This window comes from Equus przewalskii, chromosome 8 (assembly GCF_037783145.1).
Source record: "Equus przewalskii isolate Varuska chromosome 8, EquPr2, whole genome shotgun sequence".
NCBI lineage: Eukaryota > Metazoa > Chordata > Mammalia > Perissodactyla > Equidae > Equus > Equus przewalskii.
The window spans coordinates 82,933,834-83,186,590 of NC_091838.1; the positions used below are offsets into that span (position 1 = coordinate 82,933,834).

The 252,757-nt window shown below is 57.2% G+C and overlaps 11 protein-coding genes and 5 long non-coding RNA genes across 23 annotated transcripts; 6 read left to right on the forward strand and 10 right to left on the reverse strand.

Annotated features, from left to right (window-relative positions):
- Positions 1-5,716: 5,716 nt before the first annotated feature.
- LOC103543404 (maestro heat-like repeat family member 5) lies at positions 5,717-49,837 on the reverse strand. Of its 5 annotated transcripts, none has more exons than XM_070631186.1 (27): positions 48,997-49,837; positions 48,292-48,393; positions 43,179-43,318; positions 41,904-41,987; positions 40,718-40,834; positions 40,204-40,323; positions 39,485-39,634; positions 38,445-38,567; positions 38,271-38,347; positions 37,273-37,408; positions 29,913-30,008; positions 29,146-29,250; positions 22,640-22,775; positions 22,392-22,486; positions 20,979-21,128; positions 20,006-20,160; positions 18,770-18,914; positions 18,272-18,456; positions 17,779-17,916; positions 17,482-17,593; positions 17,084-17,227; positions 16,366-16,542; positions 15,108-15,263; positions 12,960-13,082; positions 6,764-6,824; positions 6,431-6,505; positions 5,717-5,918 (listed from the first exon to the last, which is right to left on the reverse strand). In XM_070631186.1, exons 3-27 carry the CDS (start codon positions 43,242-43,244, stop codon positions 5,818-5,820), a joined length of 3,027 nt encoding a protein of 1,008 aa, XP_070487287.1. In that variant the 5' UTR covers positions 43,245-43,318; positions 48,292-48,393; positions 48,997-49,837; the 3' UTR covers positions 5,717-5,817. The 5 variants fall into 5 exon arrangements, with proteins under 5 accessions (XP_070487287.1, XP_070487286.1, XP_070487285.1 ...); XM_070631185.1 differs by having other exon boundaries at positions 6,764-6,866; XM_070631184.1 differs by having other exon boundaries at positions 6,764-6,866; positions 37,273-37,456; positions 48,997-49,146.
- Positions 49,838-71,387: 21,550 nt separating this feature from the next.
- ARC (activity regulated cytoskeleton associated protein) lies at positions 71,388-74,888 on the reverse strand. Its single transcript, XM_070631188.1, has 3 exons — positions 72,813-74,888; positions 72,416-72,560; positions 71,388-72,194 (listed from the first exon to the last, which is right to left on the reverse strand). Exon 1 carries the CDS (start codon positions 74,663-74,665, stop codon positions 73,469-73,471), a length of 1,197 nt encoding a protein of 398 aa, XP_070487289.1. The 5' UTR covers positions 74,666-74,888; the 3' UTR covers positions 71,388-72,194; positions 72,416-72,560; positions 72,813-73,468.
- Positions 74,889-110,833: 35,945 nt separating this feature from the next.
- Positions 110,834-117,131, reverse strand: JRK (Jrk helix-turn-helix protein). Its single transcript, XM_008544213.2, has 2 exons — positions 116,994-117,131; positions 110,834-114,749 (listed from the first exon to the last, which is right to left on the reverse strand). Exon 2 carries the CDS (start codon positions 114,261-114,263, stop codon positions 112,653-112,655), a length of 1,611 nt encoding a protein of 536 aa, XP_008542435.2. The 5' UTR covers positions 114,264-114,749; positions 116,994-117,131; the 3' UTR covers positions 110,834-112,652.
- Positions 117,132-117,374: 243 nt separating this feature from the next.
- Positions 117,375-118,061, forward strand: LOC139085183 (uncharacterized). Its single transcript, XR_011543287.1, has 2 exons — positions 117,375-117,492; positions 117,752-118,061. It is a non-coding gene; the product is annotated as an uncharacterized lncRNA (long non-coding RNA).
- Positions 118,062-123,875: 5,814 nt separating this feature from the next.
- Positions 123,876-126,840, forward strand: PSCA (prostate stem cell antigen). The gene is made up of 3 exons (XM_008544214.2): positions 123,876-124,045; positions 125,292-125,399; positions 126,062-126,840. The coding sequence occupies exons 1-3, from the start codon at positions 123,994-123,996 to the stop codon at positions 126,274-126,276; spliced, it is 375 nt and encodes a 124-aa protein (XP_008542436.2). The 5' UTR covers positions 123,876-123,993; the 3' UTR covers positions 126,277-126,840.
- A 6,086-nt stretch (positions 126,841-132,926) lies between these two features.
- On the forward strand, positions 132,927-137,774 carry THEM6 (thioesterase superfamily member 6). The gene is made up of 2 exons (XM_070631189.1): positions 132,927-133,862; positions 136,140-137,774. The coding sequence occupies exons 1-2, from the start codon at positions 133,350-133,352 to the stop codon at positions 136,251-136,253; spliced, it is 627 nt and encodes a 208-aa protein (XP_070487290.1). The 5' UTR covers positions 132,927-133,349; the 3' UTR covers positions 136,254-137,774.
- Positions 137,775-144,962: 7,188 nt separating this feature from the next.
- On the reverse strand, positions 144,963-147,235 carry LOC103567528 (ly6/PLAUR domain-containing protein 2-like). The gene is made up of 3 exons (XM_008544216.2): positions 147,052-147,235; positions 145,531-145,650; positions 144,963-145,228 (listed from the first exon to the last, which is right to left on the reverse strand). The coding sequence occupies exons 1-3, from the start codon at positions 147,107-147,109 to the stop codon at positions 145,026-145,028; spliced, it is 381 nt and encodes a 126-aa protein (XP_008542438.1). The 5' UTR covers positions 147,110-147,235; the 3' UTR covers positions 144,963-145,025.
- Positions 147,236-152,578: 5,343 nt separating this feature from the next.
- Positions 152,579-161,654, forward strand: LOC139085185 (uncharacterized). The gene is made up of 2 exons (XR_011543289.1): positions 152,579-152,690; positions 161,429-161,654. It is a non-coding gene; the product is annotated as an uncharacterized lncRNA (long non-coding RNA).
- LYNX1 (Ly6/neurotoxin 1) lies at positions 154,634-160,840 on the reverse strand. Of its 2 annotated transcripts, none has more exons than XM_070631191.1 (5): positions 160,701-160,840; positions 159,471-159,675; positions 159,164-159,265; positions 157,736-158,950; positions 154,634-157,674 (listed from the first exon to the last, which is right to left on the reverse strand). In XM_070631191.1, the coding sequence occupies exons 2-4, from the start codon at positions 159,520-159,522 to the stop codon at positions 158,754-158,756; spliced, it is 351 nt and encodes a 116-aa protein (XP_070487292.1). In that variant the 5' UTR covers positions 159,523-159,675; positions 160,701-160,840; the 3' UTR covers positions 154,634-157,674; positions 157,736-158,753. The 2 variants fall into 2 exon arrangements, with proteins under 2 accessions (XP_070487292.1, XP_070487291.1); XM_070631190.1 differs by having other exon boundaries at positions 157,731-158,950.
- Positions 161,655-164,632: 2,978 nt separating the features above from the next.
- On the reverse strand, positions 164,633-169,052 carry LOC139085184 (uncharacterized). The gene is made up of 3 exons (XR_011543288.1): positions 168,851-169,052; positions 168,212-168,367; positions 164,633-165,395 (listed from the first exon to the last, which is right to left on the reverse strand). It is a non-coding gene; the product is annotated as an uncharacterized lncRNA (long non-coding RNA).
- Positions 169,053-171,096: 2,044 nt separating this feature from the next.
- Positions 171,097-174,404, reverse strand: LY6D (lymphocyte antigen 6 family member D). Its single transcript, XM_008544217.2, has 3 exons — positions 172,671-174,404; positions 171,931-172,029; positions 171,097-171,683 (listed from the first exon to the last, which is right to left on the reverse strand). Exons 1-3 carry the CDS (start codon positions 173,074-173,076, stop codon positions 171,448-171,450), a joined length of 741 nt encoding a protein of 246 aa, XP_008542439.2. The 5' UTR covers positions 173,077-174,404; the 3' UTR covers positions 171,097-171,447.
- A 6,492-nt stretch (positions 174,405-180,896) lies between these two features.
- On the reverse strand, positions 180,897-187,528 carry LOC103567531 (lymphocyte antigen 6E-like). Its single transcript, XM_008544219.2, has 2 exons — positions 187,386-187,528; positions 180,897-182,111 (listed from the first exon to the last, which is right to left on the reverse strand). Exons 1-2 carry the CDS (start codon positions 187,435-187,437, stop codon positions 181,900-181,902), a joined length of 264 nt encoding a protein of 87 aa, XP_008542441.1. The 5' UTR covers positions 187,438-187,528; the 3' UTR covers positions 180,897-181,899.
- LOC103567530 (uncharacterized) lies at positions 183,470-197,880 on the forward strand. Of its 2 annotated transcripts, XR_011543292.1 has the most exons (4): positions 183,545-183,681; positions 188,567-188,680; positions 194,980-195,045; positions 196,941-197,880. It is a non-coding gene; the product is annotated as an uncharacterized lncRNA (long non-coding RNA). The 2 variants fall into 2 exon arrangements; XR_011543291.1 differs by lacking the exon at positions 196,941-197,880 and having other exon boundaries at positions 183,470-183,681; positions 192,531-195,221.
- Positions 197,881-207,439: 9,559 nt separating this feature from the next.
- LY6K (lymphocyte antigen 6 family member K) lies at positions 207,440-212,623 on the reverse strand (the record flags this gene model as incomplete). Its single annotated transcript, XM_070631193.1, has 4 exons — positions 207,440-208,276; positions 209,452-209,553; positions 210,436-210,532; positions 211,940-212,623. Coding segments are annotated over 4 exons (1,167 nt in total), but the record flags the coding sequence as incomplete, so codon positions are not given.
- Positions 212,624-212,800: 177 nt separating this feature from the next.
- LOC139085186 (uncharacterized) lies at positions 212,801-217,796 on the forward strand. Its single transcript, XR_011543290.1, has 3 exons — positions 212,801-213,762; positions 213,870-214,522; positions 216,154-217,796. It is a non-coding gene; the product is annotated as an uncharacterized lncRNA (long non-coding RNA).
- A 6,418-nt stretch (positions 217,797-224,214) lies between these two features.
- On the reverse strand, positions 224,215-233,136 carry LOC103544682 (cytochrome P450 11B1, mitochondrial-like). 2 transcript variants are annotated; one of them, XM_070631195.1, is made up of 9 exons: positions 232,872-233,136; positions 232,325-232,480; positions 230,568-230,767; positions 230,234-230,437; positions 229,814-229,968; positions 228,053-228,219; positions 227,545-227,623; positions 227,252-227,449; positions 224,215-227,027 (listed from the first exon to the last, which is right to left on the reverse strand). In XM_070631195.1, the coding sequence occupies exons 1-9, from the start codon at positions 233,108-233,110 to the stop codon at positions 226,914-226,916; spliced, it is 1,512 nt and encodes a 503-aa protein (XP_070487296.1). In that variant the 5' UTR covers positions 233,111-233,136; the 3' UTR covers positions 224,215-226,913. The 2 variants fall into 2 exon arrangements, with proteins under 2 accessions (XP_070487296.1, XP_070487297.1); XM_070631196.1 differs by lacking the exon at positions 232,325-232,480.
- Positions 233,137-252,757: the final 19,621 nt, after the last annotated feature.

The window sequence follows — 252,757 nt, forward strand, 5'->3', positions numbered from 1 at the left end:
GACTCTGGGTCCTGTTTAAATTTTTTGAAGGATGTTGATTTGGGGGTTTGTTTTTGCAGGCAATCAGCTAAGTTAGGTTCACGCCGCCACTTCCACCTTCTGTGAATGTGGTTCTAACGGCAGGTCAGTTTTAAAAGCTTTTCCAGTGTTACTCAGATCTGTCTTGTGTGTGCACCCCCAGCAGCAGGTCTGGGTCATGGGGGGCGGCGGTCTACCCCTTCACTCCACTCTGAAAGCTTATGTGTGCTGGTCAGGGTCAGCTGCAAGCATGCCGAGGGCAGGGTGAGCCCGGGGGGCACACACAGCTTCGTGTGGTTGTTTTCCAAACGTGCTCCTCTGGTGATTTCCCGATGCTTTGTGGTTCTCAGGGGATGCCAGATCTGGCCTTCTGGGTAGAAAGTTGGGACTTGAGTGTCCCTCTCTGCTGGTTCTGTCTCCCAGGCCAAGTGCCAAGACAATTGAGAGAGAAAAACAAAGAAGCAGCGGGGGTTCCCTCCCCACACTCCTGTGCTGGTTTGAGGCGCCTGTCCCGCCGGCACCGCCACTGCCACCTTCTCCCGTGCAGATCTGCTGGGGACCGTGGCAGAGAATAGGAGACAAAAAACGAGGGAATGCCCCCTCCCCGCGTCATGCAGGAGCCCGTTTCCAGCTCTTGGACCAGAAATGGAGGGTTTCTCCTGATGCTCCTTCTGCCTGCTCCTGAGGAACATTCAGGCTGTGGGTTGGCTTTGAATCCAGGCCAGGAAATACCACGAAAAAACTCAGAAACTTCACCACCAATTCAGTAGTACTTTGAGTTCCACAACCCCCTACTGGTCCGTGCTGTTCCAAGTCCTCGGGAGCTGGTCTGTGCACATCGTCCAGGAACTGTGGTTGCATTCCCCAGGGAGGCCGTGTGGCATTGCCCAGAGCCGGAACTGCGTCCAGGGCATTGTTTCTTCTGTTTCCCAGTTCTCCCGGCGTGCATTCCTGTATTCTCTCTGTCCACCTCCAAACTCCCTGCCACACAAGCTGCTAGAGCGCGCAGCCTCCCACGGGGCCCTTCAGGACCAGCATGGGAATTCTCCGTTTCCTAAACTTAGGAGTGGAACTGCTGGCTTACCAGATGTGTGTGTCCTAATTTGGCCCGGTGGGGTAAGACTGCCCTCCGCAGCGCCCCAGCAGCATCTCTCTCCCGGAATGCACCAGGGCTCTCACAGACACACATTCTCACCAACACACTTTCTAATTTTTTTCAGTCAAAAAGGCACAAAGGGATGTATCATTTTGTGGAATGTGCCTTTCTTGGATTACTAATGAGTTTCTGCATCTTTCCACATACCAGTTAGCTTGGGAGGCCCCTCTCCTGTGAACTGCCTGCTCGTTGTCTGGACCTGTTTTTCTGTGAGATTGCGGCCTCGTCCTGATTTTGCAAATGGTTTGCAGGAACCATTTGTCTATTCTAGGTAATGCTTTTGGCCACTGAAAGTCTATTCTAAACAATGGCTTTAGCTGCTGCAAACTTCTTCATGCTTTTACATGTCTTTTCTCTTTATCCACAATGTCCTTCATTAAATGGAAATCCTGTTATGGTGATACCGTCCAGAATTTTGGTTCTGCGTTGTTGTGGGTTGCCTTCTCTTTTTCTTCAGCCGTAGAATTGTGTTTTTTATTTTCTTTTCTTCTTTTTTTTTTTGGTGAGGAAGATTCGCCCTGAGCTAACATCCATTGCCATTGCCAACACTCCTCCTTTTTGTTTTTCTTTGTGTGGAGAAAATTAGCCCTGAGTGGACATCTGCACCAATCTTCCTCCACCTTGTGTGTGGGATGCCTCCACAGCATGGCTGATGAGTGGAGCAGGTCCGCGCCCAGGATCTGAACCCGTGAACCCGGCCCACCAAAGTGGAGCACGCAGAACTTCAACCACTCGGCCATGGGGCTGGCCCCCATTTTCATTTGGATGTAATCAAATACACCAATTTCTGCTTTGTGGTTTGTGCTTCTGAGTCTGTTTGTAAGGCCCCTCACTATCCATAGGTCATATGGATATTCTGCATTTTATTCGACTAACATTAACACTTTTCCTTGCACATTTAGTTCTGGAGCCAACTTCTGTGTGGCATTGGGCAGGGAGCCAGCTTAGGGTTTCTCCATAGAGCTGATACCCAACACGGGCCCTGAAATAGTTCATCCCTGCTCTGTGGATTTGCTCTCCCATCTTTTCCACCATCGAGTTCCCGTAAGTGTGAACAAGGATTTGTCCCTGAGCTGTCTTTTTGCTTTTGTTTTTGTTTTCCTCCCCAAAGCCCCAGTACCTGGCAGTATATTCGAGCTGTAAGTCCTTCTGGTTCTTCTGTGTGAGCCGCTGCCACAGCATGGCCAATGACAGACAGGTGGTGTGGTTCCGCGCCCAGGAACTGAATCGGGGCTGCAGAAGCAGAGTGCGCTGAGTTTAACCACTCGGCCACCAGACCTGGCTCTGCTGGTCTGTTCTTAAGCCAAAACACACTCTTGTTTTATCGTATTTCTTTATTTTGCTGTTACTGCTTTCCAAATTCACTACCCTGACTTTACAGCATGTCTTAAAATTGGGTGTGATTCTATCAGTTGTTGCTTGGTGGATTTGAGGCTGCTGGGGTACTCAGTGTTCGTGATCAATGCTTTGCCTGTCACTCCTTTCGCTAGTACCACGTCCATGTGTCCACTGGAGCGGTTCCAGTGTGTTGGGTTCCGCTTTGCCAGATAAGATGCTGACACAGCTCTTGGTTCATCTGTGCTGTTCCCGGCTCCTGGTCCTCTTCTCTGGTTCCTCCAGGCTGCCTGGGGCAGGGAGACAGCAGCCTGCACCGGGAGCCGCCTCCGATGTTCCACCTCCTGCCAGCAGGCTGGTCGTGCTGGCTTTACGGTTCCAGGTGGACGGTTCCAAACCCCGTTCCCCTCTCTGCTGCTTTCCCTTGTTGCTGTTGGTGTAATGCCAGCCAATGCCAGCCCTCGGTGGAGTCTCTTCTCCTATTTTCTTTCTTTTTTTTTTTAAAGATTTTATTTTTCCTTTTTCTCCCAAAGTCCCCTGGTACATAGTTGCATATTTTTAGTTGTGGGTCCTTCTAGTTGTGGCATGTGGGATGTCGCCTCAGCATGGCTTAATGAGCGGTGCCATGTCTGTGCCCAGGATCCGAACCAGCGAAACCCTGGGCCACGGAAGCAGAGCGTGCGGACTTACCCACTGGGCCCCGCGGCCGGCCCCCTCTTCTCCTGTTTTCAAGATTTCTTTCTTTTGTGTTCTGCACACACGTCTCCTTGTGGGTTTCTGTGTCTTCATCTTGTTTGATATGTGTTGTGCTTCCTATAACTGTGGATTCATTTCTTCCATCAATTCTGGAGAATTTCTGGTAATTTCCTATCTAGCTTTTAGCTCATTAAGTCTTTCTTCAGCTATGTTTAATACGCTACCTCTTTTAGCAGCTCGGATTTAAATATAAGGATGTAGTTTTCCTATCGAAAAGTTCTGATGCTTTTTCACGTCTCCTGGGTCATCTTTGATCATTGCTCACCCTTGCTCATTTTCCGGGTCTGTCTTTCGCCTCTTTAGATGTTTCACATGTGATCATTTGTGTGCTGTGTTTGTTAGTTCCCGGGAGCCTAAGGCTGTTGAGCCGGCTGCTGACTCTCACCTGGGGCCTCTCTCCTTGTGTCTGCAAACCTTCGTCCTGAGCGCAGCCACGGTTCCACTCATCCTGTCCACGTGCTGAGAGCCTGTGTGGGGACGCCTTCCTCCAGGAATCGGTGGGAGCCACTGGCCCGCAGCTGCTTCTGGAGTCCAGCTGAGGGCCACCTCCGGTTCAGCTCTCCCCACCCACCCCTCCCTCTCTCCCAGCCCGCACTCCAGCAATAGCCCCGGGGGTACCCTGCATCCTTCAGTAGCTCTCCGCTCACCATCTGATTGTCAGCTCAGTTTTGGGCTCTTCAATTTCTTTTTTGTTTTTTGTTTTTAAGCCTTTAGAGATTTCCCCTACTGTTTTTCAGAGCCAGCAATACATTACAAAGTACACTTATTGTAACTTCTCCAAGATCTAGCTGTCTCTTAGTGGGAGGCGTCTGTGGAGCATCTTGTCCCCACGCTGCAGAGGTTGGAAATTTCCGTTCCGGCTTCTGTTCCCACCTGCCGACCCCCGAAGTCTCTCGAGAAAGACACTGATCTCTTTTCACCTTCCTCATCCCCAACCTGGGGTGCGCCCCCAGCGCCGACCACCGCTTCCTCCTGACAGCTCGCTCTGTCCTTGGCTCCGGTAACTCCAATCACGCCCGCGCCCACCCATTTCCTCCTCCCTCCTAAGCGTCCTTCGCTGAGACGCCCTCCTCCATCAACCGTGAAGAGTACGAATTCCTCAAAATGCTGTGCCCGCCTGCTCCTCCTCCCTGGGCCCTAGCTGCACTGTTGCCGCGGACCCCTTGCCACAGCTCAGACTGCCCCCCGCCAGGCCCACACAGGCTGCCCTTGGCTTCTCCAGCGGGGCAGATGCACTGGGTTTCCACCCCCAGCTGCTCAGCCTCCCCGCCCTCCTGCCCTTGCCCCTCAGCGCCACCTTCTCGCAGGCAGGCTTGGAGGGCAGGGGCCCGGGCACAGTTAGGAGAAGAGCTCCGGCCCTCTGCCTGCTGGGAAGGACCGTGGAGGATGGCGCGGGCTCCTCTCCTGACCGGCTCCCCTGCTGGCCCCAGGGCTTCAGCAGATGGAGGTCCAGACCCCCAGGCGGGTGGTCTCAGTCTCCCGGCCTGCCCTTCCAGCTGTCTCTCCCTCCGCTGGCCCTCTCGGGCCCCCATGCGTCAGCTGCTGGCTGCAGCGCAGGCCTCCCGCCTTTGCTCGTCGGCACCTTCCGCCCGGACAGGCCCGCGGCCCCTCCTGACCCACTGGCTGTGCACGTCCGCCAGGCTGGGCTCCAGCACGCCCTTCTCCATGAAGCCCCCCATCCCGTGCCCTGGCTGGAGGTGGACGCTGCAGGGCGACTTCGGGGCTCTGACGTGGCCCAGCACACACTCCCTGGGCAGCTGTCGGGGTGCGTGTGCGCCTCGCTCTCGAGGGCCTGAGGTGCCTCCTGGGGATGAGAATCGCATCCAAGCATCGTCTTGAGCGTTCGCTTGATTCACACGCACCGAGTGATCCCCACATGCCCACAACTTCCTGAGCAGCTGCAGATGCCACCTACCAGAACAGCCACAGGGAACAAGGGGCTGTGGGGCACAGCTGAGGGCCCCTCACCAAGGCCTGGGGTAGGAGGGCAGACTTCACAGAGGAGGTGGTGATGTCCGTGCCAGAAAGGCCTGGGCCTCGCCCAGCTGGGCATCAGCGAGAGTGAGCTGGGCGGGTGGGAAGGCAGAGGACGGTGGGGACAAGACCCCAGAGGGTCTCAGGGCCACGGTCCAGATTTAAACATGCCCCTGAGGGCAGGACAGGTGTGGGGTGGGCTGTGCGTTGAGAAAGTGGGAAGATTCTAGACCCTGGGAGGAAGGATGACAGGATCTGGTACGGCCTGTGAAGGCAGGGAGGGGTGTCAAGGATGATCCCAGAAGCCCTGGGCCCAGGGCCAGAGGGCGAGCTTTTGGCTCATGTCCACCACAGGAAACACCCAGCAGGGCCCTCAGGCCCCACAGCCAGTTACCTTCTGGGTCTGGAGGGGAGGCTGTCGGGGAGGCTGCCGTGGCTCGCTGAGGAGGTGGCAGCGGGGTGCGGATAGCCCAGGGAGGCCAGAGGGAACTCCGTCACATTTATTAGAGAAAGAACTACACAACATAATGTAACAACAACAACGACAACACAAACAGCACGGCTGTGGGAGCCTGGGCTCAGTAGGTCACATACTGGGACAATTCAATGACATCGTCCAAGAAACTGCGGTAGAATCTGCGGCTCGTGGAGTCCCGGTCCTGCTTGAGCAACTCGAAGTCTGCAGCAGAGACCCAGAGGGAGTGATTGCAGGCCACTCCAGGCCAGGCCAGGCCAGGCCAGGGCCAGACAGGGGCGGGGCGGGGCGGGGCGGGTCAGGGGTGGGGTGAAGCAGGGGCGGGGCGAGGCGAGTGGGGCGGGGCAGGGGCAGGGCAGGCAGCGGGGCGGGGCTGGGTGGGGCTCAGGGCCAGGCCCAGCTGCCTGTTCTGGGTGCTGAGCAATGTCCAGATGGAGGAGACCAGACCCTGCCTCAGGGAGCCCTGGTCTGGGGAGACACGGCCCTTCCCGGGACTTCCATGTGAGGAGTGCGTTTAGGGGCAGGGGTCACGGCCCTGTCCCAGGAGCCCATGTTGGGGGGGGGGTGTGGGGGGGGGGGTCACAAGCCTGTTGTGGAACCGAGTCTCAAGGAGAAGAGGGGAGTCCCCCAGGCCAGAGGGACGCTGTCAGGTGTCAGGGGAGAGAGACCCCGTCCCTGGTGGCCTGGCGGGGGCTGAGGGCAGAGGCCCCGCTCACGTGTCAGGAGGGTCTGCACGTCGTTCTTTGTCAAGCAGACGCAGAGGTCGGCAAAGTAGTCCTGTAGTAGTCCTCCTGGGGCAGTGAGGGAAGTGGAGGGCGCGTGTGTCCCTGCGGCCACTGAGGGTGGCCGGCGAGTCGGCGTGGACAGGAGACCAGAGCCTGGCTGATGGGGCCCGTCCTGTCCGCCCTGTGGGGCCAGCGCCACTGCCCCTTCTGGAGTGGCCCCCGGGTCGTGGAGCTGAGCTGTCTAAGGTGGCAGCTCGGGGCGAGGGTTAGTTAGGCTGGTGGGCGCCGGGGATGGGAGCGCAAGGCCACGGGGCCGACGCTTACCGATGAACCTCATGGCCGCCAGCTTCATGCTGTGGTGGGGGCTGCTCAGGTGCATGAGGGCCTGCATGAGGAAGTGGTGGTAGCTGCCAAAGTTGCTCTCTACCTGGTGGGGGGAAGAGACAGCAGCCCATGGCCGGGCTGCAGCCCAGGTGGCTCCCTGGCCTCTGTGACCCGGCTCTGCCAGCCCAGCAGTTCCGAGGCCTGAAGGGAGGAGGCCCAGGACCCCCGTCTGGGTCCAGGGCCAGGAGGCTGGGCCCCAGCAGGGGTGAGGCAGGGAGGGGCTGGCAGAGCCGAGGCTCCACAAGGTCAACCCCTTTTTTCGACCCCATCTCAGGTGGGAGCCTGTGTCACGGGATCCAGGACCTTCCGTGTGTGCCACCCTCCCTCACTGTCCTGAATGTCCTCCAGGACGTCGCCTCTGCCCCTCCCACCCGTGCCTGGTTCCCATCCCATCCCCAGCTTCAGCAATGCACGCAGGGCCCGTCAGAGCCAACGGTGTGCGGGGAAGGGCCAGTGGGCCCCTCTGCACCAGGATCGGGGCCTCCTCGGCTGCGTGTTCTCCAGGGTGTGTGCTGCGAGCAGGAGGGGCCTGCAGCTGCCACTTCTCAGAGGGGAAGACAGGGAAAGCCTCAGGACCCAAGGATAAAGCCAAACTAAGGAGGCGGGACAGGGGACACATCAGGTGGCTTCATTCCAACTGCTGGGTCAAGCTTTCCTGGGGCTGCGTCCTCTGAGCCTCTTCAGGCTTATAAACCAGCTCATTTGACTCCCAAAGCCCGCTTGAATTGGTTCTTCTGTCACCTGCACTAGAATGCTGACGAGTGCCATGCCACTCCCCACACTTCACAGAGAGACCCTTGGGCTCGCTGCGTGTTTACACCCAGGCCACGGTCTACCGGGATGGGGTTGCTTCCACAGTGGGGGCACTGTTGCCAGGCCACCCCTGCCCAGCGTGGGGTCCTCCCATGGGCCGTCCTCCCTCTGGCTCCCCACTCGCCGGGCTGACCCTCAGAGCCGCCTTTCCACCCACCTGCCTTCTTCCCTCTTTCCTCCCGCAGTTCCAGCCACGGCAGCTTGGCAGCCACGGAAGTCCTCCCTCCAGACCCTCGATCGGAGTCACCTTCTTGTCACAAACACACAGGCTAGGAATTTGGTCATCAACTTGTGACCTTAAACAGACAACCCCTCTCTGCTCTGTGCCCGCGCTGGGTGGCTGACCAGAGACACTGGCCACCGCCAGTCCTCTGAGCCCTCCCAGAGCCGACCCCAGGGCTTGCAGCCGGTTTCCACTCAGACACCAGGCCTCCCAGGAGGCTGGCCGATCCCACGTCTTGGAGAAGGAAACAACTAGGAAGGGTCTGGAACATTCTAACATGGCCAGAAGGAAGGACGTTTAAAGAAGAAAAGCAGAGGGACAGCGCTCACAGGAAAGACACTGCAAGCGGAGGGCAGCCATGGGGCGGGCTGGAGCACCCTGCCCTGCGCATAACGGCGAGGGTGGCCGTGGAAGTAACAGCTCTGTGCAGCAAGCGGACTCCATCGCAGGCCAGTGACGGACTGAGATGTGTCCCCCGAAAATGATCCATTGGAGTCCTGACCCCCAGGACCTCAGAACGGGGCCTTATCTGGAGACAGAGCCTTTCCAGAGGTGACCCAGGTGAGTGATGTCATGTGGGTGGGCCCTGATCCACTCTGACTGGTGTCCTCGTCCAGAGGGGAAGTGTGGGCCCAGAGACAGACACGCACGGGGAGAGCGCGGCGTGCAGGTCCGGGTGACGCTGCCACAGCCGGGGGACCCCCCGGCAGCTGGAATGGATGAACGCGACAGGTCCTCCCTAGCGCCTTGGGAGGCAGCATGGCCCTGCCGACACCTTGATCCTGGACTTCTAGGTCCCAGAACTGAGACAAGGAGCGCCTGCGGTTCAGGTCCCTGGGCTTGCGGCGCTCCGTTAGGGCTGCCCCGGAAACCAACACAGGCCGGGAGTTAATTCCTAACGCTGCTCAAAAGAGAGGCGTGGACAGAAACAAAACAGAAAGGAGGTTGTGACACAAAAGAAGGGACACTGTAACCCAGAGTATTTGATATCTTACTGGCGTTTAAAAGTGGGAATGTGTTTAAATATGGACATTTTGTTTCTTGTATTCATGATTTTTGAAAATAAGGTATTGACGTGAACCTGCTCCCATCTGCGGGGCTGGGAAGAGGGGACCGTGCAATGCAGGCAGCAGGGAGAAGCCAGCCGTTCGCAGGTCAGCCCTGCGGCCCCCTGCGGCCCCCAGGCCGGGACAGGGTCCGACAGTGCCCCACAGGGGGCCGGCGGCCTGCGAGTGGAGAGCTGTGAATGACCTATTTTCAAATACTAGTGAAAAATACATAGTCCACGTCTCGATTATGATAAAACACCAGATGAAAGGCGCTTTTAATAAGGCTTGCAGGTTGGGTCCACGTGTCAGACGGGAGTGCGGCAGGAGCGCTGGCTCCTGAAGAGGGAGGGGTCTGGGAAAGACGCTGGCCTGGTGGCGGGAGCTGCTTCATGGTGGCAGCTGTGCAAGTGACATATCCCCGCGGACAGGGCCCCACTGTCAGCAACACCTGGCCGAGTCCTGGCCACAGGCGTCAGTGGAGAACCAGGCCCTGAAACCGGGGCCAGCCCGAGACAGCAACTATTTTCTTTTGAGTAAAACTACAGAAATCCTGGGAAGGTGCAAAATGGGAAAATCTCTGCAAACCCAGGGAAGTCTAGACGGGGAGGAGGGGAGCCTAAGAACAAGAGGGTGAAGCGAGGACGGGGCAGGGAAGACATGCGGCCCGGCCTCCAGCTCCAGCCCTCGCCGTCTGCATCTTGTCTGCCGCACTCAAAACAGTCAGGAGAAGCTGATGGCTAAACTCAGGCCTTGAGTTAAGCGATCAGCGGCATTTCAGTAAGTTTGTAAGCAATATGTAAACAGATGTTCAGGGAAATGCACTCTGTGAAATGCACGAGTTGCCTTAGTAATGGGCAAATGTAACGTCGTAATGTTGACTGTTCGGTGTTTTCATAGGTGCACTGTTTAGATATAAATTAATAAGATTGATAAGTTGGGTACTAAATAAAATACAAATGACAGTGCATACACCTTCCCATGCCCAGAAATAGTTCCGAGATGAATCTATTAACAATCTGTTAACATTCTAACATAAATTTCTTTCAGAGTCCTTAGCTGGACTAGCTAAGGGAAACCCCAAGGGCAGAAGTGGCGGGACGAACCCAGAACCATGGGCGAGTGAGCTGGGGCCCTGCCGGCTCCCCGGTTGAGGTGGCATCGACTCGGGCTGCCTGAGGCACCCCTGTGGGCAGACCCATCAGGGCACACGTGGACTCTGGCATAAACGAGCCACCTCCAGAATCCAGAATGGACAGACTCCAAGGGGAGGCGGAGAGCCCAAAAGGAAGTCGTCTCCATCTTGGCCTGGTTTAGGAGCAAGAGATAAGAAACGCTTCTTGAGGACGGTAACCGCGGCCAGGAGCCACGTGAGGATCTGGAGCTGGGTTTACACCGCCTGCATCCTCTGGGACCTCGGCAACGAGAAGTCAGTTAGATGCCGGCAGTGGGACGCCCGGCGGGAGCAGACACGAGACTCTGCAATGGGTCCTCTCGTCCCAGTGCTGTGGGACACACACAGAGCAAGGCCCGTGATTCAAAATGCCAAGATAGATGAGGAGAAAACCCAGCACGAGCGAGAGCCAGAAAATACCACCAGTGGCAAGACTGGACCCTCAGGTGTGTCAGATAAGGATTTCTAATGACTACATTTGGGGAAAACGGGAGCTCATGAGAAGAGAACGCGAGGCTGTGCAGGAAGAACCGGCAGGCTTGTCAGAGACACAGAAGAGAAACCGAATAAAAACTACAGCCATCGATAGGAAAAAGTCAGTAACCGTTTTAAGAGAAAATCACACATGGATGAAGACAGAATTAGTGAGCTGGGAGATAAATCTGAAAAACTAACCCAAAATGCAGCATCCAGAGGTAAAAGATGGAAAGTAGGAAGGTGAGGTTAAGACACATGGATGATAGAATGAGAAGTTCAGACACACATGGAATGTGGAAGATTTCCGTGCCCATCACTGATTTTTTTTGGCCTCTCAGCTCCAAATTCCCCCATGTTGCCTGCTCTGGGAGAGTGGATCTGGGCCCTGTGAACAACTTCCTCTGCCCATGGCCCACGGTGCCGCCGGTGGACAGCCACAGAGGGCTACCGCAGGAGGCAGGGGCTCTCCTCCCGCGCCGACGCTCGCTTTGCAGGCTTGTGCCGCATCAGGCCCCTGCGGCACGGGGCGGCTTCCTTAGCGCCGGGGCCCTGCACGCATCCGGCTGCTCCAGCACTCAGCCCCGCAGGGCACAGCGACCAGCACCATGAAGTGGGAGCGGCTCTTCCCCGGCCTCCCCTGGGGCAGTTTTGCAGCAGGGTCTCCTGTGCCATCTCCCTATGGGTGTCACTTGTCCTGGCATCTCAGAGAGCTTATTTCCAGCAATTTCTCCTCCACACAGACTTCTCTGCTCCTGAGCGAGTCGCGGCTCAGCTCTAAGGAGGCCTGGCCCTCACCTGGGCAAGAGAGGCCCTCACCCGGACACTTAGCTCAGCTGAGTAGGCGTGGCTATTCCATGTCACGTCACAGTACACTGTGTCACTTGTGCTACCGCCCTGTGCCCACCTGTTGTTCCTGCTCTTGCTACATCCTCTAGAGTTCTTTCTACTATCGGCCAACCCCTTCTAGCTCCAATCTTCTGCTGAGGTTAATAATCCTTTATACTGACCCTTCCCTGCTCACATGACCCTGGGCTGTCTGTCCCCTGCATGGATCCTGATGGATACAGGACAGTGACAGTCACCACCACGGCCATGAGGGGTTGAGTGCAGCAGCCCCTTGGGCCCCCAGGGTCTGTGCTTCGGCTGGCACATCACCGTAATCCACCACGGGGGACAGCTTGAGTACATGTGGTGCCACTATGTGCGCTGGGTCACCAGCATCCCATTTCCCATGGGCAAGGAGCTCGGCTCTGCACCAGAGTCGAAAGGCACAGCCAAACTCACCCCCAATCAGTCTTTGCAGGCCGGTCTCGGGGACCACTCCCGGCAAGAGTGCGATTGCACGGAGCGGGGGCGAATTTCCTATCAGACCCAAAAGCACGAACCGTGGAGAAGCCGTTCATTCGGCTACTTTAAAGTCTGAACGTTCTGCACACCAGAGCGACCATCAGCAAAGTAAAAGGACAAGTCACAAACTGGACAAAAACAGCTGCAGGACAAATAACTGGCCAAGGACCCAGACCCGGGTCGCAGGGAGATTTCACGGCTCATACACGTTTCTAAGCAAAAGACAAAGAACCCAACACAGAGCGGCTGAAGGACCGAAACAGGCGACTCAGAGCCGAGGCACCCCGGCTGTCTCCCAACCCCACCCAGGAAGGCGGCGCCCATGTGGGACGCTGTGCTCACAACTGCCCTGAGAGGGCTGCCCTCTCCCCTGGGACCTTCACTCCAACAGAAGGCAGCCCTCCCCCACCTTTGGGCAGCACCCCCAGGAAACGTTCGCCATCTCCCAGCCTGGGCAAGGAGCCCCCCGCCCTCGAACCTCGACAAGACCCGGTGGGGCCCAGGGGTGCTGGGCCCGCCCACGCCCTCGGTCAAGCTGAGGGAGAATCTGGGACTTGGGTCGCAGTCGCTGGAGGCATCCTAGCTCGGGGACCGCAGGCCTGCTCCACTCTTTGGCAGAGTGAGCGACGGGAGTCAGAAATAAATTGGCTGCTAGAAAACAGAGCTGTGGGGTTTCTTGCTCACACCACCCCGTTCCACACCCACCTCCGTCCACATCTCCTTGGTGGGGGACGTGGGCCCAGGGGTGTCTGCGGGTTGAAGTTTGGCCCATTCCTGGTTCTGGTAACTAAAGGACCGTCCCCCTGTCTGCACCGGGACATGCATGGGTGCAGGCACACGGTAGGGGTGGTCTCCCGCATGGCCCACCTTGGAGGCCCTGCGCTCCATTGCTGAGGGAGGATGCCTCCCTCCCAGAGGCTGAAGTCGCCAGCCCCGCGCAGAGCGGGCACTTAAACACCCGCAGGACCAAGTCAGATACCACTTAGGGGGTTCCAGCGTCTCCCCCTCCCCATCCAAGGGCGCCTGAGAGGGTGCTGGGGGGAGCCAGCATCTCACCATGTAGATAAAGATGTCGTTCTCAGCGCCCAGGCCGCTGCCCCAGGCCAACTTGCCAAACAGCTCCTTCCGAAACTCCCACTTCAGCAAGATGGCGCAGCGCAGGAAGGTGAACTTGGTCTTCTGCGAGGCCAAGAGGCATGGGTCACCACCCTCCCTGTCATCAGGCCCTCCTGGGCAGACCCCCGGGAACAGTGGCTCCTGCAGCCTGCTGTCCCAGGGCCATCGAGCGGCCCAGCCCAGCAAGGACCCCACTCCCAGCTGTGTCCGGGCCGTGCAGCCAGCATGTGCCCTGGAGGGGAGCTGTACCCCCAAACAGCGACTTCACCCTCAAGCCTGTGGCTGTCCTGCTCCAACTCACACAAAGGCTCCAGAGAGGCCAGTGTCACCAGGGCCTCCCTCCCAACCCCAAGGCACTAGTCCCTCGCTCACAGCACCCCCATGCCCCTGGTCTGGGACACCTTTAGAGAGGCTCTGTGTCCCCGTGACGGGCAGCACTGCGTCTCTCCAGGATGCGTGTGCTGAGTCCTAACCCCCAGCACCTCAGGACGTGACTCTGTGGAGGCAGGGTCTTCACAGAGGTGATGAAAGTAAGTGAGGTCACAGGGCGGCCCTGACCCAGGCTGACTGGTGTCCTTATAAGAGGAGGAGATCAGGACCCAGACACACACAGAGGGACGATCATGTGAGGAGACGCCGTCTACACACCAGGGAGAGAGGCCCCACCGGGACCCAGCCTTGCCCGCCACCTTGGCCTCTGTGACCGTGTCTGCGGCATGTTGCTGCAGCGGCCGAGCTGATAAAGACAGCCCCATCCCAAGCCTGGCCTCTCCCTCCCTTGCTGAATCAGAACTGGCCCGCTCGGTTTTCACTCTCCCAAACGTCAGCCTCCTGAGTCCGCCCTTCCAGGGTGCTCTGGGCTCAAGCCTCTGTCCCCTGGGAGACTGTGCTCCTTCTCTCCAGCACCTATGACAAGGCTTGATCAGGAGGACCTTCTGTCCCCCCGCCCCCCGCCGCCTCAAGCCATGCCCACCCTCACCTTCCTGCCCATCCCTCAGCTCAGAGGACACCCCACCCTCCCTCGCTAGGAGGCCCTTGGCCTCTGGGCAGCTTACCCCAAGACTGCAGCTTCTGAGGCCTGGTTAGAGGCCCGCCGCCCCCAGACAGCCTCCCCTTATTACCTCAGCCCTCTTTTTCTTCTGAATTTATTGGCCGTATCTGTCAGTCTCCCTCCTGGAGGCACCCCTGCCTCATCCTGGTCTCCCATCCATCCTTCCATCTATCCGTTCATTCAGCCACACATTCACTCAGCAGCTGCCTCATGGCAGGCTCGGGGCTAAGGGCTGGCCTTGCAGACCTGGCCCTGAGGCAGACCCCCTCCCTGGCATGGGGGTTCCCAGCCAAGTGGGGCCACCAGAGATGGGTCAGCAGGCTCTTGGGTCTGATGAATCTGGGGCACAAGCAGAAAGGAGGCAGGGGACCAGAGGACAGTGGGGAGGGGACAGGCCCTTGAGGCCATGGAGGAGGAGCAGTCTGAACAGAGAGTGGGTGCCCAGGACCAACGGGACATCACGCTGGCCTGTGGGTGGGGGTGGAAGCCTGGAAGGCTTCCCTGAGGAGGAGGCACCTGCAGGGGATCTCAAGTGAGAAGCAGGTGCTCCCTGTGCAGAGATGAGAAGGGGCACTCCAGGAGATGGGAGGTGTGACCTAGGAAACCCAGGCCTGGGAAACGGCTGGTAGTACAGGGCTGCCCCTGGGAATCCCTGGTGGGAATTAACCTGTGCCTCTCCCGGGTGGTGGGGGCCCTTCAGCAGGGCGTGGTCTGCACCACCGCTGGGAAAGGGGGAGCAGGAAGGGCCTGAGCGCCAGGCTCCAGAGGCTGACTCTGTGTGTGTGTGTGTGTGTGTGTGTGTGTGTGTGCACGTGCTGGGGGAGGCCTCTGAACCCAGGGTCCTGGACAGCGGGAGAGCCTGGGGCGGTGTGGCCTCTCCTGGGCTCTGTCTGCAGCCTACCTGCAAGGCCAGGTCTGGCCCTCCCCACGTGGCCACCTGGCGCTGGTCTCCTCACCGGGCTGGGTGCTCCAGAGCCGCCTCCGCCCGGCCACCTGCCCCCCGGCTGTGCCCACCGTCCAGACTGCTGCACACTCACCGTGACCACCTGGGGGCAGGAGTCGCCCAGGTGCAGCAGCAGGGGCACCAGGGCGTGCCAGGCGTGGGTCCGGAGCGCCGGCCGGAGCTTCCTGCCACCGCTGTAGATGACACTTCCATACAGGAAGATGGCCCCCGCACGCACGTCCCCCTGGGCCTGTGGACGGACGTGCCGGCCACCCCTCAGCTGGGCGACACTTGCCCATTGGAGCTGCCTCCCGCGCTGCCCACCACCACCGCATCTGGCCCCTTCCTCCTGCCCACTTGGCCTCACATCCGCCCCTTTCAGCTCAGAGCCGGCCACCTCACCCACCACTCCACTGACCCTGCTGCCCGGGTCGCCCCCAGCACCTGCCGCATCAGCCTCTCACACGGGCCACTGCCTTCTCTCCTGGTTGTCCCTGCCCCTCTGCCACCCCCTCCGCATGTGCAGGCTTCTCCTGGGCCGACCGCTTCTCCCCGGTCTCCTCCCCTCTGCCACTCCCAGCAGACTCTGTGCCAGATCTGTCACTTCCCAGCTCTGCAGCCCTGGGCAGTCTCCTTTAGTGCGTGACTCAGTTTCACCTTTTGTGAAAAGGGTCAACAAGTGTGCCTATGTCCCTGGGCTGTCCTTCTACTCCTCCGGCCCCACCTCGTAGCCTTTCCCTGACAGCTCTGGCAGGCCGCACCGCAGGTCTGGGACACCCGGGCAAACGGAAGCTGTCTGCTTCCCCGAGGGCCTCACCCTCTGCTCTCCCTCACCTCCAGGGGTGCAGCCTCCCTCTCCCACCTCCAACACCCCAACTACAGCTCAGCCCGCCCCCCGCCAGTGGCCCAGCCACCCCCGAGGTCCACCCCAGCCTGTCTGCCCCACCACCCTCACCTCGCCTGGTTTACCCACAGCCCCTCAAGCCGTTTACCCGGCCCCAGGCTTGCCTTCCATTTTCCACATGGCTGCTGACATGGCAGGACCACCTGCATCTTTCTAAACATAAACTGTCCCCCTGCCCTCTCCCCAACCCTAGCCGCCACCCCCGACCCCAGGCCCTCTGAGTGTCCCCATGTGGCTTGGGGATGCTTATTTCTGAGGCAGCCCATGGGCCTCACGCAACCTTCCTTCCTAGGGCACGGTTCCCCCTGGGCGCCACCTGTGGACTTGTCCCACAAACCCCCAGGTGGTGGTGATGGGGGGGGGGCAGGTTGCAGCTTTAGCTGCTCTGATTGCCAGGCTTGGGCGGGGAGCTGTGCAGGCGTGGGGCCTGGGGCGCCCTGTGGCTCACGTGCTCGAACAGTGACAGCAGGCGCTGGGCGATCTTGAGGCTGAGTGTGCCAACACCCTGCCCGCCCAGGCAGTGCACGATGTCGCCCAGGATCTCCATTAGGCCAATGAGGTCCCTGGGCTCAGGCTTCAGGAAGCTGTCCAGCAGCCCGACCAGCCAGTTCTGAAGCAGGACCACCTGTGGGGAGACGCCGCGGCCCCCTGCTTGCCCTGCGCCCTCGGAAATGCTCTCCCCGGTTCTCCACCAGCACCACCTCCTCCGCTGAGCCCGACTGAGGCTGCCTCTCCTTCCCTTTCCTGCCTCCCTCTGATGCTCAGCAGGGGTCTCAGACCCAGCCCTTGGGGCGCCATGGAGCACAGATGTGTTCTAGGAGACCCAAAGGGCAGGAGGAGGAAGGACGGCCCTGTCCAGCCCAGTGTGAGTCCTCCGATGCCAGGTGGAGCACGAACAGGACCACCTGGCAGGCACGCTGTTGGGTAAGGGAGTCCTACCTGGAAAGGAGGCCAAAGTGGCTGACCTCAGAGCTTCCTCCAGCTCAGAAATTGTAGGACCCTCAGTCATATGCAAGGAGCAGGGTCTCCCAAACACTCCTTCCCTCACCTGCCCCGGGCCTGACTTGCCTTCTCTGTCCAATTCAACCCGCTGTGGAGGCTCTTTTCAAATGCCGCCTCCTCCCTGAAGTCTTCCTGGGATAGGAGTGGGCATCTCCTCCTCTCACCTTCTTAGGGTGCATCAGGATACTGCTCAGGCCCTTCAGGCTCATGGCCCGCACCAGCTGGTTGGGGTTGTTCAGGCCCAGGTTCAGGAAATTGTCCATGGTTTTCCGAGACGTGTACTGGGTGAGCTCTTGGCTATTGAGAAACTGAACAGGGTCAGCACAGTCAGCCCACCAGTTAATGACGGCTGCCAGGGAGAATTGGCCTACAGCACAGCGTGAGATGGTGAGGTTAGACGTAAGAAAGCACTTTCAGACGGTGAGTGGGTCCGGTGTGGAAGGCAGAAGCTAGGATGCTTTTATATGGGAGGGGGGGCAATGGAGGTCCAGTTCTCTGACCTCCTTCCTAAGTGCCAGAGGGCACTGGTGAGGGGCAGGGGTGGGGTCGAGGAGGGGCTGACCTCTGTGATGATGAGGATGGCCACGATATTGTCCCGTTCCTCAGAGCTCTTCAGGGAGATGACCGCCTGCCCCAAGACAGCCTTGACCTCACAGTCGTAGTGGGCCATGGCCCTGTCAGATGGAAGAGGCAGGCGTGGGGGCCCTGAGGGCTCTGTCTTGGCCAGGGTAACCCCCTCCCCCTACAGGCCTTGCTTACTCAGGGCCATGGTCCAGGCAACTGAATCTGGAGTGCAGGGTCCCAGTGTGGGGTGCAGGAAAGGTCCCATCAGGGCTGCAGTTTGGCGCTTGGTGCTTACCTGGCCAAGAGGGTCACCCCCTCTGTGTAGGTTTCCAGGTGCTCAAAGAGCTCCCAGCCCCTCAGCAGCTTGAGCTCGGCGAACACCTCCCAGTAGTTGGTGGTCCAGAAGAGACCCTTCAGGGCCTCCAGGCAAGTCCTGGGACAAGTGGGGGTGTTTAGAGGAGGTGAGTTGGGGTAAGGGGCCCAGTTCCCCATCTGCAGCACGAGGTCGGTGTCTGCACGCCAACCTGCTCTCTACCACGTGGGCCGGGTGAGCGGAGCCTTCTGGCTTCCTTCTCTCTCAGGGTCCACTCCCTGAAACTCTTGGCTGCTCCTCCCCCTGTGCTGCACTCTGGACTGCAAGCCCCCCGGATGGGCCAGAGTTCAGTCCTTTCTGGGTCCCCAGCTCTCAGCCCACCAGGGGTTCCATGGATATGTGGGAAGAACCAGAAAGAGGGGGAGTTGGGGTCCCCTGAGGGGGCTGGGCCCCCAGGCCTGGTCACGCGTCTCACCTGCAGGGGCTGAGGGTCCTCGCCTCCAGGATGTCCTCCTGGTAGTCGGAGAGGCCCTCCACCGCGTCCAGCTCAAACAGATAGTGGAGCTGTGTGAGCAGGCCCAGGAGGATGCCGGCAAAGGCCCAGCGTACTGTGGCCTTGTACTCCCGGACGTAGAGGAGTTCGTAAATGGTGCCCAGGGCCTGCAGCAGGTGCCAGAGCAGGGCCAGACGGGGCACCATGTTGGTCCCTGCACAGGGCCTGGCTCTACTGAGCAGAGGAGCTGAGAGCAGCAGCTGCAGGGCTGCCCTGCCCCCAGGCTCCACTGCCTGTCACCTGGCTGGGGCCAGGAGAATCCCAGTGGCTCTGGCCCCACCCTGGGGCTCAGCACCCGGAGCCCTTGGCTTTTGCTGAGAACCTCCACCATGTCACCCTGGCACCCCATGGGACCCTTGAATGACGACGCCATTGCCGAGGGGGACCTGGGTGGGGACACAGGGGTGTGGGGCTGCTCACCAGCTGGGAAATGAGCTGTGCCTGCTCGGGGAGCCTGACAAGCTCTTTAGGGGGTCGCAGCTTCAGCTTCATGTAGAGCAGGGTGATGACCTTGCGGGCCAGCCGGTTGTTGGTGGCCAGGGCTGTCCACAGGGGTATGACCTTCCTGGGAGGCAGGGAGTCCGGTCCCACCAGCTGGCTGACCACAAGGGGTGGAGGGGCCAGCAGGACATGACCCCCAGGACAGCAGGATGGCCTGCCACACACGTTAAAGTAGAAGTGGCCAGGCCCCCTAGGAATGTGAACCCCTCCATCTGGGGGGGTCCAGGAGGCTGTATCCTGATGACCAGCAGGGCTGAGGACTCTGCTCCAAGCTCTGCGAGTGGGCTGGCTTTCCCTGACCTTGGCACTCGCTCCCTCTTCACACCTCCTCGCCATGTGACCCCGAGCAAACCCTGTCCTTCCCTAGCCTGTCTCTTCACTCATAAAGTGGGGCTCCAACCCCAGCAGAGCTCACTCCTCCGCGACCCAAGGACCGAATGAGCCCCGCAGAGCCAGAAGTGTGGAGGGTGTGTCTCCCTGGGGTAGGAGGGGTGCTTGTGGATCTGCGTCCCTGAGAAGTCCCTGCTCCCTGTCAAAGGCCTGGGGCCCCGTGCTGGGCCGATGCTCCCTGAGATGCTCCGGGAGACGCTGTGGTCCTCCAGCCCCACTGACTTCAGAGCCCACGCTCACCGCTTGGGCCTGGTGAGAACGCGGCTTCGGACTCAGCCACCGGGAGCTGAGACTGCATTATAAGGAGCTCCCGGGAGACACTGCTGGTCCTCAGTTTGCAGTCCACAAAACACAGCTGGGAAACCCCACCCAGAGGGGCAGCTGGGACTGTGCGTGCCTGGGACCCTGGGGTGCTGGTCGGAGCTGTTTTGGGGCAGTGTAGTATTGTCAGGTCACCCAGTTGCCCTCTGGCCCCCTGCAGGTTGGCCTCCAGGGGCTCTCTGAGTCTGAGGGCCCTTCCATGCTGAAAGCTCCTCCTTCCTGCTGGAACTGCTGGACCCTCCACTAACCCCCTCAGCCTGGGACGTCCTTGGGGACGCCACTGGCCCTGGCTTTGGAGTCTAGCAAGGAGGAGGGAGTTAGGCCGAAGCTCGAGCACACTTCTGCCCTTCCAGGAACGGAGTCCATCCAGGAAGTGTCTGTGGCCTGGGAGGACTGACCACGGATGATGGACAGGTGTTCACGTTTGGGTCATGGATGACCTACCTCTCTGAAGGGTGGCACAGGGACAGCAGCACCTCGACTGTCTCCTGGGTGTGCTGGGTGCCCAGCATGGTCACGGCCTTCATCATGGTCTGCAGGATGTTCTTGAAGATGATACACGGCAGCTTCAGGAACAGGCCCTGCAGGATCTCGGCCACCTGTGCAGGGATGGGTGGGCGGGAGAGGGCCTCAGGGCAGCCCCTCCAGCTCCTGCTCGCATCCCCTGCTGGGGTGGCCATCCACCTCCTCCGTGAGGGCATCTGGTCTCCTCTGCCCACAGCCTGACCCCTGTGTGATCCCTGCGGCAAGACGAGGTATCTGGACACATGTAGGACACATTGGGGACAGCGCGGGGGAGAGGCCTCTCGGCTCAGGCTGGTGCTGCCCCTGCCATTGCCACGGCCTCGCTCCACCTCTCTTTGTCCATGTGAACATGGGAATCAACCCCGTGGGGCCAGGGCAGTTGACCAGGCCTGGCAGCCCCTGTGGAACGTGAGTGTCCATGTGGGTCGTGGACTGGGTTGTTCGAGCCAGACTGAGGGCAGTCAGATCCTGGACGAGGGGAGCGATTTCTCTCTCTCCCGCTGAACCCAGCTGTGAATGAGGCAGAGTGTCACCCCGATTGCCCACGGCAGGGCCCTGGGACCTCGAGGGGAGCCAGTCGGACAGGAGGGGTGAACCAGGGACCCTGGGGCACCGCCGAGGCTCATCCTTGCTGACAGGGCGGTGCTGTTTCGGGCAGCTGGAGGCAGGGCTGTCCAGGGCTGAAGGCCAGGAGCATCCTCAGGACCCACTGCCTCCGGGCGGGCTCCGTAAAGAGGTGTGGCGCACACGCACACGGGCAGCTTTTGACGCGTGGCCATCCTGCTTCCCCTCAACCCCCTCCCTGCCCAGCAGGTCCTCCCAGTGCCTGCAGGGAGGCACTCGGCACACCGAGGAGAGGGCTGCACCCGCAGGCCTCAGGCGCAGGGCCCACCTGCTCCGGCTTGATGCTGTGGTCCTCGAAGATGAGGAGGAGCAGCTGTGCGGCCAGGTCGCAGCGCAGGCGGTTGCGGCTGCAGAGCTCGTGCAGGAGCGTGAGGATGAGCTGCGTGTGCTGGGCCACCGTCAGGTTCTCGTCCAAGGCCTGTGCCAACGGGGCTGGACTGAGGGGCCGAGGGGACCTCCCTGGTCAGCAGCCTTCCAGGCTTTCCCCAGTGCGGGCTTGGGGGGCTGAGAGGCACTGCTCTGACCCAGAGACAGAACAAATACCAGGTGCACAGACGTACAGGAACCCCAGAAGGGCCAGCTTGATCCCCCTGCCCCCAACAGGCTGTTGGTGCCCTGCAGAGCTTGCCTCCACAGGCCATGGGTCATGGCCCAGTGGCTGAAAGTGTAGCCGCCGTAGGCTCACAGCTGCCCCTTCTCTGGAGAATTGCTCTGGGGACAATGGGAGCAAGCAGCCTTGCCCAGGAGGTCAGGCGCCCCCCACCCGTAGCCTGCAGCCAGTGCCTGCCTCGAGGGACAGGAGCCCTGCCCCGCCCCAAGGGGGGAGCAGCTCCGCGCTGCAGGCCTCGTGGTGGGTCAGGCTGAGCGCACACTCCCCGCCTCTTGCTTCCCTACGCCCTCCTCCTGGAACAGGTCCCCGGCCTCAGCAAACTGCACAGGAGTTCCCGTCCCAGGCTCTGTTTCTGGGGGACCTGGGGCCCCCTGGAGGGATTCCCAGGGGAAGACCATCTGTGCAGAGGTGTCTCTGCTTTTATCACAGCCTGTCCCCAGAGCAGGCTGGACATCAGGCTCAGCGACTTTCACTTGGCAGGGGGGGAAACTGAGGCACAGAAAAGTTGAATGGCCTACCCAAGCCACCCAGCCAGTTAGGGGCAGAGCTTGGAGTCAAACCCAAACCCTTGACTCCCAGTCCTGCACGAGGGGAGGGCTGAACCTGAGAAGACCACGTGCGAGGGAGGGTGGGCGGAGGACAAGGGAGACAGCCGGCCTGCTTGCCTGGGACTGAGGCGAAGTCCCAGCAAACCTAGGTTGTCACCCTAGTGAGGAGTCACAAAGGAGAGGCCAGAAGGAGTGAGGGGGCTGAGAAAGGAGGTTCTGAAGATGTCAGCATGAACCCTAGACTCGCCGTTCCAGGGGGGCCCAGGCACCCTCCGAATCAGAGGTGGCAGGGTGCGGGGTGGGACTTGAAGGGGAAGAGAGACAGGGCGCTTTCCCAGGGAAGAACTTCGGGGTCCTGGCTCTACCTGGTCTGCCCCCGCCCTGCAGGTCCCATGGGGTCTCGGTCAGCCCCATCCGTAGAGTGGGCAGAGGAGCGGGTGGACCAGCTGGGTCCCATGATCTTGGGCACTTTGGGGCTCTGTGCGCCTGTCGACCCCCCCGGCCCAGCTCGCATGGGCCCCACCTTCACCAGATTGAAGAACCTCGTCTCCGACTCTCTGTGGGCCCTGACTTCAAAGCTCCTCATTTTGTTCAGATACGTGAACTCCGCTGTGCTCCCTGTTGCGGGACACTCGGTCGGGGGCCTGCCGCAGCCTCGGGCGCGACCCCTCCTCTCCAGACCTCCAGGGAGGCCCAGAGAAGCCGCGGGGCCGGGCCAGTCCCCAGGGAAGAGTGGGCCCACCCTGCGCCTCCGCCCTGCCCACAGCTCACCCTTCTGCTGGATCAGGAGCTGGAGGAGGAGGCAGACACACTGGCGGGAGCGGCTCTGGGTGGCCTTGTCCTTGTCCCGCCACAGCAATGTCAGCAGGCCTATCTGGTGGCCCAGCATGGAGGGCATGGCCTCTTCCTGGGGAGAGCGGGCAGTGAGCAGGCCCGGCCTGGCTCCCTCCCACCACGTCCAGGCCTCCTCCCAACTCGATAACTCTCTGTCTGTTCCCCGGGGGGGGGCGAGGCGGCTTGTGGGCGAGGCGCCAGGTCGGCGTCTGCACAGGGCCCTGGCCCTGGCTCTAGGAAAGCCCTCCGCCTCGGACCCCGGCTGTGTCGTCTGTGGAAGGTGGCGTGGTATCGCCTCTGAGGAGGAGGCGGTGGTGTTCCTGCGGGTGTTTCCCTGGGTCACGTGTACACGCGTGTGTACGTACGTGTTTATTTCTTCTGGCTGCTTTAAGCTTTTCCTGTCTCTCCTTGTTCTTCAGCAGTTTTTGCTGTGAGATGCCTTGATGTGGTTCTCTTTGCGTCTGTCCTGCTTGGGGTTCACTGATATTCTTGGAGCGATGGGTTTATATTTTTCATCAAACTGGAAAATTTCCAGCTGTTGTGTCTTCAGCTCTCTCTCCCTGGCCCTCTCCTCTCACCACTTTCTCTGGGACTCCAGGTGTATTTGATTGTGCCCCAGAAGTCACTGAGGTTTTGATTATTCCGCCCCTAGTCTTACTTTTTCCTCTCTATGCTTCACTTTCTATCATCCTGTTTCCAGGTTCACTGATATTTTCTTCTGCAATGTTTGGTCTTCTGTTAAACCAACGCATTGAATTTTTCATTTCAGATATTGTATTTTACAATTTTTAGAATTTCCGTTGGTCTCTTTTTTCCAGTTACCATTAATCTATTGGTATTTCATATCTATTTTTTATTGTGTTCATATTTTCCTTTAAATTCTGGACATGTTTATAATAGCTGTCTTAAAGTTTTGTCTCCTCATTGCATCACCTCTGGCATTTCTGTGTCTACTTCTGTTGGCTGGTTTTTCTCCTAATCAAAGGTGAATGTTGCTCCTTCTTCACTACGTCGAATAATCTTTTATTGGACACTGAACACTGTCAGTGTTCTATGGCATTTGTTCTGGTGGGCAGCTAACTGATGCTTTGGAGGTTTGGGTGTAGGGTTTTCGTTAGGGCACATTGAAAGCAGCCTTGACACTGGGCCTGGAGGAACCCTGCTCCTGAGGGATGGCTCTTATGGGATGTTTGTGGGGTGGGGACATTTGATTCTGGAATAGTCGGAAATCTAGCATCTCCTGGCTTTCTGTGAACTCCAGTTGTCCTTTGACAGCTTCACAAAGTCTCGCCCTGCATATGTGCTACTCAGTCTTCAGTTGAAGACCCAGGAGTACCCTGTGCAGGTTCTGGAGCTCCTCCTCTCTACTGCCGCCCCCTCTCCAGGACTCGCCCCCCAGACCCCAGCTGCCGCTGTGTTCCTGGATTCCCGTCTCTGCCTCCTCAGCTCAGCAGCCTTGGAGCCTCCTCCCAGGGCTTTAGCCCAGAAAACGCCTTCAGGCAGAGAGCTGGCACAATCGTGGGCCCCCGTCCGTTCTCCATATTCCAGGGCTCGCAGTCCTGCGCTGCGTCTTGGCACCATCCGAAGTCAGGTGTTTTGTGTGTTCTGCCCCCGTTAGAGCTGTTTATAGTGGGAGAGTAAGACTGATGCCAGTTATTGGCTGCACGGGAGGCGGTGGGTAGTGACATGAGAGAGGCACAAACAAGGGAATTTTCTGAGATGCTGGAAATGTAAATCTCGATACATTTATTTTTAAAAAGTCACTGGTCTGTCCACGGAAGATTTTTGCACTTTATCATATGCCAATTTTACTTCAATAAAGCAGTGTATAAAACTTGTACGTCCCCTTGCAATCTTCACAACCCAAGGGTTGGGGGGAGTTGGGGGGGCTTCTGCAGTGTTTCCTCTGAGCGTCTGGCCTCAGAGGCCCAGGGAGTGTGTGAGACGGGCTGGACTTAGGCAGGAACTGCTGCATGTGGAGGTCAGATTGGGACCTCTGCAGCAAGCGGCCCTGAGGCTGGGCCCACGCAGGCTGAAATGAGTGTCGTGGGACTGGGCTTAGTCTCGTGAGGGCCACAGGGGAGTGGGGACAGAGGAGGGCCCTGCTCCGGGGAGGGAGGGCGCACCCTTCCCTCCTGGCCTGTGTGCACCTGGGATCGGTCTCCCCACGAGGGAGGGAGTGCGGCAGGCCTGTCCTTGCCACTGTGTGGGTCCTGCTCCCTCCAGCTTCCGGGAACAAAGCTAAAGCCCCAGGACACCTCATCCAGTTAGGGGTGCCTTCAAGTCTTTCACTTCACTCGTGAATTCTTTCATTCAATAAATACATTATTGGGTGCCTTTTTGAAAAGTTAAACTAGGCTCACAGGCAAAGTCATATCTCCAACCTGAACCTCTCCGCTCACCTCCAGACTGGCGTATCCACCCGCCTGCTCAGCACCCCCACTTGCGTGCCTGTCAGACATCTCATCCCAGCAAGCCCAACAGTGAACTGGTCTGCACCCCGGCCCCCATTAAGGACGTGTCCCAGTGGCAGATATCACCCTAACAGCTGGTGGCAGCTCCATGTTTCCAGTTACTTAGGGTGAAATCCTTGGGGTTATCCTTTTCCAACATTTCATATCCACCCATCGGAATTTCCTGTTGGCTCTACCGTCAAACTATACGGAGAATCTGACCACCAACGCCACGAGCACTGATGGCGTCCCGTCGGCGTCTCCTCGCCTGACTCCCTCAGCAGCCTCCTGCCCGGGGTCTCCTGGCTTCTGCTCTCACCCCCCTCAGTCCGTTCTTGACTCAGCAGCCAGAGGGAGCCTCTGGAAGTGTTGCAGTGGCTCCCCATTTCTCTCTGTCCAAAAAGCTGAGGTCTTTAGGAGAGCCTGCAAGGTGCGACGGGAGGGCTGGCAGTGCCGACCTCTGGGCCGGCCTCTCCCGTCCAGCCCCACGGGCGCCGCCTTGCAGCCTTGGCTGCCGACCTCATCTCTGCTCAGACACCACCTTCTCAACGCGGACTGTCCCAGTCCGCTATCTCTACTTTTAGATTTTTTATTTTATTATAATTTCAAACTTCCAGAAAGTTGCAAGAACAGCTCAGAGAATTCCCTGTGCCCCTTCTGTGGGTTTTCCCATTGCTTACACTTTGCCTCACTTGCGTTTTCCTTCTGCGCCCTCCCTCCCTCCCTCCCTGTCTCTCCCGGACAGGAGACATCGGGGAGTTTTACCCCAAATACTTCAGCGTGCATTTACTTACATAATCACAGTGCAGTTATCCAAATCAGAAAAGTTAACGCCGATCATTGACACGGTACCAGTGTCAACGCTTAGTCCACATGTAAATGTCATCAGCTGCCCCAGTACGATCCTACACACACCCGCACGTGTCTTTTTTTTCTTGGTTCTGGATCCTGCATCGCTCTTAGTTGTCTTAGCTCTTTAATCTCCTTTAATCTGAAATAGTTCAGCTTTTCTTTGTCTTTCTCGACACTGACATTTTGGAAAAGTACAGACAGGTCATTTGGGTTTGTCCGCCGTTTCCTCCCGACAAGATTCGGGCCGTCTCTGGCGGGAGCGCCACGGACGTGGCGCTGTGTCTGTGCTCCCCAGAGCACCGGGTCAGGGGGCACGAGGCGTCCCAGCACTGATGGCGGCGGCCTCGATTGCTTGGTCACAACAGTGTCTTCCGAGGGTCTCCGCTGTGAAGTTACTGTTTCCCCCTTTGTAATTAAATCGAGGTTTGTGGGGAGATTCTCCGAGTCAACTAGTATCTTGTTTCTCCTCAAACTGTCACCTGCTGGTTTTAGCACCACTGCCGACCTTGTATGTCCACACTCCCGTACTGTAAGCGAGCGTCCGGCTGTGCGGCAGAGGTGTCCCCGCCCTGCGTGTGTAGTTGTTTGTTCGCGCCTTTCTCGGTGGCGGCAGGAGGGACCGGTGGATTTGTGTTTTGTCCAGTTGGTTGTGTCTATTAACAGCACGGTTTCTCTGATGCCCTACCTGTCTTAGGTTTGACCAGCCGGGGCCCCTTCAGCCCGGCTCTTGTGTCCTCTCTCTGTGTCCTCGTCATTCTTGGGGAGCCTCCTTGCTTTCTGGAATAATAAGGTGCCCTGGGCTCGTCTTGTGCTTTCCCTGACCCACCTCTAGAATGAGCTTTTTCCCCAAATAGCCCTCATTACTTTTAGTGGGGAACGGTGTTTAGAACCAGAATCTAAGCACTAGGTTCTCATTGTTCCTGTCATGTATGATTCTAAGTCTTCTCCAGGGATGCACACGCCCGCTGACACACACACACACACACACACACAGAGCCATAGCTGTCCTTACATCTGTAGGTATATATCTGCATCTACCTATATTTTAAGAGTTATGAGTTCAAACTTATGCCTCAGACTCCCCTCCAAAACCACAGCTACTTCCAAATCCTAACTCATTTCTGCATTTGCAACGGGAAGACACCTGGCTCCCATTATCCTTGGCGTAGTTCCTCATTTTTGCAGTTTAGAATACAAATTTCAGAATTTCAAACCAATATCACTGTGAAACCTAAACTACTGAATTTGTTTAAAATGTGCTTACAGTTTTTGTTATTTAAGGTAAAATTTACCTGCAATGGAGCAATCAGATGTCAGGCGTGCAGTGGGTTTGCACACGACCACGCCGTCCCCACCTCCACGGGTCTGCAGTTGTTCCATCGCCCCAGGAGGCTCGAGTGAGTTCTCTTGTGACTGGACCTCATGTGGCTGGACGCACGCCGTGGGGCCTCCCGCCTCTGCTTCCGTGCTCTGCGCCTCTGCACCGTCAGGTGGTTCCTTCCTTTGGTGCTGACTGGTAGTTCACTGTGTGGCTATCCGTTCTCCTGTTGGGACCTTCGGGTTGCTTCCAGTGGCGCTATTATGAATGAAACCACCATCAATATCCCTGTGTAAGTTTTGTATGGATTTATGTGTTCATTTCTTTTGAGTAAGTACTAGGAGCGGAACTGCACGGGCACAGGGTGGGCCGGGCTAACTTGATAAGAACGGCTGGAAGTTTGCACCATGCGACATTTCTGGTGGCTCCACATCCCTGTCAACACTTGGTATAGTCAGTACTTTTCCTCTTAGCCTTCCAGTGGGTGAGCAGTGATGTCCCGCCGTGTTTTGTTTTGTTGTGTTTTTTTGAGGAAGATTAGCCCTGAGCTAACATCTACCTCCAATCCTCCTCTTTTTGCTCAGGAAGACTGGCCCTGAGGTAACATCCATGCCCATCTTCCTCCACTTTATATGTGGGATGCCTGCCACAGCATGGCTTGCCAAGTGGTGCCATGTCCGCACCCGGGATCTGAACCGGTGAACCCTGGGCCGCCCAAGCAGAATGTGCACACTTGTGAACTTAACCACTGTGCCACCGGGCCGGCCCCCCACCGTGGTTTTAATTTGCATTTCCTTAGGACACATTATGTTGAGCACATTTGCTGTCATGTGTTTTGTAAGAGGCCTGTTTAACTTTTGCCTGTCTTGAAAGCTGAGTTATTTTGCATTGCATGGTGGAAATTCATTCGTCTTCTGGACACACATCTTTTGTTAGATGCGTGCACTGCACATACTCTCTCCAGCCTGTGTCTTGACTCGATTCCCTCGATAGTGTCTGTTGATGGACGGAGATTCTAATGTTGCTGAAGTCCAATTACCAGTATTTTATTGACAGTTCCTGCCTTCCACATTCTGTCTAGGAAATTTTTGCCTATCCCAAATTTGTAGAGGGATTCTATGTTTCCTTCTGGAAGCTTTGTGGTTTTGGCTTTTGCATTTGGTCCTGTGGTCCATCTTGGACGGTTCTTGTTTGCAGTGTGAGGCAGGGCGAGGGTCATTCTCTCCCCGCTCAGGCCTACTTGATCTGGCACGTCTGTGGGAAGCACTTCCCTTTCCCCAGCCAAGAGCTGCGGTGCCTTTGTGGAAAGTCGATTGACTGTGCAAGTGGGGTCCTGTTTCTTGACACCCCCCCCCACGATTCTTTCCTGTTGATCTGTTTGTCTGTCTTTACTCCACTCTCACATGCCCAGCAGTGGCAGTCCCCAAGCTGGCTCCTTTTCCGGGCCGGCCTGGCTGATCTGGGGCCTCTGCACGCAGCCCTCACCTCGAGCTGCTCCCTCAGCCTGAGTACTTTTCTTCCCTCTAGCCGCCTGGCTTCCTGCCCTTTCTTCCTTCAGTCTTTGCTTTCTGGCCTCCTTGCCCTTGAGATCTCACAGACCACCCTGTTTGATTGTGACCCCTGCCCCAGGACTTAGCGTGCTCCCAGGGCGGGGCCTTTGCTCAGTGAATACTGACTGCAAGAATCAAGGGGGAGGCTGGGAGGAGAGTCCAGCGCAGAGGCGGGAGCGTCCTGGGGATGGGGGGCCTGCTTCTCCCTTCCCTAGAGGCCCCGCCCGCCTGGCTGCCCTTCCAAGGGTGGCGGGGTGGCAGACAACTCACGGTGAGCTTCACGTGGTCCACCACATACTTCAGGAGCAGGAAGACGGACTGCACCACCCGCTTGCGCTCATGGATCTTGTCTGACTTCAGCCAGGGCTCTGTGTGCTGGGACAGAGAGAGGAGATCCCAAGGCACCGCTCAGCCAGGGGGACCCACCCTCGCCTCCTGGCTCAGACCAGGCCCTGGGCACAGCCGCTTGGTCATGGGTGATGAGAAGTGTGGCTGTAGCCGCTCTTGCCCCACCAGAAGCTGCACCTCTCTCTGTCCGTCCATGAGCCAGCAACCTCGAGTGAGGCTGGGTCTGGGGCCACGTGACAGCCTCAAGTGATCGAGAAAGCCCTGGGCTCACGGGAGCTCTGGAGGCAGAACAGTGCCCCACAGAGCCCTGAGTTTGCCTCAGTGGCCTCGGGCTGTGATGGCTGGGGGGCAGGTGGGGCATTTGAAGGAGGGCATGTGGAGAGCCCGCAGGCCACTCCTGAGACTGCTCCTCCTTGACAAGACGGTGCCGGAAGGTAAGGTCAGTGGGTCACCCTGCTCCTGGCAGGGTCCTTAGCTCTTCTGAAACACCCAGCACAGCCCTCACAAGAGGAGAAGGCCCCTGGGGCACTTGGGGCAGTGGTATAGGGCGAACCTCCCAGGCGGGCCCTCTTGGCAGCTCCTTTATGTGAGGGTCCTACCCTGAGTGGACCCTGGAGAGTCCAAGGCCAGGATTGGAGTGGGCACTGGGAGCCCCTGACTCCGCGCCCCACGCCATCCGCCAGCCTCACCTGCAGAAGGAAGCAGATCTCGTCCATGCTCTTGTTCTCAGAGACGAAGTTCTGGAGGAGTAGGTCGAGTGCCTGCACGGACTTCTGGTACAGCATCTAACGGGACAGATGGCCGCCTGCTGTCACACGGCCTGGGGGTCCTGCCAGCCCCGTGGCCCTCCCTGGCCAACGCCCTTGTTCATCCCTTACAAGGCACCTCGGGGAACTGCCATGGGTGAGAGTTCAGCTCCTGTCCCTGTGGGGAACCTGTGGGGATGGTGATCACGTCCGCCCACCTGGTGGTGAGGACACACAGCGCCCGTGTGGCTGCCGGACTCTTCAGACCACGACTGCTGGGGCTGTTGTATCCGTCTCTAAGACCCCAGAAGGGAGCGGAGCACAGGGAGCTCCAGCGTCACTGGTGCACGCACCCTCCCTGGGGGCTCCTGGGCCGGCACCCCTTGGTGTTCCTCCCGCCGCTCCAGCATCCCACAGGTCTCTGCTGCTGCTCATCTGCTTTGTTTGCTTTAAACACCGCTGTCTCTCAAGGGCTAGTCCTGCTCTCTTTCCTTCACCCCTGCCCTCTTGGTTCTCCCTGGGAACATTTTTCAGTGGATGTCCCCAGATGTTCAGATTGCAGGCAGCCCATACTGTGCACAGACCAGCTCTCCCCACAACGGAAGGCAGACCACCCAGCACTTGGCTCTAGGAGTCGCTCAATTGTTAGATGAATAAGTAAATACATGAATATTATATGGCGCTGCATAAATGTTTGCCGAGTGTGGAAGTGACTATAGCGTACACTCCGTAAGAACCGGTTAAGTGAATGAGTCTGGGTTGTTCCTCTGCATAATAGTGTTAGAACCTGCCCCTTGGGCCAGCCCAAGGATCAGAGATTTCTCGAGCTCGGGGGAGGCAGTATATGCTGTAAATGCAAATAAGAACCATAAATACAATGGGCATCCTTTATAAGGACGATTCTCTAGCCACAGATTCCTTCCACGGGTATTTGTAGAGCACACGCTGTACGCACCCCACCGGGGGGAGGGGCGAAATAGTTGGAACCAGGCCTGGCTCCTGACCATGAGAATCTCCCAGTCCAGTTGGAGAGAGGCAAGAAGAACAAGTTGTAAAAATCTAAGAAGAACAACAATAAACATCTAAACCAGTTGGAGGTTGTGCGTTGCCATTTAAGTGCTATGGAGAATGAGAGTCATCAAAGAGACGGTGGAGAGCCACTTCTCTCAGAGGCAAAGGTGACCTGGGCTCATCACTGGCACGTGGACCTCGCCCCCTCCCCTCGCTCCTTCCCGTTTGTGGAATGGTGTTGAAGGCCACGGCAGCTCGAGTCTGCAGGACAGAGGAGGGGAGAGGAGAGAGACACAGAGGGAGAGCTCTGAGACCCACACAAGGGCCCCTGAGTGTTCAGCCGAGTGCTGGTCGGTACACGTGCGTGGAAGCCACTCAAGGCTGGAGGAAGAGCCACCCAGAGGACTAGAGGGAAGAAGCCCCAGGAGTCAGCGCGGGACTAGTTCCTATTCACACCAGTCCTTGCAGAAGACCTCCGAATTCAGGGGGCATGGAGTACTCAGGAGGCTCTTGCCCCAGTAGGGGGCAAATTTAGCTCCAGAATCCATCCCACTTACAAATTCTAAAAGCAAAGTCTGAAAAGGATCAAAGTGTTTACAAGCAACTTAACCGTGTACCAGAACAAAGCCCAAGAGTAATATAATATAATTATACAGAAATAGCCAGCACCTGAAAAATTCTCATGTACAGTGCTTGGCATTCATTCACAAGATATGCAAAGAAACAGGAAAATGTGACCCCTATTGAAAGAGAGATATCGATCAATCTAAAGCCAGAAATGACACAGATAATACAGTTAGTAGACAAAGACGTTGAAACAGGTATTATAACCGTATTCTATGTGTTAATAAGCTGAGAGGAAGATTGCATATGTAAGACAGACAAGGAAGGTACAGAAAAATGATCTAAATAGAACTTTCAGAGATGAAACCACAATGTGTGAGATAAAAAAATACATGAAGGCACAAATGGCCGATTAGACGTCTACGAAGAAAGATTTGTAAGGTTGAAGACACGCAAAAAGAAAAAATACATATATATACATCTCTCCGAAATGAAACCCAGAAAGAAAAAGGAATGAAAAAAATGAACAGAACGTTAGTGATCTGTGGAACAACTTTAAGCGGCCTAATAATGCATACTTGGAGCGACAAAAATACGTAAAGAAATTATGGCCAAATTATTTTGAAGTTTGATGAGAAGTACAGACCCACAGTTCCAAGAAGGTCAACAAACCCGAAACACAAGGCATATGAAGAAAATCACGCCCAGGCGTATCATAATTGAATTGCTTAAAACCGGTCTCAAAGAGAAAATGTGAAAAATCGGCCAAAAAGGGCTGTTCCTAGAGGAACGAGGATGAGGACGACAGCAGCGCTTGGATGGAACTCTGCAGACGAGGAGGTGGGGAGCACGTGTTCAAAGTATGAAAACAAAGAAGAGAATGTTGATTTAGAATTCTATACCCAGTGAAAATACCTTTTATAAACAACAGCTAAACAAAGCCTTTTTCAGACCCGTGAGCTCCAGAGTGCCAGAACCAGAGTCAGAGCCATTCCAGGACGCCCTCTCTGCAAAGGACAGCCATGAGGGCTGGAAACACACATCCACACAGAGGAAGGAAGAGCCCCGGGGATGGTAACTGGGCTGGAGAACATCGTATACTTTTTTCCATATTATTTAAATGTTATCAAAAGCTAACTGGCTGTTTAAAGCAAAACTAATAACACTGTGTTGGTACCATCTGTAGAAATCGAGTGATGACAGCAGCCCAGCGTCAGGGAGAAATGTGGGTGTGCCATCAGAAAGTTCTAGTAGCACTTGACAGTGGACTGTGATGGTTAAGGTGTCCACTATCAGCCCTCAAGCAGCCAGTAAAATAATGTAACAAAGAGTTATAGCTAATAAGCAAAAAAAGCAGATAAAATGGAACCATAAAATCATTCAGTGAATTCAAAAGAAGGCAGAAAGAGAGGAAAAGAGGAACAAAGAACAGATGGCACACGTGGGAAACAGTCAGCCGGTGGTCTGGACCCAACTACCTGTGTGAGGCCTGAATTCCCTTCCCTGGGGTAAGGTGGAGATTGTTAGATAGGATACGAAAGCAAGACCCAGTTACATGCTCCCTACAGAAAACCCGCTTCCAGCGTAAGGACGCAAATAGGCCAAAAGTCAAAGGATGGAAAAGGTCCCATGCTGACACTCACCCGAAGACGGTTGAACTAGACACACTAATGTCAGACAAAGCAGCTTCAGAGCAAAGGACGGGACCAGCAATACAGACAGTCATTTCATAGGGATGATGGAGTGAGCGCTAAGAGCCCTAAGTGTTTAGGGACCTAATAACAGAGCTTCTAAGTAAAGGGAGCAGTGCCTGACAGAGCCGCAGGAGAAACAGACAGACCCACAGCTGTAGTCAGGGGTCCCCACGCCAGACAGATAGTCAGGAAGTATACGGGAGATGGGAACAGCACTGCCCACCAGCTCTACTGGACTCCGTCTGGGAAGAGCAGAATGCGCATTCTTGGTGAGCGCACACAGTATGTTCACCGACACAGGCCATATTCTGGTCCAATGAGTTTAAAAAGATTCATGCTGTGTAAAGTGCTTTCTCTGGAAAAAATGGAATTAAATTAGAAACGAATTAGCATACTTCTGAACAATCTGTAGATCAAAGAAAAAATCAAAACTGAAATTAGAAAGTATTTTGAACCGAGTGAAAATGAAAACACAACATATCAGAATTGATCATCTCTGTAGATACAGCAAAAGCATTTGACAAAATCCAGCATCCATCCCGATAAACACTCTCAGCAAAGCAGGAACAGAAGGAAACTTTCTCAGCCTAACAAAGAGCGTCTAACCAGCCACAGCGAGCAGCATCCTTGATGGTGAAGACAGGGGCGCCTCCATCAGATCAGGAACAAGATGAGGACGTCTGCCCCCACCACTGCCAGTCGACGTCGCGCTGAGGCTCCAGCAAGTACAGCGAGGTGAGGTCGGGGGAGAAGAGGCGTCCCAATTGGAAAGGAAGAAGGAAGCTGTTTTTATTCACAGAAATCATGTGGAAAGTCGTCTGGAATCTACAAAAAGCCAATGAGTGAGTTTTGCAAGGTTGCAGGAAGGTGCAAGATCAGTATGTAAAAAAGAATTGTGTTCGTAAATGCCAGCAGTGAACAAGTGGAAATTAAAAATTTTAAATATCATAAAAAATATGAAATACGTCAGAAAGAATCTGAGAAAAGATGTGCAAGACATGGAGACAGAAGACCAAGAAGCATTGTTGACAGGAATCAAGGCCCGATGGAGGGGACGGGCAGGCTGAGCTCATAGATCACAAGACCAAACAGGGTTAAGATGTTGATTACCCCCAAACGGTCTGTGGATTCAGCGGAATCCCAGTGGAATCCCAGTGTGCTGTGTCGTTGTCATTGACCAGCTGATTCTATGATTCATATGGAAATGCAATGAATAGCAGAGACAACTCTGAAAAAGGTGAACAAAGTTGGAAGATTTATACCACTTGACTTCAAGACTTATTGTAAAGCGACCATAAGCGAGACAATGTGGCGGTGGCATAAAGACAGAGAAATAGCTCATGGAACAGAATAAAGACACCAGATATGCAGCCAGATATATGGTCAACTGATTTTTGGCAAAGGGGCCAGGCAATTCAATGGAGAAAGGATAGTCTTTTCAACAAGTGGTTCTGGAAAAGCTAGATATCCATGTGCAAAAACTTAAACCTTGGTCCATATACCATATAAAAATTAATTCAAAACGGATCATAGAAAGTTAAAAATAGAAAGAAAAAAAAAACAGATCATAGACCCAAGTGTAAAACCTAAAACTACAAAAATTCTAGAAGAAAACGTAGGAGAAAATCTTTGTGACCTTGGGTTAAGCAAAGAGTTCCTTCATACAATACCAAAAATATGATCCATAAAAGAGAAAATAGATAAATTGAATTTCCTCAAAATTAAGAGCTTCTGTTCTTCAGAAGACACTACTAAGAGAATAAAAAGGCAAACTGTTAACTGGGAAAAAATATTTTCAAATCACATATCTAATAAAGGGCTCACATTGAGACTATAAAAGGAAGTCTAAACACTACTCAATAACCAAACAAATAATACAATTTAAAAATTAGGCATAAGATTTGAACAGACACCTCACCAAAGAAGACATAAGGACGGCAAAAAGCACATGAAAAGATGCTCAACACCTTAGTAAGGAAATGAAAATTTAAACCACAACAAGATACTGCTACACAACCATTACAGCGGCTAAAACTTAAAAGACCAACTAAGCCACGTGTGGACGAGCGTGTGGAGCAGCTGGAACTGTCGTACACTGTCGGTGGGAGTGCAAAATGGTACAGCTGGTTTGGAAGATCGTTTGGCAATTTGTTAAAAAATTAAAATATGCACCTACCTGATGGCCCAGCCCTTCCACTGCTGGGTATTTACCCAACAAAAACTGCTGCAGGTCCGTACAAAGAGCTGTCTGTGCACGAATGCTCAGGGCAGCCGTATTTGTAATAGCCCCGAACTGCAAACGGCCCAAATGCCCATGGCCCAGTGGGGAGAACAACAGATGGCGGTAAGCCCATAAGACCCAGCACTGCTCAGCAACAAAAAGGAAAGAACTGTTGATACCAGCTACCATGTAAGTGAACCTCAAAATCGTTAGGCTGAGTAAAAAGAATCCAGACAAGGGTAAGTATAGACCGTGTGACTCCATCTATATGAAATTCTTGAAGTCGCAAACTATACCGGCAGCCATCAGAGGGCGGTTTCAGTGGAGAGAGTGTATAGTGGCACAAGGAAGCTTTGGGGAGGAATGGATCTGCTCATTATCTTGATTTTGATGACAGTTTCACAGTTACAGGTCAAAAAGTATAAAATTGTGCGCTTCTAATACACACAGTTTTTTGAATGCCAATTATACCTCAATTATTAAATCTGTTATAAAATCAAAAACTGCCTCCTGCCCAGCGTCGTGTCCCATGGCCCCACCTCTGCTGCCCGAGGGCCTGGGCTCCTGGGACAGGGCTCCAGTGAGCTGGACGTGTTGGTGGACAAGGGTGCCGGCCCAAGCCATCTCTTCAGGGTCCAGGCACCCACTCCCAGATGCTGACAACTCAGGACCTGCCCTCCAAGGTTACACCCCTTACAGAGGGTGGTCTTCGGCTGGTGATTGGCCTGTGCAGTGGCTAGATGATGTCCCAACTGAGCGTCCCCAGCGTCAGAGCTCCCTGTAGGATGGGCTGAGCCCTCCTTTGCGACTGCACAGCGGGCCACTTCTCTGTGACCTCAGCCTGCCTTTTAACCTTCACACAAGGCCTCTCCCGAGAGTGCACCCCGATCAACCGTCTGCACGTGATTCCTAGCTCGCAGTCGGCTGCCCAGGAGCCCAGCCTAAGACGCACAGCACAGGTCCCTGCCATGGTTTGTCTCTGAGCCACTTCCTACTGACCGGGGCTCCTGGGAGCGGGAGGCAGGTCAGAGCAGGGTCCATAGCCTGCTCTGCTTTGCGTGGAACTGGACCTAAGACCTCAAAGGAGGATGATGCCAGTGCTCTTGGAAGGCTCCTTGCAGCCTGCCTGTCAGGGTGGGCAGGAGGCAGGTGCCAAGACTCTCGCCTGCTTCCCCGCAGACAGAGGGTGCGCTGGCCCACCACTCTGGGCAGGGCTTTGGGACTCGCTTGGCTGATGGAAGGCGGGTGGGTTTGTGTAGCTGAGCCCGAGTGGGTGCATTTGGAGGCACAGGTCTCGGCCAGCTCCTGGGAGGAGAGCACATGCTCAGGTAAGGGAGGTTTCCAGGTTGGGAGGAGACACCATGTGGCGCAGACCCACAGCCTGGGGTCAGGGAACACCTGGGCCCAAGCCTGGCGAGGATTGGAGTTGCCTTGCCTGTGCCCCAAGGACAAGAACGCGCGCTTGCCGCTGCAGGCCCGCGGGTTACCGCCGCGGGAGCTGACGGTGGGCAGTGGTGAGCACCGCACACCTTGGGAAGCGCCTCCACTCCATTATCCTGTCCGAACCTCACCAAATACTAGCAAGCAGCACAGAGGCCAGAGCCCCACTTGAGGGGACAGAACCCAAACACCCAGGATTTTTCCAAGGTCAAAGCAAATCTGTGGTGAAGACTCGGTGCCACCCAAGCTGGCCCAGAGCTCTCTCCTCTTCTCCCCTCACTCGCACACGTGGCAAGGGCCTGACGCACTGGCCCAGCACCCAGAAGCCATCCCCCAGAAAGACACGAGATGGCCCGAGGAACAGGGCAGTCACCATGACGTCCGGGGCCGCCTCCAGCGGAGGTAGCTTTCTCTTCAACGTCTCCGTTGGGGGGAGTGAGTACAGGCTCTGCAGGCAGGTCTGCAGGATCTTGGACTTGACCGTGGGTTTGAGACTGGGCCGCAGGTTGCTAGAAGAAACAGAGAAGATTCTGGACTTCTTTGCACAGCCAATGGTCCTAGGAATGAAAGACCTGGCTGAAACGGGTTCCCAGCAAAGAGAAGCATACACAACTTAAAATGTGGAAATGGGTGGGGATGACAAATGGGCCTTAGACTCTGGTTTGTGGTGGGGTTGGGGGTGCCGCTGGGGCAAGACAGAGCTCACTCGGACTAGGAGGGGCCATCCCAACTCCCTCCCTCACTTCTCTTGGGTTCATTGACATTTATTTGTGAGAAAGCTTAGAGATTGTTCTGGGGTCAGTGTCAATGCTGTGAAGGAGATCAGGGGTCAACCTGTGAAAAAGGTCAGGGCTTAGCCTGTGACCAGGGTCAGAGCTTAGCATGTGACCAGGATTAACACTCAGAATTTGACCAGGATCAGGGCTCAGTGTGTGACCAAGATCAGGGCTCAGAGTGTGACAGAGTCAGGGCTTAACCTAGGACTGAGGCCAGGATTCAGTGTGTGACCAAGATCAGGGCTCAATGTATGACCAGAGTTAGGACTTAACCTAGGACTGAGGCCAGGATTCAGTGTCTGACCAGGATCAGGGCTCAGTGTGCGACCAAGATCAGGGCTCACCTATGACCAGGATCGTGGCTTAGTCTGTGCCAGTGTTAACAACTTATCTTGGATGAGAAACAAAGCAAATCTTACTGTCCCTGATAGAATGTGGCCCCTGGCCTCAGCTCGCCCAGCACTGTCTCAGTCCTGGTGCCAGCCCCATCCCCTCTGCCCTTATTCACACTCTCTTATCTCCTCACACACTGACCCTCACCCTACCCTCAAAGGACCTGGCCTGTATTGGTTCCTAGACCTCAAGGGGGAGTTACCTCAGTGCCGCGATGACCAATATGATCTTCTGCCGGAAGAGGGTGGCCAGGAAGTTGGGCTCCTTCTGGAGGACGCACTGGGAGGGCAGAGAAGGAGCCGGCATGGCGGTGGAACCTCCTCGCCCCCCGCGGTCCCTGCGAGCACCTGCTGGGCAGGGCCCTGGGGTCACTCACCAGGAGACATGAGATGAGCTCTGATATCTGAGTGAATTTGTAGTTCTGGGTGCCATCTTCCCGCTGGAGAGCTTTCATGAGCATGATGGCCGCCGAAAGGAAGCTGGTTTTTAGGACATTGTCCTGTCCAAGCACCAATGGCCATGGGGGCAAAGTCAGGGGAGAGTAATGGATCGTCCAGATATCCCGCCACACAGCCTGAGTGCCCACCTGATCAGGGTACAGGCAGCACATACACACACACACACAGCACAGCACATCCACATCTACACAACACATACACACAACGTCCACACATGCAACACATACATGACATACTCTCATAGAAAACATCCAAATGCACAACATTCTTGAACAAAACATACCCACATACAAACATAATACACACAACACATGCAACATGGACTACTTGCATGGCATACAGCACACAGCAAGCATTTACATACATACAAACATCATACATATAGCACACACAACATATAGAAAACATACACAGCATACACATACAACATACATACAATACACACCCTTGCACACACACTGGCTGGCTTAAAAGGCCAGAGGTCCTCAGTGGGGCAGTCTGCACTGACCCATCCTTTCACACTCACTCAGCCCTGTTGGGTCCAGTGACATTTGTGTGAGAAAGAAGTTATGGTCTTAGAGATTATTCTGAGGTCAGGATCAGGGCTCAGAGTGTGAGCAGGGTCAGGGCTCAGTGTGTGACCAGGTTCAGGGCTCAGAGTGTGACCAGTGTCAAGGTTCAGTGTGTGACCAGGGTCAGGGCTCAGAACGTGACAAGGGTCAGGGCTCAGTATGTGACTGGAGTCAGAGATCAGTCTCTCATCAGGATTAGGACACAAAAGCATGCAAATGGAAGCCTCTCTCCCCACCATGTCCCGCCCTCGGCCCCACTACCCCTCATTTTCATAACTGATCCCCCCATCAGGCCCTGCTTTCCAGGTGCCGTCTGTAAAATCCATCTGACAGGTGTGAGGAGGCGGGACTCGCTGATGCTCCCCAGCACCCGGGGCGGGGCTCACATAGGGGCTACACGAGAAGTAGTACACCATCCTGGAGGCAATGTTGTCCACCCAGGGCAGGATCTGCTCCCTGGCGTGCATGGCGATCTGCCCGAGGCAGAGCAGAGAAGTGCTGCCGACCCATTTCCAGTGAGTGTTGCGGTCCAGTTGCTGCGGGCAGGGACGGCAGTCAGGAGCCGGGCCTGTGGGGGAGTGGACTCCCCAGGAGAGTGTCAGCCCTGTGCACGGGCTCAGCACTCTGTTCCCGGGCCAGTGCCAGCCCCTCCTCCCCATCCATGCCTCTCTAGCTGGACCCACTGCTTCTCTTTAAGCGTCCCTGTTGTTCATCTGCTCTTCCCAGCCAGGTACCCGGGACAGAGGACAGCTGGCAAAATGGAGCCGCTCAACATATCCCCCCACGTCAGGTGCACGGGTCAGGAAGCTGGGGCCCGGGCCACACATTCCACTTGAGCTCAGGGCAGACCCCACATCCCCTGACCACCAGCCCTGAAGGAGCTGGAGCCTCTGGACCCCACATGCGAGGCCCTGGGGACAAGGCTCAGGTTTGCCAGGCCGTGACAAGAGCAGAGAAGGTCTGAGTCCCACACTCTGGCCCCTCAGGGAGGTGGGCTGGGCAGGGTTCTCCTCCATGTTTCCAAAGGACAAACTAAGGCTCCGAGCACGAAAGTGACGCTCTCCAGGCCAGCGCTCCCCCCACACCCTGCCGCTGCCCTCTCTACCTGGCTCTCTGGGGACATGAAGGTAGACTGCAGGAACCTGGTGCGGCCCAGGTGCTCCAGCATGGCCCACACCTCCTCCATGTGCGAGGCGGACGTTATGCCGATGGCCAGCGCAATGCCCTGTAGGCCAGAGTGCCCCATGAGCCTGTCCCTGAGCCACAGCGCCGGACGTGACCTGCTCTCTCCCACCCACCCCTCTGGAGGGCCCTACAAAGGCAGGCAGGTGAGCCCTGCCCCTGCCTGAGGGGCACATACATCAGTGGGGCCACCAGGCCAAGAGGGAGGCAGGACACAGCCCCAGGCAGGTCCCCAAGGTCCCTGCCAGTCAGTGCCTGCACCTGTGGCCCTATGTTCATTGTCAAAGTGCTGGGCTGCTGTGAGAGTCTCATGTGACGTGGAGGGTGGGAGAGTCATCAGCCAGGGAGAAGCAAGGTCTGCTGGAGGTGGGCTGGGGGCTCCCTGAGGGGCCGTGCAAGCCCCAGGCGCTGGAGTGGCCCGAGGCCCGCTGACCCACCTCTCGCTGGCTGGATGACTGGTGGCACAGCTCGAGGAGGCTGGCCAGGTGCCTCTTCACCAGGTCGACGCTGGCACACTCTCTGAGGATCAGCCCGTAGAAGTGGAAAGGGAAGGTCTGTGAGGAAGATGGGGACAGAGCAGCTGCGGGGGGCAGGGCCAAGGGATGGGGGCAGCCGCCACCACTGGGCCTGGAGGTGAGTGGAGCCGGGGAGCCTGTCCTGAGGCCTGCTCCCCAACTGCGCAGCACCCCGCCCCCCAGGCCGTCTGCTGGCAGCTGCACCTGCTGTCTGTGCGGCAGGAGGAGGCCTGCGGGGGACAGGGTAGCCCTGGGCCGCCCTGTGTGGCTTCCTGGCTGGTCCTGGGGCTGCAGCCAGAGAGAGGGCTCCAAGCTCCGGCTCCTGCAGGGAGGCGCGCAGACCCTGCGTCTAGTCTGGTGCCTGAGTCCAGGGCCTCGGTCCCCTGCGCTGGGCCCCACCTTGCTCCTGTGGGCCCCCAGGAACACCCGCATGACCTGAGGGCTGCCCTGCCCAGCTGCCTGTGCAGAACCCTCTGGCAACACTGGGCTTCCGCCTGCTCACCTCAGGCGCTCCGGGCAGAGCCACGCCCCCTGCACCCCAACCACACTTCACGTGGGTACAGGAGACCACATCGGCATCTTCTAGAACGCCCCTTTATTTTTCTCTTGATGAAAATGAGTAGCTCCTACATCGGGCAACACGACGTGCACGGGGCGCGTTTCCCGATTTTTCCTGCTGACGTCACCGTCACGTTAGGGGTAAGGCCCAGGCAGGCAGGCGCTGCTGTCCCGGCCACTGGCCACCGCCACGTCCCTGGGGCCCAGAGCAGGGCCTGGCCGGCCAGCAGCCACAACTCAGTGAACATGTGCTGAGTGAGTGAGCAGGGAGCTGGTGCCCCGAGGCCACCATTCCGGCAGCCTGGTCCCTCCTTGCCTGGCACACCCCGCCGGGCTGAGTGTCCTGGAACAGCCAGGGCATGAGCAGAGCCTCCTTGTGGCCACAGCACTCCTCATGCCCTTCCGGCACTTTCATTGAACACTGAGCTTCGGCTCATGTCAGTCACCGAGGAGGGGGCTGAGCGGTCACATGCTCTGCCTGGTCACAGCCTCCTCGGGGTCTCCAAGCCGGCACGTGTTGCACACCCCGGCAGCCCTGCCCAGCACTGACCTTCTCCAAAGGCTGCTTGAGGTCCAGCTTCAAGGAGGCCAGGAGCTCCTGGATGCTGGTGTAGGACACCTCCTTCCTGACGAGCTGTGGGCAGAGCACTGCGCTCGGGCCGCACGCCCCACCAGGCTGGCAGGACAAGGCCCAGTGGGCATAGGACAGGCACGGCCTTCTTGGGACCGGGATGGGGAGCTGGAGGCCCAAGTCCATTGGGAATCCCCAGGGACAGTGGTCACCCCAGGGCGCGTAGAGACCACAGCAACCCACTCACCAGAAGGGCAAGGAGAGGGTCGGGGAGGGCCCATTTCCGGCAGGAACCAGGTGCTTCCCTCCAAGTGTGACTGTGGCCATGCCCACCTCTGCTTGGCCCCAGGCAGCCCCTTACCCAAAGGACAAAGACTGAATTCCTTAAACTGGCTAGCAAGCCTGTGACGACGGCCTGGCCCTGCCACCATCTCCTGAGAGTACCTCTCACCCCTCCTTGATGCCATCTTGCTGGCCTCAGGGCCTCTGCACAGGCTGTTCCCACTGGCTGCACGGCTCTCTCTCCCCACCCCTGAGTCAGGATCTCCTGTGCATGGATCAGCCGTTGGCCAGGCTCCTGGGTCCCTGAAGCCGGGCCGTGTGTGTGCCAGCTTGGAGCCTGTCTCCCTCTGTAAGCTCACGTGCCCTGCTGTGATTCCTCCCCTTCGGTCCTGTCAGCCCCAGACCTCCAAAGAATCTGGAGCAGGTATGTGGGGGAGAGGGGCCAGGATAGCTCCCTCCCCACTGGGGACCCTCACCACCTCCAGTGGCAACTCAGGGATTCACACTGGACAGAGGGCCGGAGCACATAGGGCACCAGGGAAGAGCTCGGGCCGGGCCACAGGCTGCTGTGAGAACGTCACAGGAGGCCTGAGCTGGGGCGCCTCCTGCAGCCCGCGGGTTTGGGTGCCCCGGGCACAGAGATGGCCCTGGGGCGGGGGCAGGCTGTATTTGGCTCCGTGTGGTGCCCGGGCCCACACCTGGCTGATGGGCACTGGCAGGGGCATCTGAGCATCACCCTGTGTGCCCCACTGCCCCTCCGCTTGTGCCCCGACTCCCTCCTACCTTCTGGCACCTTCCAGCCATGCGTGCTGGAAGGTCAGGGGCTTCAGGGACTGCAGAGGCTGATAGGAGCCAAGGAGCGGCATAGGCCCCAGGGCCCAGGGAGGCCCCTCACCCCCTAGCGAGCCCTGGAGCGGCAGAGGGTGGTGGGGGGAGCCTCTCCTCCGTGGACATGAGAGTCTGTCGGCCCACCTGGCTGTGCCTCTGGATGCAGTGGCTGATGGCCTCCAAGGCCAGCGTCTTCTCCAAGGCCGACATGGCCCTGATTTTGCTGACGAGCTCTTCCTCCCAGGGCGGGCTGTCGCTTGGGTGCTCGCCCGTGATCTCCCTGCCTGGGTGGGGTACAGAGAACAGAGACCAGCGCTGGGCCCCTTCAGCCCCAGGCTGGGCACCAAGGAGAAGCCCCAGGCCTCCCAGTTCCCACTCTGGCCGGGCCCCTGGACCACAGGGGCCCAAGGGGCTTTCTTCACAAAGCCTCTGCAGGAAAAGAGGCGTGAACGGAGCCAGGAGACCCTGGAAATGCAGGCAGTCAAGGGCGGACACCTCCCCAGCTGTCAATTCCGGGCGGAGAAGGGCTTTCCAAACAGGGCGCCGGCAGACAGCGGGGGGGGGGGGGGGGGAAGACACCTTCAGAGCGAGCGACGTGAACGCGGGCCGGAGCAATAGCTGCCACGCACTCGGCACTGAGCACTGGGAAGCTGTGCATGGCGTCTCTGACGAAGGGTTAACATGAATACACCCAAGGCTCCGGGAAAGACCTGCACCAGCATTTCAGACAGGCAGGGCAGCTGGAGGGGCAGCTCCAGAACAAATCCTACTGGCCAGTAATGACTCAAAAGGCGGTCCACTGCACCGTGATAGAAGAAACGCAGATTCAGACAACCAGATTTGACTTTTCACATCAGGGAGGAAGGAGGAGCTAGAACACGGAGAGGATGGCCTCGCGCCACGTGGTGGGGGAGGGCAGTAACCCGTCCTCTGAAAGGTAACTTCACAGCAGGTCTCATGTGGGAATAAAATGCATGTTCCAAAGCCCTCAGACACGGGGCCCGTCTCTCACAAACAGAGCCAAGCCCAGGAGCTTGACGATGACCGGGGTACCGGTTTCCAAACCAGAAAAGGAAAACAAGGCTTCGACAGCAGCATCCCGTGGGGAATGCAAACAGCCAGGTCTCGAAGCAGAGGGCGCAGGCTGCCCCCACCCCTCACCGCCCACACCCCCATGCAGCCCCGTAGTGGCATAGCCCGGCCTGTGCTGCCCCCAGGAGGGGCTCCATGTGTCCCAAGGGGGTCCCATGCCGGAGCAATGCCCCCAGGTGAGGTCCACTCTGTGAACTCCCCAGCTGACATCCATGTCAGACCGCGAGCACCAGGCCCAGACTTGTTAGGCAGCCTCACTGCCGGCACTGACCCACTGGGGGCTGGAGTCATTCATTCATTCATTCATTCATTCATTCAACAAATGCTCATCGAGAATCTACCACGTGCCAGGCACTGGAACGACAGAGAAACACAAAATGCTTGTGTTTATAACGCTCCCAAGGGGTCTGTGCCCTCAGAGCAGGGTGGTTGGTGGGTGGCTCCACCCTATCCCGCCCTCTTGGGGATGGAGGCTGCAGGGGAGGCACAGAGGGAGGGCAGCTGTGGAGCCCCCCTCCCTTCTTGGGTCTGGGGAGGGCTGCAGTCCCTCACACTGAAAGCGGGTGGGAAGAGAGTGGGACCTCCAAAGCAAACCTCCTCTGCTTCGTAACGATCACTGAAGCCCTTCCAGAAGTTTCTGTCTACCCCCTCCCGTGTGCAGTGTCAGGAGAGAATCCCAGAGTGGGAGGATGTGACTGGAGCTGGGCAGACAGACCACACGCCCTCCCTGCCACACCCTGCCCAGGACACTTAGAAACCCTGTGGGAGACAGAGGGGACAGCTCAGAGCCCGAGGCCAGGGCAGTGCCACCCAGGGACAGCTCGATGGGCCTGGCCCTGCTCACCAGTGTCCATCTCTTGCTGCACGGGGCGTGACAGGCGCTTGGACCCCCAGCGCAGACGGCGGAAGCCATCGCTGGGCGAGGCCGCCATGGACAGCTGTGCCTCCTGGGAGAGCGGGTCCTGGGCCTGGATGGAGGGCAATGTCAATCATAGCTGCCAGAGCAGGGGCCACACTGCACCTGGCCCCACTTCAGGCAGTCATCTCAACCTCGCCAGCTGCCCCCACCTCAGGCAGTCACCCCAGCTTCAGCAGGCCCCCACGGTCTGCTAGAGAGCTCCCTATGGGGCCTGGGGAAGGAGGAACAGAAGAACTCCCTAACTTCTGCTGACATTCGAGGGCTCCCAGGCGTTTCCCATCCCCCAAAGCCCCTCTGCCGCAGCCTGTTCCCAGGGACCCCGCCCCAGAGGCTCTGCAATTCCATGTCCTGAGTTCATGTGGCAGTGACCACGCTGGCTTTCCCCTGTCCTTACATCCTCCACTCAGGCACAGGCTACCTTGGGATCAGCCAGGCACATGGGGCAGTGCAGACAGGACAAAGGAGCTTTGCCAAAGCCTTTAAGGGACACGCTGGGCCAGGCCCCGGCTCTCTGAGCCCAGGCAGATGGGTCAGGCTTCCGCCAGGCTTCCCAGTGTGAGGGGATGGCAGGGGCCTGCGTCCAGCGCACCTTCTGGTCGGCAGGTCTGGGACAGACCAGTATCTGTACTTCTAACAGGCCTCCAGGTGACCGCAGTGCTGCCAGTCTGGGCTCGGGGGCCACCTGGAGGCCCCCCAGGCCGCTCTCTAGGCTGGACCCACGTAGTGGCTGCAGACTCACACGGATGTACCTCCCTCAGGGCCCTGACCACCACTTCCCCCCAGTGATCACACCCCCTTGACCATCAGCCTCACCAGGGCCCTGACATTACTTGGATCCTTGCCACTCCCTGCCCTAATTCCTAATGCCTCCCCAAAGCTGTCCCCTCATCTGTCCGCCTCACACCCTGCTCTCTCCCCGGCCTGCAGAGGACCCTGCTGCAGCTCCTGAGTTCCTGGCCCTGACCTTGTGCCCCAGTGCCCTGGCCTCTCTCCTCGCGGCCTCTCTCTGCTGCTGTCTGAAGCTCCCCACTGCCCCAGCTCCAGCTCCCTCCCCTCCAGAGCCCTGTGCTCACCCTCCCCTTTGCCTGGCCAGTTCCTCAGAGGCCCAGTGCCCGCAGAATGGCCGCGGCGAGCGCCCAGTGGCCTCTGCGGGGACACAAGCGAACCCGTGCGCGTGTGCATGAACCAACGCGACGGGGAACGGGCGAAGGAAGAGAGGGAACAAAGGGCCCAGTGAGGGGAAGCATCAGCTCCCCTCTGGGCGCTGAGGGCGGAGCCCTGTCCCAAGGCCTCTTTGTGCCCTGCCCGCCCAGTGCCTGAAAGTGGTGGGTGCCACCGTGGTCCTCGGGGCCCCCAGTTTGATGAGCCAAACCTGTTTCTCGGGGCCTCGTGGGTCCTGCTCCCACGTCTCTTCCCAGCCTGCTACCTCGGGGGGCAGTGACTACAGCAGCCCCGCTGTGCCCTCCATCCTGCCTTCATGCACAGCCTGTCTCTTCCAAAGGCCCACATCTGACCCACCTCCTCCTCTCTCCTGCTACACCCTCCCCATCCCCGCCTGAGCTGGCCACTCCCTCACTTTGGCCGCTCTTGTGTGCCTCTTGGTGGCACACCCTGAGAGCGCCTCAGCTCCACATAGAGGCACTCACCCCCACAAACGCCTCGCGCCCTGCACTCTGGCCATTGGCTTCAACTGGGGGGGCTGTAGATGCGTTTGGAGGAGACGGTTTTCTCTGGAAGTTGAACTCACTTCTGTAAACCGGTCCCCAAAACCCTTTTCATAGAGGAGGCAAAGGCCAATGTCATCTGTTCCAAGCCTGGTGTGGGGCCAGGCTGTTGGAAGTGACAGTGGGAACAAGCCTGGGGGGCTTCTTGGAGGAGGTGAGGTGAAACCCCAGGGAATCCAACATCAGAGAAGGGGACAGTGAACCCAAGGAGGTAATGTTAGGGTGGCCTCGGGTAACCGAATCCCAAAAAGGTTAATTTGGCTGAAAACAGCCAAGGCCAGCTGGGAAAGCAGCTGGGGGAGTGGGGAGCACGGGCCCCTCATGTTCCCCCACGGCTCAATGCCCTCCCCACCCTCACCAGTGCCCCCTCTCCGGCCACCACTGCCAGGTGCAGTGACCACCCTCCCAGCTTCCCTCGGCTCTCAAGGGAAGGAACTGCCCCAGCCAGGAGGACCTGCAGCCTCATCCACTGCCGTCCACTGCCGGTCCCCGCCCCTGGGGGGCCACAGGCTTTCTTTTCATTTGTTTCACCCCACCTCTGCCACCACCGCCCCTGCCAGGGAGGCTTTGCACAAGCTGCCCTATTGTCTGGGGCATTCCTTCCCCGAGGCCCTGCCCACCCCTCCTCTCCCTCACCCCTCCCCTGCCTCACCCCTCCCCTGCCTCACCCCTCCTCTCCCTCACCCCTCCCCTGCCTCACCACTCCCCTGCCTCACCCCTCCTCTGCCTCACCCCTCCTCTGCCTCACCCCTCCTCTCCCTCACCCCTGCTCTGCCTCACCCCTAACCTGCTGGTCCTCCACTCTGCCCTCCCCATCCACCCCAGGCCTGGGGTTCCCTTTGTCCCCCACTTAGGGTGTGTGCCTTCGGTCCTGTCCCCGTGCTAAGCTTCCAGCAGGGAAAAGGCCCTCCCCACACAGGGGGTCCAGGGCCTGGAGAATGACTCTGAGAAGCTAAAAGACCACTCAGAAATGAGCTCCAGTCTAATCAAAGAAGTCTTGTAAAAGGATGTTATTCATATGTAAAGGTTGTTTTTAAACAAAGAAGCTTTTCAGGTTATAAAAGATAGCAGCTCCCAAGAAGGGAAAGTTGGCGAAGGCATAACTGGTTGGCAAGAGTCCCACTTCCGGGAATTTAATGTATGGAAAAAATGAGAAATGCATGAAAAATTCACTACTTGAAGGTTCTTCGCAGGTTTAAAATAGCTATACATGCGCAAAAATAGAGGAAGAACGGGCAGCATTAAAAACCACGTTTCTGAAGACTGTTTAGTGACGTCGGAAATTGCTCAGGATCCCACATGGGATGAAAAGCTGTATGATTCTAATTTAAAATTAAGAGTTATCTCGGGGCATTGGGATTCCAGGGGATTTTTTTTTTCCTGTATCCTTTTCAAAAATCTCCAACTGTCTGCAATGAGCATGGATTACCCTTTTCAGAAAAAGAAAATGCTTATTTAAAACCAAAAATGATTTGAGGTTTAAGACAGAAAGTTAAGGAAAAGACAAGTGAGCGAAAGCTACCTTAGGCCCCCCGGAGCAGTTGGGCCGACTGGCCGGAGGGGGAGCTGGCGTGAGGGGTCTCTGCCCAGTTCAAGTCCAGAGGGCCTGGTGGCCTTGGGGAGCCTGAGGAGAAGACGGGGCAGGTCAGGCCTGCAGGCAGGTCTGGGCAGGCCGAGGAGGGGCCGGTGTGGGAGGACCCCAGCCCCTCTCTGCTTGTGGGCACATCTGGGGCCAGAGGAGGCAGTGTGGGCCAGAGGTCACCCCCAGCGACTGCCCAGGGCGGCCTGGGTCCCACCAGGACGGCAAGGAGGTCCCTCAGAGAAAGCCCCGTCCACGAACGGCCAGAACTGGGAGATTCTGAGGACATTTGTCAGTTCCCAGGGCTGGAGCAGAGCCAGGCCAAGATGCCCCAAAATGGGCGCCCTCCCCCGGCCCTGACTGAGCAGCCGGCGGGAGCTGTCGTATGCCCGGCTGTTAATGTCGTTCAGGGGTCAGGCGAGGCTTGTGAGCTACGGGGAGGCTGAGGAGGAGGTAAAGGGGACAGTGGCCACTGTTGAAATCACTGCGATGCCAGCGGGGCTGGCCAGGGGCGTCATTCTCTGGGCAGAGCCGTCCAGAAGGAGCCGCGGGCAGATCGCAAGCGGTGGTGATGCTGGGGGCGTCTTGAAGGGCCTGTGGGAGTGGAAACCACTGGGCCTCCCCCGGGGAGCCCAGCTGTCTGGATACCTCCTGGGAGGCCACTCTGCCAGTCGCAAGTCCCTGTCCCGAATGCTCACTGGGACAATGTCTCCTGAGAAGCTGAGTCCAGAAGCCACAGTTTCCTGGCTGGCCCTGTCCCCAACAGCCACCCCAACCTAAGAATTCCATCCCCCAACCGACAACCGGGGCAGTTGAAGGAGGGCAGGCACGGGCCCCGGAGTCGGTTCTTGGGGGCTGCAAAGGCCACCATCTGGATGCTGCGAGAAAGCCCCGCAGCCGCCTCGCTGCCTGCCTGGACCTGGATGGCAGCACCACCCTGGCACCCTCAGGGGCCCTGAAGCAGGACCTGTCGCCCCGGGCAGCTCCCTCGGGACATGGCCAGGCCCTGGTTGGGGGGCTCCTCTCTCGAGAGGCCTGTACCCACTCCTGATCACTGCCAGGAAGCCCCTTGGGTACATGTCCCCAACACCAGTGCCGCAGTGTGGCCTGCTTGAGTTCATTCCATGGGTTTGGGCTCGCTGGGTCGTTCTGGACCACGTGTTCCCCCCATGTCCCTGCCTGGGGCCAGCTGCTCTCAGCCCCCACCGCTGCCTGCCGAGGTCGTGCCCCCAGAGCCGGGAGAACAAAGCGGGGTGCTGACTGTGGGGATGCGGTGCCCCACACACTGGCCACTGCCCCCAGGTGCGTCCACTGGATTCTCCGTCACAGGGAGAAATGCGACCTGAGGGCAGTTGGGGGTGTGGTCAAACCAACTGCCACCCTCAGCTGGGCTCTGGGGACACGGAGCCCTGCCCTGGGGCTGCTCCCTGAGGAGCTGAGGGGCCTGAAAAGTCAGCAGCCAATCCTCCTCCTGCCCCACCGCCCCCACGGGGCTCTGTGACCGAAAGCCGCCTCCACAACTGGCCCCGGGCTCAGTGCTCCAGCCCCGTGGCCTCCGGGGTTCTCCTTAGAACAGGCCGAGGGGTCACCCCTGAGGAGCCTCTGCCCTCTCACAGTCATTATTTTTGGGTTTCTTCAGCATTTTCTCCCCTGGGAGGAGCTCGGCGCAGCACCCGCCCCCCCCAACCACGGGGCAGCAGGAGGAGCCCGGCAGAGAGCGGGCTCCTGGCTCCTGATGGGTGGAGCCGCTCCTGGTGGGATCTGAGGGTGGCTCTCCAAAACCTCAGAGCTGCGAACTGTTGCGACAACACAGGGTCCCTTCCTGTGGACATGGTGGGTGGGGGGTGTCCGGCAGAGCAGAGCGAGGAGAGGAGCCACGCAGGTGGTGGGGGCTGACAAGCAGAGGGGAGAGAAGGGAGGAGAGAAGATGGTGAAAGACCCTCGGGCCACCGCGGCCACGAGCCAGTAGGCTGAGGAGGGATCTGCTCCGAGGAGCCTGGGGGTGGCCCCACAGGAGGGCCTTTCTGGAGCCTTCTGCCATAAGTGCCCCCCATGCCGACAGTGCCCAAGGACAGGTGGCCCCGGGCTCCCAGAGAATAGGGAGGTGGGGCCTGCGGGCGGCGGGCCAGTCTGGAGGACGACGGAAAGCAGGGTGCAGACAGAAAGCTCCCCAATGAGGCTTCCCCTGGGCGCTGGCAGGCTGCAGCCCCATGGGGCCTTCCGCTTTGGGGGTGCGTGTTTCTCTATCCATGCTCTCCACGTGCCCTGAGGACGGGCTTGCTGTCCCTCTGCTCTCTGACCTCCGGAGGATACGCGGGGACAAGACAGGTGACCGGGATGCAGCGATGCAGCCCGGCCCAGGCTCTGGGGCTTTGTAGGTCACACTGGGTTTCCTCAACCCCTACAAGCCCCATGGATGCGGCGGCACGGCCATCTGCCCCTGGGAGAGGGGCCAGAGTTGGCCCTGGGGATGTGTCATGGGGGAGCTTGCTAAAGACCCTCAACACCCACCAGATCCCAGTCAGGTGCAGCTGGACGCCCCAGCCACACTGAGGTGACGTGCCTCCAGAGGACACGTGGCCCTCAAAGGTCCCGAATCTGAATCAGTGCTTCAATCCCTGGGGATCCTGGAGGCAGGCAGTTTCCGTGGTGACAGAGGGCGGCCTGGGGGAGGAGGGGTGAGCCGTGAGCTCTGGCGATACGTGGGGACCAGGGACACGTCGGTGACCTCTGCTTTGGAGTTCTGAGCACAGTGGCAGGCTGCGGGTGGGAGCCAGGGATGGGCCGGACCTGGGCAGGTGGCCGCCTCCAGGGCACGGCAGGCTGCCCGGTGGCTGGTTCCGAGCAGAAGTGGGGGTCTGCATCAAGGGGTGCAGCCCGAATGCTGAGCGGAGGGGGTGCTGGGGCACTGGGGCAGACACTCTGGCCCCTGCCTGGAGGAGCGGTGAGGAAGTCCCAAGGCCGGTCCCCAGCCCCTGCTCGGCGGCCTTCCCCTCCCAAGGCTGGGAGGCTGGGAGGAGGGCCGGCCTGGAAGAAGGGGTCCCTGGAGGAGGAAGGGGGGCCTAGGGGAAACTGAGACCTGGGGGTGTTGGGGACCACACGGGCTGCAGGGCGGGCAGGACCCCGCTTCCCCAGGAGCCAGAAGAGGGCCCCATGGGAGACAAAGGCTCAGGGACCCTGGGGATGGAGCTGACTGGGTCTGTTACGGTTGGGGTCAGACATTAGGCGGTGACCAGGGCTTAAAGAGCGTTTCTTAGGAGGCTTCAGGCACCTGTGGTGTGGCCGTCGCACTCTGGTGTGGGGACCAGGGACAAGTGATCCAGAGGCCTGAGGAAGCTGGGGGACGACCCTCGCCGTGGGGTGGGCACAGAGCCAGGCACAGCCGGGAAGTCTTCCCGGAGGAAGCAGCAGAGGGACAGAGGACCCTGGGTTCTCTCGGGGGAATGATGTGAGACAAGGGGGCGAGGTGACCGGGGGTGGGCAGGGGGTGGGAATTGGGGGTGTGTGGCATTAACACTGAGGGGCAGGGAAGAGAGGAGAGGGGCGGAGTGCCAACGTCGTGCCCAGCTGTAAGGCTCTGGAGACGGGGGCCTGGCTGGGAGGTGGGCACTCGGGGGGGCAGGAGGCTGCACTCGTGGAGCCCAGAGGCCCGAGTGCGGGGAGGGGCAGGTGAACACGGCAGCCTGAGTGGGCCGAGGTGTGGGGACCAGCCACTGAGATCCCAGGCTTGTGAGTGCCTGGGGGAGGGCAGCCGGCCCGGGCAGAGGGACGCCAAGTGGGAGGCACTGGCATCCCCGAGGGGGAAGCTGGGGGAGACCGAGTGCCCCGGGAAGAGGCTCCGGGCAGCTGGGGCAAGAGCTGGAGGCAAAGACAAACCAGGGAGTAGAGAGGGGCCTGAGAGGGCCCCCTCCCCCGGGGCATCCACCCAAGGCCCCCCAGAGGCCCCTGCTAGCTGCACGTTCCAGGGTCCCCAGCACTTCCCAGTTCTTCACTCCCCAGAGTGCCCCGTCCCACTAGGGTCAGAAAACCCAGGATTGGGCATGTAGAAATCCGGACTGCCTACCAGAGAGAACAGCGAGGGGGCGCGGCCACCCCCACCCTGGAGGCCCCTTGGCCAAGGAAGGCCTTGAGAGGTGCAAGCCTGGGCTGACGCTGGAGGCCTGGGCATCCAACTTGCTCACGTCACCAGTGCTGGCTGTGCCCAGGGCCGCACACTGTGATTGTGGCTGGTTAATTTGAAAGTTTTACCGTGACTATTGCGCTCCTTGTCGCCCCAGGTCCACATGGGGTAGAGCTGGGAGGGCAGGACAGCGGAGGCCGCACAGAACTCAAGTTTCAGATGGATCCCGTCAAGAAGTGGAGAGACAGAGGGGAGAGACACAGGGTCTCTGAGTCCTGCGGCAGCCCACAGCTCCCCGTGCAGCTGTCACCATCTGACTCCTTCATTTATTCGACATGGGATACTTGAGCACCCAGAATGTACTGTCCTCCAGCAGCTTGGGAAAAGGAGACAAAGACGTGACCAAGGCAATCTGTGTTCCTAGGGGCTCCAGGTCTGGGAGGGAGACACATTCATAGACGGACAGCCATTCAAAAAGGCATGTGCCCAGTAGAAACAGTCAATTTCTGCCTGGAAGAATCAGGGCAGGCCTCCTGGAGGAAGGGGCATTTGAGCTAGGGCTTGAAGCACAGATAGGAGTTTACCAGATGGTAAGGAAAGAAAGGGTCTCGCAGCAGGGGGAATGGCATACAAGATCACGGAGCTGGGAAAGATTCCGCAAGTCCCAGGGTGGGAAGGTGGTGCCCAAGGGCTTGGCCCGGGCAGTGGGTCTGTGTTTGCAAGGGGGGCCGTAGGGGGTCCGCGTGGGCCCAGTGGCAGGGGGCTGTGGGCGGTATCCTTGTAAAATGCAGGGCTCCGGATGTAGGTTTTGTCTTTCGGAGCGTTCTGCGGTGTCAAAGCGGCAGAAGCAAAGGGGCTTTGAGCTCAGGAAGGCCATGTGGGGGCCGAGGGGGCGCCCAGCGAGCAGGCCTGTGCCGGGGAGACTGTGTGGAGGCTGCGCCAGGCTGAAGCTTTGGGGCCACCTCGCTTCCTTCCGCTCTCCTTGGCTGTCACTCCGAGGTCACCTGTGGCATCCATGTGGCCCAGCCTCTGAGCGGGTGTCGGTCACAGGAAGACGGCACATGGTGTGGTGTCGAGGGCCCGTCAGACCCCAGGATGGCCGCTTGCTCTGCCAGGCCCTGGGCAAATCTTCTACGGGGCTGCCTCTGTCCGGCTCCAGCCCCCGCAGGCCCCACCTGTGCCCCGTTTGTCTCCCCAGAGCCCCCAGGAGCCTCCCCTGCCTCTCGCCCCACACACTTCCTGCTGTCTCCCTCCCACCACCTTTATTCCTGATTCTCCATCCAAGGGCCGGCCAGGCAGGGCAGGAGTGGGGCCAGATGGGGCCGGCGAGGGAGAGCTGAGGAGGGAGACTCCAGTGGGCATGGGGGCCGCCGGGGGGAGGCCAGCAAGGGATGTGGGGAGATGGGGTCAGGGACACCCAGGCGCCTGCAGCGAGGCAACCCGGGCCAGGGCTCGCTCCTCCTGCAGTCAGCCTGACAGCAGCCAAATCCCACAGGGCCCCTCAGAGCTGCTCCTCCACCATGGGCTGTGTGGCCTTCAATAGATTACCGAGCTTCTCTGTGCCTCAGTTTCCCCACCTGTAAAATAGCCCCTGCTGCATTTGGTTGTGGTGAAGATTAACCGAGCATTTTTCTGTAAAGCACTTGGACACGTAATAGAAATACAATAGAAATACAACATCGCAAGAAGAGCCGAATTCACACTCAGCGGACGCATGGTAGTGGTTAGGGCGTGAGGGAGGGCCTGTGGGATGGCTCAGGCCACTGTCCTCAGATTGGGTAACTGGGGAGATGGTGTCTGAGTTGGTGATGTTTCAGCAGAAACGGGAAGAAGCAGGGCGTGCACAGGTTGGTGGGGCCCCGGCAGGGAGGAGTTCCAGGAGGAAAGAAGAGCCCAAGGCAGAGCTCGGGGGTGCACAGGGCCGTGGCCTTGCAGGGCCAGGTGGCCCACAGGCCGGGAGGCGGGGAGGGGCTCAGGACCAGGGAGGAACAGCGTGGGGTCTACGCAGGGGAGCCACACGGCCGGTGTCTTCTCATGTCTCCATCCTTTCCTCCTGGCTTCACTTGACAAATATGACACAAGCACTGCATAGGCCAGGTGCTGGTTGGTCACCCAGAGTGCAGATGGCAAAGGGACAGCTGCCCCTGGTAACCCTGGTTTGGCTACAGGATGGCCAGGATGCTCACGGAGCCTGCAGTCACCGCCTGGCTCCTGGTGGCATGGCTGGAAGCTTAGTCGCTATGGGCTTGGAGCCCGCCTACCTGCAGTCACCTCTGGCCAGTCTAGGACGTCCGCTCTGAGCGTGGACCACGCGCCGCCCTGTTCTCGCCAGCCCCTTCCACCGTGGGCTCCTAGTTCGTGGTCCCAGCGCATCCCCACCACGGGCCAGCCAACAGGACCTGACTGGAGCCTGGCAGGGAAGGAGGGGACCCGGGCCGCAGGCAGGGAGGGAGAAGCGAAGGAGCGAGTGGGCGGCAGTGGGGAGAGCCCGGGCTGCTGGCCAGGAGCGCGGGGCCCCAGGCGGCTGGCAGCCAAGCAGAGGCAGGGAACAGGACAGGTGCAGGTGACCAGCTCCTCTGCCTAATCTGACAGGGCTGTGAAGATGCCTGAGGGGCACTTGGACAGGGCCTGGCACCCTGCAGGTGCTCAGTGAGGGCAGCAGCCCCACTCAGGCGGCCTGGGAAGGGCCCCCCAGATACCTCCCAGCCCAGGATGGGTGCCTAGGGGGTGAGGGGAGGAAGGAGGCCAGAGACTGGACGGGTGGGAGCAGAGCTCCAGGGGCTGACCCTGGGAGGGAGGGAGAGTCTGGGAGAGGGGTGGCTCTGTCTCTTGGGGCCATGGGGCCCTGGCCAGCCCTCCCCTCCGAAGTTATGACTTCATCTGCCACCCGGTCGTCCTGGGAATTAAATGGGGTCCAATGAGGTGCAGCCCCGGCCCAGCCACCCTCCAGACAGGTCTTCCCGGCTCCTCCCGGCTGCACAGCTGACAGATGGTGGGTTCTGTGTCCTTCAGCCACGCCGCGGCTGAGCCCATGTTCACCGCCAGTGGGTGCTCAGCATCTGTCGAATGACTGACGTGCGGACAGCACGTGGACCAGCGGACAAAAGAGTGGATGATGAACGAAGGAGGACTCAACAGAAAACTCAACGAACGGCCCACCTCCCTGAAGCGGCCCGTGAACAGGAGCCTCACTGTCCTCTCTCTGCCCATGCAGCCATGGCGTCTGCTCCCTGCACACTCTCCCCTCCTTTGTCAGTCTCTCTCGCACGGGAGATTTGAAGAAGCCTGGAGTAAATGTCTTTGTCTCACCTTTCTGGCACACAGTAATGCTCAATAAGCGTTTGTTGAATGAATGAGCAAGTGAGTGGATGGGTGGCTGAGCAGAAGGAACGGTCAGAGCTGGTTTGTGCAAGGCCGGCTGTGGGACGGGCCTGACACCTAGGAGGCTCCTCAGGGACTGGAGCAAGTTTGGCTCAGGGGGAGAGGACACAGGTGGGCAGGCCCCACTCTGGCCAGGCCAGGAGCCCTTGGCAGAGAGCCAGAAAGCCCCAGGGCACACACCCAGGGCCAGGCCTCCCCACGGCCTCTCAGAGCCCGCGGACCTGGGTGGGCAGGGGAGACCTCCGCCAACACCCCCGACTCTGGTGCAGGAGCAGCCATGGCCTGCATGTCGGGGGGGTCACCGGGTCAGCCCCCCTGCAGAGATGGAGGGATGCAGCTCATCGAGGGGGCAGAGACCCCACTCCCAGGAGGAGTCATGGAGGGGCTGGGCCCCACCCAGCTCCCCGACTCCGGTCCCACACCACCCGCTCTGCCGCAGGGCCCACAGCCGAGGGGCCAGTAGCTGTGTCTGTTGGCAAACTTGGTCCCCTTTCTCCAGGGTGGGCGGGCGGGGGCCTGGAAGCGATTAAACTAGCAGATCCAGACCCTTTTTCTGAAAGGACAGAGTGGGACAGAATGGTCTGTAAGGACCCCTTCTGCTCTGGCAGTGTGGGGAGGGTGTGTGAGTTCATGTGTGTGTGTGCGAGTGCTCATGTATGTGCGTGCATGTGAGAGTGTGTGTGTGTGTCTGTGATTGAGTGTGTGTGTGTGAGATTGCGTGTGTGTGTGTGCACGAGCGCTCATGTGCTCCAGGGCACGTCCAGCCTGGAGTGACGGCTCTCTGGGAATTACCCTCTTGCCTCTTTCAGGGGAAGTCCTAGCCCAGATCCGTCTCCCCAGGAGGCCGAGCAGGGCACAGGCCCCCTAAGCCCCCTCAGGTGAGTGGGCTGAGCCTTCTTGTTCCCAGACCTGGCCTCTGCCTCAGAAGATGCGTGCATCGCAGCCTGGACCAGTCAAAAGGGCCAGCTTGCACGTCGGCTCACCCAGGCCCCATTGCCCTTGCTAGAGCAGCCTCGCCGAGACCTACCCCGCATCCCCCTCGGAGTCTCCCACCCCGTGGAAGCCCAAGTGTGTCAAGTGGCCCTGGCAGCCCCATCCTGCCCCTTGGCCCCTACCCTGAGCCTCCAGGTGCCCATGGCCCACACATTGGAGCAGGCGATGGGGCTGCCTGCCTTCCAGCCACAGGCCAGCCCCAGCCACCTGCTAGGGCAGGAGCCTGAGCCTCCTTAAGCTGGCTCCTCCACAGCTAAGGAGAAAGAGCCCCGCGAGGGACTGGAGCTGGTCCCCCTGGGCAGCGGGGCACCCTGAAGGACGTGGCCCATCTGTCCACCCGCTGCGCCCTGAGCTGTGGGCTGCCCTGGGGCCGAGACTCCTCCGCAGGTCCAGCCACACCAGCAGGTCCAGCCCGCTCTTTGGAGGGAGCCTCGAGCCGGCCAGAGGGGGAGGCTGGACTGGAAAGCTGGGGTGTGCAGGGAGCTGCTGGTCCTGCAGTGGAGGGACCCAGAGGACGGCCGCTGCCCAGTGGGGTCTGCTCCACCTGGGGTTCCCGTCACGGGGAGCAGCTCCGACTGGAGACACGGGCTCCAAGAGATGGATATTCTTACATAATCCCAGGTGGGGAGCAGGCAGCCCAGGGCGGTTAGGAAACTCCGGCCCCACCGAGGAGCCTGTTGGACTCTGATGCAGAAACCTCCACATCACCGCTCCAGGCTGTGGAAGGGGGGCAGGGTCTGTGTCCGCGGAAAAGGAGCTTTCCTGTAAACCCTGCCCAGAGGACATCGTCCTCCTCATGGCTGGAGAGGGGCAGGGCAGGAGGGGGACACGGCAGGAGGGGGACATGCAGGAGAGGGACACTGCAGGAGGGGGACACCGCAGGAGGGAGACACCACAGGAGGGGGACACCAGAGGAGGGGACACCGCAGGAAGGGGACACTGTAGCAAAAGGGGACACTGCAGGAGGGGACACTGCAGCAAGAGGGGACACCACAGGAGGGGGACACCACAGGAGGGGACACTGCAGGAGGGGGACACCGCATGAGGGGACACTGCAGGATGGGGGACACCGCAGGAGGGGGATACCACAGGATGGGGGACACCGCAGGAGGGGGACACCGCAGGAAGGGGACACCACAGGATGGGGGACACCACAGGAGGGGGACACCACAGGAGGGGGGACACCGCAGGAGGGGGACACCGCAGGAGGGGGACACCGCAGGAGGGGGACACTGCAGGAGGGGGACACCGCAGGAGGACAGCACCACAGGATGGGGGACACCACAGGAGGGGGGACACCGCAGGAGTGGGACACCACAGAATGGGGGACACCACAGGATGGGGGACACCGCAGGAGGGGGACATGCAGGAGGGGGACACCGCAGGAGGGGGACATGCAGGAGGGGGACACCGCATGAGGGGACACTGCAGGATGGGGGACACGGCAGGAGGGCGACACCGCAGGAGGGGGACATGCAGGAGGGGGGCATGCAGGAGGGGACACCGCAGGAGGGGAACACCGCAGGAGGGGGACATGCAGGAGGGGGACATGCAGGAGGGGGACACGGCAGGAGGGGGACATGCAGGAGGGCGACACCACAGGAGGGGGACATGCAGGAGGGGGACATGCAGGAGGGGGACATGCAGGAGGGGGACATGCAGGAGGGCGACACCGCAGGAGGGGGACACGGCAGGAGGGGGACACGGCAGGAGGGGGACACGGCAGGAGGGGGACATGCAGGAGGGGGACACCGCAGGAGGGGGACATGCAGGAGGGGGACATGCAGGAGGAGGACATGCAGGAGGGGGACACGGCAGGAGGGGGACACGGCAGGAGGGGGACATGCAGGAGGGGGACACCGCAGGAGGGGGACATGCAGGAGGGGGACATGCAGGAGGAGGACATGCAGGAGGGGGACACCGCAGGAGGGGGACACCGCAGGAGGGGGACAAGCAGGAGGGGGACATGCAGGAGGGGGACACGGCAGGAGGGGGACACCGCAGGAGGGGGACACGGCAGGAGGGGGACACGGCAGGAGGGTAACATACAGGAGGGGGACACCGCAGGAGGGGGACATGCAGGAGGGGGACGTGCAGGAGGGGGACATGCAGGAGGAGGACATGCAGGAGGGGGACACCACAGGAGGGGGACATGCAGGAGGGGGACATGCAGGAGGGGGACATGCAGGAGGGGCTGCGGGAACAGGCTGGGAAGAGCTCCTGCAGGACCAGAGCAGGAGCCCTGGGCTGCTGGTGTCCCCTGCCTGGCCCCGAGGGTGAGGACCAGGAGCTGAGGTGGGATTGGGGTCGTCTGGCACAGCCACACCCCCACCTGCCGGGGACCCCGTCACAGAGCTGTGAGGGCCACGGCAAACAGGGCCGAGGCAGGGGCTGCCGGCACCCGGGGCTGAGCCACTCCTGGTCCTTTGGGCCTAACTCTGGAGCAAGAGGGGGGTCTCAGGGGAGCCAAAGGCCACGCCCCCCCAGGGGAAAGGATCCTGGGCCATTTCCCAGAGACCACCCCACACTGTCCACCAGGGGGCCCAGGCCAAAGGCCTCCTACGTGGGGGGGGACAGGACAGGTCCCCCCAAGGTCTTGGCTCCCATCGGCTCCACCTCAACGACCTCTGGGGGGCCTGTTAGAAATTCGGATTCCACTCTCCTGCCCTGAAAAGAATCAGGTTGGGCAGGCCTCAGGTGTAGCCTGGGAATCTGCATTTTTAACCCAAGCTCCCGGGGCTGAGGTGGCCGTGTCGGGCGTCCCCGGACGTTTAGGGCAGGAGATACCCCCCACGGTGGCTGGGAGCCCCTGAGCAGGGGTCTCTGCTAGGAAGACTGACCCAGGGGGGAGCTGAGGCCTGGGCAGGGAGGGGACGCCCCAAGAGGCCTTTCAGAGGCCGGGAGGCACACAGGCCGGGGAGGGCGAGCAGGGAGGACAGGATGGGCCCGCGGGGCTGGGGCTCCTCTGCAGTGGGAGAGGCGGCAGCGGCCACCGCACCAGGCTGCCAGCCTCCCCCAGCCCCACGCCTCAGTCACGATTTTGGAAGGACACCTCTGCGGATGAGCGTGGAACTGGCCTCCAGCGCTGGAACCACCGTTGCCAGGAGAGGGGGTGGCCTGTGCTGCAGGCTGGCTCCCCCGCGGTGGCCTCAATCGCTCATTTGCAATCGCTCACTCTCAGTAACTGCTTGGGGCCTCGGAGCTCTGGCGCAACACCTCCGCAGTGCGCTGGCCATCTCAGAGACCGGGCAGCGCCTTTTCCAGAGCACCAAGCCCTCTGGGGTCCCCGGGCCTCCCTGGTTGACAGGTGGGGATGCCAGAGTTCCGGGGCCTCCCAGGACTGGCCCCACCCCCAGGGCGGTCAGGATCCACAAACTGGCCCCTGCCAGCTGCAGGTGTCCCCTGGACTGGCCCCACTCCCACCCCATCCCCATCTTTGGAAGGAAGCTCAGCTCTGGGAGGTCCCGAGTCCTCCCTCCCCCCGCATGGCCACAGCACGTGAAAAAGAGTGAGCTGCAATGTGACTTAAAATTTTCTAGTAGCCACAATAAAAAGGAAGAGATGAAATTAATTTTCATCATTTATTCTATTTGACCGAATATATCCAAAGTACTAGCCAGTGCAGGAAGTATTCCAGCCTTGGGGCAGGTGCCATCAGGATGGCCCCTTGTCAGGTGTGCAGAGCTGGGGAAGAGAACAGGACTCCTGGCCCACGACAGGGAGGCACCCCCGCTGGTCTGAGCGGGGAGGCACGGCCGCCTCATCTGGAGGGAGGCAGGGCCCCGCCCTGGGAGCCTGGTCTGGGGGCGCCCAGCGCTCTGCCTGTGATGAGACGCCCCTCTCCTTTCTGCCTCTTCAGAGCCCCCAGCCCCCACAGCCTGCATGCCATCCCCAAGCACCTCACTGCCGGCTGGGCTGAGGGGGGGTGCGGTGGGGAGGCTGGAGAAGGGAAGAGGGCGGCGTTGGCGGTGGAGGCTTCAGGAAGCCCAGCCCCCCACGGCTCTCCTCTCCCGCCCCCGCAGCTCATCGGGACTCCAGGCACGGAGCTCCCAGGTGGGCGGGAGGCTGGATGACAGGCAGGGGCTGCTGTCAACGCTGTGGGCACCCAGCCCGGTGCCACTGAGCCTCCACAGCCCCCTCTGCCCTGGGGGCCCCTCGTCCCCGGCTCTCTCTGTCCCTGGTCTGCGTCCAGGGAGCGCTCTGGCAATTTGACAAAAGCCCAAGTGCTGCCGAGGTGAGGCAGGAGGAGGGGCAGCCAAGGGGTCGGCAAGGATTTGTCCCTAGTGAGTCGGTGGGGAGCCGGGCCGGTGTCACAGCCCTGAGTCTGATCACCACCGTGGCCTGCAGCTACAGTCACTGCATTTCCACTGGGGAAACTGAGGCCCGCACAGCCACACCAGGGAGATTCAGCTAGGAGGACCCAACGCCTCCAGAGGTCAAAGGGGAGGTGGGAGGGGAGGGGCCACAGTGAGGCAGCAGGGACAGCAATGACCAAGCTGATGTCAAGCCGGGCCAGGATGGGGACAGCTGGGAGGGGGCAACTGTGAGGAAGGGGAGGTGGCAGTGACAGCATTGTGCCCCTGGAGGGGCCGCTGGAATATCACAAGATGTGGGCTCCACCACCTCCCTCCCGCACCTCCTGGTGAACCCAGGGGCCCTCCTCAAGTTCCCGGCCACCCTACTGCACACACCCCATACCACACACACACACACCAACACACACACATACACACTCTACAACACACACACACCCTACCACACACACACACATCCTACCACACACACATGCCCTACCATGCACACACGCCCCCACTACACACACACACCTTACCACGTATAAGACACAAACACCCTACAACACACACACCCCCTACCACACACACACACCCCCTACCACACACACACCCCCTACCACACACACATACACCCTACCACACACACACCCCCTACCACACACACATACACCCTACCACACACACACACCCCCTACCACACACACATACACCCTACCACACACACACATGCCCTACCATGCACACACATACACTACCATGCACACACACAGCCTACCACATACACACAGACACACACAGCACACATACACACAGACACACATACACCCACCACACACACAGAGGTGTGCACACGTACCCACACAGACACACACACATATAAGTACCCCTGAAACGTGTCCATCAAGGATGCTGTGGGTACCACAGCCTGGTTCCCATAGCAACGCCTGGATGGAGGGGGAGGGGAGGAGAGTGGAAATGCAGAGAGACACCAAATAAAGAACAACAAGTTCAAAAATTGAGCATCTAGGGAGAAATAAGCACGGAGGGATGGACAGAGGGAGCCCTGTCCGTTGTCACATGAACACGCATTGGCCAGCACCGACTGCAGAGTGGCCCTGCAGGCAGAGGACAGGCCCGTAGAGTGACTGAGGTGGCCAGGCCGGGTGGGTAGAAGGAGTGTCCTGAGGGGCGGGAGGTACTAGCTGGTCCTGGGGCCTCGAGAGCCCGCCTGGGAGGCCCCCTCCTATCCTGCGCTGGGGAGACCTGCGGGGTCAGAGCCGGGCTGTGATGAGGGTCATTGGTTCCGGGCTGACCTGTTTGCTAGGACTCACCTGGATGAGAGCAAGTATCAGGGGGGCCTCTTGGAGGAGGCAGCCTGTGCATCGCCTGCAGAAGATGGGAGGACGGGGGCCGCCGTGGAAGAGGTTGGCAGGGGAAGGTGTGCCCAAGAAAAGCCACTGGGGAGTGTGGCAGAGTCCCAGATGTGGGCTGCTGCAGTGGAAGGGGTCTTGAACGCTGGGCCGAGGGAGCAGAAGGAGGCTTGGGAGCAAGGGTACCAGACAACCTCACAAGTCAGACTGGAGGCGAGGCATTGTGGTCCAGGGGCCAGAAACTTGAGTCCTGGGTGGGTCGGCCCCAGGCCATCGGATGTGTCACCTCCCACCAGCTAAGCCTCATTGCCTGTCCCCTCTTCCCACGGGTGCCCACCTCCCGCCCAAGGAAGAACTGAGAATCCCAGCCCCGGCCTGGGGGAAGGCCCCACACCCTGCCTGTTCTCCACGGGGAGCTGGGCACAGCCACAGTTTACCCACACGAGCCGAAAGGAGCCACCCCCGTCGGGGTCTCCTCACGGGCTTCAGGGAGCAGCAGGAATACACAGAGTTCCTCCTAACCAGACAGGGCTCCAGGAGATGCAGGGGTCTGAGTGGACCACAAGCTCTTGCCGCATCTAGGCATCAGCAGAGAGCCGCGTTCCTGCTCCCCAGGCCAGGTTCTCCTCATTGATGAGAATTCATTGCACAAACAGCTCCACGCTCCTCCTCCAGACCAGGCCCCCTTCCGAGGGCTGTGGGAGCACAAGGGAGGCCCACAGTCTGGACCCCCGGCCTCCCTCCCACCCCAGGGCCCCTCTGGCTGAGGTGTCAGAATGCTTAAGTGAGGCCAACACCTCCTGCAGTGGACAGAACAGAGACCCCAGGGAGCTGTGCTCCGAGGAGGTTGTCCGACCGCTGTGGCTGATGCCTTCCCCTCCAGAGCACCAGTCCCCTCGTCCCCATTTCCCCTGAGTGTGGACAGACAGACTGTTTCCCACGGAACTGTGCCAAGTACCAGGGCAAAACAGAGACATTTACGAGGATAACAGACTAAAAATAGCCTCCTTCACGGCCCAGACTCCAGCACGGAGATGCCAGACAAGCCAGCAGGAGAGCGGAGCACATGGTCCCTGAGGAGGGGTGGCCCCTAGCACACACCAAGGTGAGGGGTGAGCCACAGGGTGGCCTGGGGATCTCTGCCAGCAGGGAGCACCAGGCAGGACAGGACGGGGAGGGGTGGGGAGGGCCATAGGGGGGCCCTCAGGGTGGCTGCAGGGAGGTCTCCATGGAGGAGGGGACAAGAGGGGCTTTGGAGGGTGAATAAGAGTTTGGCAGGTAGTGGCCATTCCCTGTGGAAGGGGTGGAGGTGGCAGCTTGGTGGCTCCCAATGGAACACTCGGAGAGGCAGGCAGGGTGGTGTCAGAGAGGGCCTCGGAGGTCCCCGGTCTGACCCTTGCTCCAGAGCCTTTGGTTACCCTGAGAGTGAGGGGCTCACTGTCTCCTCAAGGAGCTGCTGTCTTTGGGAAGCAGCCTCTAAGCAAGACTCCCTCCCTCGGGAGCCCCGAGCCACAGCTGGGCACGCTCTGAACCGGGCTACAGCTCCGAGACGGGACGGGGCCTATGCCCAACCTGCCCTTCCAGCTGAGCCCCCAGCAACCTCCACAGCTCCTCCCTTGGGTCAGAGCCAAGCTTGGGGCCCAGTCATGGACGTGGGAAGGGACTCAAAGAGTGAGACCTGGCAGCCCCGGCCCTTTCCTGGGCCGAGCTGAGGCGGCTGTGCTCAGAGGTCAGCGAGGTGGGGCCTGTGCCCGAGGTCCGGGGCTCCTGCAAGGAGGGCAGGTGGGAGAGAGGAGGCATCTGGAGCAGGGCGGGGTGGACAGGAAACAGCTGGGGCTGGCAGGGCCCTTGGGAGAGGGTGATGGAGGAGGTGTGCTCCTAGGGGACTCTAGAAGGACAGCCTGGCAGGAGGGGGCGGGGCCCTGCAAAGCTGGCGTGGAATCTGGGCTTTACCCAGAGTGGGGGTTGGGGAGATCCTCGGAGAGCTGGGCCCTGGAGCGCCCCTCTCAGAGATTTTATGTTTTAAAGATCTTTTTATTCCGGAAGGGGGTCTCCAGGAAACAAAGGAACACAAAGCAAACACAAAAGCAGACCCAGTGCGGTGTCCCCCATGACGGCCGCATCGGGGGAACGCGTGTGCAGGATGGTGACCAGCACAAGAGAAGGAGCAATTTGAAATTCCAGGAAAAAACAACGGTGGCCTAGGGAAGGAAAGACAACCACAGGCCTGCGCCCTGGAGGGTACTCAGGCCGTGACAACTGAACGCTGCAGATGAAACAAAGGGAGATGGCGACCTGACCCCCTGGGGAGGGAGGGAGGGAGGACTGCCCATTCAGGGAGCACATCAGTGATGCCTGAGGCCGGCGAGAGGAGAAACAGCAGCATCTAAGCAGCCTTCTGCTAGTTACAGAAGAAACGGGGAGCCTTTCGCCAGCTGGCCCTGGGGGAGCGGGGCTGAGTGGGGGCTAGCAGGGCCTGGGGGGCGGTGTGAGGAGAGGTCAGGCCTTTCCTGGGCTCCCAACTGGGACTGGGGGCCATGGTGCGACAGGAGGCCCGGGCTGGGGGCCGAGAATGCAGCTCAGCTGGACGTGTCGGGACAGAGAGAAGAGCAGGACTGGGCAGCCAGGGGTGGGGGCCTGGTGAGAACAAACCTCACCCTGTGACCAACCACCGTCCTGCTTCTGGAAAGGCCGCCCCCACCCCGCCACTCCGCAGCCCTGCAGTCTGGCTTCAGCTCCTGCCCTCAGGCCACTCTGCTCTCGGGTGGCCTGGAGGCAGCACTGGGGTTACCTGGTGGTCTGAGTAGGGGTCAGTTGGGAGTTGCTAAGAGAAGGGAGCTCATTTGGAAGCGCAAAGTGACTCCCGTTTGGGGCTACAGAGAGCAGGAGAGACCAGAGAGGCATGGGGGACCTCAGAGGATGCGCCAAGGAAGGCAGGCTTGCTGCCTCGTCCCGCCGTCCCCCTCAGCCCACAGGCTCAGCCTGAGGCCGACAGAGAGGTGATGGAGGGGTTTGGTTGTCCTGGTGACTCCCTGCCCCTCTTGGGCCTCAGTTTCCCCATCTGTAGGAGCGGCCCTTCAGCTCTGAGGCTCCGTCACAGACAGGAGTGGTGGCTGAGGACCAGAGGAGTCCCCTGCAGCTGAAGCCCCCACAGCTGGGCCCTCCAGAGCCGAGGGCTGGGGGCCTGGGGCTGCCAGGCCTCCCTCCTGGAGGAAACAGGCTAATGTATGCCGCCCCGGCTGCCACAGAAGTAGGGCACAAGCTGGGGCTCCGGCAGCGTGGGAGAGCCCCTTGGGGGGCTGGGCGAGTTTGCGGGAGCTCCTGGGGGGCAGGGGACCGGGAGAGAGGAAAAAGCACAGGGGGAACCTCAAGATTCAGGCCTCGTCTGGAATCTGGGGTCAGTGGGCAGCCAGGGTCAGGGGTCAGCAGGTGACAAGGGCCAGGGCTCATGAGTGGCCTAGGGTCAAGGGTCGGTGGAGATAGGGTCAGTGGGGGGAAGCAGACGCCCTTGCTGGCCAGTCCTCTGACCTCAGTAGAAGCAGTGCAAACTCAGGGCCCCCTTTTCCCCTGCCCCACAAAGGGAAGAAAAGCAGGTTTTAAAGCCAGCAGCCCCAAACGGAAGAATAAGCCTGTGTCTCAGAGTCGGGCAGGTGTGAGGTCAACAGCATCTGTTCATTAAAGTTGTTATTTCTAGCACCTTCCAGGCGGCAGGCATGGAGAACAGTAGGCTGGCTGGTTCGCTGCCATCCTGGGCAGGTCCCTGCACCTCCCTGAGCCTCCGTTTCCACACTGGGAAGATGGGGCTGTGGAAGGGAGCCCATTGTGAGGGAGCCTGGGGGACCGGCTAGGGGGCCATCATATGGGGCTGTCATATGGGGCCGTTATACGGGGCCATCATAGGGGTCCGTCGTAGGGGTCTGTCATAAGGGGCCATCATGGGGTGCTGTCATAGGGGGCCATCATGGGGGGCTGTCACGGGGAGCCGTCATAGGGCACCGTCATGGGGGACCATCATAGGGGGCCGTCATATGGGGCCGTCATGGCGGGTGGTGGTGGGAAGCTCATCCTGGCTCCCTCTGTTGGGGGAGGTGGCGGTGTAGTCCTGCTTTTGCAGTGGCTGTAAATGCCTGGCCTGGAGGAGGGTGACTTCCTGGAGGGAGGGGAAGCCACCTTTTTATCACCAGAGAAGGCAGAAAGGAAGCCCACCCAGGAGAGAAAGCGAGCACTGATGTCCTGGCCAGACCTGCCCCCGCGTCCTGGCTGGCACACTTGGGGCCCCTGGGGACTCACGGTGGGGAGTGGCCCTCGGCTTGTGCGTTTGGTGTCCCTGCCTCCTGTCTTAGGAATCAGAGCCCCAGACAGGCCGGGCGTGGGGCCCACCGAGGCAGAAGGCGGGCGGGGGCGGGATCGGGGTCAGCTGGGAGCACACCTCACACCTAGGACCTGGATTCGTCCCCCCAGGCAAGTGGGCCTTTTGAACTGTGAGGCCACAGTCTGCCCGTGCCTCCTCCAGGTCCTTCCCTAGCCCGTCTCACTGTAAGGACCTCTACCAGGTGACTTTGGACACCTGCTCCACTCACCCCTCCCCCAAAAGCCAGCGCTCCTGAGAGCCGTGCGCCCCAGGACTCAGGGTGCCCTCGGGGGAGGGACGCTGGGAGCGGGCGCTGGGCCATTGGAGCAGATTCTGGGAGCACGGTCTGTACTCTGCGGCAGGGGGGCAGGGCCTGTCCCCTGACCCCACCGACTGCTTGTGCCGTGAGGAAGGCCAGGGGAGCAGGGCTGGGGTGGGGAGCAGCCACACTGAGCAGAGCCCGGCCCTCCGACGCCTCCTGACGGCCCTCTGGGCCCAGGGCGGGAAGGGAGGCGCCCTCCCAGCTCGGTGCCCACCACTGCTCTCCTCTGTCCTTCCTTCTCCCCTTACTGCTGCATATCCGCCCTCCCCACTCCCTCGGCCGACACCTGCAGGAGTCTCACCTACTCTGACCCGAGGCCCTTCCCCGGCTCTGCAGGGAGAGGGGTAGGAGGAAAGAGACAGAGGGATGGAGGCCGAGAGACACACACGGAGAAACAGACAGACAGAGAGAGGCAGAGAGACGGGGTCCAAGTGGGGGATGAGATGGAGAGAGAGAGAGGGACAGGGTCAGAGAGACGCAGGGACAGAAGAGAGAGAGCGGAGGGGTGGACCTGTAGCCACACAGACCGAAAGCTGGCCCCAAACAGGCAAAATGGAAAGACAGAGCAAAGGCGAACCGGATAAAGAGCCGCTGTGGTGAGCAGAAGAGGGGAGAACGAGCCACAGAGCCGGGGCCTCGGGGCAGGGGCAGGGGAAGGGGTCATAGGGCAGGGGTCCTGGGGCAGGGAGCAGAGGGCAGGGGGCAGGGGCAGGAGGCAGGGGGCAGGCGAAGCCGGCAGGACAGAGAGGGCAGGCAGCGGCTCAGGGACTCGCCCACGGGGTAGCTCAGCCACAGAGGCAGACCGTCCGGGAGCCCGAGCATAGGGACAGCGAGCCTAGGCACGCCCGGCCACCTCTGCCTCCTTGGCAGGAGACTGCCCGCGTCCTCAGGGTGGTGAGGACCGTCTGCTTAGAAGCCACTTCAGGTGTTTAAATTAGTGCCGTCAAAATGACAAACCCCCAAACTATGCTTTTCCTCAAGATTCTAAGTAACGCTCACGATCTTGTACTTTCACCATCATTTCGAAGGATGAGGAACGTGTTGTCCCATACAGGTCTTCAAACCTTTTTAAGCTATGTCTATAAAATTAATAGTCTAAATTAAATCCACACTTTGACTTTTCTAAATACTTAAAAAATGATTATAAACTTATTAAATTAAGCTACAAAACACAGTGATCCTTAAGCTCTTTCTAACGTTCCGGTACTGTTATAAACTTGCATATGGTTTCTGCCTAAAACCCGAAGTCCACGCCTCGGCCCAGGCGCCCAGTTGACAGCGGTGTTGGAAAGTTGCAGCCAAATTCTCTTCAATGTTAAAATACTCAAAATCTGAAGCATATACAAATTGTTGACAAAATAACATTTGGGGTTTAGTTCTCTTTTAAATCTCTGTGCTAATCTCAAGTCCTCTTGGAGTTAAAAGTCGCTTACAGACCAGAAAGAATCGTGTCACCTGTGGAGTTACGTCACCTGGGAACAATCCACACGACCACCCTCACTTCTGACACCAGCTGCAGAGTCCGGGGGTCCAACCTCAGGAGAGGCGCACAGGGCGGGGCCTGGCGGGGTGCAGACACGGAGCTCCCGATGGTCCTCTCCCCGTGGACTCCTAGGTGGCCTTAGTTCCCCTGGCAGCGATGTGACAGCATGAACGGAGTGTGGCCAACCAGGGAAGCCCCCAGCCTGTGTCCAGTGTCTTTATCGGGCCTCCGTGGCGTAGACCTGGTTGGTCGCCCCCGTGGCTGACCTCAGTCTCTGGTCCCCTTGATCAGCAGAATCTCCTTGGGCAAAGTGAAGTTCATGTCACCCCCAAAAATTTTCAGTGTGGCTTCTGTCCTCTGGCTGTCCACCGAAGTCCCCTCTCCCTCCGGCGCTGCAGGCCCTCTGCAGTTGGGTGTGGACGTGTGACTGCGCTCCCTGCTGTGGGGGTCAGTGGCAGTGACGGCCACTCTCCTGGGCTGGCCCTTCCTGTCTCTTCACCCTGCCTGCGGGCAGCCGCCCAGCAGCAGCCAAGCCCTGGCTTCAGCCAGGAGACAGACGGTGGCCGGGGGGTGACAGAGCACTTGGAGGGTCCTGAACAAACAGGTGGAGCCCAGCCACTGGCCACATGCTCATGTGACAGAAAATAAGTGATTTTGTTGCCTGGGCCTCTTTGTTACAGTAGCCTGGCCTCGCACAGACGGACGCACTCTCCTGGGCCTGTTTCTGTGCAGCCTATTTGGCATGCTGCCGTTCTTAACCACAGGCGGTACTGGCTGGCACTTGGCAGCCACACGAATGGGACACACGAGACATGTCTCGGCTGAGCCTGGGGGCAACAGCGAGGAACATACTGAGGGACTTACAGAAAAGGCGGCCCTGGGACTTGTGCCCACGCCCACCTGGCGCAGACGCCCCCACCAACCTGGGTCTACAAGGTAAGCCGTCAGGGCTACCTGGCAGCCCCCGCTGCCAGTCCCAGCCCTGTTCCCCAGCATGAGGCAAGCCTAGCCCCTCTCTGTGCCTCAGTTTCCCTGCCAGCGAGTGAGAAGATAAGACCGGGTGGCCTGTGACGTCTGGTTGGGCAGGACGGGGAGAGGAGGAGAGAGGCCCGTATCAGGAGCACCCTGAGGCTTGGGCTGCGGGATTCATGATGTCTGCGGGAGGGTCCGGCCCCTCCACCCCAGGCCACACCACCACGCTCTGCCCTGCAGCCTCCTTTCTTGCGGCACAAAGGCAGCGCTGCATCTCAAATTGCCAAGGTGTTCCGACAGCCTGTTCCACAATCATCCAACTACAGGGAGTAACTTTTTATTAAGAGGAAAAAACATCCACCGCTTCCGGCTTTGATGTCAGCAGTAGGATGTCTCCGGGAGAAATTACTGCCTCTCAGGCATTACCATGGTGCCCAGCCTCCTGTGCCTGTCAACTTCCTCTCCCCGTTCTTGTCAGCACTTTCGTTATTTAAAAGAAATAAAAAGGAAGACTGGGGGGAGACAGCCCCTTCCTCAGGGAGCCCTCCCCGGGCCCCGCCCTCGTGTGGACGGTGACAGCATTTCCTGGTGGCAGGAGGTCTTTTGCCTGCTGGGCTCCCTTCCTGCCTCCCCAGGTCTTTCCTGTCCCAGTGGCAGCTCTCACCAGGCAGCCCTACCAAGCCTGGCTGGGCTGGCTCCATCCACGGCCGCCCTTGCCCCCAGCCCAGCGCCAGAACCTTCTGAGGGGCAGGACCTGCGCTGGGTAGGTGACAATCACCTGCCAATGACCGTGGCGGTTGTGAAGTTCAGTGTAACGTGTCAGCCTGGCTTGGGCGCTGTTCCCAGGCATTCCATCCAAACCCCACTCAGCGTTGCTCAGAAAGCCTCTGTACATGTGACTGAATCTCATAATCAGTTGACTCTAAGTGAGGAAGACCCTCTGAGAGAATCTGGGGGCCTGGTTCAATCCGTTGAAAGGCCTTAAGAGCAGAGCCGAGCCTTCACCTGGGAGGAAACCCCGCTGCAGACAGCAGCTCAGCCTGGGCCGAGCCTTCCCGCCCGCCCTGGAGGCCTGCACCATCCCCGCCCGCGCGCCGCACAGCCAGTGACCTGACTTCCTGGGACGACCCTCACTGTCCATCTCCCACCTGTGCTGCTTCTCAGTAAACACTGGCTGGTACAGGAGTCCGAGCCCCCTTTAGGCCTTCTCTCCCTCCCCCCCGGGGACCTGGGATCCCCCCCGAGAACAGGAGAGACTACCCACAGGACATGAGACATTGGATGGCCCCCATTTCTAAGTTCTTGAGCCCCGCTGTGCATGGTTTGCCTGCTTGCAGATGAGGAAACTGAGGGTCAGAGATACCTTGCCGGGGGCCCCTGGCCACACAGGCCTCTCTGTGGCTGAGCCCTGGTAGCGGAAGAGCTCCCAGGACCCCCACCCCGCATTTACAGGGGCAGTCCTCAGCTCAATGTGAACAAGGGCCCCTCAGTCAGTCCCCCACAGGCTGCCTCAGGCTTGGGGGCTGCTGGGGGCTGGCTTCCATGAGGGGAGCCCCTAAGGCCCTTCCACCCTGAGCCTCCAGGACCCTGACCTGCTGCCCTGTGGGGTGACAGGGCTGTGCTCTCCCAGATTCCCGGGAACCCCTCAGGCTGTATTCCCGGGGGTCCCAAGCCCTCCGCCCTGGGCTGCCTCCCCCTGCATCTCCACTCCAGCCAGCCCAAGCCAGCAGAGAAACAGCACACACGCTCCAGGAAGTTTCAGTGTTTTATTAACAAAATATTACAAAAAAGTCTGTCTTCAGGTATGGTGGCAGGGGTGTACACAGCCTGGCCTGACCTTCATGGCTTGGGGGTGGGGCGACTGGCCAAATCCAATTGAGGACCCTAGGACCTCCCTGCAGCCTGTGCCAGCCTGTGAGTGTGGCTTATGGCTTATGTGCAATAATAAAATCTGGGGGGCCTGGCAGAGATGGGGGGCCAGCAGTCACCTGCAGACATCGTTAGTGACCCGAATCTCTAGTGGACTGGCAGAAGAGGAACCCCCAACCAGGGCCTGCTTGGGCTGCAGACATGAGCGGCTGGCCAGCACCGGGGTGTTGGTGCTGGGGGAGGCGGGGGTCCGGGCCTGGGCAACGGCAGGGCTGGCAGAGAGCCCACGTGAGCCCCAGGAGCAAAAGCTTCTGGATCTCCTGGGGCTGGGCCTGGGGCCTCGGGGCAGAGGCAGGGGCTGTGGCCTCAGCCCCAGGCTCGCAGAAAGCTCTGGCAGTAGAGGATGGCCACGTGGTAGGCGGGGGTTCTCAGGCTGGAGCAAGACAAGGTGGCTCCAGCCACAGTGGCCCTAGGGGTGGACAGGCTGGTGGCCAGCGGGGCAGGCAAAGTGGCAGGCCCTGGCCCTCACACTGGCCCATCTTCACCGGCAGCTCTGTCAGGGTCCCCTTCTCTCTGCAGCCCCCCTCCCTCACGGGCCTGTACTTCTCCTCCTGTGCAGGCAGCTTGCGGAGGAGACGGGAGGGGGTGGTGCCAGGCACAGCAGCAAAGGCTTGGCGGGAGCCTTGAGACCTGAAAGAAAGGACGACACGGACCGTCAGGGACAGGGCAGGAGGCTGGGGGGTCTCCACAGGAAGGACTTGGTGGGGGGGATAATGGGGCTGCTCTCCCAGAGGGGAAGCCCCGGGGATCCTGGTGGGCTGCCTCTCAGCTTGCCCAGAGGCCTGGGGGCGGGGCCTGGGGAGAACAGCTGAGGGACGGGGTCTCGTCTGGGAGGGATGGGGCTCTGTTACCTGTTGTCATTCTCCTGGCTCCGAGGACACCGGCTGCCGCCTCAGCCGGGTTTGAAGACTCAGGCCCTGTGGGACCTTCCGCCTGCCAAGGGTGAGTCATCGAGCCGAGCTCAAGCCTTCTCCAGGCTGGCGTGAATCACTGATGCTGGGGCGAGAGAGAGAACCAGGGTCCATGTGAGAGCTAGCTCAGGAAACTCCCCCTGCCCCGCTCCCAGCCCGGCGCACCCCCCCATCCCGGGGTCTCTGCTCCTCCCGCCTCTCCATGCCCACCCCATCCCTGCGCTAACTTGCGGGATGCCTCTGAGCCTTGCTGGGCTCACCGGGAAAACAGACTTGACCCGGGCCCTCTGGGCTCTACGGTGCCCCCTGATGGCAGTGCCCTCTGGCGGGGGCTCACCTGAGGGGCCAGGAGGCACCAGGAGTTTGCTCAGGTCTGTTGCTGCTGCGGCTGCCGCTGCCGTGTTTTCGGCTTCAGCTCTCTTCTGGGGGAGGGAGCCACACTGCCCGAGGCTGGCCCGCCGCCCTGGGCGGCGGCAAGGGTGCCAGCCGGCTATGTGGTGACAGCCAGGAGAGGGCGGCGCCCCTGAAGCCGAGGTTCTCATAGCACTGGTTCTGCTTTAGCTTTTGCTCTGGGGTGTTTTTTGAGGTCGGTGCCTGCCGGTCCGTGCCATCTGGACATTTGGTTTCTGAGTACCCAGAGAGCCCGGGTTTTGAGCAGAATAAGGAAGCTGAGATGGCCTGCCATGGCTGGGGGGAGGGGGGTGCGGTGGAGGAGGGTCACCGGCCCAGGCAGGTACAGGGGTGGGGAAGACAGACGGAGGGAGGGTGATGGGGCAGGGGCCCTACAGGGGAGAAGGGCTCCTTTGCTGTTTGGGGGGTGCTGTCCACATCTGGATGACGTGTGCCTGTGTGAGTCAGGCTGGGAGGCTGAGGTGGGGGCCCGGCTGGATGAGGATGAGGGCCCCCCCTGCAGGAGTCAGCCCAGCTCGAAAGTCCTGGTTTGCAAAGGCCACAGGCGCGGTGTGGTGGGCAGGTGGGGGCCCTGACTGCCCTCTATTCGGGCTGGGTCCGGTCACTGGCTACGGACTCGTTGGTGAGGGCCGGCGTGACGGACTCTGCCTCACCCTCGTCCTCGGTGGGGAGGCGGGGCCCGGCTGGCTCAGCCGCCTGCTCCAGGCCATCCTGCACCTCCATGCCCCTCTGGATGAGCTGCTCGAGGGTCTTGGGCAGCGGGTGGCGCAGGAAGCGCTTGAGCTTGGGCTGCAGGGTGCCCACCACGTACTGGATGATCTCCTCCTCATCGGCATCCACGTACAGCGTCTGGTACAGGTCGCGCTTGCGCCACAGGAACTGGTCCAGCGGCTCCCCCTGCTTCTGCGGCAGGTCCAGCTCGCGCTGGATGGCCTCACGGGACAGCGTGCCCTCGCTGTACTGAAGGAACTCCTTCTTGAACTCCACCCAGTTCTTCACCGAGCCCTGCTTGAACTCCCACCACTTCTTGGCCGGCCCGTTCATGTGGTTCTGAATTTGTGACAGCCAGTACTCCTCGGAGCCGCCCACCTGTCGCAGGTACTCCTCCAGGTGGCTGAGGAACTCCCTGGGGTCCTCGAAGATCTGCGTGTCCACGCCGGGGCTCAGCTGCCCGTCCTCGCCTGGCCCCCAGGGCGGGTACTGCTGGGCCTCCACCGGCTCCTGCCCAGGCAGCTCGCCAGCGGCGGGCGGCGAGGTGATGGCGTAGGGGCTGACTGTGTAGTCGTAGGCATCGGCGTCCTGGCAGTAGTTCTCAGGACCCCCCACGCCCACCGAGACGGTCTGGCGGGCTGGCTCGCTGCCCACCTGGTACTTGCTGCCCATGGCCTCCAGGCGGTCCGCCCACCTCTCCAGCCGGTAGAAGATCTCCCGCCACACGTGCATCTCGCGCTTGACCCAGCGCTCCAGGTTGGCGATGGTCTCCTGGCAGCGGCAGAGGCACGCCTTGATAGACTTTTTCCAGCGCTGCGAGTCGCCGGTGGGCACGTAGCCATCCAGGTTGCTCTCCAGCTTGCCCACCGACCTGTGCAGCCCCTTCAACTCACGTTCCACCTGCTTGGACACCTCAGCCAGCAGGTGCCGGTGGGTCCTCCGCACGTGCTCCAGCATCTCGGTCCGGCACTTACCGATCTGCAAGATCACGTTGGGCTTGGCCACCGGCCCGCCCCGCGGCCCGGGGTAGGCGTGGAGGCCGCCGCTCGTCATGTGGTCCAGCTCCATCTGCGCGCAGGTGGCCGCGACGCTCGGACAGGCGGGAGGCAGAGGGCTGCAAAGTCGTCTTGGGGCTGAGGAGGGGTTGCTGGCGGCCGGCTGTGCGGAGATGCCTGTGGCGCTGAGTCCTGCGGAGCGCGCTCGGTCCGGCTGGGTCCCGGCTGCGTCCCGGTGCGACAGCCTCGGCGGTGCGAGAGGAGAGGCGCCGGAGCTCTGCGCCCAGCCGCGGCCGCCGGCTCTTTATGCTGCCAGCGCGGCCCGTGGGCGGCCCCCTCGCCGAGCCCCGGCTCCCATTGGCCCGGCGCAGGCTCCCCGCCCGCCCCCACCCTGCGGCCCCGCCTCCTGCGCCCACTCGCGCTCCTCGCGCAGAGGGAGGACCCACCCCTGCACACACGGCTGGCCCGGGCTGACTCATGCGCTCTCTCGCACCGCCCCCCTCCCCAGCCTCGTTCAGCCTGCGGGACGGAGGGACAGTGCTGGGGTCAAGCGACCACCCCCACGCCGGCGCTGGGCAGGGGCGCAGACGTGTGCCTGGAGGGGCCTGAGGCAGGTTGTTACAGCCCCCACTCAAGGGTAAAGAGGAAGCCTCTTCCCTGGGGTCTCAGGCTGCCTCCTTCTCTCACTCTCTCTCTTTACTGGGGACTCTGCTTTCCTGGGTCCCACTGCCCCCATCCTGACCCTGCCCAGTCTGACTTTGCAGGATGTTCAGCCACAGATGAGCCCTGACAAGGACGCTGACATTCAGACTGTCCTTCCCTGAGGTGAAGGCTTCAAGGAGTCTTCGTGTGCACCGACACAGGCACACACACGCACCTCGCACACACACACACTCCCTGTCAGGTGTGAGTTCCCAGTGTGTCTTCAACCTCCTGCCTACCCTTGCCCCACGGCCCCTGCGTCCAGCCCTGGGCTGGTCCTCTGAGCCGAGCAGAGCCGTGTATGCGGGAAGTGTGCCCAGGCCTTGCTCTGCCAGGCCCCTGGTGTTGGTGTGAATGTGTATGTCACATCCCTGTGCCCATGGCCAGGCAGGACGGCCCCGTGCCCCCACTCCAGGTATTTGATGAGGCCCAAGACTTCTCCATTTAGCGCCCCCAGGGAAATCTGGAAGCTGCTTCCTGGGGTGGGAGGTGTGGAGGAGATGCAGCGGCCTGCAGCCGCTGGGCCCTGAGCCCCCAGGCCCAAGGGAGCCTGGTCAGAAGCTCCAAGACTTCTAAGAGGATGGAAGAGGGAGAGAGGAGGAGGGAGGGGGAGGCGGGAGGCGGGAGGAGGAAGGGTGCTGGCAGCCCTCTGCAGTCAGGAGAAGCAGAGAAAAGCAAACCGCCATATAAGGAGCGGGGCTCCGGAAGCTGAAATTCCCTCGGGAGGGAGGCCCCTTCTGCCTCCCTGGCAACAGTGGTGGGGGAGGGATGTCCTTCCTGCGTTAGCTCCTGATGGATGGGTATGGGTCCCAGGTCCTCTGATGTTACCTGGGCACAGGTGACACATGCCACTGCCCACAGCCAGAGGTGCAGACACACAACCAGTGTCAGTCCAGACACCTCAGCCCCTGTGCTGCCCATTCCCTTCTCCCTCTCTCAACTGCATGCACACTCACAGTCCCCCACTCCGGCCTCCCCCACATCCATCCCCCCACACACACACTCATCCCCCCCACACACACACTCATCCCCCCCCACACACACACTCATCCCCCCCACACATACACTCATCCCCCCATCCATGCCCATCCCCCCACATACATACTCATCCTCTCCATCCATCCCCCACCTGCATCCATCCCCCATATACACACTCATCCCCCCGTACACACTCATCCTCCCACACACACACTCATCCCCCCATCCATGCCCATCCCCACACACACAGCCCCACAGTTCCACTTGTCTTATTCGCACACTGAGGGCACACGAGTGCCCACACTCTCTGGAATCCCCACTCCTTACACCCCAGGCCCCTTCCCGCTGGTCTCCTGGGAGCTCCCCCCACCCAGAGCCAATCTGCCTCCTCCTCCCCCTTGGAGCTTCCACCCATAGTGGGGGGGAATGTCTTTCTGGCAAAAACTCCCCAAAAATGGCTCTCCTGGCATTTCTAATTAAAGGCGAGTGGGTGGGCAGAGAAAGGAGGGTGGAGGGCAGCACAGAGCGGGGAGGGGGAGCCAGGCAGACAAGCTGCAAGAACAGGAATCCCAGAGCTACCAGCCAGGGCGTTTCCCGGAGCAGGAGGAGGCTGCAGGCCTGCGTGCCTGGGTGTGAGATGTCTGTGCAGCGGGCGGTGAGTGTGGCCGGTCACCGCAGGGCCTGCCTCTAGCCACGGCCTCTGTCCGTGTCTGGGGTGAGCTCAGGCCTGTGTCTGAGGGCCGTTGTCAGAGAAGGTGTGCGATGAGCCAGCTGGGCAGGGGCCACACTCACACAACACGTATGTGTGTATGTATGTGTGTGTGTGTGTGTGTGCAGGCCCATGTGCAGTGGGAGTGCCAAAGCCAGTACTTGAGTGACCAGGGGCCACCCCCTCAACCGTTTACAAAGTCCACGTGTCCCCCAAGGGCAGCACTCAGGCCCTGGTCCCTGACCAGCTGGGTGGCCCAGGCCAGGACATGGCTCTCTGGGCCTCAGGCCCACAGTGGTCTTCAGCTCTCACTCCACCCCACCCAAGGCAGCAGCCGTCTGGCAGGGCTTCCTGGAGCGAGGGGAGCCCAGCCAGGGCCCAGAGAGCGGGGGAGGGTGGACCAGGCTGAGAGAAGCAGTGCGAGCAAGAGGGGCTGGGGGAGGGTGAGCAGAGGCAGGAGGTCGGAGGTGGGGGTAACACACCACCCACGGGGGGAGCCGGGCGAGAGGGGATCTGTATGGGGCTCAGCGGGCAGGGCTGGGCTGGACCCGGACCCTTGGTGCCCCCTCCCACGGCCAGCGAGCCCCGTGTGGGCGTGAGAGAGCAGAGTCCACTGGAAGGGCGGGTGTGCAGAGCCAGGCAGGACCTGCACAGAGGCTGTGCTCACAGAGCCGCAGTGACAGGTGACAGGCGACAGCGCTGCTCAGAACACTTAATCGCCGCCCAATTATCGCCCCAGAAGCCCTCAGCAAACCCCCGCACTGGAGCCTTGGGCTCTATTCTTCCGCCTCCGGAAAAGAGGCCGGCCAGCTGCCCTCCTGCTCCTCTGAACCCCTCTTCCCCCACAGGCAGGGGTGAAGGCTCAGAGCAGGCCACCAGCACCCCCTGCCTCACCCAGAGTGGCTCAAGGCTGCAGGTTGGGGAGGGGCAGGTGGAGCAGAGAGCTGGGCCTGTGCAGGGAGGGAAGGAGGGAGGGCGGGCCAGCCTGGGGACCTCCGCATCCCCCAGAGCCAAGCCAGTCTGCTGCTCCTCGGGCCTGACAACTTCTGAGGCCTCGCCTGCCTTAGAAGGAGAGGGATCTGTGGCAGAGGGAGGGCGGGCCAGGGTGACCACAGGGAGAGCCGCCCAGCACTAGGATCCAGGCAGCCCCCCCAACCCTGTTCAAGGCCCTCTGGGATTCTGACCTTCTGCCCCTAGGGCTCCAGGCTCCCAGACTCCAGGTTCTTTCTGATCATATGAAGCTAACATGCCTATTTCAGGGTGGGGTCTCCTCCCAAATCCACAGCCTCAGGGAAGCCCGCCCCCATTCCACCTCCACCCCAAATGGAGCCTTGGGCCTCTCCGACCTCACTGTCCAGCCCCTAGACAGCTCCCTCCCTCCAGCAGGGCTGCTGTGTGACTGAGTCCTTCCCCACAGGCTCACACCCGCCTCTGGGGGCCCCTTAGTGCAGTCTGGCTGCCCAGATGTGCTGGGGGCTCCTCGTCAGCAAGGCAGGACAGGACACCTGTGCCCTGACTGTGATCTGGGGGCCGGGGTGGGGGATCACCTGCCTCCTCAGCACAGCCACGGTGACGGCCCTGCAGCCTAGCCGGACTCCGGCTTCCTAAACTCCATGTGTTTGCACGGGGCTCGCTCGCGCCAATCTCCTGGGTGAAAGCAGTTAGTACCACTTAACACCCAGGGTGTGAAGGCAGCTCCTTCAGAGGGCAGAGTACTCGCACACTCACACTCACACACACACACACACGGGCACACGCGCTCGGGCTGATCATGGCCACCCGCTCCAGGGCCCATGTTGCACCCGCTGTGTGGCCCTGATCTCCTGGAGGAAAAGCCGGGCAACCGAGTGGGCCTGGTCGTCTGCCTCTTGCTCTCATCTGGGCCTTCCTGCCCGGCCTCGGTCTGTGGTCCAGGTGCCCACCCTCCACATGTACCCACTGCCCATCCAGCCAACCTGTGGGGCCATCCTGGGTCATGCGGCCTCGTTCCATTGCCACCATACCCAGTGTAGCTGGGAGAGAAGGACCAGGCCCACCCTGTGCCCACCAGGAGCCCACTGCAGGCCCAGCTCCCTGACCAGCATTTCCTGTCCACCCCAGCCCCGGCGCCCAGTGCCGCAGGGTCTGCTGCCCTTAGCTGCAGCTGCTCTGTCCCTTGGCCCTGGCCCTGGCCCCGGGAAGGGGCTCCCTGTGCCAGGCCGCTCCTCCTTTCTGCCCAGAAGCCAGGCCTCCCTCCGGTGGCTTCTTCCTTCTCACAGGGCAGGGCGTCTGAAGCTGGGTGCAACTCCAGGGCCAGGGCCCCTGTCCACATGCTCACAGCAGAGTCACAGGGGCCTGGAGCGGGGCCTGGCGCAGAGCAGGCATTTGAGACAGGTCGTGGAATGGGCCCTGCTCCAGGTGGGCAGTTGCTCACCTGGGCCTCAACTTTCCATCTGTAAAACGGGGCGACAATGCCAGGGCCGCGTGTGCAGCGAGACTGAGGGCTAGTTCTCTTGCCCCTCCTGGTCCCAGCCAAAGGACGCCCTCGACCTGTCCTGCTGTGAGCCTCCTGAAAGAGTGTCATTTCTGGGATCTGGGAGGTGGCTGTGGTCGGGACCCCGCCTGTGGCTCCGCAGGGGGGCCTCTGTTTTGTTGCTTTCTTGCTGCATCCGCCTCCCAAGGCAGTGTTGGGACCGGGACGGCTGCCCCCGGGCGGCTGCACAGGCCCTGGGACGGTGAGCAGAGGCACTGGGGGAGCAGCTGGCAGAAGGGCCTGGAATCTGAGTCAGGCAGCTGCAAGGACACGTGGGCCCTCCCACGGGCCCTGCCCCACCGCTGCTGTGGCCGTCCCTCCTCTGAGGGCCCCTCGCTCATGGGGACGTGGGGACACAGCAGTTTAGAGCTGAGACCCAGCCAAGGAGGAAAAAAGGGTTGAAGAGGGGAAAATGGAGCAGGAGAGAGGTAGACACCAGGAAAGGGAGGCGTCATTGCGTTTCCGAAGGAGACAAAATCATCCTGTTTTCACAGATATTCTGTAATGGCGGGGGGGGCTCCGGCTAAGGCCGCTAAGCTGGCAGGTGATACCTGCCTGATGCACCTGCTGCAGCCAGAGCAGCCTCTGAGACACCAGGAGGCCAGGGCAGAACAGATCAGGGGTCTTGGGAGACCCGTCAGTGCAGGGCACACTCTGATGGTCGAGGGACCTGAGACAGGGGTGACCCAGAGCAGGGGACTGCACCCCGGCCTTGGGCACCCCTGGGAGGCAGGGTGCTGGGCCGGTGGAGGGGGCTCCAAGCACGGGAGCTGTGGGAACATTTTCTTTCCGATCCCCCCCTCCCTCCTTCCGAGCTTCCTCTTCTCTCCGGGTTTGGCAGGGTGCGTGCTGCGTCCTGTCCCCGGAACAGGCAGCCTGTTCGTTCTGGGCCCCCACACACCAGACCCTCCTCCCTCCTCCCTCCTTCCTGCCTCCTCCCGTGGCGCCTCCTGGTCCAGTCTCCAAGGAAAGTTTTGTATTTTTCCTATGATCCTGGCGTGGCGGTGCCTAAGCCATCTGCTCCTTGTACCCTGCAGGTGTCCCCTCTGGGCCAGGAGGCCGAGCCCTAGGGGCCACGGGCCCCAGTGGTGGAGAGCCCATCCTCAAGGGACATTCATTCCTTACCACCACCCCCAGCCGCCATGGAAGGGGAAACCGAGGCCCAGAGGCTTGTCCCAGCTCCCCAGCAAGGAGGCCAGAGCCAGGCAGGATGGCAAGAGGGGCTGGGGAGAGGCGTGTCAGCTCCCAGAGGGGTCCCTGAACACGGCTCATGCCCTGCGTGACCGTGTGTAAGTCCCTCAGCCCCTGCCTCTCCACAGCCTCAGTTTCCCCACGTGTAAAGTGGGTGCAACTGCCTCTGCCCTGCTCAGCAGTGAGGTAGTCAGTCGTTCAACAGGAAAACAGCTGCCGAGCCCTCACGGCTGGCAGCAAGCAAGGTGGGGTGCAGGGAGACGCAGATGGCAGGGGCATCCCCGTGGCCCCCATGCAGGCCCTGGAGGACGCAGGGGTGCATGTGGCCCCAGGCGTGCCGCCAGCTGGGCTGCCACCCTCCCGCTGCTGGCACTGGCAGGCTGAGCCTCGGCTCTTCAGGGAGCAGCCCATAGCTTCCAGGGAATCAGGCTGGTCCCCTCTGACGTAAGCCAGGGCTGGGGGAGGAAGGAGGCCATTACGGCATCACGGATGGGGGGTCGAGGGGTCCCTACGTCAGGAGGCAGGTGTGCGGGGTGAGAACAATGGACAGGGAGCCAGGGCCAAGGACACACTCCGCAGATGCCACTTGATGGGTGACCACCCACTCGGCCTCTGGATCTAAAGGGTCCCGTCAGCTCGGCAGGTGCCTCTGGCAGGGTCTGAGTGTCCGCAGAGCACTGGACAGGAGTCGGGCACCTGCCTTCTCACTCCGCTTCTCCTCAAGGCACTGTGTGACCTCCTGCAAATCACTGAACCACTCTGGCCCCGCCATCCCCATCACACGACAGGCAGACTGGTTCTTCTCGGCTTGGGCAGCTTGGGGCCCCACAACAATGGTGGGTGGTGAGGAGGAACAGGCTGGACCTGTGACCATGTTTTTCCCTCCACTGGGAATGTCCTGTCCGCCCACCGCCCAGCACCCACTGCCCACCAGCCCTGTTTAACTGAAAAGGCCCACCCAGTTTTAAAACCTAAGCATAAAAATTTAGCATGGCTTCACATGCTGTCTAAATCTGACTGAGTCCAGTGTCACTGCCTCCAGGAAGCCTTCCCAGCTCCCAGCACAGTGACAGCTGACTGTGAGCCTCGTGCCCTTCACGTGCCCCCCCAGAGCCCCTGAGCATGGCGTCTTCCTGTGAGTGTGCCAGTTTATGAGTGTGAGTGAGTGTGTGCGAGTGTGCATGGGTGTGAGTGTGTATGTGCATCGGCACCTTCCTGCTCTGTCCAGCCGAGGCACGCTCTTGCTCACCAACTGTGCCAGGCCCCGGGCTTGCTCTGGGGATGCGGAGTGGACAGGACCCACCTGGTTCGTGCCCTGGGGAGACTCCGTCCGATCAAAGATGCCCCGACACCCCAAGTGTGCTGGGACCGGCAGCCAGGGTGTCTGATGGGCGGGGGCAGTGGGAGCATGAGCAGGGGTGAGCTGGTGCAGGAGGCGGACGGGGCAGGGGGCAGGGAGGGCTGACTGGGTTGTGTCTGTGGTGGGGGGCAGAGCCTGGAGGGCAGGGGCCTGGAGAGGGGGTGGGTTCCCAGAGCTCTCCAAGCTTCAGGAGGGCCACAGGTCTCCAACCCGGTCCTGTGGCCTGGAGAGCGGACTGGGGGCCAGCAGGGCAGGCAGATGACGAGCTGCTTCAGGCCCATGCCCCCTGGGGAGCCTCTGCGGTGGGAGAAGGGCCAGTCTGACGGCCATTTGGAGGGTCCGGGATGAGGCGAAAGCTAGGGTCCAAGCCCCCGTGGCCCTGGCAGTCAGGAGGGTGAGGAGCACGAGAAGGACTAGCCAGGAGCAGCTGGGAGCCCACCTGGGGGCTGGGGCTGGGCGGCTGCCCCCTCCTCTCCGCCCCACTGGGCCCCCAGCCAGGCCGTGTGCAGCCCCGCTGCCTCCCTGGACGCCCAGGGGGCCCCGGATCGTAGAGCAGGAGCCCTAAGCATAGCCAGCCCCTCAGCCAGGAGGGGGGTTTCGCTGTGAGCTGGCCCTGGCTGGCCGCCCCAGATTGGGGGGTTCAGGACGCCCGTGCCAGGGAGGGGGTGGTGGCCGCACTTTCCTGCTGTTCTCTGCATCTCCATTTAGATCTGTCTCCAGCGCAGCAGCCTGCCAGCTTCCACCGCTCACTTCCGGAGCCATAAAAGGAGAGCAGCTGAGAATAGCTCAGTGTGACGGGTGAGGAGCTTCCCCACGCAGGCAGGCTCTGCGCCATGCCCGCCCTGCGAGGGCCGCCCTGGAGGGGCCCCTGCCAGCACCGTACCTCCCCAGAAACAGTAGTGGCCAGCTCTGCGGCCCGCCCGGGGTCCCTCCTCCACTCTCTCTGCTGGCCACTCCCTCCCCTCCCTTGGGGCTGGGGCCTGGGCCCCCTGCCCGTCCCAGCTGCCTCCCTTTCCTGGGCCATCTTGTCCGCTCCCTCAGGCCACCTGGTCCACTGAGGCCTCTCTCCCGGGCTCCTGACCCAGATATCCCTCGGCCACCAGCCCGGATGCCCTGTCCAGCTGCAGACACCACCACTGCCCCAGGCACCCCTACGCTCCCTGCTTCATGGATGTGTGCACCTCCCTGTCTGCTGCCAGCCTCTCAGGGGCCAGGCACGAGCCATGATGACTCTTGGCCCTCAGGGGCCCAGTGTCTGCCTGGCCAAGGCCTCCTGGTCCCCCGATCTCAGCTCAACGTCTCCCCACCACGACAGGCTGCCTCCACAGCATCTGTCCCCGGCCTGCTGAGCTGCGGCACCACCGTGGTACGCTTCTCCTACCTCTGAATGAAGGGGCTCTGTTCCCATTTTGCCATGGACTCCTCCAATTATGCAGCCGATCCCACCTTCCAGGGCCCCCGGCCTGGTCCCAGGGGTAGGGGTCTACGGTTCTGTGGTCTCTCTGGAAAGAGGGTTGACACACAGGTCACGTGGGAGAAAGGGGCCCCACTGTGGGCCGAGCGTCCCCCTGGACCTGGGAGCAGCTAAATGTCACCCACTTTACAGATAAAGAACCCGAAGTGCAGAGAGGGAGGGGGCTGTGCCCGAGGAACCCAGCCAAAGAGCGATGGCCAAGACTCCTGGCCCCGAGACCGGTCCTGGTCCTTCTGTCCGCTGCCATCTGCCACTGTCAAGGTCTGGGGCCGGCCTCTTCTGGACACCCTGTGAGCCTCGGCTTCTTCAGCTGATAGAGCGTCGCTGAGGCTCCGAGTGGGTGACAGGCCTCAGGCGGGGTCTGCGCTGGCAGGACACCTGACTGGCAGGTCTCGTTCCCAACCCACATCCCCTGTTCGGCATTCTTGGTCCTAAGATCCGTGTCCAGGGCAGGTGCCTGAGCAGGGGGGCTGGAGGGTGACAGCAACCTCTGGAAGGACCCCTAGGGTGGGGGTCCATGGCACACAGGGACTGGGGGAACTCCGAGATGGGGAGATAACTTCTCTGACATCTGACTGCCATACTGCACACTGGCACCGAGCCTCCTCTTGGTTTGGGGACACCTGTCCATTCCCCACAAGCCAGTGTAGACTGCAGAGCCCGGATGGTGGGGGGTCGGGAAGGCCAAGGCAGGGATGGCACCTGCTCAGACCACTGGGCTTCTGCCCACCACCCCGGACCCGACTCAGCCTTCTCCTTCCCTTCCTCCCTGTCCCCGGAGGAGCTCCCAGTGGGCCTTCAGCTGCTGGGCTACAGGGAGACTCCGACGCCCTGAGGGTCAGGCTTTGCCCAAGGTTGCAGAGCAGTTGGGTGTGCATCCCAGGTGGTAATGGATGTGCCCCCACCCCAGGTCTGCACTTGTCCCACCTCTTGGATTCTTCTAAACATAGACTCACTCCTCCCAGGCCCCATGGGGGGGAGGCATCTCATCGGAGGACCTGCCTCCAAGAGAAGGGGGAGTGCCAGCGGCCAGCAGCCCCAGGCTGGGTCAGCCCCAGAGTAAGAGGGGTGGAGCCTGTCGGCCTGGAGCTCAGGGCTGCCCACTGGCTCGGGAGCGAGCCTGTCCCTCATCCTGGCCCCAGCCCATGACAGCCCTGTGGGCAGGTGTCCTCCCGGAGATGCCAGGGGATGAGGGGGTTCTGGGACCCTCAGGTCTTAGGTGGAGGCAGGGCTGGGCTCCAGGGCTCTCCCCGCTGCAGCCCACTCTCCCAGAGGCACGCCACCCTGCCCTTGGTCCAGACTGACCCTGTGCCTCTAGGGCCCGGGCGCCACCTGCTGGCCACGTGCCCACCTCGCGCACTCTCCTTCCCTTTCTGCGTCTCTGCGGCTCCAACTTCTTTCTCCAGGACTGATGCCCATTGGCCCGGCCCTCAGCCCTCCCCACAGACAGGGGTCATTGTCGCCACTGTCTTTGCCCCACCCTAGAAGGAGGCCAGGCCCTCCCGGGGTGCGTCTCGTGCTAGGCCTGGGGGACAAACCAGGTGGCTGAGAGGAGAAGGAGCAGGTGAGGGGGAGGGTCCCGGATTCGGCCTCTGGGGGCAAACTCAACAGTCAGAGTGAGGGTCCAGGGCCCCTGGGGACTGCTTCCCCACCCACTCCAGCTTCAGACCCACCACAGCCACACCCACAAGCATGCCCCCCCTGAGCAGACAAACAGGGGCCTTTGCACAGACCCTCTCCCCCCTCGCCCAGTGGGCTTCTGCAGTCCCCCAGATTCACTCCTGAAAGGGCCCGGAACACGCCTCACCCCACTTCATTTCCAAAATCTCCTGGATTAAAGCTGTGGTTTTCACATCTGCTCCTTCAGCCTCCTCCCGTCCAGGGGGGTGGCGGAGGATGCTGAGGCCCGCGATGGTATGAACCAGGCCCCCCTCCCCCTCCACCGAGGGTGCTCCACACCCTCTGCCCTGCCAGCCCCCTCCCACCCACCCCAGACACCTCAGGCTGTCCCCAGGGCCCCGTGTGCCCCTCACAGGAGGGACTCAGGGTCTTGGCTCCCTCAGACCTGAGTCTGCGCAGGGTCTGGGCAGGGCCTGGGGACCTGGGGAGCCTCAGGGAGGAGGTCAGACCCCCCCAGACACTAGCATTGGCCCTGGGGAGCCAGGTTTCCCATGCCTGAGGCAGAGAGACTGAGACTGACACTGGGAGCAGGGCAGACGAGGGGCACTGCCCTCCCTCCCGGGCCCTCCTCCCCCACCCAGCCCAGCCTCAGGACCCTGCCAGGCCAGAGTCGGATGGCCTGGGGGGGGCCATCACCAGAGAGATTCATCGGCTGAGTGATTTATAGCCCACCACCTCATTTCCACAAGCAGGAGCAGCTTGGTGGCTGTCAATCTCCTGCATGCCCTAGTCCCCGACCAGGGGAGCAAAGTGGAGTGGGCCCTGGGTTTATAGCCTGACCGCCACACAAAGAAACCACATTCCCTCAACAGAGCAGCTGCTGCATTTTTCTAAATAAAAATAAAATGCCATGTCAGGAGCCCACAAGGATCTGGATGTCTCCACTGGCAAGAGGAGAGGGAGCATGAGGAGGTAGGAGGCGGTGTCCTGGAGAGCCGTCCCAGGCCGGCCCGCAGGCTCATGGCCACCTGTGGCAGGAGTGGGGTCCATCACCCGACGCCATCCTCAGCAAGAGGTGCTCACCTAAGACCTGCTGCCACCGGGTCAGGCTCTGACCGAGTTCCAAGTGTTCCATTTGCAAGTTGTCATGATCATTGTCACAACCACTGCCTCCAACCCCACTGCCACAGTCACCACCTCCATCAGCACCAAAACCAACACCTCCTCCACCACAACTACCACCATTGGTCCCATGGCATCTCACTGCCACCACCATCACCTCCACCACCACCACCCCCTCCCCGTCCCCACTGTCCGGGGCAGCTCGGGCCACTGTAACAAAGGACGACAGTCTGAGGGCTTAAACAACAGACGTATATTTCCCACAGTTCTGGAGGCTGGCAGTCCGAGATCAGGGCGCTGGCCGATTAGATTTCTGGTGAGAGATTTCTCCTGGGTTTGTAGATGCTCTTCTTGAAGCATGCTCACAAGGCGTTTTCTTGGTTTACGCACCCTGAGAGAGAGAGAGATCTTCTTATAGGACATCAGTCCTATCAGATTAGAACCCCACCCTTATGACCTCATTTAACCTTAATCATCTCCTAAGGGCCCTCTCTCCACACATAGTCCCGTTGGGGTTAGAGCTTCATCATATGAATATTGTGGAGGAGATACAATTCAGTCCACAGCACCCACCATCCCCAATATCCCCACGGCCATTAAGACCACTGCCTCTCTGCCACGACAACCATCACAACTGTGAGCTCCTCAATGCCCCACTGTCAAGACGACCACTACCAGTGCCACTATCACCATCCTACCTTCACCCCTGCCTGAGGCCACTGGGGCTGCTCCAACAATGTTCTGTAGCCTGAGTGACTTGCAAACAACAGAAATTTGTTTCTCATTGTTCTGGAGGCTGGAAGTCTGAGATCAAGGTGCCAGCGTGGCTGAGTGCTGGTGGGATCCTCTTCCTGGTTGCAGGCTGCAGACTTCTCGCTGTGTTGTCACATGGCAGAAGGGGCAAGGGAGCTCTGTGGGGTCTCTTTTTTAAGGGCATTAATCCCATTCATGAGGGCTCCATTCTCATAACCTAATCACCTCCCAAAACCCCCACCTCCAAATACCAGGGGTTAGACTTCAACATATGAATTTGAGGGGGATACAGACATTCGTACCATAGCAAACCCATCACCAGCATCTCCATCCATTACCACCACTACTGTCATCTCCACCACCACCACCACCGCCACCACCACCATCACCACTGCCACCACCGCCACCACCACCATCACCACCACCACCACCGCCACCACCACCATCACCACCATCACCACCGCCACCATTGCCACCACCATCACCACCATCACCACCACCATCACCACCACCACCATCATCACCGCCACCATCACCACCACCACTATCTTAACCATGACCTCCTTCATCCTTACCATCACCCCTACTCTCACCATCCCCTCCATGGGGACAGGAGTTGTCCCCATCATCAAAGCCACTGCATCCACTACCCACAATACAACATCACAACCAGGCCAGTGCAGCCCACACCCATGGTCATCGCCGAGACAGCAGCCACGGCAGTTCCCATTAACGAGCACTCTGTGTGCCGAGGCCTGTCCAGTTAGCCCTCGCCACCCCCTCTCAGATGGGCACATTGTCACCGTGGCACTCCCTGGAGGCACTGGCAGCTTCTCAGTGCTGCCTAGCGGCTTCCCGTTGTGAGGAGTGGAGGACCACCGCACCCGCTTGCTCTCTGTCTGCAGCGCACTTCACTGATGGAGAGTGAGGACTCCGAGGGAGACCAGCCTGGTGCAAATTTCAGTCACGCTCATTATTGCCCCCAGGCAAGGATTGAATCCACTTTCCTAACCGGAGAGAAGGAGATAGCAGTCTGACCCCACACCTTTGTTTCCTGTAATTATGACAACTTGGAACGTGACCTACCAGCTGCCTGGTCCCCCGGAGACAGTGGGTTCGGCTGTGTGTCCAGGTGGCCCTGTCTCCTCTTCCAGCCCCATCGAGGTCTCTGAGGAGTGTGTGAATCCTGGGATGACAATTTGCTGATCCAGTGGTCAGGAGAATGCCCTGTCGTCAACTCTCTGGAAGATTCTGCGTCATAGGAACGATCAGACGTGACTGCTGGGGAGCAGACCCCTGCCCCGGGCTGGGCATGGGGAACCCCGCTGCTCGCTTCTGGCCCTCAGAGGGGCGTGGTTTCCAGCTTCCTTCCTCCAAATGAGCTGGGAAGATGCTCCCCCCACTGAAGCAGTAAGTTCTTCCTCCTGTGAGAGCCAGGGCCGGGGGCTCCGACGAACTTCACAGCGTTTGCTGGAATACCCATTTGTGTTCTGACGTCCGACCTCACTCCTCACGATGGGAAACAGCTAAGCAGCACTGAGAAGCTGCCGGTGCCGCCAGGGAGTGCCACGGTGACGATGTGCCCACCTGAGAGGAGGTGGCGAGGGCTAACTGGGCAGGACCCGGCACACACAGTGCTCGCTAATGGGAACTGCCATGGCTGCTGTCTCAGCGATGACCATGGGTGTGGGCTGCACTGGCCTGGGGTGGCGCTCCTATTGAGAAAATCCCATGGCCCAAGGCCAGCAGGCTCCCTCACAGGCTAGCTGGAGGACGGGGGACCCTGGGGGGCATTTAGAGGGTGCAGTGCACCACGCCTGTCCCTGAGGCCCCGCCTCCTGTCCGCCAAGGGCTGGCTCCAGGTCCCAGTGTTCAGGACACCCTCCAACTCAAAGAGGCGTCCCCCCAGATGCCCCCGAATATCTGTCTGTCCTCATGTCCCCCTCAAGCCTGGCCACCCCTGAGGACAGAGACAAGGCCCTGCTGTGCCTGACACAGCCACCTTGGGGGACTCTCCAAGAACACAGTGGGCAGCCGCCACGGTTTCCCTCAGGGCCAGCACAGGGTCATCACGACCACCCGCCTGCCTCGGGAGCCTAGCAGCCACTGTCCCCTCCCCTGCTGCTCTGCCAGCCTCGTGCCCAGCAGGGCCTCCCTGGGGCGGGCAGAGGGGGGCTGGGCCATGACCACCTGGCCTGGGCCTTGTGCCAAGGTCACCTCACCTGCTGGCTGGACCCACCTTCCAGGATGGCGGGGGCGCCCAGACACACATGGAAATTGGACGACGGTGACTCAAGGCCTCGTGCAGTCGCCTGCAGAGGCTGCCAAGGACACGGTGCCCTTCTCCTCATTCTCCTCGCTGCTCCTAACTGGGAGGAATCTGTCAGCCGAGAGGCCCTCCTGGAGAGCGCCGATGGCTGGCTGCTCTGCCTTCCTAATAGACCAGGGGGACAGCTTCCCGCTCTGCTGGAGGCCGCACCCGAGCCTCTGCTCAGAGGAGGGTGCTTGGGGGCCCAAGCACCTGTCCGCCAAGGGCTGGCTCCAGGTCCCATTGTTCAGGACACCCTCCAACTCAAAGAGGCGCCCCCCCAGATGCCCCGGAAGTAATGAATTCCCCTTCCATCTTTTCTTTGTCTCCCACCTCCGTCCCCTCTCTTGCCCCCCTTTTTCCATTTTGGCCCTGGGCAGACAAAAAGAAATGGTGGAGGCTGTGAGCCCTGTGGAGGCCCCTCGCACTCCCCTGCTCCATGCAAGTGGACACTGAGGCCGGTGGGGAGGGGCCCCACCAGAGGAGGGCAGAACCAGGCCCAGGACCCAGGAGTGTGACTTCTCAGGTGAGGGATGGGTCTGCCACACAAGGAGGGCTCACCTCGGGTCCTGGGGCAGGGACTCAGGCTTGGGTTCAACCTGGTCATTTTCCCTTCTCTGCCCCAGTTTTCTCTTCTGGACAATGGGAGCGCCAAGCCATGGTGTCTTCACTACCGCCCACCACCCGACCAGGGTGAAATCTGAAGAGAAGGCCTGCAGGAGACCAAAGAGACAGGAAAGGTGTGTCTCCAGCAGTAGCAGGTCGTGCTGGCCCCTCTTTATTTTGGGCAGATGGGAAGGGACCTGGGGCCATGACACAGGCTCCACAGAGGACAGACTTAAGAGACTGGACGTAACTTCCCGCGCCAGCCCACAGCCGGGAGGAGAGAAGGCAGGCCTGAACCTGTGGACAGTCAGTGGAGCCAGTCCTGGAAGGAGCTCCCAGTCCACTCAGGACCTCAGAGCATGACAGTCACCATTATCACCCTTGTCTCCACCCTTGGCACTTACCTGACCAACACCCTCATCACCTCCACCAAAACCAAATGCTAGTCATCAATGCCACCCTCACCTACTCTAGCACTGACACCAAAACCCTCAATACCACCCCACCCCGTCACCTTTGACACCGCCATGATTATCACCATCATCATCATCACCATCGCCACCATCATCCTCTTCGCCTCAGCACCCCTCTCATGATTATCACCGTCATCATTACAGCAGCACTGTCCCCTCTGTTCCTGACAACCCCCCTCCACACCAAACCATCACAGTTATCATGATATCATCATCACCACTGTCACAGTCATGTTTCCAATCATCATCATCGTCAGTAACACCATCCTTGTCGCCATCACTTGTATCCTTATTATTACCATCAACATCGTCACCACTGTCATCACCAACACTCTCGACCCCCTACAGCCCACCCCCACCTTGGCCGTCCTTCTCATCTGTGTGACTACGAGCACCATGATCAGTGTGATCGTCCTCCCATCTACCGCCTGAGCTTCCGGTCTTCCACCCAGCAAGCCCTCCCCACGCAGCCTCTGCCCACCCGTCCACGCCAGCGTTGAGGCCCTTTGATGCTGGGTAAGAGCATCCGTAAGATGACGGGCAACTGCAGCCCTCACAGAGACCCACGTGTGCAGATCTCCGGGGCCCAGCCCTGCAGAGGCTCTGAAAGTGCGTGCTGGGCTCAGGGGGAGGAGCCAAGGGTAGAGCCTGAGCAGCTACTGAGGAGCGGGTGGAAGGTGAGTGTGGCCAAGCGTGGCAGCTGCATGAGCCTGGGAGCATCTGTCCCACGGAGCCTTTCCCCTCTGTCCAGACAAGGGTCAAGAGGCCCTCCTGGGAGGCCCCAGAAAGAACAGAGCCCTGGTGCCAGGGATGGGACCACTCTGAAGCCTGGGGTCCACTGCGAGCAGAAGCTCGTCTGCCATGCCCTGAGTACAGCTTAGATTCTGTACTGTACGCCTCCCTGGTTTGTCAAAGGACCCTCACAGTTAGTCCTCTTTTTGTATCTTGACGGGTGACTTGCTTTGGCCGTGGAGGGTGACGAGGAAGGGCAGAAGTCAGCATCAGCTCTGCCCGAGGCCACTCTCATCTGGACTGCGGAAGTCTGACAGACGGCTCAGCCTGGGGAGGACAGACATCCGAGAACAGGCATCCCAGGGAGGCCAAGCAGGGCAGGGACCACCCCCGCCCCTCCCATGGAGGAGGACCAAGGTCTGGCAGGGCCCCTCAGCCCAAGCGTCCTCTGCCTGGCCCCACGCTGCTCCTGCGGCAGTGCCCTGCTCCACCAGACCAGCTCCAGCACCCAGAACTCCGGGCCCTCTGCTGGCATCGGTGCTCCCTGGGTGGGGAGGCCGCCAGCGCAGAGAAGAATGCCCTGGGGGGTTACTGCTGCATCACCACCCGGATGTCCCTGGGCCCTGGTCCTCAGGCTGCAGTCCAGGCTGGGAGGCAGAGCTCCCGGTCCACCTCTCCCTACACTCTCTGGAAAAGGATGCTGAGCTGGGTCTTCACAAACCTGGGCCAAGTGCGTCCTGCTCGGGGCCTGCCTGCATGCCGCCCGCCCCCTCCCCTCTGCCTGAGAGGACATTCAGCCAAGCCCTGGGCACAAGAAGCGTGATCACGTGCAAAACTGCGAGCGACCCGTGAAGGGCTGGCTTCCACCACCACTTCAGAGGCAGACCCTAGAGGGGCCCCTCCCACAACCCACAGGCCCCAAGCCCCGAGAGCCGACCCCCTGGGAAGGGCTGAGGATGGCCATGGTCTCCAGGCGGCTTCCCAGAAGCAGAGCCTAAGAGGAGGACTTCGGTTCCAACGGTCCACTGAGGGCCTCTCAGCAGAGGCAGCACGTGGGGCGGCGCTGAGCAAGGGTTTGTGCTTGGCCACATCTGGCTCCAGTGAGCCTGCTGCAGCTCCGGTTGCCATTCACCCCCATGTCAGTCGGTGGCTTCCATCTATCTGGAGAAGGGAGCACAACTCCCCCATTGCCAAGGGCAATTCTCCCAAGAAACGGGGGATGTGAATTGTTCTCCACCAGAACTCACAGCGGCTGGGGGGACCACCAGGTGAAGGGGTCCAGGTGGGCCCAGCCTATGACTTGTCTCTGCTGTGTAACAAGCTAGCCAGGACTTCACAGCTTCCAATAGCAACTGTCACGTGCCTTCTCTCTCGGCGTCTGTGTGTCAGGGCCTCGGGGGCTCAGCAGAGGGCTCCGCTCGGGTCCCTGTGAGGCTGCAATCCAGAGGCAGCCAGCTGCATCCTCTGAAGGATGAACTGAGGAAGTGTCTGCTCCTGAGCTCACGCACATAGCTATTGGCGGGAGGCCTCAGCTTCTCACCGGGGTCAAGACCCTGAGGCCCAGGGTCACCTCGCCATTACTCCATGGGCTCCTCATCTGGAAACGGGAAGAATGGATTCTCCCTCCAAGACTCGTTGGGGCTCCAGACAGGAGTCAAGTCTCCTGACTGCAGCCAGGATAAAGCCTGAGTACCATCCTCCCCTCTGGGATGCTGCCCCACAACCTCCAGGACACTGGCCCCGCCACCCCCTGGATGCTGGCCTTTTGCTCTCACACATCTCCTGCCCTCCAATGTCCCCTCTGGGATGCTTTCTCAGCCTCTTCTCTGCATCCCCCCAGCCCCCGGCTCAGTCAGCATCTATCGACAGGCCCCTTGAGGTGGGGGCCGTGTCCGAGTGAGCACAGGGCAGGCAGAACAGGTGCTGAGACAAGAGAGCTCCCTGTCACTGCAGGAAGCCCCCAGCTGACCCTCCAGGCTCTCCCCACCCTGGGACCTACATTCTTCTGATCCCTGCAACAAGAGGCCACTGGCCCCGGCTCACGACTGGGAGGGGCCATAGCCCAGGACCCAGGAGAGGGAGAGGCAATGGCAGGGCAGGTGGCTGCTGGGCCCCAAAGCCCGGAGCTCTTTAAGGGTGGAGCCTGGCGGAGCTCAGTTCTGGTCCCTGCATGCCCTGCCCATTGTGTGACCTGGACCTGCTCCGCCCCAGGGAAGGCACAGCCCTGGATGCTCCCCAGAAGCCACCTGGTCCAGCCGGGGTCTGAACTTGAGGGAGCGCAGCTCTGACACACACCTCCCCCAGCTCTGCAGTGAGTCAGCTCCCCGGTCATCCATCCACCCCCAGGAATGCTGACTGTCACCCAGAGGACCTGGAACTGTACTCGAAGCTCGAGTTGTGGCAGAGGTGGAGGAGGGGGAGTATTGTGGCCGGGAAGAGCACTGAGTCACACAGGGAGGAGGCAGGAGGTCAGCAAAGCTCTTGGCTTCTCTAGGTTAAGAGTAAACATACTCGGGGGCTCTAAACTGCAGTCTTGTCCTCCTATTGAGCTAAGAGAACACAGGGGCCAGCGGGAGGGCTCAGCCTGACCACCGTCAAGGATTAGCATGTGACCAAGATCAGGGCTTAGCGTGTAACCAGGGTCAGGGATCAGCATGTGACCAGGGTCAGGCTTCAGTGTGTGAGCAGCATCAGGGCTCAGTGTGTGAGCAGGGTCAGGGCTCAGAGTGTGACCAGGGTCAGGGCTCAGTGTGTGAGCAGGGTCAGGGCTCAGTGTGTGAGCAGGGTCAGGACTCAGTGTGTGAGCAGGGTCAGGGCTCAGTGTGTGACGAGGATCAGGGCTCAGTGTGTGAGCAGCATCAGGGCTCAGTGTGTGACAAGGATCAGGGCTCGGTGTGTGACGAGGATCAGGGCTCAGTGTGTGACCAGCATCAGGGCTCAGTGTGTAACCAGGGTTGGGTTCAATGTATGCCTGGGCTTAGAGAGTAGTCTGGGGTTCAGGCTGTGTGTGCTTCTCCTGTCCTTGCTGTCAGGATGAAGCGTTATCAGGCACCAATTCTGGGCCCAGGTCTTGATTAGTCTATACCTGTCCTTATGCTGCGAGACCTCAGGTGTATCTTCCTCACCTGTAGCTGTGGCCTCTGTTAATTTCACCAGGTATTTACAGAGCACATGCCTGCCCAATGCTGGGCACACAGGTCACTCAGATGAATCAGCCTGGTTTAAGCCGTGAGAAGCTCTGAGCCCTGTGGGGTCAGTGCTTGGGTGCTGAGGTCTCCCTTGGGTTCAGGGAGCTGGGAGGAGCTGGGAAGATTGGAGGGTGCAGTGTTCTGGGCAATGACAAGGACCTGGGGTGACCCTGGGAGGGGACAGTGGAGGTGGGAGGGGAGAAAGGGGTCATGGAAGAGATGGAAGGAGATCGACTTGGGAAAGGAGAGGTGGCCCCTAAAGACTGGGAGGGGGTGCCTGGTTTGTGTCCTGTCTCTCACCCACCCAGACAGACACCTGCCCACACAGACACGTACCTGCCCACCCAGATACACACCTGCTTGCCCCAGACACACATCTGCTTGCCCCAGAGACATGCACCTGTCCACCCAGACACCTGTCCACTCAGAAACACACTTGCCCACTCAGAAACTCACAGCTGCTCACCCAGACACGCACCTGCCCATACAGGCACGCACCCACTCTCCCTGGACACACGCTTCTGCCCACTCCCCACACACACCTGCCCACCCAGGCCAGGCACAGGAGATGCTTGACTCCTTCCTGGCTGATCAGGAACCCTCTGGCTGCTCCGGTGCTTGTCAGGGCCACCTGCACTCCCTCATTCGTCCAGCAGAGGGCACCATGCAGGCCCAGAGAGAGAACAAAGGAAGTCCCTGGTCTGTGAGGGGTCAACGGGGGGTGTCACAGCCCCCTACAGTGTCCACAGCCACACACCCCTTGTCCTCAGGCAGGGAGACAGTCCCTGGAAAGGATGTGACAGAGGGGTGACAAGCACATCTCACAGCCTGGCCTTTGCCTGGGGGAATAGGGGCAGCCAGGGAAACCCAGAGACCAGGAGCCAAGGCGTGGCGTCCCCCATCCTGCTGCCCTCTGGCTTCCCCTGGCCCACTGGGGCTGGCTCATGGCAGGAAGGCAGGACTCAGTCCTAGAGCCCCTTTCTGGGGCCCTTGCACCTGCCGACACTGTCAGAGGGATGCGGCGCCTCCCACACGGAGCCCAGGTCTCCAACCTGCCTTTCATGCACTACCTGACCATCCCTTCCTGCCCAAGGTCCAGAGAGGTGGGCCCGCTGGCTGGGTGTCACACGGCAGGAAGTAAGGGGTCGGGGGTGGGCCTCGGGACCTGCTCTGTGAAACAGGGCAGCCATGGGGACAGTCCCCATGTCCACCTGCCTGGACTGGCCTCTCCACCCTCGAGGGCCCTTGCACCCAGCAGGCCTGGTCTGGACCAGAGAGGTGGCAGGGAGAAGACGGGGCTCCAGATGGTGCAGGAGCCCCACACCACGGGCTCCAGCCGGGATGGAGGCTCCGACCACTGTTCTTGCCACCGTGCCTCGACCTCCCCGTCTGAGCAGTGGGTAGACAGAGCAGAACTCTCCCTACTGCACAGTCTCAGGCAGGGAAGTCTGGCGACATCAGGCTTTCTCTTGATCTGAGGGGCTCCAGACCCAGAGTCCTTGGGCCAGCGCCGCCCTCCAGAGCCGTGTGATGTGACCTCAGGCAAGGCTCTGCCCCTTTGTTCCTAAAGGGCCCGGGGGAGCCGGTATGGGGGAGGCAGCGCAGGGCTGTGTCCAGGCACAGGAGGGGCAGGCTAGCATGGCGGGGGAGAGGTGGGGGAAGGAGCATGGACGGGTCAGGAGGCTGCAGGTAGGGCTGGGGGCCACACAGCCCAGAGCAGACCCCGAAACCTGGGCAGCCGGCCACCCCCATCACATCGCCCCTCATTTCAGGCGCTGCTCGTCTGAGCGCTGTCCCCCACACCCCCCAGATTACCAGCTCACCAGGTGGCCAGCACAGAACTCCCCCATCCCACACAGCCGAGGGCCCTGTGCTTGGTCCTGAGGACCCCAGCCTTCGGGGCCTGGCTTTCCCAGAGCCTGGCTCTGGCTTCTCCCTCCCTCCCTCCATGTTCCCTTCTCTCCCTCCCATTAGGGCCCCTCTCCCAGTGCTGTCAAGAGTGACAGCAGGCACAGTTACTCACCCGCCAGCAGTGACTGACTCACCTCCCAGGTATCTATGGGTCCTCCTCTTCAGCGGAAAGAGGTCTTTGTGTCTCAAAGCGGAGCGCGCGTCATGGACCCGGCCTCGCAGAGCCCTGACGCCCGTGCCTGCCGCCTGCCTGCCGACAGTGGGAGGGCGTCAGGTGTGCGCAGCGGAAGAGCTCGGCCCTGAGCCGGGCCTGGGGGTCTCCGCGAGCAAAGGCAGCCGGGGACAGGGGACAATCCGCCTAAAGGCTCTTGGCAGTGGCCCTGTGGCCCCTTTTTCGAAATGCGTTTTACTGCGGAAACTTTGAGCGCACAGTAGGGAGCCGGGGATGAGCTGCATCGCCCCCTCGTGCCCCCATGGTTCCCAGCGTCCCCGGTCCCACTTTGTCCCCCACTTTCCTCCTGGAGCTTCTTGGAGCAAAGCCCACACACCACATCCTTTCACCTGTAAATACTTCATGAAGTTACGAAACAGAGGCTTTTGGAAAATACAACCAAACACCCTTACTACCCCAGTGAAATGTGCACAAAGCCCCTGACGGGATCCAAGGCCCGACCACGCTCAGCGTTCCCCAGTGACTAAAACGCAGCCTCTCACAGTTGGTTTCTTCCAGTCAAGGGTAAAATACAGGGGCCAGCCGGGGGGCACAGCTGTTAAGTCCACACATTCTGTTTCAGTGGCCTGGGGTTCACTGGTTCAGATCCCGGGCACGGACCTATGCACTGCTTATCAAGCCATGTTGTGGCAAGCATCCCACATCTAATATAGAGAAGGATGGGCACAGATCTTAGCTCAGGGCCAGTCTTCCTCAGCAAAAAGAAGAGGAAGATTGGTGGCAGATGATAGCTCAGGGCTAATCTTCCTGAAAAAAAAAAAAGAGTAACCTAGGTCCTGCCCACATGGCCTATGTTGATGCCTGACAGGCCTCCCTCATTCTGGGGCCCAAGGATTTGCCGAGAGATGAGCCCCTCCGCCAGGTACCACATGGCGAGGCAGACACTCACCCCGGGAAACCTGTCACCCACAGCTCCTGTTAGCCCGCTGGAGTAACAAGCAGCTGATTGGAGTGGAGACAGCCCAGAACCTGCTGTGGTGGGTGGCCAGTGAGGCCTCTTAGGAGAGGACCTCACAGGACTCAGGGGGAACTTTCCAGGCTGAGGGAAGAGCATGTGCAAAGGCCCTGAGGCAGGAATGAGCTTGCCAATTTTGAGAAACAGAAGGCAGGAGCCCTGTGGGGAGGGGGAGTATGGAGTGTCCAGAAAGGAGGCAGAAGTTCGGCAAGCAAGGTTGGCACGAAGGGCCACAGTGAACTGCGAGGCAGGGAGCTCATTCCTGGGCAGATGGGGACATGTGCCTGCCCTGGACGTTACCCAGGTCCCTCAGCCACTGTGGGAGAAGAGACTGATAGAGCAAGCAAGTGAGTGGGGCTGAGCAGCCCTGTGCCAGGGGCTGGGCAGGGTCAGGGGGCCATGGTCCGGGCTGCTCATGTCCTTTCCCCTGCAGATCAGAGGCACTCTACAGGGAGGCCCTGAGGCCCCAGCAGCTTGGAGAACAGTTCAGAAGGGCCACGCAGTTGGTCCAAGAGGGAGCACAGCTCAGGTAAGCGAGTCCACTACCCACCCGGCCACATGCAGGCCCTCGCACCAACCTGCATCCTCTTGTGCAATCCCAGCGCCCCGTGTACCTCTCCCCTTGTGGGCAAGGCCCGCCACCTCTGGTCTGGAGGTCTGCTGGGCTGGGCAGTGAGGACCCTGCTGGGCCACCTCCTCAGGGCCAGCGTGACCTCAGGAGGCCAGATGGACGAATGGACAATTGAGTGGACAATCAAAGAGTCCCCACCTGTGACCCTGGCCCTCAGGACAACGAGGGCCTCGCCAGGTCCCCCGGTGCCCATGACCATTTCGGGGCCATCAAGTAAAGGCAAGGACAGGAGGCAGGGACTCGACTCGCACCCCTCAGACCCTGAGCTTCCGGCAGCGGCGGCCCCGACCACGCTGAGGCCCCGGCACCATCTGGCCTTCTCTGGGTGGTGAGTTCCGGAGGGCGCGGCCCCGGCTGGTGATCTGCGGCTAGTGTGAAGGCACTGGTATCGGGGGTGTCAAGTGCTGTGGGTGACAGTGCAGGGATGACGGGAAGGGACCACAAGGGAGGGGATAGGACTAGAATCTGCAATTCCAATCCCTGCTGGCTGAGACTTCCAGACAGTGCCAGCAGCTCACCAAGACCCCGGCCCCTGGGGGAGTCGAGGTTCCTCAGATCCTTCTCTGCAGCCCGCCCCACACCAGTGCCCAGGTGGTTGACCTGTGGTGCCCAGGCCTGGAGGGTGGGACCCCTGCAGCAGGCCAGGGGGGCCCAGGACCAGAGGGGCTGCTAGGAGCCGGGGCACCACATCCTCCAAGGTGGCAGCAGGTCAGGTGGTCAGGCGGGCAGATGGGCGGAAGCTGACAGCCGGCGACCGCAGGGAGGCGGGCAGGCGTCCCCTGCTCCGGCTGTCCTGAGCTCTGCCAAGTGCCAGGAGCTGTTTCAGGCCCTGAAGCAAAGGCAGCGATGAATCCCCCCTCCGGGTGGTGTCCGTTCTCCCCGTGCTCCTGGGCCCTCCCCTGGGGACACTCAGAGCGGCCCTCCCACTGGGTGAGACCCGCTTCTCCCTGGGTGGGCTGCTCCTGGGTGGGGCACCGAGGGGACTGGGGTGGGGCTGGGGTGCAGGAGGAGCAGAGAGAGACGGGCTGTGGGCCGGCCGGCAGCTCCCTGGGCTCAGGGGTCCTTTTGCTCACTGTCTTGATCTCGAGGTCTCCATCACTAAGCGGGAGAAACTCCTCCACCTGGACCTCAATGAAGGAGTGACGACCGTGGGGCATGGCTGCCGGCTCAGCGTCCCCAGCTGCCTGCGCCTCCCTGGGAGAGCTGCGCGGCCCAGCCCAGGGCACTGAGAGCCCACAGCCGAGGGGTGCGGGGGCAGGCGGAGCTGACTGCAGGCTCAGGCCGGGCAGGGGGGACCTGCCCCTCCCTGCAGGCACAGGGTGGGCAGACACCCTGACCCAGGAGCTTCAGGGCCCACAACAGACAAGGGACCCAGCAAGGCCACTGCGGCTGTGCTCGGTGCTCTGGGAAGGGGAGGGGCGGAGATGGCGCTTGTGAGCAGAGCGTGAGGACAGCGCCTGGCGGCTGCCAGGACCTATAACCAAACATCATTGTGGGCCTGCCTGTGAGGGAGTCTCTGGATGATTAACCTTTGAATTCATGGACACCACAATGTGGGTGGGCCTCGTCCAATCAGTAGAAGACCTGACTAGAACCAAACAGCGGAGTCCTGCCTGACTGCAGAGGTGGGATCTGGGTCTTTTCCAGCCTTAGGACTTGGAGGGAACATCGGCTCTCCCTGGGTCTCAGCATACACACACACACACACACAGCACACATACAACACACACACACAACACACCATACACATACACCATACACATACACCACACACAACATAGGCACACAATATACACACACACCACATGTGCACAACACACACAACACATGCACACAACATACACGCACCACACACACATGCAACACACACACAGAATACACAACACATACGCATACAAACACACACATTGCTTCTGTCTCTGGAGGACCCTGACTGGTCCAGTGCATTTGAGCAAGAGCTGAAGGCAGAGGGTAGGCCCTGGGAAGAGGGGATGGAAGGCCCAAGGTGGGGGCTACCAGGGGCTCCTGGGTGGGCCAAGCTCTGAAGGTCTCGTCCTTTGAGGAGCAGAGCAGGGTGGCCACCCTCAAGGGCCCTGTCAGGACTCGGGTTTTCTCTGGGTGAGGCGGGAGCCTGGCAGATGTGGCTCCCAGCTTCTTCCTGACTGGTGCACACCCAGGTCACACCAGCTGCCATGGAGTAGGGCAGGGTGGACGCAGGGAGAGCAGCGGCGGCCATCAGGGACAGCAAGAGACGGTCACATTCACAAGGTGCAGTGACAGTGGGGCCACCAATGGGGGCAGGCATACTGGACATGAGGCGGCAAAAACACGCACAGGTGGAGTGGAGCGGGGTTTGGGGGCAGCAGAGGTTCCATCCTGGTGCCTTATCTGAGACGCCCATAGATGTCCCGTGGATGTCCCGTGGAGGCCTGGAGGGGGCACGGAGGGGGCATGGAGGGGGCAGCTGGAGCCACATGGGGAGCTGAGGGAGAGGCCGGGCTGCAGACGGACACTGGGGGGTCACCAGCATGTGATGGAGCTAGAGCCCCGGGAGTGGGCAGGTCCCCGGGAGTGAGTGGGGTCCCCAGGAGTGAGTGGGGTCCCAGGAGTGGGTCTAGATGGAAACTAGAAGCTGCCCAGGAGCCTGGTGGCCCCATTGTCAGGGGTCAGAGAGCACAGTCACAGGGCAGAGGGTGAGGTTCTGGAAGCCAGTGCAGAGGGTGAATGGGGTGGTGGGGGTCTCCCTGCTCAAGGCCCTCCATGGACGTGCCCCTTGTCCCTGGACCCCTTGTCCTCTATTGCCTTGCCTTGAACAGCACCTTGCTTCTGCCGTGCTGTGCTCCCCCCACGGGGACCGCCGGCCCCTCCTGGCCGCTGGCTGACGGCCTCTTCCAGAGAGCCATCTATGACATGCCCCCGGCACTTTGCACGTGCCAGGTCCTGAGCTGTCAAAACGTGCTGGGATTGGTTGGTGCCAGGTCTGTCACCCCCTTCAGGCCATGGCCCCTCAAGTGTCCCCAGTGCCCAGGCCTGGCATATGGCAGGGACTCAGTAAATGTTTGAAGATTTGAGATGACAGAGGACGGAAGTAGAGGAAAACAATCCAGATGAAGCCCCCCAGACCCTAAAGAGGACAGGACGAGCTGGGGCAGGGGTGGGAGCAGAGAACCAGGCCAGGGGGCAGCAGAGGCCCCAAGAGAGGCCCAGCGCTAACTCAGGCCCAGGTTCATGGAGCCCATGGTGGCTTGTCCCCGAATGCGGTGACTCTGGAAGGTAGAATGACCGGGACCCCCCCACTCCCCCGCCAAAGTAGCCCTTCTGCATGGGCCGTTAGAAAGGGCCACTGGGCCAGGAAGGCCCAGCCCTCTGGGTGAGGCTGGAGTGTGGGCCTTGGGCAGCTCTGGCTGGAATGGGGCACACCAGCCACGCCCCCTCTGCCCACGTTGCCACAGTCATGCAGAGGATGTGGGCCCCTGACGGATGTTCTTCATTTCTCACCTGGGCCTGGGGCCAAGGACGCCTAATTCAGGGATTGGAGCCGGGTGGAGCCCCTTGCCGTGGCAGGGCACGCAGAGATAGGAGAAGAGGTCGACTCTGGAAGTTCTGGGGTCTGTCTTGGAGACGAACTGCCCCATGGGAAGAAGGAGCGCGGTGGCGATGGGCCCATGGGAGGCCACGTGGCCAAGGGGCTGAGTGTCCGTTACTAAAAGACCCCAGAGCCTTGTCTCCACCCCTGAGACTTTCTGGAGCTCGGTCTCTTGGTGGCCCAAGAGACTTTCCAGGGACAGAGGGCCAGCCATGGACATGACTTAGGAGGCTGAAGGACTGTCCCTGCTCCCAGAGGCAGCCTGGGTGAGCAGACACAGGGAAGCCAGCCCCTCCAGGCCTCAGGCTTCCATCTGTGGCACGGGATGAGAATGGCTCCTGCAGAGGACACGATGAGAGGACGGGTGTTAGGGCCGGCCCAGCCTGGCACCCACAGCAGGGAGAGTAGAAATCCAAATGGAGGATGTTCGAGAGGAGAAGAAACTCAGGATCTCAGCTGGTCTCAGGGACGTTCCAACCTGCAGCCCGCCAGCCACTTGTGCTCCCTCTCTGGGCCTCTGCTCCCGTCCCCATGGTGGGAACTCCTGCAAGCCAGCATGTACCTCGGGGGTGACTGGCCAGGAATATGTTGTGAACTCTTGTTCTAAATGTGGGAAAGTCATGGCCCACTTGTCCTCAGGAGAAAGGGAGACCTAATCCAGTAAACTCCAGGAGGGAACCAAATCACAGCTCAGTGAGGGTGAGAGGGACAGAAGGGTGCATGGATGGGTGGATGAGAGGATGGACAGACAGATGGATCGATGGGTGGATGGGTAGGGTGAGTGGTTGGGTGGGTGAGTGGCTGGGTAGGTAGACAGATGGCTGGGTGGATAGAAGGGTGTGTAGATGGTTGGGTAGATGGGTGAGTTGATGGATGAGTGAATAAATGAATGACTGAAGTGAATGAGTGAAGGAGTTAGATGGTTGGGTAGATGGGTGGGTTGATGGATGAGTGAATAAATGAATGACTGAAGTGAATGAGTGAGGGAGTGATCAGTTGCTGAACCCAGGTGAGTGCTGGCTCTCTGGTAGATGTGCTGCCATTTAGTATTTCACTTAACTTGACAGATGACCTGGAGGAAGACAGGTCTCAAGGGAATGGGGTACCCTATCCAGGGTCACATATGTGGCAGAGCTGAGACCAAGACCGGATCTCTCCGACTGCGAAGGCCTGTGCTCTTGGCTGCACAGGGAGACCCACCAGGCAGAGGCCTCACAAATCACAGGCACAAGCCTGAGAAAGCAGGCGAAGCCCCAGGTCACCTCCGTGGGCGCCATGTCCCTGGACTCCGTGGCCCTCACTCCTGCTAATGCCTGCCTTCTTTGGAGCCGCCCTCACCCCCTGAGCTCAGTGGCCGAGGCCTCTGTCCCTGTCTGTCTCCTCTGGCCGGGGAGCCCACAGGGCCTCTTCCTGCTTCCCGCCCAGGGGGAGGGGTCTGATCTCCTGGCCCCGCCCAGTTTTTCTAAGCCTGAATCCAGCCCTGAGACTGGGCTGCGGAACGTGGCAACGCCTGGCCCACAGTGGGTGCTCGGTAACGTTTGCTGATGGAAGGACTGAGTGAAAGGCCCCGTCCTCCCCTCTGCCCCAGCCCTACCCACCCCACCGGCCAGTCCTCCTGCATTTCCCAGGCCCGCCTGTCAGCTGGGTTCCGTGGCTGGACCACTGGAGGGAGACGGGGAGGTGGGGACGAGAGCAACAGGCCAGGGGTTCTCCCCAGTCCCCCTCCCTGATCATTCCTCAGGCCGCCTCCCTGGGTGACCCCAGCCCTGGGCCCTGGTGACATCACCCCTCCTTTGTCCCTCCAGGGGGTTCCTGCTGGTCTCGTCTCTTGGTGGCCTCACCTCTCTTAGGCGCCCACGTCCTCAGCCCAGAGGCGCCAGGGCCTGACCATTGGAACCTTGGGTTTGTTTAACTATTTTTTTTGTTTGTGGTAAAACATACATAACACAAAATTTACCATTTTAATCATTTTAAGAGTATTGTTCAGTGGCATTGAGCACATTCACAATGTTGTGCAACCATCACCACCATCTACTTCCAGAACTTTTTCTTCACCCCAAACAGAAGCACTGTACCATTAGTGGCAACTCCCCATGCCCCCCGCCCAGCCCTGCAGTGGGTGGCCCTGGCACCAGCTTGGGTCCCCGAGCACAGCCTTGGGCGGGCCCCCCGCCCTCTGCCTCACTGTGGCTCCCAAGGAAGCCTTGAGACAGAACGGTCACACGCCTGTCCCTGACCCGCAGTACAGAAACCCGACTCAGCACTCCCAGGCTGCCCCCAGCCCCTGGGCTCTGACTAGGGAATCCCGCAGGACTGCCGCAGTGGCACTCGGAGCCGGGACATACCGCACAGCATGAGTACTGATGACCGAGATGCCCACATGCATTATTACCCGGCAGAGGGCGAGCTGGGGAAGACGACTCAGTTAATTGAACACTTTGATCGAGTTCGATAAACAGGAAGCCTGTTTTACTGACTTCACTGTTTTAGCTGCAGTAAAGTGTGCTTGTTTTTTTTTAATTTTCACCTTTGAAAGCGCTGGGCGTAGCTCTCCTCGCACGGGCAGCGTCCTCGGTGGCCTGCAGGGCGGGCAGCACGCTCCCTGAGTGCGGGCCTTGTGGTGGTGCCAGTGGCCCCCACAGACAGACGGAAAACCTGTGAGCAGGACGTGGAGGGGCACAGGGGACTGTCCCTTTTCAGGAATGAAGGGGGATGAGGTTGGCATCTGGGGTGATGGGCCAAGGGGACACCAGTGGAAGTGAGGCCCCCTCGAAGGTCCTGCAGAGTGGGGGCTGACCAACCCCGGGGAGGCCAGAGGGTCAGCATTTCTGAGGGCCCTTGGGGGCCTCTGGCGCGTCCCCCCGATTGCATGAGGCCCCGACCATGGCCTCCCCGCCCCGGGCTCCTCCCTCCAGGAAGCCGCCCCTCTGCCGCCTCCACTACGTGGAAGCCCTGCTCCTCCCCTCAGCTGTTTTAATAATGTTTGTCTAATTAAATAATAAGGTGCAAGGAGAGCCAGTGGCCTCATTTTTAGAGCCACAAATAAGAGGATTTACGGGTGTCCTCATCAGAGCAGCGGGCGACGGTGCATTCCTCAGCTGAGAGGAAGCCTCATGCTCTGGGCTTGCAGGGAAAACGCCCTTTGTTAAAGTTTATTGCCCCATGAAAAGGGGCAAAATGACTATTCAAAGTGGGAAGATGCAGTGTGCCTGCGGAGGAGGAGGCAGTGAGTGGGGGCGGGCAGGCTGAGGCAGCCCAGGGACCAGCCAGCTCCCACACCTGCCCCAGCTGCCACCTGCCCCGGTCAGGGCCTCCTTCACAGGAGGATGACCTGGGCTCAGCTCTGTGCTGCCTCCCAGCTGCCGCACCTCCTTGGCGGCCTCCAACAGAGGGGACTCCAGCTGCCACAGCCTCAGGCCGGGCCCTGGGACAGCAGGCCCTCTCTCCAGTCACAGTCCCGCCAGGGGGGCCAGAGCTTCCAGGCAGGCCGCGTGTCTCACCATCTTTGTCTCCCCCAGTGCCTGGCCTGGACCTGGCACCCCAAAGCCCAGGACCCCGCCATTGCCATCTGCGGCAGCAGGGTCTCTGGCCTCTGGGACTGACATAGAGGGAGGGCACAGCTGGCAGAGAGGTGGGAGGGCAGAAGAGAAAGTGCCAGCCAACGATGACTAAGGTGAGAGCAGGGCTGGTCCACGGTGGGGAGAGGGGCGTCCCACCACAGGGTTCAGGCTGGGACCCCAGAAGGGGAGAGCCAGAGAGGGCAAAGGGAAGGGAAGGGGACCTAGTGGGAGCAGACAGAGAGCTGATTCCTCTGGGGAGACACCCCCATGGGTGGTGCCCACTGGCCATGCTGCTGGACCCCAGGCCCACCCTCTGCCCCACCCACCAGGGGCCGACCTCACCTTCCCTATCTCTGCTGACCTCCAGCTCGGGTCCACATCGGAACTGTCTGGATGATTGTAAGGCTGTGTGAGTGTGGGGGGCCCTTCTGTGCAGGCCCATCCTGGCCCAGACGCCCCCGGCCACAGAGGGGTGCCCGACAGAGCTCTTCTCCTTGGGGTGCAGGCTGGCTTCTGCTCCAGGACCACCACAGGCTCCAGCCCCTCCCCCTCCACAGTGTCTGGCTGCCCATCGGGGACGTCAGACCCAGCTTGGGACACATCTGCCAGTGGGCAAACACGCAGGCTAGCGGGAGGATCGCTGGGCCACTGGAGCCTCCGTCCCTGCAGGGTCCGATTCATTGGAGCAATCATCCAATAAACCTCAGGGCCAGGTGTGCAGGGGCAGCTAGGGGAGGGCAGTGCTTCACAGCCCACCCTGGAAGCCCTTGAGCCATCACAGGACAGGCCATATCCCTGGGGCAGCAAGTCAAGGGTCCCCTGATGCACACTCACCTTCCACATCTGCTCCACCCCGACAGCACACATGCCCCCACCCCACCCTGGGGTCCTGGCCTTCTTCAGGGCGAGACAGTCTGGGCACACAGGGACCAGGACACAGATGCAGATCCAGACAGCGCCCCCCGTCCCTGCCCTGCCCCTTCCTTTCCGTCCTGGCATCTGCTTCTCTCCAGCCTGAGCCAGGATCTCCAGCTCCCTGATCCCTGCTGGAGGCTAGCCCCCTGGAGAGGAAGTCTCTACTTCGTAGGACTCCCTTCTCCACTGAGGACCCTGCCTGTCCCCAAGGCGGCCTTGAGGGGGTCCCCTTGCTCAGCCTCATGCAGGGGTTCCCTGAGTGTCGCCCATCACAGCCGAGGCTCTGGGCCAGGTAGGGGTGGGGGCTGCCTCCACACACTCACCTCCTGGCTGGACTCACTTCCTCCCGGGCTGCGGGCTCCCTGCCTCTGTATGTCCCTTGGAACAGATCACTAATTGCCTCAGCCTCCCCTCTGCAGCCACAGCTGCTGCTGCATCACTGCCCACAGCACCTCCCCATTGGCCTGGGGGCATGGAGCCCCTGGTCCCTCTCGCTGATGGGGACCTGCACTGACTTCAGGGGTCGCACCCTGGAAGGTCCTCTGCAGCCACCCAGATGGTGTCCAATGGCCACTGTGCCCTTCCTGACTCCCACACTGTGAGCAGTGCTGGCCTCGGGGCCCCCAGAGCAGCCGATGAGCCCATGGCTGCACCGGGCTCTCCCAACCCAGAAAGCCCACAGCCAATCTGTCCAGGTGGATCTCCCAAAGATGGCTCCTGACACGGGGGTGAGGCCGAGTGTGGCATGACAGCTCCTCTGCTCTACTGGGGGCGGGTGCCATGTGAAGGGTGGGCCTTGGTGCAGTGACCCCGTGAGATGCGCTGTTCAGAACCTTGAGAGTGAAGGGGGCTACTGATGATTGTGCCCAGACAACAGACGCCCACTGGGACTGCCCCACTCAAAGTAGGAGAGGGGTCCCCCAGCCCACAGAGCCCAGGCAGACCTGCAGAGCCAGACGCCAAGGCTGAGGAGAGTGGCTCCAGCTGCCGAGACCAGCCAAGCGGTGGGCAGGCCCCAACCTGACGGCTCTGGCCAGACGCAGCCACTCCTAGGACAGGGCCCAGTCCAGCTGGCCTCAGCCGAGTTGTCTGCTGACAAATTACAAGAGAATAGGCCACCGCCCCTTCGCTTCCTTCCATAAGCCCCCAGCCCGCCACCTGTCCCGACTGGAGGGGTTCTGGCCAGCCCAGGACTCCTCTTCTTAGTTCTGACAGAGGCTGAGGGCCAGAGTCCCAGGCCCCATAGCTCCTGTGGCAGAGCAGGCACTGAGGCCACTGGTGGAGCCCAGGCTGCAGGCCCCACACATGGGTTTTCTCCCAGGGTGGGCAGCCTGGTGACCTCTGTGCTCCAGTGGCCAGCCCTGGCAGGTCACATCCACATGGGGGCCCTGCATCAACACGGTGGGAACACTGTGGCTGGCCCTGTGGTCAGAATCCCTGAGGCCCTGGCTCTCTCCTGCCCAGGTCTCTTCTTGTCAGTAAGACCTGTCCCCAGGGCGCCAGAACATATCCAAAATCACGCCGAGATTCTGCTTCATTGCAGGTACTCATTCCTGGTGTCACCATCTGAGAGAGACATAGGTGTCGCCTGCTCCCTGGATGGAGCCACAGCAGCTCAGCAGGAGTCCCTCGAGTATGTCCCTTTGGGGAGAGGCTGCAGAAACCAGACAGACGCCAGAGCAGTGATGCAGGCAGCCCGGAGACCACCCCTGCACATCACCATGATTGCTCCCTGCTGGGCCCTGAGTGTCCCTTGCCTGTCCTGCTGGGAGGCCACCTTGTGCTGCCCCAGCTATCTGCACACTCTTCCATCTGCCCACAAGGCCCTGCCAGACTTCCCAACAGAGTGACTCCTACTCGTCCTCCCAGCCCCAGCTGCAAACTCACCACCTCCACGAAGCCCTCCCACGGCTCTGCACAGGCCTCTCCTGCAGCCACGATCCCTCTGCTCAGTGGCTTCAGGGCTACCCGTCCCTTGCTGCACTGAGGGCTGAGGCCTCATCCTGCTCACCTCTGTCCCACTAGGCAGGCAGCCCCCAGGAGCTGGGAGGCCTTGCTACAGGCCTGATACATGCCCCCACATCCACAACCACGGGACCTGAATGGAGCTGGGAAGGCTGCCCGTCCCCACTTCAGACACGTGGCACCGTCCTGCGCTCCCGCTGGCTCCCAAGTCCACGTTGGCTCAGGCAGGGTGACGCCGTCCCTGCTTCTCTGACGAGCATCTACCAGGGGCCCTAACTGCTTCCACTCTCAGCTGCGCGCACTCAGCAGCAGCTCCTCGGGGCCCGCCCCCTCTCCTGCCTCCCATGGCTTGCCAGGACTGAAGGGCTGGGATGCACAGCCTTGGCCCTTCCCAGGCTCGCAGAGCCTCGGGGACTGGTGGCCAGAGCTACAGCCCCATTCCGTGCCGCCTGCCCACTGAGGCTGGGCACTGGGCTTTATGAGATCTTTTTTCAATTGTAAGAACTGCTACCCTCACCCTTGCCTTCTGGAACATTTCTCCGTGCCAGCCCAGTGCAGGGCCCAGGGCTCCCAGAAAGGAAAAGCCCGTCCTGACCTCCCAGAGGGCCCCAGGCCAGATGGACAGTCAGGTGTGGATACCAAGGGTCCCAGGACGGAGGCGGCAGCATGCGCTGGGGTTAGGGAGGAGGCGAGTCCCTCTCCTGGGGTCCTGGAACACCACGGAGGGCCAGCACCACCCTGCCCATTAGATTGCCCCTCGCCTCTGAAGCTCCCTGCCAGGGGTCTCCTCAGGATCTGGGGGCCACAGCCTCTCAGCTTGCTCCACCTGCCTGACCACTCAGAAACTGCTGGGGCAGGGAGGGGCAAGGGGCGCAGTGCTCTGGTGGAATGGGGGCCAGCGTCTGCTGACCTGGGGTAAAGACGGGGTCCTCAGGGCCTGGATGCCCCCTGGGCCCCCCACAGGCAGAGGGGGAATGGAAAGTGCACACTGTGATTGTGGGCGTCGGGGAAGGGCAGCTGCTCCACGCCATCGCAGGAGAAGCGCTTCAGCGCCAACAGCCTGAGCAGGCCCTCTGAGGCGTGGCGACCGAGAGGGCCAAAGGTGAAACGAGTCAGTGTGCCCGAAGTCCTGCGCCACCTGAACCTCAGTGGCAATCGCGGTGTCCACAGAGGGGCTGGCGCTGGCTGTCCCTCCCAGGCCCCTTGGCCGGCTCCGAGCACCTGCTGGCAGCCAGAGGCAGCAGCTTCTGGAACTCAGCAGTGCCGCACAGGGCAGACGTCTCCCTCGGACGAGAGGTGACAAGCACAGCCCGAGCCTGCAGGCGGCCTGAGGATTCCATACTCGGGCATCCAGTCGGGGGAATCAAACTGGGCCCTGTTCTTGCAGCTGGGGCTGCAGCAGGACCTCGGCTGTGGAGTAAAACAGCTCAGGGACTCTGCACACTCTGCCTTCCTGGGCCTCAGTCCCTCATCTGCACGACGGGGACCACATCACCCACCTTGGCAGCGGTCCTGGGGTGGGACAGGGACCCCAGGGCACAGCCACGACACCTTCTTGGGTCTTTCTGCTCCTCGTCTGCAGCTTCCTTTCACACTGAGTGTCTTCTAAAGCAGCATTTTAACTCATCAGCCACACTCAGGGATGGGGAGCTCCTGGCCAGAGGCTGCCTGCGCCGAGTCATGGAGGCCCTGCCTCTCCCATCAGACTCTGGTCTCCCTTCCCTGGGCCCCAGGGCTGCAGGCAACGCCCAGGAAACAATGTCCCTCATTCACTCAACAGGAAGCAGCTGCCACCTCCGGCCAGCCCAGCACCAGGGACAGCCCAACTGCTCACGCTGTGCGGAGGAGAGACCGGTTCCCACCCTGGCACTGCTGAGGACACCGTGTGGCCGTGGGCAGTTCCCTCCCCGCTCTAGGTCTGCAGAGTCGTTCTGGCCACTGAGAAGGGGGACGGTTGAGGTGGGCAGAGACCTAGGAGGGGGCCCGCCGAGTCCTGAACAGGGACGACTCTGGGTCCTGTACAGGTGCACTGGTGCTGCTGCCTGGGGAGGAGGGCAGGCACGCGGCGCGTGTCCCATGGAGGTTCCTTCCCCAGGTGACTGGACACAGACGTGCACTTGAGGTCCTAAGTGCATGGGAGGAGCGGCCTTCTCACCGCACCCAGCGAGCACAGGGGTGGGAAGAGGCTCTGTGGGGGGTGGAGAAGCTGCCACGACACAGCACCGGTGACCCTGCCAGTGCAAGCTGCAGGGGGAGGGGCCCTGGGCTGGGCGCTCCCTGGGAATGGGGAGGCGTCCCCATGCTCTGCTCCAGAGAGCCCTGGGCTTCCTGAGGGGCCTCAGCAGCCCTGGAGAGGGAGGGAGGGGGTGAGGTCCCACCCGGCTCTGATTTCCCCTCCAGCCCCGTGGGGCTCCACCTAAGATTCTTTGGGCAAAAAGATTTTGAGGCTAAAGCATTCTGGCCACTTGAGCATCTCAGAAACCAGATGTAAGCGAAGAGCAGAGCACCTGGGGACGGACGCTAGGGGGATGGACACTCCCGGGCAGCCGGGCCTCTGCGAGCACTCGCAGCTCACTTACACAACAACTCCCACTCCGCCCAGATCGCCATGTGAGGAGGAGGCCGTGCTGGCTCCTTAGGGGAGATGGAGGCGAGAAGGGCTGAGTTCTGTTCCGCCAAGAACCTCCCGAGGAGCTGGAGCCGCGCTTTGCAGCGGGTTCTGGAAGCAGGAGCGCCCTGAGCACAGACACCCCTCAGCTGGCCGTGGACAAGTGTTTATTGATCGGCCACAACATAGCCAGGACAGGGGCAGGTCGTGAGGTCACGACAAGCATCCAGCCTGGGGTCTACAGTCTGATCAGAACAAACGGTCCACAGGGGACCTAGGAGAGCCAGCCAGGAACCCTTCCCCTGGCTCCCTCCACCCAGCAAAGTCCTACTGCTCGAAAACTGCTGGGGTGGGCTCAGGGGCTGACCGTGGGGGGCAGCTCCTCAGCACGTCCATCCGCCACTCCATGCTGCCACCACAGAGGGCAGCCTCTCCCACGACTCTGACATCTAACTCCCTGTGACACCTCAAGCAGCTGCAATTCAACAGCAGGGGGACATGAGTCCCGAAGTGGCACAGAAGTACACAGTGCACAGATGTCACCCAGACAGTGAAGGAGACGAGACTTATAAACCGGCCCGTGCCTCCTCCACCGTCTGCACACATTCACTGGAAGCAGGAACACAGGCGCTCCACGGCACAGTGCCACGGCAGCCGTGGCCAGCACCCCAGTGTGTGGAAAGATGGAGAAAGACAAGAGAACCGGGCTGCAAACCAAACCCGAGTGCCCTCGGCTCTCATGGGAACAAAGGTCTCTTGGCAGAATAACAGCGAACAGAATAAAACAATAGGCCCAATCAGCTGCCGTGACGTGAACTCAAGAAGGGGGTGGAATTCAAGGGTAAGGCGGTGAAAAGAACACAGAAAAATACACCCAACTCAGGTACGTTCGAGGAGGGTGACCACGACAACAGGGCCTCCTGTGGTCACGGCTCCAGGCGGGTGAGGAAGCATCGTGTCTTCCTAGGACCGGCCTTTGCAAACCCACCAGGATAGCCAGCTTGTCCCTGTGAGTAAGCCGTAAACAGCTGCAAATGAAAGTCCAAATCCTGCTAGAACTCTGGCAGCTTACTTCGCCATTTCTGTTGGGCACATGCATACCTAAGACTGATTTCCAAATGCCTGATCAAGATTTGTTTGTGTAAACGCCGTAAACGTGAAATTCCGGGGAATGTGGTAGAGCGGACCATACACTGGACTCTGAGCCACGACTAGGGAAATACCGGCAGTGCCTGGGGCCCTCCATCAGGGCGACCCACTTTACGGGAAGCGACTCTATCACGTCAGGCCAGCAGGCGGCCCACCACACCCTGGGGTGTGAGCCCCGAGAGGCGGATCTGCTGGCAATGTGGAGGAACTTCCAGGAGAGACTTGTGCTGCTAAGTGAGACCACATCTGAGGTGGGGACATGTGAACAGGAGATGACAGGTTGCCTGTAAAGCCAGGAGCAGGGGACTACACTGACTCGAGGTCATAAAGTGAGTCCTGGCCCTTGCCCGCTAGGACTATGTAACACAGACATGGACGCCAGACCAGCAGACCGAGCCCCGAGTGGGGGGAGAGGCGGCCCTGGAAAACGCCAGCCCTGTCAAGTGGTGGCATGTACTGCCATCACATCAATTGGCCTGAGGGTCAGCTTTTCTCCTTGTCTCCTCTAGGACAGATAGACGGACAGACATCTCCACCCTCGGACACAGCAAGGCTCAGCCAGTGAACACTGCCCAACCTGGCGCTGGGATCCAGCCATAGGAGGCTCTGGTATGTTTTTTAGGTTTGGGTGGGCCCTTCCAGAACATCTCCTCCCATTCACCAGACAGGCCAGGTATCACTGTGACACCTGGGTTAACTGCAATGTGGGGGATGGGGCTGTCCCGAGTAAGGAGACCGCCCAGGGCAACGCCCACCTTCGTGGGGAAGCTCCCGCTCGCGCGGGCCCTGCAGCACACTGCGCCGTGGAGGGCGCCGGCGGTCAGTTCTTGCCCGCCGTGGAGGAGCAGGCCATGTCCTGGGGGACCTCGAGCTTGACCATGGCACCAGGAGCTGGTGGTCGCCGCTTCTCCTGGCGCTGCCGCACAAAGACGGAGCGCAGCGCACGCAGCTGCCCGGCCTCCTGCGCCGTGAAACAGGGCTGCCTCTCCGCAAAGCGCACGAGCGCGTCAAAGGACACGGCCGCCTGCTCCCAGGCCGCCTCCTCGCCCTCCTCCTCGGCCTGCTCCGGACTCCCCACGGCCAGAGCTGGGCCTGCAACAGCGGGTCGCCCCTCTCCAGCCACCTGTGCAGGCCCGCCCTGAGCGGCGGCTGCACCCCGGGGAAGCCTGCTGCCTGGCTCCAGGACGTGGGCAAAGGTCTGGGCATGAGGCTTAGTTCTGAGGCGCTCGGGCTCTTCCTCAGAAGACGAGCCTTCGGCCAGTGTCCCTGTAGGCCACAGCTTCCCCCAGGCGCGGCCAAATACGTCGCTGGGCACGGCGTTCCAGGCACAGGCCACGTTGACAATGGCGTCATTCACGTTGTAACGGGGCTGGAAGCCCTGAAGCGTGAGTGGGGGATTGATGAAATGCCTCATGAAATCCCTCCGAATGCCCTGGTCCATGGGTTGGATCAAGGAGGTCACGCCGGCGGGCAGGAAGATGGTGAAGATGTTATCGGAAACCAACTCGGACTCCTGCGGGTGGGCCCGGGAGCCGTCCAGCAGGAGGATGGCTTTGCTGTCTTCGGGCAAGCCCAGGGTCCTGAAGTGCTCTTTCACCGAGGGCGCAAAGATGTGACGGAACCAATCGGAAAAAATCTCCCTGTCCACCCATGCGTTCCCCTGGGCCTTGTATGCCACAGGCAGGTGCTGGATGCCTCGGAAAGCCCTGGGGCCGCTGCCCTTCCCGATCACCAGGGGCTTGATCTTATGGGAGCCCGTGGCATTGGCACACATAAGGACAGTCAGCCTGTCCTTGTTCTGCTTGGTGCTGGGTGCAGCCCCGCCTTCCAAGGTGGGGTTTGGCAAGCACCGCCAGAATAGGCCGGTCTCATCTGCGTTGTAGACCTGCTCAGGGGACAGGCCGTGCTCAGCAGTTAAGCTCCGGAAAAACCCACAGAACTGCTCGGCCGCTTGGTGGTCAGCCATCTGCTTTTCGCTGGACGCGTCCAGCTTTTTAATGCCGTGTCTGGCCTTAAAACGCCAAAGCCACCCGCCAGAAAACACGCAGGGCTCGGTTAACTGCATTTGCTCGTAGAAGTCCTTGGCCTTCTCAATGAGCATGGGACCGGAGACGGGCACGCCCTCGGCGCGCTTCACCAGGAACCACTCGTACAGGACGCGGTCGAGGTGCTCCAGCTTGGGCGTGTGCAGGGTGCGCCGGTGCTCCAGGGCCTTGTTGGAGTCGGAGTTGGCGAAGAAGCGGAGCAGCTGGGCCTTGTGGGCCTTGATGTCGTACAGGGTGGACATGCCCACGTTGTACTCCTGCATCAGCGCCTTCCTGCTCTCCCCCTTCTCCAGGCGCGTGCAGATGTCGATCTTCTCCTTCAGGGTCAGCACCACCCTCTTGCGCTTCTCCCCGGGGCTCCTCCCGGCAGCCTGCTTGGAGGCCATGTGCGGGGTGGCTTGTCCCGGTGGCCGGGGGAAACGCACCCGGGCAGATCCTGGTGGGCTTGCTGCCTCTCCTCCTTTCCTCTCAGTCCTTCTCCCCGCTCAGTTTCTCTCTCCACTCTTCTTCGATTCGTTCTGCTGATATCCTGGGCCACCAGGAGCCACAGTTCCTCCTCTGTTCCCCCCTCTAGTTCCAGCAACCTCTTGCCTCAGCTGTCCCTCGTCTTCCAGGCTTCTAGTAACGTGGCAGCTCCTGGGCCTCTCTGCGGGGGAGGCGACCAGTGTCACACTACCCCTGGACTCCCCCACACTATTGGAACCTCTGGCCTTCTCTGCAGGGACAGTGACAGCTTCTCCCCTCAGACACAGACCAGAGAGCAGAGGGACGTGGGGAGCTGGTTTCAGGTCAGCTGAGGTCTTCCTGTCTGAGCTGTGGGCTCCTCTCTGCTGGGTGCACAGTGCTGTCTCACACGCATGGTGCTTCAGGGGCTGGAAAGCAGGAGGGAAGGAAGAAAACCATTACAGCACGCGCCCAGGCCACTCGTAAGCAGGGCCTCCCGCCTGGGACACACCAGGGAGCTGCAGCTGAAACAAGTGTTGTAGAGACAACCAACATGTGAGCTGGCCAGCAAGCAACGTGGTGTCTGGGGGGCTGCACAGCTCTCGGCCCAGCCCCTGACATGCTGGACACACCAGCTCTTCCGAGCTTCCACCAAGTGACCTGAGTCACTTGCTATGGCTCCAAATTAAAAGTGGCTCTTGCAGGAGCAACCTGGCCTTCCTGGGGAAAACACTAAGGAAGAAGCCACTGAACAAAGCCAGGAAGTCGCAGGCACTGGGCAACCGAAGAGCCACTTCTCTGACCTAACCAGCTTCACAAACCCCTTGTTCCTTCTAAAACAGCCAAGGAAAGGGATGAAGGTGCTGCGGGGAGCAGGAATTCCTCAAAATCTTCCAGGGCTGGGGAGCCTACAAGCCTCTTCTGGAACAAGGCTCCTCAAACTCCACCTGGGGTGGGTCTCCTCAAAGCCCCCTTAAACAGCAGTCCCCAAACAGATTCCAGAAAACTAAGCCTGGACGGGCAGCAGACTCCTCCCAGAGCTGGGAGGGGCTGTCAGTCTCCCAACAACCAACTAGCCCCCACAGACACACTCAGACTTCTAGGATGTCTCTGGACACACACACTCACTCACACTTGCTCCCATGTGCACTCTCCCAAGTGAGTGTGCACACAACACTCACACCCACCCTCACGTGCATGCACACACTCAGCGGACACAGTAAAAGGGCCAGACCAGAGCAGGGGCTTCCTAAGTACTCATTAGTCTAGAATGCTCTATGAACAAATCACTAATTCATGCTGGAAACAAGAACATGAGAATTGTCTCGTGGCCCCGCTGAGAGCAGGGCATTCTTGCTGAATCAGCTTTGTAACTTTTAAGTAATAAACTCTGTGTTTAAGTTTACAGAGACACCTTTGGTTACAGTTAGTAAGATCATACAAAGGAAAGCGACTTCACACGAGCCCCGCAGGTCTCACCCAATGTGTCTCTCTCAGTGTTTCCAGTATGTTCTCATCCTTCCTCTGGGGAAAGATCAGGGCCACTGTGGTTCCTTCCGGCTGAACAAGTCCATCCTTTGATAACAACCTCCCCAAAATGTCCACCTCCCCCTGTGCCATGGGCAGACCTACAGGGCACAGTGGATGCATCCTTGCTGGCGGGGGCAGCCAGCAAGAATCACAGACCCGCACGCTTCGCCTCTGGCCTGGGAGGTGTGAGGAGCTGCTGCCCGGCTCAGCACTGTTTGCTATGACAATCCTGTCCCCCCCTCACAGCCAGCTGCGCCCCCTCCCTCCCTCTCCTCTCTCACCCGGGAAGGACTGCAGACCACCCAACCAACATCCACACCACCCCACTGAACCCATCACTGCCTGTGCCCATCACGGCCCACACCGCCAAAGGTCCGCAGCACTCACGGATGCGCTTCCAGCAGGGCCGCCCCACCTCACCCGCCTCCCAGATCCTTACTGTGGCTACTTCTTCCAACTTCCTGCAACTGGTGAGACCACAGGACTACTCCTACGTGGAGCATTAAAAAGTAGCCCTTTGAGACCACAACTCAATAGAAATGAAAAGTTTATTGAAATGTAGCAAGAGTCCCAAAGACAAATTCCAGGCATGTCACGGGCCAGCGCTGGGCGTCCTTTTGCTCTCTCGGGTCAGTCTCGGGTCAGCTTTAGGGTCCCTGTTTTCACCCCATTTACCGGGACTATCAGGGAGAAAGGCCGAGAAACAAGTCTTTTGGAGAGGACGGGGGTCCTTGAGTAGGGACGACACGCCGGGGCGTGCCGCTGCGGGGAGAGCCCGCGAGGGCGCTCCCGGGTGGGGGGGCCCGCACAGACGCGTCCTCCGCGGGGCCCGCGCCGCGCCGAGGGAATGCCGCCCCGGGAGAGGCCCGTCCGGAAAGCGCGTCCGCCCGGCCGGGTCTGGCGGAGTGGGGGCGCACGCCGGGGGGCGGGGGCCAATGCAGAGGGAAAACCACGCCGAGGTTCGCTCCGGCTCCCCGGGGGCCGCGTCCTGCTGTCCGCAGAGCCCAGGGGTCCCTGCGGGCTTGCGGCGCGGGACGACGCGCGACCTCGGGGCGCCCTGGCGGGCCGGGCGGGATGTGGGCCGGGGAGGCCGCCCGCCGCCGCGGGCAGCAAGGACCGCCCTGCGCTCGGGCTCCACTCACCTGCGAGCCGCCACCGCCGCCGGAAGCGCTCCCGCTCCGCCCTCCGCCGGTCCGCGCCTCTCCGCCTTCCCCAGCCACTTCCGGGACGCTCTAGGCGGCCGGAGGACTCGCTTCTCGGTGGCGCTACGGGAGGCGCTGGGCCCCGGGGCGGGAGATCCTCGCGGGGATGGCCGGGGCCGGGGGGCGGTCTGCGCCTCGACGTGGTCGTCTGCAGGGTGGGAGTCTCGGGTTTTGCGATGAGTGGAACCCTGGGAAGGAGTGGGGGCTCTGGGAGTCCTGGGCGCGGCTGGGCGGGAGGCCGACTGGGCTTTGTGCCCCCGACAGGACCCCCTTCCAGGTGGGGGTTCCCGACGGCGGACGGGCAGTGACTTAGCCCCTTCCCGTGGCGAAAGCCAGTGGCCAAGGCTGTTTTCTTCCTGCCCGTCCTGCTGCTTCGCTGGCGCCTCCTCCATCCCTAGTTGAGACGACCTGGACGATGAGATGCAGCGCTTCTGAGCTGGTGAGACCTGGGCTTGAGTTGATGCTGTAATGAGTCGAGACTTTGGGGGACCCTGGGATGGGTGAATGTATTTTGCTTGTGTGACGAATATGAATCTTTGGGGACCAGAGGACAGACTGTGGTGGACTGAATAATGCTCTGCCCAAGGATGTCCACACCCTAAACCCAGAATGTGTGAATACACAACAAAGGGACTTTGCAGGTGCGATTGAGATTCTTGAGATGGAAGATGATCCTGGTGGGCCCGCTGTCATGACAGGGTCCTCATAAGAGGGAAGAAGGAGTATCAGGGTCAGAGAAGACAATGCGATGATGGGAGCAGCGGGAGAAAAGGAGAGATGACAACAGACACGGGTTAGAGCGTGTGCTTTGTAGGTGAGGGGAGGGCCGCAAGCCAAGTAGAGCAGGAGCCTCTAGAAGCTGGAAAAGGCGAGGACACAGATTCTCTCCTGGAGCCTCCAGAAGGAACCAGCCCTGCTGACACCTTGGTTTTAGCTCCATAAGACTCATTTCAGACTTCTGCCCTCCAGAACTGTAAGCTAATAAATGTGTGCTGTTTTCAGCCCCCACGTTCATGGTCATTTGTTACAGCAGCAACTAAGATGAATTTCCATAGTTCCCTCCTCCTTCTTTCACTTTCTTCCCTTGGCTCCCAGGACCCCTCCCCCGAGCCGCCCCGCCCCACCTCGGTCCTCCTTACTCACCCTCCCCTGCTGATTCCTAATGGCCAGGTTCACTCCTTGGCTCCCTGCTCTCCTCCAGTCTGATGGCTTTACATACCAGCAAAGACGGAGAATTTCCGAATTCATGTCTCCTCCCAGGACCCTTCCCGTGACCTCTAGACTCCTATGCCCTACCCAGCATCCCCATGTAGCCTTCTACCAGGTACCCCAAAACCAGCATTTCCAAACCTGAGCTGCTGATCCTCCTGCCCAGCCTTACTCTGTCTACACACTCCCCATCCCAGTGAGTGGCAACTGCACCTTTCCGTTCACTCAGGCCAAAACCTCAGAGTCATCCTTACACCCCACACCCAGTGGACCACGAGCTCTGCCTGGCTCTGCCCTCCACCTCCATGCAACCTCTGACCTCTTCTCACTCCTGCCAGTTCTCTCCGCCTGGCCCAAGCCCCCTGATGTTGCAGTTGCTCCCTCCCTGGTCTTCGCTTCTGCCCCTGCCCCTCTGATCAGCCATCTGCCACTGCATGGCAAAGCACCCCGAAACTTCATGGCTTGGAACAGCAACCGTTTTATGGTACACGTACTGTGGGCCAGCAATTTGGGCATGCTCGAGTCAGGTGTTTTTGACAGAGGAGGAAACGGGGCACCAAGCACAGCATGCATGGATGGGACTGGAACCCAGGACTCCTGGACTGGCGGTCCCTTAGAATGGTCTCCTGGGACAGCAAGGTGGCACCAGGAGGCTGGCTTCATCCCTGTGTATGACACTCTGCTGCCACCTCATGGACACGGGATCATGTGCACACACCCCACCACCCCCCACCCCGGGCACCTTCATGGTGCTGACAGGGGCCTGGGGCTCAGCAGGGAACTGCGGTTCAACCCCAAGATGCATGGGGCTCCCCAGATGCTCCCACCATCACTCTGGGACCCTCAGGCCTCATCTCAAAGACTGAGTCCACTCTGGCAGAAAGGAAGGGGTCAGAAAAAGAAGAGAAGGAAGAACATCCACTGGTGTCTCCTAGGGCCTGGCATTGAGGGCTCCCCTCCCCCCAATGCACAAGGTTGAGCCCCCAGACCACGCCTGGAGCACCACAACAGCCCCCTTCCCGACTGGTGTCCCCATCCCCCTGCACAGCCGGAGTGGTCTTTGAGAGGGTCAGTGTGAGCAGATCCCTGCCCTGCCCTACCCCTGGTTTCCCAGGGCACTCCATGGCAGGGTCCTCATTAGGCCAGCAGGCCACACCAGGTCTGGCTCTCACCGTCTTGCTCCAAGCCCGTTGGAGTTCCTTCTGTGCACATTGTCCCTCTACCTGCAGCCCTTCACCTGGAGGTGGCGCTGGACCCAGCAGAGCCCCTCACCCAGGTCCTGGGGGCCTCAGGTGGGGTGACATCACTATCCAGCCCCCAGAGGGAAGGTCTTGGGGTGGTGAGTCTCTCACAGCAAAGAGGGGTCTTTGGCTTCCGGGCGGATGGTACCTGTGAAGCCCACGCCCGGCTGGCAGAGAGAGGACCGCCTGAGGCGGGCTATGGTCTCCTGGGCATGCTGACTTCACTTCAGGAGGGAGGAGCATGGGGAGAGGGGGACAGCTCCGAGAGACGCCAGAGGGGGAAGGGCCCAGCAAGGGGCTGAGGCTGGGAGGCCGGGGTCTGAGGAGGGCGTGGGCCCATCGCCACCTTGGTGCTGGGGCCAGGGGGAGCAGGTTTAGGGCAGAGCCACTGATGGTCCATAGGATGCCTCTATGAGAACCAGGAAGAAGTGCCTCCCATGGGATGCAGGGCCCTTGGGGACTTAGAGACAGGCTGGCACCCAGGACGGGGCCTGTGGGAGCTCAGCCATGGTGAACCAGGGTGGGACACGGACTCCCAGGGCCCTCATGGGACTCAGTTTCCTCAAGACACAGCTTGCAAGACATGGCCTTAATTTTGAGAACCCAAAATGGAGGGTCTGGCACCGAGGATGCTCTCCCCCATCTATCAGTGGCCTGGCAGTGCACGGATGACCCTCTGGATCTCTGACTGGACTCTCCTAAAGGAAAAGACACAAAAGTGGAAGGTGAAATCAGTTGTGGTTTTCCAATTAATGCACCATCTTTATTTTTTAAAGTGAACTCTGCATAAAATAAAGAACTAATCCAAAAATGATGTCTCTTCCAGTGTGGGACTGTGTGGCAGCCCCAGGAGATCATGGTCCTCTGTTAGCAAGGACCCCCTGTGAGGTACGGGTCTGCCTCCAGCCGCCTTGCTGCCCCCAGGGCCTGGCCCCACTGCTGGTCCTTCCAGCCCCAGCTTCACACCCTGCAAAGAGTGGGGAAACTCCTGGGCCGTGTGAACAGGCAGGCTCTCCAGGGAACCCAACTGGTTTGGGGCCTCAGGGGTGGGACAGGTAGCTAGGTCAAGAGAGAACAAGAAAATCTGGAGTTCAAGAGGTGACTGCAGAGCAGAGGAAAGGAAGAAGGCTAAGGCTGAGTCACGTCAAAGCTACGCCCAGACCCTGTCCACTGCATGGAGTGACAGCAGGGACTCGTGCCCCTTTGTGACAGACTTTCCCAGAAAGTGGGACCACCAGAGGATCCAGGCTCAGGGGCTGTATTCAGTGTGTGCTCAAAGCATGAGTGACAGGAGATGAGGCTCAGCATGTGACCAGGGTCAGAACTCAATGTGTATCCAGGGTCAGGGCTCAGTGTGTGACCTGGATCAGGACTCAGAAGGTGACCAAGGTCAGGGCTCAGAGTGTGACCAGGGTCAGGGCTCAGAGTGTGACCAGGATCAGAGCTTATTTGGTGACAGGGTCAAAGCTCACACTATGACCCTAGTGAGGGCTCCCTTTTGGGCTGAGGTCAGAGCTCAGCCTCTGGTCAGGAGGGGCTTCGCACCTGTCTCTCGGGGCGTCCTGGCCGTGGTCTTTAAGATCTGAACTGTGGCCATTAGGCCATTTGTCTCAGTCTGCTCGGGCTGCCATAACAAAACCCCACAGACCGAGTGACATAAACAGCAGAAACATCTCTCTTGCCCTCTGGGGCAGGAAGTCTGAGACCAGGCTGCCAGGATGGTCGGGCTCCGGGCTGGACTCGCTTCCCAGTCGCAGATGGCCCTTTCTCGCTGGGTCTTCATGTGGCCGAGAGCAGCTCTGGAGTCTCTTCTTTGAGGACACTGATCCCCTCATGGGGGCCCACCCTCACAACCTCATCTAACCCCAGTCACCCCCCTCCAAACACCCTCACGTTGGGGTCAGTGCTTCAAATTATGAACTGTGGGGGGGACACGATTCAGGCCATAGCATTCCGTGCCTGGCCTTCAAATTCCTGTCCTGGTCACACGCAGAAACATTCCATCCCAACAGCCCAAAGTCTTAACTCACTCCCGCGTCAGCTCTAACGTCTAAAGCCCAGTCCCATCCGAGCATCACGTGGCTCCAATAGGCGGAGTGCAGGTGTGACTCATCCTGTGGCAGAATTCCTCTTCAGCCACAAACCTTTGAAACCAGACAAGTTATGTGCGTCCAAAATACAAAGGTGGGAGGGACAGGCCCAGGAGAGACATCCTCGTGCCAAAAGGGAGAAATCAGAAGGAAGAAAGGGGTGGCTGGTCTCAAGCCAGCCCAGCGAGGCAGAGTCCGTGAGACCCGGAGGCTCAAGAGCAATCTTGCTGGTTTATCCCCTGCCCTCCAGACCCACCAGGCTGGCAGCGTCATCCCCACAGCTCTGCGCGGGGCCCACGGTTCTGCCTGACACCCGGCCGGGTGGCTCTCTGTCATCGGAGGCGTCCTGTGCTCCACAGGATGATGAGCACATTCTGGCCTGTACCCACTGAAAGCCGGGAGCAACCCCATGCTGGGACGCTGAAAATGTCTTCAGGCATCTCCAAAGGTCCCCTGTGGCACAGAAGCATCCCCGTTTGAGAACCACTGCCTTAGAGTAATCACTTCATATCAAATCAGATCAACAAACACTTATGTGCCTGTCAATATTTGAGGAATGAATGTTCCAGGCTGGTGCTAGGTGCTGGGTGCCTTGAATAAAAAGACAGATAAGAAAGGCTCCGGTCCAGAGAGCCTCCAATCCCAGCGAGCTGGGTGTGGGGGACAGACAGGCAGGAGGCCACCCACAGAAACGGTGAGGTCACAGACACTTTACTTACTGTTTGAGGCACCTGAGCTTTTGGGACTGTGGGCTGGAGGGGGTCTTCAGAGAGAAAGTTCCAGGTGGGCAGAGTGGGTAAGGAAGGCGCATTGGCAGAGGGGCCACACTCACCTCTGTGTGACCTTGAGCAAGTTCCTGCCCCTCTCTGGGCCCCAGGCTCCTTACCTCCTACAGAGAGACAATCTCCATGGGAAGAGCCCAACCTGGAGGGTGCCAAGGGGTTGGCAGAGGAGACCCCAGAGGTGCTGTGAGATGCAGGGAGAGCTGGGTCTTAGGTCACCCCTGGCCCACATGGCGCATCATCTTGTTCCAGGGCTCAAGGTGAGAAGATGGGAGCCATTCCCCCACTGGAGGGATCACCTGCCCCTTGGCCTTGCCCCACTGCCCAGGCACCCTCACCACCCCTGACATCCCCAGGGCCCTTTTCCAGGGGGAAATCAAGGATCAGGGAGTAAGATGCAGGTCAGAGATGCCATCCACAGGGCCAGAAGGGCATTGGGAAATAAAAGGAACTCTTCCTCCCAAGTGGGAGGGGCGTGTGGTCCCTCAGACACACTTGGGCCAGCAGGCAGCGGGCATGGCCAGGCACCACAAGGGGTCCTGGGGAGACTGTTTTCCAAAGGGAGGATCAGGTCGAGAGGGTCATCAGGGACCTCTAATGGCCCCAGGCTACCAGCAGCTGGAAGCCAATGGCCCCCTGGGCTTCGGGGGATGAGAGAAAGAAGAGCTGCAGAGGCTGGCCAGAGTTGGCACAACAGGAGAAGGCTGGCCAGCAGGGACACAGCCACTGCCACCATGGTCCAGCAGTCAGGGTGGCCAGAAGAGATGGCCTGACCTCTGAACCTCCCACCCTCAGGTCTCTGGATGATGGAAGCCCTTTTGGAATCCTTGTGGGATCCCAGGGCACAAAGCAGGCTGGAGAGTGGCTGGGGTCCAGACAGAGAATGCCCACCCCAGGGCCAACTCCCTTCTGCCTCCTCCCACAGCAGAGGCCACAAACTCCGCGCTTCCCTGACTCCCTCACAGCTAAAGCTCCGCATTGCGTGGGGCTTAAGTAAGGTCCCAAGGGACCTGCGCACACTTGATGCTCCAGGCCTGTGTGCCTCAGAGGCACCAGCGCCCTGTCAGCCTCCAAGGCACAGCCCCAGAACGGTCCCCGGGGTGCCCTCTCTGTAGCCTGCACTCTTGATGGCAGAGGTCCGTGCTGACATGTCTGTGATGTTTGATCAGAGCCTGTCACGCCCGCAGGGCTGTGAGCCCCAGGAGGGCAAAGGAGAACAGGGGGGCCTGAAGGAGGCACCCCTCAGTCTTGGCTTAAAGACTGAAGGAGTGAACGAGTCTCGAGAAGGGGGTCCCCCTTCCCTGGCCTGGCTGCCTGCTCTGAGAAGGCAGAGGTGTCACCTGGGCCTCCTCCTGGGGTGGCTGAGAAATAGCTGCGGGTGAGGAGTGTGGCCCCTGCCCTGGGCAGGCTCTGCCTTCCGGAAGCAGAAAGAAGGACAAAGGGAGTGGGAGGGTGCAGCCTGGCGGGGCAGCCGGAGATTGGGATCTGCCCCACCCTCAGGTACTCACTGCCCCGGGAACCTGTTCGTGCCGGCCTCGCACCACCAAGCCTCTGTCTTGCGGGCTGAAGCTATATAAAGCCGCCCTGAGGTCCGCTCCACCACTGTCTGCCTGTGACCATGAAGGCTGTCCTCCTCGCCCTGCTGCTCACTGGCTTGGCCCTGCAGCCAGGTGAGACCTCGGCCGGCCACGGGGCAGGGCCGGGGGAGCAGGGGTGGGGGCAATCGAGGGAGGCCAGAGGGGCTTCCAGAGAGGGAACCCAGCCCAGAGGGCAGAGAGAGGAGGAGGAGTGGGATAGGGAGGAGGGAGGTCAGGTGGAAGGAAAGGGAGGCAGCCGCGGGAAGGAGGGGTGTTCGTTGCCCACGTCCCCTCCGGGGCAGCTCTTGGAGCAGCCAGGATGCAGTCGGACTCACCCCGCGGTCGGCCCCCAGCTGTCTCCCAAGGCAGACATAGGTGGGCAGCACAGGTGTCTCTCCACCACCGTGGGGCAGGGTCTGGCTCTTGGAGGTGCGGACAGACAGACAGAGGCACAGAGAACCTGTGGCGGGGTGGGAGGCACAGGGGCAAAAAGCCTCAAGTTAAGAAGCGCCACAGAGGGAAGGCGGGAAGACTGGAATGGGGGCAGGGCTGGGAGTGGTCCTGAGAGGACCGGGTCCTGGTGCCCGGGCTGAGTCTGGACTCCAGGCCTGGCTTGGTCTCTCCTGGTCCCTGGGTAATTACTAAACCTCTCAGAGCCTCAGCTGCTTCTTCTGGAAAATGGGAATCACAACATTGGCCCCCAGGGACCTCAAGGGTCCCCAGTGTGTGTGGTGATGAGCACAGGGCTGGTGGCATGGAGCCCTACTGGCACTGAGGTGATTGGATCCGGTAGCATGATTGTTTTGACCAAGGGGAGACCTAATCATCATGACAGCTGAAGCAATTACCCCAGGGACAAAGCAGGACCAGGCCCGGGGCCACCCCGGTCTCATAGCACAGGCTATTAGGGACAAGGATGGGAGGGTCTTGATGCCTGGTGGCATGGAAAATTCCAGGAAGGATCCTGGCCACCCTGCCCTCACCTGCCCGGTGCCCAGCGGGACCAGCTGCTGGGTGGGGTCAGCCAGTCCCCAAGCTGAGGCTCGTCACCACCTTCCTCCCAGGAGCGTGGGCATCTCAATGGGGCTTTAAAACCCTCAGCAGCAGGCCGGGACATTGCTGGTGGGTTCCAGGCACCGTGACAGGGAGTGGGCAGGGGGCTGCCCTGGGTGGACTCTGACGAGTGCAGTACCCTCCTGGTGAGGGGTGTCCAAGTTTGCGGCAGGTTCTTGTTCCCAGCTGCTCCTTCACGTTTCCAGCAGCCTGGAAGGGGCCAGACAGCACTCCTCGCCCCATGGGTGGGCAGGCTGGGCAGCCTCTGAGCCACCCCCCTCCACAGGCACCGCCCTGCAGTGCTACTCCTGCACAGCCCAGGTGAAGAACCAGGACTGCCAGAACGTGCAGAACTGCACCAGCTCCGAGACCCAGTGCCGGACTGAGTACATCCGTGAGTGGCCCTGAAGTCCCCGCAGTCCTACCCCAGCCCTCCCTGGGCTGGGAGTGGCCCTGGCCTGCCCCCTGCACCCTCCCCTCAGACTCCCTGCACCTTCCCTCTGTTGGTAGGGACTCAGAGAACCTGGGTTTAGGTCTCTGCCACTGAACTGTTCTGTCTGTCCACCTGCCCACTTGTCCACCTATCCACACACAGACAGAGGTGCTCAGCTTCCCATCCATCCATCCCCATCCCTCAGCCACCTATTCATCCCCCCATCCGTCACTCCTCCCTCCATCCATCACTCATGCCTCCATCCATCCCCCATGCGTCCATCCATCCATCCCCCATCCATCCCGCTTCATCACTCATCCATCCATCCACCCCCCCATCCATCACTCATCCATCTATCCATCTGTCAGTTACCCATCCATCCATGCATTCACTCATTCATTAAATATTTCTAGTGCCCAGCAGAAGGTCTGGCTGCCCTGGTCATGTGGACACGAATGAGACCAGGCCCCTGCCCTCACACTGCTCATAGTCTTGAGGCTGACTCAGGGTGACTCTAGGGTTTTGGTTAGAGGGGGACAGGAGGGGGCATGGGAGCTGGAGCAAGGCCAGGTAGGTGAACATCCAAGACCCGGCCTATCCCAGTGGTTCATTGCCCCCTCCAGGTGCTGTTGGCCTCCTGACCGTCATCAGCAAGGGGTGCAGCTCGGCCTGTGTGGATGACTCACAGAACTACTATGCAGGCGAGAAGAATGTCACATGCTGCTCCACTGACCTCTGCAACGCCAGCGGGGCCCACGTCCTGCGGCCAGCTGCCATTAGCCTGGTGCTGCTCACTGCTCTTGGCAGCTTGCTGCTCTGGGGCCCTAGCCAGCTGTAGGATCCAGGAGGACCCCACCGTGTCCCATGCTGAGCAGTGGTGCTCAGGGTCCCAGGGGCACTCCTCACACACACCTGCCCAGTCGAGGCCCCTCCTGGACCCTAACTCAGTTCAGACCATGCCCCTCTGCCCTTTCCAGCCATCCCTGGCTCCCTCCAGGCCTGCCCAGCACGCTGGGTTCTAGTGATGCGGAACAGCCTGCGGATGGCCTGTTCCTCACCTGGGCCTCAGGCTGCTCCTATTTCCACTGCCTATCTGACCTATCCCATAACCCTTGCTTAGGCCCCTCTTCCTCTAGGAAGCCTTCCCTGCCTGCCCCTTCCATGAGCTGAGCCAGGTCCCACCCACAGTATCCCCTGCACCCAGCATGAAGCAGGCACTCAGGAGGGTCCACAAAGGCTGAGATGAAACATACGGGGTAGAGTTGGGGGCAAGGCGTGTAAGATCCCAGGAGTCCCAAGAGATGAGGTCTGGAGGGGGTACAGTTCCCCATGTTCATGGGGTCCAGAGGCAACACCCCAGCGCACAGATGGCCCTTAATAAAGGCCCACTGGCTTAGCTGCAGACAGCTTCTGTCCTTGTGCACTCCCAGGCTGAGGTCAGAGTTGGGGTCCAAGTCTGCGTCGAGTCACCACCTAGCCCACGCCTGTGGCTGTGGCTGTGCCCTTGGCCACGTGGAGTGGAGCTCCAGCGTGGACAGGAGCAAACGGCTGACACCTGGAAGAGCACACATTGCTGCAGAAGCCAGGGCAGTGTCCCTGGGGACTCCTGGCTCCTGCTGTGTGTCCTCAAATAGGTTGTTCAACTTCTCTGAGCCTCAGATGCTCATCTGCAACCCCTCTCTGCTGTGAGGATTGACCCAGAGACTTCACGAGATGGAGAAGTTTCTGGGGGGGAGGGGGCTGCTACCGTGTGAGGCCCCCACAGTGTCCCCACCCTGTCCTCTCTCTTTACCCTTAGGAGAATCCCTCTGTTTGTTTCTTACATTTTTAATTTTGTTTGTTGTACATGCTCCACACCCACAGTAAAAAATTCAAACTACTCAAAAGAGCCCCCAGTGACAGGCCAGCCTACCCAGATGCCTGACTGCAGGCCCCTCCCCCTCCCTAGGGTGCCCCCATCACACCTCCTGGGCTCCTTCCAGGCCAATTGTGTGCCCAGACCAGCAGCCCGTGCACATGGAGTCCTGGGAGTCCTACCGGGAGGACACGGCCCACTCACGCCTTTTTCATATCTGGGAAAGCCCCTTTGAAAACACAGCCTGCCACCCTGCCCCTCGGGACACCAGGGCTGAGGGACAGGCAGCCTGTGCCTCCTGGGTGTGAGTGGTAGGCCAGGGTGGGGACGTGCACAGGATGGTGTTGCTGGCCCATGTCATGCACCTGGTGGTGGGTGGGGCAGGATTGGAACCCAGGCCCTGGAGCTCTGAGGTGGGGCTGGGAGCAAAGCAGCAATGGTGTGAAGGTCACGCTGATGAATGGGTCCAGGCTAGAGGCCCGGAGATCCCCACCCAGATCAGCATCCCTGCCGTGTGTCCCCAGGCGGGACGCCACCCTCCTCTTGGACACTGGGTCCCAGGGTGGCAACGTGAGGATGGCAGAGTTCCCCACACCAGCGCCCGAGCGCCCCTGAGTGCTGACTGTCCCCCTCATCCCCTTACCTTGGGGGCCCGGCCCAGCCTGCCCGGCTCCTGTTGGGGAACTCTAGGCTCTGGCCTCTCCCACACCCGCCCTCTGGGGCCTGAGGCACATTCAGCACCCAGACCTGACTGGGCCCCGGTCAGGGTCCAAGGTGCAGGGCTGGGCCTTTGTTTCCCAGGAGGGCGCTGCAGAACTGGGTGCCCCTGGGCAGCTTTGGCCCCATCAGGGCCTGGCACAGGACCTGGGGCCTGAGGGTGGAGCCTTGGCCAACAGTGAAGTGAGGACTGGTGGGCACTCAGGACACAGCTGCTGGCGGCACTGTTCCCCAGAGCTGCCGGCCCAGGCTGGCTGCCCGCTCAGGTGACTGTAGAGGACACTGGGTGCTCCCTCCGCTCAGCCAACAGTCTGGGGCACCCGCTCTCGGTGCTGTTTCCAGCACTGCAGACACAGCGGTCAGCCAGGCCTGGCTGGATTCTCCCCAGCCCCTCCTGATGCCGGGGAGCCGCCCCCAGGTCACAGAGCTGGCAGGACAGTGGTGTCAGCCAAACAGGATAAGTACGGAAACATGCAGCAGTTAGTGATGGGAACTGGGAGAAAAGACAAAGCAAAGGAAAAGGATCCGAAACGCTGGCATGGCCAGGGAAGGCCTCGCAGGCCCCGGAAGTCCAGTGATGACAAGGGCTGCACCCTGGAGCTGTGGGCCCACACATTAGCCACCCCCTCGGGGAGGCTCTGGGAGGGGAGGCCGTGCCCAGGGCCCCACACCCTGTCCTGGGCTCTGGGGGTTGAATTATTTGGGCCACAGTGAGGGGAAAGAGAGGGCAGGCCCTGAGAGGAGGGAGCTGGCTGGACCCACATGCCCCATAACCAGGGGCCTCCGCTGACATCCTGAGCCCTCCTCAAGGTCACAGAGGGCCTGGGGGGCCAGCCCTCCCCCTCCCTCACTCCACAGAGTCAGGCCCAGAGAGGTGCAGGAGTTCCCTCCCGACACACAGCACATCGGGGGCAGAGTCCTCCCTGTCCTGGACGGAGGGCTGACAGGGGCTCCGCCTCTCCAAGGGTGGGGACAGCAGGGGGGCCACCACAGGAACAGCCCACTTGCCCAGGGTCCTACATGGTCTGGACTGGGACCCCCACCTCCCTCTCCCCACACCACCTCATCCTTAGAACCACAGAAGGGCCAGAAAGAAGGGGGAAGTGTGGAACCCACATCCCCAAAGCAGAGGATACTATCTGTCCCCATTCCCATCGTCTTCATGATGTTTCCTGTGCAAACACACGCAGATGTGCACTGTGGACTCACACTCCCGGGTGGTGACACACACTCTCTCCCACACACTGCTGCTTTTACTGAGGAGGAGAGCCCCTCATGGTGGCATCTGCGGCTGAGGTGTTACCCTGGACCATGGATCTGTTTTCGTGTTTAAGATGCCACTGCCTGAGGCTTTCCCATGTGAGGGATGCTGTCCTGGTCCTTTGGCATCTGTGACAGCAGGTGACAGTGAGGGCAAAAGTTGGTGTACCCCTTACCACGTGCCAGGTACTCTCACTCCAGCTTTCCCCAGAATCATTCCCTCGTTCCTTACCAGCACCCTACGAGGCAGGGCTGTACAGAGAAGGAAACTGAGGCACAGAGAGGTGCAGGAAGTGACGTGACCTCTGCTAACCACCCTCCCCTGTGTGCCTGTCCACCCTAAACCAGGCCTCCAGGGCATCCCTGAGTGGGCATCTCCGGCCCTGCCCCCAGCCCCAGGCTGGAAGTGGTGTGACACTGTCCTCTCCCTGAGGATGTGGGCTGAACCAGACCATCCATCCCCAAGCCTCCTCCAGGGCTGGGGTTGGTGGGCTCCCCCAGGTTGGCATCTGGCTCGGCTCCCCAGGGATGTCCTCACCCTCAGCCACTTGGGCATCTGTAAAGAGCTCCCTGCCCCCCAACACGGTGCTGGGTGGACAGGGCACAGTGATTGCCATCTGCCTGGGCCCTGCACTGTAAGTGCTGGGGATGCAGCGGGGAGTGGAGGCAGGGCAACTGCCTGGCGGGTGACATGTCTGACCCTCTGAAGGCAGGGGAGTGGGGGGCATCTGGGAAAGAGAGGTTCAATCTTCCTTGGCCTCTGGAGGCTCCATCCTTGTCCTGGGCTTCAGCTCTTCCTCCTGTCTCTTTCTCCACTCCCCCATCTCTCCCTGACTCTTCTCTTCCCCACCCCCAGACCCCACCCTGGGGTGGGAGCCCACCTTCCTCTTTGGGCAACCTTCTCACCTCCTACCTCTTCGGAGCCACAGTGGACCCAGCCGCAGCAAGAAGGAGTCCAGTCAGACAGGGAGGAGTTGTGGGTCTCTGGGTGGGGTGGGGCAGAGTCCTGGGGGACAGCCCCCAAGGGGCCCTTCTTGGCACTCTCCAGTCCTGGGAGAGGCTCAGAGTTCTTGCTCAAGTCCCCACAGTGGCAGGGAGCAGAGCTGGGATCCCATCGGCCCACCCATAAAGGCTGTGAGGGTGGGGGCAGCCCCCAGGTGACTGGCCCTCCTGTGCCCAGGCCTGGCTCTGCGCTACTCCAGGGCCCCCCTCCTTCCCCCGACTGCTGTCCATCACGTGGCCTGCTGTCTGAATGTCACCATGTGCCTGCGAGGCACACAGCCTGCCTCACCGCCGAAAGGACGCCCTGCCACAGCCCTGGCCTGGGCAGTCAGCACTCAGTAAAGAGCTCCAGCTGTTGACCTTCAGGGAGCAATCGGTTCAGTCTCTCCCAGAGTGCATCTGGGGAAACTGAGGCGCCGCCAGGTTCTCGCCCCCTAGCTGCGGCAGAGCCACCATCTCTTAGGGCGACCACCCCCTTTTTATGGACCTGAGGCTCAGGTCTGCTATGGGCCGGCCCCCCAGCTCACATCGCGGACAAACCGGTCTGCGCCCTCGAGACCCCCGCTCTGTCACACCCGCAGGCTATCCCTTCATAGGCAACGCGACGGTGACCGAGGCGTGCGCGGCGCGGTGCGAGCCCCCGAACCGGGACGGGCTAGGCCAGAAGCGCCCGCAGAGCTGCCGCCACTAACAGCGGTGTTCCTTGCGGTGCGCTGCTGGGGACGGGGGCGGAGCTGGGGGCCGAGGAACGGGGAAATGGGGGCGGTTCCGGGGAGGAAACCCGGGGACGGGAGCGGGGCGGGGTAGGTGCCGGGCCGTGGATGACGCCAGGGCTGGGGCTGGGGCTGGGGCTGGGGCTGGGGGTGGGGCCGGCGCCCGCTGCGCTCAACCTGCTCGCACCTCAGCTTCTGTTCTGGGCGGCGCTCTGAGCCCGCGCTCCTCCTCGCCCTGGAGCCTCGGACCAAGGAGGTGGCCGTTAGAACTCAGGCTGCGGGCTTGCCTCTGGCGGCGACGCCCGGCGCTACCCACACGCGAGAATCCTTGAGGAACCAAGGGGACCCCCTGGGGCACCCCTCCGAAGCTCCTCCACCCTGCGCGGTTCCTCGGACTCAGATACTCCAAGCCAGGGCCGAGGGAGAGGCTTCCAGGTCCCGCGCCAGTACCCCAGTAAACTGACGACCCCCACAAGATGCCCGCGTCCGTTGTGTGGGACCGATGCGGCCGGACGGTAGGGGGCGGAAAGGGCGCATTCGTGCGTTTTGAGCGCCCGCTGTGTGCCGGACATGGCACTGGCCCTGGGATTTGGCCGTCAACGAGGCAGACGTGGCCCTGGCCTCAGGATCCCGCGGGGAGACAGCACTCCCTGCTTATGTAGGCGCACCTGTGTAAAAGCTCCCTGAGACCAGGGCTCTAGGGATCTAGCCTGGTCTGGGGGTCAGGGAGGGGGAAGATGGGAAGGGAGGGTCCTCTGACAGAGGGAGCAGCATGTGTTGTGCGTGTGTGTGTGTTGGGGGCCAGCGTGGAAAGCAGACGATCAGAAGGGAGCAGGGTGGATGCCCCACGCTGTGGACAGACTCTCAGAGCCGAGCCAGGACAGGGTGAGCATTATAGGGACAAGTGTGACCAATGTGTGGGGAAGGCCATTTTACAGCCAGGACTTCCTAGGGCATCTGGATCTGCCCTGATAGGGAATGAGCTCCCCGTCCCTGAGAGTGTCTAAGCAGATCCAGGGACTCAGGATCCTGTGCTGCTGAGCTGCTGGCCCCAGAAGCAAAGCTAGAAAAGCAAAGAACTCAGCCCCTGCCCCTCGTGGTGACCGGAGGCATGCGAGGCCACCCAGCCCCAGCATGGGACGGTGGCGTGGGGCTGCCCCAGGAGCTCCTCCTTTGAGAAGGTGGTCAAGAACCCTCCAACAGAACCCAGGCCCAGTGTGGACAGGACTGGAGCCTGGCTGCTTCTCAGTCCAACTGCTGCCGGATGCGTCTTCGGAGCTGACCGGACCCGCAGCGATGGCTCAGGAGCTCCTCACACCCACCCTTCCAGGACTCCAGAGCGGACCTAAGGAGCCGGCCTCCCAGGTCACAGCAGACGCTGTCGTTTGAGAGCCCTGAGGGCCGGCTGGGAGAGCTGGCCGGGCCTTCTCTCCCCGGCCTCGCAGAAAAGAGAGACAGGACACCGAGTGTGTGCGACAGCCCACTGGCCCGGCGTCTGCGTGCCTAAGGCAAGACACTTTAAATCCACTGCTGAGTCATTTACCTCTACCCCGACTCCGCCCACTCCATCCTGGACTCTATTTACTCCCATTTCTAAAGGGACAAAGGGTGGGAATGCTTGGGAATGAACTTGAGGTCATCAGGATCTTTGGGGGTGAGGGTGAATGTTGGGGGGAGGGGTAATGAGGTTACAGGCTGGGACTGAAAAGGTGTATTAGGGCCAGACTGTGATGCGCCCTGAATCCGCTGCATACGCATTGGGGCTGTCGCCCTGCGGAAAGAGGGAGTCCCTGGAAGTTCTGGAGCAGAGGAGGGTCCGTTTCCACCAGTCTCCAAGCAGCACCGCTGGGGACCGGCTGTGTCCATTTTTCTTGCAAAGTCCCGCAGGCTGGGCCGGGGAAGTGCTGGAGCCTTTGACTCTGCTCAGATCAGGAGCCAAATCTCAGGGGCCAGTCCGAGTCCTCAAGGACCCGGGAGAGACGCGAGGAGCTTGAGCTCTGGGCGAGGGGGAGGCGCTGCGGACGACCCCGGACGCTCCTGCGCCTGCAGCGCGGAGCGCGCCCGCCAGATGCCGCTGTGGCGCTCGGCGCGCGGCCCTGTGCCCAGCCCGCCCCGGGGAACGCGAGGGCGGTGCCGGCGGTGGTGGCGGGACGCACCACTGCGGGCGCGGGGGGCGCCGGTGGTGGGGAGCGGGACTCCAGCCTGGGGCGCCAGCGGCCTCGGCGCGTCCGCCCCTCAGCCGGCCTAGCGAGGTGGTTCGCTCCGGCCGCACGGCGCTCGCCGGTTCCCAAGCAGGCGGGCTGGGCGCCGGCAGCAGCGCAGCGCGGACCGGCTGGCACCGGCGCCGCGGGCTCTGCCGCCGCGATGCTGGGGCTGCTCGTGGCGTTGCTGGCCCTGGCGCTCGCCTACTTCGCGCTGCTGGACGGCTGGTACCTGGTACGCGTGCCGTGCGCCGTGCTGCGCGCGCGCCTGCTGCAGCCGCGCGTCCGCGATCTGCTGGCCGAGCAGCGCTACGCGGGCCGCGTGCTGCCCTCGGACTTGGACTTGCTGCTGCACATGAACAACGCGCGCTACCTGCGCGAGGCCGACGTGGCGCGCGCCGCGCATCTGGCCCGCTGCGGCGTGCTCGGGGCGCTGCGCGCGCTCGGGGCGCGCGCGGTGCTGGCCGCCTCGTGCGCGCGTTACCGCCGCTCGCTGCACTTGCTGGAGGCTTTCGAGGTGCGCACCCGACTGTTGGGCTGGGACGACCGCGCCTTCTACCTGGAGGCGCGTTTCATCAGCCTGCGTGACGGCTTCGTGTGCGCGCTGCTGCGCTCCCGCCAGCACGTGTTAGGCACCTCGCCGGAGCGTGTCGTGCAGCACTTGTGCAAGCGCAAGGTGAGCGCCCCCCACCCTGGATGCATGCCCCTACGGGGCCCTGAAGACGACTGGTCCCTGCCCCTCCTCTGGGAAAGTTCGGCTGGCTAAGCCTTCTTGGGGGTGGCCCTGTCCCGCCGCGCACCCCTCCAGCCCTTTGCTTTGCGGTTCTTCCTGGGAGCTCTCAGGGCTCCCGAATCCGCTCTTCGTGGCTGGATTTAGCATGCTCCTCTCTTGCCATTTCTTACCCTAGCCCTTCAGGGCTCTGTGTCCTACCCTCCACCTTTTCCAGGAAGCCCAGACCAGGCCCGTCCCAGTAGTCTAAGTCCTGGTGCCGCTGTGTGGCTTGGAGTGCGCAGCCACCCTTTCTGCTCCCCAGTTCTGAACATAGGATGGGGGGGCGTCAGTGACAGGAAGTTGCTGGGAGTTCTCAAGGACCTGAGACCATGCCTTTCACACAGCTTAGAGATGAGAGGCTAGGTCACTATCACCTGGGTTTGGAGTTGGGGATTGCACCCTGGAGAGCTGCAAGCCTTTCTGCCTTCCCAGTTGGAGAGCAGAGAGCCACGATGCCTACCTGGCGCTCAAGGTCCCTCTCCAGGGCCTGCTCCTCCCAGCACAGCACAGCCCAGCCGGCTACTGCAGCATGGCAACCGGTCCCTGGGGACAGCCAGGGTACCACTGCAGCGATGGTTGCCAGGGTAGGCTCCTGCCACAGGCGGGTTCCTGAAAACTTGCTTGCAGCCTCTATGCCAAAGCCAGGGCTTGCCTCTCTGGCCTCGGACAGGCACCCCCTGAGCAGAGAAGGGACGCAGCCTCACCTTAATCAGGAGAAGTCAGCATTTTCTCCATATCAGAGGTGGAGGAACTTAGGCTCAGAGAGGCAATGGGAACCACCCCAGGCTGCACAGCAGGCTACAGACACAGCTCCTTGATTTTCTGTCTTTGTCGAGTCAGGAACACCCCCAAAGGGCCTAAATCTCCCACCCCCCTCCCCCACCCCCAGCCATAGAGACAGAGATGCTCTGCTTGTCCCTTCGTCTGTCAGGAGACTGGAAGAGGGTGGCCATCCAAGCTTTAAATCGATGGGCTGAGAGCTGGGACCAAAGGTGGAAGAGAGGGGAACCAAGGCAGCTTTCCGGCAAGGGAGGGTGCGATGCGGTCATGCATGGGCTGGGAGGGTCTCTGGCTGATGGATGAGGTCCACAGGAGAGGTGAACGGGCTGATACCACAGTTTGGCAGGGACACCCCAAGGACGCCCAGCCACGGTTGGGAGGGCCAGGGCGTGGCCAGGACTTGCCCACGTTTCCAGCCTGAGCCCCTGGGTCAGGAGGGGCCCAGGTGGAGTCTCAGGTTTAGCCTGGGGCAGGCTGGGGCAATGCCTCGGGATCTGCATGCTGGAAGACTGTGTGGGGTAGTGTGGCCGTGAGGGGAGAGCTGGGCTGGAGCTGTCTGGGATCTGGTCACTGCAGCCGAGCTGGGAGGACAGTGCTGCCCAAGAGCCAGGCCCGGACGTTGAACAGAGGCTGGGCCCAGAGTTGCCACGGGACCCTGCCTCGGTCAGCAGGGAAGACTGGGGCTTCAGCTCCGAGCACCCCTGCCTGGCCTCCCTGATGCCCCGAGGGGGGTAGACATTTGCCCAGGCCTTTCCGCTCTTCCCTGGGAACTCCCAGAGCCCATCTGCAAGGCCTCTGACCCCTCAGGCCTGCCACTCCATCATGAAATGACGGCGAGCGTGCAGGGAGGCGGCTGGTGTGGCTGGGCGGGCGGGGGTGGGAACACAGTGCTCAGGCCCAGAGCTGACCTAGAGGTCAAGTCCTGCTCCTCTTGGTGCAGGAGACAGAGACAGATGGGGTGAGGCTCTTGGCCAGCCCCTGTCCAGCACTTTCCTGGCATCCACCCCCCACCCCTGCTCTGTCCCCACTCCACAGGCCTCTGACTCCTCTGGGTCTCCCATCTCCTGTCACCCCTCTCCAGTCACTGGCCTCAGAGGTTTTGGCCTGGGTTCTGGGCCACACGGAGGGCTCAGGCGTGGCCTGTGGGGGAGACAGGCTTTAGAAAGGCCGGTGGTGTTTTGAGAGCTAGGTTGGGGGAAGTGCGGGCTGAGGGGCCTGGGAGGGCTGCAGGAGAGGGCCCTTGGAAGGGGAGGAGGGGACGCCTGGAGCTAGGTGTAGCCTTCGGGCAGAGGGGACAGCCTGAGCAGAGGCCCACAGGTGCGAAGGCAGCAGCCTGGCTGGGCGCCCCTCCCTGCACCCCCTGCTTTTCCCTGTGGTGTCTCACCCCCCTCTCCCCTGCAGGTGGAGTCCCCAGAACTGCCGGAAGACCTCCAGCACTGGATCGCCTACAACGAGGCCAGCAGCCAGCTGCTCCGGGCTGAGAGTGGGCTCAGCGATGTGGTCAAGGACCAGTGACCACCTCACACTGACCGCCAGCTTCCACCTGAGGGCGGTTGCCCAGCCATCCCCGCCTGCCAGGAGGCAGAGAGTGCAGATCAGGCTGGCCGGGCTGGGCTCTCTCTGAGCTGGAGTGGACTTGTGACCAGCCCAGCCCCCTTCACCCACTTGGCTCCCTCCCGCCACCCCCATTATTGATGCCCCTCGGTGCCTCACCCCATGCTGGGCACAGGACAGGGCGACCCAGGTGTTCCGACCTAGCTCTGCCCTCAGAGTGGAATCGATGGGCAAAGTGGGAGGCCCAGGGCCCTTGGTGTGTGAACTGTGGGTGAGGTGCCCCGGCCCCACCCTGAGGTGAAGCCAGGGTTCCCTGGACCCACGTCTGGAGAGTGCTTGGAGCGGAGGAACCAGCTAGAGCCCCCTGGAGCCTCAGAGCCCAGAGTCCGAGCTGGTGTGGGGCGCCCGGCAGGTGTGAGGCCAGAGCTGTGCTGGGCGCAGGGCTGGGGCCTGAGTCAGGCCCGCGAGGAGCTGTGAAGGGTCAAAGCAGCACTTCAAGGCAGATCCCTCTGGCTGTGGGCGAGGGCAGGGTGGGCCCAGGGCGGAGTCTGGGGGGTCAGGGGCCAGGCCGAATGACCAAAGGGCCCTCAGGAGGGAGGCCTGGCCTCCTGAGCTCCCCAGGAGCAGGGGTGGGAGGGGGCAGGGCCTGCAGCTGAGACTTGCAGCCAGAGAGTGTGTCAGGACCAGGGTAGGCCGGACAGCGCAGGGGCTTCTGTGGAGCTGGTGAGCTTCCTGTCGCTGGGGTGTCCTAATCGGAGCAGGGAGTGGGATTCTGCTTGGGCCCCCTCTATACCCTGCCCTCGCCTGTCTGCACCCCATAGGGTCTCACTGTGTGACTATGGATGGGGTCCAGCCATCTCTGCAGCTCCAGCACCTCAGTCGTCAGTGGTCCCACTGGGGCTGTCCTTGCCTGACCCCCTGCCCTGCTGTCGATTTTTTCCTTCCTCTCCCAAAGGAGGCCTGTCCTGGCAGCGGCTCTCGGGGCTCCCTGATGGGGTCACCAGGCTGCGGGGACACCAGCCGTGGCCACCCGCTCCTGCCTAATCCCTCGCCTTCCAGCTGGGGAAAGGGAGGCCTGGAGAGAAGCAGGGACTGGTCTGGGGCCTCTGAGAGTGCCGAGGGCAGAGCAGGGGCATGCCCTGGCCCAGGACTCTGCCACCAGCCTAGCTCCCTGGGGACACTGGGGTCAGGGCCCTGGGTGTGGGGTTGCTGCCTGCCCATGTGTGCGGCTGCTCTGGGCAGGGTGCCCACCTGCCTGTGCCCCTGCCGCCCATGGGGCAGGCCAGAGCAGCTGGAGCCCAGAACCACTTCCTTGCTGCCCTGTCCAGGAACCCCACCGCCGGCTGGAGCCGGGAGCACAGCCACACCCCGATTTCTCACCTGCCCCTCCACGCTGTCACCTGCCTTATAGCCGCCATGGGAAAGCTGCAATGTTTCTGTTTTGTTTAAAGAAAGCCCAGGATTAAAGGGTCTTCCATGAGAGTGTGCTGGGGGAGGTCCTCATTTCTGGAGCTTGGCCGCCCAGGGAGGCAGTGGGCTGCTCGCTGGGATGCTTCTGGCATGGGGGGCTGTCCAGGCTTGTCAGGCTCCTGTGAACTTAGGGACCAAGCTAGTAGGGCTGGGCTTGTCCCTGTTCCACAGAATACAGGACCAAGGCCAGAAAGGAGTTGCTCAAACCCTCATCCAGCTCCTGGCCCTCTCCTCCTCCCCAACCCTGGAGCCTTGCTGTCCTCCTCCATGGACGCCCTCCCCAGCTTCTAGTTCCTTCCCAGGATCAAGTCCCATGATCTTCCAGGGGGGCTTGGGAGGTTGTGCCGCCAACTCGAGGTCTGGGCCCCCAGGCTCCTGGGATCACCGGGTGGGGTGGAGGGTAGCAGGTGGGGTCAGAGGTTGATGGACCTTATTGGGTTGAGGTGAGCCTACGGGCTGTTCTGCAGGCCCCTCAAAGAGGGCAGGAAAGTGAGACACTGGGATGGGGACATGAAGTGGGTGAGTGATGGGGCTGTGGGCTGTGTCCATGCTCTGACCACCTGCCCAGGAGGGCCCTGCTCTCTGGGCCTGGGAGAGAATGGACCCTTGGACACAGTTGCATTTGCAGCAGGCATTCAGTGATGGGGAGTTAGGGCTGGAGAGGTGACGTGGCCTGGCCATGGTTGCATGGCAAGTCAGTGGTTTGCAGCCAGGGTGACTGGCCGAAGCCTCGGCTCTCTGCCTCCCCCCGGCAGGCCTGAGGGCACAGGGACTCGCTGAGCCGGGCCTCATGCCTGCCCTGAGCCAGCTGGCACTCGGGGGGCACTTGGGCACTCACTCGAAAATTCTGTTTCTCTTAATCTAAGAGGTGTTCGCAAAGGTCCCATGGGGCCTGGGCAGGGCTGGACAACAGGAGTGGAGGGGCTGGGGCAGTCTTGGGAGGTGTCTGAGCTGAGTGTTGCCAGATGAAGGCAAGTTCCCCCGAGGGACTGCAGACAGGAAATGGTGTACACACAGGTGATCCGGAGTGGCCAGCTGGGACCCAGGAGGAGGGTGGAGGCTGGAGAGGCAGGACAGGGCTCCTGAGCTGCCCTTCTCAGCACCAGCTGGAGATGCTGCTGTGGCCCCCGGCTCACCAGCTGTCCTCTGGGGGTGTGGGCACTCGTGCTGCCTGCAACCCCAAGGCTCCCCCAGGTCCCCAGGCTGTGGGCATGGGGGAAAGGCATCAGTGTCCCTGTGTATGGTCAGCTGACGTCTTTCGTTGTGCTGAGGCCCCAGTGGTTGTACTAGGCATGAGTGTAGCAGCATGTGTGTGCATCCCTGTGTGTGCGCATGTGCACGTGTCGGGGTGTTCAAGATGGTCGAGGGTGTCTGGGCTGAACCTAGCTGTTCCCCAGGGCATCAGGAATTCTCTGTCCACTGATGAGAGACACACCCCAGCCAGGTAGGGGAGCAGGGGGAGAGGCTCTCGCTGTATCTTTACGATGGGAGGACCGGCCAGCCAGAGGGGAGAGGCTCTTTACTGTCGAGGGGCACAGGTGCTGGGGACAGGGCTAGCCCCTCTGTCAGTGAGTTGGGGCTGGGTTTTGGAAGTGTGTCTGCTCGGTTCTTCTGGTGGGACCCACTCTGATCCCATGGACTGACTGCTGCTGTTGAGTTCAAGTGACTGCTTTGGCCCACACTCAGGCCAGATGCTGGTTCTCCTCTCTGGGCCTCCTTGTCCTTCCCTTCCCTGAGGTGGACAGCCACAGGAATGTGCTCCAGCCCTGCCCCCATGGTGTCTGTGGGGTGTCTGGGTGCCAGGCCCGGGAGGCCCTTGGTGGGTGCTGGCTAAGCAGACTACTGAGGCAGGAGGGCGGTGCCCCACCTCCCACGGTCCCAGGGGCTCGGTTCTGGGGAGGTACAGGGCAAGACCAGGGAGCTGGACCAAGTGATGGAGAGGCCCTGGTGGCTGATCTCTGACTGTCATTGATGGGAGGACGATGAGGGAGACCAAGGAGTCCCACAGGATGCCGGGTGGACAACGGGCCATCTACAAATGGGAGCACTACAGCCCACGCGGGGTTGCAAGGGAGCTGAGGCTGGGGCAGGAGCTCCCAGGGGCAGCACGGTGGGCAGAACCCTTGGGCTGGCGAGTCCCAGGCAAAACAGACCTCCCCATGTGCCTTCCCCGCCTGCTGCCTGCCTGTGGGGATGGCATCGGGGAGGCCTGGGCTCCTGGGGGCGGTGGCGGTGTCCACACTTGTGCCTCTCCTTTAGGTGATTTCAGCCGACTGGAAGCGCGCTACCCCACTCCTTTGACCTCACGGTGGGGCTTAGAGCAGCCTTCCGCTCTCGCCCACCCGCACGGGCCAGGTGACCTTTGGCGGGCATCTCCCTTCCTTCTGCATTTCTTCGTGGCCCACTGGCTTCCCCAGGTGTGGGGGCCGCGGTCGGGCACCAGCTCCTGCTCCTAAGGCCCCGCGTGCCCCCAGGCAGTGAGCAGCTGCCACCGCCCCACACGCCTGGGACCCCTGCTGTCTCCCCAGCTCCATGGGGGGGTGCGGGGCCAGGAGGCCTTCTCAGGCCCACAGACCTGGCAGGGGCTTTGCGGGCCCCATGGGGTCAGGCTGCCTTGCGAGCTCGTGGTGGAGGGGCCGGGCAGGGGAGGGTGCCCAGGTGAAAGGAGCGCTGGGCAAGGGGCGGGCGCCCTCTTATGGCCACGCCGGCGCAGTGCAGAGGCCCCACAGGTGCAGGCAGCCGTCCACCTGCCTTCCCCTGGGACGGGGCCGCAGCCAAGCTTCTCCTGCCTGCTCAGCCCCTCTGCACCCTGGAGAGCCCGCAGGTGATCTACCTGTTGCTCTGCTGGTGAAGCTGAGTCTGTGAGCTGTGACATCACTTTGTGCAGTCCCCATGGTGAGGCGCTGGCCCCGGCCCCTTGCCTCCAAATCCAGGGCCCAGTAGGGGCTCTCTGGAAGTCTGGCCATAATGCAGAACCCACCAAGGAGTGGGCCAAGTGAGGCCCCTCGCCAGCCCCCTGCCCTGCCCCCTCACCAGAGCACACACTCCAGGCTGCAAAGAGCCGCCACCACTCGGCCCTATGAGACGCCGTTCCACGGGACTCAGAACAGGGGGCCGGTCTCCTATGGGGATCACTCTCCAACCCTTGGCTCCGCTCCCTGGTGGCGGTGGAAGTGGCTTGTGAGTCAGGGTGACACAGGGTGGAAGTGGGAGGCAGCTGGCAGGCTGATGGGTGGGCAGGCCCTCGGGGAGCAGGACCCCTCTGCACAGCCCTCCCTGGGAACCCCCGTCTGAGCACCAAGCTCTGCCTCTGCATGCATACCTCCAGTGCTGGGAAACTTACCCCCACCCCTCATGTCGGTGTCATCCTGGAACAGCTCTGATGGAGAAGGCCCTTCTTCCCATTGAGCTCAGACTTACTCTCTGCTGAGCGCCGAGCTCTGCCCTTGGGGGTCACACAGGCCACGGCAACCTCCATCTTGAAGACCCTGGAGACCCAGGTCCCGGGTGACCTCGGCTCCTCATTACTCGAGTCCCCCCAGTGCTGCTCCCTGCAGCCTGCTCTGGCCCAGCAGGGAGGTTGCCCAGGAAGTGCCGCCCCATTTGGCAGGCCCTGGCCTGGACTCAGGTCCATCTCAAACCCAGGCGGGACCAAGGCCGGTCTCCTCCACACCAAGATGCCCTCTACCTGGTATATACCTGACAGGTGCTCACCGGAGCAGAGGCCAGGTACAGAGGAGGGGGAGGGCTGGGGGCAGTGTGGGCCCGTCTCTTGGGCTGATGGGTGTGGGCCCTGGACTAGCCCCCTCATCACTGCCCTTCCCCACAAATGGCCTTTAGACCAAGCCGAGCTTCCTGGTTTTAGGCCCCAGACAACAGGACTCTGCCTACCCCCCGCCTCCTGGCCTGACATTCTCCTCAGGCCTTCCTCACTGCTGCCCTCCCACCACTCACTCTCCCGTGCTCACACCTTTGCTTGTGCGCCGCCTCTCAGTGGACGCCCTCTGTGATCTCCCATCCCAGCCTCAAGTGTCCCCCGTGCTGTCAGGTCCACTTCAGGTACCCCTTATCCAGAGCCCTTGGTATCCCAGCCTGTCTGGTTTCTCTGTCCTCTGAGGGCTTAATGGCTGGTTGTGTGGATGGACAGATGGGTGGGTTAGGGGATGCATGGATGGATGGATGAAAGGATGCATTGATGGGTGGATGAGAGGATGAATGGATGAACAGATGGACAGGTGGACCAATGGATGGATGGTTGGATTGGTTGGGGAGTGGATGGATGGAGGGAGGGATGGTTGAAAACACAGATGGGTTGATGGGTGCATAGATGATGTTAGAGAGAATGGGTGGGTGGAGAGAGGAGTGAATGGGTGGAGAATGCATGAATGAAGGCATGGCTGGTGGGAAAGGTGGAGGAGACTGGATGAGTGGATGGAAGAAGAGTGGATGGGTGGGTGGTGGATGAAAGGGTGTGAGCGTGTGGCAGGCTGGGTGTGTGCTCGCTGTGTGGAGGGCAGCTGGGTGGACCCTGCTTCAGGGTAGAGAGTCACACCTGAAACTGGGGGCACATGACGTGCTGGGAGGAGCTTGGGGCTGGCACCCAGGAGGTGTGGGTTTTACTCTTGGCTTTGCTGCTGTCTCCATGTGTGGCCTTGGGGTGACTCCCTTGTCCCTTCAGACTTTGGTTCCCTGTTCGCAGGATGGGACCAGGGACCCAGGGCAATTGTGAGGGCAGAAGTGACCTGGCCTTGTGGGCTGAGACAAATTGTATGAGACTGAGGGAGGGTTGCCAGGGGAAAAAGGGAAGCTGTCATTTGCAAAGGGAGAGACTGTGGTAACTGCAAATCAAACAATGAGGCCACCCATGGCAGGTGCGGGCACAGGCAGCCACAGGGAAGGCCCCGCCCCGGGGCTTGATCCGTGAACGTGCCAGGACCTTTCGAGAGGAGCCAGGGAGTGCCCAGTCTGGAGCCTGATCAACTGAGTGGGTGTGACAGGATCTGCTCATAAGCCACTCTCATCTCCCTTTCTTTCGTCTGTAAACCGGGCAGAGGATCATCCACCCAAGAGGGCAGCTGTGAAAACTAGCACGTGGAGGTCACAGTAGAGGCGGACGTGGAGCAGCGGTGGGGTGGGTGTGCCAAGAAGCAGATCTGGGTGCAAAGATGAGGGACAACCATGTGCCGCCAGGGAAGGCTGCCTGGAAAGGGCCCTTGCCCTGGCTTTGAAGGAGCACAATAGCCCGGAGGTAGGGGATGGCAGGGAAGGTGCTCCTGGTGGGGGTAGTGGCCAGGAGGGGGCACACAGCCTTCCCATGTTTGTCTCTTGGGCTGTGTGTGTGTGTGTTGAGTCTCAACTCAGGCTCGAAGGCCAAGTGACCCCACCACTCTCCTTGCTTTTGTGGGAGACACAAGAAAGCTAAGTGAGAGGTGTGATGGAGGACTGAGGACAGCGTCTCCCCCTTGACAGTCAGAGCTCAGCGTCACAGCCCTGGATGGTGACATCCAAGACAGCTCTTGAACATTCCTGGCCTCCCAATCACCTGCCTTTCCGGGAGTCTGCCCTTGGTCTGCCTCAGGGAGCTGTCCAGGTGGATGGTGGCCAAGCTGTGTAGTCAGTCTGTGCTGGACACATGCGTGTGCTCAAGGGCCGGTGCTGAGGTCATTGGGCTGTGTGGTCCTGACCCCCTGGCTCAGGACCACAGAGGCCCTTGGGCTGCAGGCCTTACCCACAGGAAGCAGAGGGCTGGAGTTCCTGGGATCCCAGGGACAGGGAGCCTTCTAGACCATTGGTCTCCTCTTCCCTCATGGGCATGGGGCGTCCCTCAGTAGTGCCTGACCATGAGTCCCTCACCACAGGACTGACCTGCTTCAGGTCCTGGCTGCTGCCTCCCTCCATCCAAGAGCAGGAAGTCCATGAAGGGGGTGATGGCTGAGGGGCAGGGGGCTTTCTGGTCTCAGGGTTGTAGGCTGCAGGGCACCCTGCCGTGCTGGAAGGCAGGCTCTCCAGTCCCATGTCAGCTTGGCTGGAGATGCTGGGCACTGGGCCCCGCCTCCCAGAACCTGGAGGCTGACTCACCCAGGGGCCCAGGAGAGGCTGCCAGGGCAGGGAGGGGCAGAGAGGAGGGGCAGGTCCCAGGGGGAAGGAGGGGCCCCTGCCAAGTGATCTCATCCCCCTCTGGTCAGGCTGGGGCCCAGCTCCTGCCCTCCCCTTCCCCTCGCTCTCCTCTCTCAGGAGGGCCTGGGAAGGGGCCAGCGCTGGGCGGGAAGGCCAGGTCTCATCCTTCCTCAAGTGCCCAGGCCCCTTGCTGTGTATTTATAGGACCACGTGTGTGTGCACGCGCATGCACGGCGACTCTCAACCCAGTTGTAGGCTCAGGCAGCCCTTTGGGCATGAGGCCCGTCGAGCAGGTGACTCTGGGGAGAGCGTCTGGAGGATTTGGTGCCGGCCCAAGGCCAAGGTGAGGTGAACGTCTCCTCTGCCCCTGGCACAAGGAGTGGGACCTGTGGAGAGCAGGGCCCAGGTGGACTTTCTGGGTGAGCCTGGAGAAAGCAGGCGGAGGACACTTAGGGACTCCAGCCTGCTGGCCTCCTCCTCGCAGCACCCTTTGCCACACGACACGGGGGGACCACGTCGCCACACGCCTGACATCAGGGTGAGGCCCTGCCCAGGGGCTGGGGGAGTGGGCCTTGGGGTGCTTCATGGAGTGATCCCAGATCCCAGGCCACTCTTGGCCCTCCTGGCCCTTCCATCTGCCTGGCTGGCCTGCCCTCCTCTGCCTAGCCAATCTCTCCATGGTTCAAGGCCCGGTCCTCAAGCCCCCTCCTCCAGGAAACCACACCTGCCCGGCCCAGTCAAGTCCCTATAACCCCCAGGGCCTGGAGGGCAGAGACCTGTGTGGTTTGGTGGGTGTCCCAGCCTAGGGACTGTCCCCAATGACCACATCACAGGGAGGTGGGGGAGAGACAGACAGGGACAGTAATGTGGGCAGGGAGAGAGAGAGCTCCAGAGAGAGCGCAGGAGGCCATGGGCTGGGCAGAGGCAGACCAGGCACGGAGGGGCTGAGAAAGGGGCCAAGGGGGACACAGGCCTGGCTGAGGGGCCAGAGATGCAGAAGGAGCCCCTTCCCGCCCCCCCCCCCCCCCACTGCCTGCCCCAGGGGGCAGGTCTCTGCCCAGAAAGGAAACCCAGGAGGCACGGTGCAGGTGGCTGGGTAGTGCTTCTTCAAGGGGCTCAGGCTGGGCTGCCTGGGGTGGGGGTTCTCTAGAGTCCGAGGCTCCAGAGGGGGATGAGCAGGAGGGCAAAGGCCAGGCGGGGGCTGCCCAGGGTGGGCGCCCCGTCCACGTTGCACAGGTCAGTGTTGCAGCAGGACACAGGGTGGGTCAGGCCGATGCCATCCACGTCCGAGGGCACACACTTGCTGGAGCAGGACCTGGTCACCGTGGAGTCCCCCAGGAAGGGGTACACTGCGGGGCACGGGAGGACCAGTCAGGGCAGGCCGGGCAGTCCGTCCTGCAGGCCTGAAGCCCTGCCCCGGTGGCCACCTTGTACAGGACCCACTCTGGGGTTGCCACCCTGTCTCACCCCTCCATGACCCAGCCCCTCCTCTTGCTTCCACCACCATTGGCTGAGTGCCTACTATGCACAGGGAGACACGGGCCTTGCACAGGAATTCCTCGCTGGATGGGGCCGAGCTGGCCAGTGGTGACTGGACTGGGAGCAACGCTGACCCTGGGACCCAGCCCTGCCCAGCCCAGTGCCTGCTGACCTAACTCCAGGGAGTAGAGTGTGGTCTTGCACATGGTTTCGTTGGCCTTGCAGGTGCTGATGTTGACACAGCTGGACACACTGGTGGGTTCTTGACAGCTGTAGCATCTCAGGGCCACCGCTGGACAAGAAGTGACAAGGGATGGGTCAGGCAGGCCCTGCCCCTCCCAAGCCCTCTGTCCTGGAGGCTCAGGTTGGAGGGCCACAGCACCACCCAGGGTCCAGCTGCCCACTGACCAAACCTCTGGGAAGATTCAGGAGCAGCGAGCTGGGGTCCCAGAGTCCTGAGGCAGAGTGTGCCCTGGGGGAGGTGAGCTCAGCCTGCTGGGCCAAGGTGGGGATGAAGCAGCTTTGGAAATGTCAGGAAGGCACAAGGAGACCAACGCACTGGTGTGCCTGCACTAAAAGGCCCTGCAGGGGTGGGGAGGGCCTCAGGGTGACAGGTCACCCGCTCGGTGTCCTCATCAGCAAAGTGCAGAACCCAAAGGGCTGCGGTGCAGATTAAGGGTCAGGCAAGGAGGCATGTGGGGGTCCGGGCAGGCTGGGCTGGGCCTGTGTACCCACAGGGGCCAGCCTCACAAAGGAGGCGAGGAGAGCCACCGCCCAGCAGGACTCGGGTGGGTCGGGGTGCAGGCTGGGAGGGACGAGGGCCACAGGCTGCTCCTCTTCCCTCCGCCCCAGCACCCCACCCTCACTATGGGTGCCCAAGTCGGGCTCAACTGGCTCAAGCAGCCCACTTGCACGGTGAGGCCACAGGCACATCCACTCCCACTGAGTGTCACAGTGTCTCTTGGGTTGGCCTTCGTTTCCCCCTCTGGGAAATGGGCAGAACCATCTGGCTGGAGCCCATTCAACCCAGCTCCTTTTCTGGTTGGGCGTGGGGGCTGCAATGGGGCCAGGTGAGCCCTGCCTGAGGGGCAGCCCCACTGGCCCCATTAGAGATCCAAGTGTACCTGCCCCTCCAGCGGGCACCGGGATAGCGTCCCTGGCCCCTCCCCGTCTCCCCCAGCTGTCCTCTCAGACCCCAAGTCAGGTCCCCCGATATGCCTGGGTTTGCTTCCCTCATCTCCATCGCCTGCCATCCTCCCACCCCTAGTGCGTCCCTGGTCTCCCCAAGGCACCCCCTGAGACCTGCCCCCACACCCTGCCCCTGCACCATGGCCCAGAACCAGGAATACGGTTCTGACCAAGCCCTCCCCAGATGACAGCACTTCCCAGGTGCCCACGGCCCCCGATGAAATGCATTTCCCCAGCTGGTACCCAAGGCCTTTGCTGCTGACTCCAGCCCACCTGGCTGGTCTCAGTCCTGGGGGACTCCCCGTCACCCGCACTCCTCCTCAGCTTGTTGGGTGGTGTGTGCGGTGCCTCCGCCCCGTGCCTGTCCTGCACTCCCCTCCATCTCTTCCCTTCCCTCTTTGCATCTGACGGTGGCCACTCGCGTTTCCCCAGCCTCCCTGCTCTCCTCCACTCCCTTTGTCCCACCAGGGCCTTGTCCCCTCTGGCCTCGCCCCGTGCCCCTCACCAAGCTCTCCGCAGGTGGCCACCACCAGCACCAGCAGCACCAGCTGCATCCTCGACATGGTGCAGTCCCTGCAGGGTGAAAGGCCTGGGGCAGCAGACAGACCCCGTACAGTGCCCTTCAGGCAGCCGAGCCGATTAGCTGAGGATCGGGTTTCCAGCAGTGGGCAGAAGTACAGAGACGGCCCCGCCCTCTGGGGCCCCTCCCGCCTCCACCTGGACGCCCCATTCCTCTGTGGCTTCCCCTCCCACCTCTTCCCGCCCCCTTCCTCACCTCACTCCACCTCCACGTCCCGCAGTGTGGGACCCCGCCTGCCCCCTTGTGACTCCCCTCTTAGAGTTTGGGGGTCCTCACCCCACTCTGTAATTCCCTAGGCCTGGGGCTCTCTACCTTTCCCCTCTCCCCTTCCACCTGGGACACCCAGCCACAGCTCTTGGGGAAGGACCCTCAGACTGCCTGGGAGGGAGTGGCAGAGGGTGGGGGCTCCCCTGCCCCCTGACTCCTGTTTCTGTCAGGCACCCTTCCCACCTTGGGTCCTCACTCCTATCTCCAGGGCAGATTCCTGGTCTAGGGGCTCTGGGTTTGAATCCTCCCAGGGTGCCCAGGCCCCCGCCTCACAGCCGCTTTGAGGCGGTCACGTGGGGTGTGGTGATGGGGGGAGAGTGCCGCTTGGACAACCAGCCACAGTGCTCCGAGGCTTAAGGGAACAAAGACAGGAAAAGAGCTGGGTCAACAAAAAGGGCCTGGATGGAAGGTGGGGGTGGGGAGGGGCCAGGGACGCTATCCCGGTGCCCGCTGGAGGGGCAGGTACACTTGGATCTCTAATGGGGCCAGTGGGGCTGTCTCTCAGGCAGGGCTCCCCTGGCCCCATTGCAAGTGGGGAAATTGGCGGGATGGCCCTTGCCCAAGGCCTAGACAGCAGAGAGGTGAACTTGGGCCCAATGATTCAAGCGTGGGTTTAGTCACAGCTCCCCCACCACACACGTGCACGCACACACACACACATGCACGCACATGCTTGCACCCCCCAGGGTGCCTCCACTTCACCCTCCCCAGAGTGTGCCCCACCTGTGACCCTGTCACCCCCTCAGCCAGGCCCACAGCTGCCAGAGCAGACCCTGGGGTCGGGGGAGTTGTTGACAGGCCCTGGGGCCTCCTGCCAGGCGTCAAGGCCACTGTCTTGCTGGGCTGTGCCCAGACTCCCCGGGGCTCCTGCAGCCCCGCCGACTTCTCCGTCTCCCCCTGAGGGTCCAAATCTCTCCCCACTCCCAGACCCTGCCCCTGCTCTTCCCGCAGCCCCTGCCCTCCTGTGGTTGAAACTCCATCTGTGGGGGGCTCCCCCACAGCCTATGGCTCTTTTGTGGTCCCAGGGCTTTCCTGGGACACCGGAAGACAGGATCTGGTCTTCGCCCCTGCGACTGGGAGGGCTGGCATCTCCCTGGGTGCACAGGTTTCTCTTTGCCCCCAGCACCTGGCAGACGTCTGGCCTGCTGGGTCTTATTTTCTTCGTGGCAGCTTCGGATGTGCCCAGCACTATCCACTCTGGATGTAGCATGGAAGGCTCCTAGTGGCAGCTGACGCAGGCAGGTCGCCTAGCAAGGCTGGGGGGAAGCCAGGGCAGCCACAGGCCTGTCTGATTTCGCACTTGCCCGCGCTGCCCGCTGCAGTCGGCCGGGCATTGTTGCTGGGGGCAGCTAACCGGATTAGACACAGCACACACGCCCTGGGCCCCTCCTTGGGTCTAGCCCAATTCCTTTGCTGTGGCCCAGCCCAGCCAAACTCCCTTCTGTCCTCAGACCCAGGGTCCCCACCTGTGCTGTCCATCCAGAACACACACCTAGCCCCCTGGAGATTCGCTCCTCCTAAAGTTTCTGCCTGACCCCCACCGGGCAGACCCAGGGTGAAGCTTTCTGCAAAGTTGCAGATGTCTACTAGGGCAGGGCGAAGTCACCCAGCTAGGATCTGCGCTGGCTCTGTCTGGAATGCCTCCGCGCTGAGAGGCCTACACCCTTCTCTCAGTTCCTCTAGGAGCATCTGGGTCAGGACTCAGCTTTTGACAAGGGTCAGTGCTCTACATGTGACCAGGGTGAGGACTCAGAAGGTGACCAAGGCCAAGACTCAGTGCTTGACCAGGGTCAGGGCTCAGAGTGTGAGCAGGGTCAGGGTTCAGTGTGTGACCAGGGTCAGGGTTCAGTGTGTGACCAGGGTCAGGACTCAGAGTGTGAGCAGGGTCAGGGTTCAGTGTGTGACCAGGGTCAGGACTCAGTGTGTGAGCAGGGTCAGGACTCAGTGTGTGAGCAGGGTCAGGGTTCAGTGTGTGACCAGGGTCAGGGTTCAGTGTGTGACCAGGGTCAGGACTCAGTGTGTGAGCAGGGTCAGGGCTCAGAGTGTGACCAGGGTCAGGGATCAGCGTGTGACCAGGGTCAGGGCTCAGAGTGTGAGCAGGGTCAGGGCTCCTCTGCTCTCATCCTTGCCTCCTCCCTACTTGCCTATGGGGTGACTCCTCTGGGTAGTCTCTGGGGACTGCCAGGAAGGCCGAGTCGTGTCCCCACTTGCGATCCTGCTCACCTGTCCCTCTGTGAGGGGTGTCCAGCAGAGCAGATAGATGGCTCAGAATGTAGCCAATGTTTTTATGTTGTAAAAACACAGTGTATAGTTTTTTTACGTTATAAAAAGCACAGACAGTATAAAGACCTCCGCACAGCAGCTGCTGTAACCGTCTCCTCTGCATCCTTCCAGAGGGATTCCGATTTGGATGTGCCCTGATGTTACCACCTCTGTCCTAGTGGGCATTTAGGGTGCTCACAATTTGTGCTGAAAACCTGCCGCAGTGACCGTCTGACTGTCACTCTTCACACCCTTCAGCCACAACTGGTGGGACGCGTAGTAGGAGGGACAGAGCTTGGTCACTCCGAGAACCCGTGTCATCTCCCCACATGCTGCGGGGCTCCTCGTCCACGTGATCAGGGCTTTACTCCCCTATCTCCATCACCACTGCTCAACCCTTCCAGGACATTTCCAGGAAGACAAAGGCAGCAGAGGACTACCATTCATTGCAGGAACTTCTCGAAAGACCCATAGGCTCTTGGCGGTGGAAACCAACAAGACAGTTTACACTCAGAAGCCCTGCCTCAGAATCCTAAACTATTTTATCAGAGTCCTCACCCAATGCTACCAAGTCCCGATATCAGAAGACCTCCCTTAAAGTGGATCCTCAAAGCTTAGGAGCACGGAGAGGCGGTGGCTCTGTGTCAGTGGAGTGCTCCCTCACATCCACAGGTATTTAGGTGACATCTCAGGGAGCCAGCATTCAGCAAAACTCTAGGGTGTCTTAGAGTTTCATAGCTGATGCTGATTTCCCCTCGAGGAGGCTGCGTGGATTTCCACCAGTGGTACAAAGGGCTGGGTTCCCTGCCCTCTGGTCACTATTGTCTTGTCGCTTGTTTTGCTCATGGATTTAAAATGCTACTTCCTTTTACTTTGCCCCTCTCTGATTCTGAGTGTAGTTGAATTCCTTTTTATTTGAACATGCTACTCGTGTCCGTTGTCCCTTTCTTGTGCATTTGTAAGCATTCTTTATATAGGAGAAGCAGCATCATTTTTTCCACGTGTGGCAAATATTTCCTACTTTGTCTTCTGTTTTTTAGTTTTGTTTATGGTATTTTTTTTCATGTATTTCTTTTTAGATTCTTATATAGTCATGAATCTTTCTCAATCTGGATGTTGGGTCTTGTTTTTCTTTTAAAATTTTTCTTCTTTTCAATTTTAACAGCTTTGTTGCATATGTTTCACATACCATACAATTTGCCCATTTGGTGTTTTTGGTATATCCACAAATATGTGCAACTATCACCAGTCAGTTTTAGAACACTTTCATCGTCTCAAAAAGAACACCCTACCCTTTGGCTATGACCCCTTACGCCCCCTCCCTCAGCCCCTAGCAATCGCTAACCTACGTTCTGTTTCTATGGATTTGCCTATTCTGGGCATTTCATATAAATGGAGTCAGAATATGCGTTCTTTTGTGTCTGGCTTCTTTCACTTAGCGTAACGTTTTCAAGGTTCATTTATGTTGTAGCATGCATCAGTATTTTGTTCCCTTTTTTTGACTGAAAAATATTCCATTGTATAGATAGACCAGTTTGTTTATTCTTTGTCAACTATGTCAACTTAAAAAGTAAATTGGCCAGTTTTTTACCTGCAAAACGAGTTTATTCAGGAACAACCAAAAGGATTGCAATTCAGGATATGCAGCTTATGGTCAGCCACAGGCAAACCCAGAGAACGAAGGCAGGGGGCTTGCTTTCATAGGGAAAAGGGGGGAGTAGGGCAGGGCTGCAAGAAAAAGTCCATTGGAGGAAACCAGGAGTCCAAAGTATAGAGGCTTCTTATTGGTCGAGTTGCTACAGCCTCTCACTGGCTGGGTTGTTGCTGGGCAGGGAGAGAAATCCTCCTACTGGGGAGCAAAGTCTAAACACCTTCCTGTGGGAGGTGCAAGTCAGTCTCTTCCAGGTCAGTGTAATTGACGATGTGTGATGGGGGTGAGAGCTCCCCTACAGGCCTTCCAGACTCCAGTTTAGGTGAGGTTTCTTTTATTCATTTGACAGGACGGTGGGAGGGAGGAAGGAAGCAATGAATTCTGGGGGCTGGGGGCTGGGTTGTCAAGAAAAAGAACAATCTATCCCTTGTCAGGGGTTTTGGGTTTTCAGCAATGAGGCAGGGAGGGAGAAGGAGGAGATTTTAGCTCCAAACAGGAAATGGGCTGCTGGACGGAGTGGCGCTGGACGACACGGGGCGGCGCTCAGAGTGGCCCAGCACACAGTGAGCAAGCTCTGAGATGGAGGAAGGAAAGAAGGAAGAAGGGGAGGGAGGCAGGACGGCGGAGAAACGATGGACCTTGGGTGCCGCAGACCAGGTTCCCGTCCTGCATGGCTCACTGCGCAGCCAGGCGGGTCACCTCCCACTCCCGACTGTGTTCACACTGAAGCAGGGCTGGTGTGAGGCCTGGGGGACGTCGTGCTGCCCATGGGCGGAGGGGAGAGGACACCAGCAATGATGAGACACATGGGGCTTCCTGAGCGAGGGTCACAGGGCTCTGACCCCCCCTTCTTCAAGTGACAGAGCAGTGACCCCAGGCCTGTTCCCGTGGTGGCAGGTAGGATTTCAGAAGAGGGCCACTCAGGCAGGGAGGGGCCTCTGGGTCAGAGATGACTCAGTGGACACTTAGCACAGGGCGGGGCTCTTGTGACCCACTGGCTCTGGGCTGAGACAGGGGAGGAGAGGCCGATGGGTGGCCACTCCCTTCGGTGGCCGCCCGACCCCTGTGACCCAGCCCTGGCTGTGACAAAGGCTTTCTCAGAGGGCCCCACCCCTGTTGTCCATCCCTCCCCCAATGACCCACGGGCATTTCTCAGAAGTCAGTGTTGGACCCTGGGCCCCAAGCCTCACAGTCCTTTCCCGCAGGACAGGGGGCCCCCCACAGGGCCCAGGCAAGGAGGGGGCTCCCTGTGGGTGGGGACACTGGGCAGGTCCAAGATGCTGGGAGGAGGAGCTCTGGGCCTGTGTCAGGGGCCATCTCACGGAGGGCCACGCAGCTGGCGAGGTGGGCACCGACCTGGATGGGGAAACAGAGGCCTTGCCAGGTGAGGGCCGGGGAAGCAGGGGCCGCTTGGGCTTGGATGGGGGGCAGCTGGTCAGCTGGTTTTGTTCAGGCATCTGGATGGGTGGAGATGCCATCCCAACTCAGGTCTCTGTGGGAAGATAGGGGAGCCCCGGGGGTGGCAGCCCTGTTTGAGGGGGGGTGTCACAGAGGAGCCCTCGAGCAGGCATCTGGGCTGAAGGGCCTGGAGCTGGCGTGTGTGACAGAGGAGAGGCAGGGATGCCCCCACCCCACCCCAAAGAGGTAGGAGGGGGCTGGAAGAGGGTGGGCCCAGGAAACAGGTGCACCTGGGGGATCAGGCCAGGCCGAGCTGGAGGAGGACCATCACTCAGTGGGTGGGAGGGTCACTGTGGTATTGGAGAGGCCTGTGGGGTTGGCGGGAGGCAGGTGCCAAGCCGGGGGCAGGGCACTCAGAAGTGGGCAGCCCTTACGAGGACAAGGACAGCATGAGGGCTTAGCTGATGGGCCTGCAGGTCCAGGAAGGGGGTTCAGGTAGGGGGAGAACTGTGAGTGGTGTCCACAAGCAGCGGGTAGGAGCTGGCAGATGAAGAGGGGCTAGTGGCCATGTGAGGGGGACGGGGGCGGGAAGCGCGCTCCCCTGAGGTGGCGAGTGACAGCCCAGGGCTCAGTGGTGGCCTAGATTGGAGGGACGGTGCACAGCAGTGTGGGAGGACCTAGGAAGGAGGTGGTCCAGACCTCTGGACTCACCCTACTCCAGGCTCAAGGCAGCAGCCAGCTGGAGCCAGAGAGCAGCCACATGTTCTCCTGGAGGGAGACGGGGGCACCCAGGCTGCCGTCTTATACCTGCTGCTGCTCCAGCCCTGCCCCAGCCTGGCTCCACAGTCACCTTGCAGTCGGCTCAGCCCAGGAGCTGGGCTGGGGCCGGGGCAGCGCTGGGGTCCAGGCTGGCCCCAAGGCTTGCTGGCTGTGTGTCCTCGGGGTGCGGGGGTTGGTGGCTAGTTTAATCCTAAGCCTCCTTCCTCGTGCATCAAGCAGGATAAGCCCAGGTCACAGGATTAAGGGTCACGGCGATGGCCTGGCACACACTGGGGCCTCAGCACACAGCCTCCGGTCTCCCTTGGGCGTCCTGGAGTGAGCGTCTAGCACAGGCCCGAGAGCCCGTCCCTTTCTCTGCTGGACGAGCTCAGCAGCTGGAGCGTAGGGTAGGATGGGGACCAGAAGCCTTCACCAGCACTCCCCCTAGGTGAGCTCGCCCGGAGTGACAGGGATTGTGGTCACTGTCCTGACTGTGCTGCAGGCCCCAGGACCTGTGGGTGTTTTCCCTGGTGGTGGCGGGTGGCAGAAAGGCCCTTGGTATTACAAGGGGCCCATGACGGTGAGAACCCAGAAGGACACAGCTGAGAGCAGGAGCTGATGCCGCGGGACCCATTCTTCCAGAAGCTACTGGAGGCCAGGGCACCGTGGGGCAGTGTAGGTGGCTGTTGGTAGGGTGGCGGTGCTGCCAGTCCACGGACCCCCGTGTGTCTGCCCTGGCTGCCCAAGTGGCTTTTGGTGGGCTCCTTAGGGCTGGGGGCTGTGCAGACTCAGACCCTGCTCCCAGGTAGAGGAGGAACCAGGGAGCCAGAAGGCCGGGTTGGTGGAGCAGGTTCCTGGGGACCCGCCTCCCTCACCCAGCCCCCACCAGCCTTCCTGGGGACTCCACTCAAAGGGAGCACTGAGTGAGCTGGTGGGTCTGCCTCTCTCCCAGGAAACTGGGGCCACTCTACTGACTCTTGGGAATGCTGCCTCTCCTGCTCACTCCCCTCTCACTGGTCATCCCCTTGCCCTGTGTGTGGGCTCCGAGGTCAAGACTAGATAAGCCAGGGTGGACAGGAGTCTAGGACCCACAGAGCCAGCAGGACCAGCCAAACCAGACCAGAAAGGTGGGGCTGAGGTGACCGATGGGGAAAGAGAAGGGCAGACACATTTATTCATCCATTTATTCACTTGCTCGAGGAGCACTGACAGGTCCTTGGGAGTGCAGTGTGAGCAGGGGAGGTGCTCTGGCCTGAAGGCAGATTCCCATGCAGGTCAGGGTCAGGGCTTGGGGTTGGCATTAGCTGCTGGCAAGGGCATGGTCTTGGGCAGTGCCTGGACCTCGGAAGTGGGATAGAAGGGCAAGGGCACCATCCATCCATCCATCCGTCCTTCTGTCCATCCATCCGTCTGGGGCCTCCTGTGTGCCAGGCCCAGGGCTGGGCACTCACATCCACAGCCTCATTCATTCCCACGAGGTCCCAGCTCGGTGGGAATAATCACCCCCATTTTATCAACAACACTGCTGAGGCTCAGAGATGTGAATGACGACCTCCTGGCCCCCCTGAGGGGTAGCATCCATCAAAACTCGCTGCAGGGGGGCATGAAAAAGGAAGGGGCACCTGCATCGCTTTCCCCCTCTTTCAGAGCTGTGGAACTATGAACAAAGCATGTGTTCCTCACAGCAAATCAGACGCTACAGGGACATGAAGAGTAGCGGGCCAGCCTCCCCTTCCCGCATCTGGCAGCAGGGCCACGGCTCTGTGCTGACACCCTCCTGATACCTTCGGGCAACCAGGCCAGACCGGACACTCTGTGCTGGTGTGCGCTTCCTGCTGCAGATGCCAACCCAACAGTGTCTCCAGGGCAAGGCCTGCAGCTCCAGCTCCTGCCCAGTTGTATTCCAAGGTGAATATATGATAGGAGGTATTGCCACGGCAGAGTAAGCAGCCGCTCCTGAGTGGCATTCAGACGGCTGCCAGATTTGAGAGGCCACAGAGAGCCACAGGAAGAACCCGAGCATCTATCGATATTGACGAGGCCCTCATTTCTGTTGGAGAGATCCCCGAAGTGGGAACACCCACTGCCTTGGCAGCAGTCTAGGACCCACAGTCCTGACGGGGGGACACGCCCAGGGTGCCTGGTGTCCCTCTGTCCTCCTCCCTCTGCTGTTCCACCCACGGCCCGGCACCCAGACGCGGCACCAGACGCCCTGGCTCCGGACGCCCTGGCTCTGGCCCTCGTGGCTTCCCAAACCTCTGGTTCCAATTTTCTCCTTCTAAGCTTTCCTGACCCTAAGCCCTCATAATTATTTAACACGCTAAGATTCTTCTACGTTTATAAACCCACCTTCCTGGCTTCCCCTTCCCAGGCTCGGAGGTGCAGAGCCTCTCAGCTGGTGGGAGAAGACACTGCAGGGGGTGTGGTCGGTGGGCCAGGAGACAACCAATTCACCTCTCTGTGCCTCAGTTTCCTCATCTGTCAAAGGGGCTTGATAATGGCTCCTCGCCTACCTTGCAGGGCTGTTGTGGAGTGCTCAGAACCATGACCACAGGGAAAGTGGACAGATGGTCGTTTCTATCCCCTTCGACACTGTCTGCACAAATTTCCCGGTTTGACGTTCATTGAGTCCCCTTTGTTCTGCAGTGCCACACCCTTCCCACTAGGGGGCCCAGCCCAGCCTTAGTTGAGAGCCTTCTCTGTGCTCCCTGCTGGGTTCCAAGGGCAGCAGAACCCTGTCTGTGGGATGGCGGTGGGGGGCAGCAGGGTCCCCGGGACTGGGGGCAGTGTGATGGGTGTTGGGCTCGGACCAGGTGAGGGTGGAGGAAGGAAGGACAGATCAATGCAGGAGGCAGCTGTAAGCTCCCCCACACCGCAGCTCGCCCAGCTCCTGCTGGATCCCTGCTCTCAGTGACCCCAGCCCACAGGCGGCCAGGCAGGGCTCTGCTCCATCACCCACTGGGGCAGGGGAGCGGCAAGGGAGGACCGATCCTGTGGCTCCTTCCAGCTCTGCCCCAGGACACCACCTGACCCAGGACAAAGGGCTTGCCCAAGTGAGTAATGACTGCTTCCCAGGCCTCTCCCACTGAGTCAGGAGGTCAGAGCCCATGGCTGCCTTTCCTCCTAGCCAGCGTCAGAGGTCTCCAGGGGCCCTGCAGCCAGCTCTCGGTGGGGATAGGGGTTGGTCACTTCTCTGAGGCTGACTGCTCCTGGGGGTCCTGCGGGTGTGGGAGCTCAGGGGTGGGTTCTGACTTCCTCCCAGCCTCCCCCAAGGGCTCACACTTGATTGGGCCTCAGGGGCAGAGACATTCTGGTCCTGGTCTGCTGTCTGGGCTGAAACTCAACTAGCCACTCCTTAGGGTTCATCTTCTTCCTGTCTCTTGGCCTGGGGTGAGGCCGATGCTCCCAGACCCTCTGGGGAGTCCAACCCAAGTCTGCCTGAGGACCTCTGCCCCGGCTCCCCCAGGATGTCCTGACTCCTTGAGCTCCCATGTCATCTTGGAGAAAAGCTCTCAAGATGGAATTTCCAGCACAGGCTCCCCTGACAAGGGCCAGGCTTTGCAGCCAAGGGCTTCTGGGTTCCAAGAGCAATCCCACCACATGGGGATTTGCCACCATCCTGCCCACTTGGGTCGGGCCAGCTTGAGGGGGGTCCTCAGACCCTCCACAGACACCAAGGCTGTGGGCACTGGCCAGGTGAGGAGGCCTCAGTGTGACCCCGGGCACAGGGATGTTGCACACCCTGCCGAGCCTCACTGGAAGGAGGGCCGGGGTTCCCTGGGCCCCTCTCTCAAGGATGGCCAGTGCTGGGTAGACCCTGCTTCCCAGCCTGTCCAGGGATGGGGCTCACCTAGGGTGGGGGACGTTTAAAGACCAACGATTCTTGGGTCCCTGGGGGTACCAACGCCCAGCCGCATTGGGGGCACCTGAGGGCCACTCCCAGAGTCAAGGCGGGAGCGCTTGAGCTGGTGCGGAGTTCCTGCTCTCTCCTCGCGGGCAGTCAGGGAGTTGGAGGCCCGCGGAGACCTTCGGAGCCAAGGCCGGCTCACCGCGCACTCTTTCCGCCGGGATCCTGCTGCCGCCCGGCCTGGACAGATGTCATCCGGCGCGAGGGTGCAGACCGAACCCTGGGCGACGACCGGCGGGAGCGCGGCCCTCCTCCCCCCTTCCCCGGACCCCGCTTCCCCGCCCCCTCCTTTTTGGCACCCCACCTCCTCTTCCCCCTCCTTCCTGGGACCTCCCCTCCCCTCCCCCTCCTTTTTGGCACCCCACCTCCTCTTCCCCCTCCTTCCTGGGACCTCGCCTCCCCTCCCCCTCCTTTATGGGACCTCACCTCCTCTTCCCCGTCCCCTCCCCTCCCGCGGGCCCCGCCCGCCCCTGCCGAGCGCCGCACGGTCCGCGAGAGGGCGCCCAGCTCCGTCCCGAGGTTACGGTCCCGCCCGCCGCTCCCCAGGGCTGCCCGACTTAGGTGGGCGAACGCCCTCCGGCGCCGGGCCGCAGTTTGCCCCGCTCCATAAAGGGCGCGCCCCGCCGGGCCTGCTGGGGCTGCAGACCAGGCCTCGGGCGGCCCACCGCGCAGCTCCCTTCCCTCTCGCCCCAAAATAGCTCTTGGGTCAGCAGTCGTCCGACCAAATATAACTTGACCTGCCCGTCCCGCCCCCGTGCCTGCCAGTCCCAGGCCCTGCGCACAGACCATCGCCCGGGTGGGGAATGGGGTAGGTCAAGGGTTTGACTGAGCAAGAAGAGAAGGACCCCTCGCCAGACCCAGAACCGACTCTGGTGCTGGAAGGGCTGCAAGGCCTCTTTAGGCGAGCCACCCGCCCGGCTGCTAAGCGCTGCCTGGACACATGGGCCTGGCACTCCTCCCTAGGACAGCTGACGGGGACAAAGGCCTTTCTCACATGGCCCTCACCTGACCCCAGGGCTGCCAGGAAGGTGGGGCACGTCTCCCTTCAAATCAGTGTGTCTTGGCTGACGGAGGACCGCCCACAGACAGCACACTTTGCCAGACGCCCTCATCCTTGGACAGAGGAGGGGCTGAGCTCTCCCACCAACGCCAGCCACCTCTGGGAGGTCAGTCCCCACCAGCCTTGAAAAGGAAAGGTCTTCACCTGGGAGCCAGGCCCCATGGTGGTTGGGGGAGGTCAAGAGTCCTCTTGCAGACAGTCCTGGGGGTGACTGATGGGGTCTCAGGGAGAGCACAGGGTAGGTGGGGTGTGTGGGGCGGGGGGCAAGGCGGGGGGCTGTGCTTCTCAGAGCCTTGTCCCTGAATGGGGCTGGGAGGGGGGCTTTAGAGCAGACCCCAGAGGGTGACCAGGAGTATGGGGGCCAGGGCCGGGGTCCCCAGTACGGCAAGGCCGGCGCCATTACAGAGGTCGTACTGGCAGCAGGAGGTGGTAGACGCATGCTTGGAGTAGCCATCGTACACAGTCTCGAAGCAGCTGGGCACACACGACTTGCTCACCTTCATCCTGGTTGGGGTGTAGTCTGCAGAGGGGCAGGGCAGTGGGCTGGGATTCCAGGAGGGGCCAGACCCCAGCATGCAGGGCCTTTGGGCAGGTTCTCCCCCTGCCAGGGGCTGCCAGAAAGGATCCTGGGGCAGGTGAGAGCCTCCCTCCCCAGTCTACCCTACCCTCCAGGGGCAGGGAGGAGCACCCCTTCAGTCTCCCAGGAAGGGGTGGGGGCACCCCGCCGACTCACAAGTGCGTGTGGTCATGCAGTAGGTGACCATGGCCGGGCAGCGCATGGGGTTGAAGCAGTTCTCCCCGTTGTAGGCACACACGTGGCAGTCCAGAGCCTGGGCTGGGGCGAAGGTGGGGGCACGGGGGTCACAGAACAGGGAGAGACCCCTCCTCCAGCCCCTCAGATCCCCAGTCCTATAACCTTCCCCAGGGAAGAAGAGCTGGCAGGAGATGTGGTCAGCGGGAATTCGGCCTCCCTCCCCACTTACAGCCTGCCTGCCCCCAGATATGAGTCTCTCCACCTCTCCATCCTCCATCCATCTTACCCAGAGGTAGGCCCACCAGGGCCACCAGGAACAGGGCGAGCAGGGGCGCCATGGCTGGAGGCGAGAGGGTAGACTGGGAGTGGGGAGGCGGACAGCAGCTGGTCCGGGATGCAACTCAGGCAGGGGCTGGGGCAGGGCGCAGAGGGGGCTGGCCAACCCCCTGCCCTCTGAGAGCTCCTGCTCTACTGGAGGCGCTGCTGCAGCCCTGCACAGAGGGGGACAAGGACAGGTGGTCACTGCAGGGCCTGAGGGACCCACAGGGGGCCTGGGCAGGGGTGCCAGGGGCAGAGGAGCCACCCAACTCAGCATGGGCGTCAGGGAAGGTTTCCTGGAGGGGACATGAGATGAGATGATAAGGGAGGAGGGGTGGGACATTCCAACCAGAGAGACCAGCACCTGCAAAAACAGGAGACCTGTGCAGACTGAAGGGGGCAGTGCCAGAGGAGGGTGGGCAGGGTCCAAGGAAGGCCAGGGAGGCTGGAGGGGCCTTGAGTGCCAGGCCAAACCCCACACTTTACCCAGGGGATCGTTCACGCAGGGCCCTATGGGAGCTTGGCACACAGCCCCCTCCCCACCCAGGACCCTGGGTACAGGGTGCCTGGCCAGGGCTGGGCCCAAGGGTGGGTCTCTTCTCACTGCTCGCCCTCCTCTTTGCTCCTGGGGTGTCCCTGCTTGGGTCCCCACTTCCTGCTACTTCCAGGCTCAGCTAAGGGCCTTTCTCCCAGGAAGATCTCCAGAGCCCTCCCTACGGCTCTCAGGTCTGAGTCCTGGGCCACTGCGGGAGCTCCTGGCAGCGATGAGCTCCATCCAGCCTGTGGGGAAATGCGCTTTGAATGCATCCCAGGAGGGCACCTGGGAAGACAGCAGGGAGGGCTTTCCAGACTGGATCTGGTGTTTGGAATGGAGATGCCACTCTCCTGGAAGAGGTTTGGGGGAAATCTGGACTATGACTCTCCTCCCGCCGCGGGATCTCCCGTCCGGGTCCCTTCCCCGCGGGAGTTAGACTCCCCCGCTTCCCGAGAACAAAAACCCATCTTCCACGGCCCATTTCCCAGGCGTCAACCTCGGGATGCCGAAGGCCTGAGTAAGGCCGGGCCTGCGGCCCCAGCACTTCCCGCCCCCTCCTGGGGAGCCCCGCCCCAAAGACTGCGGTCCCAAGTTGGAGAGGGGTGTAGCGGTGACCTCAACTGTGACCTTCACCACTGAGCCCCCGCTGCGCCCGGGACTCACCCGCGGCCGCTCGCCGGGCCCTCCCCCGGCCTGACAGAGCGTCCGTCCGTGCCCCGCAACCACCGCGCCGCACCGCCGCCCTGCGGCCTCCACCTGCCGGAGCCGCCGCCGCGCCTGAGCTCCCCGCAGGCCCCGCCCCTAGCCCGCCCTGGCTCCGCCCAGAGTCCGCCTTGGCCCCGCCCATCCCCGCCCCCGCCCGCGGACTCCTGGCGTCCCGACGCTCCGACGCAGAGAGCCAGCCACGCCCAGACACGTACGCCGCCCTGCGGTGACACCCACGCAACCCTCAGACGCCGAGTCACCTAGTTGCCCCACATCCCCTCCCAGTCATTTCTTCGGCCCGGTTCCGCAGGGGTGCTGCGCGGAGCAGCCCCAGGGCGCGGTGACCGTGGACGGGGCTCCCTGTGCAGCCCGCCTGCGTGGTCGTGTCCCCGCGCGTCCGTAGCCCGCAGCATCTCGGGGCCTCGGTCCCCACACCTGGTGCACCCTACACAGTGTGAAAGCCAGCCTTGAAAGGATCCCATCGTTTCACAGACCCCTCCCACCACAATATCAATATTAAATAATTGTTTTTTACGTGACTTTAGTTCAACATTTAGCTTTTGTTCTGTTTTAGGCAAAATTTAAGATTTTCATGGGCCCTAAAAATTTCATTCTTTTTCTAATATGAGAAAGAAAATACATTTTCTTTGATCCTAAGAGTTCTTTTTTCTCTCTCTCTCTATCAGAGATGAACCATTTTGGGGCCCTAGGCCCTGAACCTCCAGAGCCGAGAGGGCAGTCTCGCCAGGCAGACTGGGTGCTCGGTCCCCGTCTGCCAGATAGTCACTGCGGTGCCCCCTGTGCAAGGAGTTGGAGTAACTGTCGGAATAAAGCTGACGAACGTTTCCAATATCCTGCCTACGTGGGGCTCACGCTCTAATGGGCAGAAAATAAATGCATACGTCAAAACCACAGTATGTCATGGGCTTCAGCATCAGACCGTGATGAACTGGTGGGAACTGGATTTACCGCCATGCCTTAAACAACTAAAAAACAGCAGAAAATAAACGAAGCATCTCTTTGAGACATTGCATGGCAGGCAGCACAGGGCAGTGGAGCTGGAGTGAAGGGAAACAAATGGTGGAGCTACAGGGCGCAGTGCAGGGAGGGCAACCCAAACGGAGCCCGGAGCCCGGAGCCCGCGGTCCCCCTGACTGAAGAGACAGAGTGAGGAGTGCGGGGAGGCTGAGGCAGCTGGAGTTCACAGGGCAGAGCATGGGAGAGAGAGCTGGGTCTCCAGAGGATCCCCGAGTCCTCAGGGAGTCCCATTAGTGCACACATTGGAGGAACCTACCCAGAGATGAGGAAGGAACCGGCGAGAAGGAGGAAGCCAAACCGTTCCCAGGGCTCACACGGGGCTGGGAGGAGTTCAACTGAAGTGAGAAGAGAAACCTTGAAATGAAAGGGTGGGCCATGGGGCAGAGTGCTGTGAAGGGACCTGCCTCAGTCAAGGCACCAACTCAGCCGTAGATTAAAGACTACACCTGGTCCCACCTAACAAAGCTTAAAACAAAGCCTTGAAAGAGTCCAATCGTCCCCAAGTAACTTAATTGCATCCTAGGACAAAGCTCAAAATTATTTTTAAAAAGAACATAATCCAGTACCCAACAATGTAAAAATTCATCCAGTTAAATGTCTGACACCCATCTGAAAACACCACTGGGCATGCAAAGCAGCAGGAAAATGTGACCCACAGTGGGGAGAAAAAATCATTAGAAACAGACCCACAAATGACACAGATGATAGGATTAGTAGGCAGGGACATTAAAACAGATATTATAAGCATGTTTCATATATTCAAGAAGATAGAGGAGAGCACAAGTATGTCAGGGGAGCCATGGGAAATAGAAAAAGACGTAATTGAACTTCTAACGATGAAAAATAGGTCTGAGATGAAAAATACACTGGATGGGATTAACATTGGATTAGACTCTGCAGATAAAAGATGAGTGAACTTGGAGATAAAACATCAGAAACTACTAAAAAAGAATCACAGGAAAAAAAGACTGAAAAAATGAGCAGAGTGTCAGGCAGCTGTGGGACAATTTCATGTGGCCTAACGTGTGTAATTGGAGTCCCACAAGGAGAGGACAGGAAGAGGGGAAAAGAAAACATTTTGAAAGAAATAATAGCCAAAATTTTTCCAAATTTGGTGAAAACTGTAAGCCTATTGAACCCAGAAACTCAATGAACTCCAAGCACAAGAAATAGGAAGAAAACTACACTGAAGCACATCACCATCAAATAGCTTAAAACCAGCGATAAAGAGAAAACACTAAAGGCAGACACTACGTAATGCACAGAGGGTCGAAGGTAAAGATGACAGCAGATTTCTTGTCAGAAACAGCACAAGGCAACATAGTGAAGCAATGTTTGATATACCAAAAACAAACACCAACTATTCAGAATTATATACCCAGCAAAGATATCTTTGAAAAGTGAAGGTGAAATACAGCGTTTTTCAGACAGGCAAAGGCAGAAAGAATCACCCTCCAGCAGACTGGCACCATGAGAACTGTGGAAGGAAGGCCTGTGGGCACGGGGCAGACTGCGTCAAATGGAGACACGCGTCCACATAAAGGGATGAAGAGCGCCTGAAATGGGAAAGAGGAAGGCATTGTTTCTTATTTTTAAATTACTTTAGAAGACAATTGACTGCGTGAAGCCAAAGTGATAACAGGATATTATGGGGTTTCTAGCAAATGTGGAAGCAGATCATATGATACAGATGGGCCAGGAGCAGGAAGATGGAGGTGCACTGTTGTAGGTTTATCGTACGGTGTGTGACGTGGTATATTTCTGGAACATAGACCACAAGATGTTAAAGATGTGCACTGTGAACACTAAGGTAACCACTGAAAAAAGAAAGAGGAAGAAAAGAAAAATCAGAGAACACTACCTAGCAAAGCAACAAAGGAGAGAAAATGGAACCATACAGAATTAATCTGTCAATCAAAGAGAAGGCAGAAAAAGAGGGAAAGTGAAAAAGAACAGGTGGGGCAAAGAAAAGGCAAATGGCAGGATGAGAGATTGAAACCCAACTTGCCAATAGTCACACTAAATGGGCCAGACACCCCAATTAAAAAGCAGAGGCTGTCAGATTGGATAAAGAGAGAGAGTCAAGAATATCCTGTCCTCCAGAAACCCACTGTACATATTAAAACACAAATAGGTGAGAAATCAAAGGACAGAAAAGCTAGAGCATGCTAACGCTAATTAAAAGAAAGCAGGAGTAACTACATTTAACATCTGATGAAGTGGGTTTTAGAGCAAAGACTATAACCAGGAATAAAGAGGGACATTACATAACGATAAGGGGTCAGTTCATTAAGGGGACACAGCAATCCTAAATGTTTATGTACTTAACAATGGAGCTTCAAAATACACAAAGCAAAAACACCTGAGAGAACTGAAAGGAGAAAAGGGAAACCCACGATTGGAGTCAGAGATTTCAACACTCCTTTCTCAATGACTGATGGAGGACACAGACAGAAAGGAATGAGGACAAAGGAGACTTGAACAACATTCCCAGCCAATGTGACCTGCTTGATATGCAGAGAACACGCCACCCAGCAGAAGGAGAACACATTCTTCTCAAGTACACACAAAACATTTACCAATATAGACCATATTCTGGGCCATAAACCAAATCTCAATAAATTTATAAGGATTGAAATCATACTGGGGCCAGCCCAGTGGTATAGTTGTTTAGTTCATGCACTCCACTTTGGTGGCCCAGGGTTTGCCAGTTTGGATCCTGGGTGCTCATCAAGCCATGCTGAGGCAGCGTCCCACACAGAAGAACTAGAAGGACGTACAACTAGGATATACAACTACATACTGTAGCTTTGGGGAGGAAAAAAAAAAGAGGGAGACTGTCAACAGATGTTAGTTCAGGGCTAATCTTCCTTACTAAAAAACAAAAAAATCCAAAAGAAATCATACAAATTATTTTCTTGGGCTAGAAATTAGAAATCAAGAACAGAAAAATATCCAAGAGATCCCCAAATATTTAGAAACTGAGCAACAAATTTCTAAATAACCTGTGGGTCAAAGGAGAAATTTAAAAGGAAATTAGAAAGTATTTCCAATTGAATGAAAATGAAAACATAGTCTGTCAGAGTTAGTGGATGCAGCTACAGCAGTGTTCACAAGGAAACGTTTTAGCACTAATGCTTGTATTAGAAGAAAAGAAAGGTCTCAACACAATGACCTATGCTCCTACCTTCAGAAACCAGAACAAAAAGTGCAAATCAAACCCCAAGCAAAATAAAAGAAATAATAAAAATAAGAGCAAAAAAAAAAATCAATGAAATAGAAAAGAAAAATAGAGAAGATCAATCCAACCTAAAGCTGTTTCTTTGCAAATCAATGTGATTTTTAACCCCCTGGCCAGACTGATCAGAAAGAAAAGAGATGAGCCACAACGCCAGTATCAGGAATGAGAAGCACCCCTCTCAGCTGCTCGGGTCCCATCCAGTTCCTGGTAGGAGGCATCAGAGGGCAGCGTGGGCTGAAGGTAGGTGGCAACTTGAACCAGCATCGTGCAGGCTGCCAGTGGTGGGGTGGCATCCATATGCCACTATGCAATGCTTAGTCAGGCAGGCGGGGCTGTCAGACAGCTGCTCTCTTATCAGTGGTCCTCCTGTGGTCCTGCAAAACAAGCTCAGAAACTGGTTACTTTATTTCCCACATCAACCTTTTGCATAAGAGGCCAGTTTCACCCTGATCCAGAGAAAATTTTAGCTCCTCTATTCTCAGTTTCAATCCGCACTGTCTTACGATCATTCCTCAATCTTGGGGAATGGAGGTGAAGACCGCTCTAGCTACTTCCTGCTGTGAAAGAGTGAAGATCAGGGTTAGAGGAATGAAATTGTTGTGACTTTATTTAATTTAATTAATTAATTTACTTTTAAAGACTCTGCAAAGGGAGAGGAAGGAAACGGGCCTTCTTCTTCTTCTTTTTTTTTTAAAGATTGGTATCTAAGCTAACATCTGTTGCTAATCTTTTTTTTTCTTCTTCTCCCCAAAGCACCCCAGTACATAGTTGTATTCTCTAGTTGTAGGTTCTTCCAGTTGTGCTATGTGGGACACCACCTCAGCATGGCTTGATGAGTGGTGCCATGTCCATGCCCAGGATCCAAACTAGTGAAACCCCGGGCTGCTGTAACAGAGCACACGAACTTAACCCTCGGCCACAGGGTTAGCCCCTACCTTTATTTTAAAATGCTTTTGGGTACAGGTGGGGAGAGTGAGGCATGCTTTGCATGACTGATATTTTGGTGCTCTGATCAATGGCTTTGGAACACTTTGGAACAACACTTAAGTCCACATTTTATAATTACATAGACGACCTCACATGTTAGCAAAATAGACAGCCCAAAGTTTAGTATCCCCTCCATAACAGATCTCAATCCTTGGGGAATCCAGGAGAAGAGGCCGGTAAACCAATCAAGGTTTGGGCCTGGGACCTCAGGTGAAATCTGACGAAACAAAAAGAAAATAAGGTTAATGATTGGAGCCAATTTCTGAGCCCAGGGGACAGCCAGTCAAGAAGATTTCTGGATGTCGGGGTCAAAACATCTTTTGCAGTTTGAAATGTCTCTGAAGATGTCATCAGGTGTTCAGGTAAACTTTTTGAGTGGCTTATATAGCAACAGGTATGAAGATTGTCTAAACTTGGGCTATTGTCGTGATCTCTCTTAAGTTTATGTCGAGTTGTCCAGCTTCAGTTTGTAGGGCTTCAGGAAAAAAAGAGTGGTTTCAGTTCTCAACGGTTCCAAATGAAAAAAATATCTGTACCAGATATTTGAGGAAACTAGAAGAATTTAGGATCCAGCCCAGGGGACAGATAGAAAGCAAAAACCTCAAAGACAATGAACAAAAGGAGAATCTAATATCCACGAATGTGTATTATAGTTTCTATTTAAACATGATTTTTCTCTCTAAAATCACCCTCATTTTGCTTTTATTAAAGCAACAAACGTAAACTATCTTTTATTTACCAAAGAGCATTTTATATCACGTTAACTTGAAAGACAACTGGGTTAGTTTCTATTCCACCTAGAAATAATTTATATAAGCCCTTACTTCAAGCCAATTAAATAGAGCTCTTTTAGAAATCATATCATCTAGAAGCAGACAAATAAATATAGAGAGAGACTTACATACATTGACATGCAGACACACACACAGAGATCTTTAAAAATTTTAGCTATGTCTCAGGTACAAAAATCAAAAGAATAAATTGCTCTCTGGCAGATGGACTTGCTCAGACGGTCAAAGATTTTTACTAAAGGTCTTTTGTTTTTGCTGTAAGAATCCTTTTTAGAGCTGTTTTTGACGTCATTTTGTCTTTTAGAAGCTTCTGCATATTAATCAAAGAAGGTATTCCATTGTGAGAGGTTTTGAATCCTCTCTTTTAAGAGTGACCCTTGGGCTGGCCCAGTGGCGCAGCAGTTAAGTTCTCACATTCTGCTTCAGTGGCCTGGGGTTTGCCAGTTCAGATCCTGGGTGTGGACCTGCGTACCACTTGTCAAGCCGTGCTGTGGTGGGCATCCCACATATAAAGTGCAAGAAGATGGGCATGGATGTTAGCGCCAGGCCAGTCTTCCTCACCAAAAAAAAAAAAAAAAAAAAGAGGAGGCTTGGCAGGTGATGTTAGGTCAGAGCTAATCTTCCTCAAAAAAAAAAAAAAAACCAAAAGACAAAGAGTGACCTTTAAGGTGGACTTATCTGAAACAAAGTTTCCCCAGAATGGCCATTACAATTTCAAATTATCTAAAAGTTTGTCCATTTTCACGTGCTTAATTTTAGATCAGGAATTTTGGGGGAGTTGAAGGAGAGGAGCTCAGCGAGAAAGGAGACAGGAGTGCAGATTTGGTTCTGTCTTGCTAGCACGGTCGCTGATGCAGCTGACACCCTCTAATCTGGTGTGTTTCTTATTTAATTATTTTCTTTTAAAGAGGCAGTAAGAGATTCCTGATCTCGTTTGGAAGCCTCAAAAAATTAAAACAGGCTTCCTATTGTCTTTGAGGGGTGTGATATGCTCTTTTCAAAATGGGCACCGAAATAAACCAATTTGGGGATATCGAAGGAGCTCCATTGTGGCCAACGAAATTTTAGATCATCTCTAGTGATCTGAACCCAGGTGTCAAGGAACTTGCAAGCGTTTGGTCCATAATTTTTGTACATAAAGGCCGCAGGAGTGGCGGCAGACGGGTGGCTATTTGCTGCCTCTTTAGAACAAAAGGCGCCATCCCGAACGGAGAAAGCTCCTTTTAAGCCGGCTAAACCTTAAAGAAACCTGAAACTGAGGGATTCCCTCCTTAAAGCGCCTCGAGACCCACCCCCCTCCCCCTCCCCCTCCCCCTCCCCCTCCCCCTCCCCCTCCCCCCTCCCCCTCCCCCTCCCCCCCTCCCCTCCCCCCGCCCCAAAGCGTGAGAGGTCAGGACGTGAGAGGGCGGTACCTTGGCGGTCTCCCTGAGGCCGCTGGAGACGCGGAGGAGCCGCTAACGGGCTGGGGGGTGTGCCGGCACACAGTGTCCAGTCGCGCTCTGGAGGAGATCAGGCAGCCACTTCACATCTCATCCTCGTGGCCAGAAGTGTTAACCGAAAACGAGCAGCTTTACAAGCAAAGATAAGTTTTAAAGAAAAAAGAGGCTTTATTAAAACCAGGAAAGTACTCCTCAACCGCAAGTTGCTAAGTGAGCCCCTTCTCGGTCTAGGGGTGGCTGGGTTTTTTTTTGAATATTGGCCCTGCGCTAACATCCGTGCCCATCCTCCTCTGTTTTAAATGCGGGACGCCTGCCACAGCATGGCTTGATAAGGGGTGCCTCGGTCCGCGCCTGGGATCCGAACCGGCGAATCCCAGCTGCCAAAGCGGAGCGCGAGAACTTAACCGTCAGGAGGGGTAGCCGGCTGGTGTAGAAAGGCAAAAGGTGCAGAGCATGCAAGGCTAAGGCCGAGTCCAGTTCTGATGGGTCGCCCTTTCCAGCTCCAGTGTATCTTGCGCCCGGGGCTTCCTATGTGCCCTAACTGCGGGGACAGTCTACCACACCGTGCTCCGGCCATCTGGCGACAGTCAAGGCTAAAACGCAATTTTTTACCTCCGTCTGTAGCTCAGCCTTGAGGTGGGCATGGTAACCGTCACGCTAACTGGGCCTCCTCCTTATCTCTTTCCTTTCCCGTCCCTGGCCCCCTGGACTCGATTCAAATCCCGGCTGCGCGGCCGGCCAGCTGGGGGACGGCAGCTTGGTTTCCACACGTCTGCGCGCCTGCCCCTCTGCTCTCCGCCCGACCTCCGACTCCGACCTCTCCAGTCCCTGCCCGCTGCGCCCGGGGGCTGAGCGCCAGAGGGGCTCCGAGCCCGGGAAGAGGCGCGCGGCATCTTCCCAACGCCCGGCTCTCCCGTGGCCACCAGGGGGTGCGCCAGCCCCAGGACCCGCCCTCGGAAGATGCCGGGAGCGCCGGGCGCGACCGCAGCCCCTGGGGGCACCGAGGGGAGAGCCCTGCAGAGGGTGCCAAGGCCATTGACCGGGGCCACAGGTGACGTTGAGGGGCGCTGGGTTCCACGTGGGTGCCAAGGGCACGCGCAGGAAACCGAGACTCGGCAGTGGAGCGGCTCGCTCCAGATGACCGCGTCAGGACAGCACGGCTCCGGAGCGATCCTGGGCCAGCGGGGTTTGGGCCTAGAGCGGTGTGGGAGGGGCTCGTAGGGGGCGCGGGGCGGGGCGGCAGAGGGGCAGGCAGCCCTCCAGGGAGGGGTTCCACGGTGGCCCCCATCCCGGACGGCACGACGGATGGCCGCCTGGTGAAGGGTGAAGCTCGCCATCGCCCCTCCCCTTACAAACATCCAGAGCCCCAGGGACTGGGGAGAGAGACATCTCACCGGCTATGGAGTTAAGAGGTGAGGGACTGACCCCAGGGTCCAGAAACCCTCCTCAGCAGCTGCCACTCCTTCCACTGTCTGCTGGGGTGGGGAGACCACCACAGGATTTCCCAGGCCACGCCCGCACGGGTGCCAGGCTTGGTGGGAGTTGGGGCTCTGTGCTGACCCATGGCGAGGCCTGAGTGTGGTGGCTGCTGCCTGGAAAGTGGGGCCAGCCCCCTGAAGCCTCTGGTCCTCTTAGGAGGGGAAGGGCTGCTTCTTGGGCATCTGCTGGGTGCTGGGTGCTGGGTGCTTGCGGGGGTACCATGATTCACATTGTCCAGATCCAGGCAGTGGGCCAGAGCCCAGGCAGAGGGCCAGAGCCCAGGCAGAGGGCCCAGAACCCAGGCAGAGGGCCAGAGCCCAGGCAGAGGGCCCAGAACCCAGGCAGAGGGCCAGAGCCCAGGCAGAGGGCCCAGAACCCAGGCAGTAGGCCCAGAACCCAGGCAGTGGGGCCCAGAACCCAGGCAGTAGGCCCAGAACCCAGGCAGTGGGGCCCAGAACCCAGGCAGAGGGACCCAGAACCCAGGCAGTGGGGCCAAGAACCCAGGCAGAGGGACCCAGACCCCAGGCAGTAGGCCCAGAACCCAGGCAGTGGGGCCCAGAACCCAGGCAGTAGGCCCAGAACCCAGGCAGTGGGGCCAAGAACCCAGGCAGTGGGGCCAAGAACCCAGGCAGAGGGACCCAGAACCCAGGCAGTAGGCCCAGAACCCAGGCAGTGGGGCCAAGAACCCAGGCAGAGGGACCCAGAACCCAGGCAGTAGGCCCAGAACCCAGGCAGTGGGGCCCAGAACCCAGGCAGAGGGACCCAGAACCCAGGCAGTGGGGCCAAGAACCCAGGCAGAGGGACCCAGAACCCAGGCCCTCAGAGGCTGTGCTCTCCTGGCATGCAACCCAAATGGTTAGAGTCACACACACACACACCCCATCTCTCTGCACCCTGGTGAGCTTGGCCATGGGAGCTGCGAGGCTCACCTGGATGGGGTCAACTCTAGGAAGCTGGACTTACCTTGGCTGTGGCTGGGGCAGTCAGTGTCCCCACAGTTCCAAGGCACAGCACAGTCTGAGGTGTCCCAAGCCGGCCTCTCTGGACACTCTGGGACCAAGGTGTGAGGACACACCCAGGGGCAGAGGGGCAGCCCTTCTTCCTTGACCACTCCATGTGGGAGAGGCCTGGCCTTCCAGGCCACCGGAGCCCTGCGCCCTGCTCCGCCTCCCCAGGGGCGCCCTCCTCTTCTGGAGTTTCCGAGGAGGTGACTGGAGAGGGTCATGTTCCCTCTGAGGGTGAGGCGTGACTGCATTTCAGGCATCGTGCATGCTGCTGTGTCTGGCCCTGGGTGACAAGCCCTGGGACTTGGGGGCCTGTGTGGCCTGATGCTCTCGCCCACCCTCTTGACTCCTGGAATAGCACAGACACAACCAGACTGATTTTCAATCATTTATTCCTGTGCAGCGGTGTGAGTAGAAAAATAAACAGAAACCAAACAGAATGAATATGAAATCAGAAGGGGTCAGAATGCCTCTGTCCCCTGCCCTCCACACTGCTCAGGGAGGGGCATCCTCTCGTCTCAGGGGAGAGAGTGGCTTCAAGTCATCAGCTCTCCACGCCCGCACGGCCTGGCCCGAGCCCTTCTGAGGGAGCCCCCAACCCAGGGTGTCTGAACGCCCCCGTCATGGCCAGGGAGGGGGCCGTGGAGTCCCTCGGGGCAGGGAAGGGAAGGGTGGGAGGGGCATGGAAGTCCCTGGGAAAGGTTCAGGAGCCCTTGCGCTGGGGGGTCACAGGCTGGGGCCCAAGATCAGGGCGACGAGGCCGAGGGCCAGGGCCAGGCCGAGGGTGGCACCGGTGGGCAGGGTGCGGGCCGGCGCGCTGCTCTGCAGATTCTCGTTGCACAGGTCCTCCTGGCAGCACAGGGTGACTGCTGTGCCCCTGCTGACCTGGCTCTGCAGGCCGTGCGTGGGCGTGCACGACTCCACACAGTCCTTCTCCACCAGGTTCCCCGACAGGGGCTCCACTGGGAACAGGTGGGCATGGTCAGGCTGGCGGCTGCCTCCAACCCCCACCCCTCACCCAGCTTGCATCATCCATGGCACCCCAAATCCCAGCTCCCAGCCTCATTGGCCACCACCACCAAGCCGCCCCTGACGTCACTCCCACCAGCCTCCCCGAGGATGGTCCCCCAGCCCCGGGACACCTGGGCAGAGCTCCAAGGTGGCCTGCAGGGGCACCCTTCCCTGGCCCCGTGCCCCTAGATCACTCACTCTTGGACATGGTCCTGCAGTAGCGCGAGCCGGGTGAGCAGGTCTGAGGTTTCTTACAGTTCATGGAGTTGGAGCATACGTGACAGCGGAGAGCCTGGGCTGGGGGGCGGCGAGGGTGGCAGAGGTCTCAGCCAGCCCCAGGGAGGCCTCTCAGGGACACAGGGAGGCTGGGGTTCACTTCCCCAAAAGACCCCTCCTGGACAGAGCCTTCTGCCCCTCCTGCCCTAGGCCAGTCCCCTCTTAGGTCCCCGGGCCCTGTCAGGGCTGATGTCCTGCACACAGCCTCAGCAGCCAGGAGGTGACAGTCCCTGTCACCCACCTGGAGGAGGTGTCCTGTGCTAGGCATGTCTAGAGGAATGGTGAGGAGGTGGCCAGGACAAGGTGCATGGAGCCCCTTCTCCAAGGGCACCAGAGAGCTCTGGGACCTGCTAAGTCCCCCACTCCAGGGGCATCTCTGGGTGGGCAGCTCATGGTTCTGAGGACCTGAGGCTGGGTTGGGGCCCTAGGGGCCGTCAGCTTGGCCGCATTGAGCCTGTGGGAGAAAAGGCTGTCCGGGGGGCCCTGGGGAGCAGGAGGGGCATGGGCCGGATATGGGATTCATTTTGTTTTAATTTCTGAGTCTAGCACCCTACAGTTTCAGGATTCTCTGTGCCTAAAGATCAATAACTCCAGGCTTCCAGTGTCTGGCCCATTGGCCAGTGCTGCCCACCGCCACCCCAGCCCCCTCGTCAGTCCCTCACCTGGCCCAGCGGCCACAGCCAGGGCAACAAGGAGCAGCAGGGCCGTCTTCATCTCGGGGCGTCTCTGGGAGCAGTGGGGGCCCCTCCTTTTGGGAGGCCTTATAGCTGGGACAGGTGCTGGCAGGAGGGGCGGGGGTGGGCAGTCTGCCAGGCAGCAGCGTTCCACAGGGACCTGCCCCACCCTGGCTGGCCCACACCCATGGCCCAGCACTTGCCTGGCCCTGCCAGCTGGGGGGACCTCTGCCCCTGGCCGCCTCCTCCCAGGGCAGGGGTCTGCCTCCCCCTCTCCAGGCTGTGGACAGAGACCTCCACTGACACTGCAGCTCACTGCCACATCTTCCTCTCTCCAGCCCTCTGTCCGCTCCTGGATCACGCTGTCTCTGATCTTCCACCCCCTTCCTTGCATTGCCCACCCTCAGACAGGGTCACAGAGTCACGAGCTTGTGTGGGTGCCCTGTGGGTGCCCAGGTCTGTGCCCACGGAGCCAAGGAGGCAGGAGGAGGCACTGGCCCTGCCTGCCTGGGCTCTGGGCCAGGGTTGCTAGGTCCACGCAGGGGAGCCCTAGGAAAGGAGCCCAGGGGAAGCACTGCACCGTGCTGAAGTGGGGAGCCAGGAATAGGGAGGGGAGGAGAGGCCATCCTGGGGCCTGGGGGCAGCAGGAACAAGGCTGCAGATGTGCCTGCAGAGAGGTGAGCCCAGCAGGACCTGATGCATCACAGGAGGGGCGGGGCGTGGAGGCAAAGGCTGAAGCCCTCGTTGCACAGGGTGAACCGAAGGTCCGTCCTGTCTCCCCCAACCCTGCCTCCCACCCTTCCGGGGCCTCAGGACCCCACCCCATCAAGTGCTTCCTCCTCCGTGCTCCCCACCCCAGCCCTGTGCGAAGAGCAGCTGCCTCCGTCCTGCTTTGGGCCTGTTGCTCTCCGCATCTCTGCTCTGGTACTGGCAGGTGGTGGGCCCAGGGTCCTGGGGGCAGGGTCCACCGGTGGGTGCTGGGCAGACCCCTCCCACCCTCACCCTCTTGCAGTGCTCCTGGGAGGGACTCGGGACTCTGAGCACAGGAACCCTCTCCCTTTGCACTCTCTCCACGGGTCCTTTTCTGTTTGCTGGCCCTGGGACCCTACTGTTGCTCTGCTGTGCCGGGCAGCCCCTGCTGGGTGGTGTGGCTGGGCCCCACAGAGGCCTGTCCTGTCCCTGCCCTGGAGGGCCACGCCAACGGTGAGTGGGGCCAGGGCACAGATAGAGACAGCCCTGGGCTGGCCTGGGCGCCATCCCTGCCACTGGACATGTGCCACAAGGACTGGTGAGGCAGGGCCTGCTGCAAGGAGGGTGGCCCTAGGCTGTGGGGCGGGGGTTGGAGCCAGTCTAAGGCTCTTGGGAGCACCATGTGCTCAGGCCAGTCAGATCTGGCTCCAGGCCCCCTGACCCTTCCTCCCGGCTTGTCCCTGGGTGAGGCAGCTCCTGAGCTGGGCCTCACCTATCTCCAGCTGCGTGTGGTAAAGTTAGGGTGGCATCACAGGGTTCCCAGGATGTGCTGTCCCCCCGAAGCAGTTTCTGGACCCGGCAGCACCTGGACAAAGCTGGAGGGGAGGTGTGGCGGTGCCTTCGGGGACCCTGGGGGAGCAGGGCGGGGTGCAGGCAGGAAGCCCAAGGCAGCTCCACATCCCCTGCCCGTGGAGCCTGCGAAGGCTGCCTGTCCTGTGGGCTGTTCCCAGGCTCCTGAGGCTGGCTCAGGGCAGCTGGAGTCTCCCTTGACAAGGCAGGTAATGTGGGGTCCCCATGCCCACACCTGGAGAGGGAAAGTCCCCGCGTGCTCCGCGGCCTTCCCACAATCAGCACAGCCGTTCACGGCAGGTGGGAGGGAGGGTGCTTCTGACACAGGGCTCAGTGACCGGGTGGTGACTGGCATGGGGTGGGAGATGCAGGTGGGGAGGGGTGACTCACTCAGGCGAGGGGCATGGAAGCTGCTGGAAAAACAGGTTCGGGGGATTGGATTTCCCCATGGGCCTGGTGGAGCTGCAGCATCCAGGCCTGCCAGGTCGGGGTGGAGGTCTGGACGTGAGGCTGCTGGGCAGAGGGCTCCCTGCACCTGGGGCCAGAGGGGCCCGCTCCACACCTGCCCACCCCCACGGGACACCTCAGGCGTCACTGTGGCCATGTGCCCTGGAACAGGGCCAGACACCAGAGCAGAGGTGGCAGCTGGGTTCTGGTCCCACGGGAGAAAGGCCTTTGTCCCTGGCAGGGCTGCCCACGAGGATGGGAGCCACCTGACCTAGGGACTTCCTCGCAAAACCTAGACAGTTTACTTGTGGGAGAAAGTGGGTGATTTTGGTGGCAGGAGCCCTCAGAGAATGGGGAGTCATTGGGACAGTGCACTCAGGGAGGGCTTCCTGCAGGCGGTGACCTGGCTATGATCTTGTAGGGCAGTGGGGCAGGACCTGGCACTTCTTTCTACCACCACTGGCCTCTCCTCCCTTCCTCCCTTTCTGTTGCTTTCTGGAACCTGAGCCCTCTCACTCAGTCCCTGGAGCCGGCAGGTCCCTAGACCTGACTGTCTAGCAAGCCAGGTGCCTGGTCAAGCCCAGACCTCTTCCTGCAGCCCTCATGCCCCCTCCCCACGCCTTGCCCTCCAGTGCTTTCCCCAGGTCTGGCCTTGGAGTGGGGGTGAGGCAGCGATCCAGGCCCAGAGCTCCAGGCTGTCCAGCCACCTGGTCACGCAGAGGGGTGTGGCCCAGAGAGGGGCCTGGCTCAGCACGCACAGCAGCCACATCAGGCTTTCTGGAAGTGCAGCCCTTGGAAGACCCCCATTTCCTGCCCTGGCTGAGGGTGTGCACCAGGGTTGACAGGTCAGGTCCCCTGGCTGGAGGCACCCGCAAACCTCGAGGCCTCAGGACAAGGCTTCTTATGTTCCTGCTTGCCACATGGGCAAGTGCTGGCCCCTGCCACACCCAAGAAATGCCAAAACGCTTCCGTCTGCCTGGGTGCTCCGTTCTTCCATTCACTCACTCCTCCATTCAACGAGGGTTAGGGCTCCCACCGAAAGCCAGCACTGAGGGGTATCAGAGAGCGAGAGGAGAGAGATGGGCCGGCCCTCAGGCCCCCGGAGCAGCTGGGGAAATGGGAGAGAGGCAAGTGATGCTCTGTGGTGGCCCCCCCCACACGTGTGCCAATCAGAGAGGCCGAGGGACCTGGCGGAGCGGGGGGTGGGGGGGGGGCTCTGAAAGGTGGAACAGGGAAGGACATCCTGGCAGGGGAGTCAGGGCTGAGCCTGAGCCCCATGTGGCCCCGGGGGGTTCACACTCCTCTCTCTCTCCCTCCTTCCCAGCAGGGGCGAGGTGACTGCCTCGTGAGTCAGGCACCCTCCGGAGCGATGCAGTGTCTCCCTCGGGCCTGCTCTGTCACTTTCCGTCTCACACCTGCGCATGTAGACGGGCCTCCCTCAGATGACACAGAGAGGGCAAGGCCTTGCCCAGGGTCGCTAGCCAGTGAGTGGGAGGCAGAGTTGTTACCCTATGCCTGGACCTCCCACTCCTTCCTGGCACAGGAGACTCACCTTTACCCAGAGAGCCGTGGCCTCAGCATGGGTCTCTCTCACCTGCTTCCCAGGCTCTGACATGGCCCCCCTGTCCTAGATCAGCCCCTGGGACCCTGGCCACAGCAGCCCTTACCCGGAGTTGCCCTCCCCTCGCTGCCAGGTGGGGCTTATGGGTGCCGCTAATGTCCTTGGGCTGGGCCAGGGGTTGGGGTTCCAGGCCGGCTCTGCCCTCTGCGCTGGCCCCTTGTCCACATGGGGCCTCTCTTTCCAGCTCTCCCAGAGGGCAAAGCCAGGGGGCAGCCGCCTGGGCCCCCCTTCCCTGCCTGGGGGTGCAACCCGTTCCTGGGCATGGCTAGACCGGAGCCCTAGGTTCCTGGGGGCCAAGAGAGACAAACCAGTTCTCAGGCCTGGCAGGCGACTTCCCTGAGAGAGCCCCCAGGGTCCCTGCGCACGCCGGCATGGAGGACTGCACTGGCTCACCCTTGACGGAGCCCCACGTGGGCTCTGACTGTAGGCTTCTCTGGCTGTGTCCCTGAGAGGCCCTGGGACTCAGGTCTGGGTGATGTGGGAGCAGCCCTCAGAGTGTGAGCAGAGTTCACAAGTAGGTGGAGAGGGCCTCTGGAAGGGCACGGGCACAAAGACACAGAGACACAGCGACCATGGAGACCTCGGAGTCCCAGGACTGCAGGCTCCTGCAGGGTGGGCTTGTAGAACGTGGAGCCCTGGCGGGGCAGACCCAATGAGCCTGAGAGGCGCGTCCTCTGGAGTGTGACCCTCCCCAGGCTAGGATAAGCTCCTTCCAGGGTTCTAGGTAAGGGCAGAGGGTGTGTGCCCATGCTAGACCCCTGGGTTCTCTCCTCTGCTATGCCTGGCCCACTGTACCTCCTCTTGTAGCCTGGAGCTGTGAATGGTTGAGGTCCACGACGGTGTGGGTATAGTTTCCAGGGTAGAATATGGAGCCCTCCTCACTTTCCTTCCTCACTCCCCTGCCCTTACTTGCTCCCAACACCTACCCACTCGTCCACCCACCCACCCATGCACCCACCTATCCATCATCCATCCGTTCATCCCCACCCACCCATCCAACCATGTATCCATCCACCCATCCATCCACCCACCCATCCTCCCATCCATCTGTCCATCCATCCACCCATCCACCCATCCACCAATCCATCCATCCATCCATCCATCCATCCACCTACCCACTTATCCATCCACCCACCCACTCATCCATCCACCCACCCATCCATCCACCTATCCATCATCCATCCATTCATCCCCACCCACCCATCCATCCATGTATCCATCCACTCATCCATCCATCTACCCATCCACCCATCCATCCGTCCATCCATCCACCCATCCTTCCACCCACCCACCCACCCCTCCATCCACGTATCTACCCATCCATCCATCTATTCATCCACTCATACCACTTATGTCCTCTAGGAGATAGTTACAATGGTGTCTCTCTCTTCTGTCCCCTCTTGCCTTTCTTATTTACACGCATACCTGCCCCTGACAAGAGAAAACAGTGATTCTCAAAGACCATGGACTGAAACCTGGGGGGCTTGGAAAGCCTCAGGTCAGCAGGTGGTTGGCGGGAAGCTCTGGGACTTGCAACCCCCGACATGCAGACACGCCCTTTTTACTTGAGATTATGTGCTAACTTGGGGGAGGGGGGCTTTGGGAGGACATCCTTGATCCTAACCCTTAAGAGGGAAGTCAATGTTTTAGGTATATCACGTGCCCTGTCGGTCTCTCTGTCTGTCTTTGGCACAAGTATCTCTTACACAGAGAGGTCTAAATTCCTTTCCTTGACACCCCGGCAGCCCCGTCACTTTATCCCCTGTCCCTTGGGAACAGAAAATCGCTCCTTGCTGCGTGCTGCCACTCCTTAAGCCCCACCAAAACATTGCTAGGACAACCTGGAATTAAAAAAAAGATTTTTTGGAAACAGCTGACAAAATTCTCAGATTGGGACTATTGTCTTCCAAAGTGTGTGTGGGGAGGACTTCAACTGTCCAGTGAGACCAGATGTCAGCCGTGGACAGCCTCTGTCCGAACCCTGCATCTTACAGATGGGGTTCCTGACACTTGTCCAAGGACAGGAGGATGGGAGCCTGCAGGGCTGCATCTGCAGCAGCCCGGTGGCCTGGAGACTCCTGGCGCACTGTCCCTGGGAGGCCTGGCCTCTGCTCCTCTGGCCTCAGTCGGCTGCTGAGCTCTGAGTCTGGAAGAGCCCAGCTCAGCCACTCTCTGCTCAGCCTGATGGCCCCGGGTTTTGCATGTTGTTGCAGCTGCTCTGGGTGTGGGGACAGGCCCCAGGGGAGGGAGGTGGGTCCCACGCTGGGCCCTGCCAAGCAGCTCAGTGCTACGATCACAAGAGCTTAGAGGATCAAGGGGTCTGTGTCATCCCAACCTGGGAATGTTACATAAGGAGGGAGCCGGGGATGCTGGGTGGAGGGAACGAGACACATGGAGCCAAAGGGAAGGGGATGCTGCTCCTCGCACCTCAGCCCCAGCTCCCTGGGCTCCTGCTGCCTCCCTGCCTTCCTCCCCAGGCCTCCCTCGGGCCTCGGGCCTCGCAGGAGTAACAGGTTGCAGCCTGAGCCCTCGATTTGCAGCCCCACTCCCACACTACTCAGAAATGTTCCTTGCTACACCGGCAGCCTAGCACTTGGTGTTCTCAGGGTCAAACCCAGCCCCCTGTCCTGCTGCCCACGAGCCCTGCCGCTGGCCTACCTGCTGCCCACCCTCGGTGTTCCCACCGCATGGGTCTCCCTGCAGTCCCGAGCCATCCTCCCTCCCAGCCTGTGCATCTGCTGTCCCCATGGCCTTCCCAGGGTCAGGATTGCAGCCACAACCTCCTCTCTGGGAGGCAGCCGGCCCCTGCCCCACCCCAGCTTCCTCCATAGCCCTTGTCAGGAGCTGTGGGCCCACTTTTGTTGGTCAGTTTGCAGGCTGTGGCCCCCACGTCTGCTCTGTCACCGTGGTGTACCAGTGCCCACACCATCCTGGGACACAGACACTGCCTGAGTGTCTTGGGGGAGGGGCTGGGGGAATGGAGAGAACTCAGGCTTGGGTGCAGACCACTCTGCCAACCCAAGTGTGAATCCAGAAAGCTCTTTGTGCCTCAGTTTCCTCCTCTGTAGCTAGGGAAGACTAATGTCTTCGTGTGGAAACAGGCTCCGGGCCCCATGCTGACTTCTGACTGCAGATGCTCTCGGAGGAGGAGGCTGTGGTTGTCAGGCGGTGCCCAGCGTGGTTTTGCGTTGGGACTTGTAGGGGTGGGGCTGCCCCAGAGGGAAGCTCGTCAGACAGGAGAGTCAGGAGAGGAAAGTTCCACTCTCCTAAGATAAGAAACCCCAAGCACCCAAGGCCGGGTGGGGTGACCCAACCCTGAGCCCCACCTTCATTCCTGTGATGGCCATGCCACACGGACCCCAGACCACCTCCTCCTATGTCCCCAGAGCCCGGCAGCCTGGTCATGCAGGGAGATTGTGCTGGAGGATCAGAGGGGCCCCAAGGGAACCCTGACATCCTTGTTTCAAGGCAAGGCCCCCTCAGCCCGCCTTGCCCTATAGACACCCAAGGGGCAGACATAGCTGGCAGAAACCCTGCAAGAAGGCCCCTCCCATGGGCCCGAGCCCTCTGTGTCTCCACGCACCTTGGGAGCACCATGCCCCACAGTGGAATGGCCACCAAAGCAGTGTCACAGGCACAGGGGATGACAGCGGGCTGGGCACACAGGCTGGGGGCAGCAGTCTTGCAAGGCTAGACAGGTGGCTGCTGGGAACAGGAAGGGCCTTGTCCCTTAGGGTGAGTGAGCGGAGCATGGGAACGTCCTGGGCCGGGCAGCGGTGGGAGGGGTGGAGGTGGGGGGGAGAGCAGGGGTACGGGAGGTTGCCTGTCTGGCCTGCCCACCTGCCGCCGGATTCCTCGGTTCCCGGAGGAACTGAGGCCCATGCCTGTCGAGGGAGGCAGCCCAGCTCTGCAGGGCAGGCGAGAGGCCTGTCCCCACTCACCTGGCCTGGATGTTTGTCCTTGTCACCAGGGAAGGGATGTGAGGGACAGAGAGGTGGGGAAAGGGAGAGGCTGTGTCTTCCTCCGTTAGAGTTTTGAAGGGAAGGGTGGAGGCGTCAGGGAAAGGACTTGAAAGAGCAGGGAGGAGGCAGGGGGCCAAGGGAGGACCCCTGCAGGCTGGGAGACCCCGTGGGTGCCATGGGCGCGAGGACCTGGGTGGGTTACTGCGGAGGGGCCCCAGGCAGAGGTGCAGGGAGGAAAGCTCCTGGAGAGTTGAGGGGCCTCTGGTCTTGCCCCCCAGGAAGAGCCCTGGCGCCAGTCTGTGCCCCAATGGGCATGCAGGACAGTGGGGGGTGCTGGGACGCATTGTGGGGCTGAGCACATATGCTGGGCGACACCAAGGCTCAGAGGGACTCCTCAGAGGACCCCTGTGAGCCCCCAACTTGGGATTTACTGAAAGCATGTTTCTGCCACCCTGGCCAGGAGGTTGGAATAGATGCTGGCTTCTCAGCCAAGAGGAAAGCAGGCTCCCCTCCACCCAAGCTTGTGCGCTGAGAGCTCCACCCCACTCTGCACAGTGCCCCTGCCTGCCCCTGGGGTCCAGGGAGCTTCCACTCAGGAGGACCAGGACAGGAAAACCCCACAGATTCGACATCTCAGAGAATGAGGACAAGGAGGACGTGCAGCTTTATTCTCCTCTCAGAGATCCTGGGAGGTGGGCTGGCAGAGGGTGCCCCTGGGGGAGGTAGGATGGCACCCATGCCTTGTGAGAATGGACACCCCCTCCAATCCCGACACCCGACACTGGTCCCCTAGGTGACTTGGTCCACCCTGCAGCAAGCAGCCAGGGGTCCATTGGAAAGGCCTGCCTTCAGCTGGCAGGGGGTGGCAGGGGTGCTGGTGGCCTTCTGGACTCCCTGTCCCATCCCTGGACTTCGGGCACTGGTCACACACTGAGCCCCTGAGTGACAGCCTGGGAGGCAGGTCCTGGCTCCAAGGGGCACCTGGCTCCAAGGAAGCCCCATGGGTTTGTGATGAATGAATATGAGTGAAGGAGGGAATAAGTGGATGGGCCAACGGATGAATGAATGAATGAATGAATGAATGAATGAGGGAGCACAGGAGTGGTTGGTGGAGTGAATAGAAAGCCTGGGAGACCCAACACCCAAACCCTCAACCCGCCTCCTCCTGCACGGGCGGCTCCAGGCACAGGAGGAGGCCCAGGGGCCCCGTGGCCATGGGGCACAGGGGTCTCCTTCGAGGCAGGGCTTGATGGGAAGGCCTCCCTGGCAGAAGGCCCTGAAAAGGGGTGGAGGGTGCTGGGGAGAATTGGAGTGCTCTTCCTACTCCCGGATGGCCGGGGGGACCCCAGGACCCCAGGAGACAGCTGAGGGTCCCTCGGAGGTACAGGCCTGGGGGAGACATGCCCCCCTGGCTTTCCACATTGGTGGGTTCCCTGAGGCAGGTGGGGAGCGTCCCTCCCTGGGGTAGGAGGCTGAGGGCGCGGATGTGGCCTGGGGGAAGCAGAGAGGAGTGACAAGTGAGACAGGGCTCTTCCTGCCAGGCTGGGGCTGTGCTGGGAGCTTTGCAGGCTGGAGACAGACCCCTGCAGCCTGAGTCCAGGCTGGGAGGGGACAGGCCAGATCCAGGGCTGGCCCGTGGTAGCTGCGCTCACCAGGCCGCCCGGAGCAGCGCCCACAGCAGGCTGACGGACGCGCCGACCCACAGGGCTCCATGGCCACCAGCCAGGCTCGCAGCTCCACTGTGGTTGCACTGGTTGCCCTGGCAGCAGGAGACGGAGACGGAGCAGCCATCCGAGGACACAGTGCTGTTGGGGCACGTCGGGGTGCAGGACTTCATGACCAGGATGCCGCTGGGCTTGGCTGTGGAGAGAGGGGCGAGGGCCTATAGGTGGCGTGCTCCCTGTGCCACCCACCCAGCTGGCCCTCAGGAGGCCCTGCAGCCCAGCACTGTCAGCACCATGGGCACAGCCCACTTCCGGGGCTCCTAGGAACTTGCATGTGCGTGTCCTAAAGAGCCTTCCGCTGTTGGCGGGGCCTCCTTCTTTGGTGCCTGTGGGTCTGAGGAGTCCTTTCTCCCCCTCCAGCCAGGCTCCTCTGTGACAGGTCGGGGGCGGGGGAGTGACTCAGTGTCTCCCCATGCACAGTCTGTCTGCACTCAGCTCCTTCTGACAGGTATCTGTGAGCGCTTCTCTGCTCTGGGTTTCAGGGTCCAGAAGAAGTACCAGGCCCCGCGCTCACCCCTCGTCCCTTTCTGGGACTGGAGAATCTTAGGAAATGGTGGCTGAGGGATTGCAGGGCACAGCGGCCCGCACAGTTGCTTTTACAACACCACGTCCTGTAAGGGGAACTGAACTTGCCGAGGGAGGCTGCTGCCCACCCATCTCCAGCGCGGGGAGGCAGGGCCCAGCAGGGGCCCCTGGGGAGCAAGCAGGGCCCGTGGACTGGGGCCACGGGCAAGACGCCTTCTTCTGTGCTAGACTCGCTCACTGGCTCAGTTTTGGCAACTGTGCCATGGGGACAGCTGAAGAGGGCCCCTGACATGCTGGGTGCAGGCTGCTCGGAACCCAGGGTGCTGGGTAAATGCAAATTGCTTCCCTCAACCCGTACCACTCAGAACGTGCTTGAAGCCAGGACCCTGATGGAAGGGGACTCCTTCACAGCTGGCCCAGAAGCCGGGAGTGGGGCTGGGGTGTCTGTCCCCAGGCACCTCATCTCTCTGCCTCAATTTCCTCGTCCAGAAGATGTGGGTAATAAGAGAATGGACCTCTGCAATAGTCTGGGCCTTAGATGGGTTAGTTTATGAGTAGTATTGCGACGGCCTTGAGTCCTTGTCAGTTTTCCGTCGTGTTTAGTGAGCAGCGGTGTTTAGAGCTGCAGTGCCAGGAAGGGAAGACACAGCCCCTTCTGGCAAAGCACAGGGACAGAGCTGCCAGCTCCTGAGATCAGAGCTGTGTCCACTTGAGGAGAGGGTCAGAGGCCAGCAGGGGCCCCTGTGAGGGGCCTCGGACTCGCCAGGGTGGGTGACAGTTCCCAAGCCCTCAGGAAGCCACCTCTGTGGACGTACCCTCCTCCCCGAGCCGGAGACAGCGCCGGGCAGGACACCAGACAGTGCGTTTCTTTACCTCTCGTCCCCCTAGCGAGTTCTTCAGTTAAACGCGATGATTGGTCGCTGCTGGGAGCTGTTATTTAAGTAAGGAGCTGTGTGTTTATGGAGGGCTGCATTTGCCAGCCCGCCTCTGAGTTACTGCTGGGGAGCGTGTGCGGACAGTTACCCAGCTTGGCCACCGCCTTGCTGGGCGGGCTCTGAGCTCCAGGCTTCTCGGCTGAGAAAGAGGATATTCAGCGGGGGCTGTTGGAGGACAGAACCGGGGGATGGCCTAACGCCCCGGGCCTGGGGCTCTGCAGGGCTGTGTGTCTGCCTTGGTTACAGGTAAGACTGCCGCCTCTGCCATGAGGACTGCAGCAGGGGAGGTGTTCTCAGGCACCCCCCCCTCCCTGTCCCCCACTGGCGGATCCACAGAAGCTGAGGCCCAGGGTTGCTGGTGGCTGACCAGTGGATCTGAGACCAGAGGCTGCACAGCCCCCTCCATGCCCATCTCCCAGGATGGCACAGGGAGCCAGCGGGCATTCACACCTCCGGGCTCCCATCCCCACCCCATGTGGCAGCAGCCTCCTCATCCTGCCGTAGGAATGGGCGTTGCTGCCTGCGCAGGGTCTCTGGGATGCACAGGGCTGTGCAGGACTCCCCTCACCATATCACGCCTCCTCTTTCAGTGGCAGTGGCGACAGCACCCTCACCTCCTCACTCTGCTCAGATCCCCACAATGTGACCTCCATAGCCCCGCCGGCACCCTGACCCTGCCTGTCACTGTCACCATTGGGCCCTACTCAAGAGCTCTGGGCCCCGGCTCAACCTGCGGTGGCTCTAAGATGAACTAGACCCACAGAAGTGGTCCTGGGAGGCCAAAGGAAGGAGTAGGGGGGAGCTGGGGAGGCCGACCTGGAGGGGAACCGGAGGAGGCAGGTTCCAGGTACGGGCAGGCAGGGGGAGGCGGAGTTCCGGGTGCAGAGAGAGGACAGAGTTGCCATCCTGCAGTGCGTCTGCGGCAGGGAGCTGGGGAAGTGCATGGCCAGGCCAGATCTGTCGGCCTCAGCCTCCCTCTGTGTTCATGTCTTGCCAAATGCGCATACCACCTGCTCCCTGCCTCCCGGATCTTTAATGTGGACTCGCTCTCACTGACACTGTGGAGCCCGCTTTCCCACCTTGCTCTGACAGTGTTGCAGGCTTGCTGGCAGAGGTTCTTATCCCTGACCCTCTGCCTCTGCATGTGAGTATTCACATGGGACACATCAGTCCCTGCCACCTACAGCCTGGGGGTGGGCCACATGATGGGGTTCCTGCTGGAGGGCGGTGGTGTCCCCAGGGGTCTGGACCAGGGTAGGGTGGGGGCCGTGGGCCGGCTTCTGGCTGGGTGGAGCTGTGAGGGCCGGGCACAGGGCGGTGGGGCAGGCGAACAGACACCTTCACCCACGTAACCACACAAGACTTGTCCATCAGCACATTCCACCAGAGGCTTGCCGTTCCTGGGCTGCGGCACATGTGGCAGTGCGGGGCCCCGGCTGGGAGGGAGGAAGCACAGGCTTGTGCTCCGTCTGGGCTGGGGCCTCCAGCGGTCATCCTGGTGGGCGGCCTGGGGGGATGGGCCGAGGGGCAGGGGCTTGGTGGTGGTGACTCTGATGTGCCCCCACACCACCTCTGTGGCCCTGTGCGTGTGAATGCCGCACGTCAGCAGGAGTGAGGGTGTAGGTTGGGGCATGGGTGTCTGTAGGCTGGCTCCCCCAACCCCAGTGGGATGGAGGAGGGCACGGGGCAGCATGATGCAATACAAAGAGGGTCGACTTTGGAGGTGATCTGGGTCTTCTTCTCACCATCCCTGTCCCTCTGTGAGCTGCAGTGTCCTCACCTATAAGGTGGGACTGATAGCAGCCAGGGCTGTTCAGCCTTGCTGCAGGATGAAATGACGCGAGGCGCTTGGCTCCTGCCCCACCCTCCTCCGCTGGGGGCTCCCAGCCTGGGACTGCCGCCTGGACCAGAGGGTGGCTGTGGCTCTGAGGACCTTGCACACAGCAGGTGCTAAGGGCTGTTGAGTTAACAAGAAGGAATGGCTCTGCCCCTCACTGCCAGGGGCCAGCCAGTGACCCCCACTCCCAGGCCGAGTGATGGGGAATCTGCAGCAAAAGGCCCTGGTCCCGGCCAGCACCTGTGTGCTATGATGGGCCTCAGGTCCCAACAACGGGGGGACCAGGACAAGGTTCCTGGCCTGGAGACCCTGCAGGCCAGCCAGGGGTGGACGACCGAGGTCCAATGTGTAACCCCGAGCGTGATGGAGCAGAGGGTCAACGGACACTTTGTGGACACCTGGCTGAGAGGAATACAGTCTTAATAGAGGGCGGGGACCATCTGGGAAGGCTTCCTGGAGTGGGTGGCCCTGGAGCTGAGCCGGACAGATGGATGCAGAAAGTGCAGCTTGGCAGAGGCCAGGCCAGCTGGGACCAGGCTGTGAGGACCCAGGAGCTATGAGGGGTCAGGTGGGCAAGCCGGGAGCACCTTACCTGGGCTGTGGGGGCTGTGGGGATGCCCTGCAAGGGAGTGCTTGTGGGGGGTGCCCCAGGAAGGGGATTCCTGGGAGGGGCGCCCTTGGAGGGGTGCCCTATGGGGGTGTCCTGTAGGCGTGCCCTGAGCAAGGCATGGCGGCTCTGACTTCAGAGCTGGTGCCTGTGGAATGGGATGGTGGTGGTACCTTCCACACATGGGTCATGATGTCGAAGCCCTTTCCCCTGCATAGAGAAGGGGCATTTGTGGCTGAATCACGGGCGAGCAGGAGGTCAAGCTCAGATCCCCAAAGCCCCCTCACTCCCCCTTGGCTCAGGATCATGCTTGCCAGTTCAGGGTTCTGGAACCCCCCCAGAAGAATAAGCCTCTCTGTGTGGGGGTGACCCCTGGCTATTCCTCATTGCCCTGTCTGCAGCTAAGTCCTGGGTGCTGGGAGTGGGGAGATACTCCTGGGTTCCTCTGAGGAAGAACTTTGCAGCTCCTCGGTTTCCCCCACAGGGGCATGGATGGTCCCTATGCCCTTGGGCTGTGCTGAGAATTAGTGGGTTAATACTTCTTAGGTCCCGGGAGCAGTGGCTGTCCTGGCCTGAGAATTAGTGGGTTAATACTTCTTAGGTCCCGGGAGGTGCTGTCCTGGCATGAGCCTCCCAGAAAACCTAAGCCCCAGGACAGAAACAGGCCAGGCCCCACCCCCTCCTCTGTCGCAGCTTGGCCCCAACAAGGGGGTGCCACCCGCCCCCCCCCCACCCCAGCAGGGCCTCGCTGGGACCTCCCTAGTATCTACTCCCTCCTGCTGCTCCTCTCCTCTGCCCTGTTCCTGGAGCCAGCCTCATACCCTTGCCCAAATGTCCCCTCCATCTGTCCTTCCAGCCTCCCGAAGCTGGGACTGATCCCCAAGGTGCCTCCTTCCAGCTTCGGGTCCCACCCCGTGGGGCTTCCCCAGACAGCTAGAGGCTCCACCCCACCCCACCCCACGCTCAGGGGAAGCTGATGGGGTTAATTATCTCTGATGATAATTATTCAGCTGATAATCACAGGCTGTACCTGCCCCCCCGCCATTTCCGGTGGCCCCCAAAGCAGGAGATGCTCTTATTCACGGTCACACAGCCAGCCAGGTCTTCAGGTAGGGGCAGAGCTGCGGCTGGAAGGGGCCGACCAGCTCATTTTCCAGGTTTCAGTGCTGAGAGGCCTGCCTCCCAGGAATCCCCTTCATCCCAGGAAAACAGGACGATTGGTCACCCCGGCCGGAGCCCAGGTCCTACTGCCCAGCCCAGGGCTCCGCAGCCCTGGCCTCTCACATGGCTCTTCTACCCCACGAGAACCGGGTATACCAGAAACTGTGCCCAAAAGGACACAAAGGTCTCCACGTCTGGCTGGTCAGGGAGCAGCCACAAGGGCCTCCCCCACTACTCCCTGCAGCCCCCAAATCCAGGCTGACCCCACAGACCCCTCCAATGGGAGCCAGCCCTGTCCAGCACATGTCTGTCCCCATCCCTCCCACCCAGGTCGGCGTCCCTTACCCAGGTCAGTGCACAGAGCAGCCAGAAGCAGAAACACCAGGAGCGGCCTCATCGTGGGGCATCTACCAGCTGGGACGGGGAGCAGCGGGTGCCAGGTGCCTTTATACAGCTGGCTTCCCGGCCGGGGTCAGACCTAGTAATTTAGCTGGAGATGAGCTTGGGACAGCAGGCCAGTCTGACTCATGCTGCCTAGACTTCCTTTTGCCCCATCCCTAGGGGCCCCGAGGTCTCTTGGAAGGTCACCTGTGCCCACTCTCTGCCTGTCCCTCTGTCCTGAGCCTTTGGCCTTCCTGTCCCTGCAGTTATCATGAGGCCCCAGGGTGGACTGGGGAGAAGGAAGGAGGCAGGGGCAGGGTGGTCTGTGGGTGACAGACCACTCTTGGGGGTCTGGGGGTCACGACCCTGCCCTGGGGTCTGGGGGACACTCCCTGCCCAGGGCTCTGGGGTCACGACCCTGCCGAGAGCTCTTCTGAGGAAGCACAGCCCCATCTCCTGCACCTCTTCCCTGGGCCAGGGCAGGCAGGAGGCACCAAACCCATTTTATTGAGGAAACTGAGGCACTGCAGAGTGGAAGCTGGCTTTGGACCAGCACGTCTGTCTTCAGTGAGCACACAGGCCACCCGGGGGTCTGGTAAAATGGGCCCTGAGACTCTGTGATCTGAGCATCTCCTGGAGGTGCGGGTGCTGCGATGCGCCGGGCCAGCACAGCAGGGCCAGGCGGAGCCAGAGGGGCACCCTGGGTGTTCCAGTCGGCACTGAAGCACTGCCCATCCATCTCCAGGCCAGGCTTGCGGGACTGGGCTGACAAGTGTGCCCTGGAGAGATGCAGGAAATGGCCTGCTCACAGTGAGCTGCCGCCTGGTCCTGTTTTGGGTCTGGCTGGGATTCCAGAGGCTGAGGGTTGGGAGCCCACGCCTCCTGGTGTTTCTCCTCCATCCCCTCCCAGGGCCATCGGCCTCTCTTTTCTGGTGGCTGCAGTCTCCTCTCCGGTGACCACAGCCACTGCCAACCTTGACCCTGTGGCCTGCCGAGAGCCCACTTGTGCCCACTCTCTGTGTGACTCTGCCTCCCCTGCCTCTTCCGTCTCCTCCAGCCTCCCTTCCCTCCCCTCAGCCTCAGGGTGGACGCTCACACACCTCCGGGCCCTCGCCAAGGACACCCTTCCCTCCTTTTTCTCCCAGGAGGAATCAACTTTGTCAAGAACACTCTTAGACTCCCTGCCCTGGCCTGTGCCCTAGACCTGCCCGCCTGGAGCCTGCACCCATGGCTTCTTCTCTGTCCACTCACAGGATGGGGTGAGCTGCTGGGTGCTTATCCCTTGGCCCAAGGGTGGCAAAGGCTGGTTGTTGGTGGGGGGTGGAGGTGGAGCTGGTACATTGTGGGGGTCACCTGCATGTATGTGGGACCCCTGCAATGTAAGGTGGGTCTGGTCTGAGGCTTAGGCGGGCTCTCTCTGTGCAGCCACCTCCTAGCACGAGCACCAAGGAGCCTAGAATCTAAATTCACACTAGACTGTCCTGTTTGTTTTGGTGGCATATTTGTCAATGATATTTTAGTTTAATGGTTTTCTAGCTTCTTTTAGAAGTTTGATGTTTTTGGCCATATGGAGTATGGGCCTCCATTTGCCCCAGCACCCAAAAGTAAGGGTGGGCCCACCCTTACTAGGAACCCACTTACAGGGCTCAATGAAAGGCAGTGAGAAACCGGAGCTCTCATCACTTCCCTTGAAATCTGTGCATGTCTGGGTGCTGAGATGGGAGGGAGGCTGGCTGAGCAAACCTTGGTGTCCACTCCATGCACTCTACTCCATTCAACTCCATCCACACCATCCACTCCACCCACTCCACTCCATCTACACCATCTACTCCAGCCACTCCACTTCATCCACGCCATTCATTCCATTCACTTCACCCACTCTGCTTTATTTAACTCCATCCACTCCACTCCATCCACACCATCTATTCCATCCACTCCATATTCCATCCACTCTACTCCACCCTACTCCATCTACCATACTCCTTCCACTCTACTCCATCCACTCCACTTTGTCCACACCGCTCATTCCATTCACTTCATCCACTCTAATTTTTCAACTCCATCTACTCCATCCATTCCAGTCTATCCACTCCATCCACTCCATTCCATCCACTCCACTCTGTCCTGTCTACTTCCTGCACTCTACTCCATTCAGCTCCTCCCACACCATCCACTCCACTTCGTTTACCCACCCCTCCCATTCCACCTCTCCCACTCCATCTCCCGTAAAGCTTGGTGACATCCTGTGGCCATGGGCCGTGACAGTGAGCCAGGCCTCACCCAGCAGCCCCTGGCTTCCCTGGCCCAAAGCCCAGCCCTGTTTGGAGCTGTCCTGGGACAAAAATTGGACTCTGAGGCCTGGATGCCTTCCCAGACTCCACGCTAGTCCTTAGCACAGGCCTCAGAAAGTTCCTCCCTCTGCTGAGAGGGGCACGCAGTTGGGAAGGGTGCGTTAGCGCGCAGATTGCTGCCAGGAGACTGGTGCCCTGTTTGGAGGGCCAGGCAGTGGGCTGGCCCAGACCTAGCTCAGAGGCCAGCAGGGAGAGCCAGATGCCTGCCCTGGGGCCAGAAGCACTCTCCAGCTCTCCTGGCAGGGCCCTGCCTGGGTTTCTGGGAAGGGGAGCCCCTCCTGCACATGCAAGCTGCTGTGGCCATCTTGGGTGGCTCTAACTGTGACCAGGCTCTTCTCTCACTGAACCCAGACCTGCTTCTTGCCCTTCTCCCACCCTCAAAACCTGGGTAATCCTGTCCAGGCCTCTGTGCGTGTGTGAATGTGCAGCAGAGGCACTCCCAAGTGGGAGGGGAAGAGCCTGGGGCTCTGGGCACCCCTGCGCCAGGTAATGGACAATCATTTGTTCAGGTGTCGCTGATCCCTACTCAGTGCCAGGCTTGGGCCCTTGGTGCTGGGGCGTAGGGATGAGAGGTTGAGTGTGGGGGGGGGGGAGTGGGGGACCCGCATTCACTGAGATCAGTCGGGTAACACCCACGGGGGCCTTGTGTGCAGCCTGGTTCTACCAGTGCCAGCGGCCGCAGCCTGGAGAAGGGACCAGGTGGGCTGCATTTTGAAGCAGAGGTGAGCGGTGGGGAGACTTGCAAGCAAGGGAGGAACCCATGCGGAGGAGCAGGTTGAGGCGGGGTGATGGATCCCCAAACTCTCCCACAGGCAGAGTCGGTGGATTGTACCCAGTGTGTACAGCATTTCTCAGATTGGAGTCTCCGTTCTTGGGGATCCATAAGAGCTTTTTCTCCTCTAGTAGGGCAATCTGAGAAATACTGATCTTCGTGAATCCTTTCAGGGGCAAAGATTCTGCAGCCCTGTGGGGCAGGGGCCCACCTCTTTGTGGAGCCATCCCTCTCATGGGGAGGGCAGGAGGGGAGGGGCTGCCCTGTGCTGGGGTGGGGATGAGCAGAGGAATGCAGCTGGCGAGTTGCCAGCTTCCAGGGGCTGGAGGAGGGGGTGGAACTGCCCCTCATAAGGCTAATCAAGCACCTGAAACTCACTCTTTTACAAGCTGGGTGTTCTCCAATTAAGGCCCAGACTCCCACTCTAGGTCACAATTAACAGGTGGCCTCCCCAGCCTGGCATTGGAATCCACTCCCCAGTGGCACAGGGCCCCCGTCCCATAGGTGGGCAGGGCAGGGTAGGAAACTGGGGCAGCAGAGAAGCCCTTTACCAGACCCCTAGCATGGACCCTCCAGCCAAGGGGAGCTCGATCCCACCCTCCAGGAAGAGACCTTGACTCCATTAGGAACCCCAAGACCTCCACGTGAATCAGAGGCCAAGTTCTGCTCCAGACTCCCCCTCCCTCCTCCGCTTCTCTCCTCTCAGCCCTCCCCTCCCTCCCTACTTCTTCCTCTCCCTCCCTCCTGGGCTGGGGAGGGAGGGGGAGGACCCACAATTTCAACTCAGGCCCATCGCTGTCTGATAGGAGCTAGAAAAGGGGGGCTCCTGTGCCTACATACACCAAGGAGGACTCCTGTGCCCTGACCCTGATCACAGGTAGAGTCCTAACCCTGGTCACACACTGAACCCTGATCCTGCTCACACTCTGAGCTCTGATCCTGGTCACACTCTGAGCCCTGAATCTGCTCACTCTCTGAGCCCTGATCCTGGTCACAACCTGAGCCCTGGTCCTGGTCACACTCGGAACCCTGATCATGGTCACATACTGAGCCCTGACCCTGGTCACACTCTGAGCCCTGACTGGCCCCAGCCATAGAGATTGGCAGCAGTTTTAGTCTTTGGACCTATGGCCAGAGTGTGGGGGAAGCTAAGACGGTCCAGTTTCTGGGGGCACAGACTGCCTCATGAAGGCTTAAACAGCAGCGGAGGGATCAGGCTGGCTGGACTCTTTAAGCTCTCTTATGAGCAGGAAGTTTGGTGTTCCGAGTTGTTCTGGCACCTGCCCTTGGTTAGTTTTGCCTCTTCCCTCCCTTCCTCCCCATTCAGAGCCTGGCCGCCGTGCCTTGGCGCTGCTGCCTTCTGTTTTCCTTTAGCAGGGAGACAATCAGCTTCTCTATATTCAGTTTCAAGTGCTCTATACTGACCACCGAGACTGAGGGATCCCAGTCTCAGGGTCTGGGGTTCTGAGTGTGCACACAGCAGCACAATGAGCTGCTGGCTGGGCCACGTCGCAGCTGGCCTCTCCTTGAGCCTCCCTGGCTCCTTTAAGAGGAGGAACTTGGGAGAAGGAGGACAGGGTTAATTCACTCCGGGTCCCTGGGTGGGCCAGCTGCTCCACTTCCAACTTGTCTGGGCAGCAAGGAGCCAGGATGTAGGGACGCCCGTGTTCCTGAGCGTGGGCAGCTGGTATTTTCTAGGAGCAAGAAGGTGGCAAACTGGATAAACAAGGGTGTCCCAGCTGCCAACATCCTGCAGGGCCCACCTGTGACAGCCCAGCCTGCCCTCCCCTGCAGGTTGGGGCTGAGCCATGGGTGGGGCCTCACAGCCAGGTCTCCAGAGGAGGGGCTCTGGAGGTGGGCCAGGAAGGGTGAGTAGAAGCTCACCAGCCAGAGCAGGGGCCAAGGGGAATGGGCAAGCCGTCTTAGGGAACATCTGCGTGGGAGTGGCTCCCTCTCTGAGCATAGGGCCCTTGGGTTCTGTTCCAGCAACGCGTCATGGAAATTTTGGCACACCCTGGGCAGAGCCTGGCCATGGAATTTCATGCTCCGTTATCCTGTTTAATGCAGTACCAAGGGATGGAATGTCACAGGCACGCTCTTGCTCTCCAGTGTCCAGCTCCCTCTAGCACCATCTCCTGGCAAAGCAGAAATGTGGCGGGCAGAGTTGCTGCCAAAAGCTGGGCAGAGGATGGGCGTGGACCTGAGCCTATAACTTCACCACCAGCACCCACTCCTGGAGTCTAGGTGACGAACTCTCGGACTCCTTCAAGCCACAGGAAGCAGAGTGGGCTGATGCTCCAGCCAAGAACTGGGAACTCCTCAAAGGGGCAACTTGGGCCTGGCCAACATCTCACAATGGCTCTGGGACCTCCAAGAGCATCCTCCCTCCCCCGCTGCCTGCACTTGGAGAGGCTGGGCTGCTCCTGCTTCCTCCCATTTCCTCCCGGCATCTCCCCAATAACCCTTACACACAATATCATGTCTTGGCGCCTGGCGTGAACTCACACCAAGTACGCTCCAAGCACTTCACACCTGGGGGGCTGTCCCATCCCAATTCCAGCCCCCACCCTATCCCCCTCTGCACTGCACTGCTTCTCCTGTCACACTCACCCACACATGCTCATGAAATATCACACATGCGTGCACACACTCACACATTTGTATACACACACTCCCCCCACTCACACACAGTCTTACACACAAGCACATACACACGTTCTCACATGCTCTCACATACACTCACACTGACACAATCTCACACATCACACACACGCATGTGCACCTGTCCTGACTGCACCAGGCTCGGTCCAGCCTCGGACTTGGTCATGGTGTCACTTAGCGGCGTGACTGTGCCCTGTCTCCCCTCCCGTCTTTCTCCTTCACAGCTGGTGGAAACAGCATGGGCACGTGGGGGCGGGGGAAGGCGGCCTTCCTGCGGGGGGTTGGGGGAGGGCAGGATGGGAGAGCAGAGCGCGAGGTCCAGGAGCCCAGAGGTGGCTTGGGTCCCTTCCCCGCAGTGGCGGCACTGTGTCAGGGAGGCCCCGGCTTCGGGGTCCGCAGACCGGTTGATTCAGTCTTGTCTGTGTGGCCTTCTCCTTCCACAGCCTTAAACGCTTTGTCAGTGAGATGATGGTAATGGTTCTCCTCCCCAGGGTGTCCTGAGAATCAAAGGACCGTGTGTGGAAAATGTTTGGCAGAGTCCTTGGACCAAAGCGCAGCCAGAAATAGACAACAACGTTGATGGTGTAGAGGAGGGGGTGACTTTGGGGACTCCCAAGGGTGGTGCTTACCTCGAGTCATCTGAGAAGACACAGCTGGGAGAGGGGACAGGTTGCAGAGGGGTCTGGGAGGGTCCTGTGCAGCGGGTGAAGGGACCTCAGAAAGCTTCTCAGTTCCAGAGAGTGAAGCCACTGGCAAGGCGTGGGGCATGGTGGCTCCAGGGCCACCCTGCCCCCTGGACTGAGGAGAGCAGGGGTCAGCAGAGGCCATGCTGCTCGGGGCCCCTGGGCCTTCTCTGCTGGGTCAGACCTTGAGCTCATGCCCCTTTGCCAAGTAGGAAAGGGTCTTGGTGGGGGCTGAAATGGCCGAGTGGGTGCAGGATGACCACCTGTCCTTCCCCAGTGTGGAGGGTGCCAGCAGGGGAGGCTTTGAAGGAGCTGTGTCCCCAGTGCGGCCCAGAAGCTCTCTGTCCCCAAAGCTCTGTGCAGAACAGCTTAGGTGTCCTCTCAGCCCATGAGGGAAAAGCCGAGTGGATTTTCTGTGGGCACAACCCCATGATTTCAGGAGCCCATCCCTCATGTCATCCTCCACCCCATGCTGTCCTGTGTGCACCTCCACTGGGTCCACTCTGTGGAAAGGAAGGGCCTTCCTGTGCCTGCAGTGCCCAGCTTGGGACCTGCCACCCAGAGGGCCCTGTGTTGCTCACGGAGCCCAGAATCCTCAGGGGGGTGGGGTGGGAGGGCTGCAAGGCATCCTGACCCCTGAGGAGAGTGGAAACGTCATGAAGATTGTGACTTTAATGCATTAATTGGAAGGACTGTTGGGTCAAGGGTTAGGAGGGTAGAGGCCAGTTAAAACAAAAAGAGATAATGTAGAGGGGATAGTGAGAGAGAGAAAGGGGAAAAGAAGAGGAAAGTAGAGACACGAGGGCAGAGGGGGAAACCAGCACCACTCGGGGTGTGCTGGAAAGTGTTTAACAAGCAGCTCACAGAAAAATGAGACATCTGTATACGTACATAAAGTTCCTACGGGTTGTAATCACATAAAGGATGTGTAGTGGCAATTTACAAGTAACGATGAAATACACAATACTCTTAATTGTAAATTCCACATGGCCGACTGATTCTCCCAGAATGCCTTTGTTGACTTTTCTTGCATCCACAGTGAAGCATCCATTCTGATGTGAGTGCTGATTGTATTTGTGTTTGTATTAAAGAGTCAGAGAAGAGTGAAACAGCAAAGATGGCGGATTTTGGAATGGTGAACATCATTCCTCAATGATGTAAGTGAATCCTTGCAGAATAGATAATATTTTTCAAATTCTGAGAGAATATTTCCTCAAAATTTTGTGTTATTGACACTGTAACAGCTACAGACAACACAATTCTGCATTATTAGCATTTTCTCTTTCATTTTTTTAAGTCTAAATAATAAACAAAACGATAAATCAAGACCTTATTTTGCATTTGCCGATTTCTGTGGTGTAAATCCTTCCATCACAGCTGATTTCTTGCTCCCACTGTAACATCACTGAATGTGGAGCTGGGAAGATATGCAGAGTATCTCACCATTACACAGCATTTCCACCGTAAACATACGATGGACAAAAATAACCTTAAGAGAATAGACGATGATAAAATAATCAGAAGTGGTAAGTTTTGAGTATTGCCTTTGTTTTAATATAATTTGTTTAATAGTAAGTTGATATAATTTAACTTTAAATAATGACTGTCCTTAACGAAGTCTCCCAAAATTCCTGAAAATTGAAAAATTGGCTCCCATGAGCACATCACTGCTGTCATTCCCGTGGGGGAAGAGGGAGGAGAGGCAGAGAGTGAGGGGAAGCTGGGAAAAAGGGAAGAAAAGATGTGTAGAGAGAGAAAGTGATGTGGGAGAAAGGCAGAGGAAAGCCTGGGGGGGATTAGGTAACCTGGAGGCAAGCCCTGTGGTCCTCGAGCCAGCTAGGATTCTCACCCATCAGGATTGTTACCCACCATCCTCTGTGATCACAGCACAGAAATGGCTGCCTTCTCATCCTCAGAGGGTCCTACTATGAGGACTCCCCAAAACAAGTTCTGGGTTTCTGGATGGTTCCTTGAGATTCATCCAGACTGTTGTATGTATCAATAGTTCGTTCCTTTTTATTGCTGAGAAGTATTCCATGATGTGGATGGACCACAGTTGGTTTAACTACTTGCCCATTGAAGGGCATCTAGGTTGTTTCCAGTTGTTGGCTATTATGAATGAAGCTGCTATAAACATTCATGCATAGGTTTTTCTGTGTGAACACACATCTTCATTTCTCTGGGATAAGCACTCAAGGGTACAATTGCTAGGTCATATGGTAGTTGCATGTTGAAGCTTATAAGAACTACCAAGCTGTTTTCCATTGTGGCTGTACCATTTTACATTCTCACTAGCAATGTGTGAATCATCCAGTTTCTCTGCATCCTTGTCAGCATTTTGCGTGGTCATTATTTTTTATTTTAGCCATTCTGATAGGCATGCAGTGATATCTCCTTGTGACTCTAATTTGCATTTCATAAAGGATAATGATGTTGAACATCTTTTCACATGCTCATATTTGCCACTCATATTTGCTTGTTGGTGAAATGTCTGTTCATGGGTTCTGGCTCATTTTCTAACTGGATTTTCTTTTTTTAACTGTTGACTTTTGAGAGTTCCTTATATATTTAGATGATACTTCTTTGTCAGATATGTGGCTTGCAAATATTTTCTCCCAGTCTGTAGCTTGTCTTTTCATCCTCTTAACGAATCTTTACCAGAGCAAAAGTTTTCAATTTTGATGAAGTCCAGTTTATTAATTGTTCCTTTTATGAACTGTGGTTTTGGTATCAACTCTAAGAACTCTTTGCCTAGCCCTAGATAGTATCTTTTTAATATTTATGGAATCTGTATACATGTCATTTTTTTTCATTCCTGGTATTGATAATTTGTGTCTTCTCTCAGTATGATCATTCCTTCTAGGGATTTATCAATTTTATTAGTTTTTTTAAAAAATGACTTTTGATCTTGTTGATTCTTTTGTGCATTTTCTATTTCATTAGTTTCTGTTTTGTGAAAATTAATAAAGGAAACCTCAACTAAAGTTAAAGTTGGAAAGCCTATAGGGGGAGCTCTCATGCCCTACCACTCATCCTCAATTACCACAAACAGGGAGAGATGTACCTTGCATCTCCAACAGGAAACTGCCTACTGGTTTACCATTCCAGCAGGAGGAAGATTTTCTTCTTGCTCAGCAACAGTCCCAGCCAACGGAAAGCGCCACAGCTCAGCCAATGAGAAATACCACAGCTCAGCCAATGAGGAGCCACAGCTCAGCCAATGAGAAGCCATTCCCACCCTGAACTCTCACTCTCCTCCAGTGGACTCTCCTTTAGTGCAGCCCCTCCCCAATCCTCCTTTTCTATAAAAGCAGCTCCCCTCTTTTGTTCTCTGGACTTGCCTATGATTAACCATAGTTTGCATGTCCTGAGTTAGCTCATTTTGTTGGTAAAATAACTGGCTATTTTATTTATTTTAAAGTTGACAGTTTCTTTCTACTTCCTTTAGGTTTGTTATGCTTTTTCTAATTTCTTAAAATCGATACTCAGATTTCTGACTTTCAGACTTCTCCCATTAATATATGATTTTAGATCACAAATTTCTCTTTATAAGCATGGCTTTAGCACCATATCACAAGTAATAATATGTCACATACACATAATAATTTAATATAAATGTTTTATAATTTCCATTGTGATTTTTTTTTAGTGTTGGGATATTTGGAAATTTATTGCTTAATTTCCAAACATTTGGGATATTTAAATTTTTGTTATTAGCCTCTTATTTAGTGTCACTATGGTCAAAAAACACACCCCAGATGATTTCAATCCATTGAAATAGTTGAGGATTGCTTTATACCAAGCCTATGGACAAAAATTTGGTAACTGTTCTGTGTCTACTTGAAAAGATTGATTTTTCAGTTGTTGGATGCACTGCTCTGTATATGTTATTAGGCTAAGATTGTTAACCATAATGTTCAAAAATTCTGTATCTTTATTAATTTGCTGGCTTATTCTATCATACATAGAGAGAAATATACTGAAATCTACCACTTGGCCTGTTGTTTCTGTTAATGTTCGCTTTATATATTTTGAGGCTATGTTAATAGATGCATACAAATTTAGAATTATATCAGCCTGTCGGATTTACCCTTTTGCAGTTATGAAAAGATCTCCATTAGAGTAATGCTTCTTGAATTGGCATCACCTTTGTCTGATATTAGAAGTTCTACCAGACTTCTTTTGTTTACTCTTTGCATGGTGTGCCAATTACTAAGCGCTTGACAGCTCCACCTGCCCGCACAGCCGGGCTCCAACCCTGGACCCGGTTCTGCAGACCCCATTTCGGCGTTGCGGGGGCCGCCATGCGAGACTCCGCCGCTAGGGGCGCGAGAGGGAGCGGGCGGGGCTGGGGGAGGGAGGGACGCGCTCCTTCCAGTTTGCTTCCGGGTTGCCCTCGCTGCTTCCGGGCGCGCGCAGTGCCCGGGCGGTGGGGCGCCGCCCTCCAGGCGGCGGGGGTGCTTCTCTGTGCAGCTGCTGAGCCGCTTGGCGTCTTTCCGGCGTCGTAGACCACCTTCATCGCGCCCCACTCGGAGACCCCGGCCAGAGACACCCCTCCGCAGGGTCTGGGTCCACCCGGCCCCTCCTCCAGCCCAGAGACCCCCAGAGACACCCCTCCGCAGGGTCTGGGTCCACCCGGCCCCTCCTCCAGCCCAGAGACCCCGGCCAGAGACACCCCTCCGCAGGGTCTGGGTCCACCCGGCCCCTCCTCCCGGAGACACGTCTCTTCAGGGTCTTTGTACCAGCTGCATGGGGCAGTCCACTCCTTGGAGCTTATGGAGTTGTAATAATTCTAACCTCTTCACTGTTTAACTCCAGCCCCAGGGATGGAAGCTCCCTCACCTCGTTGCTGTTTTCCTTATGTAGGGGTTGCCACCTACAACCTGAAGGCCACTCCAGCTGCTTGTTTTTATAGGACCTGTGAGCTGAGCATGGTCTTCTACATATTTAAATATTAGAGGGGGGAGAAAAGGAATCTTCCGTGAAAATTACATGAAATTCAAGCTTCATTATCCATAAATAAAGTTTCTGGAACTTAGCAATGCTTCCTTTTCGTTTTGCCACCTCTCAGGACAGCACTTGGACTTTACAATACTTAACTCTTTCTCTCTCCGCCACCTTCTGGGCTACTCCTATTGCAAATAAGTCTTTACACTGTATCATTGTATTAACTATGCCATATAATTCTTTTATCCTCTTATATTAAAATCGCAAAGACCTCATTATTATTGTTTTATACAATTGATATTCGTCTATATTGACCCACATTTATGCTTTCCTTTTCTTTCCTGTGTTTCCTTTCTTATGCTTGAGATCCTTTTTCTTCTACCTCCCGTATTTCTCTTAGTGTGGTCTGCTGGTCGTAAATTCTCTGAGATTTTGTTTCTTTGAATTTGTCTTTACCTTTGAATTTTGAAGGATATTTTTGCTGTGTGTGAAGTTGTAGATCCATTATTTTCTTCCACTGTCTTCTGTCTTCTATGCTTCTGTCTCTTTTTGGAACTCAGTTATTAGTCCTATTGTTGCCCCCTTAAGAATTGCATCTATTTTCTCTGTCTGCTTTTAAGATTTTCTCTTTATCCTTGGTTTTCAGCTATTTTACTATGATGTGCCTAGGTATGATTTTTCTTTAGCTTGCTTCAGTTTCTTAAGAGTTTCTTAAATCTGCGGGTTGATATCTTCCATCAGTTTTGGAAAATTATTAGCTTCTATATCTTGAAATGTTGTTTCTGTCCCTCGCTCTTTCTCTTACCCTTAGTGAACCCACATTGCATCAGCTACTGCTGCATGACCAGCCCCTCCAAAGCACACCGACCTACAGCGCTGCTCATCATCTCCCATGTGTCTGTGGGGGGACCGGGTGGCTCTGCTCCTCCCTCCAGATCTTGGGTCAGCTGGGATGAGTCAGCTACATGTGCTGCTCCTTCTCCTCCTGCTACAGTGGGCTAGTGAGCATCTTCTCCTCATGATGATGGCAGAGACGTAAGAAAGCAATCCCAACCACACAAGCTCACTTCAAAGCTTCGTGTGTGTCGCATCCGCTAACATCTCATTGCCCAAAGCGAGTCACATAATTGAGCCCAAAGTCAAGTTCAGGGAAATGAATCCAGCCTCTGCTTGGAGGGACTGCAAAGTTAGATGGCAAAGAGTGTTCTATGGAGTTGGTAAAGAAATGAGGTCAGTACTCACATCTGCATGCCAAGTACATGTGACCTTTCAGTTTGCTTAGATACCCACCTCTTTGCTAAACCTCCCATTCTTGCAGAGGTGTATTGTTTTCAGTCTGATGTTTTCTACCTACTGCTCTTCTTTCCCAAAACTCCTCTCTTTGACTTTGTCTGGTCTACTGTTAATCCAGCTCTTGATCCTTTCTATCGAGTCCTCGAGTTTTATTTAATTAATTTCTGCCACTTTATTATTTTCTTATTACTAATTTCTAACTTTTGAAGTTGAATGTTTGATCCATTAATTTTCCTATTCTCTTCTAAGCATTTAAGTTTTTATGCTTATAAGTTTCCCCATGGATGCTGGTCTAGCTTCATCCCAATGTTTGGTTTTTTCTGTGAAGACGTCTGTTAACTGTTCAGTTTAAAATACTTAAAAATTTCCATTATGGTGTCTTGTTTTTCAGAAGAATGCCTAATCTGTAATTGTTGGGTAAGAGGTACAAGATACGTGTATTAAATCAGTCTCCTTAGTTGTGTTATTAAATATTTTTATAGGCTTTTGCCTTCAGGTCTGTGAATTATTGGGAGAAATGTGTTTAAATATGGCACTATGGGGCTGGTTTTCTCAGTTTCTCCTTGTAGTTCGAACACTGTTTACTGTATGTATTTTGAAACCCTTCTATTGGATACATATGAGTTTTAAATTGTCCAAAAGTTTTTTCCAGGTGAGGTGAATATTTTGTCATGTGTGCCTGTTAGTGATTTTTGCCTTAAGTCTGTTTGTCTATTATTAATAGTCTAAGTCCTCTATATATTCTTCCATTTTTTATGATCCCAATTTTTCTGTAGTCTTATGTTTCGAGTGGGTCTTTTTCTGGATTAAAACAAAAAGTTCAGTCTGATAACCTGTCTTTGAGCTGATGATTTCGTTTACTGTGGTTGCTAAGGCATGCAGATGTATTTCCACCAGCAACTATTTAGTACTTTTGATGTCTCCTCTCTGCTTTCACTTGATACTGACTTCTTTTTCTATACAGAGGGAGAGGCTAAAAGCTCCATTTCTATCATCTTGGCATTGACTCTTTATGTCTAAATTCTATCAATCTCTCTAACCTCTTCAGGAACTCTACAAAACCCGGAGAACACGTCGACTTGACTCACCTCCCTCCTGCCTCTTTATGCATTTGTATCCAGTAGTCTCCTTCTTATTGAACCTCTCAGAGAAGAAGTTATTACTGCTGTGCTCTCTAGTCAATATTTGTTTTGATTTATCCACATGTCTTAGTCGGCTCAGGTTGTCACGACGCACAACATCATATAGCGGGCGGCTTACACAACAGACATTTATTCTCACAGTTCTGGACGCTGGAAGTCCAAGATCAAGGTGCCGCTGGATTCCATTTCTGGTGAGGGACCAATTCCTGTCTTGCAGCTGGCCGCCTTCTGGCTGTGTCATCACATGGCAGAGAGACAGAGAGCTCTCTGGTTCTCATCTTCTAAGGATCTTAATTCTTTTGGACTAGGGCCCCACCCTTATGACCTCGTTTAATCTTAGTTCCTTTCTTACTCCAAGTATGGCCACATTGGGGATTAGTAGGTCAACATATGAATTTGGGGGGACACAATTCAGTCCATAACAGCACATATTAATACATTTCTTTATCATGAATTATTAGGGAAATGCAAATCAAAACTACAGGGAGATATCACCTGACACCCTTAACACCCACGGCTATGATTAAAAAGACAAGAAATAACAAGTGTTGGAGAGGATGTGGAGAAGAGGGGACACTTATACACTGCTGGCGTGACTGTAAACTGGTGTGGCCACTATGGAAACAGTATGGAGAGTCCTCAAAAAATGAAGACTAGAACTACCATATGACCCAACTATTCCATTTCTGGGTGTTTATCAAAAGGACATGAAAACACTAAGTGGAAAAGATATATGCACCCCCATGTTCATTGCAGCATTATTCACAACAGCCAAGACTTGGAAATGACCTAGGAGCCCATCAACAGATGAATGGATACAGAAGATGTGGTGTGTTTGTGTGTGTGTGTATATATATATATATGTATGTTTATATATACAGTGGAATACTATTCAGCCATAAAAAGATAAAATCTTGCCATTTGCAACAACAGGGGTAGACTTTGAGGGCATTATGCTGAGCAAAATAAGTTAGACAGAGAAAGCCAAATCCTTATGATTTCGCTCATATGTGGAAGATAAAAAACAACAAGAAGAACAAACGAACGCGTAGACACGAAGAATAGATTGGTGGTTACTGAGGGGGAAGAAGGAGGAGGAGGGGTGAAAGGCGTTACAGGGCATGAGCTTGTGGTGACAGCTGCTAACAGTCTTTGGGTAGTGAACACGATGGAATCCGCACAGAAATGAAAAGATGGTGTACACCTCAAATTTCTATAATGTTATAAACCAATGTTACCTCAATTAAAATAAATAAATAAATACATTGCTTTGTTTGCGATTCCTTTTCCATCTTTCTGTCTGGAATTATTTTCACTCCTCTTAAAGAATGTCTTTTTGGAGTTCCTATTAATGATTGATCAGTGGTAAAATATTTCAATTTTTGTTGATCAGAAAATGCCTTTATGTAGGGATTCAACTCCACACTAATTTCTGGTTACTTTCAACATTTTGTAGATATTAATGCCTTTCTCTGCCTTCTGTGTTGAATTGAGGTCTGCACAAAGAGTAATTGCTGTTCTTTTTTAGATATGTCTTTTCTCTCTGGCAGCTTTTAAAATTTTTTCCTGGCTTTGAAATCCTGAAGTTTTTCTCTGACTGTGTCTAAGTACAGGTCGGTTGTGATTCCTTGATCTGAGTATTCATGCCTTTCACCAGTTATGGAAAATCATCCATTGCTCTTTCTTTGAATATTTCCTGTGCTCCATTCTCTCTGTTTTCTTCCTCTGGAATTCTGCTTATTTTTATGTTAGACTGTCTCTTTCTACTCTCCATGTCTTCTAGTCATTCCTTTGTACTTCCCACCTCTTTTTGTCTCTGGGTTGCATTGGAATAATTTGTTCAGCTCAAATTTCAGTTTCTTCTTCTCTCTTCACTTGGGTGTGATGCTATTTAATTCCTTCCTCAAGCTTTTATATTCAACAGTTATAGCAGTCATTTCCAGATGTCCTCTTTAGTGTTTTTTTTTTTTGAGTGTGTTAAGTGCACCTAATGTTTTCTGATAGTATCTCGTTCTTTCCTCATGTTTTCAATGCTCTGTTATTTCTCTGAGCAAACTTATTTTGTGTTCTGTATCTATTGTTTCTCGTGTTGGAAACCTTTGGTAGTCTACTTCTTCGTTATTTCTTGTTTTCTTGTGTCCTTTGTAAATTTTGATTTTTTGGAGGATATTTGCTGAAGTCATACTTGCAGGATTCTATGACTTCTGAGGTGAGGGTATATTCCTTCAGAGAGGGTTTTCCTTCCATTTCCAGGTGTCTATAAGGTGAAACCAATCCTTGACCACTTTCCTTTCTGTTCTTGACTTTGAGTTTATTGGAATAAGCCAGTAGGGGAAATTCAAACTCCGAAGTCAAATGAGAGTTTCTAAATTCTCAGGAGAAATTTCTCTTCATATTTTTTTCTCCACACAGAGCTGATAGTGACACAGACAAGTTTCCTCATACAGAGTGTATCTTTTTTCTAGTTTGTCAACTTAAAAAAGCCAATTCGCCTGTTATTTTACCCTCAAACTGAGTTTATTAGGGAATAGCCAAAAGAATTGCAATTTGGGATGTGCATGCTATGGCGAACCACAGGCAAACCCGGAAAACAGAGGCTGGGTGCCGCTTTTTTAGAGCAAAAGGGGAGAGGGAGATGCTGTTCCTTTAATCTATTATGGGAAAGTAACAGTTCAGGGCAGCAACGCCTTCTCGTTGGCTGAGCTGAGGCGTATCTCATTGGCCAAGCTGTGGCATTTCTCATTGGCTGAGCTGCAGTGTTTCTCATTGGCTGAGCTGCAGTGTTTCTCATTGGCTGAGCTGCAGTGTTTCTCATTGGCTGAGCTGAAGCATTTCTCATTGGCTGAGCTGCAGTGTTTCTCATTGGCTGAGCTGCATGGTTTCTTATTGGCTGAGCTGTGGTGTTTCCCATTGGCTGGGCTGTTTCTGGGTGGGGAGAGAAATCTTCCTTCAGTAGTAGAGTAGTTTTACTTCCTGTCAAAGATACAAGCATCTGTCTCTTCCAGTTGGGCGTAATTGATGATAGCACCCCCAACAGGCCCCCCAGACTCGAATTTAGTTGAGGTTTCTTTCACCAATTTCCACACGTTTAATATTTAATTTAGGGTATGTCTCTTCTGAAACTCCACAGTTACGTTTTTCACTTTGACTTTCTATCATATTGAAACTGAGGGTGAAGGAGTTAAAATCACCCTGGATTAGGGGGAAACTGTGCTTTGTACCCTCAAGGTTAACATGGGAAACAAAATAGCCAAGGTTCCTGAGCCCGCCTTGCAGAACAGCAGGAGGACGCTGATAGAGAGGAACTTGCTGACAGCCCCCTGCCTGCCTAAGCACCTTACAGGAACATCGAGGAGCTGAAATGACTGACTGTAAACTTCAGAGGTCAAAGACTAAAATCCACTATGCGTGACGCGTAGAAGAGACAGCCGTCCCTGTGCGGAGCACTCTTAGAACTTCAGCCCCAAGGGCACATGCTCCCCCTCCTTCCACCTAAGACCCCCAATAAAAACCCTTGCTTGTAGCTTTTCAGTAATTCAGGATTACAGCACGAGCCGCCCGTTCTCCCTGCTCAGCGCTTTGCAATAGAATTCCTACTTTCTTCACTGAACCCGGCGTCAGAGACTGCCTTGCTGCGTGATGGGAGAGCGAGCTCACCTCCGGTTTGTTATCCTTATGTGGACCCAGCGCGTAGTCTCCTCCCCCACATATGGCTCCAGGTGACTAGAGAAAAGCTGAGATCCTGAAGGCCACTGCCAGCTTCAGGACTTGCTGAGCATATGTTGTCATGATGCAGTTTCTTTTTTTTCTTTTTGGCCTCTGAAATGTTCACATTAGCTTGGCATACATTTGAAAAATATTTAAGATATTTTTTCATTCAACATTTTCAAATATCTTATCATAGGAGGGTTTACCACCTTTGTGAGGCATATTGCTGGGAAAAGCATTTCTATACTCCCGACTTCACTTTTCTTATTTTATTACATGACTGAGGTCTCCACTTAGTGTTTGATTATGATCCTGACAGCACACATGCTTATCACGTTTTCTAGTGTAAAAGGGAACACTGCTAACACTACCCCATGACGTACGGTGCCATTTTTAGGTTTCTGGTAGACAGCTTTTATTAAATTATTGACATTTTCTTCTATTCCCAGGTAGATACAGTTTTGTAAAAATCATACTAAGTGACTGTTGATGATCATATGGTTATCATCCTTTATTTTCTTGCTATAGTGATTGACATCTTGTTCCAAGATTGAGCCATTCTGACATGTCAGGAGTAAATTGGACTTGCTCATAAGCTATTCTTATTTTAACACATTTGGATTCGATTAACTACTATTTACTTTTTGTTCACAGTTACATTGGCCTCTAGTTTTCCTTTCTTGTGTGTACTGTTTTCCTTGTAGTGTCAGTTGGCTCTGTGCTTGCCCTAGAAAAGGAGTGAGCAGGAGTTTTCTAAGTGCTTGGGACAGAGGATGACATTTCGGACAGATGGACGTGCCTGTTTGAAGCTGCGGAGGCTTCGCGGAGCCTGTGCGCTCAGGAATTTGTGAACTGCTCCATGCGTATCAGAAGAGGGGTCCCGTGCTGTGTTGGAAGAGCAAGGTTTGAAGTCTGAACTCCCTAGCTCCTGCCACGGGCCTTTATGGGGCCCATCGAGTCCAGCCACCAGAGGGGCCGGCAGCTCGTGGAGCTTCTGAGACACTTGTTCTCCTTAGAAGACAGCTTTCTATACTCAAAGTGGACCCTCGAATTCTCATCTTTTCTCTGTTTTTAAAGACCCTATGTAGGTGAGGACTTTTACACGCGCGTGTATTATGCAGAATTGGTCATTTTGAAAGCAACACTGCTTTTACGGGACCCAAACATCCTCCTTCCGCCAGTGTGTGCTCCGAGCTGCGGCGCCCCCGACTAGAGGGCCTTCTCGCAGGGCCGGCTTTCAGCAGAGGCTGCGTCCTGGGTCTGCCTGGCAATGCTCCAGCCTCTGATCTGGATCCTGTTCCCTTCTGCCTGCAGAAGGACCTTGCTCTAGCAGCTCGACCACGGTCTCCTGCTTCTTCGCCCTTCACTCCACTGACTCTTTACTATCAGCAGTGAGCGACTCCCGAGTTTTGACATTCATCCCGTAGCACCCGTTGATCCTCGACCTTTTTGCTAAATAAACACCGCCCTCTGTATCTCCTTCCTTCCACACGACTTTTCTAGAGAGAGTATCTATCACGCTGCTGCTGACCCATTCCCCGTTCGTTTTAAGTTCTCATCCTACAATACTTTGACATCTCCCATCATCAGGTCATTGAAAGTGCCCCTCATCGTGTCACCACTCACTCACCGGCTCGAAATTTAGGACCTCTCCATGTTCCCATTGGACTTCCTGTTATTTTACGCTGCACAGTCGTCGTCCTTTTGAAGAGACTCCAATGTCAGGCTGCCATGGAAATGGCCACGTGGTTGAGCTCTTTCCTCTCCTGCTCTTTCTGAGTGAGGTGCCCACGCTTGCCGGCCCTAACAAGAGTGATGCGCCCCACACTCGGGTCCCAGGATGAGTCGGGAGTGGCTGGGTGACAGCGTTCCCGGGTACAGGCATGAGCGGCAGGGCGTGAGCACAAAGCCTGTGCTGGGAAAAGGGTGTGCACCCAGGAGGAGCCAAGCAGATGCTGCAAATCCGATCAGTCCTGGAGTTGCTGGCCAGCCCTCAGGGGCCCTTGGTCCCCACTGTCCCCCAGGATGGACTTAGGCCTCTGGTTTGGAGGGCTCAGATGTGACAGGGACGGGCCTCCCCCTGCCCAGGGCTGGCAGAGAAATCCCCCTCTGTCTGCCCCACACTGCCTCCTGCTGGGGCCACTGACACTCTTTCTGGAAGGTTCCCGGCTGCCCCACCCAGCAGTCTCCCTGTGTCAGAGCAGGTAGGGGCTGGCCGGGGTGAGGGCAGAAGAGAGGAAGGTGAGCAGTGGGCGGGGCTGCACCTGCCCCACACTGACTCAGCACCACAAGGGACAAGCGTCTGTTTTGCGCAGAACTTTGAGTCTGGCTCTCTGCCCTCTTTGGACGGCTGCATCTCCACTGAGCCATGAAAACCAGCTGACCCTGCCGCCGTCTACCCAGCCCAAGTTTCAGACGCTGGACAAATGTGTGTGTGAGAATGTGTGAGTCCACACACCCGTGCCTTGAAGTCCAAGTTTATTCAACAGAATTCCTATCTTCCGGCTCCTGGAGTCTGGTAGGGAGAGCTGAGGAAGAGCAGCCATGTGCCGCCCCCATCAGAAAAGGGCTGTCCCCAGGATGATGCCCCCGCATGCTGACGAGTCCTTCACTCCAGGGATGTCTTACTCCCAAATCATCCTGTCTCCCCTACTGACCCCGATTCCCCCAAAATGTCAGAAGCATCTGAGCACTCCTCCTCATGGGTGCACTTAGCTCCTCCTCCATCAGCACTGAAGCCCTGGGAGGTGAAGAGGAGAGTGACTGTCAGCAACAAACAGAAGTCAAAGAGAAACACTTGTAAACATCATCACTGTGGGGAATGTTTGGGCTGGCCCTGAATGCGAGCTGTGGGCTAGAGCCACCTGGGTTTGCTCCCCACCCTCCTACTCCAAGGTCCCTTGAAGTCAGACCACGACTTAAGGAATGGAAAACAAGTTTAATGCAACAGGTTCCGAGCACTTGCAGCGAGTCCACGTCATTTGTGCGGTGCTCCAGAAGGCGCGCCCTGGGGCTCAGGGCAGCCTGAGGCCCAGGAACGCAGAGGCAAGTGTCAGGAAAACCAGCAGCCCAGCTCTACTGCTCCTCACGGCGCTTGCTTTTTTAGGTTTTTTCTTGGTGTTATCTTCTTCGTCTCTGATGTCTGGTTCAGCATCGTTGCATAACGACGTCTGACAGCACATCACGTATAAGAAGGGCATAGGCTTTATGATTACAAACGACTTCTCCAGGTATGGAGGCTTTATTGAACAATACTCTGCACATTGCTTTGAAACATAGAAGAAACGTGGAAATATTCCTAACAGAAAATAGAGAGAGGGAGAAGGAAACACGTGAATTCGAAGCAGCGACACCAACGGTGTTTCTGTCTGTCCCTTCTGGCGCCCCTGCCAGAGGCCCAACTCAAAAAGGCCACCTAGGGAGAGTCAGGAGCCATCAGCGAGGAGGAAGAGGGTCAAGCCTTTGTGTTCAGAGCTGCTTGTGGGGGTGGGAGGCGGCTCTCGTGCAGCCCTCGTCTGACCAAGTGCACTCGGAACCTGGGTCTGGGGCTCTCTGTCAAGGGAAGGTCAGGCTCCATCTGCCTCAGCCTCTCAAACACAGGGTGACTCAGGCCTTTGTGACCATGGACAGACACATGGGAGCAAGGGGCTCCTGGCCATCCTGGCCACAGCCCAGGGCTCGGAGCTGGCCTCTCAGTGAGCTGCTGCCCAGGGCCTGGGTGCGAGGGCCATGACGGTGAGCCTGCCGCACGGGCACAGCTCAGCGCTGGGCTCCAGGTCAGTCTCATGACTTCAACTCACCTTGTCTTCTGTGGTGCAAATCAGTTTCCATTTACTAAGTTATCAAGTCCCCGTGAGGCTAGAGAGGCGTAAGCCTCAACACAGCGCCCCACGCGTTTCCTGGAACGTGGAAGGCCCCGGAATGGTCCTGAACTGAAGCAGAACTCTCGGAACTCTCGAGGGCTGACAACGGCCCTGGGGTAAGGCTGGGCCTTCCACCCACTGCGGGACGGAGCTCATCGTGGGGCCGGAAGTTCTCGGGTGAATTACGGGTGGCAGAGCGCGGTCTCCACCACCCTTCTAAAGGACGCACACTCCTTTCAGAGCACATTGAAGCCCACACCCCGAAGTGTGGACAGCTCTTGGAAAAGCTATTCTCGGTGGGACGTTTGAAGTCACTGAAGCTTGGTTTTTCATTTAAAAATGAAGCTAAGTCTCGACTCATCTCTTCCACCCCCAGTATTTCGTCTTGACCAACTGCGATGCCTGCTGCCCTGGAGCTGCACCATTCCTGCCTGAGCTGGTCACCTCTGTCGCCTGCTTGCACTCCTGGCTTCTCAGGACTTTGCTCTTCAAAGTTAAACAACAGATCACTTTGATATTACTTATCCTCCTTCGAGGAAAACAGACCCTAATTCCTGAAAATAGCGTAGTGGTCTGCCTGTGGGACCCCGGAACGCTCCGAGATACTTACTCACAACAGCAAAAGAACAATACGTCTCTCTGTCGCTACAGTTCGTAGGACCAGCGCAGTTGAAATTATTCTCTCTCTCGCAAACGTGACATCTCAGTACGTCTGAAATGAGGAATGAAAAAGAAAGCGGGATGTTTGTGAAGTTCTCCAGTTCTAGCAGACACCCTCTCGCGCCTCCTCGGGAGCGCAAACCAGTGGGTGCCATCTTCCCCACACCCACGCCCACCGCGTCCCCTGAGTTCTTTCTCTTCTCTCCTGGGCCTCCCTCACCCACGCACAGGGTATGTCTCAGTCACGCTCCCACGCCCAGACACGCATTGCGGCGTGGACATGGACACGGACACGGACACGCACAGGCACCCACCACTACAGCCAGACACTCTCACCCTGACGTGCACGCCCACACCTTCACACAGACACACCCACATACGACACCCCCACACAGATATGCACACACTCGCTTTCCCACCCACCTTCCTGGCCCACCGAGCCTCCTCCAGCACCGGCTCCACCCTCCTCAGCCCCCCAGGCCCTGTGTCCTGACCCCTGCGTGGTAGCCCACTGTTGGGTCTGTGCTGGGGCGGGACTCACTCCGGGGGAGAAACTGCTCACCCTCTAGCAGCTTTTCCCCTGCTCAGAGACAGCCCTGGAAGCCCCAACCAGGGCCAGGCCAGGCTTGCCTTCCAGCCTGACGTCTCCCAAGGAGGCAGGGCCACTGAGGCGAGAGCAGGGTGCTGGAGAATAAACCAGGGTTCTGGCCACCCCTGCCGCCCAGGGTGCGCGAGCCCCACATCACGAAGCTCCCCCACTAGGTGTCCAGGTCAGCGGGTCGCCCTCCTGATGCACCCCTGCTCCCTGATTCCTGTGCCCACACCCACCTGGGCTCACTGCCAGGTCCCGACTTGGGTCACTGCCCTGTGTCCGCACAGCCATTCCAGCCTGCCTCCTTCCCCCAGCCCCGGAGGCTGAGGGGCCCAGACTTACCTTGTTTTCCAGACCCGGTGACGTTTGTCTCCACCTGTGGCAGGCCCATGGCCAGGAGCAAAGCAAGGAGGAGGGTCATTTCCAGTGGTGCCTGGCCCTGGACACGAGGAGCAGAGCCACTCGTTCAGCTGTGTGGCTGCAGGGTTACACCCGGCGCCTGTGCACCCACCAGCATTCAGAGCCCTTTCCCACCGGATGCCGGGGGCGGCCCATCTGCTCTGCTCCTCACCCGTGGGCCGGAGCCAGGTGTGGCCTGTTGGTGTGGGTGGCCTGTCACCACTACCACGCCCCCCTGGCCCCCGGCCCCCAGGGACCTCACCATCCCCTAGAGCTCTGTGCATTCACTCACTCCCCCTCCCCAGCACACCTTCTCCAGCAGCCTTTGCTGCTGCCTCTCCCTGAGGCTGCGCCAGTGGTCCCCCAACCACTGCTGGGCCTCCTGCTCTCTCAGGAGCCCCCATGGGGCCCACATCCACCCTTTCCCCCTTCACCTTCCCCTCCCTCTCCCTGTCTTGGCCAGGTCATCCCTCCTGGTGCTTTCTGACCCCTGTGCACAGGAAGACATGGGTGTCCCTGCAGCGCCTGGCCCGCCTGAGGCCGGCATCAGACCCACCTCAGTGCCACTGCCCCTCTGAGATGCTGAGCCCAGCTCTGTGCTCCTGTGGCCCGCCAGCCTCACCCCCCACACACCCTCGGCCCCGCCCCTTCTGAGGCAGGACAAGGGGACTGCACGCTGATAAAACAAGGGAAGTCCACCCCCAGTCACCAAAGGTTGACGTCAGCACGCAAGTGCGGTATATCCTTCTAAACAGAACACTAAAGAGAACGAGATGATATAATTGGCTTTTCAGAAGATGAAAACGTTCAATAGGAAAACAACATCCAGCAAGAGCATCGAAGAGACATTCAAGAACAGAAAAACAAGATCTCCGGAGGTAAAAGACTCATTGGCGGGCCAGGCCCGACAGCCGGTGGTTAAAGTTCTGCTTGCCCTGCTTCGGCAGCCTGGGTTCTTGGGTTCGGACCCCGGGTGCAGACCGACTCCACTGAGCAGCCATGCTGTGGAGGCGTCCCACACGCAAAGTGGGGGGAAGACTGGCACGGATGTTAACTCAGGGCTAATCTTCCTCAAGCAAGAAACAAAACAAAACAAAACAGAGAAGGACTGGGAATGGATGTTAAATCAGGGGGAATTTTCCTCCCTAAAAAGAAAACCAAAAACACCCCCTCGTTGGATGAAATTAACCACCAACTAGGCTCAGCAAAAGGGAACGACAGGAAACGTGAAGACAGGTCTGTAGAAAATATCCAAACCGGTAGTCAGAGGAAGAGAAAGAGGAGAACGAACAGAAGTGAGAGAGGGGACTGAGGAGCAGAGCGGACTATGGAGCATCTGTGTCCCTGGAGCCCCAGAAGGAGAGGACCCGGCAACGGACAGCGCAGTCCTTGCAGAGATCCCAGCAGACGGCGGACTTGCCCCGCCGCCGCGGGGATCAGCGCTCACCCCGCACAGTTCAGCGCAGCGGGTCCGCAGCAGAAGGCGCCCAGGGAGCCGCTCGCGAGGCGCCACCGTGCAGCCGCGGACGCCGGTGTGAACGCGCGAGCATCCGCCCAGCGGCAGAGGGGAGAAAGGCGGGTCCTTCGGGCCGCAGCGATCCCGAGACGGCTGCACTCTGCACACACACTGGACGACACAACAGCCGCGAGGACGACACCGTCCCCCAGACTCCGACGCCGCCGAAGGGCGCACACGTCCCCGGCCAAGGGCCAGCGAAGACGGTCTGCCGCGACCCCGGGGGCCGGCTCGGGGCTGGCCGCCCCCACGCGGGAGCTCCGGCCCTGTCACAGCCCTGGAAATCAAGGTGAGGACGAGCGGAGCCGAAGCCGAGGAGCCGAGACGGCCCGGGGCGAGCAGCTGGGCCCGCGGGAGGGCGCGGGACGGGCAGGGGACTATGTCGTCCGCCTGCACCCACGTCAGGACGTCGGGGCGGCACCACTGGGACCGCAGCCTCCCGGGGCACCCGGGACGGTCGCCGCCATGACCCGCCGCCGCTGACCTGGACTGAGGTTCGAGCCTCAGCGCGGCGCACGCCCGCCCGTGAGGCGCCCTGACTTTGTGGAACCTTCCGTGCCGCCCGCGCGTCTGAAGGAAGCGCCCAGAACCCTCTGGAACCTTCTGAGTGCCTGACACACACCCTCGCCCCGCTTAGTGAAGTGCCCAGAACCGTCTGGAACCTTCTCACCCAGGCCTCTGACGGAAGCGCCTTTGGGGAGACGCAGGCCGTCCGCAGGTCAAACGAACCTTCTAGAAGCAGCGCGAAGGCCCACGGGAGACAGCTGAGGACCCGCTCCTGCTGTGGGAACTGCGCTCAGGCCCTGAGCGTCCTCCTGGCGCTCACCCCCGCCTGAGCCCCGCCCGCCCATGCGCGCCCGCAACGTTCAGCTCCGAAGGTTCCAGAATGTCCGGGCGCTTCATGGGGTGACCGTTAAAGAAGGTTCCAGAAGGTCTTGGGGGGAGGGGTCACGGGCAGGCGGCGTGGAAGGTTCCGGAAGACTGCAGGTGCTGCTGGGCGTCCTGTGGGGGTGGGCGGGGCCTGGTGAGTCCACCGCTTCCCCGTTCCCCTGCCCGTGAGGGCCCCCTCAGGAGGGGCTGGGAGCGGGAAGAATGGGGACCCCTGGACTGGTGGCAGGGCGACCACGCAGCGGACCCTAGAGGAAGGAGCGAGGCCACCTCTGCCATGCGTGGCTTCGTGCTCGCTTAATGGAGCCTCTGTCCCAAGTGCCTCTGCCCCTCACAGGGACGCGCGGGAGAGGGCCGCGCTGACCCCCGCCCCCGCCGCCCGCGCCCCCCTCCACCCGCAGGCCGTCTGGCGAGCACAGTTCACGGCAGGGCCGTCAGGGAGGGGGGGTCGCGCTTCTGGCTGCACGTGCCCCCCCCAGCCTCGGCTTCCCCGACGGCATCCTGTTGGGTCCCCAGATGCCCTAGAAGAGGAGAAGAGTTTGCACACTCCTCCCACGCCCCTCCACCATGGAAGAGGCCAGCTGCCAGGAGGTGTGCTCCTCTCTGCCCCGTGAGGCTCTGCTGGGGGCTTGGAGAAGAGAGGAGGCTCCAGACTCTGCTCAGCTCTGGCTCACCGTGGGGGCCCAGCCCTTGATCCTTCTGAGGCTCACGTTCTTCCTACGGGAATTCTCTAGATGAAGGCCCATGTCACCAGACCCCAGTGAGGACAAGACTGGTGTATGGAAAGTGCCCAGGTCTCTGCCTCAACAATCGCTCAGTCAATGGGATGTCTCCTCCCGCCTCTCTATTTGTGGCCCTGCTCTGTGGTGAGTGGGGGATGTGTGACATCTGGAGTGGAATTAAAATATAGTTACCCTGTAGTGAATGTGTCATTCTGCCACGCTGGGCACACGTGTTCACTTGATCTTCACAGCAACCCTGAAAGGGAAGCACTTGCCGTCCCCACTTTACGGATGAGCAAGGACATCGAGGCTCAGAGAATTCATTTAGCTGCACGAGGAGTCGCAGCTCATCCATGGCAGAGGCACCACCTGAACCCAGGATGCCAATCCCACCTCTAATGCCCCATCACCTCTCCTCCTCATTAAAGGACCTGGATTGGGAGCGATCTTGCACAGCTTGGAAACGACTCTCAATATAATACTGAAGAAGTATTGTTGTTCCTGGCCCAGCATTCTGGAAAAGGCGTTTTTCCCGGCAGGGCAAGTTTGAGCCTGTGTGTGGGTTGTTCGAGAGTCGTTTAAGGGGAACCGGCATCTGAGAGTCCCACTCAAGCTTCCCTTCCTGCAGCCTGCCCTCCCAGGCAGCTCGAGCATGAACTGTGCTCTCTAGAACTCCTCATTTTGGAGTGTGATCCTGCCCACAGCTTGGAAGCAGATGCTCCTGCGGGGGGAGCCTGCAGAGGACAGCAGCCGATATGGACAGCTCAACGACACCGCGTAAGGCACCCTGAGCCAAGCCACTCCCAGTTTCCTGACCCTCAGAAAACATGTAGGATAGTACGTTTGCTATTTCAAGCTACGAAGTTCTGGAGGTTTTGTTCAGCAACAAAGCTAACTTATGTAGGTATGTTCAAACACACCTCTATGTGTGTATTTACACAAACCCGTGTACATTACATGGGTTTCTCTGTATAGCTGTCTCTATAATGAAACCGGCACATTCACCTTGAGAATTCCAATTCTCACACCACTGGGAACATTCTCTCCTGCTATCTTTCCACATTTGTAACTCTGTTCTCTAACTCTGGGCCTGTACCATTTTGCATTTTCACCAGCGGCAAATGAGACTTCTGCTCCACATCCTCAACAGCGTTTGGCGGTGTCAGTGTTTTGGATTTTGGCCTTTCTAATAGGAGTGTAGTGGTATCTTGTTGTTTTAATTTGCATTTCCGTCTTGACAGATGGTGTGGAGCATCTTTTCATTTGCTTATTTGCCATCTGTGTATCTTCTTTGGTGAGGTGTCTGTTAAGATATTCGGCCCACTTGTGGGGAGTTGTTCGTTTTCTTATGGTGGAGTTTTAAGGGTCCTTTGTATATTGTGGACAACAGTCCTTTATCATACGTCTTTTGCAAATATTTTCTCCCAGGCTATGGCTTGATTTCTCATCCTCTTGACATTGTCTTTTGTAGAGGAATTTTTTATTTTAATGAAATCCAGCTTATCAATTCTTTCTTTCATGTATTGTGCCTTTGGTATTGTATCTAAAAGGTCATCGCCATGCTAGGGTCATCCAGGTTCCCTCCTGTTATCTTCCAGGAGTTTTATAGATTTGGATTTTACATTTAGGTCCATGATGCATGTTGAGTTAGCTTTGGTGAAGGATGTGAGATCTGTGTCGAGACTGATATTTTTTTCGTGTGGCTGTCCGCTTGTCCCAGCATGTGTGCGAGGCTGTCTTTGCTCTGTTGCATTGCCTCTTCTTTGTCAACGAAGAGTTAACTATATTTATGGGAGTCGATTTATAAGCTCTCTATTCCACTCCAATGATCTGTTTTCCCTTCACCGATACCGCACTGTCTTGTTTAGCGTAGCTTTACAGTAGGTCTTGAAGTCGGTTAGAGTCAGGCCTCCAATTTTCCCTTCTCTGTCAATATCGTGTTGGCTATTTTGGGTCTTTTGCCTCTCCCTATAAACTCGAGAATTAATTTGTTGATATCCACAAAATAACTTGGTGGGATTTTTTTCAATTTTTTATTGTGATAAAATGCACAGAATATAAATTTTATCGTCTTAACCATTGTTAAGTGTGCAGTTTAGTGTTTTAGGTCTGTCCCTTTTATACTTTATGTAGTTGGAGCTTGCTCGCTAGACAAGTAGAAAATATTTTTCTTTATTAGGTAAGTTAAATCATTCATATTTATTGATATGATTGCTGTGTTTGGTTTCAACTCTCTCAGAGATACTTTCTGTATACATAGTTGACTGCTTCTTTATGTGATGTGGTGTCTTTCTCCTTTTAATAGTTCTTTTGGCATTTACAAGTTTTGTATTCTTGTTTTAGTTTTTACTTTTACAGTTATATCTTTTGAACTGACTTTCTTTCCCCAGGTTTTCTTATTTAACTGTTTATTCCCTAGTCTGTGACTTTTCAATGGTATCTATTCATTCCAACTGATTACCTTGGTTAATGATGGATTACTTAATAACTAATGAGCATATTCTCCTTTTTTCTCCCTTTTTCTCCCATTTTTAGTTCCATTATTTGTGCTTCATCAGAACAGCTAACAGAAAAGTTAAATATTCAGACCTACATATAAAGAGCTTGGAACCATCATTCCCAAAAGAAAACACTTGACAAACTGAAAATTAACATCTCTTAGACCCATCAGAGAGCTGAGGTCACAGGGTAGTCTGATACTCCCAAATCTGGCAAGGCAGGTGTACCCAGAGAAGCAACCGTGAAATATGTTGACCTAGATCAGAAGCTGCTGGAGCCGTAAACTGGTAGGAGCACTTCAGTGTAATTTTGACAAGTGCTGGAGGCTGGTGTGGACCAGCAATTCTCAGGAGTCTCATGTTCTCCTGATAGTCTGCGTCCAGCCTCCAGCAATTTGTAATCAAGTGTTTTCTTTTGGATGGATTATAGCTGAAAGTGCTGCAAAACACAGACTTTCTCCTAGGAGCAACACATAGGAAAGACTCAAAGATAAAATGGGAGACAAAAACAAGGACACTCAAGAAACGTGAAACCTGTGACACCTAGAACCACAGCAAACGTTAAACAGAGCCAAGTCCTTGTCCATACAACATAAATCTTCACACTGAAGACCTGTGCATCAGTTCCTATTAATTTATACAATACGTACAGTTTCAATGAAAAATTACAGGACATGCCAAAAGCCAATAAAAACAGTTTGAAGAGGAAACACAAGCACGAGGACCAGACATATACAACAAAGATATCAGAATCATCTGATAGGGAATTTGAAATAACTATGATTAGTATGCTAAAAGTTCTAATGGAAAAAGTAGACAACATGCAAGAACAGACATGTGAGCATAGAGATGGAAACTCTAAGAATCAAAAGGAAATGCTATAAATAACAATTGCTGTGCCAGACACGAGAAATGCTTTTGATGGGCTCAACAACAGACTTGACACGGCCAAGGAAAGAATCAGTGAGCTGGAAGACATGTCAGTAGTAATTTCCCCAACTGAAATGCCAAGATGAAAGAAGATGAGATAACAGAACAGATTATCCAAGGACTGTGGGACAGTTTTAAAAGATGTAACACACAAGTATCTGAAATGCCAAAAGGAGGAGAGAATGGTACAGAAGAAATACTTGAAATAATCATGGTTAAGAACTTTCTAAAATTAGTGACAGACAACACACCACAGATTCAGGAAGTTCAGAGAACGCCAAGGAAGATAAACACTGAAACACACACACACACACACACACACACACAAACAAAAATTACCCACACCCAGGATGTTCAAATTGCAAAAAATCAAAGACAAAGAGAAAATCTTGAGGGAACCCAGAGAAAAACAATACAAGTTGTGTACAGAACAAGAATAAGAATTACAGTTGACTTCACATCAGAAACCGTGTTAGCAAAGAGAGCGTAGTAAGGTGTTTAAAGTGTTGAAAGAAAAAACGTAGCAGCCTAGAATCCTCTATCCAGGGGAATTACCCTCAAGAGTGCAGCAGAATGTACATATATGAGAGCATGTAACATGCATTTTGTCCACTATTTACTTCAATATTTTTTTGGTGCTGAGTCTACAATAAAACATACCAAACACGGTTGGGTGTATAAAAGCCCATGATGTTTCAAATATCCAAATAAATAAAAATAGAAATACACAATAAAAAGATCTGCAAGGAAGCTCTGTTGGTGTATTTATCTGAGTTTTCTCTACCTCCGTGCCTTTTTGCTGATACCAGCCAGGGATGCAATGAGAGTAAGAGTTGCAGGTCAAACTGTCCCTGCACACCAGCAAGGGCACAGCTCCTTTTGTGGGGCTTCTGGCCACCCAGCATTCACCAGCAGCGACTCTCTGGCTACTGTCAATGCAAACATCCATAATCTACAAATCAAAATTTGGGTGAGTTTATTATGAGCCAGGTTTGAGGACAATAGCCTGGGGCCTTCCCCAAGGAAGGAAGGGCACCAAAGAAGTGGGGTGTACCGCGTGGTTATGTACCATCTTGGAACAAAGAGCATACATTGCATATGACAGAAATATCTCTTCTTTTACTGTCACGAGATGGTTAGCTGGCAAAGTGAGTTGGTGGTCAGCAGGTCAGTTGTCATAAGGCGAGCACAACAAGTCAGTAGTTAATCCTTAGTTTCCAGGAACAGATACTTATCCTTAATAAATGCTGATATGGGGAGAAGTTACATCTCTATCTTTAAGGGCATCGTACTTGTCTTTGGGATATTGTAAATGTTTAAAACAGTTGTACAATGCATACTCAACAGGCCACATCAGGCCCTTTTGGAAAAACAAGGTCAAGCCAAATTTCAAACCAAATGGCTTTCTCATATACTCCAATATATCCTACTGCATGTCATTAATTTATCGCTACTCTTCCCGACTGCACACACCTCCCCTTCTGGGCTGGGAGCCTCTCTGGGCAGGGACTGGGGCACTAGGCCTTTTCCAACATGAAGCCTTTGCCATGCTCACGCCTTCATCATAGACAGTCATCCTCCCTGCTCTCCAGCAGGCAGAGCGCAGTTGAATCAGTCACGTCCTGGGGCTGCCTCCACGTGGAGCGGGAGGTCCCTGCACCCCCAAATGCTCCTCCTTATTTACTTGGTCACTCCTGACCTCAAAAGCAACTTATGAAAAGTGCTTGAACGGTGTCCGTTGAGGTATTTCCTGCTCGTACATGCACCTTGACAAATGGGGGATGAGGGGTGTTGACTAGAATAGGAAAGCTAAAGCAGAAGATGCCAGAAGCATGACTTGCAAGTGGTTCTTAGTGTGTCCACATTTCCCTCAGATCCTTCAGATCCCAGAAGTGGAATTGCTGGATCATGTGGTAGTTCTATTTTTAATTTTTTGAGGAAACTTCATGCTGTTTTCTATAGTGACTGTACCAATTACATTCCCACCAACAGTGAACAAGGGTTCCCTTTTCTCCACATCCTTGCCAAGACTTGTCTTTAAAAGAAACTTTCACCTTCCCCCAACTGCTTAAAAGAATTTAAGATAGAGTTAGCTCCTTCCTCTTCCAGGAAGGAGCTAATGCCGTAAGATAACATTGTCTACACACTACACAGGTCCCAGCAAATGCACGTTTAACAGACATTTGCATTTCCATCTCCATGTGAATTACCTTCCTACCCCCCCCCCCGCCCTTTATTTATTTATTTTTGCTAAGGAAGATTCACTGAGCTAATACCTGTGCCAGTCTTCCTCTGTTTTGTATGTGGGTTGCCACCACAGCATGGCTGATGAACAGTGTAGTTCCTCACCTGGGACCCAAACCCATGAACACAGATCACTGAAGTAGAGCATGCTGGACTTAACCACTAGGCCATGGGGTCAGCCCCACCTTCCTCCCTTTTGAAGTCCCAAACCACTACCCCCAATATCCACCTTTGTCTTTAGCTGAAGATGGTATTTAAGGTGGAAGCTTTGACCATTCAGGCTGAGTTACTTACCTTTCCTGAGTTTCTCCCATGTGTACACATTACTAAACTTTGATTTTCTCCTATTATTCTGTCTCATGTCTATTTAATTCTTAGACTAGCCAGAAGGACCTAGAAGGTAGAGGCATTGTCTTCCTCCACTATAGGACCTTACACCAAGATATAGTCAGGGAAGTGTCAGGCATCACCATGCTCCCTCTCTCCTTCCCACCTACAGTCACACCAATAGGTAACCAGTCTTAGGAATCTCTGGCTTATCCTCCCACGTGTCTTTGTTTCTTCCTTCCTCCTTCTTTCTTACACAAAAGGTAATGCTGTATAGATACACTTTGCATTCTGCTTTTCCTCTTAACAACGTGTCCTGGAAATCCCTCTGATGATGGTCACAGAAGTTTTCTCCCTTCTTTTCACAGCTGCACATTTGTCTATTGTGAAGATGTACCATACATTATTCAACCACTCTCCTGTGTATGAACATTCAAGTTGTTTCCAATGTTTAGCAATGCTATAATGAATAGCCTTGTGCATACATATTTTCATATTTATTTTGAGATAATTCTAGAGTTACCCAAGAGGTTTTTCTTTGAGGAAGATTAACCTTGAGCTCACTGCTGCCAATCCTCCTCTTTTTGCTGAGGAAGACCGGCCCTGAGCTAACATGCATGCCCATCTTCCTCTACTTTATACATGGGACACCTACCACAGCATGGTTTTTGCCAAGTGGTGCCATGTATGCACCCGGGATCCAAACCAATGAACCTCAGGCCACCGAAGCGGAATGTGCGCACTTAACCGCTGCGCCACCTGGCTGGCCCCGACCCAAGAGTTTTGAGAGAGTGAAGAGTACCTGTATCCTCTCCTCCCAGCTTCCCCTAATATTAATATTTTGCATAATCATGGTGCATTTATCAAAACTAGGAAATCAACATTGGCATAGCAATATAAACTAAACCACATCCTATATTTGCATTTCACCAGATTTTCCTCTGATGTACATTTTTTTTTGCTCCAGGATCTGGTCCAGGACACCATGTTGCATTTTGTCAACGTGCCTCCTTAGTCTTTGATTTGTGGCCATTTCTCTTCTTCCCTCTTTCTTCATGACCTTGACATGTTTAACAGCTTGCCCCTCTATTTGGGTTTGTCTGATGTTTTCTTTTGGTTAGACTGGAATTATGGGTCGTGAGCAAGAACACCACAAAGGAGAACAGCTAAGGGCTATTTTCGTATGTGTTCTTGTGTGCGTGTGTTTGAGTCGTCTGCTCATTAATTTTTACCATTTTATAATATTTTCAGTTTTACTATATTTTACCATATTCATTTTACCATATTATCAAGTTTTTATGTTTTCCCTCAATATTTGGAATTATTTATATATTAAGGACATTAACACTCTAGTGATGTATGTTGCAAATATTTTCTACTGGTTTATCATTTGTCTCTTGATTTGTTTATGATATTTTTTCAATGTAGAAAACTGTTCTATTTTGTCAAATTTATCAAGCTTTCCTTCTATTTGTTAAAAAGACTTTCTCTATACCCAGACGTATCTCTCAGAGAAAGAAAACCAGTAGGACAAGTAGGATCTCTCTCTGTCTGTCTCTATTTCTCTCTCTATATATATAATATACAGATATAATATATACACACATATATACATATATATCATGTATCTGTTTATTATATATATACATATTTTTCAAGGAATTAGGTCACATGATTGTGGGGGCTGGCAAGTCCAAAATCTTCAGGGCACATGAGCAGATTGGCAGCTCTTAGGCAGGAGATGATACTGCAATCTTGAGACAGAATTTCTTCTTCTTCAGGAAACCTCACCTTTGCTCTTATGACCTTTCAACTAATTGGATGAAGCCCACCCACATTATTGAGGGTAATCTTAATCTACTTTAAAAATCAATTACTGATAGAAGCCAACCACATCTACAAAATACCTTCACAGCAACATATAGATTATGTCTGATTGAATAACTGGGAGCTATGGCCTAGCCAAGTGGACACATAAAACTAGTCATCATATTGGGTAGGACAGTGAAAGTGTATTGCTGTCCTTGTCAGCTGATAGCAAACTACTCTGGTGGCCTTTGCTAACAGAACTTGTGACAAAAGCATTTGCCAGATCAATACTTGCATACTAGGTTCCAGGGGGCATAGTAATGTGCTCAAGCAATGACACTACATCTGGTACAGCAGCTGCAATTGGGGTCACCACCTGGTTAAGCTTAGGATAATTCACTGTTATTCTCCAAGATCCACCTGTCTTTGCAATGCCAAATATGTGAGTTGAATAGAGACGCCACTCCCGCATCCTTCAAGTCTTTGATGGTGGTACTTCTCACTGCAATTCATCCAGGTATGCAGTGTTGCCTTGGGTTTACTATTTTCCTAGGTAGAGGCAAATCTAGTGGCTTCCACTTGGCCTTTCCTTCAATAATAGTCCTCACAGGTCATGGAACCATTGTAGGGATTCTGCCAAGAGCTGAGTATGTCTATTCTAAAAATGCATTCTGGAACTTGAGAAATAACCATGGGGGGTGGGACAGATGGGGTTCAGGAATTGACTGGGCCCTCTGTGAGATGAACCTGAGCTAAAACCCTGTTGATCTCCTGATCTTCATAAACTCCTACTCTGACTGGACCACCAGTGATGTTTTAGGTCTCCCGAGATTAGCATCAGTTCAGAGCCTGTGTCCAACAACACCGAAAAAGTCTAGACAGTTCCTTTCCCCAGTGCACAGTCACCCTGATCAAAGGCCATGGACCCCTTTCAGGAATGCTGGCAGAAAGATTAACAGCACAAATTTTTGACATGTAGTGGGCTCCTACCTCAAAGGGGACTGGCGTCACCTTCGTTCAAGGGGTTCCAGGTCTGTAAACTGGCTAAAGTCTGGGAATTGATTCAGAAACCATGACTCTCTATATTTATAATTCAAATTAAACTTCAACTCACATTATTTAGAACTCTTCTGCTTATACTAATTAACTAAGAATTTAGTAGACTTTGTATCTATTTTTCTCCTGTGAACACCATGATCAAATAGCCAATACCGTAGATCTTTGTACGTCAGTCTCCACTTATTCTTTGACTCTGCCGTCCATTATGGTAGTCATGCTTACCTTGCCTTTGGTGATTAAGTGCCATCGCTAGGTCCCTGCCATCCCAGGATCCAGTTACTCCCCCTGTATCTCAGGTTTCCAGTTCAGTGACAGCAGTTCTCACTGTAATCTCTGGCCTACAGAGAAGAGCAAACACAGAGCTCTTCTAGGATACTGGCACTCCCTTCACACATTTGTTTCTCACAATCATGGTGAAAGGTGTGTCTTATAGACCTCTAAGGGTGACTGATCTCCATGGATTGGTTCAGGTCTCACAGGATACAGTACAACCTCTCTAACAGTTCAATCTCCTTAAGCCTTTGGATACATTTCCCTACAGTATACCAAGGCACTTCTGGTGTTTCAGCCTCATTCATTGTAGGCCACCTTCTGATCCATGTTCCAGTCAACCCACAAACAAACTGTTAGAGCCCATTTCTAATTCTCAAGCTACAACATTGAATCCAGAATCTCTCTGCTTAATGGGCCCATATCGAAAAATAAAATCTAACAATTTTCTTCCACCGTGATCACACTACCTTAATATCCACTCCCACATGTGGGCTCTTGTGAGCAAGGCTGTACTATGCTTCTTTCCAAAGTAGACCCTGTCTGCTCCCCTGGATGGCTGGGTCCTGGCTGTTCCACTCTCAATTGCTGGCCCTTTCTAGAAATCCCACTCTTAGGTCCATTTACAGGCAATGTTTCTGGATGTGTGTTAGGGAGATTGCAAAATTCTGATGACATAAATCAAAGAAGATCTAAATATTTGGAGATATATACTCTGTTGATGGATTGGAAATCTCAATACAGTAAAAATGTCAACTCTCTTAGAAATGATTTATAGATTTAATGAATTCTTATCAAAATCCAGACAAGTTCACTCTAAAATTTAGGTGGAAATGTAAAGGCCCCAGAAGAGCCAGTACAATGTGAGAAGCAGTGGAGAGGGAGAGCCACTCTTTCCTGGGTTAAGGCCTACTCTGTAATCACAGCGATCCAAACGGTGTGGTTTTGGTGACAGACACATAAATCAATGGAGAAGAATACAGAACTCAGAAATAAACCCACACAAATAGCCCAATTAACTTTTTTCAAAATTGCAAGAGCAATTCAATAAAAGATGTTGGAACAATTGGAGTTTCATTAGTAAAAAGATGCACCACAATGTGAACCTCATGTCTAATATAAAAAGTCACTCCAAATGGATCCTGAAATTAAAGGTTAATCATAAAGCTATAATTTTTTTGGAAAAAAATAAGAGAAAATCTTTGGATATAAGACTAGGCAAAGACGTCATGTACATGACACCAAAAGCATGATCCATCAAAGGAAAAACGGGTATATTGGATATTATAAAAATTAAAACTTTTAGTCTATGAAAAACTTCTAAGAGGATGAAAAGACACACTACACTCTGGGAGAAAAGATTTGCAAATGAGATATCTAGCAAAGGATATGCATGTACAAACACAAAAATTCTCAGAACACAGCATTAAAAATAAAATCCAATTATAAATGGACAAACTCATTTGTCTAACACTTTAATGAAGAGAGTGGACATATGGCAAATTCGCACATTCAAAGAAGTTCATCATCATTAGTCATGAGGGAAATGTATGTTAAAACCGCAGTAAGATATCACTATGCCTCTATTGAAATGGCAATTAAAAAATAATAATAAATAAAACACTAAACACTAGTGAGGACACAGAAAAACTGGAACACTCCTGGATCCTTCATACATCGTGGAATAGAAAATAGCACAGCCCTTCTGGAAAGTAGCTTGGCAGCTTTGTTTTTTTTAAAAAAAATTGGACTTGCCATATGATCCAGGAATTGCATTCTTGGGCATTTATTCCCCTACAAATGAAAACTAATTTTCAAGAAACTTATTCCAGAATGTTCACAGCAATTTTATTTGATAATTCCCCCAACTAGAAATGACCTAATGTCCAACAACGGGTGAATGCTTATGCAAACTGTGGCAATCATACCATGTAACACTGCTTGGCAATAAGGGAAGGGACTATTGATTCACACAATAAAGGGAATTAACTTCAAGGAAATTATGGTGAAAAAAGAAAAACTCAAAATGATGTATACATATGATTCCATTCACATAATATACATGTGATTCCATCCGTATATTATTGAAGATTCTCTTCATGTTGTGAAATAACATAGTTATAGAGATGGAGAACAGACTATTTGTGCCTGAGATAGGGATTAGGGGCTAAGGTGGCTCGAATGAATATAAAGTGGTAGAATGAAGGAGATTTGTGTTGATGGAACAGTTTTGAACCTTGACTGTGTTGGTGGTTATGCAAACACATATGTGTAATAAAATTTTATAGACTTATCCACATACACACACACACAAATAACTGGTAAAATCTGAACAAGATCACTAGATTGTACCAACATCAAATTCCTGGTTTCAGTAATGTACTACAGACTCACAAGATGTTAACTTTGGGGGAAGCTTGTGAAGGATGTGGAGGACCTACTTATACACTTACTTGCAATTTTCTGTGAATCTCTAATAATTTACAAATAATGAGTTTTAAAGAGATTTCTTAGCCTCATTTAGGATTCATGTGACCCAGTTATGAGCAATGAACCCAGATGGGTACTCTGGGGGAACTCTTGATTGAGAGCACTCTGGCCAATTCCTGTGTTCCTGTCTGATGCAGCACCCATTTCCCAAAGTGGAGCAGCAATCTGTAACCACAAAGTCACTAGGCTGAGACCCCAACAACATCATGGAACTACTGACCACCATTGGCCTGCCTACCTCTGGATTTCCCTAGACATGGGAAACAAAATCTCTAATCATCAGCAGCCACCATTATCTGGTTGCTGTGACACAGGTCCAGTAAAAATGATTTGGGAGGGGCTGGCCCTGTGGCTGAGTGGTTAAGTTGGTGCGCTCCGCTGCAGCAGCCCAGGGTTTCGCTGGTTCGGATCCGGGGCATGGACATAGCACTGCTCATCAGGCCAGGCTGAGGTGGCATCCCACATGCCACAACCAGAAGGACCTGCAACTAAGATATTCAACTATGTACAAGGGGGGATTTGGGGAGATAAAGCAGAAAAAAAAAAAGATTGGCCACAGTTGTTAGCTCAGGTGCCAATCTTAAAAAAAAAGATTTGGGATAAAGAAGGGTTAGTGAGGTGTGCTCTTAACTGGGGGCACTTCCCCTCTCCCTGTGTTGGTCCACCATAGAGTGACTAGTGATCAAGGCATCTACTTTCCTGACTGAATTAGGAGTACATGAGCACTGGAAGCCTATTGGCTTTGCTAACTGGTTTCTCCCAGTGCCAATCTCAGGCCCCAGAATATGGCATGTGTTTGTACATTGACTGGAGGAATGCATGAACAAAAGTCATCTGTCAAAATTGCTGACCCAATAATGATTATCCTCTTGCCAAGATACCTTTCCAGGGTACATCCAAGCCTCTCCCCCCAAACTTCTCCCACATCCTCAGGAGATGCCCAAGGCCTACAGTAAACGGTGATTTCTGAACAATATCTGGATCATAGGAGATGAGATCTGGGGTACCTGGCTGAACTAGTTGGTTGTGGGGTCACAATTCCCTCTAGAGAGTTTCTTGTCTTGAAAATGGAGATGTGTCAGGATAAGTGATTACAAGGGCCTTTTCACTCTACTCTGCAGATTCCATTCCAAGAGAAAGAATTTCACAGTGCTCAGTGCATTGACTTGAGCTGACTGGGAAGGTAGGCTGCAGCAAGGGATACTTGACCTGGACTCAGGGATTCTGAGTACCCTTTTAATGACTCTGAACCCACACAGATGTAGCATGGGAGCTTGCAGACAAGTAGAAGAAGAATATGACACTGGAGCAGAAGACAAGGGCCAGGATCTGAGGCCCCTTGTAGGGACATATGAAGAGCCTGGAGATAGTGCTGGGGCGACAGTGAGCCAAAGGCCCTCAGAGGATGCTCCCTGCTGGAGAAGGTGCTGGTGGGACTGGGCACACAGCTAGCACCTGCAACCAAGATTCATCCCTAGCTCTGCCCTGGCCTTGATGCATAGCCTGGCAAGCCTGGACCCTCGGAGAGCCCGGGCTGTTCCACTTGTGCAAAGTGCTGGCTGGACAGTGTGTGACACCATAAGCAGGGCCCATGGGAAAAAACAAGGGTAGCCTGGGGTCAGGGAGAGGGGGGCTGGTGGCGTGGCCGACCCAACAGTAGAGACGTGACTAGTTGATGGCCCGGAAGGTAAGGAGGGGGAGTGTGGAGGGCATCAATATGAACCGGTAGATCATCTTCACATCCTCTTGCGTTAGCGTCTCCACCACGAAGTTTTTCAGCACCTAGGACAGAGGCGCGGATTCCCCGAGACCAGCGGATCAGCCCCACGGTCCTGGCCCGGCTTCCCCCGCCTTCCAGGGCCCCGCTACGTGGGCACATCTAAAGGAGAAGCCCCCGGTCTCCAGCCAGGCCGCCCAACAGCCTCGGCCTCCCGCCCCACCCACCTACAGGCCACGCCCAGTCCGACCGCCTCCAGTCCCGGCCCGCCCCGCCCAGGCCCGCTCACGTGGTGCAGCAGAAGCAGCATCTCCACCTCCGCCAGGCGCCGCCCCAGGCACTGGCGCAGGCCAAAGCCAAAGGCCAGGTAGGGGAACCTGGTGCTGGAGGCCCTGTTGTCTAGCCAGCGCTGGGGATGATAGCGCTCGGGCCTCACGAACACGGCAGGGTTTCGACCCAGGGAGTAGAGCAGCACCTTGACTGTTGTCTGCAGGCAGGGGAGGAAGGGCAGGGTCAGCGGCCCGCTGGGCGAAGGTCACGTGGGCTTGGTGGCTGCTGGAGGGGCTGTGGGGCCTCACTCACCCCAGCCGGGATGTGGTAGTTCTGCAGCACCAGATCCGAGCTCACCTCTCGCTCCAAGAAGACACCCACCGGGTACAGCCTGTGGATAGGGGCGCCCGACAGGGTCCTCAGCTGTGACGGGGCCGTCGCTTCCCTTCCGCAGCCTTCCTAGCCAGGACACACCTGCCAGGGGGCGCTCCCCTCCGCCCTCACAGGTGGCTTCTGGCACCAGGAGGTCCAGATCATGAGGAGCTGCCTCCGTGCACCTCCTGAGATCAGCCAAAGCTCCCCCAGCCTGAGCATCCCCGGGCCGGGGAGGACACCGCTGAGGATGGCACCCAGGACACTGAAGTGGGATCCCAGAGGAAGAAGCGCCCGTCCCCTTAGGGAGAGGAAGAGGAGGTGCTGGGGGATGGGGCCTTGGGCAAGGCTGCTTATCAGCCCCGGGATCCCTCTCTGCAAGCCCCAGTGAGGCTGCTCTCCAAACGGAGCCACCGCAGTGGGGGCAGCCAGCGTCTGCCACACCTACCTCAAGGTCTCCTTGAGGGCCACGCCCAGCAGGGGCAGCTCCGTGGTCGCCCTCCGGGGATTTTCAGAGATCCCGGCCTCGGCCACCAGGCTCTCCTGGCGAAGGGCCTGCTGCACTTTGGGGTTCCGAGCCAGCTCAAAGAGGGTCATTAGTAAGGGGTAGGCCGTCTGCAGGAGCAACAGGTGCAGGGCTCAGACCTCAGCAAAGGCCATGCACCTCAGACCCAGGCCACCCAACCCAGGAAGACGGCCTTCCCCTGGGGGCACGGTTGTCTCAGACCCACTGTGATGTGCATGCCCAGAGCAGGACAGAGCCTGGGGATGTGAGACCTCGAGATCCTAACACCCATCTCATCTCCTTTCCCTGACTTGCTCAGGAAAGGAGTCCCATCTCAGTGAGGACCCAGGCCTCCTCAGGGCCTGGTTCTCACTCTTCTGCGGGATGGGAGGGGCTCACTTTTGCCATTTATTTCAGGGAAAGGGTTCAGGAGTCCAGGTCCATCTGCTCTCCATGGGTGATCTCCTCTGGGCATCCACAGGCAAGCCAGCCCAGCCATCATGGTCATAGCACGAACTGGCCACCCCGGAACCCCAACCAGTTCTTCCTCCTGACTCATTTCCATGTGTTGGGAGAGGCGCCCACCAGGCCAGCCCGAGATCTGGGGGCTGAATATCTCCTGAATGCCAGTCCCCCGGGCAGTGTGCCCCTGGCCTCGCCTGACATGCAGCAGTGGCCTCCCACTGCCCCTGAGCTTCAGGCCCTGCTCTACCTGGTGGCACACAGGGACACTTAGGGAGCAGCTCTGACCAAGATGCTCTCCCACTGCCTTCCTCCAGCCTTGGAGATGGGCCTGGTGCCCGAGGCCCTTCCTGATGGGGCCCTGACCCTCGCTGCCTCATCTGCCCAGTTGCCCTGTGTCCTCCACTCAGCCTCCCTCCGTCGCTCGCTGTCGGCTGTTGGAGGCCCTGCAGCACTGCCCTCACCTCCTCCTCTTCATGGCCTGTCCGACTTCTCGGTGGTTCTTCCACACTCAGCTGAAAGGCCCCCTCCTCCCGGGAGCTTTCCCAGAGCTGCCCCTGAGACATGCCCTCCCCTGGGCTCTCTTGCGGTGGCTGCGTCTCAGCCTCTGCTCAGGGAGTTTCTCACTGCTAGTCTGTGCCCTGCTCAGAATCCCGGGGCTGGGGCCAGAGCAGGCCCTCCAAGATGCTGACAGATGAAGGCTGGGTCTGAACCGCGAAGCTTCGGCTACACTCCACACCCTGGGGCTCGCCCTGCCCACCATGCTGGGTTGCCATCTGTCCTCTCCTCCAAGAGCTGGAGGCCTGTGCTGTCATCAGTTTGTCCCCTCCAAGGATCTTTAGTGACAGCCAGATGTCACCTGTCACTGGGAAGGGTCCCCTGTGCAGCCCTCCAGCTGCCTCTCTGCCCTTCCTCCTCTTCCCAGGACCCAGACTGTCCCACTGGGGTCTGTGTGGCTGCACGTCCCCAGGCTCTGTCCACTCTGCACTCTGCCTGGAGCTCAGTTTCCCACGTAACTAACTGCAAACTCCGTCCCTTCCAGGGTGGGCTCCTGTGTTCCCTCCCCTCCAGCCTTCCATCAGTTCAGAAGCTGAGGTCAAGGTCAGCAGTCTGGAGGCACAGTGACTGGGGTGAGGGGCAGGTTTGGAGAGGGAATATGCAGGAGACAGCCGGCATGGGAGGGTGCTGCCTGGGGTTAGGAGGGCCCCCTGTTCTCTGGGCAGGGCTGGTTGCTGGCCTGACCGTGTCCACGCTCCCGGCAGTGAGGTCAATAGAATTGGCCCGGATGGCATCCAGGCTCATGTCCGCACGCAGCAGCAGCTCCGCCACGATGCCACTGTAATGCCGTGGGTGGCCGAGGGCCAGCTCCTGATAGATTTTCTGGATGGAATTGTTGGCTGTGGGGCACAGAGATGGAGGCCCTGGGCCAGGTGCTGGGAGGCACTTCATGCTGTCCTCCGACCCGCCAGCCCTCAGCACCCCCAAGTCTCCCTGCTCTTGTGCCGGGTTCTAGGGATCAGCCCACAGATCACTGCCAGCTCTCTCGGGGACACAAAAGCCACAAGCCCCTTATGTGGCCTCAGTTCTCCTGGACTGTGGTAAGTGGAAGTTGGGGAGCCTCGTGTCCCCACCACGCAGCACTGGCCGGCCCCTGGGCCTCACCATACTGGAAGATGTAGTCCCAGGCCTCAAAGTGCTCCTTCCACGCCTTGGTGCTTGTCCAGCGTGACAGGCTTCTGGGCATGAACATGAGCTGGACGGTGGATTTGAACATGGTCTCCAGAGCACGGATAAAGTGCAGGCTGGCAGGGCTCGGGCTGTGGCCAAGGAGGCCCAGCCGCTCTCCAAAAAGGGCTAAGTTGCTTGCTGCAGGGAGGATGCCATTGCTGAGCCTAAGGCAGCCGGGGCCTCACAGCTGCCTCGCACCGGCCCTCCCGCCCCAGTTCCTGGCCTCCTCCAGTGTCCCCGAGCCCGCACTGCCCCTTGTGCCCCACACCTTCTATGGTGTAGTGGAAGATGCTGGGCCAGGCATCCAGGGTCAGACTCCCCCGGGCATTCTGCAGCACCTTCGATTTCAGGGCCTTTGAGAAGTCCCTTGCCACCCCATCCACCATGGGGATGTACTTCTCAACAGCCTGTGGTGACAGCACGTCTGGGTTCAGCCGCAATCGGTCATAGCGCCATTCGGGCCCGTTTCTGTCGAGCCAAGAGCAGAGCTTCAGGGCAGCCTGAGTCAGCAGCTGACCCCCAGCCCCAGAACCCCATCTTCCTTATCCCCAAAGGGAAACGAGCGAGGCCGGGAGCTGCTCCTGGCCCTCGGGGGCAGGCTGTCGCCTTTGGGCCCCAGCTGCAACCCTTTCTTCCAGCGAGGTTGAGAGTGCTGTGCCCAGGGTGCTCAAGTCTGCAGTGGGGCTGGGACCAGAGCTTCTGGCAGGACGTGCTGTGTGGGCTCACTGAGTCTGCTCGTGCAAACTTGCAAGCCCGTGCCCGGCCCACACATGCGCCATCCCGGCCCTCCCTGGGTGTGGAGGCCTTTTCTCCGAGGAAGGAGGCCGGCCCTGCTCTCCAGCTTTGCCCACCTTGCTCACTCCATGCCCCAGAGAGGGAGAGGCCCTTCGCGACCTTCCTCTCCCCACCCTCCCCGTTCCTGAGAATGTGGCCTCTGGCCGGTCGCCCCTCCTCCTCTCCCTCTACGGTCTCCAGCTCCTCTACGGCAGGAACCAAATTGTGCGTCTCCTTAATGTGCTCAAAACAGAGCCCAGAGCACATGAGGGGCTCCAGGGATGTCCTCATGAGCGACGGAGGGATGTGCATTCTCAGCCGGGGTGAAGCGCAAACACCTGCTTTTCTGCAGCGGCTGCCTGTAGGTATTGAGAACGAGCACGTGCACACACATGCACATATGACACACAAGTGCAAGCACGTGCACACAGCAAGATGCACACAGATGTGCACACACATCTATGCTAACACAGAGGACACACATAGGAAAACACACTTGAACGCAGACACACAATTCTCACATTCACAGTGCACAATACACTTACTCAGACACCCAAAACATGCATGCACACGCAGACTCACATACACACATGCACGCAGGCACACATAAACCCACATGCAGGCACAAACACACGTGCAAGCACAGGAGACACATGACCAACACAGGCAGTGGCACGAACACATACACAGCACACACATGAGCACAAACACAAGAAAGTCAACATGGGCAACCACATATCCATCCACACACATGTAGCACCATCCACACACAGGAGCACATGTGCACACACACGGCACGCATTCTCAGGCAAGCACAGAGGTCCACACAAGCAGACACCGCAGATGTGCATGCCGCTGCTCACCCAGGCTCCTACCCTGAGCTCAGCCTCTGGGCAAAGGCGCCATCAACCTGCTGTCCACTGTCTCCCCATCCCCAGGGCTCTCCCCTCCTGAGCAAACTCTGTCTCAACCCCAAGACCCTTGGGGCCTGCGTGGAGGGGGCGCTCCCCCATGGTGGCTGCCATCCTTAGTCCTCTCGCTCTGCAGAAAGGGGCCCACCTGTGTGGCTGCTCCCCTTCCCCAGCCCCAGGGCACGATGCCCCCATGGGATGGGCACTCATGCATCGGGGGCTGTGTCCCCCTCTCTCCACTCGCCCAGATAGGCCCCAGGGCAGGCTTGCTTTGGGGTCCTCCCCGTCTCCCTCGTCTCTGCACCCAGGCTGCCCACCTCCCATCCCAACTGGCTCTCACAGCAAGAACACACCATATTTGTGCCCACAATGCTGTCGGTAGGCCAGCCAGGGCCCCACGGTCGCCCGCCTTGGGTGGTGGCTCTCCACCTGCTGCAGCCTCTTCACATCCTCGGGCAGCATCACAAACACCGTTTGTGTCCCTCCCATGTGGTACCTGTGGGACAAAGCGCAAAGCCCTGCTGTGGGGCCGTGTCCTTCCCTGTGCCCGCTGGGCAGAAGCAATCCAGACTGTCTCCTGCTGACCTCCCCGTTCTCCTGGACTGGGGCTCAGAACAGGCGGTCCTCTCGCTGTCTCACTGAAGCCTCTCCCACTCTAGTGTCTGCGTTCTGTGCACTCAGCGGCAAGCCGTGGAGTGCTGCATCCTCACCAAGAGCCACTGTCTCCACCAGCAGAGCTGCCCCCTCCCCACCCCGCCGGCCTTCCTGAGGATGCAGAGCACAGGGGCCTGGCGGGGATGCAGCAGCTCAGGGCGCCCAGCAAGCACTCACGGTCGGTAGGGACAGAGGCTTGGCGTGTTCTCAGCGCGCAGCAGGGAGGGCCGTACCTGAAAATCGGCCCCAGCTCCTGGAAGGTCTGATGTATCTCCAGGTGAAGGTTCTCGGAGCCCTGCTCCCTCCAGATCTGCAGCACCCTCATCCACCTGTTTCCCGGACACTCGGGTATGGCTTCGAAGGGCAGCACCGCCTTCGGGGCGGGAGTGGCTCTGGAGCCCAGTGAGTGTGCCCAGTGCAGGGACAGCAAGGACCCTGCCAGACGCACGTCTGCCTTCGCCCTGAACGCCATCCCTGAGCTCCTGACCCTCCTTTCAGCTCAATCCTTTTATCTCGCCTGAAGGCTGGACTGGCTGACTTGATCACGTCATGGAAGAAGTCAGCCCTGGACCCAGCCAGGAGACCTGGGCAGGGGTCAGGGCTGGAGGCCTCCAATGGGAAGAGGCAGAAAGAGATGGATGGGCACCTAGTGGGGCAATTTCGCAAGGCCTGCTGGGGGTGGATATCAGCGCAGGCGCAGGGTCTGGATGGGGGCTGAGTGGGGGTGGGTGGGGCAAGAGGGCTCTTCCCACTCCCCAGTGGGGGAAGGAGCAAGATGGATGGTCCCTTATCTTATCAAGAGATGAGAGGGGACCTTGGGTAGTTTCATCTCCTTCCTACATGGCCCAGGACAGGGAGGAGTTGGGAGGGGTTTGTGCTAATTTCTTTAGTCCACATGCATTTTATCTGCTAGTCCCCAGGCCTTGTGTTGGGTGCAGGGAGTGGAGACATGAGCCAGCAAGGGTCCCTCCCAGTGAGGGCTTTCAGTCCCGTGAGAGCAGTTAGGGGATCCAGAGACACAACTGGGGGGGCACTGATGTGCCCGGGGCCGAGTCTGTCGGGGCTTGCACTTCCAGCTAAGGAGAAGTGAAGACCCAGGAGACAAGGGTCGCTGAGGGCTGGCTGCAAGCCACTCCTCAGGCAGAGATGACAGGTGCCACTTGCCTTGGTCCGTGCTTGCCCCCGGGGCCCTGTGCTCTGGCCACACACACTCCTTCCTCATCCTAAGGCTTGTCTCAGAGGTACAGACTCTGAGCTCAGGCAGATGGCGGGAGGAGCAAGGTTGTGAGTGGGGGTGTGGACGTGCGCTACCCGCTCTCCCAGGCATTCTTTCCAGCAGGCACACAGTGGAGCCGACCCCCGGAAGGTAGATCCATGGTTTGGGATCTCGTGTCATCTCACTAAATCCTGTCGGCATGCCCATGAGGTGGATGTCACTGTCATTGTTCCCATTTTCAGATGAGGAGACTGACCCGCGGGGGTTCTGTCACCTCCCAAGGTCTCTGGTGCATCAGAGGGCCCCCGAGCGCTCGGTCCTCAGCCCTCTTCAGCTGTGTCCACAAGCCCTGACTCTGATTTCGGGAGGGCACACTGGGGAGCCATAGCTCAGGCTGGGGAGGCAGATGGAGAGTGTGTGTGGGTTTGAGGAGGAGGGGCAAGATCTGAGTGGCATTTTTAATTTTTCCTTGAATTGAATCCATTCCCCCCTCCTGAGCCTTCCTTGGACGATATTCAGCTGGGGCAGTGAGTCAGAACTGCCAAGGCCCCTTCAGCAAGCATCTGACATGTATGATGTGCCTCAGCCCCAAACGGTGTAAGAGCTGTCCTTGGACAGAGACGCAGGCTGGAGTGACTGCCTGCCCTTGGTGTGGAGGTCATCAGCCACGGCCATGCTGGACACTCCTCCTATTGCCCGTCCCTGCCTGTGTGCCTCCGCCCCACACCCTCTCGGCCTCCCCTGGTCTGTTCTCGGGCTTTCGGGGCTGTTGCCATGTGCCAGCTTCCCATGTCCCCACATGGCCTGCCACAAGGAAGCTGGGGACATGGGTCAGCCCAATGCCAGCCTCTCCTGCCCAGAGGAACTGCAGAGACGGCTGCAACACGAGGTGCCGGCACCAAATGCCCCTGTACTTGCACTGAACTCCTGGTGCCTCCCAGACCCCAAGCCCTGAACCCAAGGAGCAGGTCCGGGAAGAGCCTCCTGCAAAGCGTCACCATCGACGAGGACATGAGGTTTCTGAGAGCGCCTGATCCCCGTGTCAGCCCTGCACTGCCCTGTCTGCCCCAGCGGTCTGGCAGGCCCTCCCTGGAATCTTCCTCCTGCGGAGGAGATCCTGTGCCGAGGCCGAGCTGGGATGTCTCCTCTAACGTGGAGCTGGGGGCCAGGGCTCACCCATCTCGAGAGCACAGAGAGGGCCTGAGAGGGAAATGCCCAGCCCTGACATCCTCCTGTCCTGCTGAGGGTGTGCCAGTGTCCTATGCAGAAGTACACAGGTCACAGGCATCACAGGGCAAGGCATCCATGAGTATGGTGGACGTTCCTAAGGTCCACTGTCAGGAAGAGGGGCCATCAGCCTAGGGGCACACTGTGCCCCCTCCCCCTTCTCTGCCAAAACGCTGAGATGTGTGGGCCCCCTGGAGCACATCCAGCTCAGCCCCCCTTCCTGCCCAGAGCAGGACCTTCTTCCTCCCCTGGGAGCTGGGTCCCAGCTTCTCCACCCTTCATCCCTGGTCCTTCCCTGTCCCCAACTCCAGGGACTGAGCCTGAACCCCCAAGAAGGTTCTCAGACTCCTTCCCCTAGGCTAGGGCTGTGGGACGCCACCCCAAACCCTGCCCAGACCATCACCCACCGCTGGCCCGTGGCAGGGCTCCAGGAGCCTCTGGCCCGGAAGTCTGAGCTCTTCGTCGCCCCCTGGAGGCAGTTAGGTCAACTGCAGCTGCGCCTCTTGAGCCCAGCCCCCAGGACCCTCAAGGGGTGGGGACTTGAAGAAACAGGTGGCCCCTCTTCTTGGAGTACTGGATACCATAGGATCCAGCAATTTCCACTGCCAGGTCCATGCTGTTAATAACAGTCTGTGTGCAAGAGAAATAGACAAAGAAAAATGGGGAAAAGGCCACCGAAATGCCCTGTTGGGAAGAAGGGTTTTAGAAAGTGGTACATTCCCGCAAGCGAAATTTTTTTTTTTTAAGATTTTATTTTTTCCTTTTTCTCCCCAAAGCCCCCCAGTACATAGTTGTATATTCTTCGTTGTGGGTCCTTCTAGTTGTAGCATGTGGGATGCTGCCTCAGCGTGGTTTGATGAGCAGTGCCATGTCCGTGCCCAGGATATGAACCAACGAAACACTGGGCCGCCTGCAGCGGAGCGCACAGACTTAACCACTCGGCCACGGGGCCAGCCCCTCCCGCAAGCGAATTTTAAGAGTGATGGAGACGAGTGTTCCCCTTTCAGTCACATACTTATCGTAATAAGAATGAACAGCCGTGTAACGTGCATGAGGGAAGGCACTGCGCTCTATGGCATGCGCACCATGGCACCTCTGACAGCTCTGGAAGGGATTATTACAGGACACACGACGAGAGGGATCACCAACAACAGAAGGACTCGTTAGCAGGAGAACCTTGAATAAAAAAGGACAACGCTCAAAGTTCACGGTATCTTGACACACTTTGTGTAGAGTTTCCAGCACAGCTGAGGACTAAGTCTCTGCACTAAATAAACTGGTCAACTTGAGGGTCACAGGCTTGAGAAAGGCAGAGGGCGTGGGGGCGGGGGGGGAGGTTGGGTGCAGTGTTCATTCCATGTTAAAGATCAGGTCTGGGAAAAGGCCCTGGAATTCCAGGCCTGAAGCCCTGAGCCGGTGGTGCACAGGTGCCTTCGCAGCGGGCCTGCTCCGGCGGCCAGGACCCACCAGTCTGCTGACAGGTCACGTGTACAGTGGCCTCTCCCCACCTGTGAGCTGTAGACCCGCAGAGGGCGGGACCCTGGCCACCTGGTCTAGCGCTGTGAAGACACGGAAGGTCCCTACAGCTCTTCCAGCCGGGGAGCTGCAGCCGGGCTCCAGCAGAAGAACAGGCTGACAGTCTTTGCCCTCATAGAGCTCATGCTGCGTTGTAATAAACCTCAGGAAACAAGCCAGCACACTGTAAACCAGAGAGCGCACCAGAAGCTATTCTGCAGCTTTTGCATCGAATCAGACCTCCTGTGCAGTTCCTGCGGGCAAACTTTCTCTCAGGGAAGAAAGGGGGTCCCAAGTGCAGCATGCTAGCCTTCTACCGTTGTCTTGCCCGCTGGACCAAGCACTTGGCCTGGCCTCATGGGTTCCACGGCTGACTCGGGTGAAGACTCAGTCAGTGTTTCTTGGATGAACAAATGCGTGCATTTCACCCTGACCACAAACAGCCCTCGTGTGCAGAGACCAACTGCCACGCAGGCCCTGCGCCCCCTCCTCACTGGCTTCTTTGATGCCCTGGAGAGCACAGGTGCCTTCCTAGGAACCATGAGCATCCCTACACCTCTGTGCCTTTGCACTCCCCATTTCATCTCCAGGATCACCTCCTGCCCGTGTGGCTCTGTGTTTCGGTCATTCTGCTCACGTTCTAGCTGTTGTCCTCCACATTTAAAACTGCAAAGCTCACTGCAATTGGGTCTCCATCAGGCTGCAGCCAGCAGTGGGCAGGAGGGCTGTGTGTGTGTGTGTGTGTGTGTGTCCTGCCACCTCTTATTTTTCTCCTTATGCCATCCAGCTTGCTAGCCAGTTTGAGATGGATGGAGTGTAAGAGGGTAGGAGAGGTTGCTGAATCTTGCCATCCTAGACTGAACTCAGCTCTCTATACCAGGCAGGTGGTTAGGCCGGACACTTCCTCTGGTGGGTGCTTCTAGAGTGGAGATCTCTCTTGCAGTGCCCTGACCTCCCCTCATGCATCTCTAGCCCAAGTGGTCAATTGAGAAGCTTCTGGAAGCCCGGAGACTCATGCGGAGTGTCCCTCTCCACCTACAGCTGCTCTGGTCCCTCCATCCCTCTAGGGAGCCTACTGAGCAGGTCGACCCATGCTGGCTCTCTGTCCTGGGGGGCCCTCATCTGGTCCGCTGAAGACACTAGTGCATCTCCCACCATGGATGCGTCTGTGTCCTTTTGGGTAATACTTGCTGAGATCGACTTTTCAATCCTGTGACTTTCAACCTTTCCGTAACTTGTATTTCAGATGTTACTCCCTTAAACACCATATTGCCCTATCTTGTTGTTTTATGCAGTCTCGCAGTCTTTGTCTTTTAACTCTCACGTTCATTCTGTTTACGTATATTGTGATAGCTCATGTATAATGATTATTTATACTTTATCTTCTATTTTCAGTTTACCTCGTTACCCATTTTTTCTTGTTTTTTGTTGTAGTAAAATACACAAGATGAAATTTACCATCTTGACCACTTCTAAGGATACAGTTCAACGGCATCACACAGCCAGCTTGTTGTGGATCCATCCCAACCACCCAACCCCGCATCTGTTTTCATCATAGACTGAAATTCTGTCCCCATTCAACAATAACTCCCCACTCTCCCTTGCCCTCAGTCCCTGGCAACCTCCATTCCGCTTTCTGCATCAATGATTTTGACTACTCTAAGGCATATATGTGGACTCATCCAGTATTTGGTTTCTTGTGATTGTCTTATTTTAATTAGTCTAGTGTCCTCAAGGTTCATCCATGTTACAGCATATTGCAGAATTTCCTTCCTTTTTAAAGCTGGATAATATTCCATTGTATGTATATTCCACATTGTGCTTGTCCATTCGTCCACTGATGGACACTTGGCATTGTTTCCACATTTTGGCTACTGTGAATAACGCTGCTGTGAACATGGGTGTACCAATGTCTCTTTGAGATTCTGCTTTCAATTCTTTTGTGTGTATACACTCAGAAGTGGAATTGCTGGGTCATATGGTAATTCTGTTTTTAACTTTTCTGAGGAATCACCATACTTTTTCCACAGTGGCTATACCATTTTACATTCCCGCCAACAGTACACACATTTCCAATTTTGCCAAGTCATCACTAAAGCTTGTTGTTTTCTGTTTTTCTGATGGTAGCCGTACTAACTGATGTGGGGTGGCATCTTGTTTTATTTTGGATTTGCATTTCCCTAATGATCAGTGATGTTGAGCATCTTTTCATGTGCGTACTAGCCATTTGTATATCTTCTTTGGCAAAAATGTCTATTCCAATCCTTTGCTCAATTTTTCTTTTATTTTAAATGTTCTCTCTCTCTCTTTTTTTTTTAAGATTTTATTTTTCCCCCTCCTCCCGAACACCCCCTGGTACATAGTTGTATATTTTTAGTTGTGGGTCCTTCTAGTTGTGACATATGGGATGCTACCTCAGCATGGCTTGATGAGCAGTGCTAGGTCCACACCCAGGATCCGAACTGGGAAACCCTGGGCCATCGAAGCAGAGCACGCGAACTTAACCACTCGGCTACGGGGCCGGCACCATTGGCTCATTTTTTAATTAGGTTATTTGTTTTTTGTTGTTGTTGAGTTTTAAGAGTATTCTACATAGTCTGGATATTAATGCCTTTCAGATGTATGACTTGAAAATATTTTTACTCACTCTGTGGGTTGCCTTTTTATTCAGTGGATGGTGTCTTTTGATACACAAAATTTTAAAGTTTTTGTGAAATCCAATTTGTCTATTTTTTCTTTTGTTCCCTGCACCTTCGGTGTCATATCCAAGAAAGCATTGCCAAGTCCAATGTCGTGAAACCTTCCCATGTTTCTTCAAAGAGTTTTATTGTTTTAGGGCTTACATTTAGGTCTTTGGTCCATTTTGAGTTAATTTTTGTACATTGTGTGAGTTAGGGGTCCAACTTCATTCTTTTTCATGTAGATATCCAATCTTCCCAGCATCATTTATTGAAAAGACTGTCCTTTCCCCATGGAATGGTCTTGGCACCCTTGTCAAAAATCATTTGAGCATATATGCAAGGGTCTCTATTCTATCCATGTCTCTATACGTGTGTCTTTATGTCAGTACCACACTGTTTTGATTACTGTAGCTTTGTAGTAGGTTTTGAAATGAGGAAGTATGAGTCTTCTAGCTTCCTTCTTCTTTTTCAAGATTGTTTTGGCCATTTGGGGTCCCTTGAGATTCCATATGGGTTTTCGGATGGGTTTTCTATTTCTGCAAAAAACCTCATTAGGATTTTGATAGTGATTTTGTTGACTCTGTAGGTCACTTTGGGTAATATTGACATTTTTAACAATATTAAATCTTTCAGCCCATGAACACTGAATGTGTTTCCATTTATATGTCTTTTTAAGTTTCTTTCAGCAGTGATTTGTAATTTTCAGTGTACAAGTCTCTTACCTCCTTGGTTAAGTTAATTCCTAAGTATTTTATTCTTTGATGCTATTGTAAATGGAATTGTTTTTGTTATTTCCTTTTCAGATTGTTCTTTGTTTGTGTATAGAAGGCAACTGATTTTTGTGTATTGACTTTGTATCCTGCTTATTTGTGGAATTCACTTGTCTTAACATCTTTTTTGTGGAATCTTTAGGGTTGTCTACATATGAGGTCATATCATCTGCAGAGAGAGATCATTTTACTTCTTCCTTTCCAATTTACTGGCTTTTATTCTCTTTCTTGCCTAATTGCTCGGGCCAGAACTTCCAGGAGTACATTGAGTCGAAGTGGTGACAGTAGGCATCATCGCCCTGTTCCTGATCTTAGAGGAAAAGCTTCCAGTCTTTTACCATTGAATGTAACACTTGCTGTGGGTTTTTCATATATGGCCTTTATTATGTTGAGGCATTTTCCTTCTCCACTTATTTTGTTGAGTGTTTTTACCATGAAAGGGTGTTTTATCAAATGACTTTCTGCATCAATTGATATGATCGTGTGGTTTTTATTCTTCATTTTGTTGATGTGGCATATTACATTGATCAGTTTTCATATTTTGATCCTTCTTTGCATCCCAGGAGTAAATCCCACTTGGTTATGGTGTGTTATCCTTTTACTATGCTGCTGAATTCTGTTTGCTAGTATTTTGTGGAATATTTTTGTATCAATTTTCGTCTGGGATATTAGTCTGTAGTTTTCTTGTACTGCCTGTCTGGCTTTGTTACCGGGGTTTTGCTGGCCCCATAGAATGAGGTAGGAAGTGTTCCTTCCTATTCTGTATTTTGGAAAAGTTTGAGAAGGAGTGGTGTTAGTTGTTCTTTAAATGTTCGGTAGAATAACCAGCGAAGCTGCTGGGTCCGGGACTTTCCTTTGTTGGGAAATTTTTGATTACTAATTCAATCCCCTTACTAGTTATAGATGTATTCATATTTTCTATCTCTTCATGACTTCCTTTTTCCTAGGAATTTGTCCATTTCAACTAGGTTACCCAATTTTTTGGTGTACTGTTTTCATAGTGCTCGCTGATAATCATTTTTATTTCTGTAGAATCAGTGCAATGTCCTCACTTTCATTTCTGATTTTAGCAATTTGAGACTTCTCTTTTTTTCTTAGTTGATCTAGCTCAAGTTTTGTCTTTTTGTCAATTTTATTGATCTTTTCGAAGAACCAATTTTTGCTTTCATTGAGCGTCTCTATTTGTTTTCTCATCTCTGTTTGCTGTGATCTGCTCTCATCCTTCCTTCTGCTAGCTTGGGGTTTCACGTGTTCTTTGTTTTGAGTTCCTTGTGTAATAGCGTTAGGTAGTCGGTGTGAGATCTTCCTTGCTTTATTGTAAGCATTTATAGCTATGAATTTCCCCCTAGCATTGTTCTCACTGAGTCCCATAAGTTTTGGTATATTGTGTTCTTATTTTCATTAATTTCCTAACATTTTCTAATATCCCTTGTGATTTCTTATTTGATCCATTGGTTGTTTAAAAGTGCTGCGTTTAATTTCCACAGTTTTGTGGATTTTCCAGTTTTACTTCTGTTCTGGATTTCTAACTTCCTCCTGTTCTGGTCAGAGAAGATACTTCATCTGATATCTATGTTTGTTATTTTTTTTTAAAGATTGGCACCTGGGCTATGATCTGTCACCAATCTCTATTTATTTATTTATTTATTTTTATTTTCCTCATCTTCTCCCCAAAGTCCCCCAGCACATAGTTGTATATTCTTGTTGTAGGTCCTTCTGGTTGTTCTGTGTGGGACGCCACCTCAGCATGGCCTGATGAGAGGTGCCGTGTCCGCGCACAGGATCCAAACTGGCAAAACCCCGGGCCGCCGAAGTGTAGTGCACGAACTCAACCACTTGGCCACGAGGCCAGCCCCTGTATTACTTATTTTTTAAAGTCTATTGAGTCTTAATTAATGGCCTACCATATGGTAGACCCTGGAAAATGTCCCATGTGCACTAGAGAATATTGTGTAGCCTGTCGTTGGGTAGAGCGTTTGGGATATGTCTATTAGATCTTGTTGGTTTGTTGTCACCTATTTTCTTACTTCTGTCTGATTTTTCTGTTCTTCATTGTGCAAGGAGTATTGGAGTCTCCAACTATTATTCTAGAACTGTCTATCTCTTTCTTCAATACTGCCTGTTTTTGCTTCATATATTTTGATGGTCTGTCATTATGTGCATAAATGTTTATAATTGTTATATCTTTCTGCTGTATTGGAAATTTTTGTTAATATATAATGTTTTTCTTTGTCTCTTGTAAACTTTTTTTGACTTAAAGTCTATTTTTTGTGGTGTTAGTATAGCCACCCCTGCTCTCTTGTGGTTACTATTTGCATGGAATATCATTTTCCATCCTTTCACTTTCAACCTATTTATGTCTTTGGATCCCAAGTGAGTCTCTTGTAGACAGCATGGAGCTGTGTCATGTATTTTCTCCATTCTGCGAATCTGTCTTTCAATTGGAGAGTTTAATCCATTTACATTTGAAGTAATTACTGATAAGGAGAGACTTACTGCTGTCCTTGTACTATTTGTCCATCCTTTCCTGTATCCCTGACTTCTTTTGTGTTTAGGTGATTTTTTGTAGTGAACTGTTTACATTTCTTTCTCACTTCCTTTTGTGTCTATTCTATAGCTATTTTCTTTGTGGTAACTGTAGGGATTATCTTTAACATCCTAAAGTTGTGACACTCGAATTTAAATGTCTACCATCTTAACCTCAGTAACACACAAAACTATGCTCCTTTGTAGCTCCATCCCCATCCCTTTTGGCTGTTGATATAAAAAATTTACATCTTTATAAACTGTGTGCCCCCAAACATAAACTAATAATTCTTTCAAATGCATTAGTTTCCTAAATTATATAGAAAACAAGATTTGGAGTTAAAAACCAAAGTTACGGTAGCATTAGCTTTTAATGTATTAGTCTCTTAAATCATGTAGAAAACAAAATTAAGGTACAGTTTAAAGTACTGTTACAAAGCGTTGTTACAGTAATTCCTGTTTTTATAAATTCCTGTGTATTTACCTATACTGAGACCTTTATTTCTCCACACTGCTTTGAGTGACTGTCTAGTGTCCTTTCATCACACCCTGCAGGACTCCCTTGAGCATTTCTTGCAGAGAAGGTCTAGGGTGCACGAACTCACTCAACTTTTGGTTATCAGGGAATGTCTTAATTTCTCCCCCAATTTTTCTCTTTTTTTTTTTAGGAAGATTAGCCCTGAGCTAACTGCTGCCAATTCTCCTCTTTTTTGCTGAGGAAGACTGGCCCTGAGCTAACATCCGTGCCCATCTTCCTCCACTTTATACATGGGACGCCCACCACAGCATGGCATGCCAAGCAGTGCCATGTCCACACCAAAGATCCGTACCGGCAAACTGCCGGCCACTGAAGTGGAACGTGTACCACCGGGCCAGCCCCTCTCCCTCAATTTTGAAAGGCAGTTTTGCCAGATATAGGATCCTCAGCTGACAATTTTTTTGTCTTTTAGCACTTTGCATATATTGGCCCACCGTGTTCTGGCCTCCAAAGTTTCTGATGAGAAATCTCAGTATCTTCTTGTGAATCCCTTGTATGGAGTGATTCAGTACTCCCTTGCTGCATTTAAGGTTCTCTCTATCTTTGGCTTTTGAAAGTTTCATCTTAAAATGTCTCAGTGGAGTTTCTTTGAGTTAATCTTCCTCGGAGTTCATTGAGCTCCTTGGGTGTGTATATTCATGTCTCTCATCAAATTTAGGAAGTTCTCAGCCATTATTTCTTTAAATTTCTCTGTGCCTGTCTTCTCTCTCTTTTCCCGGACTCCCATGATGGGTGTGTTGGTCCACTGGGTGGTGTCCCACAGGTCCCTAAGCTCTGTTCACCTTTATTCCATCTTTTTCTTTCTGTTCCTCAGCCTCAATAATTTCCATTGACCCATCTTCAAGTTCACTGATTCTTTTTTCTGCCTCCTCATATTTGTATTTGAATCCCCTTAGTGAATTTTTCATTTCAGTTGTTGTACTTTTCAGCTCCAGAATTTCTATTTGGCTTTTTATTATGCTTATATCTCTTTATCGACATTTCCATTTTCTTCACATCTTCTTGACTTTCACTACATCTTCCTTTAGTTCTTTGAGCATCTTAACACCCTTGATTTAAAGTGTTTGTCTAGTAGATCTGCCAGTAGGTTTTTTTCAGGGGCAGTTTGTCTTGATTTATTTCTTTCCTTTGAATGAGCCATACTTTCCAATGGCTTTGCATGTCTCATGATTTTTTGGGGTTTTTTGTTTTGTTTTGTTTTTATTGAGTTAATGATAGGTTACAATCTTGTGTGATTTCAGTTGCACATTAATGTTTGTCATTCATGATGTAGGTGCACCATTTCACCCTTTGTGCCCACCCCCACCCCCCCTTTCCCCTGGTATCCACTAATCTGTTCTCTTTGTCCACATTTTTAAATTCCTCATATCAGTGGAGTCATACAGAGATTGCCCTTCTCTATCTGGCTTATTTCACTTAACATAATTTCCTCAAGGCCCATCCATGTTGTTGCAAATGGGATGATTTTGTTCTGTTTTGCAGCTGAGTAGTATTCCATTGTATATATATACCACATCTTCTTTATCCATTCATCTGTTGATGGGCACTTAGGTTGCTTTCATGTCTTGGCTATTGTAAATAATGCTGCAATGAACATTGGGGTGCAAAGGACTTTTGGAACTGCTGACTTCAAGCTCTTTGCATAGATACCCAGTAGTGGAATGGCTGGATCGTATGGTAGTTCTATTTTTAATTTTTTGAGCAATCTCCATACTGTTTTCCATAGAGGCTGCACTAGTTTGCATTCCCACCAGCAGTATATGAGGGTTCCATTCTCTCCACAACGTCTCCAACATTTGTTACTATTAGATTTAGATATTTTTGTCATTCTAATGGGTGTAAGGTGATATCTTAGTGTAGTTTTGATTTGCATTTCCCTGATGATCAGTGATGATGAGCATCTTTTCATGTGCCTATTGGCCATCCGTATATCTTCTTTGGAGAAATGTCTGTTCATGTCTCCTGCCCATTTTTTGATCGGGTTGTTTGATTTTTTGTTGTTGAGTTGTGAGAGTTCTTTACATATTATGGATATTAAGCCTTTGTCAGATATATGACTTGCAAATATTTTTTTCCCAGTTAGTGGGTTGTTTTTTTGTTTCAATCCTGTTTTCATTTGCCTTGAAGAAGCTCTTTAGTCTGATGAAGTCCCATTTGTTTATTCTTTCTATTGTTTCCCTTCTCTGAGAAGACATGGTGTCCGAAAAGGTCCTTTTAATACTGATGTCAAAGAGTGTACTGCCTACGTTTTCTTGCAGAAGGCTTATGGTTTCAGGTCTCACCTTTAGATATTTGATCCATTTTGAGTTTATTTTGGTGAATGGTGAAAAAGAATAGTCAATTTTCATTCTTTTACATATGGCTTTCCAGTTTTCCCAGCACCATTTGTTGAAAAGACTTTCTTTTCTCCATTGTATGCCCTCAGCTCCTTTGTCAAAGATAAGCTGTCCATAGATGTGTGGTTTTATTTCTGGGCTTTCAATTCTGTTCCATTGATCTGTGCACCTGTTTTTGTACCAGTACCATGCTGTTTTGATTACTGTAGCTTTGTAGTATGTTTTGAAGTCAGGGATTGTGATGCCTCCAGCTGTGTTCTTTTCTCTCAGGATTGCTTTAGCAATTCGGGGTCTTTTGTTGCCCCATGTAAATTTTAGGATTCTTTGTTCTAATACTGTGAAGAATGTCATTGGGATTCTGATTGGGATAGCGTTGAATCTGTAGATTGCTTTAGGTAGAACGGACATTTTAACTATGTTTGTTCTTCCAATCCATGTACACGGAATGTCTTTCCATCTCCTTATGTCGTCATCCAATTCTCTCAGAAAGGCCTTGTAATTTTCATTATATAGGTCCTTCACTTCCTTAGTTAAATTTACCCCGAGGTATTTTATTCTTTTTGTTGCGATTGTGAATGGTATTGTGTTCTTGAGTTCTTTTTCTGTTAGTTCATTATTAGAATATAGAAATGCTACTGATTTATGTAAATTGATTTTATACCCTGCAACTTTGCTGTAGTTGTTGATTACTTCTAAGAGTTTTCCAATGGATTCTTTGGGGTTTTCTATATATAAGATCATGTCATCTGCAAACAGTGAGAGTTTCACTTCTTCCCTCCCTATTTGGATTCCTGTTATTCCTTTTTCTTGCCTGATTGCTCTGGTCAGGACCTCCAGTACTATGTCAAATAAGAGTGGTGATAGAGGGCATCCTTGTTTCATTCCTGTTTTCAGGGGGATGGCACTCAGTTTTTGCCCATTGAGCATGATGTTGGCTGTGGGTTTGTCATATATGGCCTTTATTATGTTGAGGTAGTTTCCTTCTATGCCCATTTTGTTCAGAGTTTTTATCATAAATGGCTGTTGGATCTTGTCAAATGCCTTCTCTGCATCTATTGAGATGATCATGTGGTTTTTATTCCTCAGTTTGTTGATGTGGTGTATCACGTTGATTGATTTGCGGATGTTGAACCATCCCTGTGTCCCTGGTATGAATCCCACTTGATCATGATGTATGATCCTTTTGATGAATTGCTGAATTCTGGTGGCCAAAATTTTGTTTAGAATTTTTGCATCTATGTTCATCAGCGATAATGGCCTGTAGTTCTCTTTTTTCGTGGTGTCCTTGTCAGGCTTTGGTATCAGCATGATTTTGGCCTCATAGAATGTGTTAGGAAGTGTTCCATCCTCCCTAATTTTTTGGAATAGCTTGAAAAGGATAGGTATTAAATCCTCTCTGAAAGTTTGGTAGAATTCCCCAGGGAAACCATCTGGTCCTGGGGTTTTATTCTTTGGGATGCTTTTGATTGCTGTTTCAATCTCTTTCCTTGTAATTGGTCTGTTCAAATTGTCTGCTTCTTCTTGAGTGAGCTTTGGGAGATTGTAGGATTCCAAGAATTTATCCATTTCCTCTAGGTTATCCATTCTGTTAGCATAGAGTTTTTCGTAGTATTCTCTTATAATCCGTTGTATTTCTGCAGAGTCTGTGGTTATTTCTCCTCTTTCATTTCTGATTTTGTTTATTTGAGCTTTCTCCCTTTTTTTCTTTGTAAGTCTGGCTAGGGGTTTGTCAACTTTATTTATCTTCTCAAAGAACCAGCTCTTTGTTTCATTGATCCTTTCTACCACCTTTTTCGTTTCAATAGTATTTATTTCTGCTCTGGTTTTTATTATTTCTCTCCTTCTGCTGACTTTGGGCTTTATTTGTTCTTCTTTCTCTATTTCAGTTAGGTATAGTTTAAGATTGCTTATTTGGGATTTTTCTTGTTTGTTAGGATGTGCCTGTATTGCGATGAATTTTCCTCTTAATACAGCTTTTGCTGTATCCCATATGAGTTGGTATGGCATGTTATCATTTTCATTAGTTTCCAGGTATTTTTTTATTTCTTCAGTGATCCATTGCTTGTTCAGTACTGTATTGTTTAGTCTCCACATCTTTGTGCCTTTCTCAGCTTTTTTCTTGTAATTAATTTCTAGCCTTATAGCATTATGATTGGAGAAGATGCTTGTTATTATTTCAATTTTTTTTTTAATTTGTAGAGGCTTGCCTTGTTTCCCAACATGTGGTCTATCCTTGAGAATGTTCCATGTGCACTTGAGAAGAATGTATATTCAGCTCTTTCAGGGTGAAGTGATCTGTATATGTCTATTAAGTCCAATTGTTTTAGTTTTTCATTTAGCTCCACTATTTCCTTGTTGATTTTCTGTCTGGATGATCTGTCCATTGATGTGAGTGGGGTGTTGAGGTCCCCAACTATTATTGTGTTGTTTTTAACATCTTCCTTTAGGTCTGTTAATAGTTGCTTTATGAACCGTGGTGCTCCTATGTTGGGTGCATAGATATTTATAAGCGTTATTTCTTCTTGATGAAGTGTCCCTTTGATCATTATATATTGTCCCTGTGTGTCTCTCTTTACCTGTCTTATTTTGAAATCCATTTTGTCTGATATAAGAATTGTAACACCTGCTTTTTTTTCCTTACTATTAGCTTGAAGTATTGTCCTCCACCCCTTCACTCTGAGCCTGTGTTTGTCCTTGGGGCTGAGGTGTGTTTCCTGGAGGCAACAAATTGTTGGATCTTGTTCTTTAATCCATTTTGCCACTCTGTGTCTTTTTATTGGAGAGTTCAATCCGTTTACACTGAGAGTGATTATTGATGCATGTGGACTTAAAGCTGTCAATCTGTTGCTCATTATCTGGCTTTCCTGCTTTTCTCCTCCTGTGTGCTTTATCCTATCCATTTGATACTGCAATTTCTTATGCTGTGTTTCTTAGATTTTTGCTTATTTATGTTTTGTGTCTCTGTTCTGTTTTTTAGTTTAGTGTCTACCCTGAAGTTTGTATTTAGAATCTCATGTATAATACAGTCTGTTCTCTGGTGGTCTCTTACTTACTTGGCCTAGACTAATTTAGTCCCTTTGCTCTTCCCCTCCTAAATTATTATTTTCACTTCTTGTTCCAACTTGTGTTATGAGTTTGTAGTTAGAGTGATATGATCGTCTTTGCTTTGGTAGTTTCCTTACCTCTATCCTAATGCTATAGTTGAATATTTGCTGTCCTATTCTGGTTCTATCTATCTGTCTCCCTACTCTGTGGTTTGTGACACCTTTCTCTCTTTTTTCTTATTTCAGGTATGAGAGCCTTCTTGAGGATTTCTTGTAGTGGAGGACTTTTGGTTACAAATTCCCTTAACTTTTGTTTGTCTGGAAAAGATTTAATTTCTCCCTTATATCTGAAGGATATTCTTGCTGGATAGAGTATTCTTGGCTGAAGATTGTTATCTTTTAAAGCTTTGAATATGTCACTCCATTCTCTCCTAGCTTGTAATGTTTCTGCCGAGAAATCTGCTGAAAGTCTGATAGGAGCTCCTTTGTAGGTTATTCTCTTTTGTCTTGTAGCCCTGAGTATTCTTTCTTTGTCATTCATTTTTGCCATTTGTACTGCTATGTGCCTTGCAGTAGGTCTTTTTACATTGACAAATCTAGGAGATCTGAAAGCTTCCTCTACACGCATTTCTCCCTCAATCCCTAGATTTGGGAAGTTCTCTTCTATAATTTCATTAAGCACACTTTCTGCTCCATTTTCCTTTTCCACGTTCTCGGGAATTCCTATGATCCTTAAATTCTTTCTCCTCGTTGACTCTGCTATCTCTCTAATACTTTCCTCATTCCATTTGATCCTTAGTTCTCTTTCTTCCTCTGTCTGGAGCCATTCAGACTGTCTATCTTCCACTATGCTAATTTGCTCCTCTATGGAGTCTACCCGGGCATTCAGGGAATCCGTATTCTGTTTTATCTGGTCCATTGTGTTTTTCATCTCTGGTAATTCTGTTTGATTCTTCTTTATAATTTCAATCTCTTTTGCGAAGTAACTCCAGAACTCAGCTTGTTTCTCTATCTTTCTCTCTACCTCATTGAGTTTTTTTATTATAGCTGCTCTGAACTCATTTTCATTTAGTTTACCTAATTCCAAGTCCTCAGGACTTAATTCTATGTTTTTATTGTTTTCCTTCTGGTCTGGAGCTTTTATAAGTGGCTGGATGGTAGAGGAGCGGTTTTTTCGCACGATGGTAGAATTCGGTTGCAGTTACAGCCTGTCGCCACTAGATGGGGGTCGAGAGCCACGTGTTCTGAGCTCTCTGTCTTCGGGCAAGATGGCGGCGCCCAGTGTGCTTTGCCGGGGGTGGGGGGGTGGGGGGGGTTTCTCTCGCACACCGATCTGGATTCGATCAGTTCTATTCTCTGCTCTCCCGGGGCCCTGCATTTATGGGGTCCCCACGCACGGAAGCTTTCCGCTTCAGCCGGTTTCCACTGTACTGGTGGCAGGAGTCCTAGACGATCCCCTGGTCGTGCGCTGCCTCCCCCGCTCCTTCCCAGACCCACAGGGCGATCCCGGTTTCTAGGGGATGGAGCGATGTTCTCTCTTACCCCGTTCCAGCTCCTCCAAGGCAGGCAGCAGGGGCTCCTTCCTCTGTCTTTTGATACTGTGGGTCTCTTAGTTCTGGAATTAGGTTCATTAGCTGAAATTCAGGGTTTTTTTCAGTCCTTTGTTGTACTTCGGAGGGGAGAGAGTCCCAGGTCAGCTCACCCAGCCATTTTGCTCCACCCTCAAATCCTCTTCTGGTTCTTCTATCATGATTTTTTGTTGAACCTAATAATGTGGTAACTCTGGAAATGGGATTCTCCTCCCTCTTCAGGGTTTGCTGCCTTTTGTTATTGTTTCTGATTTTTTTTTTTTTAATTGTAGGTTGTCTCTGTGCAGAGGATCAGCCTGAAGCATAGCATTAATGTCTTCTCAGGTGGACTTTTTGAACTTTCTCTGAGCATGCATGATCACTTTCTGGTTTTCCCTATATATGCAATTGTTTTTTAATGTCCTAGTCTTTAATGTCTGTCTCCTGAAAGGATGAAAAGCAACAACAAAAAAATGAAGGAGTGGGTAGGACACCAACCATTTAAATCCCCTGGAAGTCACTTCAGCTCCACGGGGAGGGGCTTCTGACAATGGGGAAGGTGCAAAAACAGCTGCCTGTTTTCTGTGTGCATTTGTGTGACCCAAAGCAGCAAGCAGCAAGCAGAGCACAGACCCCTAGAATGTGGAGGACAGAGTCCTGTTCTCTACCCCAGCTCCTGCAAGCTTTGTGTAAGCTTCTCTCCAGGGACATGTGCACAGCTGCCTGCCATGTGGCTGGGGTAGGGAATGGGTAGCTGCTACTGAGCTAAGAGCTCAAATTGACCTAAATTTACTGCAGCTTGCTATCCAAGTCTTTGCCTGGAAGTGGCCAACATTAAACAGATTCCAGATTTCCAAAAGAGTTGCATCAAACAGATTCCACCAGTGTAATTGTTGTCCAGGTAGGGAGATGGATTCCTGGTCCTTCCTACATCACCATCTTCCCCAAACTCTCTTCCAGCTATCCATTTTTAAATTCAATTTTCTTCTCTCCCACTTCGGAAGATATATACTCCATTTCTATCATTTTAGTCATTATCTTAAACATTTTTAAATGAATTTTGTAACTTAAGGTATAAAATTATTCAACCTTTTATCCACATACACAAAAATACAGAAACTTTAGAGGTCTTTTTCATTACAGTTATTTTGTTTCTCTAACACCATACAGTAGATGTGGTTAATGTTTGTTTCCATTTACTCACGTCTACTATTTTCTGTGCTCACCATTCTTTTCTATATTAAAAACTCTCACAGGAGATAAATTCTATCCTTCCTGGAGATCATTCTTTAAAGTTTCTATGGATGAGGCTCTGTTGGTAGAGATTGCTTTCAGAACTGTTGGTCTGAAAATGTGTTGATTTGGACTTTTATCTTCAGGGATCACTGTGTGGAATGTTTGTCTCCAGTTAAGCACTGCTTTTCTTTTGGCCTCTTGAAGATGTTAGGTGCGGCAGATGGTGTTAGCAGTCCACCAATCACATGTCCTCTGCTTCCTAGATACGTATATAGGCTACCCTGCCCAGCATCCCTTGCAGTTTGTATAGTCGTGTGTTTGAGGTGTCTTTTTTTTTTTTTAAGATTGGCACCTGAGCTAACATCTGTTGCCAATCTTTTTTTCTTCTTCTTCTCCTTCTCCTCCCCAAAGCCCCCCAGTACATAGTTGCATGTTCTAGTTATGAGTGCCTCTGGTTGTGCTATGTGGGACGCTGCCTCAGCATGGCTTGATGAACGGTGCCATGTCCACAGCCAAGATCCTAACCAGCAAACCCTGGGCCGCTGAAGCAGAGTGCACTGACGTAACCACTCGGCCACGGGGCTGGCCCCATGTGTTTGAGTTTGAGCCAATGGAATCAGGGCAAACATCATCTGTGTGTCTTCTGGTCCTAGTCCATGGAAAGGTCCCATGTATGGACCTCCATGTTATTTCCCTTTCCACCAGCTTTCCCTGGAGAACTTGGGCACCATACATTGAATTTACTGGTGGGAGAACTATTAGCTTATTAGAAATTGTGATTTTAGACTTTATGTCAGAAATAGTTTCTTTCACGTTGGAGCCACACACATCTTTGGATGTTGCGTCGTATCAGTAAGCATGAACTACCACATGACTCCACTGTCACCTGGCTTACGTTGTTGATGCTGAAAGGTTGTCTATGAGTGGAATTGCCATCCCCTACATGTGATCCCAATTTAATCTCTGGGTGCTTTTAGGAACTCTTGGTTTTCCATGTTCTTTAGCGTTATTATATGAAGACTACGTATGAGTCCCTTTTTATTTACACTGCTGATAATTATGTCTCTCCTCCCCCTTCTCTTTCCCTCTCTCATTCCTCCCCCGTCCGGTCCTCTCTCACTACGTGTGTTTAGATCCCTGTTGGTTCTGTTCCTCTGGAGAGCCCTGCCTCAGAGACCCAGCATAGGCGAGTCCACAGAGACCGCAAGCAGAGCGGTGGCGGCCAAGGCCTGCGAGAGGATGAATGGGAGCAGCTGCCTCTGTGACCTGGGGTTGCTCTTTGGGCACAAAATGTTCTGGAATCAGACAGTGGCGATGGTTGCACACATTGCGAATATGCTAAAAACCACTGATTGATACCCTGTTAAAAGGGTGAATCTTTATGTCAGTGAACTTTGTGTCAGTCATTGAAACTCAGGTATTGGTTTAAAGGAGGAGGAGGGGGAGGAAGAGAGCAGAGAGG

Excerpts from the sequence above, each read along its gene's own strand:
- LYNX1 (XM_070631191.1), bottom strand. The coding sequence starts at position 159,522 with ATGGCGCCCCTGCTCGCCCTGTTCCTGGTGGCCCTGGTGGGCCTACCT. Across the intron at positions 159,266-159,470 it reads CCTGGTGGGCCTACCTCTGG|CCCAGGCTCTGGACTGCCAC; the intron begins GTAAGATGGATG and ends CCTTCGCCCCAG. Across the intron at positions 158,951-159,163 it reads CTGCATGACCACACGCACTT|ACTACACCCCAACCAGGATG; the intron begins GTGAGTCGGCGG and ends GCCCCTCTGCAG.
- LOC103544682 (XM_070631195.1), bottom strand. The coding sequence starts at position 233,110 with ATGGCGTTCAGGGCGAAGGCAGACGTGCGTCTGGCAGGGTCCTTGCTG. Across the intron at positions 230,768-232,324 it reads AAATATGGTGTGTTCTTGCT|AAACGGGCCCGAATGGCGCT; the intron begins GTGAGAGCCAGT and ends TTGGCTCGACAG. Across the intron at positions 229,969-230,233 it reads GGACTACATCTTCCAGTATG|CCAACAATTCCATCCAGAAA; the intron begins GTGAGGCCCAGG and ends TGTGCCCCACAG.
- LOC103543404 (XM_070631182.1), bottom strand. The coding sequence starts at position 45,058 with ATGGCGGCCTCGCCCAGCGATGGCTTCCGCCGTCTGCGCTGGGGGTCC. Across the intron at positions 41,988-43,178 it reads GCATCCAGAGGCACAGCCAG|CTCGTCAGGAAGGAGGTGTC; the intron begins GTGGGCCGACAG and ends CTCTGCCCACAG. Across the intron at positions 17,228-17,481 it reads CCATCCTCATCATCACAGAG|TTTCTCAATAGCCAAGAGCT; the intron begins GTCAGCCCCTCC and ends GACCCTGTTCAG.
- ARC (XM_070631188.1), bottom strand. The coding sequence starts at position 74,665 with ATGGAGCTGGACCACATGACGAGCGGCGGCCTCCACGCCTACCCCGGG.
- LY6D (XM_008544217.2), bottom strand. The coding sequence starts at position 173,076 with ATGCAAGGAAGGGGGTGGAAGATCAGAGACAGCGTGATCCAGGAGCGG. Across the intron at positions 172,030-172,670 it reads GGCTGTGGCCGCTGGGCCAG|CCCAGGCTCTCCGCTGTCAC; the intron begins GTGAGGGACTGA and ends GCCGCCCCCCAG. Across the intron at positions 171,684-171,930 it reads CTGCAGGACCATGTCCAAGA|TGGAGCCCCTGTCGGGGAAC; the intron begins GTGAGTGATCTA and ends ACCTGTTCCCAG.
- JRK (XM_008544213.2), bottom strand. The coding sequence starts at position 114,263 with ATGGCCTCCAAGCAGGCTGCCGGGAGGAGCCCCGGGGAGAAGCGCAAG.
- THEM6 (XM_070631189.1), top strand. The coding sequence starts at position 133,350 with ATGCTGGGGCTGCTCGTGGCGTTGCTGGCCCTGGCGCTCGCCTACTTC. Across the intron at positions 133,863-136,139 it reads AGCACTTGTGCAAGCGCAAG|GTGGAGTCCCCAGAACTGCC; the intron begins GTGAGCGCCCCC and ends TCTCCCCTGCAG.
- PSCA (XM_008544214.2), top strand. The coding sequence starts at position 123,994 with ATGAAGGCTGTCCTCCTCGCCCTGCTGCTCACTGGCTTGGCCCTGCAG. Across the intron at positions 124,046-125,291 it reads TGGCTTGGCCCTGCAGCCAG|GCACCGCCCTGCAGTGCTAC; the intron begins GTGAGACCTCGG and ends CCCCCTCCACAG. Across the intron at positions 125,400-126,061 it reads GTGCCGGACTGAGTACATCC|GTGCTGTTGGCCTCCTGACC; the intron begins GTGAGTGGCCCT and ends TGCCCCCTCCAG.
- LOC103567528 (XM_008544216.2), bottom strand. The coding sequence starts at position 147,109 with ATGTCGAGGATGCAGCTGGTGCTGCTGGTGCTGGTGGTGGCCACCTGC. Across the intron at positions 145,651-147,051 it reads GGCCACCTGCGGAGAGCTTG|CGGTGGCCCTGAGATGCTAC; the intron begins GTGAGGGGCACG and ends CTTCTTGTCCAG. Across the intron at positions 145,229-145,530 it reads ACTCTACTCCCTGGAGTTAG|TGTACCCCTTCCTGGGGGAC; the intron begins GTCAGCAGGCAC and ends CGTGCCCCGCAG.
- LOC103567531 (XM_008544219.2), bottom strand. The coding sequence starts at position 187,437 with ATGAGGCCGCTCCTGGTGTTTCTGCTTCTGGCTGCTCTGTGCACTGAC. Across the intron at positions 182,112-187,385 it reads TGCTCTGTGCACTGACCTGG|CCAAGCCCAGCGGCATCCTG; the intron begins GTAAGGGACGCC and ends CTCTCTCCACAG.